Genomic DNA, 217,860 nt, shown 5'->3' with positions numbered 1-217,860 from the left:
AGATAGATAGATAGATAGATAGATAGATAGATAGATAGATAGATAGATAGATAGATAGATAGATAGATAGATAGACAGACAGATTTTTTTTAGATAAATAGTATATTTTATACCCATCTAGTTTTTAACTTCGTAAAAGGTTGATCTGTGTGAAACCTTGTGGTTTGTCTGAAACACTAAACCGATCCATTAGCGAATAACTTGAGCTCTCTCCCGGTCGCAGCTCTTTATCTCTCAAGATATCTGTAACACTACACCAGGACATCCAGCTGGACCTGCCTGAGGTTATTTTACTTTGTGGAAAAATATTCCCCTAATTTATTACTATAAAGTTCTAGGACAGTGTGGGGATTAAGGACTGAAAATATCAAAATGCTAATTATTATCAGTGTAATCTTTCATTGGTCCCTGAACACCTGTAAAAACAATCATCATGTTTAGTTAAACAGGGAGCGTTTGTGTGCCCCCTCCCTTTCTCTTAATGGTTTATTAATGTCATTGAACAGACATACTCAGCATTACATGCAAGCGTTACACAAATTTATTAGAATTTAAATATTCGAACAGAATGTTCTATCAGAATTAATATAATCTGAGGGCATTTCTATTGGCTGGTTTTATGTCAATGCTGTTTATTAGACAGGGTTAAAATAACTGTTTAAATATCAACATCGACATAAATGTAAAAAATGCGTTGCTTGTTTTACTCATATTTCACTCACCGATTTGATTTTGAAATGCTAACATTATATTTACAATAGCTTTTTTAGGCTACACTTAACGTAAGTGTAGGCTACGTTATTTCAGGTCTATTTCTAACCAATTAGTTCAGACTTTTATTGTAAAAAATCTCCAGCCCATATTTTGCGCATTTTGCAGAAGCCTTTCTCTTCTGTCCCGAGACGTCAACAGGGGCTGCTCAGGTTACGGTAGTATGTCAATGCACCCCTCCATCCTCCATCAGATCCTGTACCAGCCCCCCAGTCACAGCGACATGCCCGCTCTCAGATCATGATCATTTCAAGATGTCTCATGGAAGGAGAGAAGGGCGCGCATACTTGCCCCAACGTCACCAATAATCCCACTGTGATGAGAACACACAAACGTCATCATGGTTTATGTTCAGTAGCCCGTGTGCCACCACCGTGAAGGTGTAAACTGTTTTTTCGCCTTTGAATGTGTGTTTATGAGTTTTCGGTATGGTGTAAATTAAAGCCTGAGCAGAGGAGAATCCACCGCTAATTAGTCGTAGTTGCAGCCGTTGGTGAAATAACAACAAAAATACTCAAGCAGGCTATACTCAAATAGGCCTATGACAGTTTGCCATACATACATACATGATATTGGAGCTTTAAACCGAATTTTAATATCGTTCAATACATATATGAATTTAGGAAAGATACGCAGCATTCAAGATTGTAAAGAGAATTTGGTCGCTCTGATTGGGCCCTACCTTGTAAGAAGCTATTATTTTATGTTATACACCTATTATTGAGACATAAGAAACAGAAATGAAATATATTTGGCTATTGTTTAATAAAAAATACTTTTAAAAGTAGACCATGGGTTAGTCTTGGCCTAATGGTTAGAGACTCGGATTTGTGACCCAAACGTTGTCGGTTCGGACCTCAGTACCAGCAGGGATTGTAGTTAGTCACTGACTAGCAATAATTTAGGACCAATCAGTCTTACTTTTCAGATTTCAATTAGACCGATATACATTTTTATATAACTGACTTTAAGAAGTAATGACCAGTCTTGAATAAAAATAATTAGATGAGTAACTTGTAAGACTAGACTAAGTAGTTTATGCAACTGGCCCCAGGAAAAGGGCGCCAGTCCTCGAGATTGCCACAAATGTTATTTTTGCATGACACGCCCTTCTGACTTTTTTAATTTCTGTACTTTATTTTTGCATTTCACTCTTTTTCTGATGTAAGGCAATGCAAATGTGGGCTTTTTAAGGTTTCAACTCAGAAGCTGGCAACACTGATGCCCGGTTTCAAAAACAAGGCTTAAGTCTAGTCCCAGACTAAAGTGCAAGTGTGAGTTGTCTTAAAGGTACAGTGCGGGATGTTTTGTATGATCTATTAACAGAAATGCAATATAACATACAAAACTGTGTCTTTAGATGTGTATAAAAACCTTACGCAATGAAAAGTTATGTTTTTATTACCTTAGAATAAACCAGTTGTATCTACATATAGGGAGTGGGCCTATCTACATGGAATTTGTTATGTTGCGCAGCCATGTTTTGTACAGTAAGCTCTAACGGACAAACAGCTCTACAGAGCGCGTTTCGTATATGTTGGTCTTCGTGTGTGTTTTTAGACACAGCTTGCGTCATCACTGAGTTGGAGACGCACAAAGTAGTAAGTCGTAGTACGGAGAGGAGGAGGAGTAGTCGTCGTCTAGCTGAAGCAATTGATTGTTCTGTCTTAGAAGTTTTGATAAAATGGAGGACCATGCGTATTGTGCACAAGCGCCGACAGAGCGTGAATCTCCGTCGTCAAAGAAGCGCAAACGTGATGCTGCCAGACGAATTAGAGACAAACGGCGGCAGAAATCCAGGATAAACATCGGTGTATCTATTACCAGATGGAAGGCACTGTTGNAGAAAGCAGTGTGTATGGTCTGTAAACACGCGACCGGTTTGTCATGGGTAATTTCGCATGTAGAAAACATGACGCGTTTGTTAGGAGTCATTTCGCTTTTAGAAAACAATGTGTTTGGTGTTTAAAGACGGAAACAGCGTTTCTCATTCGCTTTATGTGACCCTTCTTTTGTCGATGGAAGCACAGGCTCACAGCCCTGGCTGAGTTTTCTGTGAAAAGGGGGCGGAGACTAGCAGCTCATTTGCACTTAAAGAGACACACACCAAAACAGAGCGTTTCTCCTCACATGCAAAACTGGGCAATTAGGGCATGGTATAATAAAAGATCTGTGGTGTATTTTGAGGTGCAACTTCACAGACACATTCTGTGGACCCCTAAGATTTATATTACATTTGTGTAAAAGTAGCAATAAACTTCTCCTTTAAAGAAGAGAGTCACTCTTTCTGGAAAACAAGGTTGCACATCTTGATTAAACACGGCAGGGTCTGGTCCATGTTACAGCTCATTTTGGCAGGAAATCTAAAAACTAAATGATAATAAACAATATGCACGCAGGATGATGAGATACGTCTGCTAAAATCTTAGCCAGCCAAGCCGCTTCCACTTGCATAGCGCTGAGGTCATTTATCACCAAGCGATGAGGATGTGTAGTAAGAAAAACCCTTCAAATTTCAGCGAACCAACACAACGGCTGAGCATTGTTGAGTATATCTGTAGCCTCGAGTACGTGCAAACGTTTACTTTTGTGGGTGTACTTGAAACGTATAGCTTGAAGCCTTTCCCCGTTTTGGTTGTCGATGTATGATGTAGTATTTGGATAATTTGACTCACGTCATTGACCTAGGTGCATCTTGAAGCGGCCAAGTGAAAACGTCATTGTTCTCTATGGACGCTACGTAACTGAGCTGGCATATACGTGCATAGAGTCCATTATTCAAGTGAAATATATATGACTCACCTTTAAATAAGAAATAAACACAGGTTTTGTTGAGACAGTACAGATGATATAGTTCTGCTTGTGGAGTGATTAGGGCACTTGATCCAGTTGACTAAATTGAATTGTGTGAATGAACTGACTTGCTAAAGCAAGCTATCAAACCCAAATCAGACTTGACATTTCTTTCTAGAGCACTTCTGACCATTACCTGTGCAAAGCTCCAAAATACAACATCAACATGATGAGTTTGTTAGTGGAAACAGCACACTGAGTCGTACTGTAACACAGAAAAATGTCAGTAAGTTATCAGTGCTACATTTAGACTACGTTCACGTTAGCTTAAACCTGCTCGGGAGCAGTCTTATTTCACGTAAACAGGATTAGATCGCGGCCATGACGCAGTTAAATCAGTTTTATTCATTCAAAAGCGACTTGTCATGCAAGGTACAGGATTAACATAAAGAGCTTTGCAAATTTAACATGTAATTAAAGCAATGTTTTGCTTTTAGAACATTTTTTTTTTACTGTGAAAAGTCTTAGGTGAGGACCGAAATAAATGAATGAATAAATAAATAAAATATCGTTTTTTTTCTTGAAGGAGATATTTGCCATATTAATTTGTTGGACCTTCATATTAAATATACTGTATATAAAATCACAGACGGAGCATATGATGCAGGGAATTTACAGTCTGTCCTGCCATTTGCTAATTTGTGCAAATCAGCTTGTAACATTGTTTTTTCTACCAATAAATATTATTTAAGGGAAGTAAATATTCTGCAGTCATGATCATGTCAGTGAGCATTATGGCCCGGTTTCACAGACACAGTTTATCTTAAGCCAGGACTATGCCTTAGTTGAATTAAGATATTTATGTTGCTTTTATAAAGATGCCTTAGAAGAATATATTACTGGTGTGCATCTTGAGACAAAACAATGGCACTGATATATTTTAAGATATTTCTGGGCAAGTTATATTCAGTTAAGACAGGTCACACATTCATTTTAGTCTGGGACTAGCATTAAGCCTTGTCTGTGAAACCGGGCCTTGGTGTCTTGATTGATGTCATAGACTGCATCATAGGCCTCTGAGTCCTCAGGTTAATTTCTGAAAATAAATGATAATATTTGCAGGTAATATATTTGCAGGAAGAAGTAGTAATAGTATTAAGCAAAAAGGAATTGAATCAATAAGGAAGCCGACTGATTGAATCTCTTCGAGGGTGTGTGACCTACCTACAGTATCACCAGCAGTGAAGCAAAATGACCTGAATCTGCATCAGTCAACGATCTTCAGTCACATTTATGATGAAGACACCATTCCCTGACCCAAACCTGTTACACTGCAGCTCTAGCCAGGACAGGATCATGAAATGACCTTTGGGCAACTGACAGGAATGAAGGATTTCAGTGTATATACTGTAAGTCTAAGGGATGAACCTGACAGGGCCTGTACTGTGTCATTAGCTACACTACCAGTGTTGGGGTAACGCGTTACAAGTAATGTGCGTTACATAATCAGATTACTTTTTTAAGTAACGAGTAACGCAACGCAGTTACTTTATAAATTTACATATTAATACTCGAGTCATAATATTATATAATATTAGTAATATATTATATGTTAGATTAATCATAATTTCGCATAACACTATCGAGTTGTTTTGGCTCAACGAAGTGCTCAGCAATGCAAAGAGGATCTGTCATATCCCTTATTTATTACTTTTTATATATTTTATTTTATATAATATATTTTATATACTTTGTATAAAAAAACACCCATATTTGCTGGCCAAAAATCCTCCTTTTCCCACACAGTGTTATACGACTGGAAACGACTCTGCCGTCCCAAAAGCTCACCGGAGCCATCTTGTGCAACTAGCCGCGCTGTCAAAACACAATAAATATGGAGAGTGACAGCGAAGTTAGCAGTGTCAACAGTAGGCAGAGCTCTGATGAGGTGGAGGACTACTGGTCAGGAAATATATTTGAAATGTGTTTTTTAAAGAAAATAAAGGTGTGTTATAGGCTATATAGGATTGTTAAATGCATTACAGTGTTAAACACTAAAGAACAGCAACGTCTGGAAAAGTATGAGCATCAGTTAGGTGAGAAAAAGTAACGCAAAAGAACTTTCAGTTACTTTCCACAAAAAGTACCCAAGTACCGTATTTAGTTACTTTTTTACAGAGTAACTCAATATTGTAACGAGTTACTTTTAAAAGTATCTTTCCCCAACACCGTACACTGCACACATCATCAGAAAAGAGAGGAGACCTGTGATAAACTCCATCAACTACTCTTAGACTGAACTTCATGACATGTCACTTTTTTAATAACATTTCTTTATTATTCTTAAATAAAAACAACACAAACATGCTTAGGCCCACATGCATTTTATTTTAATGTCCATGGACAATAGGCAGGTATCCGTGTCTATCAGTTTTTAAAGCTCCAATCTTTTTAAAACTAAATCTCCAGTTTTAGGTTTGTGTTCTTTATATTGTCAAGGTCAATGTATTGACATTTTGGCTTTTTTGCATATATTCAACCTTTAAAGACTTAAAAAAGTTTATACATGGGTGTGCCTTTTCTGGAGAGAAATCAATAATTCACAATACATTAAAAGCAATAAAATAGCACAACAAAATGATATTTTCCTGTGCAGACTCGGCAGAAAAGCCTTTCAGATGGTGTGGACTCCTGCAACTGCTACTGAGTTAATCCAATTGAAACGCACACACTTTGTCTGCAGACACTTTCCAGCTATGCAGTGAACACTAATGGGTATAAAACACGTTATTCTGTGGGGGAAAAACAAAACCTCATTGCAATTAACCATTAAATTTTTTTTATAAAATAATAATTTATTTTATAAAATAAAAATCCTCAGTGATGAAATATATGAAAAACAGTCTTTTATTCAACTGAAATCACAAAATGTGGGGATTTTTATCAAATCAACTTTAATGAATGTCATTTTACATCTATTTTTATGAATTATAATATGATTTAAAAGTGGCAGGGCATCTTTAATACTAATTTCACCACCAAACTCCATCAAAAAAATCTTGTCACGTTTTAATCTCTAGAGATCTTGTCACACCCCTAATAGACACCATTTCATTTTTAAGGAAACTCTTGGGAAAACTATTCATTGTTACTATCAGTAAACACTAACAGCAAGTTATATCAGTGTTAGCATTTTGTCCGTACTGTTGTTTAAAACGATGTTGAGGCTCTTGTTAGTGATGAAGTATGGGATATTTTTCCTCATTGTATCCGTCAAAATACTACAAAATTATCCTGCTTCAATAGATACAATAATACTTAGTCTTAATACAATATATACATTAATACTTAATAATTTGATGTCACAATAATATATGTGACATCAAATAGGATTTCTAAAGTAGTCTAAATGTAATCCAAAAGTAGTCAGAATACATTACAAAAAATGTGTAATCTAAGAGATTATATTACTGACGTCAATTACAATTCGTGAGTAATCTACCCAGCACTGGATGTCACTACATAAGGCAAAAGGAGATCCAAAAATGTAAGTGTATAAATTGACAGAACACTCAATGAAAAATGTTTACTAAATAAATGACTGCATTTAACAGACCTTACTATTATACTACTATAACTACCTTTCAGTATAGAGAGTATTTTAGTCTTTGCCCCACATTTGAATTCAGAATTACACCAATTTACAGTGATAAATGAATGCCTTTTCATATTGACTTTCAGTGGTTTAAGCAGAATGGACAAGAAATGTGGACTGCTTGAGGAACATCCATATGTTGTTGCCTTGCTTCCACAGTTGCTGACACAACATAAAGTTACACAACACCCTGAATCACACAACCAATGAGAACGCTCTTCTATTTTTGGAGAACTGTACAAACTCTGAAAATAAATGCAATTCTTACAGATGAGCCTCTAGGAGGAGAGCGAATGTGGTGTAGCGCATGAAACATAAATCATATCTTAATGTAACTAGAGCGGGAGGGATTTTGACGTTGCAAACAAACAGCAGGATGGGGAAGAAGAGCTGCGGGCTGACAGACAGATGGCCCTAACCAACAGACTCACACTTTAAACTATGGAGAACTCAAGCGTATTTAAAGGAGTAGTTCACCTTCTAAATGAAAATTCTGTCATCATTTACTCCCCCTCTTGTCATTTCAAACCTGTACGAGTTTCTTTCTTCTGCAGAACACAAAAGAAGATATTTTGAACAATGTCGTTAACAGCCCCCCATTCACTTGCATCGGTAACAATAGAAGTGAACTGGACTGGATAGAATAGAAGTGGACTGTGCTGTTCTGTTACCCACATTTTTCAAAATATCTTCTTTTGTGTTCTGCGGAAGAAAGAAACTCATACAGGTTTGAAATGACAAGAGTAAATGATGACAGAACTACTCCATTAAAGCTGTGACCGACAAATCATGGGAGCTTCTGCCCAGACTATATATAACTTATGGAAACTTTGTGAATGATGGGCATTTTAGCCTGCATGTGACTGTACACTCACATATCAACACTCAGTCAAGAGACTAGCCAATCAAAACATACAGTCAGCTTACATTTATATTTATGGGTTGTGATCTGGCCTGTGTTCCTCTAGTTATTGTGGACTTTTATGTTACTTCCTGTTCCTGCCTTCCTGTTGCCCTCGTCCATATTCGCCAGACAACCATCGCCAACTCCAACAACCTCCCGGACGTTGTTAAATGATTTTTTGTTATGGACTGAACCAACCAACCACTTCAAACCCAACTCACCCGTGATTGTCCTCGGGGGTCACTTCTTAAATTTTTTTGGCTATGCTTTAATTCTGGTGGGGTCACTGTGGGGGAGGCGTAGGAGGACTCCACCCCTAAACATGTTTGGGGGGCAGTAGACCAGCCGCGGAAGCCTGCATTCCCCACTAATGTTGACTAGCCCTGTGCTCATGGCTGCCACTCCAGAGCCCATCCACAACATGGCTAAATTTCTTGGGCCTGTACACAACCTAGCTGCCTCTAAAGTGCCTGTGTGCAACATGGCTGCTTCTCCAGAGCTAGTCCAAAGTCTGATGGTCCCAAGTCTGACGGTTCCGGAGGAGCTCATTGTGGTGGTGCCTGAGGTCCTGCCCCTGGAGTCAGCTCTGCATGGGTTTGCCACAGCCTTGTGGTGTGTCTGGTTCTCTGTTCCACCCTGGACCCTGACGCCAATAGCACCACCCTGATCGCGATCACCGTCGGCTCCTCACTAGCCTCCTGCTCCACCCTAGCGCTCTGCTGCTCTGCCACCAGCTCCGCCCAGGGGTGCGTTTCCCGAACAACGACATAACTCGCTGGTTAACCACCATAGTACGATGCATCATTGGGGAAATTAACGATGTAGTTACGATTGTTTCCTGAAACCGTAGTAACTCTGTTGGAGATCAATTGTTTGAACCAAGTTGGTTCAGCAATCTAGTTGATGACGCCACACAGGTGGTGGAGTAATGACGTCTACTAATAAATACGTTCAGATCGAATTAATGTCAAATTCTTGCTCTAAATAACATACATTGCATTTAAGGACTACTTTTGTTATCCTATTTTTGTTATCTGTTGTTTTATTTCATGATATTTAATTCATTTATAAGTGTCCTCCTACGTCATTCCGCCCAGGGATTCCACGGGGTCCTAGCGCACGCAGATCATGCTCATGCGCACTTTTAAAAAACAGCGCTTCTATTTCCTCGACAAATTAAAAGATGTCTGTGACGAGGGAGGCGGGACGAGAGCCGCTGGGGAACGACGCGGGGCCGGTGGCACGAGTGATAATGAGTGTCAGCTGTGCGTTACACCGGTCTCGCATCTCTCACGGAGGAGATCGGAAGCATAAAGGGACGAGCGACAGGAGTGTACGACGAGAGAGGACCGGGCCCGGACATGTTACGTTTTTTTGTTTACGTGGCCGGCAGTCTACCGTGAGGTGGCTGTCGGCCCTTTTATTTCCCTGTTATTGTTTGTTTATTTGATCAAAAGTTTGTTTGAATGTTCGCCGGTTCCCGCCTCCTTCCTTTTATACAAACTTTGTTACAATGTCCAATTAAATTTGTATATATTTTGAGTGATGGATATGGAATGCACTGCATGTTGCTTGTTTACTTTGATCAAAAGCTAGTCTACATGTCTACATGTCATAATAATAAGGAACGATTCTTCTAACCACAGCTCTAGACCTGTAGTTCCAACCACGCAACTTTGCGATGCTGCTTGCGATTGATCATTGGAACGATAGTTTTGGGAAACACTTAAATGGTTGATCTATGCTGGAACAACAGAACTTGCGACCATAGTTGGCTAACGATGCTTTTGGGAAACGCACCCAGAAACGCATTGTTAATACAAAAATCGACCCATTGAGCTAAATCTTGAAGAACATATAAAAGTCAGACAAATAATTAAATGCTAAACATGAATACAAAAAACCTTGTCTACTATTATAAGTGGAATTCAAATAACAGTATATAAATACCATACAAACATTCTATCTTTTTTGTCATTTTGACCAGTTCGGTCGCATTAAAATTTTCTGCTAATAAATCCAAAAACACATACAAACACGTGTGTGTGTGTGTGTGTGTGTGTGTGTGTGTGTGTGTGTGTGGGAAGGGTAAACCCTACGGTATGGGGACAAAATGTCCCCACAAAGATGGCAATATCCAAAACCCTTGTCCTTGTGGGGACATTTTTTGGTCCCCATGAGGAAACAAGCTTATAAATCACACAGAATGAACTTTTGTGAAAATGTAAAAGAGCAGACAGTTGTGTGTGATTGTTAGGGTTAGGGGTAGGGAATATGATATACAGTTTGTACAGTATAAAAACCATTGCGTCTATGGAATCTCCCCATAAAACATGGAAACCCAAAATGCACTTGCATGTGTGTGTGTCTGTGTGCAATATCTCATTAAAATTTAGAAAATGACCTCCTTAATCACTGGACATATCTACATATATTTTAGCAATACATTAATAATATTCATAATAATAAAAATACATTAATAATAATAGTAATAATAATATATTTTAATACAAATATTTTCTGTTGAGTCTAGGAGTGTCCTACATTATGCAGATATTTGAAAACAATCTCAAATTCAAGCAGCATACACATCATGTCAAACACTTCTTCAGGGTCTTCTGTGCCCACTTCTGCACTCTGCAAATAGAAAGAAATACCTTTGGGCAATTACTGTGATATGTGCCCCCTCTCTCACCCTCTCTCTCTCTTTCACTCGCTGACTGTTCTTCCTCATTAGACGCCATGTGCAGCAAGCACAATGTTCTCTCAATCGCAACAAAGAGTAGCCACACGTTTCTATGTTTCTTGGAAATAACAGACATGCAAAACAGCTGTCAAACTGTAGTTGTTTTCTGAAACATGATAACAATACCCTGCACTTGCTGACATCAGTATTTACGTTATAGCAATGTCTGGGCAGACGCAGCCAGGTAAATGTTTGACTGGAGGGCACAAACGTGGTTCTCCTTATGATACCCTGTTACCATGGTGTCAATCTGGAGCACAAACAGATCCATCCCAGCCCACTTACTGGACCCCGGCTACCGCGATAACAAGCCCTGCAGGCGGAGAGCACACATGCTCGGGCTAATGCAGGCGGACACGTTCAGTAAACACAAAACTAAAATAGCCTCTGTGTCTTCACTCATTCACACACATTAAAGATTGAAGTGCACAGGAAGAGACGAGACTGTGATGTACCTCCTGCCTCAGAGCCATTACCTCCTATACATCTCTCTAACATATATACTTTCTCATCAATATTTTGTACCATGGTCTGTGCGAACACTGATTCTGAAGGTTTTAATGCAAGCAATCACTGAGTGAAAAACATAGCATTAAAAAATAACAGACAGAGAAATGCCTGTTGAATTTGCCGGGCAGTGAAAAAATATGAGTTACTGTATGTCACGCCACTTCTCATATTTACGCTATGCTAGCTATGTTAAAGTTTGCGCCTTGTAATTTAACAAATAAAATGCAGTAATCTGCTAATAGCAAGTTTTGTAGTTAATAACGGCAGTGTAGCAGAACAATTATTTTGATTTCAAGTTGGAGATGGAACTCAACACTATCTTATCTTGCCACAGAGTGCTGATTCTAAATGTCTTTTAAACTATATTAGCTATCCTACTGCTTGATATCCAAGAAAAAACAAGAATTAGCACAGTTGTTGTGCTGACACTGACAGGTAATTATTTATAGTGTATAGTGACGTGTCAGTAAAATGACCATATAAATATCAAGTCATGAATATTATGTTACATTTCTATTTGACTACTATGTATGTTGAATGCACTATTGTACAGCAAAAGTGAGTACAAGCAAAGTGGGCATCTTTAGCTTAATCATCACTATATTATAAACAACAAATTATTAGTAAGCTTTACTTTCCATTTATTTCTTGTTATTGGTTGAAATTTGAAAAAGTTATTAAACTTGTTATTGACAGTATAACACTGAAGTTTGCATTTTTGATTTAATCACAATCATAATATCGAATACCGTAATAAAACCTTCATCAATTACTGCAACATAAAAATGTATCACCAGCACAAGCCTAGTATAATTATATATATATATATATATTTACATTTATTCATTTGGCAGGTGCTTTTATCCAAAGCGACTTACATTGCATTATACTATACATTTGTTTCTATGTATGTGCAATGTATATTTAGTAATCAGTGTTGGGTGTAACTAGTTACTAAGTAATTAGTTACTGTAATTTTATTACAGTTACTTCTGATGTAATTAACTAAATACTGTGTAATATATTCAATAGTGGAAATGACATCAAAATTATAAGTCTGACTTTAAATGTATGTATGTATGTACAGTATGTAATGTATGCTTCTCACATTTGAATACTTTGGTTAGTTTCACGTCTATCCTTGAATCAATTCTAATCAAGGTTGATGTAGGATATAGAAAGTAATTAGTAATAAGTAACTAAATACTTTTTGGAGAGAGTAATTTGTACAGTAATCTAACTACACTATTGAATATGTAATTAGTAACTAGTAATTAAATCCTTTTTCAGAGTAACTTACCCAACACTGTTAGTAATGCAATCAAACTTAAAAAACTTAAGTACATTGGAATGCATTTTTTAAGTAAATACAATATCCAGGTTAACAAGAGTGCAAACTGTATTTGAACCCCCGCTTGGCAATGTACACGACAGCGCTAGAAGAAGAGGGAGACAGACATGATGACTGCTTTACCACGAATAACATCGTGCCCTAACCAGCCAGGACATGTGATAAAAGTAGGGATGCACGATATATTATCGACCATATCGGTATCCGCCGATAAATGGTAATTTTTAATGTTATCATATATTATAGCCAATAAATTATAAATCATTTCCTCTGGTTGAACCACTTCAGTTCCCCTTCTGTCGGTCTCTCGACATTGTGTCGAACCGACAGAATAGGGTTTGTCTTGAGAACCTATCATCTTCTGAGTATTTAGAAAAGGCCAATGAAAATTGGCGAATGAAATTTGCATGCCGGACTCCTCCCCGGATGTCGGGGTATAAGAGGGAAGCCGGCGTGCTCATTCATTCACCTTTTGTTCTTCAGAGCCTATGCATCTGATGAGCTTCTCTACGATCTTTGGTGATCATTTTTCTGCTGGAATCTACGACGTGGACAGCGGACGGTCCCTTCCTGCAGTGACTCTCCCCTGGGCGTCTCGGCAGTTCTGGAGGTGTTCGAGCAAATTTCCTTTTCTAAAAGAGCAAATTTCTCTAGCGTGGCATGTCCCGCTGTTCTCATGGGTGCAACACACTCATCGAGGAGGGGGACGGACACGATGCCTGCTTCCAGTACGCTGGGGCAGACGTTGTGGATACGTCCTGCCCGCATTGCGGGCGGTGATGATTCAGACGTTGCGTCACAGGTGGCTGTGTTCCCACGGGACTCAACCACCACCTCGTTTGCTCCCCGTTCCGTGACGGCAGGACTACGGCCCTGCCGTCTGCTACGGCAAGCAGCGAGGGAGATATGAGGATTACTGTGAGCGATAATCCGCCAGCCACGGGCTCACTGACCGTTCACACCTCGTCTCGCTCGTCTGACCGTTCCCCAGGAGACGGTCCGCCGTTTTATTCCTCAATCACATATTCGGACACGATGCGTGATGATGAGATGTCTCTTGCAGCATCGGGGGGTAACATACTGCCATTCGACTCCGATGATTCCTCAGGCTCCCTCCCTCGGGGGGTCGAGCACAGGAAGAAGCGCACGTCGAAATGTCAGCCATGCTTTCCCGGGCCCCCGTGAGTGTTGGGTTGCAGTGCCCGCACAGCCTCTCCCGGCGCTCGCAGCTGGCTACATGGCGCCTCGGGTTTGAGCGCGGCTCCAAGCTTAGTAAGACCGGGAACGCCCCCTTTCTGGGGGGGGGACAATGAAAAAGATCGTACCTTTAGTCCCCCTGTCTCATTTCTGGGAGCCTGTCCGGCTTCCCAGACTGTCAGGCTGGCTAGGGAAGACGGTCCGTCTCGGCTACGCGATCCAGTCGCCTCACGCCCGCCAAGTTTCAGGGCATCCGATATACCTCAGTCAGAGGCTAGGATGTTCCCGTACTTCGGGCCGAGGTCACCACCCTTCTGGCGAAGGGAGTGATCGAGCCCGTATCACCAGCTGAGATGTTCAACGGGTTTTACAGCCTGTACTTCATTGTCCCCAAGAAAGGCGGGGGGTTGCGCCCTATCTTGGATCTGTGTGTTCTGAACAGGCACCTACACAATAGCTGCCTTTCAGGTTGATCATGCAGAAGCGCATCCTGACGTCCGTCAGCTTTCAGGACTGGTTCATGGCAATCGACCTGAAGGACGCGTACTTCATGTCTCGATCCTCCCTCGACAACGGCCGTTCCTACGGTTCGTGTTTGAGGGACGGGCATATCAGTACAGGGTCCTCCCCTTCGGTCTGTCCCTGTCTCCACGAGTCTTTACGAAGGTCGTGGAAGCCACCCTCCTTCCCCTTAGGGAAGGAGGTGTGCGGGTACTAAACTATCTCGATGACTGGCTCAGCTTGGCGCACTCTCGAGATCTGTTGTGTACACACAGGGACCTGGTGCTCCGGCACCTAGATCGGTGGGGCTTCAGGTCAACTGAGAAGAGCAAGCTCTCCCCGGTGCAGAGCGTCCTCTTTCTCGGTATGGAACTCGACTCTGTCCTCATGAGCGGCCCCGCTCACCCCCTGCAGGGGGCGCGAGACCCGCGACGAGGAAGCCCGCGCCCTCGCGGCCTCCCAGAGGCAGTGCGACTGACTACAGAGCGCGCCCGATCAGTGTTGAACTGCCTGAAACTCTCAGGCAGTCAGCGGTCCCCCTGAAACAATTTCAGAGGCTCCTGGGATACATGGCATCCTCGGCGGGGGTGGTCCCCCTCGGGTCGATGCACATACGACCGCTCCAAAACTGGCTACAGAGTCAAGTTCCTTGGAGAGCGTGGCACACCGGCAGCAGGCGTATGGTCATCACGCTTTTCTGCCGACACACCCTAACCCCCTGGTCCCACATGACCTTCTTGCGGACAGGGGTCCCCTTAGGGATGCCTCCCTGTAGGGTTGGGGTGCCGTGTGCAACGGGCACGCAGTGTCGGGGCGGTGGACGGGCCCCCGCCTGCGTTGGCATTTCAACTGCCTAGAGTTGTTGGTTGTGCTACTTGCATTGAGGAGGCTACTACCTCTCGTGCAGGGCAAGCACGTGCTGGTCCGGTCGGACAGCACAGCTGCTGTGGCGTATATCATTGGTGGCATTCGCTCACGGCAGCTAACATGACCTGCCCGGCGCCTCCTCCTCTGGAGTCAGCAGGTGATCAGTTCCCTGCGAGCCACACACATCCCAGGCGTCCTGAACCAGACAGCCGATGCGCTCTCTCGTCAGTCGACGCCTCGCGGAAAGTGGCGACTCCATCCCCGCGCAGCCGGCTCATTTGGGAGCAGTTCGGCCAGGCACAGGTGGACTCCACCCATTGTCCGCTTTGGTACTCCCTGTCTGAGGCAATCAATGGCACAGATGCCCTTATGCACAGCTGGCTGCGGGACAAGCGGAAGTACGCTTCCCCCCAGTGAGCCTCATTGCACAAGTCCTGTGCAAGGCCAGGGAAGAGGAGCATCAAGTGGTACTAGTTACGTCCCTTTGGCCTAACCAGGACTTGGTTCTCGGAGCTAAGGCGTTGACAACAACTCCCCCCTGGCCGCTCCCCCTGGCGAACTGCTTCCCCAGGGGAAGGGGCACGTTACGGCATCCCAGGCAGAACCTGGTCTCCATGTCTGGACGGGACGAGGAGATCCTGAGTGACCCACCCCCGGTCCAGTTGGGACGTCACTCAGGCTAGGGCCTCGGCCACTGGGCGGCTATACGCCCATAAGTGGTGCCTCTTCTCGTCCTGGTGCTCTTCTCGGGAGAAGACCCGCGGAGTTGCTCGATCGGGTACGAGCTGTCCTGTCCTCAAGAGAGACTGGGGAGTAACCTCTCCCCCTCCACACTGGGAATGTATGTATACGCTCATCATGACCCAAGTGCTGGGTAGCCTCTGGGACAGCACGACCTGGTCATTAGGTTCCTAAGGGGCGCGAGAGGGTGACCACCTTATCCGCGCTCCGTACCCTCTTGCGACCTAGGTGGCGGGCCCAGGGGCGCAATTAACAGTTTCAAGGGGGGTATGCAAGACAGAATTTTGGCCCCGCCCTCTTCAGATTCATTTTTTAAACGAGTGATTTTAATAATAAAATGTTTTATAACTATAGAAATAAAGTCTTAACCTACTTTCAAGTTCTTTCCACGCTAGGTAAGCATCAATGTGGTTGTGCCCTGTTTCGAGTTGCTGTAATCTACTTGACAGACATCACCAGTTTCCGTAACCTTTTACAAAGCGGTTGTTGTGTGTTTTTTCTCCACCCAAAAACTTTGCACGCAAAGCAGTACACATTGTTTGTTTGATTGGAAAACATTAACCAGTCCCGTTCCACTCGTTCACCATTTGCTAATCGTCTAAAGCAGTAAGCTTTTGAAAAACATCTATTATTCTCCAGCGATCTTGGGAACCGCCCATCAGGACATTTTGAAGGACCACTCTTGGTCAGCCTTATACGAAATGAATCAAGTCACTTTAGCCGGACAAGGCCAAGTTGATGGATCTGTGTCACGATTAAGCAACACACTGACACTTACGTTCTCTGCTTCTTTACTTTGCTGTTTCTCGCTGTCATTGGTGAGACTGGTGGTGGGCGTGCACGGTCTGCTAATGGACTGTCCTGCTTCACTCTCACCGGCAGCCGGAATGTTATGCACATTAGCATCAAATGTTGTGGCCTCCTCTTCCGTAGTCCTGATTTTTTTTAGATCGTCATCGCTGGTTCTGTTACTGTCTTGAATGTTGTTCTGTGCTGTTTCATGCCTGCATATTGTCGATTGTTTGTCGCTAATCTGTTGCCCTCCTCCGGTGCTAACATCGACACTGAGGCAGTCGCTATTAACATCCAAGTTCTTTCCCTGCGTGTTACTGCAGTCATCAGAAATATTTGGCTTATTCTTCGTAAAGACCCACTTTGTAAGAGAGTTTCTTAATTTTTTTACCTCTTTATCAATACTTTTTTGAGTTTTCGTTTTTGGGCACCTGACAAATGCTTGTTTCGGTCCATCGTTACTTTTTATGTCAACGTCTGGTGCGCTGTTTTTTTAAGAGCATCACGCTCACGTAACACTTTAATTTACAATAGTTTAATTTTCATTTACAGGAAATAATTTTTCTTTCACTTTAGTGTTATTAACTGACATGTATTTGTGTATGTACAAAAAAACGTTAACTGCAAAAATTAAAAAGGGATGATTGTGGGGCCCCCTAGCGTTTGGGCCCATATGCACGGCATACTCTGCACCCCACCTAACGGCGCCCCTGGGCGGGCCTCAAGAGGCCCCGCCCCCTACGAGCCTCTCGGGGTTGCCGCTCTTTCTCAGTCTTGATAAAGACGGCTTTCCTGATGGCGCTCACCTCCAAGAGGGTAGGGGATCTGCAAGCACCCTCCGTGTCCACAGATTGCCTAGAACTCGGGGCCGGGATTCTCACGTTATCTTGAGACCCCGCCCTGGCTACGTGCTCAAAGTTCCCACCACTCTTCCGAGAGACCAGGTGGTGAACCTGCAGGCGCTCCCCACCGGGGAGGAAGACCCAACCTTTTCGTGTTGTGTCGAGTACGCGCACTGCGCCTCTACTTGGACCGCATGCAGAGCCCAGAAGCTCTGAGCAGCTCTTTGTCTGTTTCGGAGGTCAGCAGAAGGGAGGGCTGTCTCCAAACAGAGGCTGGCGCACTGGATCGTGGATGCCCTCGTTAGGGCATACCGATCTCTATTCGCCCCTGCCCGTTGGGAGTGAGGCACACCCCTCATGGGCACTGGCTCAGGGCGCCTCTCTGGCAGACATCTGCAGAGCTGCGGGTTGGGCTATGCCCAACAACTCTGTGAGGTTCTAATACCTACGCGCGGAACCGGTGTCAGCCCGCGTCCTGCAGGGCAGTGTGTAGGATCGGCAGCCGGTAGGGCATACGCCCGCGAAAGCCCTTCCCCCTTCCCCTAGGGGGGTCAGCGGCTATTACGCCTCCCCTCTTTCCCCCACTGGGTAAAGAACAGGCATTTTATCCATCACTATCACCTTCCTCGGGGGCAGGCTGGGCAGAGCAGCCCTGCCCCCTTAGGCCGGGGTACAGTTGAGTTATCTCCCACATAGCTCTAACCGGACCTAGTGCTCCAGACGTGGTAACCCCCCCTCCGTGGGCTGTTCCGTCTGATGTATCCTCATGAATGGTTCCCACCTCTGCAACCCATGACCTCCCTAGGTGGACTCCCACCTTGCGGTTAACTCTAGTCCGCACAGTTTCCCATGAGTTCTCCCCTGATGGTGAGACCATGTGGTGTCTCCACTAATTCCTCCCTACGGTAGGTAGTGGACTCTGCAGCGTTTTTCCCCCGGGGGGGAATAATGCTTACCCAGTGGCCCTTACGGTGCCGGGCGGCTTCTCGCCCGTGACGGCCGGTGGCAGGGGCTTCCCAACTTTGTGGTAAAGCTCCGGGTCCCCCTTCCTCTCCATTGGATGATCATAATTTCGCGTTAGCGCCTACGTCTGACTCGCCCAGGCCAGTCAACGTCGCTCTGCAGAGATTGTGACGTGGCTCAGTGCTGTGGCGTCTTACATAGGAACCCCATTCTGTCGGTTCGACACAATGTCGAGAGACCGACAGAAAGGGAACGTCTTGGTTACGGATGTAACCTTGGTTCCCTGATGGAGGGAACGAGACGTTGTGTCCCTCATGCCACAACACTGGCCGCCCACCCCAGCGGTCGGGAGAGGATGCTTAAGGTTCCTCAGACCAAAGCTGAATGAATGGGCACGCTGGCTTCTCTCTTATACCTGGACATCCGGGGAGGAGTCCGGCATGCAAATTTCATTTGCCAATTTTCATTGGCCTTTTCTAAATACTCAGAAGATGATGGGTTCTCAAGACAAACCCCAATCTGTCGGTTCGACACAACGTCGAGAGATTGACAGAAAGGGAACCGAGGTTACATCTGTAACCAAGACATTATACGCTGCTCACAGTTACAGTACAGTACTGTCTCTGCAATGGCGATACATATTGAGTAACCATGGATTCTAGATTAGAAACCGTTTGTTTTAAAGGAGTCATATGACACGGCTAAAAGGAATATTATGGTTTGTTTTAGATGTAATGTAATGTGTAACAGGATTTAAGGTTGATAAACGCTGTATTTTCCACACACGTGCATGTTTGTATCTCCTCTTTGCTCCGCCTCTCTGAAACACACAGATTTTTAACAAAGCTCATGGCTCTGAAAAGCGAGGTGTGCTGTGATTGGCCAGTTCACCAGTGTGTAGTGATTGGTGGAATACTGCAAGCATGTGAGGGAAATGTAACGCCTCTGACCATATTTGGACATCAGGTTCCTCTTCAATTGTACTGACAGGTACTCCCACCTTACTTGTGTCTACATTTGGGCGGTCTTAGTCCAATCAGACCACCAACTGACGTAGATTTGTGGGGGTGTGGCTACACGAGGTGTTTCAGGCAGGTCTGGGTGAGCATTCGCTTTTACATAGAATGACTCTTTTGTTCCCACACGTTCATTTCTGCAATTTTACGTGTCTAATACATGCATGAGCGACTTATAACACACCAAAGACACAGAAAAACACGTGTTCACGCCATATGAGCCCTTTAAATGATGCTGATCGTATTGCATCTGGTTAGGATGTGATTTCACTAACTTAACATGGACATGTGAGTGTGTCACGTTACGTTAATGAACACATTTTACTTGACACTGCTATTGTTAGAAAATATAAGTAAGTTCAAGTTAATTAGTGATTAAAAAAATACGAATGAATGTACTGCTGTGTTATTTTATAGGTTCATCCACCTAACAATAAACTGTTTTTATCTTGTCTTTTTCTGCAGGTCACAAGAACAGATGCTCTGGAAGTTTAAGTAAAGAGAAAAGACCACAACTCCTTCAAAATTACAACCTAATACACGAATGTTACACAAGAACTGAACCTCTTTCTTGTTAAAGATATGTCTGTATGCTTTAAAATGAAATAAAGAATATATTTTTTTGTTATTTGCTTGCCTTTGTCCTTAATTTTCTTATCATAGTAACACATATAAAAATAAAACTACTGGGTTAACTAGACAGAGCAAGTAATATTTCAAACTAATTCAAGTTAAATCAACTTCAAATTTAGTGCATTGTACTTCATATAAACATATGAAGGGTTTGGTACCTTTAAATTCAATTCACTTAAAAGTTATCAGTAGCTATTACTTAATTATTTTAGGGCAATACGTTTCCTGAATTTCGCATTTATGTAGTCTTTATGTTCATTTTTTTTAAATAAATGCTATAATTCATTCAAATAAATGTCAAATAAATTAAAATCCTTTAATGCACAGCTAGCTGTGGATTATTCCTTACACATATATATATATATATATATATATATACAGCATACTGTATGTGTGTGATGAAAATTCACCACACTGTTTATGTACAGTCCATTGAATGACAAACCAAATACAGAGTGTTTTTGTAAGTAATCCAGTCATATTTGAAGTGTCAAGTGCTATTGAGGAATGTTAAAGTAAAACTCTGCACATGTATGATATACTCACACGCTAGCAGACCACCGTTTAAAATACACGCTGTAATTACTGTACATACTGTTCACATATAGAAATCCGAATGCAGTTTACACTAGCGTGGCATTTTTAACATGTTTTGTTTCAAATGCATGACGGTGGGACAGCACAGTGTTCGAAGAGCTTACGGTTAGCACATCAATATACTTCTTTCCATCCATTTTACTCTTCTAGTGCAGTGTGTGCTAGAAGCATAACATGGAGTGCAATACAATTATTTTTCTTTGGCAGTGACTGTGGCAATTCACAGAAGAAAACGCTATTTGAATTCTTTCGGGCGAGTCGCAGCCCTGTGAGCCAGCTCTTGACAGACCAAGGCTGCTTGTGGGCTGGAAAAAAATGCCCTAAATGCCAAAATTGATTTTGCATTTCTTTCAGCACACACACACACGGGCATCTGAATGTCTTTGGTGAGTCACAGTATTTCATTATGGGAAACTCCAGGCCGTGAGCTACAGATCGTCTGGTCAGATCTAATGCATCACTGGCACAGATATTTGTGGCTACAGACAAAAAACGGATTCCACCGTTTTACAAATGATCATCAATATCAGCTCTATCATGTCCAGCTTAACCTGCGCTTTAGGCTCCTGACATACACGGGCATGTGCAGTGTTTCCGTGAGGCATATGGCATCAGCACACACATCTGAAGAGCCTCAGAGGAACACTGACCCCAGACCTCTAACATACGGCTCCGGCAGAGAGTGGAAACTTGGCCCCGGTGCCTGCGAGCAAGACCCCAACGCATCACAAACACAACACAATCTGGTTAGTCCGCTGAGAAGGGGACTTTGTAGCATTCGGACAATTCGTAGCACATGTTTTGATGGGAACACATTGTCTGTCATTTGATTTCTTCTTGAGATACACTAGAGAACAGCCTTTAGGATGGAATCTATAACTGATGTAAACAAATATAAACATTTCCTTCTCCTACACTATTTTCAAGTGATTTCTGATCATTCAATTCCAACATGCAAAAAAAATCCTTTCTACATTTGAGACATGTAGAGACATAAATGAAGCCACGCAGGAGTGTTTTATAGTCTTTTTTTATTCAATCATAGATCATAAAGCAATGGCCTTTGGATAATACACATTTAACATTACGAGGGTATTGGAGACCTGTGGCACTGAGTTATACACCACAGTTTAACACGTACGGTTAGAGGTTAGGTTAGTACCACAAACTTCATAGAGAGCAAAACAAATAAAGCCAAGGAATGTATTTCGTTAATGCCAAAAGTTAGCGCATTTGCCTTCATGTTTTAGAATGAAGCAGTATTCTAGCACAACTACTGTGGGTGGAGCAGAGCGCCAAAGAGGAACATTCAGCTCTACAATCCAGTTTCAGTAGCCTGAAGTGCTCATGTGTCAAGCTCTTACATTCTGCAGCAGTTTCAGCCGGCGCCAGCAAGAACTGAGGACCACTACTGAAGAACGCCTGCGCTCCCATCTGCCGTACAATGACTGGCTGCATCAAATAAGGCAATAAATCAAACATGTAACAGGGAGCGAATGCCCAGAGGCGCAAATGCTTTTAAACATAATGTACACGAAGCTCATGGGCTAATAAAGCGTGCAAAGGTCTCTCAGCCCATTAGCTCATCTGATTTCCATGATGGACCACTCAGTTCCTTCCAGCTAAAGTGTCCATCAAAACCAGCAAAAGATGTCAGATGGTGTGAATGAAGGCGTTGAGGTCTAATGGTCCTTCAACAGTCCACACAAATGGACATCTGCAAATGAATGCCGAGCAGAACTAACGTGTTGGTTTCATTTGTAATATAGTCTCTTTTTTATTTTTTGTTAATGAAGCTCGTTGTAAATGTCTCTGAATGCACACGTGTTATTTCTCTGTAAATCTTCATTTATTTATTTTAGAATATCACAACCAGCACGCTGTCAAACCCGGTCCGGGAGGATTTGCAGAATTTAACTTCATCTTGCTCCAGATAAAGGTTCTGTATCAGTTCGACAGATTCGTCTGTTCGGGGTCAGCAGCGGCAACCGACCAAAAAACCCACACAACAGTCATTGTGAATGTCACTCTCGGGTTGTGGGAAATCAAACGTGCTTTGTGAATTAAATCTCTGCAGGGAAACTCACATTCACATTCAAGTCAGGAATACCTCAGGATTGTGATGTGACATCAATGCAAATAATAGCATTGTGATTAAAACGGGGATCTGAATATGTGAACTTTACAGGCATGATTTGTGTCCGCATGTGTTACAGCATAGAACAAACACATCTGCATGTTCTGAAGGAAATGGCGTGCGAGGTGGTACATGAAGGTGCGAGCAGGTGTTGTTTCCTGCAGGTCGGAGAATTGCTGAAAGGTCTTTTCAGTTGGTCGCGAAAGCTGCCTGTTCCACATAAGCTTAAACGCTATCGGCCTACATCCAAAGCCACCTTTTCATTGTTGTGTTTTATAATAAGATTTTAAATATGAAACCAAGAATTTGATTGGTGAATTTGGTTGATTTAGGTTGATTTATAAAGATGCCTAATCTGAGGTGTCAGCGCCGCCCATAAAAGCATGATGTCGGCAAATACACCTAAAACTGGCCGCTGGCTCTAATGTCACTTTAATGATAACATAGAATATTGTTTGTTTAGGTTACATTTCATAATGGGCAATCGTTGGTCTGATGAATCTATTTGGTCCCAGACTGCCTGAGTTTCATTCATATGTATTTATTACTTAAATGCAGTCTCGGAGCGCTGCCTGTGAACGTTTCACTGAATTGTTTGTCCCTGTTATACAAACTTATACTTTACAATAAAATATTGTGTTTTGTATCAGATTTCATTTGTTAAAAATGTAAATGAAGATAATCGGATTACCTGAACCACATACATATATTTAAAAGAAAAAAGAAAAGAAGCAGGATAGGGTTGTGTTAATATCATATTGCGTTTTATTGTAAATGTAAAATGAAGGTAAACGGCTTTGCACGTATGAGTGAGTTAAACTATTGAGAATGAACTGATATTCAAGAATAGCTTATGAGGGTCACAATCAAAAGCGAATTACAATTAATTTTTAAAGGTGGGTAAAAATGTCTCTAAAATAACACTTACAGCTGCACTAGCGTTTTATAAGTTCAAAACAATTAGCTTTCCTTGGTGTCATGACAGAATAGCAACAACCTAGCTGTTATACAGTGAAAGGCATTTCTACCATGTTAGTACAACTATGATTTAGTACATGTAAACAAAAAGCCTGAAATACTCATGAAACATAACGACAACTACTTCTCGATGAGTAAGAGCTGTTTAGTTACCCTCTGTAGTTCATTATTAATCAATTGAGCAGAAACACAGACTTATCTGATCAAATTTGAATTAGTTTTTAAGCACTTTTGTTCACAAGTTTGCAAACTTCGCATTATACATCTTCAGAGGTGGACAGTAACGAAGTAAATTTGCCTGAGTACTGTACTTAAGTACACTTTTTGAGTATCTGTACTTTACTTGAGTATTATTTTTTCTGAGTACTTGTACTTTAACTTGACTACATTTGAAAGACAAATATCATACTTTTTACTCCACTACATTTATAAAAAGGTCCAAAAGTAGAAAATGGTTTCTATGCAGCGGGGTTTCCTGTGTGCACAATTTATCTGGCTTGCGATCTTCCAGGACCTTTTACTGTTGCCAAGTATTTCAGTTTTTCTAAGCTCGCGGTTTTCCGGCAAGCTTTGAATGGCCATTTGTCAGATTTTTTTAACGCAAATCTATGGCGTTATTATAATGACAAATGTCGCGAGCGCATTATTACAAGGCGAGAGCGCATTCTTGTCATACGAGCGCGCGAATCTCTCCGCTCGCACGCCGATTTCCTTTGCTCGTGCACAAAACTGGACGCGCGCTTTCAACTATACGCTGCTCTCTTATGAATTTTCTCTCCTCTCGCTCAGTGAGCGTGTGCGCACTCAAAATGCGTTCCGTGCGTCCACGAATCCTTTGGTACTCTTGCTCTCGAGAGGTCCTCTGTGTGTTCCAGGCATTATAGGCTGTCAAAAGTAGTCAACCAATCAGGGATAGGCTTCCACGTCGGGCCAATGAAAACGCGACCTCTTAACTACAGTAGGCCTAATTGTTAAAAATGCTTGATGAAAAGAGTTGTTTTTCGTGTTCTTTTCTACAAAAGTGTCATGTTAATGTGTAATTCTTGTAAAATAGTACATTGTAAATTGCTGAGTTTCATTCTTATAAAATCTTTTAATATATAAACTTTTAATGAGTGGATTCTTGCTGTGGGTAGGTGGGTGGATGGGGGGCACCATGAGGTCTTAATACGCCTCTGGATCCACCACGTTCTCAGGTAACAATTTTAATATATTTGATGCAACATTATTAATCAAATGTATATTATAAATGAACGGTAAGGGAGCGTTTGGTATATTGCATAGAAGTTCAGTTTTATGCCCTGAACTTCTGGAACACTGAATGCAGAACACTTACAGTGTCTGTCTGCAAACGCATTAAATGCATAACCAAATAGGTATAGAATATTATATGATTTTCCAAATGCTCCAGTGCTATTATTGTTTTGATATGTACCGTTACTTGTAGTAAATATTATTTTAGAATAAAGCTAACTTAAGACACCAATCTAAATTGTTCGGTAATCAATTTAGTACTATTTTGACAATACTATGTTTAGTGTAGGACATGCATGAGGACCACATGAACTTGAGGGTGTTGGCCTGTTTTGTCTGAATAACATGGTAGTTAAACTGACGTTTATATGTAGCCTACAAAGCATCCTAATGCCCCGTTCATTTCTAATACACATTTGACTAATAATGTTGCATCAAATATATTAATATTGTTACCTGAGAACGTGGTGGATCCATCTTGCTTCGTTGAAAACGTCGAGTCACTTTCAACCAATAAGATGCCATGTAAGAGGTCGCGTTTTCATTGGCCCGCCGTGGAAGCCTATCCCTGATTGGTTGACTACTTTTGACAGCCTATAATGCCTGGAACACCAGGAGGACCTCTCGAGAGCAAGAGTACCAAAGGATTCGTGGACGCACGGACGCATTTTGAGTGCGCACACGCTCACTGAGCGAGAGGAGAGAAAATTCATAAGAGAGCAGCGTATAATTGAAAGCGCGCGTCCAGTTTTGTGCACGAGCAAAGGAAATCGGCGTGCGAGCGGAGAGATTCGCGCGCTCGTATGACAAGAATGCGCTCTCGCCTTGTAATAATGCGCTCGCGACATTTGTCATTATAATAACGCCATCAAATCTGGCAACTCTGGGATCTTCCCCGCTAAACTAATGTAAACGTAGGCGCTGCTACACGTTGATAGCGCTCTAAAAGGCAAATAGAACATTAAAAGAGAAAAAGGCACATGTTAAAGTGTGGTGTAATCATCTGTGGGTTACGATCAGTCAAAGATCGTAGAAACATTGTCATGAAAATGATCGGCATAACGGCTAAACGGTAAATAAGCATCACATACACCTTGAGCTACACGTGCGTGTTAACTTCTGATCTGCTGCTATATCATTTAAAGCGATTTGGAAATGAATGATGTTTTTACTGAAGTAACTATAGTTGAAGTATTCCTGTTGAAATAAAAACAATAGAACCCTGCCCAAAATACAACATAAAATGTAATGGATTTAATGGTTATAATGGGATATTGTACTATGGATACTTGTTGTCTACTTGTATGTGATGGATTCTATTGGTGGGATGGTAAATCCTATTGGAATAAAACCCAAAACACACTACAAAGAGGAATTTAATTTAAAAATCTCATTCTAATTAAAAAATTCATTGTTTTTTTTCAGCAGGGATGGTATTTGCATTAAAACCACAGTATCCACAAATTTACCATTTTCTAAATATAGGAACCATACTCCAATTAATAATCTTTAGTAAAACCACAGCAACTAAACATACCATAGTTTCATTATATTCATTATTATACTAGCTATAGTTTATGTTTGTAGTTAAATTATGGTAATAAGTCCAACAAACACATGGCTTCTACACTTTACTATTTACAAGAACCTTACTACTTACTGGTAAATTGCTGCTAAAACTGGTAAAGGGAATATACAAAATAAAAGAACACTGCTCATAAATACATAGGCCTAGGGGGCTAATGAGGATAATTAGGCTAAATGATCATACAGGATTATATCTAAACTAAACATATGTGTGCTAAACATATAAAGCTCTTAAAGGAGTTGCTCACTGCAAAATTTGCCCCCATTGACTTTCCATAGTAGGACTAAAAACTACTATGGAAAGTCAATGGGGGCACATTTTGAAGTGAACTACTCCTTTAATACAACTGATACTGTGAGCTACTCGGTGTATTCAGTAGGTTGCTTCAGAGGCAAAAGGTATACGACAATAAAACAATGCACAACTGACATAAAGGAAATTTACTTTTAATACTTGAGTACTTTTAAAAGCACGTACTTCTGTACTTTTACTCAAGTAAGAATCTGTCTTTACAACTTTTACTTGTAGTGGAGTAATATTTGACCAGTAGTATCTGTACTTTCACTCAAGTAAGGAAGTTGTGTACTTCGTCCACCTCTGTACATCTTACCGCGAGCTTCTTCGGGTGTAAAAGAAATGACGTATCTGTGTGGTTAATGCTGATTGGTCAACTGAGGTGCCAAGGAAGAGCACTTTTGACCAATGAGAAACCTTTCGGCATGCCCATTACCCTGCCTGCAGAGACCCCTACTTGCTTCCTGGGTGAAAATCCAAAAGTCCGATGAGGCCAATGCTGCTGCCGCCACAGAGACGTACTGTTTATTACCTTCATTATGTAAGAAGCCTAATTGCCTTTCAGGGGTCTACTTGACCTCTTGATGTGTCTGCCCAAACCCACAGTCGCCGGCTGAACAGCTTCATATGCTGCTGATGAAGCGTTACAGAGATCATGCATTTTGAACAGCCTCTTTGCGTGCCACCCTCGCTCGCTTTCCATTGGGACTTTATTGGTTTTGACACGAAGAAATGGACTTTGCTGTGGCTCTCATCAAATTATAGTGGTGCGTTCTGAACGGTCCAGTGCATCCATGTTCCCAACTAAATTGAAAAACAAAAGCTTTGACCTTCTTGCCGAGTCCGGGCGAAAGTGTTGTTTCTGGTCAGAGCCCTATTATCTTTGGGTCTGAGCAAGCGTGTGACCTAATACATAAAAGAGGCAATCGATACTGGGGCATGTAGAGGAGATATGACAAAACGTGGGGTCAGAGGTGGGGTCAACAGGACGTTCCCTCCGCATCCCAATCAGGTCAAGGTGAGATTATTTTGCCGGTTGAATAGACACCGATGGGAGAGGCATAGCTGCGCTGTTCCCGTCAAGAACCTTCCGCCTAATGAGGATTCTATTAGCAGACGAGGGAGAGCGTTGGCAGCGCGGCATACAAAGACGACTGGGTAACAATGCCGCCAGTTAGCAAACAGATGTTCTTTCTGCATCAAAGCTGGTCACGGCTAATGAAGCCTTTACACAATTGCTGGAGTCCTGGACCCCCAGAGAACAACAATGTGTGTGCGTGTGAGACTGCGGCTTTCATGCGCAAGCATGCATCTCACAGAGTCGCATCACTTTATTCTCAACACATAAAGGGGAAATGGGCATAGTTTGCGCCTAGCATTGAAAAAGTCTTGGCCCAGGCCGCCCACAGTTTCTGAGCATGTGATGTATGTTGCACACAAAAACTGGCAATAAATCAGCGGATCCTGAAACACTGGGTCTGATGGGCTGAATTCTCTGCAACTCGTTTTCATCAGAAAAGCACCAGGCGGCTACAACGGAAGCAGTAATCACTCAATTTCCCAGGTAGCATCAAATCTTTAACAGATACTGTACATAGCATTTTATTTGATATTCTTTTTATGTTGTGTTCACCTGTACTTTGTTCTGTAGGTAAAACTAAGTAGATATCCATAAGCCAAATGGCATGTTCCTCTTTCTACACACATTTCTGCAGATGTGTTTCTGGACAGGGGTTTATAAAGACTACCACACCATTATTTTTGGTAAACTAGTCTATTATCATCTATTTCAGTTTAACCCACCTCCAAACACCTCACTGTCAGTCGGACACTTTCTTCCTGTGTAAGCGAGACCTTTCATAGACCTTCCTGTGACCTTTCATAGAGGTCAACTGTTTATTTGTAGTGCCTCTCCACAGCTAACATTCGTTTTGCTTTTTCATGTCCAATGTGAAAAGGGTTTTAATGCTCCAGATTGTAAACGCTCACCATGTCACCACCACAGACCAGAGCTCCTGTCTGGACCAGTGTATTGTACCAGTGTGTGCACCCAACACAATAAAGTCAATTGGTTTTGATTTGTAAAAACTCTCTACTGTCCCTGATTTTCTTATGTTCACTCGTAACTATTTCTGTCAGGCTGCAAGATGTGAAACTCATTGTGCTCATGAATATTTCGAAATCAAAAGCAGCGACAGTAAGAGCAGAGAATGGTGTTATGGAGGTGAGGGGGTTGAAGAGCTCTCGAGAGGCATCGGGATGATAGAAACACAGATGGGTCATTTTAATAGCATTGTGTCCGAGTTTCATCTCTAGACCACACATGATTGAACGTATTGCATTCAGCACATTTTGACATGCATGAAGAATATCTGCACACGGTACATGCATTAGCGCACAGAAACACATTCTAAGAAAATCAAACTCTCAAACCAGATGATCGGCACTGCATGTACCTCTGCTGGTGATGACATCTTAACTAAGCCAAACATTATGTGAGCAGCGTTCACAAGGTGTTGAAGACCCGCAGCATTAAAAAGAGTGACACGGGTCGTTTGGGAGGCTGGTTGGCACAGATTCTCGGGCAGCATGTGGAAACAGGAGTTTTGTTTTGATCATGTTTGATGTTATCAGATGCAGAGACAAAGAGCTGCTTGACACCAGGGCCGATGCAGAGGAGGCCGGCGGGGGGCGGGGGGACTCAGCTGTCATGCTCTTTGTGTTGGGCTTCCTGTGCAGGTGGGCACTGAGGAGTGCCAACTCAGACAGCCATGCATCCAACTATAATGGGCGCTTTTCACCGGGCCAGAGAGAGAGACGCGCCGCTCTCAAAGGACCGAAAGAAAGAGTGAAGGACTGCGAATGCGAGGGAGGAAAAGATAGGTATCGCCCCAGAGGAAGACAGACAGCAGCGCACTGCAGATTTTCAGCGGACAGAATGCGCAGTAGTATGAGTAGAAGAGCGAGAACCTGAGAACGTTGAGTAACTCTCCTGCTCCAAGCCACTAAATATTGATTAGCTGAAAGTATTGATCGCTGCTCCAGGGGGATTACTGCCGCTCTAATGCCGTTCTGTAGCAACATTGTGTGAAAGTCGCAGAAACAAATTCCACTGTCGCCAATAAATAAAGCTACAAACCATGAGAGGCTGTGCGTTACTGTGATACAGTAAAGGGCTGATGCATGCATCGTGATCTCTGCTTACACGGTAAAATCATTTCTCACAAGGATTTATTTCTCTGTTTGCTAAGCAGCCATTGAATCATTACGGTAGGAATGCTTTACGGACATCAGCTGCTACAAAGCACACTTTTAGGTAGCACTTGTAAACTAGCTTCCATTAAATTCCTCAAAATCATTCAATCAAGGTTTTCCCTCAATGTACCGCAGTTATTGAGGAGTGTCAGACTGCTGGATTGACGAGTCAATGAGCGCTTTTCCATCATTGCGCCGAAGCGTTCTGGGCCAGCGGGTAGGGATATGATATCATTTTACACAACGAAACTCTTCAGAATGTAAAGAAAAACACCTCACTCGACCGATGAGAGACTGATCCTGAGTGGTGACGTCACTACATGTATTCTATCAGCCGATCAGTATCGATTCAGCCCGGTTAGACACACAGTGACGTACACTTGCAGAAATATACACGTGAAGAACAGAATTTGGTGTTTGATTCGCTCAATAATGTAAACGTTACACGAGTTTCACATCCTGAGAAAACATGAGCTTTGACTAAAGTCTGTTTGTATTTCAAACTAAACACTCCAGATCTCAGGAGGTCTTTTATGCATTGTGAACGCAAAGCATTGCAGGATGAATATATTTTGATATTGGTTCATATTCTAACCTGTATAGATTGATGTTGGGATTGGAATAAATTCACAGAAATCTTCTGTTCATTTACTCTTTAGTCTCTGTGTGTGTTGCAAATATAGCTCATTATTATGATTATATAATCAGTTGATAAACTCAAATACCGGCAGCCACACCACTCCGTAGCCCAAGACTGGTTGCTAAGCTGAAGCTAAGCAGGGTTGAGCCTGGTCAGTACCTGGATGGGAGACCTGCTGGGAAAAACTAGGTTGCTGCTGGGAGAGGTGTTAGTGAGACCAGCAGGGGATGCTCATCCTGTGGTCTGTGTGGGTCCTATTGCCCCGGTATAGTGACGGGGACACAAGACTGTAAAAAAGCACCGCCCTTCAGATGAAATCCCAGGATGTCCTTCGAATAAAAGTAGGGGTGTAACCCCAGCATCCTGGCCAGATTCACCCATTCGCCTCTACAGTATACCTAATCATCCCCATGTGTAGTAAATGGCTTCGTAACTCTGTCTCTTCTCCACCAATAAGCTGGTGTGTGGTGGGCTGCCGTCGCATTATCCAGGTGGATGGTTGAGGAGTTTCCTGCATGTAAAGTGCTTTGACTACCCTCACATTTAATTTCTCCCACTATGTGTTATAAATCATTGTCCACTTTTCTGACATTGCCATGACAGCCCAGCAGAAAGCAGGACATTATTCCTCCTGCTCATGAGTTGAATGTTTTGAAGGACAGATCAAACTTTCGGTATCTCTCACATGACCTGAGGCACAGCAAAGCAAAACACACACTGTCAGTTCACAGATGTATCTTAGGAAACAGGCCTTACAGAGTTTGAGTGGATGCCAGCAAGAATTCTGATGTTGTGATAGTGTGATGGAAAGTGCACCCTGGTGTTTGTGTGTGTTACATCATTCTATTTGATTTGTTATTAAGATCACTCTTTAAAGGGACGTCAAATAAAAACATAAAGCAACATTCCAAATCAATAAGCACTGGGGTTGGGCAGTGCCTTTCATGTGAAACTCTGTTAGAACGTAAAGGTTAGTTGTTTAGCAATAGACACTCAATGATGAATTGTCTCTGTGCTAACCTCATGGAATATCCATGTACTTTATGCATTCTAAGAAACGTTTATGTCTGAGAGAAGTTTACAGTTTCATGACAGCGGATGTGTTTACTGTGGTCCACTGAGACCTTAGTACTTTCTACAGATAGACTACAGGTTGCAGTTATGCACAGAACTGTCATGATTCTGCCTCATCATGTCATGTCTTTCTTGATCTTGTGGCAGAGTCATGACAGGATCCCTTGTTTAATGTGGAGAGAGGCATTTTGACCCTTTGGGCGTTCCATATGTTCTCTCCGGTCTCGTCTCTGTTCCCGCCCTCTTGTCTCTTCATTCTTGATTGTTAATTACTTCATGTCCCGCACCTGTCCCCTCTTGATTTGCTCCCCTTTATAAAGCCCTTGTGTCTATTGTCTTGTGCTCGTTCGTTTTGGTTGTTTGCCTACAACCTTGTGTCTTGTCGTATGATACTCACCCTCTGGATTACCTTGCCCTTTAGATGTTCTTTGTTATCAGTCGTGTCTTAGTTTGTGCAAGTTGTTATATTATCCGTTCTCTATTGTTTTTGCCCCCTTGTGGGAAGTCTTTGTTTTTGTACCCAGTCTTAGTTTCGTTTTCCCCATCGTGGGTGTTTTGTTTTGTACTTTTGTTTCATAAATATATCCTTGTTAACTCCTTCACCACTGCTGCCTCTCTCTACGTGATCCCTGACACAGAACGGGCTCAGAGTTTATCATGAGCTTCAATGTTATCGACATCCTAAATATGCAAACAAGAACATTCTTAGCGCAATCAATGTTACTGACCTCATAAATCTGCAAATGAACATTTAACCAGGGTGTACAAATGCCCTGTGTATAAACAGATTTTTGTGGCATCAATGGAACCATCGATAGTTCTTCTTCTTCTTAGTATTATTATTATTATTATTATATACTCAAAATTTCAAACGAGGACAATGATGCATGTGGAGGCCTTACACATCTTAAAATTCCTATCTGCTGAATGTGCCATTTTGTTTGACTACAAAAAAATGACTACTAATTTATATTGTTACCATAATAATAAATAATAGCCACAATTTGAGAAGCAAAATTCTCTGGTGACACAGAGACGAGAGAGAGTATGATGACTATTGCATTGATGTTTGTAGTGGATGTAAAGGCATTATTCTTTATAGACCTGTCTCACTGCTTCAGGTGCCCGACTGATGCTTCGGGTCTCAGTGTGAACTGCACTTATATGGTCCGCAATCTGTCACGTCTGCGTCTTTTGAAGCAGAGCTGGATATGCACTCCCTCTGGGACAAATGGCTATTTCTTTTTTTACTTTATACGGCATCCGTCCATCCATTACCATTTTCAGTCTGGCTTTCACTGTAGAATGTACTGGGGGCAGCATCTACATGTGGCTAGCAGCTTCTAAAGCCATCGATCATTTGCCAGAGTTATTCAACACTGGCTCTGTGGCTGTGGGTTTGACGTGTACGCACCGCTCTTTCTCACCGGCTCCTGATTCGGCTGGGGATTTTAAGCTTTGTTCCACCACCTCTCTCAAAATGCTTCAGTCTGATGGCTAAAATGGCGCTGTACTTTAGTCACTTTGAACTGCAGCGTATCCACCAGCTCACTAGCTCTTGTCTCACATTCATGCAACAATCTGTTCAGATTCACTATGTCCTAGAATAACACGTAAGAATGATTTGCATGCATTCGTCAGACACTTTATACAAAGTGACTTCAGTTCATTCAGTCAGCAGTGGATCGAACCCAGGAACTGGACTGGAACACACGTTTGGCTCTTTGGTATACAGTATTTCTAAAATCTGGAAGCATATTGGTAGCAATTATCAAATTGCAATGCAATTTGCAAAATGGCAATGCAGTATGTAAAATGACAATGCATTTATGTCTTTAAATATACATTTAAAATAACATATGTGCAAAATGAAAATGAAAATTCAATAACACAATTGACATTTGTCCGTTCCTACACTACTTTTAATATGTATTTTGAAATGCATATTTTAACGCTCTTTAAAGCGGCAGTCCACAAGTTCTTTTGAGTAAAAATGAGCTAAAACCAATTATTGAGCAAGTACATGAAAGAACGGTGTTTAAAACGGTGTCACTACCCTTGCTGGATTCACCACAGAACGCTTGTAATAATGGTTTGGAATTTGCCCTGTCGGGTCGACTTTCCCGGAGATCCTTATTTGGTGTCCTTCGTCTGTGCGTCATTTCGTCACATTCGTACACAGAATGAAGAGGATCCGGCTGCTAGCCCGCGCGTGGATGCGAGTGACAGGCGGCTTATAGCGTGTTCTCACAACTGTTGGGTAGGATTTCATACAACGTTTAGTATTATTTACGGCTGCGTTTAGTACTTTTACTTTTAAACGCCAAGCAATGTTGACATCTGGTGATTCATCATTTGTGAAAAACAAGAAAGAATGAACTGATGACAGTTTACAAAGAAACAGGGAATGTGATCGGACTCGTGCGAAAACAAGATTTAATATTGACAAGGCATTTCAAAGGTGGCGTGAACATCACTTTGCAGACATCACTTTATTTCTTCTGAACAGGTAAGACATTTCAATAGATAACACAAAAACCGTAGCGCACTTGTTGTGTTAATACAGATGGGTAACTTAGTTTCATCGGTTGTTCTTTCTCTCTTTATGTTCATTATGATAAATGTAATTTAAGCCCTATTCGCCCGGGATTAGTATTATTTGGGACCTCCTGTGATTTAGAAATGACCTCCCCACATCTGTATTTCATTAGCACGGACAAGTGAAGCCTGTGATTTTACTCAAATGTACGGACTTATATCCCGGATATGACGGCAAGGCTTTGCATATAGTATTTAGTAGTTGTATGATGTACAATGGTTTATGACCGTGCCTGTCAGCATTTGAGACCCGCGTTCGGGGATCTTCTGTCCGGTTCGCGTTACGGGAGATTCCATGAGAAATAACTAAATGACCCGCACCCGAAATAATATCAAAACACTTCAACACAGCCTCCATTTGCGCTATTTGTGTGTTTATGTTCTTATTTGTTTCGTGTTATATCATCTGCCATGTTATCTGTGTTTATTATGCGCTACTGATGTTCAGTGAAGATTCTCACCGCTGCACTATCACAGGCCACGACTCAAAACATCAGACTCATCCGCGCAGTTGAGCAGTGCCGAATCACAACTCGCGCAAAGAAATATCTCCGCACATCACCTGCAGTAGCAATTACAAACTGAGATGGCGACAAAGAGGCCAATCCTACGGACTGCCGCTTTAAGTTGCTAACTTAAAATGAAAAGGCATTCCCCGGATTGAGTATATGTGTTTAAGATAGCCAAGCAAAACTGTTGCAAAATGATCATTCAAATGTTATTTTCCCTAAATGCATTAACATTCACGGGTTGAACATTTTGGATTGCATTTTCATTACACAGCGCGCCGAGTGTTGCAAAATTCAATGTGGAGCCACGTGGGCCACGCCCCCTCCCCGATACAGCGTCATTGTGTGCGTTGATGTGAGGCTGCAGACAGAGCTGATAAAAGCAATAAATCGCATGCTCACGAATCAGAGCACAAAGACAGAAATGGCTTAAGTGTTTCTTAAGATTATTAGGTGTCTGTAGATGATAGAACTAGTAGCTACATTGTTAGAACATCTGGCAGAAAATTCTCTGCCTTATTAGGTGGTGAGCTCGCTATGCTGAGTGTCTCATGTAGACTTTCTCATACACGTGCAGACGCGTTTTCATCATGAACACATTCAGTATTTTGAGTGTTGTTTAGTCACAATATCTTCACACAATCATTCAGAAATGTTCGTTTTGTGAGACTGTACAGCCCAAACACGACCCATCCATGTACTTTGTTATTAAGTGTACTTTAAGTGTAATGGTAGTGAACTTTTGAGTACACAACTAGTTTACAATTAAGGTTTTCATTTGTACTACAACTATACTCCAAGTAAACTTGTTGGTATACTGATAGTTTACTAGTTCAACACTTCTAGCACATGTTTAGTATGAAAGTACACTTTCAATTTATCCCTATTAGTTAAGTTTCTATACTGCAAGTATACTTGTAAGTATTCTTTAGGTGCACTGGTAGTTTACTAGTTCAATACCTGTAGCACAGTTGTTGTTTACTGTATAAATGTACACTTTAAAGTCCTCAGTAAAGTACTAGTTTATTTGAAGTATGCTTGCAAGCTAACTAGCTCAATACTTGTAGTACATTTGTAAGTACTTTTCCATGTTTATTTTCGGTAAACTACTACGCTTTTATTATTAATACTTGTAATATACTTTTAACTGCAGATGTACAGGTGACTCAAAATCATTAATTAGATTAACATATTAGTTTTAACCATACCAGGAATATATTAGGAAACACACATCAGATTTTTAAGCTAAACCAACAAGTTAATTCAATTCAAATTTATTTTTGATAGCATGATTTACTGCATTGGAAAGTGAGGAGTCTGAAGTATGTAAAACATGTGGCGCTTGCCGTGACGCTTAAGTGTTTCTAGGTGGTTGCTACAGTATAGTGTTACTAATGTATTCTGGGTCATTGCAAAAGTGTTGCAATGTGGTTGCTAGGGTGCACAGATGGTTACTATGGAGTTTCGAGCACATTCATAGCATGTTTTACTTAGATAATTTTTGTTAGCATGTTCCTGTTCACTGCTAGCATGCGCAGGAAAAATGACAATGGAAGTCAAAAGTGCCCCAGAACTGTTTGCTTTCCTACATTTTTCAAAATATCTTCTTTTGTGTTCAACAGAACAAAGAAATTTATCAAGCTATTTGTTCCTACTATGGTAGTCAATGGTGGCCAAGAACTGTCTGGTTAAAAGCATTCTTCCAAATATCTTTCTCTGTGTTCATCTGAACAAAGAAATGTGTACACATTTGGAACAACTCGAAGGCGAGTAAATGATGACAGAATTTTCAGTTTTGGGTGAAGTGTTTCTTTAATCTTTTCTCTCAGTGAAGTCAAGTATACTGAAGAGTAAATTTAAGTTTTAAAAAAGTATATTTATAAGAAGTACACAAGAAGTAGACTGTAAATATACTGTACTTTCCTATTTAAGTTTATATTAATAGCACACCGAAATAAACATCTTTTTTGAGTCATGTTGAATGAGTAGTGGGAGCTGAAGTGCTTAGAAAGAGATGGTAAACTAGTATGAGTGGGATGGACTTTTATTATATTAAAGTCCTAAAATCCACTATATGAGACACCGTCACTTTAAACATAGCTCTGTTTTGCTACAATTAATGTAAGAAGATTAGAAGTTATCAAAAAAATATGCTGAGTGGCTAGCTAGATAGTTTCTTCTATATTGTTGTCATTGTAACAGCAGCGAATATCATTTAAATCAATATCAATGTTGCATTGATATAATGATGTATAGAGCTCATTTCACGTTTAGTTCATCAGACTCAAGTGCCTCTAATTCATGTGCAGTTTTTTTAGAAGGAGTGTTACCTCTCGAGACTTTATCACAGCACAAATCTACCACATCTCAAAGCATTGCACTAATAAAATCCACACACTTTAAGGTCAGTTTATGGTTCTGCGTAGGACCTACGCCGTAACATACGGCGTAGCCTACGTACGTAGACGACGCCGTCGTGAACATTTATGGTTCTGCGTTGAGAGTATGCGTCATACTGCAATTACACCGCCGAAACGCTAGTTGGCTCTTTGTGTTTTCATGGGTTTGCTCTTCTTCGCCGATGTTTTGTGTGTGTGTATGCTAGTGTTTGCAACCGACAATGGAAGCCAAACCGACGTTAGAGGAAATCTCTCTCCAAGAATTCGCCGCCATCTGACAGTCTTTATAGTCCGCCGAAGAGGAGTCATACAGATGCGTGTATTTCCGAACCTCTTCAATCAGACGCTCAGTAACTTGGTCGATGTCGATGCTCACCATGTTGTTCTTTTGTGGACTCTGAACTTGCCGGAAGAAGACACCAGAGAAGAAGATGCCGGAAATGCGTAGAAGGAAGTACGATGCTGCCAAACCGACCAATCACAGCGCTTGCGGTCCGCGTAGGGTCCGCGTTGAGTTGACGCGTTGTTACATTTTTGGAGAGGTGCGCGTCAGGCTACGGCGTAGGGTACGCACAGGGTACGCGGCTCTGCGTAGGCTACGCCGTAGGTTACGGCGTAGGTCCTACGCAGAACCATAAACTGACCTTTAGTGTGCATATTTACGGCCCTCAATAACCCAAAAGTCTCTATAAAAATCCTCCAGCATAGACCCATGTGAGCCCCCAATAATGTATGAGACGTTCCTTTGAAAGGCGAGCATGTCTCCGTGAGCAGGGCTTTTAGGCTGATTAGTTACAGGAATAGAAAAAAAAGTCTGGCAATGACCTTCACAATCACTGCTGGTAGCCCTCCAACATCCCCCCTCACACACACACACACACACACACACACACACACACACACACACACACACACACACACACACGCACGCACACACACAGAGCCAACACTGGAGTCGCTTAATATTCCAGCACCAGCCTGTGGAGCCATCTCATTTGACATCATCATTATTATAAGAAGAATGAAAGAAAGAAAGCGGCAAATCTGCATGTTCATTTAGAGAGAGCCCTGATGCAAAATAGATAATAACACATAAGATTGGGCAACGTCCTTGATGTTGAATTCCTTACTTGCACCATCATTCTCTCTCATGCTCATGCCTGCCCTTACCTCTCTGAGCCCTGGTGCTATGATAGAAAGACAGGTGAAGAGAAGGAGGCTGAAGCAGTCCAGAACCTCCAGCAGTTAAGAGCACGGCTCAAGAAACCGTTTCTGTTTGCACAGATAGCTTATGTTACAAAAAAAAACACACGTAGCAGCAACTAATGATAGGCCTTGCATCTAAACCTACTCCTGAAATCCTGAGGCAATCATTGGTTCATTAGAGTGTCGTGTCAGGCCATAAACCGTCCCCTAAAATCAAAGGTCATCGATTAGTTGATCATTGCAAGTCATGGCAAGGACTGCTTCAAATGAATTTTGGGACCACGTCCTGATTGTGATGACCATTCAAGGCAGAGAGAAGAAGAGAGACCATGTGTTTTAAAGGGCTCATATGGCGTGAACGCGTGTTTTCCTGTGTCTTTGGTGTGTTATAAGTTGCTCATGCATGTATTAGACACGTACAATTGCAGAAATGAACGTGTGGGAACAAAAGAGATATTCTATGTAAAAGCGAATGCTCACCCAGACCTGCCTGAAACACCTCGTGTAGCCACACCCCCACAAATCTACGTCAGTTGGTGGTCTGATTTGACTAAGACCGCCCAAATGTATACGCAAGTAAGGTGGGCGTACCTGTCAGTACAATTGAAGAGGAACCTGATGTTCCAAATATGGTCAGAGGCGTTACATTTCCCTCACACGCTTGCAGTATTCCACCAATCACTGCGCACTGGTGAACTGGCCAATCACAGCACACCTCGCTTTTCAGAGCCATGAGCTTTGTTAAAAATCTGCGCATTTCAGAGAGGCGGAGCAAAGAGGAGATACAAACATGCACGTGTGTGGAAAATACAGCGTTTATCAACCTTAAATCCTGTTACACATTACATTACATCTAAAACAAACCATAATATTCCTTTTAGCCGTGTCATATCACCCCTTCAATCCCATCCCACTCAAAGAGATAAGAACCAGACTAGCCGTCTCTTCTCCCTGTTTCCAACAGGTTCCCATTTCCATCAGAGAAGTGAGACAGGTGATTGACCTGAAACGTGATGATGGAAAAGGACAGTGGGACGCATCTGCAATCCGTCCCGCGGCAGGGGCCTGGCGGCCAGGCTCACTCCTGCGGAGGAGAGGGCTGATAGATGATGCCTTGCTCCTGGCCTGCCATACGCCCAAACAGGGCGAGCTCCATGTGCCCCATAAGATGATGAGCCAGACCGTGAGGAGGAGACAGGTCACCGTGGCCTCATTAACACCACCACAAACACACACACACGTTTGCCAAACAAGCATCACACTCAATCTCATGCACCGCACCTCCCGGCGAGCTGAAGTGTTTTTTTATCCAGGCTTTTGGTATTTCAGATGATGGGATTGAGGTAATTGTGTTGTGTTGGGGATCAGGGAACAGTGGGTGGGAATAACCTGCGGAGGGATTCCAGCCTTAGATTTGCGCTGTTGGAAGGTGCATGAAATATGTGTTTCGCTGGAAGCTGAGCTGTGCCAATTACAATTAGAATATAATGTGACGGACACCACACGTACCTCGCCCACGCGTGTGCATTTTGCTCTCCAGCAACACATCGTTGAGATGTTACCTGACAGATGTTTTGCAGACTATGGAGTTTGACAATATTATATTGGATGTTCTAGCAGTATTTCAGCGGGACAGTGCCATAGGCTAAATCAAGATTTTTAAACATTACATTTACAACGAGGTGTTTGTTGCTAGCGCTGCAGACATTACGACAAGATTCAGGACTCAAATCTTAGCTTTGCTGATGTTCCTCAGTTTTCAAATGAGAGTGGAAGTGAATGCGTGGAGCGTTGGAGTTTTGAGGCAGTATTGGATGAAGCTCTGTTGTCCTGTGGCTTGACTAACTCTTCTAACCGTCCAGCTGCCATTAAAGCACCTTTAGTGTAGTAACAAGAGTGGTAATGTTTTAATGTAATGCCGCTATATAAAAGACTATTTCTGTAGTTCATGTTTGCTATATGTTTACTAGAAGGCTACTAGTTTTAGGATAATGCTGCAGGAAGCTGCTGTTAAATAATAATCATGCCTTTTGTCAGAAGTTTCGGCACCTGTAATGCTAACAGCAGTCTTGTAAGTCTTGTCCTGAAGGTTTGGCCGGCCGTTTGTCCTGCTGCGATGGCTGAATTCCCAGCTTTGAGAAGTATTGCAGAGCCGCTGATTGATATCGGTAGCACATGCAGTGAGCTCCACTCTCGCAATAGCTGCTTTCCTGTTTCAATTTTTAAGGATCCTGATAGATTTTAGAGACCGCACAGACCCCCCCCCTGCTTTTTATCTCATCAGACCAAGTGGTGCATATGCTTCTATTCAGGGGATTTATCAGCATCAGTAATATCCAATTTACTGCGATAGGAGCCAGACGGCTGATGTGACCGTGTAATAACACGCTACATGAACCTTGACAATATGGAGTTTGTGAATGCTGAAGACATGTATAGTGAAAGAAATCAATCCAAATGCAAATCCAGATTCAAAGGAAATCAAAGCAATTAATAACACTTTGATGCAAACAACACACACACAAAATGATTCATAGCAGGAAGCAAAAGTCAAAAGATCTCAACTTAACATGTAATAATTACAATAATAACAACTTTAATTCCATGTAGAACTACACACAGAATTACATGGACTTTCATGTCCCTTTAACAGCATATCAATATTTGTGTCACAGGTATTAATGGTTGTGACATTTTTCTTTAGGTTTTATGACAGTTAGATGTCATGGAAACTCACAAGGCTAATTGACTTTCCCCGAAAAGCCTCCCGAGATCGTGCAGCAGATTTGCATCTAGCTCTGACTGTGATGATATGCTACAGCTGCTAAAATGATAAATGTAACCTCGACAAGTCCTGTGAAAAACTGCCGTGTATTTATGGCTGCATGAATACATAACTAAACAGATTCAGTTACACACTTTGTTTGGAAATCACCGTCGACTGAACGTCCATCATCGCTGGCGTCAATTACAGGCACTTTGATGTTAAATGCACAATATCCAACAAGCTGTCAACGGCAACATCTGAGAATGCATATAATGTATATGGTCCGTTATGATTTTATAGCACTCTTTTATAAACACGAATGAGTAAAAACAATCCGTCTGTTGTGTAGAACTATTGCTTTACCTTTGGCCACATTGATCATTCTCATTTCACAGTGACTGTATACCTCCTCTCTCACGGTTTATCCAAATGTTATTCTAATGCACAGCGATCAATGAAGTGTTCTTTTTGTTCAGTGGAGGAACTTGTGTTAACTGATGTAATACCTGTAGTGTGTTACAGATATTACATCATGTTTTATTTGTGCTCTTTCGTGGTTCACTTGCGGATGTAACACTAGCCATGCTTCTCATGCAAAAGTAACTGGTTTTACATGTTTATCCCAGACATTCCTCCTACTGTGTTTTCTGAGGGATGATGAAATTCTGACTTGAGAATACAAACATACATTTGTCTTGGATTTCATTCCATTATCAGACAGTGGTGTAAAGTATTGGAGTAAATGTACTTAGTTACTTTACTTAAGTATCTTTTTGGCTACTTTGTAGTTGTACTGAGTATTAAAGATATTAGCAACTTTTACTCTCTACTTAACTACATTTTTGAACAAGTATATGTACTCTTTACTCCACTACATTTGTAATGACTAATGCAGTTACACATTACATTTTGCATGACACCTATCTTATAATTAATATTGCCATTCACAGGGCATTGAAGGTACTACAATCTTGTGGATTTTGCCATAACTTACAAAAACTTGTCAACATGGCTTCTTTATATGAATATGAGTGCAGTATCAGGTAGATGTCAATCTCTGGCGGTTTATACACGGTTAGCCCTTACCCGCTATTTCTACAGTAATATATTGGCAACACTGTTGCCAGCTAGTTACTGTAGGTCACACATCTACAAAAGCTCTTATTTTTAAAACTAACTCTTCCTAAATGTGCTCTAAACATGTTTGCTCAAAATTTGACCATGTGGTGGGACTATTGCCATGAAGTGATGTAAACCAGTAAAAAGAATGTATAGTATTTCAATTTTCAAAAGTGCTCTCACACTATATAGACAAAATATTAACCTATAGAATGAGTCGGACACAGAGAAATGAACAATTCACATATGAATCTCAACAATGGTGACAATCAACTGAACAGCTTCATGCTGCAATGCATGCTGGGTACATAGTACAAAACTCATTCATGATTGTTTGTCACCATTGATGAGGTTTGTATGTCAAGTGTCTAACTGTGTCTCAATTGCAAAGAAAGATTTTCTGACAGAGATCTTTCCATTATAACATGTAATCACTTTACCAAACATATCTTAATAAATCTTAAATGCTATATTATTATTATTTAATGATTGAATTCTTTCAGATGTATCTTCAGTTACTAAGCAAACATAAAGTTGCGGTTCCTGTAAAGTCCCTTTCAGTGTTATTGTATAAGTGTACATTTTAAAGCTACAAGAAAGTCAAAGAGTCCAACCAAAGCAAACACTGATCGCCATAATGGTGACTTAAAACATAATTGAACCACTATGAACTCGAGTTCAATCTCAATAAGATCTTACACAGATGACAGAAATAAAGTGAAAGTGGTGTCTGTAATATGTGAAGATGTTATTGATGTTTGTGTTTAATTCTCCTCTGGTGAAATCTTGACAGATTTATTGTGTTCATCTGTTATTTACACTTGTTCATCTAAGACTGTGTGACTTAAGTGCGTTAATAGATTCTTTAATAATGTATCTTCAAACAGCCATTGCAGTAGTTTACTGTAAAACACCTACAGTAACTAGCAGGCAACAGTGTTGCCAATATATTACTGTAGAAATGGCAGGTAAGGGCTAACAGTGTATGTGAAATGAGGACATGACTGCAGCTGGCGATGAGGCCCAAACCAGCATGTCCAGTGCAAAAAGGCTTTGACTTTTTAATTCTACTTAACATTATTTTATTTATCTGTTATATTGAAGAGACCTTTTTGAAGGACTTTGGTTTACTTATGAGCACTTGAGCTTAAATGAGACTTAGGGTGTTTGTAATGACGTAGGTTATGGTGTCGACCATGATTTGTTGCAATTTTGAGGTGTTCAGTCTTATTATGATTTAAGAAAATAAATGCGATTGCTCACCTCACAAATCAACTGTTTCTAGTTTTTCACTGATGTGTCTCTTAAGTGTTGAGGACTAGTGCTGCTTTGAGCCTACATTCAGTATGAGTAAAATACTCAAGTACTGTTAAAATCAGATACTCAAAGACTTTTACTCAAGTCGTTTTGGAATTGGTGACTTGTAACTTGTAATGGAGTAATTTTCACTGCAAGGTATCTGTACTTTTACTTAAGTATGGTTTTCAGGTACTCTTTACACCTCTGTTATCAGATCATCATTTTTATTCTTTTATTTACTCATTTTTCAATATTTATTAGTTAGTGTATTTGATTCTATATTCCATTGTTGTTTAATCTTACATGGAGTAAAAGAGACCACGTCATTTTCCTGATCATAAAGTAAGGTTAATATGGGTTTTTTATGGAATGAAATGTTCTCCTACCTTCAGAATGGTGTGATAATGTCAGCAAGCTCACACAAGAGGCACCGATTCCTGATCCAAAAACAGTGATGCGATTGGAATCACCACCGAAATAGCCAATGTTCTCGCTGATCCAGCGCAGAGCCTGAATCTGATCCAGAAGCCCATAATTCCCTTTAGCCGCCTGGTCTCCTGTGCTCAGGAACCCTGAAAGAGACATGAGAACATGCCATTGACACAACTGTCTTAAAAACTTACTCTCTCACCTCATTACACTCATACTTTGAGTGAAATTCAATGACCAAAAAAGAGAAAGCAAACAATAAACAAAATGAAAGATGAATCTGACCAATAGTATTGTTCATTTCATATCGTTTTAATGTCATAATATTGTTAGTGTGAATTCTTTTGGCCATGATAACCACGTAGTGAAAAAAATCTGATATAGTGACCGTCCTACTGCCAACCAAATGTATTGATTTTAGCTGAGTGGTATTTTCTGTTGCAAGCTAAAGATTAAACCACGAAACATTCGACCCAATAAACCGATGACCATGTATAAATGACACTGAGTAACTTAATGCTTCTGTTTCCGTTACATACAGCACCTGGGACATAAGTGCCATTTTACAGAAAAGATATTGATCTGCGGCATGGAGTTGAAAATATTGTGGCGTTTGCAAACTTCATTATGACTACTGCTCATATTTTCTTGTATCTGAACAAAACCCAAACCACAAGTATTAAATTCATCCCGTAGCACCAATGCTGTAAACCTGTTGAGGAGAGGTGTTTTAAAACCATTTAAACCATTGACTTTGGGCAGTAAGCAAGCACCTGCAACCACCCGGGACACCATACCAACCACTTACTGTACAACACTACAGCACCTTCTAACATATCATGAGCATAACTCACAAGGGCATAACACACAGTGCTGGATTTATGAGAAGTTTTGTGCAAAATTGTAAATGTAAATAAATATTTGACATCTTTTCACATATACACATCGGGTCTATGAAGACATGGGAATAGAATGACAACACTGAAACAATCGAAAAGTCGTCTCCCAAAAGAACCATAATTAGAGCTTGTGACAGCAGGCAAATGTATTTTCTGTTACATTGAGATGAACTGTGTGATCTGGGTGTCTTCCCATCACTGTGAGCTTTGACAACCTAACGTCTCCCGAGGGGAAACCTCAAATTGGCGTGCGTGCGCAGAAGAAAATGAGAGTTACACTACAATCAGCACGAATGATGGGTAATATGAGTCATATTCACAGTGAAAGTGCACTCGAGCTCAACTCATCCATTCTCCATGTTGATGTTAGCATGAGGAATAAACCAACGCCGCGCCCACAGAGGGAGACTCGAAGAGAAAAGCCCACAGGACGTCGATGAAAGACACGCTTCAGTCACACTGAACACACTGCTTGTGTTTCACTTTATAAACACGCTTTCTGTTTGTCATGACATACTGGATTCATTCTGAAGAGCTACGTTTGGGTTTGTTACAGAAAAATAGTTTAGCGTACAATACTAAATGAAAGTTAGATAAAACATGAAATCACTTTCCGCTCGTTCTCCTTCACGACTCCTCGCTGCTAGAATGATCTTCCAAATGCAGTCCAGTCAACCTCAAAATCTCTCTCATCGTTCAAAAAACAACTTCATGCATATCTTTTCAGTAAATGTTGACTTCTCTACAGAAAACCCACTAAACCTGTCTCTTTCTCTCTCAATAGGTGTTTTTCCGGCTTTGTAAAACTAGTATCTTGGTATAAGCACTTTATTATTGTATTATTGTCTCCTCCTGACAAATCACTTTATTGTTCCTTTGTCTTCTCTGTAAGCAGTGGCGTCAATTCACCTAAAGCCAAGGTACGGCAGACTCTCGTGAGGTCATCTCATCTCCCTTCTGTACCTCCACATGACGGTCTGTCTCACACACTGCATATTGATTCATCTTATCCTGACCCGGTCATACATGCAGCAGCAGCCATCCTCACATATAATAAAGCACAACACGCTTTCAGTGTTCCATTGATGAAAACATCATATACTTCAAAAACAAATGGAAGCAGATGTGAACAGAGTCATTTCTCACTACGCCACTGAAGCTGCTGATAAAGCGGCGCTGTTTTTACACTTCCGACGTCCATGTTCCTGCAATAAATACTGCAAAAAAATATGACTTTGAATTGACCTGACCAGACAGCCGAGGTATGGCAGCCACCAGCCCCTGCCATACCCAAATGTCGCCCCTGTCTGTAAGTGGCTTTAAGCATCTGCTGAATTCCTAAATGTAAATGAATTTACTGTAGTAGTTACGTATAATTTCATCAATCTAATCAAATTTAATGTGGTAAATTGACTGTCTGTTCTGACTGAAAGTGAAAATACTGCATAATAACAGAATAAACAGATTGCACAGTATATTCAACATAGAGTTATGTGCAATGAAACTGGAAGATTTCACAGACGACGAGGCCCAGCAGGACAAGCGTTTTCTCACTCACCATGGACGGTTAGGACAAAAACAGATTTGAAGAGATGACTTTTATCACTTGAAAAGAGGGAGACATCTTGTTCCCCCGATCCATTTTTATTGCGCTTTCATCAGGAACAAATCAATTAAACTGCATGCAATATATTAGCATATCAAATAAAGTCTGTTTTTTCAAGGTTGCTTCCTGCACAGAGGAGCGTTTAAAGATAAAGAAAATGAGGTTAAACGAGAACAGCTTTCCTAAACCTCTCAAGGGCATCGGCAGACATTTTGCACTCCGTTATGTCACTTTATATTGATGTGGAGTCTCACGCTGAATCAAACGTTCACTTTAAATCACTTACATTTGTGTAAAACACATTGCTCGTGTCACACATCTCTCCAATAATGGTTAAAGGGGAAAACGAACAACAACAAAAAATCTATCTGACTATGCAGCCGTTTTAAAAAGTGAGCGTTTTTATTTCAGTCATGCTTTTCACAGTTTTGCATTCTTTTAATTAAGAAGAAACACAATCAAACCATAGTAACCAGGACCATTAGAATGAATATCAAATACACAACATTATACTTCAGATTTTCCTTAGTTTTAGATGTCTTTACTCCTGGTGGATTTATTCACAAAGCAGCAGGCCCGTACAGAGTTTGAACACATTTACATTTAGTCATTCAGCAGACGCTTTCATCCAAAGTGACTTACAAATGGGGTTAAACACTGGAAGCAAGAAAAGATGTGATTTGTCATGTTCAGGTGAACATCAGTGTGCAGGACCTTCAGAATGCTGCTGAACGACAGCTCATACTCCCCTTCACCATGCGTCTCTACAATCTGCTATCTGTGCCTTTCACCATCACATGAGCTGTGGTACCCGTCAATACACTGATAATCCAGAACCTTCTATTACACTCCAGAGTAATGAAACGCGTCAACATTATGCAGAAATAACCTGACAGGTGACTTATGATGTCAGCAATGCGTAACATCCTCAATATTCCGAGGTTTCCGGTTGATTTGAGTCTTGTTGGTAAAGCACACTGAAAGAGCACGAAGGCCCTGCGTTCACATTCCACCACGCTGATATCGACCCACGCAGCGCCAATGACATGACATTGAGCCGACAGGAGGTGGACATGAGCTGACGCCAGAATATGAGCACATTAAATATACAGCAAACCCACCAGAGATCTCTTCACCTTCTTTCATCACTAAAGCTGTCGGATGGCTTTCACACGTCTGTCCATCCTCGATTCATCCGGCCTGTCCCTTGAACAGACGCTCTCCATCAGCACGTGCTTCAAATCGAAAAGGATTTCCACCAGCTTCAGAAAAGCTGGTGACGTATGTTGAAAGAAATGATAGAAGAGAAAAGTCATGTCTTTACTATCGACTGCTCTTCCACACGTCAATAATGGTCAATGAAGAGCGCATTAGAACTTCTGCTGACAGTAATCTCATAAAGTATGTGTCCACTGAAGAGATCTCAACGATGTCTGAGAATGTGCTCAGATTTAAGCCATCGCCTATTACAGTACAAACTCAAAAATGTTGCACCAACATTCAGAGCAATCATTTGATCAACTAAAAAGCGAATTTGATAGGACTTTACAGTCACCACAGCAGTAAGATTGTGACGTCACACACACGTTGTGTTGTGGAAAACAGGCTTCCAGAGGACTCGGCATCAGACACTGATACAGGATCAGAGAGAAATGGATTTATATTTTTGTCATGTCACTACTGACTTACGTGCCAGAAGTGGAGCAAGCGTTAGAGAATGTTACATATATATACGCGGGTTAAGTAATCTTCTTGAGCGCGTGGCAATGACATCTGCTGATGAGTTTAATAAAGAGTCGAGCCTCTCAGAAAGTCTGATTCTAATGGATCTCATTACGGCTGATTCACCTCAATTCTAGCTCTCAGTCAAAGTCACAGACAGACACATCTGCTGTTCTGGAAGTATGCCTGATGTAACATCTGTAAGCAGTCACACTTCTGTGCAGTGTTTTTCCTAACCCGCTTATGTTTCACCGTGAAGCCTTAAAGAAACAAAAACAAGAGAACATCCAGTCAAGTCACGTGAGTTCTTATTGTCATTCTGATACATGTGTATCATCAACAACATCTGTCGTGTCTCCCAGAAATTTCACACTTTTACATATGGAGACATAAGGCAATATCGCATTATGAAACCTGTCTAAACTGACACAAACCTAACTCCCGCAGCAGGTAAAATAACTAGACATATACTGTAGTAATCTATACTATACTATACACTACTGTAATCTAACTGTACTGATACAAAAACTGTCCGTACATTTAACAAACAGTGCAGTATTACAGATGACATTATGATATGGTTTTAATGACAAACATAATGACAAAAACCCATCCTCTGAATCTGTTCACGTATAGCGTGCTGTTATATTATGAAGAGTTTTTTTCCAAAAAAGAGATGTTCATGTTTTTTTTATTGTGCATTCAATTAATATCAATCAAACTGCAGTTGGTTTGAGCCAAAAAAATGCAGCTAAATAACACAATAAAACACAATGCAGACATGATCATCTCATTTTGGAACCAAACTCTTCATATGTTCCTGTCGGTCAGCTGGCAACCCTGTTGAAAAATGTTTTGATGCTGGCTTGACCTGCTTAAACCAGCTAGGGACCAGAACATGACCACCTTAAACCAGCAGCACATGACCAGCATCAAAACATACAGGTAAAGCATTGTGTCATGGGCTCAGTCCTCAGCGTGCACACATCTACCGATACCTTGAAGTCACTATGGATCGTTTTGTGGAAAGTAGCATGAAAAGAGTGACTCAAACATTTTTGAAATATCTGCTGTGTTCAACAAAGAACTAAAGTCACGGGTGTCGTTTCCGGTGACAGCTTTAAGTGACATCCACTTAGACCTTTGTCTGGCTAAAGCAGAATGCTGTGTTCTCTGTAGCGAGCTCTATCCTGATGATGATGATGCAATGGACAAGTAGCTTTTGACATCAGCCCGTCTGTTTTTCTCTCTCTTCCCTTCACTGTTGATGCCGGCTAACAAGACTGCCTGTGTGTTCCAACGATCTGCCAGTCTCCCAAGCCTGCTCGCCCAACCTCGCTCACACAATCACAGCTTTGACACTTCATAACCCATCCTCCTCCCATTTTCTCTCCTCGGGGCTGAATAGAGGGATTCTGGATGCCCGGGGAATTGCAGGGCCACCCTCAAAAAAACATAAAGAGCCAATGTGTTCCAGACTCTCGTATGTATTCTCCAAACCTCTCGCTCCAGGGGCATTTCGCTCGTCCCAGTTCTCAACTCTCCCCATATCCATTGAATTCTTCAAAATATTGGATTTGAAAGGAAAAGGGGCGGAGAGCCAATCTCTGAAAGAGCGCCATTGCATTTGTATCACTGTACAGTGTTCAAAGACACTCGCTGGCCTCTTCAATGATGTGTATGGGAAGTCCGGGGGAAGTCTGGAACAAGAGAGCTGTTTTCAAAGGGTCTCAGAACACTGAGGCCCATTCACATCTCATTTCTGATGGAGGGGCGGAAAAGAAGAGTCTGGGGTGAGGCCTGTTTTTCTGCAAATCGCTGCGTTTGTGTTTATCAGACTTTTGCTAAAAGCCTCCACCAATCACTCACTCGGTTGTGTCTTACTTTGGATCGGGACCATCTCAGCTCCGAGTATAAATCTACACTTAGCACAGATAGATGTAAAGGGTGGAAGATTTAGGAGCTTCTTTCACTGACACATAAATCATACAATTTCATCCTTTATCAATGAGTACGTCTACGATTGAGTGACCGCTGTGGAATGAATGAGCGCAGATATATGATAGGAGCGTATTAGCGGTATGTCATCCATGAATTTAGATGAGATCTGACAAGAGCTTTTTCATCTCTGAGCTCTTAATAACAGTAAGAGCTCTTGACGCACGTTTCCAAAGAGCCTCAGTCCAAAGCCTTTACTATTAACCAAAGCAACCGCACGTATTTGTGTGTGTGTGCGTGCGTGCGTGCGTGCAACAGCACAGGAAAAACATTATTCTTGGAATTTTCAATTCAGCCCAAATGAGCAGCTGATGAGATTGCAATGGACATGCAATTTATATCGCATTAAGAGCATTCACCCCAAAGACACAAAAGCCTGTCATGCTTACTGCCAGTAGCTTGGTGGAGCGCTACGAAGCAAAAACCATAACGCTGATCAGGAAGGATCAAATTCAGGACTGATAAAGCAGATTGCCTTTAGGAGAACGCGGTGAGCAGCGTGAAGTAAATCAGGGTTCCGTCCCGTCCTGTCACAGCGGCTCTTTTAATCTGATTACATGACATGCAGGTACCCTGCGAATGACAACAAGTGAACGGCCGCGGCAGCACTTCCCAATCAATCTCATCCACCGGCGCATGCCCATGAATGAAAGCGTGCGTGTTGATGGGAGCGACTCTAAGACAGCAAAAGGCTTTTAGGCTAAGTGTACGCTGTCATCTGAAAGCTACGAGAGTCTGAAAGTGTTGCATACATCCGTTAGGGAGGAGAGGGGGTTATCAAAGCAAATCACGGTCACATTTCACAGCGTCTTCAAAGTGCCGCTCACCTCCGATCGCAGGTGGGGGCTGCAAATTCATCTCTTGATAATGAGACGCTTCAGGGGGAAATCTTTAGCTCTGAAGTTGCTCTGTTCCTTTCAGTCGGACTGCATGCTTTGATAAGATCGTCTTCTGTCATCATATCGTTTCTTCCTGGTTTTAAAGGAATGGAATCATCATTTACTCACTCGCATGTCATTACGAATAAGCAAGAAGTAAAAACAATCCAGAGCTCTTCTTTTTCACGGGAAGCGTACAGTGACCAAAGGCTGTCATGCATTAAAAATGACAAATGATTTGCAGACACTCTGCTGGTTCTTCTGAGGAATAAACTGAGAGTGTTAGTCACTGATAATGTTTGACTGGAAAGGGCACAGTTGCATAAACTGTTAAAACGAGTCTTTCACAAGTTCGCATTGCAGATAATAAAGTGGGACGGATAGTATGCGTATTGGCGTGCTGTCCCGGGGCGAGGGCTCCGAGGTCGGTGATTCTCCCTGAACTCGGAGCATCCGCCCCTTGACCGGGGAGAGGACCCGGAGCATACCCCCTGGTGCTGAGGTGAAAACGGACTAGTGGTGTGGAGGTGGGATGTTGCGAGACATTCGAGAGAAGGCGGTAAGGTGACTTGGCTGATAGGATGATTGCTGCGATTGCTAATCGAAAGCCAGCCGAGTTAATTATCTGCACGTGCTCTTCCGGAACCTTGTTAATAAAACATCATTAAAAGTTACAGTAGTTATCTAAGTTTTTTCTTTAAGACTGGTCATAACTGGAAAAACTGAAAAGTAAGACTGATTAATCCTAACTAATTGCTAGTCAGTGAACCCATGGCCGCAGCCACCACTGACGTCCAGGCCTCTGTAGTTTTTCCATGGTATGTAATAAAAGCCTAAAAGGACAAGCTGTATTTAGTGCTGTCACTGTAGAAAACGCCAGGATTAGCGATCTCAGATCAGCGTTCTTAAGTGTCAATCTGATTGAGTTGGCCAATCAAATAAAGGAAGGTGAGGATTACTGTCCAATCAAATGAAAAAAGGCGGGAGTTGCTTTTGACAGAAGCTGAGGTCAGTTTTAACTGTGAAAGAGCGCAATGTAAGTAGCTAAATTTGTACATTTTTATCATGGAAAAATGATACTATGTGCTAATTTGCACAGTTCTACTGTTTGCACTTCTGGTGGACGCTAAACAGCTAAACAGTGATTTTATTCATTGCTATGTACTATGCAATGACAATAAAGTTGTATCTATTTTCACTGATAACCCACACAACATGGCACAGATATAGGGCGATGGCGGAAAGCATTAAAAACAGGCATTTGGAAGGACATGATGGGGAGTAAATAACAGAATTTTCATGTTTGGTTGAACAATTCCTTTTACAGTAATTCTCAGTGCATTCGTGGATGCCAGGTGGTTGCTGTGGGCATAGCTTGTGCTTTCATTAACAATTTGTCAAGAGTCGAAGGTGGAAACATCATCCAAATCCCAGTTGGGGACCGTTGAGCACACGACAACCAGCAGAGCCTTCGTCTTTTCCTACCGGAGAACTTCTCTCCAATGCTTTGCCAACTCCCTTTCCAACATCAGCGGAGTTAGCATGGCAAAGAAGCCCACACCACAGCTGTCCGGCTCTGGAGAAGATTACCGGCGAAGCCGTCCGCTGCCTCCCAGCACGCTTGTGTGTTTGAATGCGGTGGGCGTGACGGCGTGCGGTGGGGAGGTATGGATATTAATCACGACGAGGAGTGCGAGTCTGGCCGTGCTCTACAAGATGGATGTGGTGTAAGCCCAGTGATGTCACCCTGAAGAATGGCTCGCCGATGTTGGAGGAGACTTGCACATCGCCTCTCATTTCAATTAGTTTCCGAGCACAGCTACCCGCCGCGTCCTATCTCACGGGTTAGAAACACACACGTACAGTGAACACACACTCGGCCTCGGCAGGAACTTTTATCAAACCCAAGTGACCGTAGCTTTTTTCTTCAAGGATACACCATCATTGCTTAGGAAACAGTCATTCCACGTTAATGTTGCGGTAATTCGCTGTCAGCACAAAATCCAGTTACTGCTCAACCCTCAATTCTGTTTTAGAAATAAAAACACTGTTTAAATGTTCTGGAGCAAAACTGACTTCATATTATATGTGTAAACCTTACAAGAAAGATCCACCATGCGCTCGGAGGTTGGTAAATGAAAGTCAGGTGAATGGTAAGTTGGGAGACAGAGTGGTCTAATCCTACAGTGTTTATGTGTAGAATTCACCTGTAGAATATCTGTTTTTCATGTTTAATTGTCGTGGTACATGCTGTGATTCTCAGAGGAGTTCTGCACTACCCACAATACTAAGTCTCTTGTGACATGGAAACACGAGGGCTGTTACCGACTACACCATAAATTGCTATGAGATGTTTGAGCCCTACGGATCAAAATACATCGAAAAGACAAATTGGGCTTGATTTGATGACATCATTCACAATGATGTGAATGTCCTTTAAAATCACTCGTTCTGTTGTGCCATTGAATTCTTGAGAAGTTCAAGAGCTTCTGCTCATGCAAAGCAAACAAGAATTGAGAATTGTGCCCTGTTCATCTGCCTAAATCAAACCTGCCAATCAAACCGCTTTGCAAGAGTTAATCAGACAAACAACCGCTGATATCTGCGCTGATCATGAAACACTTCACAGATCAATCGTGTCCATCTTACCAACCTCTGAAGTAGGGTTTTCAAGGTAAAATTCCGCACCGTCCACCTGAAAGCCGACAGCACAGTATCTGAGAGTTTAGGATGATAGCGGCTCCGGCCAGCTTCCTTCTAATGACATTCATTAAGAAAACGAAGGACTTTTAATGTTTCTCTGAAAAGCTTTTATTCCAACCAATTAAACATGAACTACTACTGTTAAAACCACAGGCTGTGTTTCCTTTCACCAGGGTGTTATTACAGTACTGCTGGAGTGGCATCCAACAATCCCGCAAGCATCCAATGAAAACATGAGCACTCTTCCAAAAGCAATGACAGACTACTGTCTACACGATCTTAGAACTCACAGACTGCCCCAACATTGGAAAGCGCTTGTCAAAACATTCATTCCATTCATCGGAATGAATACACAGCCTCCAGGGGTCCAAGGTCCCGGGCGCACACACACACATTTACCTATTTTTCATCATCAGCTTTCCCTCAGTTCATTCTCAGATTCTATAGGTAGGCAGCACACTATAGTAGGTCTCTCAAGCAACAGAAATCACCACTATGAATGTCTGCAGATCCTGCGTAATGAGGCTAGAAGAATGAAATGACTAGTTCCTCTACCGGAAGACACCAAAGCGTTTACTGGTGTCAGTGCAAGTTTATGTTATGTTGGCGAATCTGTGTTTCAGCCAGTATAAACACACTCTGCGGCTCATCTCACATCCTATTTTCTTCCCCCGCCAGGAATAAACGAATAAAAAGGCTACCGGCTCTGCAGGTAACACAATTAAATTTGACAACTGTGCTTTAAGGGCGAGCTGACGGTGCAGAAATAGATGAGGCGTTGTCTGGGAGAGTACCGTGTCACAGCACGCCTCACTTCCTGTTGAGCTGATGGGTAAGAAAGATCTGGTAAAGGTGCTCCTGTTTCTATAAGGAACAGAGTAGGTGAACATTGTTTTGCTATTTCTCATAGTTATGAAATGCTAGTTTAATGGCGATGCTGTCTTCGTTTCGGCACTGAAGAGTTGACTGCATGTGCATGGCTCATGTGGATGTGTCTGGTGTTCAGTCAAACTCCGGTGTGACAGCGCTCCGTTCTCTCTCTCAGAGTGCACATGAGCTGGCGGCTCAGACAGAAAGAGGAAGTGGGTCTCATTATTCAGAGTGCTCTGTGCTGGACCACTCGAGGCCTTTCTTGATATTGTGGTGTGACCTTGTGGTTGTTTGACGTGCGCATGCGTTTGACTCGCCAGAACATGTGGTGACAGACAGCCCCTCTTATATATATTATATATTCATATTTACGCATTTGGCAGACGCTTTTATCCGAGGCGATTTACATTGCATTATTCTATGAATATGTTTCTAAGTATGTGCTATGCCTGGGATCAAACCCATGACCTTGACGTTGCTAGCGCCATGCTCTAACCACTGAGCTAGAGGAAAGTCTGGTTCAAATGTTACACACCAGCACAAATACATCATCCATTCCATATACAGAGCACAGGTGCATTACTGAGCAATTACGCCGGTCAGCTGGCTGTGGAAATTTGTTCACGATATGAATTGACTTCAACAATTTGGCTGCTGTGGAGGTCCGGGTTGTGGACTGAATTCCCATTCAAAGCGTTATCTTGAACACCAAGCGTCTCTGGCGGAGTGGAGCGTTTGAGTGGCAGGAGTCTTCGCTCATTAAACCAGGAGTACAATTAGTCTTCATAATCACGACAGACTCATTCATTATTCAACAGAATGAGGCCGGATACATGTCCGTGTTGAGAATCTAGTGGCTTCAGAGCTCAACTGCTGGGTTGTATGTGTGGTAATATATAAAGTGAAAGTGACCTATTAGTCAGATATGGTGACCCATACCTGAAATGTGACCTCTGCATTTAACCCATCCAGAGAGTAGTGAACACACGCACAGCAAGTGGTGACCACACGTACACCCGGAGCAGTGGGCAGCTATCACTGCAGCACCCGGGGAGCAAGTAGGGGTCAGGTGCCTTGCTCAAGGGCTCCTCAGTCGTTACCCACCGGCCCTGGGAATCCAACCGGCAACCTTCTGGACACGAGTCTGACTCTCTAACCATTAGACCATTTTTTCATTTGCATGTCATTTTGAAGACCATGTTTATGTTGTCCAGGGTGGCAGCTCTCCAGGAGAAGGGCTTCACTCCTCAATCTAGATGATCAGCTGATATGTGTTCATCGAGGATCACGGTCCTGCAGATCCCTAAACAAACACACCTGAAGCTGCTTCTCAAAGTTTGATCAGGCATGTGTTTATCAGGGCATCCCTTCACTCTGCTTCACTTAGAAACCTCAGCAAATCTCTCATATGCCTTTAACCCTCTAGCGTTCCACTGTCCCTCCCGTGGTACAAATACCATTCAAAATGAGACCTTAGGAATGCTAAAGCTCAAATGTGATGGGCTACATGCCGTGATGAGGAGGTGATTCCACTCTTATAGAGGCACATCAAGGCATTCGGCACATAATTACAATCAAAATGTGCACTTTAAACTTCCTGAAACATTCTGATCTTAACTCATCTATGGGAGGTTTAAATAGTCAAACCAAACAATTTACCGTTGTAATTTCCATGTTAATTATACACAAATGACTAAAGGGCTGATTGAATTCATTCGGCAGGCAAATTCTGTTAAAGGCAGCTGCGCTTATAAACAAAGAGCATTTTGACCATTTTTTCCAGCCACCGCCTCTGATGTGGCAAGGTTAGTCTATGCCCAAGGCCTCACTCTGTTTCTTAAGCTTTGTTTCATTCTAGCAATTGCCATCTAGGTGATGAAAAGCCTATTAACCAAATCTAGGAGTCTAAACATAAACATGATTTATAAACATGTGCCTGTAATATGCAAACTCGAAGATCATTTCATAACTGTGGAATAACTCTATGATGTTGGCGTGAACGATTGTGCTGGAGGTAAAAGCCAAACCAACTATATTGTCTGCTATAGGATTCAATCTGTACGAAATACGGTGCACTTGTGCCATCTAGGTGAAGCAAACAAACTTTATTTGATGAAAAACGCCACCTGTTCTTGACAAGCTCTCCTTTAGATGAGATTTGGTCCGTGGAGAACTAAAATGGCTAATCTTTGTTTTTCGAAAACTCCATCAACAATAAAGTGATGGTCATAAGGACACGTCAGGGTCTAATTGTTAAAAATTGAGTTATTGAGCTGTTTGCCCTTGCTGGTGCCTTGAAGGACTTGCGGAAAATACAAATAGCCTGACTGTAATATTGGCATTCCGCTGAGGAACTTATCCGTGCCACAATATTGTTGTAATAATTGGAGCTCAGGGGCCATCAAATATCATGCCAGTTTGTTCAATTGATTCAGACAAGCCGAAGAAAAAACACAGAGAGTGGGGAAGGGAAAAAATGAAACGATCTAAAAGTCAGCCAAGAATTATCCAGCCAGACAAACTCCTCAAGGCATGAAAATTGAAGAATTTATGTTCTCAACCTACCAGTGTTTTCCCGCTCGGACTTCATTCCCCACCATCCTCCACGCTCCCTCACCTGTTTCGTGTCTGTAATCATCACACCTGCCCGTCATCTGCCCCATCATGGACTTGTATATATTCACACTCTGTTCTCCCCTTCATTGTCTAGTCTCAAGTGTAATGCCAAATGTTATGGGTCTTCGTCTGGTTTACCCAATCGCAACGAATTAAAAGTGTTTTGCCCATGGATCTACGCTCTTATGTATTCCTTGGTAACGTTCCGTTACAACCAGGCCCAATGGCAATTCATTTCTTGGATTTTAGGTCTGACATTAAACTTCTTTTCATAAGGTACTTCATAACAGTATACATGAATTGAACTGAACAGCAGTGAACAGATCTTATCCAAAAACCTCTAGCACAGTGTAATTTGTTCATTTGTGTACTCCGATTATCTCAAATGTCTGAATCCAAAGAATCCAGATAATTCACAATTGTGAGCGTGTTTGTGAGGGATAAAAACAGTGTTTCACTTCTTGTCTGATTGATTTCCTTCAGACTGCCGCTTCCATCATTCCACGCTCCTGCACAGCCACGCCGTTGTTATTGTTTTGTGACCTCTAGTGACGACAATGACATGTTGACAAGTTTTTTAATTGTATCCAGATGAATGTGGATGTAGTTGGATACTGTGGTCAGGCAGCAGGAGCTCCAGCGATTTAACCACTTTCTGTAGTGGCTTTTAGCAAGCACCACTTTTATCTTTCTACACAGCTGTCCCTCTGCCTACATTCAGAGGACGCGTACAAAACTGCATTTAACATTTCATTTACAACCTTCAAATGTTGTGATGGACAGCGGTGCACTGTGATATAACCTTTTGACAACATTCCAATGAGAGAGCTTTATAATCTTTACACTTCAAATAACAGACCCACTGAGGGGTCAATGGAGAAGGTCACGGCACCAGCATGCAGTCGTGCAGAAGGCACGTGCTCGTGAAACAAATGGCACGCAGCCTGGCTCCTCTTACATTAGTATTTCAATGATTGTGTCCTTGTTTTTTATTTTATGTTACTGACAACACCAGCTGGATATTTGCTGTGTTTGAATGCTGGTATTCTGGTTCTCAACTTTTTCTCTGGTGAAATAACTGGTCTGTCTGATTTTCTTTTCCAATGGTTCAGCTGGCCAGCCAACGGTGTCCTAGTTTTCCAATGAAAAGTGACCAAAACTCTACTAACCATCAAGATGCACCGTCCCGACCAGATGCCCGTTCCATTTTCTTCACAGCATGCTTACAGAAAGTCTGTGTTGGGCGCCCAGACTTTAATCAATGGCCATAAAGCTTTCAAGAAGCGGCAATAATCCATTTACAATACAAAATATCACACGATTATTAATTAAGCACCATAGTAGATGCAGCCAGGATTAGCCAAAGCAAGCATATCAGACATGTATGTAGAGGTGGTATGGTACTAAAATGGAGACACACCGAGGGGAAACAAACGTTTGACAGGCACTTTCTGAAGGAGAATGTCACGGAACACCTGAAGCTACTGCAGTCAAACACCAAACTCTAATTCATTGGCGCTCACCTTTCATACTGTATTTTACCCAAGGGAGTAAAGCACACAGCCTATGATGATATTTACACTGTGCGATGGGATTTTCACCTGTGCCGTGTGTTCTCGCTAGACTGAGAAATACAAATCGATCATTAGGGAAACCACATCGTAGCTGCAGTATTTTGCAAACAGCGAGTTGCCACGCTATCAAGCACTGACATGGACCGCATCCTAACTGTCATCTTCATAAGAAACACATTTACAACGATTATTAAGATAATGCTTTCTGTATGAGAAAAAAGATTATGAACTGGGATTTCTCTCAACTCTGTACGTCCGGAGTTTAACTTGAAATGTTTTGAAAAGGCAGACTTTGTGTGCATTTCTATAAAGAGAGCATTTGTGAATTCCTCAAGAACTTGTGCTGTAAAATCTGATATCTTCTTAACACTTTCCATAGGAGAAAATGCACACACAACGTTATGTGGACTCTTTAAACGTTGGTTGTTTAGTTCACCCATTCCCAAATCACTCCCACTCGACCACCCCGACCGCATCACATTCTCTGAATTACACTAACGCAACACCTCAGAAAAGTGCTGTGAACAATTCTGATAGGCTTTTCATTCACAAGAGGCAAAAACGTACATAATGACACCTACTCAGCGAAGCTTTATTTCTTCTTTTTCTTCCGTGCTTCTCTTTTGTTAAGTCACAGCGTGAGCGGATGGGGCGCCCACCACCACTCTCTCACGGCTCCTAACTTCACGCCTCTCTGCCGGTCCTCCACGCCCACCTTCCTCATTTCAGCCGAAACAATGTGGAGAATATTGCCTCCCACGTGCGTTAAGACCGCTGGCCTTGGATCCTTCAGTGACCAAAGCGTGATTAATCACTCAACAAGACGAGAAGCAAGAGTTGGCCGAAGAGCCTATAGCACTCCCTTCAGACGGATCACTTCTGACCCCAAACACAGCCGATGATGGACAAACCTCCCTCCTCATAAGAGAAGACAGATGAGGCGAGCAGACCGCAGGCCGGCCGGTGTGGAGGCAGAGAAAGTTACACTACAGCACAAACGTCAAATCAAAAGAAGTAATGGAACGGCAGGGACACCGGGTTGCATTCAGACTGTAAACAAGAAAGCTGATAGGTCGTGAACAGAAAAGCAATTTTAAAAGACATTTATACAAATGTTTGCCTCTGGCTGACCTGATCTCCCGTCGAGGCGCGCGAAACAAAGATCAATATGCCTGTGGGTTGTTTCACCTCTGGAATACAGAATGATCTTGAAGAAAGACCTCATACCAAACTCAACGAGGTTGGCAAAGGTTGCTGGCACACATTCCCGAGTCATCGGCTCGAGTTCTAGAGGAAAAGAATTCTTCACACAGTAGTAATTTATACGTTGAGACGTTTCGAGAGTTAGAGCTCTGCGAAAATGTCACAACATAAAAGATGGATGCGAAGTTTGGCCGGGAGGCACAACATCTTGGCTCCAAACCATCAATAAGTATCTCCTTAAGAAAAACAAACCTGAGGAGCACAACACTTTCAACTTCTCAAAGATGGAAAAGATGGCTGGTCTCTTCACAATGCGAGTGAAAAAGAAATGAGTTTACAAAAACCTGAAGGTTTTAGCCATCCTACCGATGCAAAGTTAGTGGTTTGCAAGCAGGCCAGGTTTGACCGGTCAATAAAGCCACCACAATTTCAAGTGTGAATTACATTTCTCTGCATATATTGTTCTATGAAGCACATTGAGAAACGATTATACAATCAAATTTAGGACGGTATCTACGCAGCATTTTACAAAAGAGGCCCTTGAAGTGCAACACTTATAACAATAGTTCAAACTATGCCTGTCCTTTCATGTCCGTCAGTGTCAGTAAAGAAAGTACACGCATGGTCAATTTGATATTTTTATACAGATATAACCAGAGAGAAATTCAATCTCATCAATGTCTCATGAAAGAGTGTGTTTGGCTTTGGAATGACATCAAGGAAAGTATGTGATAACAGAATTCCATTTTGAGTGAACTATCCCTTTAAGTTTTTGGGCACAGAGCAAACGTGGGCATATTACATTCTAAAAGTTCTAGAAACATGGAGAATAAAATAAGAAAAAGAATAAAGGACAAGAGACACAGACCTCAATGGTGTGTACAGCCATGAACAAAGCTCAAAGCAACTGTGGGTTTTTACAATGGGCTTTTGGTAAATCGCCTGAAATAAGGTCTGTGGTAAACAAAATCTTCAAATATTTTCACGTTTTAATCGATGACATAAAACACACCAGTTATAACCCGCATGTGATTCTATAAAGCCTTATTGTGTCTTAAAAAGCTTCATTTTTGCGATCTTTCAAAAGTCTATGGTATAAATTAGCGATGCGCGGGTCGCCTCATAGCCCACGGGCCCCGCAGGTTGGGGCGGGTAAAGACATTTTCACTTTTATTTGCGGGGCGGGTGATTAAAAACAAAATAAAAAAACATGTATGTTGCGTGCGATTCCCTATAGCCTATATTACATATTTGGAATATATATTTTCATATTTTATTAGCTTCTTTGATAAGGTTACAATATGTAGGCCTACGTAGCAACGTCCCCAAACCGAACACCTCACGAAAGGCGGCTCCCGCCGCCATGCAGCCACAACAACAAAACAAACAGAGAAATAAAGGTGAAGATGGAAGACGAGGTGCGGGAGAAATTAAGGTCGGGAATTTACATCATTAAAAGAAAAGAAGGTCAAGCTGCTAAATCGAATGTTTGGGAGCGGTTCTGAGGAAGGGTTGCAGCAGGAGACAACAGTAGTAACGTTACATCGGCTATACGTGAAGTGCAAGTTTCTATGGTTGTTGCCAGTTTACAGGGCGATGTAATCTTATGGCTGTTTCCAAGCACTTTTAGACTGAAATAAAGTCTGTTTTCATTTACATTACTATTTGATGGTCGTGGGGCGGGTTGTAAAAATAGATAGAGTGGTGCGGGGCAGGCCACATAATTTCATAAAAGCGGGACCCGCGGGTTGGAAAAACCCTGACCCGCGCATCACTAGCATAAAAGCTTTCGGTCGAGGGAACCAGCGCGGCGCTTACTTCCGGGCTAGCCTACATCTCTGCGGCTCCCTACACCACTTTTTCCAGCCATTAAAGACTTCTATATGCGAGACGGAAAAAGAGTTTTCCTCTGAGACCGTTTCTCACATATCGCTCAGTTGCAGAAAAACAGGCCAATAAGAACCCAAATGTCACAGCACTCAAAGACACTTTGATAGGAGACATCATACAGAGAATCAATGTCTCAAACCCAGAGGTCATGTTTACATAAAGAGATGGATGTGGGTCATTTATCTCTCACGCAAAGGCCAAGAGGCATGGGCGCTGGAACTGGCAACCCCTGTGAGGAAAACCACAGACTCCTGGGAATGAAGTTTCTCACAGTCTCGATGACTCTAAAGATGTTCACCGCACAAACGTATGGAAAACATTTGATGTGTATATCATCTGATAGCAGCTTAGTCACCTTCAAAACCAAAGACTGGTGATATTGTAATGAACAAGATACTATTTGAATCATTTCATTCTGTGTGGTGGGGTAATGCGAGCAAAAATGTATATTTAAAATGATTTCTTCAAATATTTGTTTTGCATTTGAAAATCAAACCGTTTGCTTGCCCTCGTTTATCTCCGTTAGTGTTGCAGAAAATACAGAATGTGTCTGTGTGTCTTCGGACGTCTTGCTGACCATATGGTTTGAACATGTAAGAAGTATTTCGTTGTGTTTACCCTTTATCTTCTGTTATGGGTCAAAATAAAATCCAAGTGATTCGATTTTTTAAGATCGTCTTTGACATGAATGCAGACTGTGAATAATGTGTCATAGTCAGAAGGGCGTTATTAGTCATTTTTTGCACTGAACGTTGCCTGTGAACCATGAAGGATTTTGAATGTCAGAAGGCTGGAAAACGGTTTTGAAAGAGAAATGCCATGTGTTTTTTGTTCAACTGTGTAACGGTGAGTAATCCAGGCAGAGAAGCGGATCCAAGTGCAGTTCTGATTTTAATGAAATAAACAAAGACAAACACAAAGCAAGGTAATCCACAGAACGAAGGAGGCACAAAAACAAAGCATGAAACAAAGACCGACACCAAACAAAGGAAACACTAGGGCTTAAATACAAGATAACAAGACACACCTGGAGGAACTAATTAACACTAAAAACTACAAAGGACTACAAAACATGAAACAGAACAGGAAGTGACAGAAAAGTTCACAAACACTGGGATCGTGACAAACCGTAACGTGTATGTTATTACAAGGCACACCGACACATTTTCAAATGAAAAACATCAACTCTTGGGCATGGTCACCTGAGAATGAGTCAGCTTCTCCTGCTGTGGCACAGATGAAACCTGCGTTTGTCAGGGAATTGAATCGGCTCTTGACAAAGTCACAGGAAATGCATTTTACATTGCTGCTGAACATGCAGCATTTTATTCTGAATGCCAAGAACAGTCGTCATAGTGACATGGAAAATGTAAGATCATTGAAAAGGACTTTGGCAAGGAGCAGACTGTGTGGTACATTTCAGAATTAGATTTGCAGTGTGAGTGTGCCATGCACGGAAATCATTTCTCCTGTGACTTACACAAACATCCACATAAAATCCCCACGCCAGAGAAATACTACACGCAGAAAGATACCGTATCTACATGTATAGCCATGCAGATGATGTTCGATGAAAAGATGTCTAATGTGAGGTCAAATCCAGTCTCTTTTGAAATAGTTTTTTTAAGGAAAATATTATTTCAGATGTTTTGAAATCATATTTGGCAACAGCTTGACTGATTTACCATGGTAAAGGGCCATGGATTTGTGAGGTAGGTGGCTGTTGTTAATATTTAATGCATCTGCAAACGGTAATGAAGTCTTCCCTGCAGTAAATGGAATTGGACATGCTCTGCAGAGTCGGTGAGTAATTCTATTTGTTAAGAGCAGTGATACAGGATACTCCCCCCGAACAAGAGTCATTACATGCCATTAAAGGGTCACACAACCCCCCCCCCCCCCACACACACACACACACAGATCGATGCACAAACAAGACAGCGTTTCTATAAACAAATTGTCTCCGACCAAACCTCGTCTCTGATCAAATCTGAGTGTCACAACATCCTCCTGATATCCAATCAGTCTCAAACAGGCAGACGCCCGGCTGCGGGACACCAGTGGCAGGAACGCGGAGTCACCGGTGAGCTGGTATTGGTAATGAAATATTAAACCAGTAATGAGTTCTTAGCCATCGACATGGTGTGAAGTTCACACGTGAAAGGCTCCAAACAGAACCCTGGAGAGACAGAGTCCACACTTAGGAGCAATAATTAGCACATCCACAGGAGCCGTGGAAACTCTAGCGAGACTTATTAAACTCGACTTGAATATAAAGAGTGTGCAATACGCTGATCTTCAGCATGTGACCCTCCAAAAAAACAAGAATAAACTCCCGTAACCTACATACTGTCATGTTCATGAACAGACACAAGGTAAATCAGAAATAGACAGCATAGGGGTGTCCTCGACTGAGGTCCAATCAGAATTTTCACGTCTTGTCAATAGTCGACTGATAGTCGAACCACACACACACGCGCGCATGTGTGTGTGTGCACTGGTTGTGTGTGTGTGTGTGTGTGTGTGCATGGTTAACAAGGGTACAAGCGCAAAGTGTAGAGCAAAATGTTATTTATAGAATTTGTTTAGAACAGAATATACCTTTATAATAAAAAACTAAATAAGCCAGATTCAAATCACAATGAGCAAAATAAATGTGTTTAGGCAAATGTCTGAAATGCAGGGGAACATATAGTCACAGTCACCCGCTGCAGTGCCCTCTCAAGTCCACTAGAGGCCACTCCCCTCATCACCCATTTGGATTCGTTTGCCCTGGTTGGACTGATTACATGTGTATGGACTTTTGCCCGTTTAAGTTTACAGTGGATTACCCCATCAATAAATGACTTCGTTTGGATCCTAACCCTGTGTGTCTCCGTCAAGCCCCGTAACACATATATCCAAAATACGAGCCACAAATACTCAAATCCATGGACATTTTCCTTAAACATCCCGTAACAATGCTGTGCCACTTCCTAGACCAATCCATCGCTGGGTCGTAGCCAGACCTCACGCTCATATGTGCCAACCCTAAAAATGTCCCATTTCTTTACATCATAAATGATATTTTTGCCGGTGCAGTGCGCGCCCGTCTGCTACGCCACTGCCCATGTAACCACAATGTCCACAGACCGGTGCATTATAAACAGGCTTATCAAGATTCCTTGAGAATTACAGGCAGGTGATATCACTTAACCCAGCGGTACACGGCACGATGTTCGGGAGGAGCACGTGCAGATAACTAACCCGGCTGGTTGGCTATCAGCAATCTCACCAACCAGATAATAATTCCGGCTGGCTTTCCTACACCCAATCTCACCAATCAGCCCATTCACCTGGGAGCAACCCCTACAAATAGACAAGCTGCCTTACCTTCACCATCTCTAGTGTCTTTCAGCGCCCCTCCTGCACCCGTCTCCTCACCTTCAGCTCAGCACCTTCTAGCGCAGAAGAGGGGGGGACGTCCCGTGCTCAGAGCCCTCTCCCCGGGACAGCACACCAAATACCCATCCTATCCATCCCTCAATATCCGTACTTATTATCTGCGAGGAGAACTCGTGAGGGTTTTCACATGACCTTAACCTCCCAATATCAATATACCACCCACTTCTACTTCATACTATTTAAGATTACCTGCACGTATTATAGCCTATCAACTGTGTGACTGCACATAAATCCAGACGGTCTGAAAACACTGAAAGCCAAAGAATCAAAACCTGATGATTCATAACAATATCATGTCAATAAGCAGCTTAACAAGTCAATGATAGAAATAGCAAAGAGCAAACAACAGCTACACATCAGCAAACAAAATGCAACAGTTTATACACAAATCTGCAAAGATCGATCAGCTGGACTACCAGCCGCTAGAGCCGGTTTCAATCTGCTAGAATATCTTCATCCGTCAACAGACCAAAAAACAACAGCCTGACATTCCCAAAGGTTATTTGTGTACTTGTTGACATTAAAATACTTTGGGATGTAGATGAGTTTGGGGCGGCGCTACACTTTATCTGTTTGAGGGCACCTCATTATTTTGGCTTGTCTTTTCCTGACACATTTGGTCCAGAAATAATGGAAACAATGAAAGCGCTTACCTAAGACGCCAACTCGAAAGTTGAGAGTAATGACGATGACGTTCCCGTAACTGGCCAGCACGCTTCCGTCGATCATGTTCCCCGTGCCTTCCATGTAGGACCCGCCGTGAATGTAGACCATCACAGGTTTGGCTCCGGTATCTCGTATGTCTGCAAGAGTGGCCATTATTAAAGTCTGACTGTGCCACTGCCCTGAAAACAACGAGTCTCACGCTCCTCCCAGATACCAGATAACATTTCAAATGGATCTCATATCAGACGGCTCATTTGTCTCTTAGAATCAACCCTAACGACAGAGGAAGCCATATGGACCTCTGCAGGCTGATCGTACGCGCTTCAGTAGCAGAAACGATGCGATGACCTCAGCATGCAGTACAGCCATGAAAGGTTTTCAACAGAAAGACATTTCTTTATCTTACAAATTTTGATTCCAACTCTGTATGATTTTATTCCTTCCATGAAGCACAACATAAGAGCAGATTGTCATGTCGGTAAACGTCTCATCATAGTTAGGTGATAGCTTCGTCCTTACTGCGTTGCCATCCACGTGCTTGTTTGTGTTTTGGGATACATCCCACCGGACTGGACATCATTTTAATGCCCACGTGACCAATAGCAAATTAGATCACCTTGTGTTGGTGCTTCTAAATGTCCATTTTAGAGCTTGCGTCCACTTTTATTGTGTGCAAAACACAAGCCCCGACTTTCTTCCCTAAACATCACCTTCTGTGTTTCAAGGAAGAAACAAAATAAGAGAGATCAGAATGACATGACGTGAATTAATGATGACAAAACGTCATTACACGTCTAATCCAGCTACTGAAACCATCTGCATTTAGATGAAAAGACACACAAGTCTGTCTCTCAGACTGAGCCAACTGTGTTGTATTAAGAGGGTTGCCATGGAAACGGCAGTTCAAAATTCTGCATCTTTGAGAACAAACGAAAACCCCTCCAGTGCATTTGCCCTCCTGTTAAAGATGCGTTCATTTACATACCGGAGCTCACGGCGTCGGACCTTTAATGAGCCACAGATGGATTTTATTCACATCATCGTGTCACTGTCTTTGCCTTTCATGCAGCCTTTTTGAGCGAATTAAAGCAGGCCTGATCTGAGAACTGATTTGTATAAATCATGATCCATTTGAAACGTGTCAGCATAAACCTTTATTTATCCGGTATCTGAGAGAACCATAATGTGACACGGTTTAAAATGACGATTCTCTGTAGAGACAAAAGACAGACAATGTATGGAGTGAGAAAAAAAACATGAATATTTCCCGCACGAAATGAAAGACAGAATGCCATCAGAAGAGAAGAGTTTGTCATGTCAATGTTATCAGTAACCTCTTTTGTTGTTATGATGCTAACTGATCTGTCCTCAATAAATATTCACATACAATGACAAAAACACTATTCTAGAACAGCTACATTCAAAAGTCACATCCTGAGGGGAGAAAAGAGAGATATTGATTAATAAACATCGTAAAGATATGAACATTTCATAAACACGTCATTAAAATGAACAGAAGAAGAACACAAATGACCTGAACGTCTGAACATGAAACGCAAATGCACAGTCTCACATGGAAGAATGATTCTGAAGCACACACACATCATCATCATCATCATCCCTTCATCACTCATCTCACTTCATGACAGACGATAAGTGCTACAGACCGCTTCAAATCTCATGATGAGCATCGTCTGGGATCTCCAGGTGGTTACTATTACCAAAAATAAACAAAACATGCAGGTGTTTGCCTCTACAAGATTCTTACATTTTTCTTAATGTAAGTTCGTGATTTTCAATTAAATCAGCAACGTAAATCTAAGCACCGCTCCGACACCATTTGAGCTATCGCACACAAACAGTGCTGGGCCAAAGATCTGTGGCAAAATCACATGTTATAGGTTTGAGGTTTGGTCACTTACCCCATAAAACAGACAGGGAAACAATTATCAGATAAAACCAGGCCAAAAAATAGACCTATATCTCTGGAAATACTCATATATTTCATCGATATATTAGCAACACAAACACTGGTCTTAGCAAAAGCAAAAGGTGTGCGTGTGTCTGATTTGAACAGCTCAAGTGTTATTCAGAGGGGGACGCGTGACCTTTGAAGACGGCGAGTTCTTCAGGCTGGGCCGTAGCGTTTGTGCATGAAATATAAGGTTAGTAAGCGCAGAGACAGGTGGTTTGATGTGCTCTTTGAAGCTCAGAGAGAGAGAGAGAGACGGGTGAGAGGGGCGGGGCGGGGCGGGCAGGGGATGTTTTCTCTCAAACCCACTGCAGCACTTTAATTCCACATCACATGATTTCTACAATTTTCTCTGACTGATGGAAACTAAATCTATATATTTACATTTTTGATGCTGGCTGTATGTGTTTTTGAACTTCTCACGAAAACATGTGACGCTGTTTACAGACGCGCTCTCGCAAGTAATTTCAAGTGCACAGTCCTCAAAATCACTTCATCCACAATAAAACACCTTTTATACAGACACGCAGTTTAAAGAGTTGTCGTTAGCCGGCTGTACAAGCGCTGTTATTGAGAGACACCTATAGTCTAACACAGCTTTTCTTACTCTTTCACTGTATATGATGAAATAATGTTCAAATTCAATATACATCTAAGCATAATCTTTTTTCTTATATTTAGAATACATTTTAGTACGAAAGTTTGAGTGAATCATGATTTGTTCGTGAAAACGTTCGTACGCATGCTTAGTGAACGAGACCCAATTTTACCACATTTTGTTATCGTTTCACGCATGTTTTCCAAGAATGCACTTCATGAGAATCTGTTTGTGAAGTGCTGATACTGTACGTCACACTGAGCGTGTTTATTATTTTCACCTGATGTGAATGTGGCAGAATAATATCATTTGATGTGGTTTAATGATGACTCATTATGAGTTTCATAATTTCTTGTGCAACATGAAATAGGACTCATCCAATTGTACAATGTCTTTAGCACGTCATAGAGAACAAACAACGCGCTTAAATCACCAAAAACTGTTTCGCCGCATTTATTACCCCTTGACTGATGTGAGGGTGTTTATATGATATTAGGGACATTTGTATTATCAATAAGTGAAGTTGTTTCATAAATACATATTCATTATAAACTTTATAATAACAGAATTAAAGAGTACATAACATGAGATCATGAACATCACATTTCATGCAGTGTGTCATGTTGGCGTGTTTGAATGTCAGCAGTCTGCCAAGTTGTAAATCCGAAGGTGAATGACTAACAAAGTTATTGGCTTGGAAAAAAGGAGTCGACTCTGAATCACGCAAACGAGTCGTCCCTAGTCCGATTCATGAACCGCCGCGGATTTACGTCACTACATATAGTCCCCGCCTACATTTTGCTAGGACTGCCCGCAAAAACTTCACTCTTCTCCCCCAAACACTGTAGCTCGTGAGCCTCATTCGCGGTAGACCAATCACATCAGACTAGGCCATCTGACCAATCACATCAGACTAGGCCATCTGACCAATCACATCAGACTAGGCCATCTGACCAATCACATCAGACTAGGCCATCTGACCATAGGCTAGCGGAAAGGAGGGGATTAGACGGATAAAAACAGTAAAAAACCCTAGTTATGTACTCTTTAATAAAAAAAAGGAAATTCTCCTCAATCTAGTTTTTCATCATCTCAGGCATTCAGTTTGCTCAAGTTAGGCAGTTTGTGATATTATCACAGCATAAAAGCCTTGAATCACATGCTTGGAGCAAGAAAGAGGAAGCGTGTCCTTCAACTGAGAGTAAAGACGGAGACATTTCTCTTTGAAACACAAGACTTTTTCTCTTCCTTGAAATGCAGCAGATGCGGTCAGTCTCAGTCATTACTACCAACGTCCATATACTTTTCATACTTTCATTACTTTATTGATTAATGTTCAGTCATTTCATTTTTATTTTATCAAATGGATCTATTCAATCCACTTTAAACAAATAAACAAAGCCAAAAAGATACCTAAAAATATGATATTAAAGTCACATATACTGTAGGACGATGTTTCAGTTTGCTGGGAAACACAGTTTCTCAAATGAGCCCGATCCTTAAAGGAACAGTTCAGTGGAACATGAAAATTCAAAAAGCACAAACATCCATCATAAAAGAAAGCCAAAGGACTTCAGTGTCTTAATAAATCCCTTCTGAAGAGAACGTTTAAAAAACATTCACATTTTGAGTTTATTTAGCAATTGACACGATATGTAGACAGACAGATCGGCACAGTAGGTTCAAATCTCATTGGTTCTTGCGTGTCACATGCCCTTAAGTCTTTGTCGCTCATATAAGAGGACAACATGATAGCATTTTACTATAACATTAATCGTGTTCATCCGAGATGGCATGAGGGTGACTAAATTCCATTTTCTGGTCAACTCTGTAAAATGTGGCATAGATGTCAGTGTGAGGCTAAGGTTTTTTCTACCCTTGTCAGACAAATAAACAAACAAACATATAAATCAGAATATAGTACTAGCTTTAGTAAGAACCACATTTACACCCAGAACAGGACTTTCCACTGATGTAGAAACTGAACATGCTGTTTCTTTAACACACAGAATGGAGCCGTGGCTTTTATACTCCAGAACGAAATCCATCCTAACACCCCAGCAGGTGGAGCTGGTCCTGGCCAAAGGCATCATGGGAAGGGGGAGGAGGGGGTCTTTAGCCCAATTAGGGCACATGAATCAGCACACCAAGTAGCAGCTACGTGCATCTATTCGTCAAGGGTGCCACGGGCTATGACAGCGGGCACATGAGAGAAGACACGTCTACTCTTGAGCACAGCACAATATATCACTACTGTCATATTCTACATCAAGAACTAGCCCCTCCGTGTCCCTAAATATACACCTCATGCAGCTCGCTCTGGCTCTCAGCTGATTGGCTGGCAGTGGTACTTCACATTACGTCACTGCACCTGAGCTCCACTTCACTGCCAATGACACTGTCTGTATGGATGTCTGAATGAGGGGCATTGCAATCTGTTGGTGCCAGGCTTGATGACTGAAAGAAAGACCACCAACTGAGATAGAACGCCAACAGCTTGCTAGTTACAATTTGAGATAAACACATGAGTCCGGTCCACTTCACGACTACAGACAGACGTTTGGGCTCAATCCCTAGTTCTGGACAGACCGTCAGATTTAAGAAGCAGATCTCGAATTGAAGCGCATTGAATAATCACGTGACGTGTGCAGTTTCTGCTTTTCAATTCTACACGTGTTCTCTTTCAGGTCCTACACAAAGCTTTGTTCAAGTGTAGAGTGTAGTACAGGGAGCAGCGGGGCTCTTTACTTTATACGTTTATTTATTTAGCAAAATAATGTAACAAATATCAAAACATTGGTTTGATCAACAAAAACAAACAAATTGTTAGAAATGACAGTATCTGGGACACATGAGACTTCAACGAATTAAAGAGCGACAACTTGCCCCTTCTGACTTATGTCAACAGCAGCATCCCGGCTCGTCCAAACGCAACCTTTCCCAGGTTTTCATCCAGTGGATCACAGCCATCAGAGGTTGTGATAACTGTCAATCAAACTGCATATTAGGTGCTTCCCACCTACAGTATGTCCTATAAACAAGCTTGCTTCATTTAAAAGTTCACATTTATAAATAAAACAAAACATTTATTCTTTGTTTACAATATAAAAGTGTTTTTTGTGAATATAATAGTGAAGAGTCGCTTGGTCTTTTGATTCGGATCCTTCTGACAAAATTGGTTTGATATAAACACTGACATTAACATTTTTGATGCTATAAAATATTATGTTTGTGCCTTGGAGTGGACTAAATGTCAAATTGTTTTTCCAAGCAGAAAGGTGTAATAATAAGTGTGGAGAGTGTAATGTATTGAATGAGTGGGTGATGTGGTGCAGAAGTGTTTGCTGCTGTATGAACGGATGGCCTAGTTTCACAGGAGAGGTTGGAAGGTGAACGCAGCGTCATCTTGGGCAAATATACTGTGGCAGCTCAATTCTACATTCTGTGTTGGAGTACTGTTGCTTTGACTTGAGATGCTTGTTAGACAAACGAGGCTTTCTTCTATATACTTGTCTGAAGTGGAATATCATTTCAGTGTTCAAGTGTCAAAACTCATTTGTGGCACTCTCGCATTTGATCACTTTGGAGTAGACGACCCAAATGCCTTAACAAAGCCAGAGAGTCTGCCCAATACTAATCTCTCCAAACACAGCATCTGAGGCCACCTCTTGTTGTTTTATTGGAATCTCCTGGCTGCTCTGCTTCTCTACTGCGGTCACGAATCGTGCCGTGTCCCTGGGTTGGCAGGTCATTGATGCAGCGTAATTGGCTCCCCATGCAAAAACACGCCTTGGGCACGACACGCAGAGACCCCTCCAACAATCTCAATAGAGACAACAGACCCGTCCCGCTCCAGACCAAGCGGAAAAGCCTCTGGAAGGACATACTGCTGGACCGCTGGAGTCGAGTGGAGGGCCGGCACATTTGCACCAAGTCAGGAATTGGATTGTCTGAGCCGGGCACATACATCCTCTTTGTATTGTGAGTCAAAATACCCCCCCTCCCACAACACAGCATAGATAATACCCCCCACTGAACCGCTTCAAAACACACATACAGAACACACTCTCCACTGAAATACTCTCAAGCAAAACTACGCTGTTCCATGACAAATCTAAAGCCACTGGATCCAGTGCATGGGTGAAAGGATGAAGGGAAAAGTACCCCAAACAATGAAGTAAGCTTAAAGTCCCAGCGAAATGAAAAATGACAATGCCTATTTTTTCATGAAATATTGCAGCGTTTATTGTAAATAGTTTCTCAATGTGGGTCATTCTCTTTTTAAAAACCGTGTGCCCTCATAATCTTTAGTTAAAATCTGAAAATTCACTTCCGTCCTGTAGTGACTATCCATCTTAAATGACGTATGTTAGTCGGCTTGGGCGGACCATCCGTTAACTCCTCCGCTTCAGTTCCATTTCAAAATACAACGGCTGTTTTTATACATCCAATCAAATCGCAGAGAAAGACGAAAGCCACACCCACTATTTTTCTCATTCGAATTCCATTTCACTCAGAAATACAGAGGTAAAAACGAGCACGACTTCCGGTTCACGGGGACTTTAATATTGTGACCTATTGATTCGATTTGTCCACAATTAATGCATTTTATGATGAAAAGGATGAAGGATAAGAATAAAAGAGAAAGAGAGGACAGTAACTTTTTTAAAAATTAGTAGACAAATTGGCTGGCGAGTGAAAAAGTTCATTTCAAACCCTGGTCAGTAGATATGGGTTCCTTTCCATATAGAGTAATGATGCAAGTTCTCTTTCACATTTCACATTCACATCTCTCTCACACTAACATCTGAACTGGGTGAAGAATACTGCAAAAATACTCCGAGACAGCGTAGAGATGGAGTAGAGCGTGTACACTGTAAACCTGCAGTACACAACACAACATCAGTAGGAGTGGATGGAGCGGCTGAGGAACTGGGGAAGAATACTTTGCCTATTCTAATCTCAGCAGATATCCACCCTGAGCTCAGAATATCCTCAGAATAAATGCTGAAATTGAACAATGCTCTTTCTGATTGGCAGCGTCTCTCTCTTCTGCTTTTTCCTCCTCCGTTGCTAATCCTCTTACCACAACTTGTCAGCCTTTCGCTCCTCATCTAAATCCGTTAGCCTGTTTTAAAAACCGTGCTGTGATATCCCATGTTTGCCACTTGTGTGCTCTCATGTCGCTCAACCAGAAGGTAGAAGTCTCACATTCACACGACACTGGGAACTTTTCAATTACAGCATCACGTATATAGATGTCTCTGAGGTGGATTCAACCATGACCATGAATTCATGGCTAACACATGGCGTTCTGTTCAGCAGCATGACATCCAGTTCAAACAACTTCCACTTTGACCGTTTACCAGCGAGCACAGCCAATGACAACTCAATGAACTCTTATTGCATATCTCAACGCTCGGTCTTGCCTTTCAGAGAATAATCCTTAGATTATGTGCAGTAAATATTCAATTCAAATTGATAAGAGTGAAATCACCCTGTGAATGATGGACATGTGCAGGTCAATGTGGAACATGCCGTTGCTAACATCTAATAGGACACTAAACACCTCTATTTGTGAGATCCGCACACAATGATGCTCAGATAACATCAAGAAGAATGAAGATGTTCTTGAACAGCTCACGTCAATTTCGGACAATCTGCAGACTGCAGATCAGAAAACAAAAGAAAACCTTCACGACTCTCCCGACACGATTCACTTTCTCCGCCATGTACTGAACACACACACGCGTACACACACACACACACACACACACACACACACACGCACACACACACACACACACACACACAAGTGTTTATAGACAGAACACATGGCCTGAATACAAGAAGACTAAAACACATTCTGAAAAAAGAGTCATGCAATGGTTTTCATCACCAAAGAAATACCTTCATCTTCATCACCGTCATTCTCGGATAAATCCTCGCCCTGTTTTTTGGCCTGAGTTCCTGTTAATAAAGCAGAAGAAAATACAAAGAAGCAGAGGACAATTCAAAACAAGATATGGAGAAAAAAGGGGAACAGCATTTATGTTACATGAACCTGAACCGATATGTCAAATGAGGTCATAGACAGACGGTACCGATGCTTCCATCATGTGCTTCAGTTAAAACAAAACCTTGCTCAAATGTATGTTACAATACACACGTGGACTAGATGAGATATTCTTTCCAACCCTCTTATTAAGTCTGTTCATAAACTCACAAATCTTATGTACAGTCATAAAAATCCATTACATACTGTTTAAAGAGCCTTAATATACATTTAGACAAATGAATTCATGACCGAGAGAATGTTTTCTGTTTTAAACAGACGTTTTCTCTGCTACTTCTTCTTTTTAACAGACACCATTAACAATCAGTTCAAACAAGTGTTACAGATCTATCAATATAGAGGATTTCTACAGTCTATCACTGATGTCATCAGCTGAATCTGTGCACATGAACAACTGGATCACTAATACAAACCTGTGCCGAGGCTTGCTATCAGATACTATGTCTTACGGTTTGTTTTTGTCTTCATACCTTATTTATTGAACCCATAAACTTTACTCAATTTTGTGGGATATTAAAACTGCTCATCGTGAATCTGTAAAGTGTTAAATGTACGGTAAACCTTTAATGGAAATAAGCTGGAAGTGTGTAGAAACAAGGAGTTTTCTGACAGTGTCTTGACTGGCGGTGCAAGTGATGCTTTCATTGAGATGTGTTCTTTCTTCTGATGTGCATACTCGCTGGGTCAACGTTTACTATATCACTTTTACATTCAGAAATAAAACCCTGGACTTGCTCATCCACTAATGATAATACCATGTCCTTTGCACAGGGTTTACATTCTACAGTCACATGATTCATGTTATTCCACACTTGGGACAGAACATTGATTCTGGTTCAAATTCTGATTTGAATAAACACTTCATGACAGGTTGACAAGAAAAACAGAGAAAACACCCCCGATAATAGCTTCAATATCAAATCATTAAAAAAAACCACCATTTAATAATGCCAGTGATTTAAGTCTCATTTTGAGTTTGGTGGATTAAAAATGAACTCGCGGTCAACTGTGACTCGATGAGTGGCTGATTTAAACTGATAGTCGGAGTTTGAGACTCATTCACGAGTCTTTCAACTGAACTCACAAAAGCGGCTTGTAGCACAGAACTATACAGTGCAACGTACATGTCGAATGAGATAGGAAACCTCAGTCTGTGTGAAGAGAGCTTTTCTCAGTGTAGCACAGTTTGGCAGGTGTGTGTCACACTTCTAGGCAGGAAGGACGACGTACACACTACTCACAGTTTAACGGGGTTTAATGTGCAGACAGGTCAGTAGTTAGTAAATCACCCACAGAAATGTCCACTCGCATCTGTGCTTTGTTTAAACTGCCCTGTTTAGCGCCATGACTTCCGGATGCAGAAATATGTCATCTGCCTGTTCTGCGTGTCTTCTAAGTGAATGAGGTTTAACGTGCTGTACTACACAAGTGACGCCTGTGGATTTGTCTGCGTCTCACTGTACGAGCATATGAACACATGAACTTCATCTCCAGAGTTGCTCGGAGAGTTGATTTTGACTAACATTTCCGTTTGAGTAAAGCTATCGTCAAACACACACTAAAACTCAAGGGTCTACCTGAGGAGCCGCCAAAATAAAACTCCTGTTAACTTGACTATCCAGATAGTATAGTATAGTATACACATTGTAGTATTCTTACTGCATAGTAAATTGACCAACTGTAGTATACACTGTAGTTTACTTAAATATTTACTATAGTAAGGTTCAAAACACTATCTAGGACTTTTACTGTGATTTACTATAGTAAATACTATAAATATATTAACATTTATGCATTTGAATGACTGTTTTATCCAAAGCGACTAACATTGCATTATACTACACATTTGTTTCTAAGTATGTGCAATCCCTGGGATCCAACCCACGACCTCTAACCACTGAGCTACAGGAAAGCCATTTATAATACTTATATTCTATTATATTACTATTGTATAAAATTGAAAACACAGTACTTAGAAAAATGAATTTAGGTATAAACTAAAATGATATGGCCTCAATTTATCCATCTGTATGTCACGTGAATGTCACTAACCTGCCTGTTTACGTGATGACCTGCACTTTTATTTAATGTGACAACTAACGTTTTATATTTGTGCTACAAGCATCAGTGCTATGTGCAAAAACAGTTTGTCATTTACTGGTGAATTATGTTTCATTTACATCGACAGAAAAATGAATAAGAACAGTTAATGAATTTGAACATGATGAAAATCTCTGGGTTGAAGCATTTGTTATGAAAGGCTGGTTCTGGATTGGTAAACCTGTTGGGTGCTACAGGCGTTTGTACTGTATTATGAGGATATTAACCTGAGAGAACAGCAGCCCGTCTCTCCAGCGCTGTGAGCTCAATACAGTCTGTGTGACCTATGCGTCAGCGTAAAGAGTGCATCCCATTCTGAAGAGCCCGAGAAGAGGGTCACAGTGACAATGGATTGAGCTCAGATTTACATAACGGAAAGGTCACGCTGTGGCGAGGGACTTATTGGCGAAACGTCGACTCCTAACAATCCCAGACGATATTCACTTTACTGTCTGCCTGAGATCTCTCTCTCAGTCCATCTTTAGAGGAGTGATATTTCATCTTTTCATTCTTCCAGCAAATGAAAAAAAATGTCAATGTGGCATGCGGGGGTGAATCTCACTCATTTTATCCACCACAATGATGAGAAGAAGAAGAATATTGGCATTCACAGTGACAATTACGGACATTTGCTTGATCAACTCTTATTGTAACGCAATAATGCTCAGAGTCAGGAGTGCAGATTATACACCTGCGAGTTCATAAATCAGCATAAATTAAACAATAAATACCATGATGTACTGTATAAACGCTACGTAGTTCATATACGTCTTTATTGCATTCCAGTAATGAGAAGTGTGCGTGTGTGCGTGATTGCTGTGGAGCGTGTGTGCCGTTGTGAGATTCAGACTCGTAGAGGACGAGCTGAAAGAATGACTGGTGATAGTTCTTACATGTTAAGGTCAATATAATCCTGAGGTGAAGGACAGCCAGAAATTTACAGCAAGTGCTGCATAAATAAAAGACTGCATTATAAGCCGCTACGGCAATAACCGAGAGCCAGCGAGCGAGCGAGCGAGTAGGAGATCCTCTGGTTCTTACATTAACATTACCCAAACAGTCCACAGCAGTGTAAGATGAATAAAACACAACATCTGCGGTCTGACCTTGGAAGAATAACCATCTCTTTACATTAAAAGGGACATATTAGGAAAAATGCACTTTCACATGGTGTTTGAACACAGATGCGTGTCCCCGGTGTGTGTAAATGACCAACCTATAATGATAAAATCCGCCCAGAAACAGTGTCGGAAAATAAGCTGCAAGCCCTGCCCACCGCAGTCTGGCGGGTTTATATCCTCACTTGAGCAGCTAGAGATAACGTGCGCACAACATAAACATCACTGCTGTGCTGTTTAACACGTGAGAAACATCACAGAGTCTCCTGAGAGAGTGGCAGCATCACAGCCTTTCATCAACGGCTTTAGTCTCACACAACATCACTTTACACCCGACTGCTTGACAAATGAGGGTCACTACAACACTTGATTTGAACAAAAGTAAGGCCAAGTCAGCATGAACATGAACTATTTGGGATAAATGCCATGTCATTTACAGTTTTTTACAATTGCTAGGACACATTTCTCCATACTTTGGTGACTTTTGCAAAACTCGTCACACAGTGAGCACAACAGTAGTATGTGTGAGCTAAACTTTGGCACAAAATGCATTCATTGACCACTTCTTTCAAATTTCATAAATTCTTTTCTCATTTAGACACAACAATTGCCAAAACTCGGTGTACCTACAGACTAATTCGCACACATCTACTGTACATACTCTTTTCAAAATTGTTAAACTTGAGTTCAAAACAATAGCATAATACAAAACTGAATAAGACAGCCATTTTCTGTATTTCTACAATGATATTTGATTGAACTGTAATTTGAATCTAAAAAGTAAATGCTATCAAAACCGCTGGACCAACCACAGATGATTCCCATTGTAGCTAAAGACCTACACATGTGTCACTCCTTTATGGAACTGCATTACCATCTATAAAAAAAGAGGAGAAATGAGGAATAATTTGCATTGTAACATAAACATGGACCAAGCCAGACATAGAGAAGTGGTTGAAAGAGGATGAGGAATACGCATGCGTGGTGGAAGAAGAAGAGGAAGGTCAAGAGCTGTGGTCTCAGATGAGATCAGAGCAACTATAATTGATTATAATTGAAACTGTGTTTGCCGTAATGATACCTGTTGTTCGTGTTTGGTTTATTGGTTTATAGATGACCAAATGTGTTTGTTGGCTAGTGTTATGAAAGAATGAGCTGATTTGAGACACGAATGAAGTGAAATGAACTGCTGTGCCAAGATGAAAGTTTGTTGTGCTCACTGGGTGAAGAGTTTTGACAAAGTCACCAAAGTATGGTGAAATGTGTCCTAGCAATTGTAAAAAACTGTAATCTTCAGCGATGGGAGTTTTGTTCTGTGGCACGGCAGGATTTTGAATCGCATCTGAAACCAATGCATTTGGGTTTGTGTTCGAGACGCATTGTTTCTCACCCGATTTACGTGACGCCCTTTAGTCCTTCTCCAGTTTTGTTGTTACTGACGGCACACGCTCACACAGGCCTGTACACTCGTTTCATCTTAAAGCTCGTCACCATCAAGAGACCAAAGATATTTCATGCCACATACTGTACATAACAGAGTTTGACTTGGATGTTTAATTTCACTTGCACACAATACAACTCAACAGTGAAGAAATTCACTTTCCATTAAAGGAATTCACATTTTTCTCCTGGAATTCATTTGCCAAAATAACGACATAGACTGTTCATGTTAACATCAATACACTGCAGAAGCTGCATGACATTTGAACCATTAAAAACGGTTTACAGAAACAGTGTAAAGAACGTCCCCATCACCTAAACGCTTGCAACAAACCCCTTTAAAACCAATGAAAGTGACTACCCCGCAAGAACTCTGGGATAATCGTACACCTCAACTCGACTGCACCGAAGACTCTGATTGGCCATTACGTTCATGATCTCATCACATCCGTCAGTTACTGGTTGTAAAAAAAAAGAGGTATCGACTGGTGCAGATCTACATGTAATTTTGATGTATATTTCCAGATTTCGTTTCAGTCGCAGCAGTTGTAATACAGTATATTTGATTTTATAATGTGCCATCAAAATGTAATAACATGTTCCATGTTTCCTGTTCTTTCAGATGAGAACAGCCCTTCTCTTCTAGTCATCTGTCAAAAAGAGCCGTGCCCTGTTCTGTCCTGTTCTCAAAAAAGCCTGTTCATCGTCGAAAATATACATTATGAAACTAAAATGTGTTCTTTCATGACATAATCTGAAAAACAACACGTCCACTGCGAATGTAAGATGAAACAAAAGAAATGCGCCAAAGAGGCAATTTCTTGATTTGGAAATGAAATGTTTTTGTGAAATAAAGACATTAAAGCGAATGGGGAATTATGGTTTTGTTATTTACTGATCCATTTTGGCATGCTCCAGAAGCTCTTGCCAAAACAGCCTGATGATAATAATGTGAATTGTTCTTGAACACGCTGTTCTTTAAGAGAACATTACATGATCTTCAGTCATAACAGACGTGTGTGCGCGTTCATTCCTCTATTCTGCCAAACTCTCAGCTTTTCCACCTAACATAATGTCTTGATAAAATTCTTTTGTGAATCCCTGAGGCAAATTGGATTGCAGCAGCTCAAGTGAGAGTGGAAAGACCATCAACAGGCTCTCAGAGCAGAAGTGTACTGTTGCCTGGCAACCCTTACTGATGATTCTGTTATGCAAATGTATCGGCAAAAACATAAGATTTCCTGTGCTGCATGTTGAAATTAATAGTTTTTTGGATGATCAAATAGACTGTATTGTAAAAACAAAAACCTAATACTTTCCATGTTTTTGTTTTTATTTGATGTGTTTTCTACGTTCATGTTTTATGAAATCATTAGGATGACATCAACAGTTCATTACAACTGCAAATGCAACACATATCGGAATGAACCAGTACATAGAAACTTTGCAATTTACTACGTATAGACCTAACCAATCATCATCTAACACTTGGAGTATAAAAGATCGCCACTTACCCTTTGTTTGCGTTCGCAGTTGAAGCTGCCGATATTCACCCCCATCCTCCCCACCACCACCAGGATGGCCCCTGTCCATTAACCCCAGGGGGGTTGGCTGCGCCCCTGCCTTCATCATCATCAGGCAGGAAGTGCAGGAATTCTTGACCCTCTGGATGCGAGCTATGGACGGGGCCTACGCCAAAGAACTATATATTTTATCATGTTCGCACCTTGTCGCTGATCAGTTGTCTAATAAATGTTCATTATCAAGTTTTCTTGCCTCCCGAGTCTTTCTGGTAGAAATAGTGTTTCAAATTGAGATTTTGCTTAATCATTACAAAATCTTTATCAACCATCGACCCAAATCTAATTTAATGTGGGGTTATTTTATAACCTATAGAAAGGTTGAATTGTTCAACTGGATTAGTGCAGTTGACACTACAGTTATGGAAGAAACAAGAGGTGCTATTATTTGTTGTAAATGTGGTCAAATAATTCAACGTACGTTACATGCATGGCGTTACAGTATCAACAACCAATTAAGTTAGTTAGTTAGTTAGTTTCTTTATTCATATAGCACAATACAGCAAGGGTCGCTGAACCATTGTGCTTTACAAAAGTTTGTCAAATATAAATAGTAAAAACAAAACAGAATGACATATAACAAGAGATAAAACGTATACAAATACAGTACACTCCGGATGACTCACATGCTATAGGCTTTTCCTAAAAGGTGAGTTTTGAGTTTTATTTCAAACAGAGATTCTGTAGTGGTCCACCTAATGGATAAAGGGAGGCCATTCCAGAGTTTGGGGCCGACTGTAGCAAAAGCCCGGTCACCCGTTCTTTTTAGCCTTGATCTGGGGACCTTTAACAGTCTCTGATTTGATGACCTTAAACATCTAGCCGCTATGTTAACAGTCACAAGTTCAGATCCAGACCGTTTAAGGCCTTAAAACCAAAAAATAAAATCTTAAACTCTATTCTAAGATGAACTGGCAACCAATTCAATTCAATGAAACATCCTTCACAGAATGTTAAGAGGTGCCAGGAGTCAAATCCCCAAATACACATTTAATGTGTTCATCTGCCTGCTCTCTGTTACACAGTAGTTTATCTGACACCATATTACTTTACCATATTAAAACGATCAGCAAAATGAAATGAAGAATGCATGTTTTGTGACCCACATGCACACAGACAGACAGACAGATGGGCTGTTCCCTACATACATCACTGAACCCACAGCACAAACTCATGGTGGATTTCTTTCCTCGGAACACTGTTAATAGGTTTACTGCATCTGTGTAAAGACATTGGTTTTCATGCTTCGCTCTTATTTACACGTCCCATAACAACATGACGAGAGACTGCTGCCTTCTGCACGTCTGGATTCTGAATGTATCGCTGCGTCTCAGCGTGTGTTTCACACACAGTGTAGCGTTACTTTTTAACGTGCACCGTACTCCAATGATTTAGATTGTTTGCCTAATGCGTCTGTTTGAGACACATTTGATTCTTTGCATTTGTAAAAGTAGAAATGATCAACCCAACACGCAAGTGAAAGTACAGTCACAGGTCTTAATCATCCAGTTTGAGTACTGACACCAAAAGCTTTCCCAGTGAAATGGAGAAAATGATGCTAAAGGTATGAGCTGTGTGTTAAACAGCGATGGCGAGGGGTGACGCCCAAGCATCTGTATTTGAGGAGGAGTAAGAATGGGTTGACTAAAGTTCAGAGGGGGATTTAGTTAAAGAAACAAACACATATGATCGTCAAAATATCTCTGATAAGTGAAAGTGACCTATTTGTCAGATACGGTGACCCATAGCCGAAATGTGACCTCTGCATTTAACCCATCCAGAGAGTAGTGAACACACGCACAGCAAGTGGTGACCACACGTACACCCGGAGCAGTGGGCAGCTATCACTGCAGCGCCCGGGGAGCAAGTAGGGGTCAGGTGCCTTGCTCAAGGGCTCCTCAGTCGTTACCCGCCGGCCCTGGGAATCCAACCGGCAACCTTCTTGTCACGAGTCCGACTCTCTAACCAGATTTATAACTTAACAAGATTTCATCAGTCTCAATTGTAGGTGATAAAGACAAAAAAGAAAAGTGCATTAATTTAGCACTAATTAAATAAACAAACCACAACCTATAAACACACTTTCAAAGCCTGTTTAGTGACGATCTGAGGATAATTGAAATGAATCATTTTCTTATAAATGTGAATTTCCTAGTAAAGCATTCAATTCATTCATTCCTAACTGTATCCATAATTAAACACTAAAAACGTCTCTGTTACTGTTCCTTGTCTTGTTTTCTATGTAAAACAGTGTTTTGTAGTTCGCATCAGTGGATAATATTTCTACAGTTAAACAGTTGTCAAATATTCAATGTTTAGCCCCATTTCTTTCCCTTAAAGCATCTTGCTGAATATTCCACTCAGGATCTGTGAACAGTAACTCGGTCTACTTTCATTTGATTGGTCACCACTCGGCTCTGTAAACAGTAATTCCCGCGCTTCTTTCGTTTGATTGGCCATCCCCTTTTATTTTTCTGCGGTTAGACCATTGAGGCGTTTTACAATGTTTACAACACAAATACAGTGAGGCTTTTATTACACACCACAGAATAAAATGAAATCAATTGTGAGAGTTGGCAGCTCTGGTTATAGTTTCTTTCATAACCCAACAACTGGTTCTGTCCATATCTCACTCAACCATAAAACATCACTCTAAAACGCGTAACTGGGATTTTATGGTGAAACTTCTATTTGAATTCACCCAAAATATTAACTGTATATTAAAAATATAATTTGTTAATTAAATATATATTTTCATTCAATAAACTATTTTAGAAAAAAAATGTAATCCGTTTTTAATATGTCCCACTGAGAAACTTAACAATGATTTTAAAAGATTTGATTAAGTTAATAAAGCTGTTTATTTTTGTGATATTTATTTTAAGGGATAGTTCACCCAAAAATTGTGTATTTTTACTCACCACACACGATGTTCTACATGTTTCAAGACCGTCCAGCGTCTTCGTGTCCTCATAGACAGAACTAAAGACACATTCTTCTCTTCAATGTCAGTCTACGACGCCCGTGCGTTCATGAGAGAGCTTTAACGCATGCGTCATGGTGCTCTAGTGAACTCACGTTAGAGACTCGCAGGGAAGAGAAGAATATTTTGATTTAAGTCGTTACTTTGGTTTCTTTTGCGCACATAAAGCACTCTCGTCACTTCATAAAAATTCATTTGAACCACTATTATCAGATGGACCGTTTGAACAAAGTCTACAGTACTTTTGAGAATTAATGTCTATGAGGAGGCCTGGAAGCTCTCGGATGTCATCAAAAATATCTTAATTTGTGTTCCGAAGACTCTGGACAGTCTTGAAACGTGTAGAACATCATGTGGGTGAGAAAAAATGACAACATTTAGATTTTTGGGTGAACTATCCCTTTAAGAATGTGCAGTATGCACGCACTAATGCATACATGAAAAAGTGATTTTGCCATGTAATACATCAAGCTTCTTCAACTGATTCACAGGCTGTAGGATCCTGTTGTCATGATCCAGTCTGTGTTCGCCCAGTGTATTGTGGACTTTTATGATACTTCCTGTCCTGTCATATTTTGTAGTCCTTTGTAGTTCTGTTTTCTATAGGTTCTGTGATGGTCTACCCAGGTGTTTCTTGTCTGCTTGTTATCCTGTCTATATAACCCTTGTGTTTCATTTGTCATGGGTCAGCTGTTGTCGCACATTGCCTTTGTCGTTGGATTATCTTGTTTTGTTTTTGTCTTATTAAATCTTGCACTGCATGTGGATCCGTTTCCTGCCTGGTTACTCTGACTGACCCATGACAAATGAAACACAAGGGTCATATAGACAGGATAACAAGCAGACAAGAAACACCTGGGTAGACCATCACAAAACCTATAGAAAACAGAACGTCTTGGTTACGGATGTAACCTCAGTTCCCTGATGGAGGGAACGAGACGTTGTGTCGAGCCGACAGATGGGGGTTCGGTCTTGAGAACCTATCAACTTCTGACTAGTTTAGAAAAGGCCAATGAAATTGGCGAATGAAATTTGCATGCCAGACTCTGCCCCCGGATATCCGGGTATAAAAGGGAGACGGCGTGCTGCATTCATTCACCTTTTGGTCTGAGGAGCCTGAGCATCCCTCGACCGCTGTGGCGGGCAGCCAGCGTTGTGGCAAGAAGGACACAACATCTCGTTCCCTCCATCAGGGAACTGAGGTTACATCCGTAACCAAGACGTTCCCTTTTCTGTCGGTCTCTCGACGTTGTGTCGAGCCGACAGATGGGGTTCCTATGGAAAACACCACAGCGCTGTGCCGCGTCACACTCTGTAGCGGAGCGACGCTGACTGGCCTGGGCGAGTCAGACGTGAGCGCTAGTGCGAAATTGTAATCGTCCAGTGGAGAGGTAGGGGGTCCCAGAGCTTTTTGGAAAAAGGTGGGAACGGGCAGAGGCCTTGATTCTCTAACAGCGAGAAGCCGCCTGGCACCGTAAGGGCCACTGGGTAAGCATTATTCCCCCCTGGGGGAAAAACGCTACAGAGAGCACCATCCTACCATAGGGAGGAATTAGTGCAGACACCTGGGTCGTGATGGGGGATTTCAGCAGTAATTCGGCGTAGAGTTTGAAGTCTCGAAGTCGATCAGTGTGAAGGCTCCGAAGAACAAAAGGTGAATGAATGCAGCACGCCGTCTCCCTTTTATACCCAGATATCCGGGGGCAGAGTCCGGCATGCAAATTTCATTCGCCATTTTCATTGGCCTTTTCTAAACTAGTCAGAAGTTGATAGGTTCTCAAGAGCGAACCCCCATCTGTCGGCTCGACACAACGTCGAGAGACCGACAGAAAGGGAACTACAAAGGACTACAAAATATGACAGGACAGGAAGTAACATAAAAGTCCACAATACACGGGACGAACACAGACTGGATCATGACAACTGTGAATATAATTGAAATCTGACTTAGAAACATCTCTGTTTTGCTATTAAAGCTATAATAATGATGTTAACAGACAACACACCGACAAGTGAATAGAGATGCCAATGGCAAACAACAAAAAATCTAATACTACAGATAATCCACAATCCTAACCTTTGTCTTGAAACAAAATAATTTAATAATAATAAATGTATAATTGTGACCCTGGACAACAAAACCAGTCTTATGGGTCAATTTTTCGAAATTGAGATTTTTACATAATCTGAAAGCTGAATAAATAAGATTAATCTTAAAATAAGAGTTGTAGGAATAGGACAATATCTGGCTGAGATACAACCGTTTAAAACTCTGGAATCTGAGAGCGCAAAAAAATCAAAATATTGAGAAAATTGCCTTTGAAGTTGTTAATCAGGGGCACTGTGGCAGGCCATCCACTCACAAAAATACAGTTTTTATATATTTAAGGTAGGAAATTTACAAAATATCTTCATGGAACATGATCTTTACTTAATATCCTAATGATTTTTGGCATAAAAGAAAAATCGATAATTTTGACCCACACAATGTATTTTTGTCTTTTACTAAAAATGTTCCCGTGCTACTTAAGACTGGTTTTGTGATCCAGGGTCACAATTTATTCAAATATTCATGTTGGAGATGCTGGAGACTGTAGATAGTTTAGTTTAAATGTGTGATATGAATAAAGTGCTCATAAATGCCTGTTTATAGAAACCTCACTTGAAAAGAGTTGAACGGTATTCCTTTTATCACGATTTAACAAGACATTTCACTACACGTGAACTCCTGTATCTGTGGTTATTATAAACACAGGCTGCTGAATGCATCGATGGTGGAGTTTGCAAGGTAATCATTATTTTTGCAGAAAGGTGACGTGTTGACAAAGCCCCTTTCTGAAGGCTATAATCAAAAACATCGAAAATATAAAAGAACATTATTTTCATACACCTCATTGTAGACATTATTAAAAATACATCATTTTTCAAAAAAATGGGGCAAATACGTTATATTGACACATACATTTTTTGGTTGAATGATTGTGTACAGTAATTCCTTCTAAAGTATAAACATCATCTGTGAGTTTGACACATCCTGACATGAATGAAAGGCTATTGAACACAACATCCTTCTGAAATAGCACAGACGATTGTGTTGGGTTCTTTGAGATTACTGGATGATTCTGTGCCATTTTCTGATCCTCGGATCATTTGTTTTTCTTAAAACAGAAAACATCACAGCTGGCTATTGTCGAAGAATTCATTACTGTATGCATTATGTGACTAGCTTTGGCAGTTGCTCTGTATAATGTGCACGAATATAAGAGCCTCAACAGCGGTACAGAAGTTTGTGTGGTGACAGACTACAGGACTCGTGTCACATGATATTAATGTTTTGACACAAATCCAGCTGTATGACATCAGTGACTCACATCCTTCTGTGTGATACATCACTCACGCATGGGTCATTCTTCCCCTCATGCCATCCCAAATCTCACTTGCTTTCCTCAGCTAAACAAATAGCTTTAAGATTGAATTATATGTGTAAGATTTACAATAATAATAATAAATACAAACTCAAACTGGAAGTGCTTCTGGTTAAGTGGTCTATACTGAAGAAAAAAACCGATACCAAAATATACCAAATAAGTGGCATTATATTTCAGAAGGTTTTGTGTCAACAGCGTTTATAACTTCATCGTGTTTCTACTCAATATTGCTCATGCTCAATATTTGAACTCAAGTGATGACAGTTGCTCGTTCTATGGCTGATTGCACTGACCTTCAACCCCAAACCCCTTTGAATGTAACAGCATTGACACAGAACATCCTTATAATGAAAATATGTCTTCTAGAAAAGAAAGATGGCACAGTTTCTGGAGAATGACCCATGTAAACTGGCAGTTGTCTACATTCTCACAGTATAGTCTTACATGAAATAGCACACAAAAAATGAAGGATCACACCCCGCGTACACCACACGCTACAGTGGCAGTGAGACGCGACAAAAGACTATAAAACCCACTAACGGCTTCTTCTTAATGGTTTCTGTTGTCTTTTGTCGCGTCGCTGGTGTGTGGTGTAGACAGGGTGTAATTCACATCATAAACACACACACACACACACACATCATTTTAACATCGCTCATCCCAAACAGACTCTGTAGATGATGCGGTTATCCCACCACAGCAAGAGAGGACGTACCGGTCGCTCTCTTCTCGTTATTTCACTCCAATGTTGGCTTGTTTACATACCTCCTTTTCTACACATTTTCTTGTTGGGTTTTCTGGCACATTCCTTGGATATTCTTTTGACTGTAAAATGAATAAAAGACTACAAAATAACAAAAGGCTCTGGAAGAAACATTTGAGGAGAACATGCAACATCGTCACCAGCCCTCCCCACAATAACAACAAAGAGAACCTGTCCAGAACGTTAGCTGGGGTGTGGTTTGTTTTGGCAGAAAATATTCCAGAAAGGTGGAAGTGATGTGCTGCATGCTGGAACGCAAGAAGCCTGGTTTACATGCGCTGCTATATAAGACCCTTTACCTGCACAAAACAAGCTGACCGAACTCTGTCTCTGCACCGCAGCATCACTGTCTGAACGTGAGAGAAGCAGGACTCTGATGTACAATGCACCAAACCTGCCAAAGATACACACACACACACGGTGCAGAAGTAACTGGCAACCAGTGTGTGCTTCTTGACTTCTGAGGGCAGTTTTATACTTACAATTAAATATGACGTAGCTGTCCATTACACACTTACTCTGTTCCAAGACCAATGAGAGCATTTTAACATGCCATTGACGCACTTCAATTGCTTTGAACTTTACAGAAAAAAAACTATCCTAATATGCATTGTGCTCAATAATTCTAACACTAATGAGTTATTTCTTGTTAGAAAAACACTATAACAATGCACAAAGTCTAATTAAAACTAAAGCGGTATTAAATGAGTGTTTTATCAAATGTCTATGAGTGCCACTTATTTTTGTGCTTATAGGCTAATTATAAGTTTGTAAACATTCAGGATGCGCGCGCATTTTGCTTGCAGAAAAACCCGGAAGAGATAGCCTTCATAATGACCAGAGAATTACACGGATACGGTGTACAACATAGTTAGATTTAGAATGATTATAGAAAACCTTAGCTGAAATCAAATAAACACAGATCCGGATGATTTCGTCAGTCCAGCCTGTTCGTTTAATGACTTGTTTAGCTTAAAATGGCATATTCAACGAAGGTATTCCATAGGAAATAACACCATCATTTTTGCCATTCCTATTCTGACATTCAACAACACAAAAACACGTTTTTGAAGGAATTGTCTCCTCCGTTTCACTCATTGCTGCTTTGTTTCCACTGTTTTTCTGCAACCAGTATGCGCGCGCAGCTGGCAGTGACGTAACCGTGACGTCGACTCCAAATTGGTCCACGATGTTATCTTAGCAGCATGCTAATCTCAAACACTGACATTTTGACATCTAAGAGAAATCACACGAGGACATCAGAGTAGTCTTATATTATATATTATTATTATTGTGGGATTTAGGAATCTAATAGGATGTATTGCTTGTTGGCGGAAAAAACAACCCTACTGAAAAAAACCTGCTCAAACTGGTCTCCCAGCCTTGTTTAAACTGGTTAAGCAGACTGGTTTTAGGGAGGTTTGGGACACTTTTTTAGCTGGTCAGGCTGGAACCCAGCAGCTAAAACCAGCTGAACACCAGCCAGGCCAGGCTGCAGACCTGCTGGTCTTAGGTGGTTTAAGATGGTCCACACAGCCTGGCAAACCTAAAACCAGCCTGACCAACTAAAAAGTGGCCAAAACCTCTCTAAAACCAGCCTGCTTCACCAGTTTTAGCTGTTTTTTTTCTTAGTAGGAAAGGCAGCTGTCGGTTTTGATAACGCTGGAACAGATGCACTTTTGGTCAATGCAAACCTAGAGAGAGAAACACCAGAAACAGGGACAGTAAAAGGTCTTACACGGTTAGGACCGATGCCACAGGCCTCTTGCGTTCCAGTACAGTTTACCAACTGAATAAAAAGCTGATTGGCTCATCAAGCAGTCTAATCTCAGATCTCTAATCCCCCAGAACAGTCGAGACAGTGAGGAGAGGGAGGTGCACCAACATCATTACATCCAATCTTCATGTCAGATTAGAATCTGAGCTCTTACATTAAAAGCCTGCTTTCTCATTTTACTTGCTCTCTTCTGGCTCGCTTTCTTACTTTTTGCTTTGCTCTCTCGAGCAGCACAAAAGAGGAACTCATAACAGTGGCACGAGAGGGAAGAGTCGATGGAAAGACTTCATGGGCAGATCAAGTCAAGATGGGAAATGGAAATGACGTACACAGACACTGCATGCGCCAGACTCATGCTTCAAACACAACACAAGAAGTGACAAAAATGTTCCTTTATACCCGACCCACTCACCATCCTCCGTTGGAACGTAGATGTTTAGGTACAAACAATCCTCGTTTTGATCTTGTATGTATGTGGCGACTATATCCAAGTTAAAGGTGAACCAGATGGGCATCATGATTTCCGGCACGGCGTTGTGGATGTTTTGGGGACACACGGGGGCGAAGTGAGTGGCGTTCTTGATCCCCGACCAAGAGGAGGGCGGCTCGGGGGGTAGGAAGCGTTTCTCCCCCACCGGAGGGGCAGCGTACGGCACACCCAGATATTGGTCCACCGGTCCCAGGATCTCGCTGGGCAGCGGAACCCGCGCACCCCGTAACTTCCCGTACTGCGTGTTCACGGTGGGGTAGTAGCCCTGTCCTCGGACGAGCGTCACGCAACAGCAAAAGAGCCATATCCACAGAGAAACGCTGCCACAGCAGAAGTCCCGCTGGTGCGCGAGGAGCCGGTTTCTGTGCGCGGCTAACCACATGGTCCGTTCAAATGCCCGCTGCCGCTAGACCCCAACGTACAGTGAGAAACTCCTCCAGCACGTGCCTTCAGGCCCTCAAACACGCCATTCATTGAAGAAAACACACAAACACGCTCTTCTGCTTCCCTCTGGACAAATCCTCATTCACTGTCCAATAGTCTGGTCAGATGCTCTCTCCTGCAAGAGAAAAACAGCACAAGAAAGTCACTTTTTATTGATTCCACCCTCTTCGCTTTTCAGGGCTTTTCTGTATGCGCATAAAACAGCATTCATAAATATGACAGTGTCCTTAATGCATCCACCGCCACAGTAAACCGCAAACTATATGCAAATAAAAGCTCTCTTGCTGTATTTTGATTGATACACACGTCGGAAGACCCACACTCTCCTGCAATACGCTTCGCAGTACTTCAGTACTTTCATTTAGTGGTTGGCAACTGATGGGTCGTGACCCAGGAATGGATCACACACCTACCTGTAAGACGGTTGGGTCACAGACAACACATTGTAAAATGAAATGTCATGAACCGTAGAATCGTGCATGGTTAGGACAGCAAAAGAAATGTTAACTTCAAATGGAGGAAAAAATGCTTGTTGAAGTTGCAACATCAAAGGCTGTGCATCCAATCAAACTAGCTTGGTCGGTTTGACTAAAGGTCCCACGCTTTATCTTTTATTCCAAAGTGACTTACAGCTATACATTTTATCAGTATATGTGTACCCTGAGAATCGAACCCACAACAACTGATAGCACTACGCTCTTACGCTATATTTCACACACTTGTCACAGTGCTTTTTCAGGTAAATGAATGTAGAAATGGAGGTGGGTATGTCTGGATGTGGCCCACCAGATCTAATGTAATGTGATGCACACAAGAGTCTTCCATCAAGCCAAAATAGCCCTTCCAATCTAACGGAAAGAGAGCAGAATAAAATATTTTAGGCACAGCTCCACTGTCCCGTCTGTGGACGGATGATATTTGTAAATGCCTCGCGGGCTAACGCTAAACGCTGTAAATGCTAATCGTGAGGAGGGTGCTCCCCGGGGAAGAGAAACTCTTCCCAGCTCAGCTACTTATCAATTTTCAATTTCTAAAGCTTAAGACCCTCAGACCTCCGTCCCTCGGAGGCCATGGAATAATAACAGAGAAAAGCCGGAGTTTAGTAGCGGATATTGCATTCCAAAATGACTCCGTAAATGATTTATAATGTATCTAGTGGAGCAGTAAGCACCAGGCAAAGGCAATATGAATCTTCCTGGAGGTGCACTTATCACTCCACAGCTCCGATCCCGAGACAGGCCGATCTGCACAGAGTCTGACAGAAAGCTCTTCTTCTGTAATCTGCTGGTACGCGTGGCACAGCTCATCTCCAGAGAGAGTAGAGACGGCGGAAATGTCCGCTCTAATCTCCCTACACTGAGCTCCCCCAAACAAACTGTTTTCTCAAAGTCACGGGAACTTTGTGCCGTTCAATTACTCCTCCAGTCACAACAGATTTCAGCTATCGATCTGAGAACTAAACAGAACTGATATGGCTTTCTCCGGCAAACTCTTGTTTGAAGAAATGTGACTTGTGTTTGTACACATTGAAATATTGCATTGTTTGGGTTAACCTATAGAATCCAGAGATTCAATACTGATGTTTAATGTGGCCAGTGGGCAAAGGTTTGTCATATGACTCATAATAAAGAAAGAATACTGTAAGCCATTAGCATTCCAGGCCACGAGAAGCTCATTATAAGACAAATTTACAACTGACCTGACAAACGACTGACTGTAAGTCCATGATCGTTTACATTTATCACTTCAGACATGATTATGAGCAGAATTTACTAACACAATCCTCAATATGTGCTTGAGCAAGCTCCTAACCTTGAGTGTTAAACCTCCACATCTCACATCAAATCTTTCTGTTGTTTTTCAGATTGTATCTAGGCGCCATAGACCTCAGGGTAGCCATAGACCTTTAGTGTAGTCAGTCCTTGTGTCTTGTCATTTCTCAAGCATCTGTTAAACACTGTTAACGTTTTAAACTCTTATTGACTGATTTCCCCTCAATATTTGCTCATGCATTTGTTTCATAGTAAAATAAATGATGTAGACACAATTATATTTTTATTCACATAACAAATTGCAAATATTCCTTTTAGTCTTGTCACTACATGGAAATGTTGAACTCCTTTGTAAATAGTGACATTCAGTCCAATTTCCATCCCACAGGCGCTTAAACATTATCTGGTTTGACATGTTATATGTGGGGTGTGTTGGACGTGATCGCATTAGAAAGAAGAGCGTGTGACAGGCTGAGAGTGGTCAGGAAACAGTCTGGACAGCTGTAAACTTTTGACAGGCCCTTAACTCCGCCCACACCTCACAATATATCCTGAAGATCGGGGATTGTAAGAAATACAATTCAGTATCGTGGTATGTCAAGTTACAACGGTGTGATTGTTAAATGGAACCAACCAACCATGCATTTAACCCAGGGGACTCGGACAGAACTATCGTACGTGTTTAAAATCAATGAAACGCGCACCGTGTAGTACTGATGGTGCACGTCAAACAAGTCGCCCCGAAAATGATGCGGACTCGTTGCATCATGTTGCTCTCCTTATATGATGCTCGGCAGAAAAAACTCGTGTTCATTTTTGTGTAACACCCGCGACAATGCTGATCCACGAGAAACACAACGGAGCTCAGAAGTATAAAATAGCGGCGTGTTCTGCAACACACAGAGAAGCGGAAGAAAAATAAAGAATGACACTTAATAAAACGGCCTGATTTTACAACAGAATGCATAACATCTGCACTGATTTCTTTCGCATCCAGAGACAACCTCTACCTCCACTAGAATAGTCTTTGTGCCATTAACCAGGGTAAGTCATCTCATTGAAGCCTTAATAAAAACTAAGGTTCAAGTAAATGTTTCATTGTCCATCTCACCGTAAAATGAAATGTTTGATGCTGCAAATCCCTTAAAATAATCAAGCAATCTATATTAAAAACAAAAAAGTATTTAGCCTATGTGCAACAATAACCTACTAGTGCTAATGTAACATTTAGTATCAGGGGGTCCCTGCTCCATGCATCTCTCATCTAAGGGATCTCCTTGCCACGAAAAACGTTGATTTAACCAATCAGAATTCAGTTTGCAGAAGTCACATGATTAACAAGCAGGTTAAACTGGTTTTAAGTGCCATAAACGGTCAATCGATATTCATGAACGTTTCTTGAATACTCTTTACGGCCTCATGTGTTGCTGGTTGTCTTCACCATCACTCGAGAATCTGTGTCTCCAGCAGTGTGAATCGGGACTTATTGACAGCAGGCGCCACATATAACCCACAGCATAATGCCCGGCCACCATCGTTTTCAACAGAGGGAATAACATCCAGAGCTGTCAACAACATCCCAGAGACTGACATTGTATAATGTCACTGTTTACACGCGTGTCAAATCACAAGCAGTGACAGCGCAGCAGGACCAAACCCAACACACTGGAAATGACATCTCTGTTTGACTTCTGCCTGAACATCGTGTATTACAGGCAGAAGGACAATTACTGAGACCAGAAACATGTCAGCCCACCTGTAGAAGAAATCACACGGCCAGGACGCCATATCTGCTTCATATATGTGCATGCCACATGGTAGAGATAGGCACGAGTACTCGCCGGCCAACGACTGTTATTTGAATAAACAGATTACAATTTGTGTCACGTTTTTTGAATCTTAGCAGGCATATGTAGTAAATAGGTTTAAAAGTGTTTAGTGATTTTTGAACGTTTTGAAACAGTAAGGCAAAAAATGCTACATTTGTTTAACTCTTTTGGCATTGTTTAGGGTAGAAAGTAACCAACGTTTTACCTCTTAAATCATGTAGAAATCATTTTAATTCATTTGACAGGTGTGTGAGTGCAACGTGTTGTCACAGCAACGTGGTACTTCCTGTTTCCTTTTCTGCCAGTATGTCTGGCTCGTTTAATTCTAATTTGAGGTTCCTCCGTATACCGCATCCTTTAGAGGACGAGACCTCTGGAGGACACTGGGACGCAGCCTTCTGAAACGAGACACAGCTATTGACGAAGAGGAACCAAGATGAATTCTTCTTCTGTGTGACAAAGCGAGTGTCAGAAGCATAAAGTTATGCAGCGCCACCTTGTGTACCGGGGTGTTTCTGTTTTTCATTAAGCGACATCTATGTCAGGGAGTGTTATCAACATCAATTTTCGTATCAGTGTTGTAATTAAAATCTTTTCATTGTCAGCATGAGGGACACGCCCCGCCCCCTCTAATGTCCTGCCCCCAATTAATTGAGAACTCGTTTTTCATTTCAAAGTTGTCCAGTACTCAAAATGAAATATGATCAAAAATGCTGATCACTACCACATGGGTCAAAGCCAATGAAATAAAAATGTACTGTAAGTTATCCCCATGACCTCTCCATGCGAATGCTGTTTAACTGAAGACATCTACAGAGGTTTTGGGTCCTGTCTACAGCTTGCTGACTGGGGGTCAATTGACATTTATTCAGACATTTAAATCCAACTGACCTCATCATATCACATACTTGCTTAGTAAAATGTAAAAATACGAATATACTTTATTTCACACCAGTTCCAAACTTTATGAGAAGAGGGGAGTTCATATCGCTCTAATGACAACTATACAGAGAAATGAAGTGCTCTGGATCAGAGATGAACAATCAAACTGCCACGCGTGCCACAGACCACAAACAAGATGTAAGAGGTATTTTAATACATTTGGACAAAGATACAACCATGAGTATAAAGAATCACAAACCATAATCTAGACATTATACATAGACGAGACCAGACCACAATGAGACAAGCAGAGTGAGTATAAATGCAGTCCTGAAGACGAGGGGGATGGGTGATTGTAGATGAGGAACAGGTGAGGGACCGTGGAGGATCATGGGAAATGGAAAAACAGAAGAAACAGGCAGGGGGCTTAGAATGAAGGTTATTGTCTGTTGATGTGTAGTTATCAATCCTGGTGTAAACAGGCCAACATTATCTGATCAATGTATTCTGACTAACACTAGCATCATTCGTGCAGTTTGTTGACCACAGATGTCAGATGTTGGTCGAGCAGTGAACATCTCTACTGAAGGTTACTGAACACTGAGGCCCAATTTTTTATATGCGGTTCGGCCGTTCGCCCACACGCACTACTTGGTCACTAAAACCAAACATTTTTTGAAAACTCCAGCCAGGGTGAAGATTTTTAGACACTCCGGTTTCAGTGTTGTCATGTAGACGGTGAAACCAGAGATTTGGCGTAGGCCTATGACGTTGGAATGCGTCCCGCTATCTCCTTTGTCAGATTACAGGCTTTTGATTGGCCAACACAGCTTTATGGTTAGGGTTATATTGCCAACTGTTGGTTTGGCATGCTTTACAGCATGCTTTTGTGTGGACGCGGGGTTTTTGTGAAATGAAGAAGGAAAAACGCCCGTGTACATGTGGACTAGGCGTGAAGCTTTCACTCAGACAGAGGAGCGTGAGTGAGATCAGCTGTTAATGTTGACTGATGGCTTCCAGTTCATCCCAAATGTGTTCAGTGGGTTCAGGTCTAGGCTTAGGAGCGAATAGGAGCACCTTCTTTCAACCAACAGCAAACCGGTCGCAATGTAAATGCATCATTATCAAGGCAAAACCTGTGTAGCCTAATGAGGCACTGCAGGACAAAGCCGATGATATATGTCGTGAGGAATATCTCAACCTACACATTTGTAAAAGTGCTGTCCTAGCAGCTTCGGCTTAATTCACACTCCCACAACACCATCAGTGAGGAGGACGCTTTCACAGCATTACGTCACCATGAGGTCTCATTCCTCACAACCCTGTCAATCTGACAACCAATCAAAGCAGGGCTCTAGACTAACTTTTTGCACTGGTTGCACTGGTGCGCCTAACTTTTTTTCTTAGGTGCACCAGCACAAAAGTTAGGTGCACCAAAATTTTCGGCCGCATCACATTTAACACTGCAATTTTACAAGTTCACTTTTTTTTAAATCACTGTCCATATAGGCAAAATTGACATTAAATGATTAACTAACAATCTGGTCAACATAAAGTTCTTTATTTGAAGCACAATTCTACAAGAAAGGTAACTTACTGAAGAAGTGTTGGTGCTTAAAGTGCTTCACTGAACTGAAACTTAAACCATCTCAAGATGAATGGACCAGGGCTTGACATAACCTGGGAGGTTGATGGCTCCGTGTCAGAGCATTGCTTATGATTTTCGGACGGATCAGGCCTTAACTTAACATTATTCACGAAAAAGTTGTCAATCGTTCTTTTCACCTTCTCTCATCATCCACTCTGTTTAACTGACGGGCCTGTAGGCTCCTCCCCTCTCTGTCTGACTGCAGCACACGCATTTTCACACGTACACACCAGAGGTTGCGTTCGACTTTTTTATTGTCCGTCATTTTGACTGACAGGCTCGTAAAAATCCGTCATAATCTATTATTACCCGTCACTACGGTGCAAGGTGGCTTTACATGGTAATTAGTATGTTCGTGACGTCATCACGCTGTACTTGCGTCTCGGAACTTGTTGTATTTTAATACAACTGAATGCCCAATAAAGCCGTTGCTGTTTATATTCATCTATATATTTAATGTTTTAATGTTTATGTTCATATGTGATTCAATCTGGGAAAACCCAACACATGGTGCAAATTTATATATTACAGTTTTTGATACCATATTCAAGCCCTTTCAAAATCAGTTTTTATTTTGCTCATACCTTGTGTATGTAACAAAAGTTATGGCTGAGGTCGGCTGAAGCGCTAGGATTTTCAGGAACGGAATTCGGAGGAAAACGGGTTTAAAGTTAAGTGATGAAAATAAAAGCACAACAGTCCAGTATCCAGGGACGGAGCCAGGGGGTGGCCAATGGTGGCCAAGGCCACCATAAATTAATCTTTGGCCACCCCCCCGGCCCCCACTACTGCTTTGCCGGCAACGTTTTTGCGGAACCATTTCTGTACACAGTTGTTCCCATATGGACGCATTTCAACAACGCGCCTCAAACAAGTACTTCTCCACCCAAACTGAAGGTGGCGGTAATGCACACAACTTGATATTCAACCACCAACACAATTACAGATGAAGAAGAAGTAGTGTTGTTGTTCGTGTGTGCTCCACGGACTTTGCGCGTGCAGTAGGAGGACTGTCTGTTTCCCGCCGCGAGAGAAGAGGTCACAGGTAAGTTAACAAGAAGAATTAAGTTTATTCACTATGTTTGAAATGTTTCTTGTGTTAATGTATGTATATTATGGCTGGCGTGCTGAAGTTGAAACAGACATGGTACAGTTTGCTAAGTTAATTTAGGCTGTTAATTTAGCAGTATGAAAGTCGCAAGCTATAAACAGTTTCACTGTGTCAGTGTCATTTAAAAGAGCGTTGTAGAAGGCCATTAAAAGTAAAGTCAACTTTCAGTGCTAATTTAGCTTAATGGTGGTGGTCTGTCTGTGTCATATCCTTGAAAGGGAATTAAAATGTTTTGTTGGCAGTTGGCAGCCAAATGATAATATGCAAAGTATTGCAAAGGAATATTTTTGAAATGCTTGCCCATAATGTTTGTTTGATAAAAGTGCATTCTGGTATATTCTTATGTCGTGTAAATTGTCATTATGGTGTGAGCTTTATCACCAATTAAAAAGACACCACCTTCTGCAATGCCACACTGTTTCAGATCTTTTTTTTTTAATCAGTTTAGTAATACATTAAAAAGCTTATGTGGATCTTCATGATGTAATTCTACATGGCAATCACTGCCTGTTTAAGTAAATGAGTGAGTGACTAAGAAACACTACTAGATCCACAGTGACTTGCCACATAGGGAAAAAAAAGATGATATCAGTTTCTGTGCTACCCCTGTGTGAGCTATGGTCTCAGTCTCTGTGCGTGTGTGTGTTCATGTTTGTATATCCCGGTGGGGACCTAAACCTGAATACACCAACACATGGGGACTCGTGTCACCGTGGGGACCAAAATTGAGGTCCCCAGGGGCAAAAAAGCTAATAAATTGTACAGAACAATATTTTTTACAAATCTAAAAATGCAAAAAGTGTTGTATGATCTTTAGGTTTAGGGATAGGGTTAGGGATAGGGGATAGAATATACAGTTTGTACAGTATAAAAACATTACGCCTATGGACTGTCCCCACGGGGATAGTCAACCAAAGCCTTGTGCGTGTGTGTGTGTGTGTGTGTGTGTGTGTGTGTGTGTGTGTGTCTGTGCTGTGCGTGCGTGTGTGCGTGCGTGGACCAAACCAAAAGAGCCAACATGATCAGCTTGGCAAAGCATTTCACCGACAGACATGACGACAAACCTGTTTAAAGAAGACAGGCAGGGAATGTATATAACAATAGCCTGAAGTATGCTTATTTATGATTTCTTTTGTGACAGGCAAACATGCAGCTTACTAGCTTTGATAAATGTTCCATTTCTTAACATTAGTAACTGCTAACATGAACTAATGATGGGAAATACAGCATTTCTTCATCTTAATGGTTCATTTCAACAGATTTAATAAATATTTCAATCCATTTCAAATATTAACAGTTGTGTTTGTTAACATTTCTCAATGAACTAATATGAATAAAACAACTGGATTTGTATTAAGCAACATTAAAGGTGCACTATGTAAAAACCGCTGCCAGAGGGCGCACGATCAAAACAACAACAATGCTGTAGCTTGATGACGCTGTACAGGAGCGTGGAATGATGGGATCTGTTGTCTTCAACTCCACCGCTGATGGCCATCAATCAGACGGGAATGAGAAATCATGTTAGCAGATGAGGTAAAGTTTTATAAATCTTGCGAATAATTGCAAATAATTGTGGTCCATAAATAAGTGACTGCTCGAAACAAGTTAGTGGCTTGCTAGACGCTAGACACTACTTACGCTGTTGTCATGCAGTTTCTACGTCAGTAAAGGCGGTAACAGAGGGGTAACGCGGATATGACGCCATTGGCAGGCGACTGCACAGCCCCGTGTCACTGTTTAGAATGGCCATTTTCTCACGATTTACAAGTAGTTGGAAACATTTGAGATATTGCAAGTACTCAGTCGAACAAAATATATAACACTAGCCTAGTGGTTTTTGGATATTTTACTGCAAAAACTTTACAAACTGCACCTTAAACACATTGTAGCGAGGAAGGCGGGGCGAGAGCTGTGGGGCGAGTAAGGCGGGGCCGGCGGCGTAAGTGGCAACGAGTGTCAGCTGTGCGACCGCCGGTCCCCGCATGCCTCACGGGGGAGCTCGGGAGCATAAGAGGACGAGCGACCGGACCATCGAGAGAGAGGACCCGGGCCGGGAAACTGTTAAGTTTGTTTATGTTTGTGAGGAAGGAGGGACATGCTGTCGAGGAGCCCTCGCCGCCGAGCGGCCTCGCGGTGCTGGGGAGTTCGGACAGCACGGACGAAGGAGGTCCGCCAGCGGCTGCCCGAAGCGGTGGTGCCGGAGAGAGAAAGCTCGACGGGGGACGAAGACCTCGCTGCCGGGCTCCTGGGCCGAGGTGGGGTGGCGGCCGTAGAAGAGGGAGCAGAGGAGTTCGGTCCGTTTGCCGTGGGCCGGAGCCTGCTACTGTCCACCAAGGAAAAGGGGAAGAGCAGGGAACGGACGGCTCGCTGCCGGCTGCCCTCGGGGCGAAGCCATCGCCGGCCGCCAGGAGGCGGAAGAGGATCAGGTCACCCCGGAGCGTCCCCGCACCACCGCATAGCACCGCGAGGAAGAGCCTCTCGGCTGGGCTGAGGACCGAGCGGCAGCGTGTCGGGGAACCGGACCATTTTTTTTTTTTTTCTTTTTTGTCCTCTCTCCCCTCTCTCGTCCCGGTCGCTCGGGAAGCTCCCGGCTCCGTTCTCTCGCCTCGTCCGTGCATGCCCCGGTCACTGGGGCCCTCATGGGAGAAGGCCCCCCGGGGGGGAGTAAGCACAGGCTCGGTGCTGCCCCCCGGCCTGTGAGGGGTGATGGGGGTATGTAGCGAGGAAGGCGGGGCGAGAGCCGTGGGGCGAGTAAGGCGGGGCCGGCGGCGTAAGTGGCAACGAGTGTCAGCTGTGCGACCGCCGGTCCCCGCATGCCTCACGGGGGAGCTCGGGAGCATAAGAGGACGAGCGACCGGACCATCGAGAGAGAGGACCCGGGCCCGGAAACTGTTAAGTTTGTTTATGTTTGTGTGGCCGGCAGTCGACCGTGAGGTGGCTGCCGGCCTTTTATTTGCTGGATTATTGTTTATTTATTTTGATTAAAGTTTTGTGAATGATCGCCGGTTCCCGCTTCCTTCCTTCTATTGAAGAGTGTTACACACATGTTAATAAATTCTCCAAAAGGAGATGTATTGTTAGTTCATGTCAGAATGCATTATTATGTTTTTAATGAATTGTAATGTATTGAAGTGAATGAATTTAACCATGTTTTAAGGTCTTAGCTACTATTATGTAGATTATTTTAAGTTTAAACCATTTATTTTCTCGTTTCACCTCAGCAGACAGCAAACACTGAGACAGGTACACGTTTAGAACTGTATGATAGACCTGACCCTCATATGTAGGTCTGTGTGGTGACATGTTATAACTTATTTTTAAATAAGGGGAGGACATGCTCAAAAAGCAAGGCAGGAACACACTGGAGTTTATAAAACTTGAAACTAAAAAACAGAATTTAAGTAATTTTTGTTTTATCATCTACTTTTTTATTATTTCCTGTATGTTGGTTTTGCATGGTATCGATTCAGTATTGGTCTTGAAATACTTTTCTTAGGTATTGTATCGAAGTTTATCTTCCGAAATTTGGTATCGTGACAACACTACTGTGATCTTTCAAAAACACCTGACGTATCTTCATCGAGGTAAAAAAAGAGAAGAACTAGCATGAGCCGTCTCCAATCAGCTCCATCAAACACAGAAGATATTGATCGTCTCATGCGGTCGGCCTTGCAGCCCATAATAAACCCAGCGTGGAGACGAACTGCAGACTCCACAGGGCTTTTAATTGCCTCACAGGACACAGTTGTCATGCACTTACAAGTTCTCCTGTCTAGGGTTGGGGTTATATTTTTATTTGGAAACAGTTTTTTTCTTCATTCCAGTAACACTTTAGTGATTTCTTCTGTCACAGTGAATCTACAGCAAAAGACATCATGTCTCCAGTCTCATGTGATGAGAAAAAAATAATGACTGATGTAAAATAAAAGAATACAAACACAAGTATCTTACTATTGCTACATCAATGACCACCACCACATTGTCAATGTGAAGAAAACTAAAAAGATGAGATCTGATCAGTACAGTACAGTACAGTATTTATTCACAAAGTGACTCTTTATAAAAATATCCTATAAAACGCTCAGTTCTGGTTCTTGATTCTGATTGGTTGAGCCACGTTCTAAGTTGTTATACATTTTTTTATTAATGCAGCAAACGTGTCGGCAGTGTGTGTGTGTGGAGCATCTTAAAGGGCTCATATGGCATGAACACGTGTTTTCTGTGTGTTATAAGTCGCTCATGCATGTATTAGACACGTACAATTGCAGAAATGAAAGTGTGGGAACAAAAGAGTCATTCTATGTAAAAGCGAATGCTCACCCAGACCTGCCTGAAACACCTCGTGTAGCCACACCCCCACAAATCTACGTCAGTTGGTGGTCTGATTTGACTAAGACCGCCCAAATGTAGACACAAGTAAGGTGGGCGTACCTGTCAGTACAATTGAAGAGGAACCTGATGTTCCAAATATGGTCAGAGGCGATACATTTCCCTCACACGCTTGCAGTATTGCACCAATCAGTACACATTGGTTAACTGGCCAATCACAGCACACCTCGCTTTTCAGAGCCATGAGCTTTGTTAAAAATCTGCGCGTTTCAGAGAGGCGGAGCAAAGAGGAGATACAAACATGCACGGTGTGTGGAAAATACAGCGTTTATCAACCATAAATCCTGTTACACATTACATTACATCTAGAACAAACCATAATATTCCTTTTAGCCGCGTCATATGACCCCTTTAAAGTGTCAGAGAAAGACAAAGCACGGAACTTGCTGCACCGGAGTAAATTTCTGAATGAAAGCATCTTAACCGGTTGGTGTACTTCAGACTGGAGCGGACGGTCAGTAGGGGACAGTACCCCCGCCGCTCGTGACATCCTTTGACATCATTGGTCACGTGCACACAGTTCTCTGTACTAAACAACTTTTCAAAGTATGTTCTGTGCATCCCGGCCACGAGTGCATGTTCTGAGAGAACAGTAACAGTCAGCTTTTGTGGGAGGAGTTTGAAGGAGAGACGTGAACTGAAATGGTTGTCAGTCAGAATTGCTTGCATGGATGTTTTTTTTTTCTTTAAATCATTTTGCAGTGTAGCCTATAATAATCCAAGAGTTTTCGTTTATTCATATTTTTAGCTTATAATTAGGGATGCACCGAAATGAAAATTCTTGGCCAAAGCCGAAGCCGAACATGATGTGAAACACTTGGCCGAAGGCCGAATAATACCGAACACCGAACATGTTTTTTTGCATTTCTTCTATTTATTAAGCCATTTTTTTCACTATTGCACAAACTGAATAGTCAAAATGTGCTTTTTATTATTTGTCTTGCTTTTCAATAAAATACAATACAACTTAATCTAAAACTGAGCAAAACAAAGTAAATTCAAACAAAAAATTGAGCCTGTGAATAGCCTATATTAATTAGGCCTATAACTGACTGCTAAAAGAATGTAATGTAAGTTACTCTGTACCCCTACAACAAAACACTTCATTAAAAACTGTCATTCCACATTAGGCCATAAACTAAAAATACGAATAAACTAAAACTGTTGGATTATTATAGGCTACATTGCAGAATGATTTTAAGAAAAAAAAACATAAAATGCAAGCAATTCTGACTGATGCTGACTGACAACCATTTCAGTTCACGTCTCTCCTCCAAACTCCGCCCACAAAAGCTGACTGTTCTCTCAGAACCACTGTACGACCACTGTATGATGTCAAAGGATGTCGCAAGCGGCGGGGCTACTGTCAGACAGCCCGCTTCCGTCTGAAGTAAAGTTACCGACTGGTAAAGACGCTTTCATTTACTTCCGTGCGGCAAGTCCCGTGTGTCTTTCTCTGAAACTTTAAAATGCTCCACACACACACACGCACTGCCAAAATGTTTGCGGCAGTAATAAAGCGCACGCGTCTCTCTCTCTCTCTCTCTGCGCTGGTTGCTGCTTGATCGTATCACGAGTCATGTTCGGTAAAATTTATTCGGCCACTTCACAAATTCGGCCGAATAATTTTCGGTGGCCGAACATTCGGTGCATCCCTACTTATAATGTTGAATGAAACTTTCTTTCAGCAGTCAGTTATAGGCCTAATATAGGAAGAGGGAAAGGGCTCGATTTTTAAAAAAAAGCAAGACAAAATATAAAAAACACATTTTGACCATTCACTTCCTGCAATAGTGAAAAAATTGGCTAAATAAATAGAATCTTACTTATCAGACAGACATCAATTTGTCCATTTAAATGGGGAATCGTCAAATCTAACGCAAGTAAATTATGGTTTACCTCAGGGATCGGTTTTAGGACCCTTGCTATTCTCCATATACATGCTGCCCCTTGGAAACATTATTAGAAAACATGGAATTAGCTTCCACTGTTATGCAGATAATACTCAGCTATATATCTCATCAAGACAGATGATTCCTTCCAGCTATCCAAATTGGCAGAGTGCATATCGAAGATATAAAACATTGGATGACTAGTAATTTCCTTCTTTTAAATTCTAATAAAACAGAAATATTACTTATCGGACCAAAGACACGTGAGCAGAATATTTCGGATTATAACCTGCAAATTGAAGGCTGCACTGTTACTCCAACAAATACAGTTAAAGACCTCGGCGTTATATTAGACAGAAACCTGTCATTTAAAAATCACATCTCAAATGTCACAAAAACAGCCTTCTTCCACCTTAGAAATGTTGCCAAATTAGGAAATATTTTATGTGTTGCTGACGCAGAGAAGCTTATTCATGCATTTGTGACCTCAAGACTTGACTACTGTAATGCACTGCTTAGTGGTTGTCCTGCAGCATCAATAAACAAACTACAGTTAGTTCAGAATGCAGCTGACAGGTCCAGAAAATACCATCACATAACCCCAATGTTATCAGCCCTTCACTGGTTACCCATTAAGTATCGTATTGACTTTAAAGTTCTTTTAATCACTTATAAAGCCTTAAACGGTTTAGCCCCTACCTACATAACAGAGCTTCTACCGCACTACAACCCATCACACTCTCTTAAGATCTCAAAACTCCAGACTTTTGATAACACCTAGAATAACTAAATCCACCAAAAGGGGCGGAGCTTTCTCATACGTAGCACCTAAACTCTGGATTAGCCTTCCCGATACTATTCGAGGGTCAGACACACTCTCCCAATTTAAATCTAGATTAAAGACACATCTTTCAGCCAAGCATTCACTTAATGCAAAATATGCTAAATAAACCACCGGGAGACTGCATTTATTAGATATTATTTACTAGACTAATCTTGATTGTTCTATAAACACCATGCACTGTGCTGTGTTTTACCTTTTTTGTGTTTTTCTTATTTTCTCCTGTAAAGCGGCTTTGGAACAATGCACAATGAAATAAATAGATGAGATGCGCAAAGCCATGTTCGGTGTTCGGCCTTCGGCCAAGTGTTTCATTTTTATTTGGCTTCGGCCAAGAATTGAGTCTCTGACTCGTACATCAGCATTGTAGACTCAATGGAGAGTAAAGAAAATAAAGAACACACATAACACTGACGCGGTGTTCTAGTTTGGTCACATGATTATCAGCTCTGAAGAATCCATCAGATGTCTAAAGCACAACTGTAAGACTGTAACATCTGGACTAGGGGTCGATTTTCGACATCGATATTTGGCTCTAATTCAGCCTCCTATGTTGTGACACGCAACTCTCTGTCCGAGCAATGCCCGCCCACCGGCCGTCTGATTTGCTGAAAGTCACGAGTCCGGCCAATCAACGCGGAAGGCTGTAGAAACTGAAAGTATTGCACTCTCGCACTGAAAGCATTTGTTAGTTCGAGCTGCTTCAGTGATCACGCATCAGTTGACGGAATAGGCATTTGCACATTATTTTAAGTCATGCCAATTCACAAATACAAACCATTTTAAAACATCAAGTACTCGCGTGCTCTCAAAAGATGATCTTCAGTCAGTGCACTCAGGCAATGCACACGGGACACAGCTATTTTCGCAACTTATTATGCATAAATGTTCAGACACACACGTTATAATGCCCGTCTTGGCGAGTATACACGTAAGCACAGTCGGAGACAACACATTAGGCTTGTTCGACTTGATGCAGTGCCGCAAGATCCGACAGGCGGATGACATCAAAGTACCGCGAGAGCGATTCGAAACCAAACATTTTATGGTTTTTCGAATGGCTCTCGCGGTACTTTGATGTCATCCACCTGTCGGATCTTGCGGCGCCACATCAAGTCGAACAAGCCTATTCTCACTCCCTACTTGTCACATATTTACGCTCGGTCAGCGCCCTTCGGCGTCACTTTTGAACACGCAGGGCAGTGGTGTAGTGGTCTCTGGAGAAGTGGGTATACTCTCAATTTTTGCCCAGAAAAATGCCCTGTTTTAGAAACAGTGACATGTAAGACTACTCTATTTAGTTTACCCCAAAATTTGTCAGTAGTATTTGCTCATTGTCACATAATTTCTGCTGCTTGATCTCAGGGAGGAAGAATTATGAAATTACTAAACCAATACTGGCCCACAGACTAGTGAGAGACAACTATGCATTTTGAGTGAAGAGAAGAAAACCAGCACAACCCTAGGTTTTTATTTAACACGGTGGCTAAATTAACAAAAAATAAATCGTCAGTGACTTCTGATCCTGTATATCAGCATAGCAGTGATGAATTTATGAACTACTTCACATATAAAATCCAAGATATTAGAGAAAAAATTATAACAATGCAATCAGAAGTGAAACCCGCTGAACAAACTAACTACAGCGCCCTTAAGGAGAAAATGCAATTATTTTATACCGTAGATCAAGATGAGCTGTCTAAAATTATTAGATCATCTAAATCAACAACATGCATACTAGACCCTATACCTACAAATCTACTGAAAGAGATGCTCCCAGAAATTATAGATCCTCTTCTTGGTATTATTAACTCATCTCTGACATTAGGACATGTGCCTAAAGCATATAAGGTGGCTGTTATAAGGCCCCTTGTCAAAAAACCCCAACTCGACCCTAGAGAACTAAGGAACTACAGGCCTATATCGAATCTACCTTTCATATCTAAAGTTCTGGAAAAAGTAGTTTCAACTCAATTATGCTCCTTCCTCCAAAGGAATGACATCAATGAAGAATTCCAGTCTGGATTTAGAGCATGTCACAGTACAGAGACTGCTTTGATCAGAGTTACAAATGATCTGCTATTGGCGTCTGACCGAGGTTGTATCTCGTTATTGGTGCTGCTAGACCTTAGTGCTGCATTCGATACCATTGACCACAGCACACTCCTACATAGACTCGAAAATTATGTCGGCATTAAGGGAATAGCTTTGAAATGGTTTAAATCTTATTTATCCGACCGTTTTCAATTTGTAGCAATAAACAATGAGGTGTCACGCAAATCGCAAGTCCAGTACGGTGTACCACAGGGCTCAGTCTTAGGGCCTCTGCTCTTCGCATTATACATGCTACCTCTAGGAGATATAATAAAGCGACACGGAGTTAGCTTTCACTGTTATGCTGATGATACTCAACTTTATATTTCCTCGAAGCCTCATGAAACACAGCAGTTCCATCGAATAATGGAATGCATAGTCGATATAAAAAACTGGATGAGTAACAACTTTTTATTACTGAACTCGGACAAAACGGAAGTGTTACTTATTGGACCGAAAACTGCTATAAGTAACAACCAAGAATACTGTTTAACTATTGACGGATGTTCCATAAAACCCTCGTCGTCAGCAAAGAATCTTGGCGTTCTATTCGATAGTAATCTGTCATTTGAGAGCCACGTCGCCAACACCTGTAAAATTGCGTTTTTCCATTTTAAGAATATATCTAAACTACGTCATATGCTGTCAATGTCAGATGCAGAGAAGTTAATTCATGCATTCATGACATCAAGACTAGACTACTGTAATGCACTGTTAGGTGGTTGCCCTGCAGGCTTATTACAAAAACTCCAATTGGTCCAAAACGCGGCAGCTCGAGTTCTTACACGTACAAAAAAGTATGAACATATTAGCCCGGTTCTGTCAACCTTGCACTGGTTACCTATAAAGCATCGCGTTAACTTTAAAATCTTGCTTATTACCTATAAAGCCTTACATGGTTTAGCTCCTCAGTACTTGAATGAACTCCTTTTGTATTACAGTCCTTCACGTGCATTACGCTCTCAGGCGTCCTGTCAGTTGGTAATACCTAGAATTTCAAAATCAAGTGCAGGTGGTAGATCCTTTTCCTATCTAGCGCCTAAACTTTGGAATAGTCTTCCCTGCACTGTCCGGGAGGCAGACACACTCTGTCAGTTTAAATCTAGACTAAAGACGCATCTTTTTAATCTTGCATACACTACTCTTCCATAATATAAATCTTCTGAGGGTTTAGGCTGCATTAGTTAGATCAACCGGAACCAAAAACACAACTGATGTACTTGTTGCATCAAAGAGTACAGAACAGTACTCTACTCTCAGCCAGTCTTGTCTCATTGTTCCAAGGTTACCACAGCGAGCAGGATGCAGTTCATGGCCTGACCTGATGGTAGAGCGGAGAATGGGAAGTGGGGACCTGACAAGAGCTGAGATGATAGAGCTGGATAAAGAAGGACGCGGTCTCTTGACATGTCTTCACCACAAAATTTCAAATGCTATTAGATTATTAATGATAATCTTAAACTATAATTTATTATTATAAGTTTATTTATTTTATTTAGCCTTGTTGTGCAAGCTCTCTGGAGCTTGTGCAGAGGCAGCAGCTTTTGCCAGAGGGGAACTGGAATCCCCTGGTTGGGCCTGGGTTCTCCTGAGGTTTTTTTCTCGATTAGAGTTTTGGGTTCCTATTGCTCTGCACTGCGGCCGGGGGGCTGCTTTAGAATTTTAAAGTTTTACTTAATTAATATTGCATATAGAAATTTATAGTCTGTTATATTTGACCTGTGCTTCTCTCTCCTTTATCCTAAATGTGTGCTCTCACTGTGCGTGTGTGGTGTGTGTGTGTGTGTGTGTGTGTGTGTGTGTTGTGTGCGTACTTGTCTGTGTACGTACGTGTGTGTGTGTTGTGTGTGTGTGTGCGTGCGCATCCGTGTGTGTGTGTGTGTGTGTCTCTATGTCTATGTGTGTTAGTACGTGTGCATATTGTGTGTGTGGAGTGTTTTGTATGTGGGTATGTCTGTCTTCTGTGTTTTCAACCTTTTCTTGTTTCTGCAGGTACAACTTTAATTATTTTGCTTATAGTCAATATGTCTCATGTACAGCTGCTTTGTAACAATGAAAATTGTAAAAGCGCTATATAAATAAAGTTGAGTTGAGAGTTGAGTTGAGTGAACTATTCCTTATTCCTGGAATGACACCTATTCTCTCTCACACAGTCTTTGAACAGCTGATTTGCAACAGATAGCGTTGGCCAGAGTGTGCCACTATTATAAAATTAACATGACTTGATCAGGAGCAGTTATAGGTATTACTGGTCACACAGGCAGCCTGCATGAATGTAAAATATAGATGAGGCAAACATGGTGTTTCAGTTATTTTTTGAACATATATTTAAATAAAATACTTCAGATCTGAATTTGACAATGCATCCTTGTTCATATTTTACCTTAGACAAAAAAAACGCAAATCATTCTCTTCCACACATCAAAACCAATCAGATAAACTCAAAAGTGCACTGTTGTAAAATTGAAAATAAACACGATTTTAGCATAATAAGTTGTACCGGCATCTTTGGCTGTGGGCGAAGAGGCAGCATCTCCTTCACTGACAGCATCCTCTCCGACGGGGTGGGGGGCAGAGCGAGCGTCGACGTTGGTACCGGTGTAGCATCGCTAACATTAGCTGAGCTGCTGGCTGATGTTGATTCGCGAGGACGTTTAAAATTTTCAAACGAAATTTTGGTTTGGATCGCTCGCTTCATCTTACCGGTTCATCACAAAAAGACAAATCATTTCAAGTAAACTTGTAAAAATAAATTTGTCTTTAGCAATATTTACCTCGGCATGACCCGCCCTTCTCTGCCTTCGATTGGCTCATTCGTCGTCATGCCTAAAGTTAACCAATCTAATCAGTAGAGATGGGACGTTTGACACTAAGGCTTCGAAGCCTGTTTTACTCTATTGAAGCAGACTGGTTCGAAACTGTGTCGAGGCTTGTATCAAATGTATGTGATCACGTGACCGATGATGTTTGAGGCTTCATACGTCCCAATTAAACACCTGAAGCGATGTGACTGATTTGAATCTTTGCCGTGCCTTCATTCATTATAAGGAGACGCAAAATGCTCTTAATGCAAATCAGAAAATCTAAATCCAGAGATGTCCTTATAATCAGTTCTACCATAAGAGATATCCACTGAATTGCATATTGCAACATATTTTAAACATTTTACTAGTAAAGTGACATTTCAAAACGTTGTAACGCTTTCATGTGTGGACAATGATTCTCAGACTGAAGATACAGCTGGTATTGATGGGTATTGCTTTTGTGTTAGCTGGAATCTACAAGATGTGAATCATTAGAAAGTGGCTTCTATAATTGCAGCTGACCACTAGATGTCACTGGTAGGGTCTGTCTTTGAGGCTTTGAAGCTTTGAATCATTTTTGGTACAATCAGGAAAAAGCCTCAAAAGCCTCAAAAGGCTTCATCTGCCCATCTCTACTAATCAGTAAAGGCAGCGAGTACTAGCCAATTAGAGGCAGAGTAGCGTGGGTCATGGCTTCACCATCCTAGGGAAAAAATGGGCAATTTGGCTCGCAGATACTACTGAATGTTGCGCATCAGGGGGGATTTAGAAGTGGGTATACGCAATGCTGACTGAAAAATAAGTGGGTATACCCGCGTATACCCTGGACTACACCACTGGGTCGGATTTCACCGTCCTTATGAAAATGTATATTAGATATCATTTGCAATGATGATGTTTCGGGGTTTAATTTAAGTTTAATGGCCAGGATAATTGTGTTTACATGACACTATTCAGACAGTTTGAGCAAGTAATGTAACAGTTTATTTATCGTAATATAAAACACATAATACAAGCAGTCACAATGTCGTTCAAAAATACAGATATTCCAATGGTACCAACGCGAAACGATCGATTTGTATGAGGAACATATGCGAAAGCGATCACCGTCTGCCGTAAATCTCAAATCCAGTGAAAAACGACGTTCAAAATTTGCCGCCAGAGGAAGTTACGTCAGCTTCGATGCCATTGGCTCTCCCATATCTCGCGACTGATCGCGTCATTTCGTTGGCTTTGAACGTGAAATGGTATTGGCTCCCGCATCCGAATGCATCTAGCTGTTCCGGTTTATCTTTAAATGGGTGCCGACCTCATGCATTCACGGACACGCACGGCATCGGTATTTTACGGCTTTGGTGCAAAAAGGTCTTCGAAACGAGTTGTTTGTTATATTTTGTAATGCTTTTGGTCAGTTTGTGCAATAAATACCCGTGACTGTACTTTTATTTGCGTGCTGTGTTTTATATGGCTGAGAAGTGGTTATGGTTGAGGGTGGGGTTAGGTGCTACAAAATATTAAAACCATAATAATTATGAAATGCTAAGAATTGCACGCATCTCGGTCTGGAGCATTTAGAAAACAGCAACGCAGTTCCCTGTTTTCTTCGAAAAACGACACCAAAGAGGTACCCTGCGCGTTCAAAAGTGACGCCGAGGGGCGCTGACTGATAGTGATGGGAAGTTCGGATCATTTTACTGACTCGGACCTTTGAGTCTCGTTCAGCAAAATGAACGAATCTTTTTTCAAGTCATATCGTTCATTTCGTTCATTTTAGCAAAATATAATTAAAATGTTACATGTTACTTTCCTAACACATCTACTACTTATGCAAACATTGATCACATTACAAACAATACAAAACTATAATGCTATAAGAAACAGAAAAGATTAATTCATTGTTTACTTGGGTCTTTAGTCTATGATTAGCTCACCATACCTCTTATCTGACAAGTCCTCGGGTTTGACTCGTTCGTTCACGACGTGACAGCTTCGTAAGCTAAACCAATGCAGTCAGAGCCGGAAAGAGAATTGATTAGTTCACCTCAACCAATGCAGTCTGAGCCGGAAAGAGAATTGATTAGTTCCCCTCTCGAGTCTTCGGGTTTGAGTCGTTCGTTCATCACGTGACAGCCCCCTACGCTTTACCAATGCAGTCTGAGCCGGAAAGAGAATTGATTAGTTCTCCTCCCGAGTCTTCGGGTTTGAGTCGTTCGTTCTTTTGTCACAGGACCCATAGAATGTTGCGCAATGTGCATGCGCGACTGAACGAATCACTCCCTAAGACGACTCGTTCTTCCCGAGTCACATTAAAGATTCGTCCAAAATGAACGAATCGTTCAAGAACGACCCATCACTACTGACTGAGCGTAAATATGTGACGAGTCGGGAGTGAGAACGGGTTGGCGGAGACAGACTTAAATACTCCAGTAATTTTGGTCATACAAATAAGACTCATACATGATTGGAAACTGTGATTGGTCTACTTTTATTTGTGTGTACTCATTATCTACAAAATGTTTTGGCGATGTCAGAGAATTAAGACGTTGACGTGTCCTTTAGATATTGGTTTTGGATTTTTAATTGACAACATAACTCCCATAATTATTTGTTATTTACATTATATTCATTAGTTTTGGATGCTTATAGAAAGAATATGGCATGCAGCTGCGTCACAGAACATTATTGTCATGATTCTGTCCTTCTTGTCTGGAGTTTTCTAGTTCTGTGGACAGAGTCGTGACAGCACTATGTCTTTTGTGCTTGTTGTGTTATGTGTGGAAACAAGTGGCCTTTGTTGTGTCTTTACGCAACGTGTTCTCCTGTCGCGTGCCTTGGCCCCGCCCCCTTGTTTCCCGTCATAGTCCCATTAGTGTTTCATCCCCCTCACTTGCCCTGTGCAATCTTCCCATTAGCTTCCCATTAGTGTTTGATTCCCCTCACCTGGCCATTGATAACTTCCCTTGTTAGTTTTCCCCTAATTAAAGCCCTAGTACTCGCTGTCATACCATGTTCGTGTTTAGTCCCCGTGCTAATTATCTTGTTCCCGTCTTGCCTTGCCTTGCCTTACCCTGCCGTGTTTGTGGACTTATTTTGGCCTTTGTTTAGTTTTGCCCCATCGTGGGTTTTTGGTTTAATACGGGTCTACCTTGACAGTTATAAAACATTTAAAATCTATTCATCGACAGTAATAATTGCAATTCCAATATCAAGGTTAATAATCGACAATTATGATTTTTGTCATAATCGTGCAGCCCTACATTCAGTCTGAATGCTTTATTTTGCCAAAAAAGCAGACCTGTATCACATCATACCTCAGATCTATTTTTCATTTATTTCTCTCAGGACTACTGTATGTTTACATTTATTAAGTAATTATAGTTTGTAAAAATTGGAGCTAACATTGCTTACAGCAGTGCACATTCATCATAAATGATTATACTTCTGGAGCAAAGCACATGGGAAATAATGTAGGAAAAAAGGTTTTAGTTAGTTTTATTGTGTTTCCCAGACCTTAATATCTGCAAACCTGTGCTGAAAATATCATGTGTTTAGTGACCGAAGACATGATGAATAACACAGCACTATATAGGCTTACATCATAACAGAAAAAGACAAAAGTCAGTCTGCAGAATGACTTCATGCATGATTGCCATCGAGCTGTATTAAACAAACACAACATCAGTCCAGTGTCTAAAGGAACACAGAAAGATTAGTTTCTGTAGATCCGATTTTATTACACGGCTCATTTGAATACTTGATTCTGATTGGCCAGTCGCGACGTTCCAAGGATTGTTATTTTCAAATAACAACCGCTCAAAACTAATGCCGGATGCTGCAAATCATTTTGAGAGGGGCAGTTCAATATTACACAACAATTAATTATAAATATGTATTTTAATATCATATATGATATTATATTTACAAATGATTAAACTAGGGCTGCAACAACTAATCGATGAAATCGATAATAATCGATAATGAAATTCGTTGTCAACGAATTTCATTATCGATTAGTTGGTCTGTGACGTCACTTGCGAGCTGCGCAGTTACAAATCAAGCGCGTCTTCTTCCCTTTTAAAATTACCGTTTTAGATGTGTCTCTCCGTGCAGCATGAGCTGCGCAGTTTTAAATGTCACACGTGGTTCTCCATGGATGCGTCTCTTCGTGCAGCGCGAGATGCGCAATTTTAAAGTCACACGTGTCTCTCCGTGCAGCACGAGTGACGCTGTTTTAAAGTCAGACGTGTCTCTCCGTGGATGCGTCTCCGTGCGGCACAAGTTGCGCAGTTTTAAAGTCAGACGTGTCTCTCGGTGCATGCGTCTCTCAATGCAGCGCGAGGTGCGCAGTTATAAAGTCAGACGTGTCTCTCCGTGCAGCGCGAGGTGCGCAGTTTTAAAGTCAGACGTGTCTCTCCGTGCATGCGTCTCTCCGTGCAGCGCGAGGTGCGCAGTTTTAAAGTCCGACGTGTTCTGCATGCATCTCTTCAAGCTGCGCAGTTTTAAAGTTTAAAGGGGAGAGGTGTTTTAAATCACAAAATTAAAGATTATATTAGTAAAACCCAATTTGTGGCGTTTGCACTTTGCAAAGTACATATTAGGCTAAATACCCTGATTTGGTGGTTTATTTAGTTCAGAGGTGGGTAACGAAGTACATTTACTTGAGTACTGTACTTAAGTACACTTTTTGAGTATTTGTACTGAAGTATTACTTTTTCTGTTTACTTTTTACTGTACTTCACTACATTTGAATGACAAATATCTCACTTTTCATGGCACAAAAAAATGATTTCCTTGGCCGACCCTCCCCTCGCTCCCACGTTTGGGAGAGACTATTGTCAGTTGCTTCTAATATGACACACATGAATCAACTCACCAGGTGTGTTAATTATGGAGACATTCACAACATTTTGGGAGAAGGCTAATGAGTTCAGTTGTGTATACTTTTCCCATATCTGATTTACTTATTATAAGCAAAAGATGTAATCACATTTTATCCGATTAATCGATTAATCGAAAAAATAATCGTCCAACTAATCGGTTATCAAAATAATCGTTAGTTGCAGCCTTAGATTAAACCAATTTGTCTGTTCGTAACTTTTGAACGTCGTTTCTTACTTTAAAACCGAAACTAAACGGCTTTTCCTCACGGAAGGTTTGCATTCGATAAAAATGAGCCAATAAAATATTTCAAATTCACGTTATGTCCAGTTCTTTCTCATGTGGCAAGTAGCCGTGTAATAAGCGGGATAATGTACAAGCAGCCAGCTGTTATCACAGAAATAAGCCCCTTCAGTGTGACACAAGACCCTCCGCTTCATGTCCTCATCACACTGTCGGGGTTTATTTCTGCCATAACAACCGGCTGCCTGGACATGATCTCTTACTTAATACTATGCTGCCTGAATGATGACTATGGTTTCATCTTGATCCAATGGATTAGCCCTCAAACTTTCTGTTGTGTTTGAATGTGTTGTATAAAACATCCAGACAGCTGTGAGGTGGGATTATTATCCTGATGACAGTCTTATTGTCCATGACAGACATTTAGTGGCTGCTAGAAGTCAACATCTAGTCTTTTACAGTTTCGCAGGTTCACCTGTGCAGATAATAAAGATAGCAGGGGTAGTAAAGGTATGTGTATTTGGCGTGCTGTCTGGGGAGCGGGCTCCGAGCTCCTTCCGAACCCAGTACGCTCTCTCCCCCCAATAGAGGCGCGCGCCGAGCTCGGAAACGGCCGAACCCGGAACTCACCCCCCGGAGTCCTGCTAGATATTCGAGTTCGGGGAGAGGTGGAGGGATGTTTAATCCTTTAGAGATGGCTTCAGGTAAGATTCCTAGTCTATTTATGTGCTGGTTCATTAGAGCTGATAGGGTAGAGTCGTGATTGCTGATAGCGAACCAGCCGGGCTTAATTATATGCTCCGGCTTCTCCCGACCTTTGTTAATAAAACATCATATATGAGCAGGATTGCTTCATTCCATGAATAAACACTTGTGTTTTAGTGTCTTTTACATTCCTACTGTTTGGATGTTGAAAGCATCATTTATGTATGTACCTTGAAAATTCCAAGATGAAACAGAAAAACGCATGTCTATGCTGTTCCGCTCATTGGATATAGCTTGTCCTTTTCTTATTATTGTCAACATCAGAATGTTGATTGTGGCTCATTCTGTACATCGCATGCATTTATCTAAAGCAACTTATGGTACATTGAGTCTTGACTCTTGAATCCATGACTTCAGTCTCACTAACACAAAGCTCTACAGTGTAATGCTGTCATGTCCGTGTTTTCTGCACATCAAGCACTTCTATCAGGTGTGAAGAGGTGAACCTGCGGTGTCTTCATCACTGTCGCTGTGTAAACCTTCATTAATGTCGTCTGAGAGGAAAGCTGAAGCGGGGTCAACCCTCATCCACATATACCGCACAAAGCTGTCCAGAACGTACATCCTTCATACTTCATATGATATGATAGTGCCGCCCGCCTTGTCGGTGTTCATCCTCAAACACAGGGTTAAGTTTAGTTCAATAGAAATGACCCGGTGAGTAATGATCCGCAGTGGACCTAATACACCCAGACAGTCCCTCAGCAGGATATTTAAAGCAGTTAATCGCTCAACATTTCTCCAGGGACCCTTTTAGAAACCACAGGGGCCATTCCATCAGCCAAATATAATCCTCTACTATGCAAATACAGTCAAGCGTTCTGAATGGCAAATCTCACTTCAGTATGGAGAGCTTGAGGCAGACTTGTGTTAAAAGTAGGTGATTTTCTCCTGTCCCAATTCCCACCCTCTTGACTCGGACGATCATACAATGATCATACAATTTCATTCATTAGCTTTTAATACAAATGTGCCTTTTTAATGGATTACAAAACGTTTGTGTCAGCTGCATTTGTTAAGCTCAACCATTCAACCCTGTTAAGTTATTGTAAGAAAATATTCATATAAATAATTGTCCTATTGTATGTTTTTATTGTTTAAAAACATCAAACTCACGCATACATGACCCGTTATTTGGTAACAGGGTTGCTACATACAGTAAGGTGGACGAACAATATCTTAAGGTTATTCACATTTTTTTTTTGCTTAAAGAAAAACATTTCATGTATTTATTTCAGAAAATAAAGGAAGCACAAAGGTGTCTATATCCGCTCACACGTTATCAATGCGGTGACTGTATCTTGCTGTGCTGCTGTCATGTAAAACGTCTCATTTCTGATTACGATGTCGACGCCTTCTGGGAAAAAGCACAATATTCACACACAAACAGGCAGAAACGAGAACATTCATCAGACGTCAGTGCTGCGCAGGATTTCTCACGGCCAATTAATGGTGCTTAAAAGAATATTAAAGAGGCAGAACAACGAGGGCAAAAATCACAATGAAGGCTTCACACGTCAGCTCAACGCCTCCCAATGTTAATTAACAGTCTCTCGCTTATGTACATTGCCAGAAATGGAGCAGATATTTTCTTGATCTGTTTCCCAGGAGAAAATGGCCTACCATCAGGTTTTCTACACTTCATAACGCCACGCTATTTATTACAATTGCAATATATTACCTCTCAGTTTAGTTGTAGGTCAACTACCCTATCCAACATTGGCAAAACGTAAACAATCAGTTTCGTAACGTCTGTAGATGATGTTTTGTCTGCCTGGTGAACTAAGCGTGCAATATCTTTTATCCATTAAAACTGTTTCATACTGGCCAATTAACAACAACTACACAAAGACTTTACAACCCACAAATCTACGCCTGGCAGTCTATATTTACGCACACGGTGGATCTATTGTATATGAAATTGTTTGTTTGCTGTGTGTATTTCCATCCCAGTATCTCCATACTGGCCTGACTGGCCAGTATACAGTAGCTCTGACTGGCCTGGCACTGTTATTATTCTGACACACCATTCTTGTTTTCGCAGGCGGCAGGAATCAACGTTAATTCAGAAGCTCTTATTAGAGTCTATCTATTCACATTTGCCTTGTGCAAAGTGACTCGTCAAAAACACGACGCGGTTTTACAGGGGCGCGCGTTGAATGAACTGCTGTTGGGAGAACATGACCCAGATGTTAAGTGCAAAAGTAGAGCTCTATTAATAGCAAGATGTGCTTAGGCATTTGCGGCCGACCTACCACCAAAACACGCCGAGGGAGCGTTGAGACTGGAGCACGTTATTCATTTAGTCTGTTTACTGACGCTAGAGGAGAACTGACTTACAGTTTAACAGTCTATATGAATGAAAACACTAAATCAAGTGCAGTAGAATGACTCAAATCAGTTACGTCAAGAGTTATAAAGCCTATGGAACAAATGACGCTCATTAAAGTCACATTGTTGGACATGAAACGGAAAGCGTTTGGAGAGACGAGATATGAGTTGATGTAAATGTAATTAACGTTATGGCCAACAAGCTAACAACAGACTTGAGTACACCAAAGCACAGGGGTGATTCATTATGTCATGTGTTAACGCTGAGGCTGTAATTACAACTGCATACTTCAGGAGTTCATCCACTGTAACCGAGGCCGTTCGCTTCTGCACTGCATCAGCATGACAAGACTAGTCTTTTAACATGTGTAAAACAGAATGAGATGATGTGTACAGTCTTCTGACTGGTATTATACATGCTCCATTTATCTCTGTGGTATACCTCGTTTCGTTTATTGCTCTATACAGATTGAAAACGCTTGAAACCAGCACGCAGATTAGCTTCCGTTGATTTCATTTTACTTTGTTGGTCGTTGCTTATTTCAATCTTACAGCTAAACGTGCTGTAAACAACAATATCGATATACAGAGAATATTTGCACCTTGTTGGTTAATAATCAATCTTTGCATAAAAAAACCTCAACAAGCATTTATTGATCAATCAGAGCTTGCATGATAACAATGTCTGCAGAACAGCTAAATAAAACGGACAACTGCGTAATCTGGCATTAAATGTGAATTGTAAAACTGCTACACGGCGGTAAAACCTCCATCAGAGCTGCTAGACATAGCAAATATAATTCTTTCCAGCTGAATAAACACCTTATTAAGAGATAGCAGATGAACCCAGCGCTGCCCCTCAATCTGCTGTTGAATTTCTCTCAAAAAGGTTCGTGTGAAATATCTCCTTGAATTTGCGTAAGTTGAAATGGCGGGCCCGATCTGGTGTATGTGCAGACAAGTGTGCCAGCAGGAGATTCGTGTCAATTCCCTCATCTTTATTCAAAGTCCCCCTGTCGAGGAAACGGGAGTGAATCTGCCATCCCATCCTATCACAAGCCAACTGAAGACAACCAACCACAGAAACATTAACAAGCCATCCTGAAGTGAAGAATGAAACATTATTACTGTGCTTTCGTGATCAATCCATCTTTTCTTTTCTCAGAAAACACATGAAAGCACATGCATTGGAAACGGAGTTCAGTGGGTGAGTGTTTAGTTCTCAAAGGCTGTTGTTTTATAAAACGAGCCTGGACCTGGACAGATGTGTCATCGCTATAATTTCATTTTCATTGAAAGTCTATAGTAAATGCTTGGCTTCAGTCAAATCTGTCTCGAGGTCTCAGTGATTGGCAGTGGCCTAAAAGCTTTGTTAAAATGACCTGTCAGTTTGACACATTCAGATCTGATATAACTCACGACTGTTCGCCAGCTGATCAACTTTTCTAACAGGATGAATCTCATTGGTTCTGAATCGTCGTCTGTTAGATAGGTGAACCCAGCGTGCCTCCACGTATATTCAAAGTCTGACACCATCTATCTTGGCTAAAAAGGAATAGGTTTACTCACAATTGTTTCGCTTCAGACATTTACTTACCCCCTGGAGTTGTATGGATTAGTTTTATGATGGATATACGCATTTTTTGGAGCTTCAAAAACTGGTGCACTCTCCTATGCCATTACCAAGCTGGGAAGAGCCAGGACATCTTTTAAAAAGTGTTAAGAAATGTGAACATGATCTGAAGAATATGTGAGTAGTGCGACACCCTATCAGTGTGTTTGCCGGGTGTGTCTAATGTAAGTTTATGGGTCCCTTTTACCAGTTTATCACCCACAAATTACAAAGATAACACCGCATCTTTCAGGTCTCCTTCAGGTTACCGGCTGAAGTGTAATATGTGTTATGTGTGTCTCAGTAAGGTGATATATCAAAGCTGATCTTCACAAACAGGAGTTTGTGCTATGTTTAATCCACCCAAGGGTACGAGAGAACAGCAAATAACAAAAGTGACAGTCAATGCAATGATATATGATTCGATTGTTCTCAATGAGAAATAACCCTCTCTGCTTATATTACTAATAAAACAGGTGTCAGTGAAAGACGCTCAATAATCATGACCCAAAGCTTTCAAGTCCCTCTGTTTAATTGCTTTGGAATTGTTTCTTTATCAGCGGCGTGAGCTATCGCGGGGTATGTGAATTTAGCATACTAATTAAAAGTAATATCATGGCCCACACGCGCTTTGTAAGGAGCGAAATGATTTTGTGAAATGATCATTTAAGAGACTTTCTGCTTTCTAATTACAGCTTAGCTGAAGGTAAACATCTGCTTTATTAAAATGCTCTGGCTGGCGTGTGGTAAATGATTTAAGAGGAAAGCATGGTTGCGTGTGGAGGAGATTCAGATATGTTTCATGCAGTGGATTAGTCGCTTCACATTTTAGATGAGCGTTTGGACAGATATCTGGTAATGGTCAAAGATTCACATCTTTTCCTGTGGATTAGCTCAATGCTAACAGCTGACAATGTGAGGTCCGTGGGTTAACTGACAAGAAAACACACTTTTCAATTCAATTCAATTTATATATAGCGCTTTTCACAATGTGCATTGTTCCAAAGCAGCTTTACAGGAGCAAGGAAGAAAAACATAAAACACAGAAAGGTAAAACACCATCCTTATAGACCAATCAAGATCATTCTAATAAATGATATCTAATAAATAAATAAATGCAGTCTCCCGGTGAGCAAGCCAACACTGCACTGCACTGCTGTGGCGAGGAACCCAAACTCCAATGATGAATAATGGAGAAAAAAAAAACTTGGGAGAAACCAGTCTCAGCCGGGAGGGCCAGATCTCCTCTGACGTGTCATAGCTGCACTCAGTGACCCCGACCAAAGCCACCGAGCAAACGTCCACGAAGAACAGGGAGAGCCCACCAGCCGCGACCCAGGAAGCCCCACCCGCTGAAACTGTGCAGGTCCAACCCGGAACAGAGGAACAACCAGGAAAAATAGTAATGGCATAATTAACTTTATTCCTCTATGTAACTTCAGTCCGCAGGCTCTCACAGGAGGATGGCACAGGATTTTCAGATGTAGCTGGCATAATCTCTAGTTGGGGATGGGCATATGACGTTCACCTGGGCCTGGCGGAATCTCTCCCAACTGAAACTTTAAGAGCTTTTCAAAGGCAAAGTATGTCATTTTCGCCACTAGTGGTTGCAAAAAAACCAGCATATGCTGGGTTAGGTATGTTTTGATGCTGGTTTGTGCTGGTTTAAGATGGTCATGTGCTGGTTCCTCACCATCTTAAACCAGCTAAGGACCAGCACAAACCAGCATCAAAACATACCTAACCCAGCATATGCTGTTTTTTCAACAGGGATGGAATGGAGATGAATCTGCTATGAATTACAAATCATGTCTATGGATAGCACAAAGTTTTCATGTAATGTAAGCCAACAGAATGACATGCTAGATGCTACCGCTACTACTTTACATATTTGCATGGGAATCACAGTTTTGTCATGAGGCGTGTTCACTCACTGCACCGATCAAACAGCATATGACGCATTACAGCCAGAGCGACTCATCCTGTGATCTCTGATCCCGCAGTGTGAGGATTTTTCTCAGAAATTCAGAAGTTTCTTTTTTCATTGCAAACAAGTTTTTGCTTTACAAAAAAAACAAAGGCAACCCATAATGACAGGGGGAGGAGGATACAGCCATGTTCTCTCTAAGGACTCTCCATTTTCTACTTCACCCCCTGAAACACTGAAAATCAATGCGGATGTTCATAGAATTTCTCAACCACACCTTCATTTCACCAAATATAAATAAAGACATTATTCTTCACATACACATGACAAGAAAATGAGAAAAATATAACAAGATCATATGATATGATATAATCTACAGGTATACATTTAAATGTAGGGTAGTTTTGTAGAAACTTGATTGAAATTGTGCTTGTTGTCAGTTCTGTTTTTCCTCTTGTTTGTTCTTCTGCATTACAGCAATGCAAACCCACACAACACAATCTCAATGAGACATGATAAACGCTCACGCTTATTCCAAGCTTTATGTTGCCCTGACTCGGAATCTTGCCCTGACTGAGAATCTCCATTCATTCACAATTTCTCCCGTTATAAACCAGTGGGGGAAAATGGGCCACAAAGAACGCCAGGCCCCTGGGAGCCATGTCACATGTTCAACATCTTTTGTGGTAACAGGCAATCTGTGCCTCTTCACCATTTCATATTTCAAAAGGTTGTCGGCAACAAAAGCTCACATTACTCCATTAGAATGGGTTGAGTCACATATTGCACAGTTTGAATGCATTGAATAATTTCACAGACGTTTTGAAAAAATTTGAGGAAGTGGAACAATCGTCACTGCAGGGCAAAACGTCCCCGCGCTGAAATGAGTGAGATTTGAGAAACTGACCCATCATGCAAATCCAAGTCTGCCTTTACAAGAAAAACAGGAGAATATTTGCATGATTTCATCTCTTCACAGACGCGTGATATCCAGAGTTAATGGATCTCTATTCAATGAAAACCATCAGACGGACCATATGTGCTTTACATACTACTGTAGGTCACAGTAAGGATGATGTCAGACACATCTGGCCACATTAAGGTCTTGTCTATCAACAGGAGATTTTCCAGTTCTATCAGAGTAAAAGAGGAGGTATTTTCATAATGACATTTTTGAGTCTGCATTCAAAAAACGGAACATACTGTATGTCTGCCAAAATCTTTGGCCTTCATTACATTTGCAGTTACACACATGAATGCTGTAAATTCTTTATGATTATATTAACATTGCACATGTTGTACACTCTTAAAAATAAAGGTGCTTTAAAGGTTCTTCACAGTGATGCCGTAGAAGACCATTTTTGGTTCCACAAAGAACCATCTCTTTCTTACCTTTTTAAGAGCCTTTTTTCGCCACGAAGAACCTTTGTGAAAGATGTTAAAGGTTCTTCTGTAGTGTGTGATTTACAACATGACATCACCAGCTCTGCTGTGCATTATGTGCAATTATGCCGGACAAAAACGAGCTGCATCACAAAAATGCTTTGCTACAGACAATCCCAGAATGCACAACAAGTACAAGTTCATTTCACACAGCAGTCAAGGGTAATGTTGATTATTTGCCGTAATAATTGTGTTAGTCATGGGTTGAATTCTGTTAATAACATAAATGTGTATTTCTTTATAAAGATCAGAAGGTGTTGACTGCAGTGGCGTAACTTTGTTTTGAAAAGTGGTGGGGACAAAGACAACACAAACAATACTTTAATAAATTGTTTCTGTAATAACTCGTTGGGAATATTCATGGACGTCACAGGTGCGAAAAATATAGGTGACTCCTCCTATAGAAAACAGTATAAAAACTGCGCCGCTTTATCGACGGCTTCAGTGGCGTAACGTTAGTGCGAAAGACGCATGACAAATAATATTGACACTGCCGTGAAGCAGGTATGAATCCGCTGAACTCACTGTTCTAAATTTTCACATATCAGATCTGCTTCCATTTGTTTTTAAACTATATCATGTTTTCATCAGTAGATCATTTAAAGCATATTGTGCTTTATTATATGTAAGGATGGCTGTTGCCGTACGTAATTAAACGTCCTGCACTGTCCGGGAGGCAGACACACTCTGTCAGTTTAAATCTAGACTAAAGACGCATCTTTTTAATCTTGCATACACTACTCTTCCATAATATAAATCTTCAGAGGGTTTAGGCTGCATTAGTTAGATCAACCGGAACCAAAAACACAACTGATGTACTTGTTGCATCAAAGAGTACAGAACAGTACTCTACTCTCAGCCAGTCTTGTCTCATTGTTCCAAGGTTACCACAGCGAGCAGGATGCAGTTCATGGCCTGACCTGATGGTAGAGCGGAGAATGGGAAGTGGGGACCTGACAAGAGCTGAGATGATAGAGCTGGATAAAGAAGGACGCGGTCTCTTGACATGTCTTCACCACAAAACTTCAAATGCTATTAGATTATTAATGATAATCTTAAACTATGATTTATTTTATTATTAAGTTTATTTATTTTATTTAGCCTTGTTGTGCAAGTTCTCTGGAGCTTGTGCAGAGGCAGCAGCTTTTGCCAGAGGGGAACTGGAATCCCCTGGTTGGGCCTGGGTTCTCCTGAGGTTTTTTTTCTCGATTAGAGTTTTGGGTTCCTCGCCACCGTTTGCATACTGTTTTTGCACTATCTGCCTGACCGGGGGGGCTGCTTTAGAATCTTAAAGTTTTACTTAATTAATATTGCATATAGGAATTTATAGTCTGTTATATTTGACCTGTGCTTCTCTCTCCTTTATCCTAAATGTGTGCTCTCACTGAGCGTGTGTGCGTACTTGTCCGTGTACGTACGTGTGTGTGTGTGTTGTGTGTGTGTGTGTGTGTGTGTGTGTGTGCGTGTGTCTCTGTGTCTGTGTGTGTTGGTGCGTGTTGTGTGTGTGGAGTGTTTTGTGTGTGGGTGTGTCTGTCTTCTGTGTTTTCAACCTTTTCTTGTTTTTGCAGGTACAACTTTGATTGTTTTGCTTGTAGTCAATGTGTCTCCTGTACAGCTGCTTTGTAACAATGAAAATTGTAAAAGCGCTATATAAATAAAGTTGAGTTGAGTTGAGTTGAGTATTAATTCGTGATAAAATAAAAACTACTGAAACGAATGAGTTTGCCCAATGTTAAAAATGTGGTGTTTGACACAGATTACCTGTCGGTGGGTCAAGGATTGAGACGTTTGGGAACCCCCTGCTAATGAGGACAAACATTCAAGTATACATAAAGGGGAAACAGATGGAAAAATAATGTCTTTAAAAAAACTTATTTTCACTTATTATACAGGCATTGCCAGACAGGCTACAAATATAATTTCTAAATTTTGTTTTGAACTCATGAAACTACAAAGTTGTGACTTTTTCCATTTATTGGAGTTTTCTATCAAGTATCAAAATGTAATTAATCTTGGAACCAGCAGAGCCAGTCTTCTTCCCGGGGGCCCGCCCCCGGCGAGAGACCCGCACTGCCAGCCATCGAACCACCCCCCGGGGGGTCGATGAAGCAGATCGTACCCTTAGTCCCCCTGTCGCAATCCCTGGGAGCTTGGCTCGAGCTTCCCACACCGTCACGGTGGCTGAGGAGAACGATCCGTCTCGGCTATGCAATCCAGTTCGCCAGAAACTCGCCCAAGTTCCGGGGCATCCTCACCACCTCGGTCAGAGGCCGGGATGCTCCCGTACTACGGGGCGAGGTCGCCACCCTTCTGGCGAAGGGTGCGATCGAGTCCGTCCCCCTAGCCGAGATGTCCAAGGGGTTTTACAGCCCCTACTTCATCGTCCCCAAAAAAGGCGGGGATGCGCCCTGTCCTGGATCTGCGTACCCTGAACAGACACCTGCACAAGCTGCCGTTCAGGATGCTCATGAGCATCTGTCAGATGTCAGGATTGGTTCATGGCAATCGACCTAAAGGACGCTTACTTTCTTGTCTCGATTCTCCCTCGTCATCGCCCGTTCCTACGGTTCGCTTTCGAGGGTCAGGCATATCAGTACAGAGTCCTCCCCTTCGGTCTGTCTCTGTCTCCACGAGTCTTTAGGAAGATCGTGGAGGCCGCCCTCTCTCCCCTCAGGGAGAAGGGTGTGCGGGTACTCAACTATCTCGACGACTGGCTTATCTTGACACACTCGCGAGATCTGTTGTGTGCACACAGGGACCTGGTGCTCCGGCACCTAGATCGATTGGGGCTACAGGTCAACCGAGAGAAGAGCAAGCTCTCCCCTGTGCAGAGCATCCTCCTTCTTGGTATGGAACTCAACTCTGTCACCATGACAGCGCGACTGTCCACAGAACGCGCCCAGTAGGTGTTGAACTGCCTGGATCATTTCACGCAGTCAGCGGTTCCCCTGAAACTATTTCAGAGGCTCCTGGGACACATGGCATCCTCGGCGGCGGTGATACCCCTCGGGTTGATGCACATGAGACCGCTCCAACACTGGCTTCAGAGTCGAGTTCCCTGGAGAGCGTGGCACACCGGCAGCAGGCGGATGGTGATTATGCCTCTCTGCCGACGCACCCTAACCCCTTGGTCTTCCATGACCTTCCTTCGGGCAGGGGTTCCCCTAGGGCAGGTTACGAGGCATGTCGTGGTGACGATGGACGCCTCCCTGCAGGGTTGGGGTGCAGTGTGCAACGGGCACGCAGTGTCGGGGCTTTGGAAGGGCCCCCGCCTGCGCTGGCATATCAATTGCCTAGAGTTGTGGACCGTGCTACTCGCACTGAAGAGGCTGCAACCTCTCGTGCAGGGCAAGCACGTGCTGGTCCGGTCGGACAGCACTACGGCAGTAGTGTATATCTATCATCAGGGTGGCGTTTGCTCACTGCAGTTAACACGACTCGCCCGACGCCTCCTCCGGTGGAGTCAGCAGGTGACCCGCTCCCTGCGTGCCACACCTCACGGAGAGTGGCGACTCCACCCCCGCGCAGTCCAGCTCATTTGGGTGCAGTTCGGCCAGGCCCAGGTAGACCTGTTCGAAACCACCCATTGCCCGCTTTGGTATTCTCTGACCGAGGGTCCCCTCGGCACGGATGCCCTAGCGCACAGCTGGCCGCGGGACAAGCGGAAGTACGCCTTCCCCCCAGTGAGCCTCATTGCACAGACCCTGTGCAAGGTCAGGGAAGAGGAGCAGCAATTGTTACTCGTTGCGCCACACTGGCCCAACCGGACTTGGTTCTCGGAGCTAATGCTCTTGACGACAGCTCCCCCCTGGCAGATTCGCCTGACGAAGGACCTGCTTTCCCAGGGGTACGTAGCGCGGATAAGGTGGTCACTCTCTCGCCCCTGGCTACCCAGCACTTGGGTCATGATGAGCGGCCGCAGCGGCTACATACATTCCCAGTGTGGAGGGGGAGAGGTTACTCCCCAGTCTCTCTTGAGGAAGGGAAAGCTCGTACCCGACCGAGCAACTCCGCGGGCCTTCTCGCCGAGAAGAGCCCCAGGACGAGAAGAGGCGCCACCTATGGGCGTATAGCCACCCAGTGGCCGAAGCCCTAGCCTGAGTGACGTCCCAACCAGACCGGGGGGTCACTCAGGATCTCCTCGTCCCGTCCAGACATGGAGACCAGGTTTTGCCTGGGATGCTGTAACGTGCCCCTTCCCCTGGGGAAGCAGTTCGCCAGGGGGAGCGGCCAGGGGGGAGTTGTTGTCAGAGCCTTAGCTCCAAGAACCAAGTCCTGGTTAGGCCAAAAGGGGTGTAACTAGTACCACTTGATGCTCCTCTTCCCTGGCCTTGCACAGGACCTGTGAACTGAGGCTCACTGGGGAGAAGCGTACTTCCGCTTGTCCCGCGGCCAGCTGTGCGCAAGGGCATCCGTGCCAAGGGTTGCCTCGGACAGGGAGTACCAAAGCGGACAATGGGTGGAGTCCGGGGAGGCAACAGGACCACCTGTGCCTGGCCGAACCTCTCCCAAATGAGCCGGTTGCGCGGGGATGGAGTCGCCACTCTCCACGAGGCGTCGACTGACGAGAGAGCGCATCGGCTGTCTGGTTCAGGACGCCTGGGATGTGTGTGGCTCGCAGGGAACTGATCACCTGCTGACTCCAGAGGAGGAGACGCCGGGCGAGTCATGTTAGCTGCCGTGAGCGAATGATATACGCCACAGAAGCTGTGCTGTCCGACCGGACCAGCACGTGCTTGTCCTGCATGAGAGCTAGTAGCCTCCTCAATGCAAGTAGCACAACCAACAACTCTAGGCAGTTGAAATGCCAACGCAGGCGGGGGTCCGTCCACCGCCCCGACACTGCTTGCCCGTTGCACACGGCAGCCCAACCCTGCAGGGAGGCATCCCAAAGGGGACCCTATCCAAAAGAAGGTCATGGAGACCATGGGGTTAGGGTGTGTTGGCAGAAAAGCGTGATGACCATACGCCTGCTGCCGGTGTGCCGCTCTCCAAGGAACTTGACTCTGTAGCCAGTGTTGGAGCGGTCGTATGTGCATCGACCCGAGGGGGACAACCCCCGCTGAGGATGACGCACCGTCGAGTTTGCCGTTCACCGTCGTGCAGAGGGTGGGAGCGGCTGTGGTAACCCAGAGAGAGAGGAAACTCTCCTTTTTTGAGAGTAAGTGGGTGCTAGCCCCCCGGAGGGGGCCAGCAGATGGAGAGACGGGGCAGGATCATCCCTATCTGACTTCCCAGCGATGTGGCTGGGGTCGGGCCCAATGGTAGCCTTGATCCCCCTGAGGTCTTCCCATGAGGGCTGCGGCTGGTGATGGGGCGATGGTCTCCTCTTCGCTGTCTCCTCCAGGGGGGGCGCCAGAGTGGGGGGGCGTCGAAGAGGACCAGGGCTGCTGGGAAGCAGACAGTGCACGGGACTCGACGGCCGAGTCGCGGCACGCAAGACTGCTTCTTTACTGTCGAGAACCCTCCGGGGGAGGCCGCGTGCGGGTCTCGCGCCCCCCGACGGGCGGGGGGTGAGTGGGGCCGCTGCGGCTCAACAGTAACACCAACCAGCCCCCCCCCTGGCGAGACGGGTGCGTCGAGAAAGTGGACCTTCTCAGCGTTACTCATCTGCGCAAGGATCGGCCAGAGGAGTTTCTCATGGACCACAAGTGTGGACATCGTCCGACCCAGGGCCCACGTGGTCACCTTGGTCGCCCGCAGAGCGAGGTCGGTGGCAGCGCGGTGTTCCTGCATACGCGCTGGGTCGGTCTTACCCTCGTGGAGCTCTCTCAATGCCCTGGCCTGGCAGGAGCCATAGCGTGGAGAGAGGAGGCAGCTTGGTCCGCCGCAATGTAAGCTCTCGACACCAGAGATGCCGAGACCCCACATGCTTTGGACGGGAGTCTAGGTCGAGCCCCCCCCCAAGTGGCCGCCTCCTACGGGCACGAGCACTGCGGCGGCATACTCCACCTGGGGGACAACGACGTATACTGCAGCTGTCTCAACCTCAAGGGAAGAGAGGGTGACGGAACTTTGTTTGACGTGAAACGTGCCGGAAAGGGGCGTTCCAGGTCTTACTAAGTTCCTCATGTACTTCCGGTAAACACGGCACTGGGGGCGGGCGTGGCTTGGAGCCGCGCTCAAACCCGAGGCACCATGTAGCCAGCCGCGAGCGCCGGGAAAGGCAGTGCGGGCACTGCAACCCAACACTCACGGCGGCCCGGGAAAGCATGGCTGACATTTCGACGTCCGCTTCTTCCTGGGCTCGACCCCCCGAGGGAGGGAGCCCGAGGAATCATCGGAGTCGGATGGCAGTACGTCACCCCCCGATGCTGCAAGAGACATCTCATCATCACGCAACGTGTCCGAATACGTGATTGAGGAATAAGACGGCGGACCGTCTCCTGGGGAACGGTCAGAATAGCGAGACGAGGTGTGAACGGTCCGTGAGCCCGTGGCTGGCGGATTATCTCTCACAGTAATCCTCATATCACCCTCGCTGCTTGCCATAGCGGACGGCAGGGCCGTAGTCTTGCCGCCACGGAACGGGGAGCAAACGAGGTGGTGGTTGAGTCCCGTGGGAACACAGCCACCTGTGACGCAACGTCTGAATCATCACCGCCCGCAATGCGGGCAGGACGTATCCACAACGTCAGCCCCAGCGTACTGGAAGCAGGCATCGTGTCCGTCCCCCTCCTCGATGAGTGTGTTGCACCCATGAGAACAGCGGGACATGCCACGCTGGAGAAATTTGCTCTTTTAGAAAGGAAATTTGCTCGAACACCTCCGGAACTGCCGAGACGCCCAGGAGAGAGTCACTGCAGGAAGGGACCGTCCGCTGTCCACATCGTAGATTCCAGCAGAAAAAAGATCACCACAGATCGTAGAGAAGCTCACCAGATGCGTAGGCTCTGAAGAACAAAAGGTGAATGAATGAGCACGCCGGCTTCCCTCTTATACCCGGACATCCGGGGAGGAGCCCGGCATGCAAATTTCCTTCGCCAATTTTCATTGGCCTTTTCTAAATACTCAGAAAATGATAGGTTCTCAAGACAAACCCCATTCGGTCGGTTCGACACAACGTCGAGAGACCGACAGAAAGGGAACCGAGGTTACAAACGTAACCGAGACGTTTTATTACAGTTAAAGAAACATGGTTACTGTAGTTAAACCATGGTTTTCCAATAGTAATTAATAGGTTACACCAAAAACCATGGTTACAACACTTTTACCACAAAGAAACCATGGTTAATTTTCACAAGGGCAGGCGCGGTAAACCGGTACTGGAAATTTACTGGTACATGTTAGATTTCAAACGGTTCAATACCAGAATTTTGCTTGATTCGGTACTTGAAACGCTGCTGTTCCAAAGTTCACCGCTATGCGGCAGTATGCCACAGAAATGACGCAGAACCGGCAACATTGAAGAACAAGATGAATCGCTCTACAATAGGGCTGCAGCTATCGATTATTTTACTAATCGAGTATTCTACTGATCATCCATCAATTATTCGGGTATTCGGATAATAAGTACTTTTTCTTTATTAAAGAGCAATACTAAATATACAAGAGAAAATAAGACAGGTTTCTTAAATGAACAACTAATTTGTTTTCTTTTTAGAAAAAACAAAAATGTTATTGCTGAAATTGTATACATTGATATCTGTGAAAACTAAACCCATTTAATACATTACATTGCCAAATCACATTCAAAATGCAATATAATACAAATGTATAAATAAGAAACATGAATAAAAATAGAAAGAATCATTTCAAAGGTAAACAACTAACTTCAGCTCATGAACGATGCATGTAGTTTATCTAAATTAGTTTTAGTTACTTTTTCTTTTTTTACTATTAAATAGTAATATATTTGTCCACATAAAATACCGAGTTAACCGGACTTTTATTTTGGCAGGTTGTCGGAAGACGCTCATTTTTTAGTATGTCTGTTTCTTCACTCAAACAGTAAAACGTTTGTGAAATAAACTCTCAAAGCAACTCTGGAGGTGAAGTTCATGTCCTCATAAAGCGCAGACGCAGACAAATTCATGAGCATCACGCGTGTAGCACGTTAAACTGTGCAGTTCATTCACTCAGACACGCAGAACAGACAGATGAAATGTGTTTTAACAGGATTCGGCATCCACAAGTCGGCATCTAGTTTGATGGACTCAATGCAGCCGGAAAACAAGTTTCGCTCGCAAAATAGACTTAAACTAAGTAAATAGCAGTTCACCAGTGCAACAAAATTTGCCTCGATGATTTTTTGTATTCGAATTACTCGAGGAATCGTTTCAGCCCGACTCTACAACACTTTTGACCATTTAAACTGAGACACTGTGAGTGATTTATTACAAATTCGGCTCTTTCTACTTTTACTGAGAGATCTTTAGATTGTTTTACAGTGTAACGTATATTCTACATGCTGCCATGCGTCTGTACATCCCCATTCAACGGCATACATAGCATATATGACTTTATCTCTGTTCCAGACATCTCAGTTATTCTACTCATCATCGTGAAGTTCTCTTTCGCGTCTTGTATATGTTCTTATACTGTCAAATACACACGTTGTTATGTCAAAAACACAAAAGATTCACATAAGCACAGTCCGCTGTGTTTTAAACGTATATCCTCATCAAAAAAGAATTTGCCTTAAAGTTACAGTAACCTAATAAATCTGCGTCACTTATTAAAGAGAAAATGTAACTTTTGTAGCTTTATTTATTTTATACAGTGAAGACTGTGCAGTGTTTTATTTTTATTGATCATTCAGTTCATCTTGAATGCTACTGTTAAATAGACCTACTTGAAACATTTAATTAATGTAAAAAATGTATTGTTCATATTTGTGGGATTATGATGATAAGTCTATAACCAAAGCATTTTTCAGTAATACAGTGTAAATATAAAATTGTGCAATATAAAATATAAAAATTATATATAAAAGATGCATTAAAGCGTTACAGCAGTTTCATGCAGTCTTCTTAATATTTTCAAATAATTTATTTTGGGGCTGGTTATTGATCACCTATGGTACCGATGTTGTACCGATATTAACGATAATTAGATTCTGGTACTGTACCGAAGCCAAATGTTTGGTATCGAGCCAACCCTAGCGCACACATATTTTGTTTTTGTAATGTCTCGTAACACATTTTTGTTCTTCCGTGACGATTTCTATGCGCAAGTGCACAGGTAGGCGATCATGGAAGACAGTGAGACAGAAATGAAGAACTTCACATCGTGTTCAGGATCTCGGTATGCTGGTGACCTACTTATAAATCTCATTCTATTTGTGTGTTCACTCATCATTGTATTGAGCACAATAAATGAAATATATAGGATTAAGCTCATTACGTGGATAGATGAAGAAGCAGTTTTCCATCAAGTACTCACCGACCGCCATCTAAGACATGTGGCTAGTAACTAGGCTAGGTTACAAACGTCAATTTTTACCAAACATATGTTTTTATGTACAGTTTGGAAGCTATTTTAAGCTTTCCTAAATTTGTGGTTTATCATTACCGATATATGAAAACCCTGCAGCTTACGTTCATATGCTATATACAAATTGTTCCATTAATAAGTAATTATGATTGGTAATTGATTTTCTCGGTTCATTTTGTGCATGTTTATTTTGGAGGACTTAAACTCATGGAGTGGAAGTGAAAATCATGCTTGTCTTCATGTGAAGAGAGGGCTGAGCTGTTGAAACATGGAGACTTACACCAATTCCATGACTTCACACAGATTGTCTGTGCTCATTGAAATCATTTAATTCACTAAGGGTGCACTCACATCAGGTCAGGTGTATGGTAGCCAAACTGGTCTATGTGATGTCACCCCCTTGATATTTCAGTGTCTACTTTGCAGATTTGTCTGTGCTTTTCAAAATTCTTGTCATCAGCAGTGAAGTTCTGTTTATGTGTAAAGATCTGACACTTGATCTGATCACTTTTGGTTGATAAAAAGATTGATGTTTAATGCATACGTGCTCATTTTTACATGTGAAAATTTGACGGCATATTTTGTTTGATTTCCGGTACAATGAAGCTGCTCTCGAGCGATGACAAGTCCAACATAATGTTATGTTCCCCGGACATGTTCCCCTTTGCTCTCTTTGCCAGCAGACTGAGTCCTGGGAATTTCTCGTAATGACTCTGTTTCCTTCACCCACAGCACTGTGACAATGAGCCACAACTACAAATTCATCACTGCACACTTTTGAGAGAATCACACAGTTTTTCAAATGGCCTCAATTCAGGCCTAAAGCCCAATTTGGATGGTCATTGTTTCTCATAAGGACGTCTGTAAAAATACATCTGCATGGCTCCTTTGTGATAAAACTCATGCATTGGGACAAACATAAATTCACAGTGTAGGTGTGAGTTTGTAATCCTGCGAACCCATATAAAAATGCACTTCTCATGTGCTCAGTCACATGACAATTTGCATGTATTTAATAATTACATTGGAATAAAATCAATATTTTAAAATGCCAATATTGAATGTTTTCATGTTTTTTCTTGTCTTCTTTCTGTTCTTATCATCTCCCTCTCTGTGTAGTGAAGCAGCGATCCTGATCAATGTGTGTGTGTGTGTGTGTGTGTGTGTGTGTGTGTGTGTCTGCGTGCGTGTGTGTGTGCTAGCATCACGTGATGCATCTACACGATCGCATTAACAGCAGAAACTTATTAAACTCTGTATCATCTGCAGTGTTGGGCACGTTACTTTTAAAAAGTAATTCGTTATAGTTACTAGTTACTTCTCGCAAATAGTAATTGAGTAAGTAACTGAGTTACATCATTATAAAAGTAACTAATTACCAGGGAATGTAACTATTGTGATACCTTTTAAAAAATGTTCAAATATGTCAAATAACTTGGATGCCCCCAATATTAAATATGTTAAATGAATGAAATGGAAACTAAATAGAATAAATTATTTGTAAAAAAAATTGTAAACTAATCTACACTATTTTAATGTTTCTGTGGGTCAGTGTTAGAGACACCTATTAAATTCAATATTTTATATATCAATATATTATTAGTGTAAATATTATCATTACTATACTGGAACAATAAAACACAATAGAATAGTTCAGAACTTTTACTGTTTATTGCACAGACCACAACTGCTCAACAAATAAGTCTAAAAATAAATGATGCTTTGAAAGACATGTACCAACTTCACAACTGCTAAACATTCTGTACTGTACTACTTATGTTTCATAGTTTCTTACAAAAGTAAACAGTTTAATAACAAGAAGTGCTCTTAATATTTTGACTGCTTTTCAGTATGATAGCAGAATGTTAGCTCGTGCATACTTTAGATTGCATTTTAGGAGACGGAATATTTCATTACTCGCAATTATTGTTTGACAGCGGGGCGCGATGATAGTTTCACTTTAGCTTTGTAAATGTTATAGTTTTGTGTTACTTTGCAGGTCCTTTGGCTGAGAGAGCCTACTCGGATGAAAACTGCTTCAGTTAGCTCAATTATAGTAACGCTGCATTTATTGTCAGTTAAAAAACAAATATTTTATTAAAGAGCTAATACTTTATAACGCCGGTAATCCCATCACTGATCATCTGGTCATCATACAGACATGTATGATATCATTCGAAGCTGTAAAGGGTTTACATTTATTTGCGTAGATCTACGATAACCATAAAACATTGTGCTTTTGTAGGATACACTCTCTGCCGTCTGTGAACTGTTTCTCTCCGTTTGCAGAAGCGCTTCAGGTGCGCGTGTGATTAGACGTTATGCGAGTCATGTTGTGCTGTTTATGATGCCATTTACGGTATTTTCAATGCATCAGACACTATAATCCCTGAACCTCCTAAACAGCAACACTCTGCGGTGCTTTTAAGTGGTCAGAACAAACTTATTTTGAAACGTATTTTGGATTTAACACCTGTTATATACATTCGGACGGCAATTAAATTACTGCACAACCTTGGTGTTTGTCAAAAAAACAGTAGGTAATTCGGCCGGGGATTTTTCCACGGGTGGTGGGGAGAAACTATAAAGCAATATAAAAATATCCAGGCAGATGTCTGTTCTGCGTTTCTCTTCTACAGTGGCAAGAAAAAGTATGTGAACCTTTTGGAATTTCATGGTTTTCTGAATAAATTTATCATAAAATGTGATCTGATCTTCATCTAAGTCAAGGGTATTGACAAACATAATGTGTCTAAAAATAATAACACAAAAAATTCTGATCTTTCATGTCTTTATTGAACACACTCTTCAACATTCAAAATAGCAGTGGAAAAAGGTGAACCCTTAGATTTGTTGGGGGAATTAGTTGACCCCCCTGGCAGCAATAACCTCAACCAGGCGCTTCCTGTAGCTGTGGATCAGACCTGCACATGGTTAAGGAGGACTTTTAGCCCATTCTTCCTGGCAGAACTGCTTTAGCTCGGTCATATTCTTTGGACGCCTCATGTGTATGGCCCTCTTCAAGTCAATCCATAGCATCTCTATTGGGTTGAGGTCTGGGCTCGGACTTGGCCACTCCACAAGGTGGATTTTGTTTTTCTGAAGCCATTCTGTTGTGGACTTGCTCCAGTGTTTTGGGTGGTTGTCCTGTTGCATCACCCACCTTCTACACAGTTTCAGCTGACGTACAGACATTCTCACATTATCCTGAAGAATGGTCTGATATACTTGGGAATTCATCTTCCCCTCAATGATTCCAAGCTGGCCAGGCCCTGATGCAGCAAAGCAGGCCTAAATCCTGATGTTTCCTCCACCATACTTTACAGTTGGGATGATGTTTTCATGATGATATGCCGTGCCCTTTCTACACCAGATGTAGTGCTGTGTGTTTTTCCAAATAGTTCAATCTTAGCTTCATCAGTCCACAAAACATTTTGCCAATACCGCTGTGGAGTGTCACTGTGCTCTTTTGCAAACTTCAGGCATGCAGCAATGTTCTTTTTAGTAAGCAGTGGCTTCCTTCGTGGTGTCCTGCCGTGGATACCCTGCTTGTTCAGTGTTTTACGTATTGTAGACTCATGAACGGAGATGTTAGCAAGTTCCAATGATGCCTTCAAATCTTTGGCTGTCATTCTGGGTTGTTTCTTTACCTCATTGATGAGTCTTTGTTGTGCTCTTGGTGTCATTTTGACTGGGCGCCCACTTCTTGGTAGAGTAGCAACAGTCCCAAAGTGTCTCCATTTGTAGATTGTTTGCCTAACTGTAGACTGGTGAATTTCTAAAGTCTTTGAAATAACTTTGTAACCCTTGCCAGCTTTATGTACCTCAACAATTCTTGATCGTAGATCCTCTGAAAGCTCTTTTTGGCGAGGCATGGCTCACATAAGCATATTCTTCTTGTGCAGAGCAAACTCCAAAAGTTTGAGGGGTTTTTATCAGTCAAAGTAGCTGTAGTCCACACCTCCAAACTTATTATCTTAACTGACTCCAATTAGCTTTTTTGAGGTCATTAACTCAAGGGTTCACAAGCACTACAAGGTTTTTTGGGTTGTTCTCAATAAAGACATGAAAGATCAGAATTTTTTTGTGTTGTTATTTTTAGACACATTATGTTTGTCAATACCCTTGACTTAGATTAAGATCAGATCACACTTTATGACAAATTTATTCAGAAAACCATGAAATTCCAAAAGGTTCACATACTTTTTCTTGCCACTGTATATAAACACATGACAGATTCAGGTCACACATTTTCAGTTTATTGTCATTCACTTGCAGATGAATATGTAGTTATTAATATTCTGGAATCAGACAGATATGATGGTGTTGTCACAAGGGGATACTCTAATAAGCGAGGTGGTTTGGGAAGCATCTGTGCACAGATGGGCCGTAAGCTCCATAAAGGACAAAGACTGTTTTCAAAACGGCCTCGCCAGCCTGGCCTTAGTTTCAGTAAAAGACTTGTAAACTACCAGCCACATGAATTCATCACAAGACACCTGAAAACTTCCATTTTATTAAAGGAAACATGTGAAAAAACAAACCAATGAGCAATAATCATCAATAATTCCTATCATCAAGTAACCTCAGAGATACATCATGAAGAAGTGAGCTGACTGGTAAGTGGTTGCCAGGGCATTGCTGTGTGGTTGCTAGGCATTTCTGAGTGGTTGCTAGGGCACTGCTAGATTACACACACACAGAAATCTGTGCGGTATTCAGACATCTTGAATGAGGCTCATTTTCCTTCTTCATGTCCACAGAACTTCTTTGTCAGTTTACATTTACGCATATGGCAGACGCTCTCATCCAAATCAACTCACAGTGCATTTGATCCACACACTTCTTTAAACCAGTATGTCTCTTTTCACGTGTCATTATGTTTTCTGTGAATTGATGTTTGTGTTGCTAATAATGCTCTACCCAACTGAGCTACAGAAACACATTCATGTTTACTCTTCATTAGTAAACAGCACTAACTGATTGGTTATTTGTCTTGAATCAATTCATACAACAACAGATAGACGTTTGAATGCACTGAATGGAGATTTATGTCAAAGGTTCTGTATGAAGAGGTGCTCTGGATGTCTAAACCACTGGAAAGACTTCACTAACCTGCGGCCACTCTCATCCTCCCCACAAGCTTACTGAGATCTGGTAACATACGCCTTACCCAAACACCCGCCAGAACGCTCTCATCTATCACCTGCTCCACCATCTGAGCGTATACTTCAGGTCTTGTTGTAAGAGGTAGGGCTGTCACGATTATTAAATAATCGTCTCATCGCGATTGTTTGACCTCGTCGCGATGATTTCGGATCTCTATAGAAGACACTAGGGGGAGCTGTAGTGCATCTGCATATTGCATATTTTAGTGCATATATTGTAACTAAAGCATGGCAATACTGGTCAAATGTACCACCACAACACAATCACTTAAAAAAAAACTAAAACATATACAAATTACCTGCAGTACAATTTAATATTATTTAAGCAAATCTCAGTGTGAAAACCAGTCTACCAAAATTTCATTAACACACAAGTAAAATTTTACTGTAGTCTTGCAAGTGAGAAAATTTTTTAAATCAAATTTTAATGGTGGCTTCAATTCACACCTGATCAATTTACTTCATTTACAAGTATTTGGTGGTTGTATTATTGACAGGTAAAAGCCTAAACCTTAAATATATGATGACCCAATTTTTTCCGATGTATTTCCAAGAAAAAAACATAGTCTTGTATTCAGAACAATATGGTTGTTTCAATCGCTGAATCAAAAATGAATGAGAATTAAATGTCATAATCACCAAAGCCCTAAAACAGACAATTAATCGCCATAATCGCAATGATTTATTAGACAATTAATCGTCAATCAAATTTCATAATCGTGACAGCCCTAGTAAGAGGCCTGGTGCCTATTCTGTGTGTTTTTTTCTTAACAATCAGTGCTACACACAGCTTGATCTTGGTTTCAAAGGATGTATCTGTAAAGGATGTATATTGTCAATTATACCATTGCCTTTTTGAATACTGGATTCTGATTGGCTGGAAGGTGTGCATTAAAACCCTTTAACGCACAGGTAGCTCCAGTAAGTTTGATTACATTTGAAATTTAACTGACAAAATCACTGTAATTTTCACTTGTTTGATCTAAAATTTCACTGTAAACATCAATAAAAGATTTAACTTGGCCACAGCTAGCATTTCGCATCGGGTGGTTCTTGGCCTCCGCGTCGTGCATTAAAACCCTTTAACGCACAGCTAGCTTTGGATTATCCCTTACTTGTATCTGAGTCAATTTTCTTTAGCATCACACGTGTAAACCATACCCGTACCTTCATAATTTTCTGTTTCTCGTGTAGAGTTGAGCAGAATTATACTGACTTCATATCAGTTGATGAGTTTAAATGTCAAGTGATAATTCAACAAAAGTTGTTGTTTCATTGTGGTCAAATAACTCTAAGTGTTCAGTTTGAGGTGTTTCTTGTTGACTGACTCCATTTTGAAGACTGGGTCTAAATTAGAGCATCCTGGGAAATGAAGTCTTTTTGCGTATGATAAGTGTAGTTCATACTGAAAACAGCAATGTATTATTAAAAAGTACACATACCGCAGTTTTAGGTATTTCTTTGATTTTCCATTGAGTTTCTTTAGCATCAAATGTTTTGCTCTGTGTGCTCATACAAATTCATCAATGAAATGAAAACGCACTGTTGCCGGTTTGGTTCTGAATGGTGCACATTCTGTTCTGTACAGTCTATACTAACAGTGATAATATTTCATATTTTGTTCAAATAGTTTTTATTCTGTGACTTTAAATGGATATTCATGTCATATCAAACCTGCATAAAGGGCTCAGCATAGTCCAAGCGAATTGCGCTTTCGTTCTGCGTTTTCGGGTAAAAAGAAGCTCGAAAACGTTGAGAGACGGTATAGTGTTTTCGAACAATCCAACACCCCTTTGTTTCTGGAGGCGGGGTTTACATGACGTATGCAAATAGCCTCTGCGCACGTGGCCACACAAACAACACACCCACCTATTACGTAATGGCCATGGACCAATGGTGGCTCGAGGGTGTTTACCGGCCAACACGAACTTTCCTGGAGAGTTCTGTTTGATTTGCTGCTGCGAACTAGTGAAACGAATTGTCGTTTGGACCAGATTTTGTTCGAAATCAGGTCACAGACGGTCGTTTTTCCATTTCAAATGTAGTATGCTGAACCCTTAAGGCTCTTTCTTCTGCAGAACACAGAAGAAGATATGTTGAAGGCCTGGGACTAGATTGGCTGGACTGAGGGATATTGTTGTTGGGCAACAGTAATCATAACTAGACTAGATTCTGAAGAAAATGTGAGTGATGCTTTGTGGCAAACCGCGGAACTGGGCACTAGAGTGATAACACATTAAGCTACGAATGAATCTAACCAATCCCCATGTCTCTACGACGTTCTGATGCAGAGATATACATATTGCTAAACTGTTGCTAGGCTAATATGTTTGGTTGCTATGGGCGTGGCTTGGCATCTGCAATTGATAATACTCTAACCTATGAGTGAAACAAACCAACCCCCGTGTCTCTATGATGTTCTGATGCAGAGATATAGGCGTTGCTAAATGGTTGCTAGACTAACCTGTTTGGTTGCTATGGGCGTGGCTTGGCATCTGCAATTGATAATACTCTAACCTATGAGTGAATCGAACCACCCCCCATGTCTCTACGAAGTTCCTATGCAGAGATATAGGTATTGCTAAATGGTTGCTAGGCTGACATGTTTTGTTGCTATGGGCGTGGCTTCGAAGCTTCATGATGATCCTGGGACACTGATTGGTTGCCTGAGTAAAACGAGCCTACCCCCTTGTCTCTACAACACTGTGTTGCAAAGATATCCACCTGAAACTTTTATAATGGGAGTCTATGGGATCGGTTGCTAGGTTGCAGTAAATGGTTGCTATGGGCGTGGCTTAATAACTTCATAATGATCATGTCACACTGATTGGTAGCCTGAGTAAAATGAGCCCACCCCCTTGTCTCTAAGTGGTTGTACTGCTAAGATATTCAACACGGGACGTTTTACGCCTTATATGGGCATGCTTCCTGTGATTGGGAAATTTTGGGAGGCTCTTACACCCCAGGGGTACAACTTACACCCCATTGTGAGTGATGTTCTTACAGAGCCTGATAGCCTCTTCAAATCGTGTATTATTTTCATGTTTCTACGATATCCTCACTCGGAGCTACGACCCGTCAAAGTTGGGCGCAATGTTAAGTCAATGGGATTTTTCGGGTTTTTATTCGCCCCCCTATCGCACCCCCTCCACCCGATCGCTTCCAAAAGTCATCACACAACATTCCTCAATGGGCCGCTCGATTTGATGTAGTCATTCATGGGTCCAAAGCGAAAAAATAACGCGTGAATATATAGGTATCTAGGTTTTGAATGGGAGTCTATGGGCGCCATTATAAGTATACAGAAATTTTGTGAGGCTCTCACACCCCAGGGGTGCAACTTACACCCCATTGTGAGTGATGTTCTTATAGAGCCTGATAACCCCTTCAAATCATGTATTATTTTCATGTTTATACGATATCCTCGCTCGGAGCTACGAACCCTCAAATTTGGGCGCAATGTTAAATCAATGGGATTTTTCGGGTGGTTTTTCACCCCCCTATCGCACCCCCCCTACCCGATCTCTTATAAAATTCATGGATCTACGTCAAAAGCTGCGGGACAAGTAGCTTGCCAAACTTTTGGCGTAACAAGAATAATTATAGGAAGTATGTATGTTCGAATAACAATAGTTATGCTTTTTCAAAGCATCACGAATTAATGCATAATTCCTCTGTAGTTAAACTGGCAGATCTTCATTTAATAGATCATACAAATAATAAGTATTCTTTTTTTAACTGTCTGCTGGAAATCTTGGCCCAAAGAAAATCTGGGGGGATTCCCCCTGGACACCAAAAATGCCCCCATATATTTACAGTAAATTCTTTGCAAGGTACTGTACATGTAAAATGATTTTTTACAACCTTCTGAAATTCCAAAAGGCTGAAGAAAAGATCCTCTATCAAATCCCTAATGGTGGTGACCCACATATAGGCTGATGGAGGAGTGGAGGTGCAGTATTCTTCACGGTCTTCATGCTAACAGCTTCTTAAAAAGATGCTCTGAAGAATCAGTGATAGCCTGTGGGAACGTCCTCTGACAACAGTGTCTGCTCTATCTTAACATCAAATAAAGAATCATACAGCCCTTCACCTCACTGGCCTTATGTTCAGCTAATGCTGCATTACGGATGTGTGGCTTTATTCTCTGCCGCTATGAAGTTCTCTCAATGTACATAATATCTCAATGTCTCTGACACACAAACACCAACAAACTGAATAAATAAGAATGAAATACATATTAAATACTTTGATGCTGTTTTTGTTCATCAGGCCAGCCGGCGTGAAAACGAACGATACGAGTCTCTCACTTTCACTGTGTGTACTGTTTAAAATACTGCAGGTCACAATGATTTACAGTCTGATTATGTGAAATAACTCATTGATACAAATAATGCATTGTATTCTTCATAACAGTAAAGATGGCCAAATAATCTACTGTAGTATCTTACATGCTTAGAGTAAAAACAATAAATGTGCTCAAATCTGTCATCATTTACACGCTGTCATGTCATTCCAAACCCACATGACTTAAATTCATATGTGAACACAAATGACACTTTTCAAATGTCTCGGCTGCTCTTTTTCATACACTGAAAGTCTAATTTCATCGGAAGAGTTGAGGTGTAAATGCTCGGCTGGGATTAAAGTGACATGAATAATATTGATAATTTAGCCCTGTTTCCACTGACGGTGACCGAACGGGTTACAGAGCAACATGTTGTGTTTTTGCAGGGCTCTACACTATTTTAACTGCGAGTGCGACCAGTTTTTCTTCGGTGTGATTGCCAAACTGTAAAATATATGATTTTTGCGTATTATACATTTAATACGTAGAAATGTTATACTGCGCAATATTGATGCATTCAGTCACTAATTTTCGTCTCACCTCCTTCAACTATTCACTTATCTATGAGTGCCCCGCCCCCAAAGCGTAACTGTGCATTCAGACCGCCGCCATCTAGAGCGTCAAAGTGGCCGGAAGTCATTCATTTTCAATGTGAGCCGGCAGCGAGCAGTGGCGCGTCTTGGCCGTTGAGGGTGTCAAGGAGAGTTGAAATCAGGTCAACTTTATAATAATGAGCTATGACGCAGTTCGGCGGCAACCAATACCAATCGGAACGTAGAAGTCCACCGCTTGAGAGGATTCCAGAGAACGCAGCCATGTAAACTATGGTCTACGTCAGAGCGCCAGAGCATCCACAAATCTTTCTACAGCGCTGTTGGCAGGGCGTCCAGAGCGATTTTTGACGCTCTTGACGGTGGCGGTCTGAACGCACAGTAATGCGTTGGTGTAAGTGGCGCATGTAGTGCTATGATGAAGCGGAAAGACCGAGAGAGCAAATGAGTGAAGCGCTCAATCTTGTTTCAATCTCTCAAATGTGTTTTGCCGCCTGCAGAATTCAAGAATTTCCCCGACTAAGGTACAAAACAGATAACCAAATGTGTTGCGTGTATTGTATGCATGTGAAGCTAATGCAGAAAACATGTGAAACTTTAAGCACTTTACTATTGTATAAAGCTCTCTAACAATACTTCAAAGGATGTATAACTTTATACATCACGTTAAATCCTATTTATTTGTGAGTCGCTATTGATAAAAGCCAAACATATGTATCAATGCAGCTTTCATGAAGAATAATCACTAAAAGCCTTAAGGTCTCGTGGGTTGTTTGAGATATGCGCACGCCCAGAGAGTCAGAGCACAAAATACTAATCTGAGTTCTCTTTCACGCCTTCTTACCATGAAACGGACATGTAGTGGTCTGTGGGCAGCAATACTCTGACACTGTGATTGGCTTCCGGTTCCTGTCTGCATCACTGCCGGCGGTTTGTTTGTATCCCTGCACTTGCACTTCGTTTTAATATTAGTGCATTTTATTATCGTTACTTATCACTGTCGTTGCTTTGCTAACTTATCCTGATATCTCAATAACCCTGTTCTTGTTATTTACTTGAAGATTCTAAACCAAAATTTATAGTTAATTTAACGCCATTAGCATAGCATTAGCGTGTTAGCTTGCTTTCTGTTTACACTGTGGAATATCATCTTGCCTCTAGTTTGTCTTGTGTTCTAACTGTTTCTCTTTTTAAGCGTATATACATATAATATACCTGTATATTAAATGATTTTCAGTCAGGCTTTAGATCAGGTCATAGTACTATTACAGCAGCTATGCTGGTTACAAATTATATAGTTATAAATACCTAGATAGTAAACAACATTGCGCAGCATTATTTGTAGATCTTTCTAAAGCATTTGACTGTGTAGATCATAAACTTTTATTACAGAGATTAAGTTGTATAAGTTTTAGTGAAATGACACTAAATTGGTTCAATAATTATCTAACAGAAAGAACTCAATGTGTCTCAGTCGAAAATTTTATTTCAAATGAATTAAAAACAATAAAAGGTGTTCCACAGGGTTCGATTTTAGCCCCAGTTTTATTTTCTATTTATATTAATGACCTTGGTTGTGGGATAACCTCAGCTAGAATTCATTTATATGCTGATGACACAATTATATACACAGTAGCACATTCAGTGAATCAAGCCATTGAGCTCTTGCAAGAATCCTTCCAGTTATTGCAATTATCATTATCCAACTTAAAACTGGTTTTAAACTCAAAGAAAACGAAATACATGCTTTTTACTCATTGTCGTACTGAAACAGATCATCCTATTTTAACTTTACAAGGAGAATCTATTGAAAGAGTAAATTGTTATAAATACTTGGGCATATGGTTGGATGACAAACTAGGATTTCAGATACATATTGAAAAACTTAAAAAATAAAAAAAAACTTAGATTAAAGTTGGGTTTTCTTTTCCGTTTAAAGAAGTGTTTTCCTTTTAAAGCAAGAAAGAGAATTATACAGAGTTGTTTCCTTTCTGTATTAGATTATGGCGATGTGATCTATATGCATGCAAGTTTATCTTCACTTAAGAAGTTGGACTATGTATACCATGCTGCGTTACGCTTTGTGACGAGTGTCTCTTCACGCACCCATCACTGTATAATGTATGAACTGGTGGGATGGTCCTCTTTGTTTCAAAGAAGGAAAGTGCACATGTTGCTGTTTATTGTTAAGGCATTGTTGGGAAAATTACCTACTTATATCTGTGGTCTTTTATCTTTTTATACTTGTATTTACAGTACCAGATCCTCTGCTAAACTTCTCTTAAATGTTCCAAGAGTACATTCTGAGTTAGGCAAAACTGCCTTCTCTTTTTTTGCTCCTTCGTTATGGAACGAGTTGCAGAGTATTATTATGCTGGAAACACTCCCTTCTGTAAATATTAAAAAAAAAACTTTTATGGTCTACTCTGAAGGAAACATGTACTTGCTATAAGTAAATTACATATTTGTAATCATCTGGATGGAGGGCAACTGATTTTGTTTGTTTTATGTTTTTGAAATTGTTTTATTGTGTAACTTTCTGTGCTGCCATTTTGGCCAGGACTCCCTGGAAGAAGAGATTTTGTATCTCAATGGGACTATCCTGGTAAAATAAAGGAAAAATAAAAATATACTACAATTCATCGAGCAACCTTGGTAAGTCGGAATTGCTCTTCAAACCCGGTGAGTTATGGCTTCTATTCCTATTATTGTTACTTGCACCTCATGTCATATGTTTAGCTTAGCCTTCTCTGTCAGCTGCGAGGGTTTTATATGAGATAAATGCAGGGAAATAGTTAGGCTGACAGAGAAGATCTTAGAATTAGAGTCTCGCATCAAATCTTTATCTGAGGATAGTAAGAGTGTAATGACCATAGAAAACACTTTGGATGTGAGCAACATTAGCGCACACAGCTCGGTTCCGGTTGAAAATCCCCCGCAGCTGGGAAACTTCGTGACTGTGAGACGGCGTAGTCACAGGACAAAACATCACTCAACCATTCCGATTATAGTCTTGAACAGGTTTGCCCCGCTCAGTGACGCACCGACTGAGAAACCTGCTGAAAGTGCCCTAGTTATCGGTGATTCTATTGTTCGGAACGTTAACATAGAGGCACCAGCCACCATAGTCAAATGTTTACCGGGAGCCAGAGCGCCTGACATCAAGTCAAATTTAAATGTGCTGGCTACGGCTAATCGTAAATTCAGTAAGATTGTTATTCACGTCGGCACAAATGATGTTCGACTCCATCAATCGGAGATCACAAAAGATAATATTAAAGAGGTGTGTGAGCTCGCAAGCAAGATGTCAGACACTGTAATATTCTCTGGCCCCCTCACTGCTTATCGTGGTGATGAGATTTATAGCAGATTATCATCACTAAATGGCTGGTTATCTGAGTGGTGCCTGCAGAATGATATAGTTTTTATAAATAACTGGAAGAGTTTTGAGGGCAGACCTGACCTGTTGAAACGAGATGGTCTCCATCCCTCCTGGGCTGGGGCTTCTATCCTGTCTAGAAATATGGCACAAAGTCTTAATAATGCTAATGCTAAAGCTTGACTCGCTGGGGCCCAGGTCAGGGAGCAGACAGAATGGCTTAACCAACTGTCTGCTTGCCATCTCACGTCACCAGAATACACAAAATGTAATCCCTTCTCCCAAACATCATAACATAGATAAAATAATGCGTAAACCTCTTGAAAGTAATTTAATAAACGTTAAACAAATTAAACATGAACAAAATACAGATAATCAACTGTTACGACTCGGATTGCTAAATATTAGATCTCTCTCTAATAAAGCACTTTTTGTTAACGATATGATAACAGATCATAAAATAGACATGCTCTGTTTGACAGAAACATGGCTAAAACCAGATGATTATATTACTTTAAATGAATCTGTCCCCCAAGATTATTATTATAAACACGAGCCTCGTCTAAAAGGCAGAGGGGGAGGTGTTGCAGCACTTTACAATAACTCTTTTAGCATTTCCCAGAAGTCGAACTCTAAATATAATTCTTTTGAAGTCATGGTACTTCATGTTTCAACACCTAATACTACATACATTTAAAAATGTATTCTAGCTATTGTATATAGGCCCCCAGGGCACCACACAGATTTTATTAATGAATTTGGTGGGTTCTTATCAGAACTAGTACTGGCCGCAGATAGACTCCTTGTCGTTGGTGACTTTAACATCCATGTAGATAACGTTACAGATGCCTTAGGAATGGCTTTCAAAGACACTCTTAACTCCATGGGCATTAGTCAACATGTGTCAGGACCCACTCACCTTCGTAATCATACTTTAGATTTAATACTGTCTTACGGTATAAATGTGGACGACGTTAAAATCCTTCAGCAGAGTGAAGACATTTCGGATCATTATCTGGTATTATGTTTACTTCACTGGCCTACGGCTGCAAATAAAACTCATTGTTACAAATACGGTAGAAGAATAACTTCAACTACCAAAGATGCGTTTCTCGCTAATCTGCCTGAATTGTCTCAAATCTCTAGCATGAGAAATAACGCTGAAGATCTTGACATTACCATGGAAAATTTTAACTCCACATTCTCAGAAACGCTAGACACAGTTGCTCATCTACGTTTAAAGAAGATTAAAAATGGCAGCCCACCACTGTGGTATAATGAGCACACTCACGCTCTAAAGAAAGCGGCCCGGAAAATGGAGCGCAACTTTAAGAAAACTAAATTAGAGGTATTTCGTACAGCATGGAAGGATAGTATTCGAAAATACAGGAAAGCCCTAAAAACTTCTAGATCCGCCTACTTTTCATCACTAATAGAACAAAACCAGCACAACCCAAGGTTTTTATTTAACACGGTGGCTAAATTAACAAAAAATAAATCGTCAGTGTCTTCTGATCCTGTATATCAGCATAACAGTGATGAATTTATGAACTACTTCACAAATAAAATCCAAGATGTTGGAGAAAAAATTATAACAATGCAAACAGAAGTGAAACCCGCTGAACAAACTAACTACAGCGCACCTAAGGAGAAAATGCAATTATTTTATACCGTAGATCAAGATGAGCTGTCTAAAATCATTAGATCATCTAAATCAACAACATGCATACTAGACCCTATACCTACAAATCTACTGAAAGAGATGCTCCCAGAAATTATAGATCCTCTTCTTAGTAACTCATCTCTGACATTAGGACATGTGCCTGAAGCATATAAGGTGGCTGTTATAAGGCCTCTTGTCAAAAAAAACCAACTCGACCCTAGAGAACTAGGGAACTACAGGCCTATATCGAATCTACCTTTCATATCTAAAGTTCTGGAAAAAGTAGTTTCAACTCAATTATGCTCCTTCCTCCAAAGGAATGACATCAATGAAGAATTCCAGTCTGGATTTAGAGCATGTCACAGTACAGAGACTGCTTTGAGAGTTACAAATGATCTGCTATTGGCGTCTGACCGAGGTTGTATCTCGTTATTGGTGCTGCTAGACCTTAGTGCTGCATTCGACACCATTGACCATAGCACACTCCTACATAGATTCAAAAATTACGTCGGCATTAAAGGAATAGCTTTGAAATGGTTTAAATCTTATTTATCCAACCGTTTTCAATTTGTAGCAATAAACAATGAGGTGTCACGCAAATCGCAAGTCCAGTACGGTGTACCACAGGGCTCAGTCTTAGGGCCTCTGCTCTTCGCATTATACATGCTACCTCTAGGAGATATAATAAAGCAACACGGAGTTAGCTTTCACTGTTATGCTGAAGATACTCAACTTTATATTTCCTCGAAGCCTCATGAAACACAGCAGTTCCGTCGAATAATGGAATGCATAGTCGATATAAAAAACTGGATGAGTAACAACTTTTTATTACTGAACTCGGACAAAACAGAAGTGTTACTTATTGGACCGAAAACTGCTATAAGTAACAACCAAGAATACTGTTTAACTATTGACGGATGTTCCATAAAACCCTCGTCGTCAGCAAAGAATCTTGGCGTTCTATTCGATAGTAATCTGTCATTTGAGAGCCACGTCGCCAACACCTGTAAAATTGCGTTTTTCCATTTTAAGAATATATCTAAACTACGTCATATGCTGTCAATCTCAGATGCAGAGAAGTTAATTCATGCATTCATGACATCAAGACTAGATTACTGTAATGCACTGTTAGGTGGTTGCCCTGCAGGCTTATTACAAAAACTCCAATTGGTCCAAAACGCGGCAGCTCGAGTTCTTACACGTACAAAAAAGTATGAACATATTAGCCCGGTTCTGTCAACCTTGCACTGGTTACCTATAAAGCATCGCGTTAACTTTAAAATCTTGCTTATTACCTATAAAGCCTTACATGGTTTAGCTCCTCAGTACTTGAATGAACTCCTTTTGTATTACAGTCCTTCACGTGCATTACGCTCTCAGGCGTCCTGTCAGTTGGTAATACCTAGAATTTCAAAATCAAGTGCAGGTGGTAGATCCTTTTCCTATCTAGCGCCTAAACTTTGGAATAGTCTTCCCTGCACTGTCCGGGAGGCAGAGACACTCTGTCAGTTTAAATCTAGACTAAAGACGCATCTTTTTAATCTTGCATACACTACTCTTCCATAATATAAATCCTCTGAGGGTTTAGGCTGCATTAGTTAGATCAACCGGAACCAGGAATACAACTGATGTACTTGTTGCATCAAAGAGTGCAGAACAGTACTCTACTCTCAGCCAGTCTTGTCTCATTGTTCCAAGGTTACCACAGCGAGCAGGATGCAGTTCATGGCCTGACCTGATGGTAGAGCGGAGAATGGGAAGCGGCGACCTGACAAGAGCTGAGATGATAGAGCTGGATAAAGAAGGACGTGGTCACTTGACACGTCTTCACTACAACATTTTAAATGCTATTAGATTATTAATGATAATCTTAAACTATAATTTATTTTATTAGTAAGTTTATTTATTTTTATTTAGCCTTGTTGTGCAAGCTCTCTGGAGCTTGTGCAGAGGCAACATCGTTTGCCAGAGGGGAACTGGAATCCCCTGGTTGGGCCTGGGTTCTCCTGGTTTTTTTTTTCTCAATTGGAGTTTTGGGTTCCTCGCCACCGTTTGCATACTGTTTTGCACTATTTGCCTGGCCGGGGGGGCTGCTTTAGAATTTTAAAGTTTTATAGAACATTTTAAAGAACATTTATATTAAATGTGTGCTTTCACTGTGCGTGCATGCTTGTCTGTGTGTGTGTGTGTTCATGTTTTTATATCCCGGTGGGGACCTAAACCTGAATGCACACCAACACATGGGGTTGTTGTCAACCAAAATTGAGGTCCCCAGGGGCAAAAAAGCTTATACATTGTACAGAACAATATTTTTAAAAAATCTAAAAATGCAAAAAGTTTTCTATGATCTTTAGGTTTAGGGGTTGGGTTAGGGGATAAAATATACAGTTTGTACAGTATAAAAAACATTATGCCTATGGACTGTCCCCACGGAGAGAGCAAACCAGACGTGTGTGTGTGTGTGTGTGTGTGTGTGTGTGTGTGTGTGTGTGTGTCCGTGTGTGTGTCTATGTCTATGTGTGTTAGTACGTGTGCATATTGTGTGTGTGGAGTGTTTTGTATGTGGGTGTGTCTGTCTTCTGTGTTTTCACCTTTTTCTTGTTTTTACAGGTATAACTTTAATTGTTTTGCTTATAGTCAATATGTCTCATGTGCAGCTGCTTTGTAACAATGGAAATTGTAAAAAGCGCTATATAAATAAAGTTGAGTTGATATAAACACAAAATTATGTCCAAATTACCATATTAACAAGAATCCTTGTAAAAGTAGTCCGTTTCGTGAACAAACAGTTGGGAAACAAATGCATGTGCGTTACAGTGTAGAGCGCCAGCTCTTAAAGTGGCAACAGCATAATAAAGAGCTCTGTTTAGAATGTTCATCAAACTAGAGGTCTGCAAGTTTTTCGGGCCCCGTCGGGCTCGGGTTCGGGCTAATGTTTAAGGAATAGCCTCGGGTTCGGGTCGGGTTTGTAACTAAAAAAATATAGGCTAAATACAAAGTTTGCGTGCCGTGTGCTTGTGTGTTTGCTGCATTGTGACCACAAAAAAAAAACATAAACACAAAACAGTTTTTCGCATAAACTGTTCTGCGCACGTCCTCCTGCCTCCCGCTCTCGTCCTCGTTGTCACAACACAGCAGGTGATGGTAAGATGAGTGCGATAAAGCAAAATATTGGTGAGGGAAAACTTATTACAGTTCCAAATGATGCAGGGAAAGCTGCACTCTGGAAGAATTAGGATCTTGTCATTACTGTCAAGACCGGCCCGTAGTGTCCTCAGCATCCCTGTAGCCGCAGCGAGAGAAACTTTAGTGCAGCTGGACTAACTTTTAATCAGAGGAGGACAGCGCTTAAACCATCAACAGTAGTTTTTGTTTTTGAAGTTTGAGTTCCAGAGGGTTCAAAAATGATTTTTGACTTTTACACCTGTTCACCCACAGCAAAGTTTAGTTATTGGTAAGTCTGTGCTATTTCTTATTTTTTCTTGTGTGTTCACTGCTGAGGGGGCCGCATGCCTTGATGAAACTGTGTTTGCCTACATGTAGCTATTTGATTAATTATCATCGCAAGCAATCATAAAATGCAGCATATTTCAACAAAGCTTGCTGTTAAATCAGGTTCAGGCTTAAAATGTAACTGTAATGGTCGGGTCGGGTTAAACGATCTCAGGTAGGGGCCAGGTTCGGGGCTTTCGTTTAAAGCCCGTGCAGACCTCTACATCAAACAACAAAGGACGGGCCCAAAACCACTCACTGATATTAAAGGAATTGTGTTCTCTTATAGGAGTCGTTCACATCAAATAAAGAAATAAAGTAGCTTTAAGAAACGTGCTTTAAATATGGTAAAGTGATGAAAGAGAGTTTACATATACAATAAAAATAATTCAATCATAAACAATGATTTGTATTCATTTCTAATTGATTTATTAATGTATTAAACACATTTGAATGAAGTTTTAGTGATTTTTTTTCTTACCTCACCCCACGACTCTGGTGCTACCAAATTAAGGGCTGTGCCACCTCTCTCAAGTGTTAGTCTAGAGCCCTGTTTTGTGTGTAACCACTCCCACAATCTCTCATTTGTGTATGTATGCGTTTGGCAGGTGAGGTGAAGACACAACTTCATGGACCAACAATAATTCATCATAATCATTAGAATAAAACAGAAGAAGAAACGTTCATACAGAATTTTTCTAAACAGGTACAGCGCTTAACAAATGTATCACGCCACCTGTCACAATAAAGAAAAAACACAAATCTGTCAAAAACTGTCAATGTCATTTACTAGGCAGATAACAAACTAAAAAAGTCTACTTTCTTGTTATTTGAGCAACACATTCAACTTCTCTCAGAAGTCAGAAATGAACATTCATCCATAAAAACGTATTTTACTATTAAAACGGCAAGTAAATAACTGTAATTGGGCATCAAAAAAGTGCTTTACTAGTTTTGATGCCTTTCTTTTGAAACAGTAAATGTATCAATTCTATCATTAGAAACACTAAAGAGCTTACACATACTGCTGTGCTGGATGAAACATGACAGATGAGTTTGATTGATCATCATCAATACACAAACATGATTGAGTGCTGATGATGTAATGAATAAAGTGTTCAGCACTGCACCGCACTGTACTGTATGTGAGCTGTTTTACAGTGTGACTCACAACTATCTGTTTGAAATGTTTCATTGACAAATATCACACAACAGAAACTCCAATAGAACATATGAAGAGACACATTTTGCATTAAATGTACAGAACTCTGATGAGGAGAAGCAGTCAAAATCGTGTCTTTTGCTCATCCTTTCTTCATTAGGAAAGACATTAGGGTTATAGACAGTCTTCCTTGGCGTCTGCTCATGTGAACGGCTTGGACTTTAGAATTAAAAGCTTTTTTTGCCTTGGAAGCTTTAAGGGGCAAAATGAAATGCTTGAGACCATGAGACAATTAACATGTGAAGAACCTGACTGTGCATCCGCATACGATTGTGATTATTAAAACGACACTTGACAACACACCTTACAACCTGCCATCTGACATCACTTCCATTGCGTTTAAAAATAAATACTTGGAAGTGTTGCATTTGTATAACTTTACAAGATAGCTAATGCAAGGTCACTTGTCCAAGTCCGTTGGTCAATAGAAGGGAAATAAGGGGCCTGGAAGAAAGGCGTCTTTGTTCTTTTTGGAAGTACAGAGCTTTAGTCGGCTTTATGCGAGTATAAGAGATCTTTTGAGACAAGGTCAGTGAAATGCTGGCTGAGAACATTGACATTCCATTCCTGCTGCTTCTTAGTGGCATCACGCTTGCCAAGAGACTGATATGAAGTGGATATGTGGCCTTATCTTTTCGACACCATTTTCACTTTTAGCCTTTAAACAAAACGCTCTCGGTTGCCAGTTTATTCAGAAAGATTGGAATGACTTCATCAAGTGGCTTTGTTTTACTGGAAGATGAAACCCTTTTTCAAGACACGATGCATTGCACATGTATTCCAGTGAGGTCTGAGACTGAATCGACCCTTCTGACTGACTGAAATCTCCCGGGTCTCATAGAGGACACAAGGAGAGTTTCGATATTTTTCCTATTTAAAACTGGACTCTTCTATACTTATATCGTGTGCTAAGACCGGCGGAAAATGAAAAGTTATGATTAGGAACTATACTCCCATTCCGGCGTAATAATCAAGGAAGTTTGCTGCCGTAACATGGCCACAGCAGGTGCAGTGATATCACGCAGCGCAGGTGGAAATGTGGAATGTGGAAATGCGCTGCGTGATATCACTGCGCCTGCTGCGGCCATGTTACGGCAGCAAACTTCCTTGATTATTACGCCGGAATGGGAGTATAGTTCCTAATCATATCGGCCTAGAAAATCACAACCTTTCATTTTCCGCCGGTCTTAGCACACGATATAAGTACAGAAGAGTCCAGTTTTAAATAGGAAAAATATCGAAACTCTTTGGTCACTTTTGAACGAGACGCTACTGGTCTAATTGGATTCAATGATCTATGCTAAGCTATGCTAAAAGTGCTATCGCCAGACCTGGAGATCGGCTGAATAGATTCCAAAACGGTAAAACTCAACTTATTAACTCTGGGGGAGTTGCAGAATGAGCCTATTTCCAAAATAAGTGGAGTGTTCCTTTAAGATGTCCCCATCAAAAGACATTTACAAAAGTGATTTTTTTGTCCATAGAAAGCACATTAAATGTAAGTAAAATGTCTACTTTATGGTTTTTTGAAAATAAAATCTCAAAATCTGCTTGAAATAATGTTACATTGTCATTCAGTGTAACACAATATGTACAGTATGTACACATTCAAACAACATGCTTATTCTGACTTGTACATATTAAAATATATAAAAGAATAAGGGAGCATATTACATTTTATTGTGCTTTAAATGAGTAAAACATTCTTATTGACAAATGGGCAAAACCTATAAGATAGTGGCAAATAAAAATAAATGAAAAAATACAACTAATTAGCATTTGGGAAGAAAGTAAGTCTTTTAATCATAAGTCATAATTAGATTTTTGTTGTAAATATGCCTGACAAGATTGTTACACTGAATGACATTTTAGTGGGCGTCTTGTGTAAATCAGGGGAAAACGTATGATAAACAAAAATGCAATTAAATTAAAAAGAGTTTTTGACCCGTGTACATACAGTACAACGGCGTGAAAGAGAAACACTGAATAGTAACATCACTTCAGTGACACTGTACTTGGAGACGTCTCTTTCACACATTCTTGTCTAAATAATCTGCTAACCAACAGTTAACTAATATCTGTGGTCAAAGAGTGAATTTCATTAAACATGTTTTTGCCTTCTGCTTTAAGGACTACTGCCTGTTCTTATCTTATTCAACTGGCATTTTCACAGTAAAATAAAACTGTATGACATTCATGTGCAATGTGCTCGTGTGCATTTTCACAAAAATATTAACACAATGCACATGTTGATTGTTCTGAAATTACATTTCATTTCATGTGAAAAAACATCTCCCATCCACCATTTTATTGTTTTAGTGAAAGCATTTGAGCTGGACATGTTTGATTCATGAATCTGCCCATCAAATGGAGGCTCTATCTGACCCTTTTGTGAAAACACATTGTCTTCATTCTTCATATTCTGAAAGACGCTCAACAAATTCACATGACAGCAAATGAACCGCACGAGTCTGTTTTCTCCACATGTTCTGAATCTTCCGATTTTTGAAGCATGGAGGTCAGCTGCAGAAGCTTTGTGTTTTCTGTAATGTCTTATCGTGTCTCAAACACGTTAAAGATATATTTACTATGATAATAAATCCTTTTAGAGAGTATGTCACACATCACAATAAAAAAGTGGATGTGAGCAGCACCTGATCCTCAATGTTTTAAAACACTTTTATTCCATCAACATCAGGAACCACACCTCCAAAATCAACAAATTCAATAGGAAACACGTCCTGTCTGACAAAATCACAATAGAGGTACTGTGAGCATTGATGTCAACGAACCACACAGATCAGATCAGTGTTAGCATTCAGTCTTGAAGAACATGAAATACAAATCACTCCAGCTGTTCTCTATTGTATCTGGTCTGACAGAAAGACACCACAACTCGTTTCTTAACTTAAAAGTAGACGACAGGCAGCAAGAGGTGGAACTGCTGGTGAATGGATGAAAATCAGTCAGTGTTTGAGAAACAGACGAGTCTAGAAGCCAAAACACAACCGAGACATTGCGAAAGAGAGGGGATTCAAAAGCAGCAGCATGCATAATCCTTTTAGAGACTTAGGCCCAATCCCAATTCTATTTTCTACCCCTTCGCCTACCCCACGCCCCTTCCCCATGCCCCTTGAAACAAAGTGGCAAGGGGAAGGGTTACAAATTTTCCGCTAAGAAATGGGACACCACTACTACACTGGTACACGTCATCATATACGTCGTTGCTAGCTCGTCACGTCAGAGGACATGTGCCGATGCACCGGGTATATGACATAAAAATATATTTTCTAATATCGTGCAATCAGTGCTGTCCGCTAGCAAACTTTAGCGATTTTTTTGCAAACGTTAAAAGAACATCACCGTAAATACTAACACAAGATTGAATGTAACATACATAAAAGGAAAAATTGTCATAAAAATCCTTATTAATGGCAAAAATGACTTACACTTATGGGTCTGCTTGCTCGAGTGAGCAGCCATGTTGGAAATTTCTCTTATCCCTTCGTTTGAAGTGAGGTCCTGAAAAATCTTCGTTTGAAGGGCTATCTGGCCCTTACCCCTCCAACCAAAAGAGAATTGAGACACCCCTTCACGTGAACGCGCCAAACAGAGGGGTAGGGGTAAGTGTAGGGGTAAGGGGAGAATTGGGATTGGGCCTAAATGCCAGACTACAGAAACAGGTTCTGCTCATAAAAAACAGGAGATTGCACAGAATTAAAGATGCCATCCACACTCCTTCTGACCAATTAAAATCTGTATTATCTCATAACCTCCATAAACTCAAGTGAGAGCTGAAAGATGCACCTCACTCAGAGCAAATGGCAACAGCAATCCCTTTAATGCATGGACAACAATTGCTTATTCACCACATCACCATGACAACTCTCACTCACTCACTCACTCACTCACTCACTCACTCACTCACTCACTCACTCACTCACTCACTCTCTCTCTCTCTCTCTCTCTCTCACTCACTCACTCACTCACTCACTCACTCACTCACTCACTCACTCACTCACTCACTCTCTCTCTCTCTCTCTCTCTCTCTCTCACTCTATTTGCAATTCAGTCTTTCTCTCCAGTCTTTTTAACATCAGTGTGACACACAGGCATGTGTTTTAAAATAAAACTGTAAAGCTATTAATTAATGAAAATGAACATGACATAAGTCACTAGCTGTTTATTTAACCTGATGTCATTATTTGAAAGAGTTTATGTTCTAATGTGGATATGCTGCATTATAAATATATGAAAACCCAAGACTTCATCACTGATGCGCGGTCACATTCATTAGGATCAGTTGTTATTATCATCATCATCCAATGATGTCATCACTGTTCATGTAAGATTTTCTTAATGTTTGGATTGCGTTATCACACAATCGTTCATACATGAATCCAGTCATCCACGCGTTAAATGAACGCAACATGTAACGCTCCATCTGTGAGCGACGCGACAAAGCTAGACGAATCAAGGCAGCTTTCCACACTGCGAGGAGCGAGCGGGCGGCGCGTCTCTCAAGGCTGCGGGTAAAATCCTGACGCTCACAGCCCGCGGACGCGACCAAACTAGACGCTCCTCAATCCCTTCACAGCAAACGGGCTTTATGCGTCTCTCAGGGACGCTGCGTTTGACTATTCAAAGACTTTTCTCCGGAACGCGACGCGTGTCATTTCTTCCGGCGATAAGGAGAGCGTTGGAGTTGCCACGCACTGTGGATGATGCGGTGTAACAAGTGCACGAGATGCTCACGCGCATCCGTCGCGCGGTACTTTTTTTCAGTCAGTGGGATTGACGTCGCATGCTTTATATCGCTAATAATAATAACCACTTCGATATCTTTATAAATGACTCACCTGCTGTGATGTAATACGAATTGCCCCATTCCCAGTATTCCCAGTGCCAGCACAAGTGCCCTTCGTGTGTGTGCGCGTTAACGGTAATCCTCACAGTGTGAGCTTATCCAGAGAGCGCGTGCATCCTTCATCCATACGCTCCAGCCACATTAACGTGTTTTCCTGATGATGTGCTCCTGCGTGGTCGTGAGCTCCTCACGCGAGCTAAACGAGTGCGCGCTGCGCGGTCACGCTCGAGTGTTCGGGAACGCTAGCACGGGCGCGGGTAACTAGGAAACCAAAGCGCGCGCGGCGCCCACATAAGGGGTTTGGAGTGTGTTTGAACACTGCTTTCAAGGACATCTCTGTAGCTTCTTTAAAATCGGTTATTCTGCTATTGGGGTGCATTTGTGTAAATGGTATTGTCACTTTTTATGGTGTATTTTTACACAGTGTTTTTAGATGTCGTTTTTTTGGAAAGCCATGAAATATGGCCTAATTGATTCAAATTAAATGCCTTCTTGTGGAATCAGTGGCATTGAACAGCAGGTTCTCACAGTGAAAATTTATTAGCTGTATTCTGTATGTTCTAGTGTCAGAAACTGACCTGTCAAAATCAAACTCACCCTAAAAATATCTATGCTGCTGCTGTGTTTACTGTATTTGATTTTCTTTATGATGAAGAATGATAGAAATCTTCTGGTAAATTTGTTCTGGGTATGTATTGAAGCGAATGCAGCTGCACCCTGGTTTTGTGCAAGGTCATTTTTTTCCATTGACTTACTGTTTTGAAATGTGATGGGCAGTACTCGAATTGAAGCAAGGCTTATGGGGGGTCCCCACCAAAAGACTTGTTTTTGGTGGGGGTTAGTCTCGCAATATACAATTTATACAAAATACACAACATATTTGATCATAATATGCATAATTATATCCTATTTATTAAAAACAGGCTTACATAAAAGAACAGGCGTCTTTTAGTGTATTTTGGATCGAATCAATGCAGGCTAGGTGAACAGAAACGACTTTTGAACAGTAGTGTACGTCCAACACAATAATTCTAACATTATTTACCAATGTAGTAAGTACTATTTTCCCTAAAAACAACTGGATGATTGACACTTTGTGAAAATAATGTTTGTTCCAAAAGAATTGTTTAAATGCAAGAAACTAGTTTATTAGATATTAAAGATATAAATTGTGGGAAGACCGGCTGTCAGTCTGTGCATTAGTGTTGTGGGGATTTTTCAATGATTTCTGTGCAGTTTACTTAGGCTACGTTCAGACTGTCACTTCAAATCTGATTTTTGTGCACGTCCGATATCACCATGTCTAATGAACCTGCTGCTGAAGTGTATGAAGCTGGTATGCGTGGCTTTATTCAGTGCTCGCGTCTCCTCCAGCACACGCCTTATATCTGCAAAGACGTCTGACGTGCTTATGTTTCAACGTGGCGCAAGAACGTAACGTAAGACAAAAGCTACTCAAATCCGATCTGAGCGGTCAGACTGAAACGGATGAAAAGGTTCATTAGACATGGTAATACAGTGCAGTATGGAAGCCGTTTCCGCCAGGGTTGGGAATTTTTTAAGATTTTATAAGTCATTATTATGATTTAGTATCTCATAATAATGAGAAACTAAGTCGAAATTTCGACTTAGTAACTCATAATAATGACTTAGTATCTCATAATAATGACTTAATAACTCATAATAATGACTTAGTAACTCATAATAATGAGAAAGTCGAAATTTCGACTTAGTAACTCATAATAATGATTTAGTATCTCATAATAATGACTTAATAACTCATAATAATGACTTAGTAACTCATAATAATGACAAACTAAGTCGAAATTTCGACTTAGTATCTCATAACAATGACTTAGTATCTCATAATAATGATTTAGTATCTCATAATATGACTTAGTATCTCAAAATAATGACTTAGTAACTCATAATAATGAGAAACTATCTCATGAAAATGAGATACTGAGTCTAAATTTTACTTACTAAATCATTATTTTGAGAAACTTTCTCATACTGACTTTCTCGTAATATTGGCTTAATCTGCACATACACATGTCTGCTATGCTAATATGTGCTTTTGATCGTATGTCCTTATGTTTTATGTGCAGTCTGCTTGATCAGCATTGTGGTGATTCATGGATTTTAGACACATAGAGCAATATTTCAGACAGGGCCTTGCAAATCGTGAAATTCTTACTCTACTGGAGAATGTTCATGGTGTTAAAATTAGCCATGGAACTCTTGAGCGACTTTTGAGCAAACACCAGCTTTGGAGGAGGAAGAACAAGACTGCTGAAGCTGAGGTGGCAGCTTTTATACAAGAACAATTACAGACAGTAATTGGCAGTCAGGGCAGGGCAGGGCAGTCACACGGTTACAGGTGGATGTACCAGAAATTCTAGCTCAATGGAATAATCACCGACAGAGAGACTGTACGAATTATTTTACGGTTGCTAGGATGCCGTTGATCACCCTATTGACAATGGGGTGCAGTTTAGCATTGTGAAAAAGAGTTACCATAGTAACCAAGTTTAATGGAATGTTTTTAAAAAGAAGACCTGACAATTAAAAAACATTGATAGAAAGTCCTTGTAAAATTCTACTTACACAAGTATTAGGCTTTAGTGAAAAAATTAAAAGCACCTGCATGCCATCCTAATAATGTTGTAGTAGCACAATAAAAGTAACATCACACTTTAGAATAAGGAGCAATTCTCACTAACTATTAACTACAATTTTTGCCTCAATAAACTCCTAATTACTGCTTATGAGGTAGTTTAGGTATGTTTAGGTATTGGGTAGGATTAAGGGATGTAGAGTAAGGCAATGCAGAATAAAGCATTATTATGTGCTTTACACATAGGCTACTAATATACAACCAATATGTATGTTAATAAGCAAGTAGTTAATTATGAATTTGTGTACCTTAATATAAAGTGTAACCTGTTACAAAAGTTGTAGTTAATAGTTAGTGAGAATTGCTCAAAAGTCGCTCAAGAGTTCCATGGCTAATTTTAAGACCATGAACATTCTCCAGTAGAGTAAGAATTTCACGATTCGCAAGGCCCTGTCTGAAATATTTCTCTATGTGTCTAAATTCCATGAATCACCACAATGCTGATCAAGCAGACTGCACATAAAACATAAGGACATACGATCAAAAGCACATAGCAGCATAGCAGACATGTGTATGTGCAGATTAAGCCAATATTACGAGAAAGTCAGTATGAGAAAGTTTCTCAAAATAATGATTTAGTAAGTCAAAATTTAGACTCAGTATCTCATTTTTATGAGATAGTTTCTCATTATTATGAGTTACTAAGTTGACATTTCGACTTAGTTTCTCATTATTATGAGATACTAAGTCATTATTATGAGTTAGTTTCTCATTATTATGAGATACTAAGTCATTATTATGAGATACTAATTCATTATTATGAGTTACTAATTCATTATTATGAGTTACTAATTCATTATTATGAGATACTAAGTCATTATTATGAGATACTAAGTCATTATTATGAGATACTAAGTCATTATTATGAGTTACTAAGTCATTATTATGAGATACTAAGTCATTATTATGAGATACTAAGTCATTATTATGAGTTACTAAGTCATTATTATGAGATACTAAGTCATTATTATGAGATACTAAGTCATTATTATGAGATACTAAGTCATTATTATGAGATACTAAGTCATTATTATGAGATACTAAGTCATTATTATGAGATACTAAGTCATTATTATGAGATACTAAGTCATTATTATGAGATACTAAGTCATTATTATGAGATACTAAGTCATTATTATGAGATACTAAGTCATTATTATGAGATACTAAGTCATTATTATGAGATACTAAGTCATTATTATGAGATACTAAGTCATTATTATGAGATACTAAGTCATTATTATGAGATACTAAGTCATTATTATGAGATACTAAGTCATTATTATGAGATACTAAGTCATTATTATGAGATACTAAGTCATTATTATGAGATACTAAGTCATTATTATGAGATACTAAGTCATTATTATGAGATACTAAGTCATTATTATGAGATACTAAGTCATTATTATGAGATACTAAGTCATTATTATGAGATACTAAGTCATTATTATGAGATACTAAGTCATTATTATGAGATACTAAGTCATTATTATGAGATACTAAGTCATTATTATGAGATACTAAGTCATTATTATGAGATACTAAGTCATTATTATGAGATACTAAGTCATTATTATGAGATACTAAGTCATTATTATGAGATACTAAGTCATTATTATGAGATACTAAGTCATTATTATGAGTTATTAAGTCAAAATTTCGACTTAGTTTCTCATTATTTTGAAAAAAATTCCCAACCCTGGCAGAAACGGGCTTCCATAGTGCAGCGGCTACACACCATCATATTGCAAGAAAAATGTCGACTGTACACAGCGCTGCTCAGATTGATCGGTGTATGACATCACCATACTGCGAGAGCGACACACAGAGCAGTGTGCTGTGGAATCGCTCTCGCGGTATTGCAATGTCATACACCGATCGGTCTGCACAGCGACGCATGAAATTCAACACTCCATGTCATTGCCATAGAAGCCAAATGAGATATGGCAAAAAATTAGAGAGGTCTGAACAGTTGCTATACACAGTGTAGACAATCAATAATTTCATTTAGATTTCAATCGGATATGCACAAAAATTGGATTTGAGGTGACAGTCTGAACGATAGCCTGAAACAGATTTGTAAAAATCGGATTTCATGTGATTTTTTGCTGTTCACACTCGCTAAATATGATCGGATTTCAATCGGATATGCCCAATAATCGGATTTGAAGTGACAGTCTGAACGTAGCCATAGTTACGTCCAGTAGGTGGCGGCAAGGGACTGTTATGAGTGAGTCAGACTATTCAACCATTTCAGTCCTAAAATATGCTTTATTCAAGAACTAACTAGGGCAGGGGTCACCAACACGGTGCCCGCGGGCACCAGGTCGCCCCCAAGGACCACATGAGTCGCCCGCAGGCCTGTTCTAAAAATAGCACTTGTGAGCTGCATCTGAAATTAAATTTTATTCTGTTGCTATTCTTTTTTAATCACACTTGCATTTATATATATTCAAAAATGACAATATCTTAAAAATATGTTCATTATACATGAGTTTAGATAAGTTTAGGTGAACTCTGACCTACTCTAGTTCAAAAGTATTTTGCGCGAGACAAAACCAGTGCTCGTGGAGAGTAAGCTAGCGGGCGCGCGACGAAGATGGTAGCTGAATGCAGTTTCTTGCCCCAAAAACATGACAGAAAAAGGAAGAAAACTTATCACTTTCACAACGAATGGGAGGAGGAATTCTTTTTTACGACTGTGAAAGAAACCTGCGTGTGTCTCATTTGCGGGGCGACTGTGGCGACGGCAAAGTGGCACAATGTGGAGAGACACTTCACTACGTGTCACAAAAGCTACCATGCGAACTACCCACCGGGAAGTGCACTACGGACAGAAAAAGCCTGTGAGCTAAAGGCAGCTTTGGGTAAGCAACAGTCTTTTTTCACGAGGCCGGCGAAAAAGTCACAAAAAGCAACCGAAGCCTCGTTTAGAGCTACACATTTTCTGATCAAGAAGAAGAAGGCATTTTCAGACGGAGAAGTTTTCAAAGAAGCAATGATGATAACTGCTAACACTGTACTTAAAGACGAGAAAAATGGAACCGATCTAATCTCCACTCTCTCTGACGTCCAACTGGGTGCATCTACGATGGCTAGACGAGTGTCAGATATGTCTGGTAATTTGGCCGATCAGCTGGACCGGGATCTGGCAGAGTGCAGCTGGTTTAGCATCCAGTGCGACGAGTCCGTGGACAGCAGCAGTACAGCGCAGCTGTTAGTTTTTATCTGGATGGTGTTTGAAGATTTCTCCACAAGAGAAGAACTGCTGACACTACTGCCATTAAAGACAACTACGAGGGGAGTTGACATTTATAACACGGTGAAGGAGTTTTTCGTGCAGAAAAAGGTACCATTGGAAAAGCTGGTAGCGGTGACTACAGATGGGGCTCCTGCTATGATCGGCCGACATACAGGTTTCATCGCTCACTGTAAAAGTGACCCAGACTTCTCAAAATTTCTGCATTATCACTGCATCATTCACCAGCAGGCGTTGTGTGCAAAAGTGATCGGCTTTGGACACGTGATGACTCCCGTTGTAAAAATCATAAACGACATCCGCTCCAAAGCAAAACAACACAGGATTTTCAAGGTGCTATTGGAGGAGATGTCAGCTGAATATGGTGACCTGCTGCTACACACAGAAATCCGATGGCTCAGCAGAGGACGAGTTTTACTTCGTTTTTTGTCACTTTTGGGTGAAATAAAAGAGTTCAAGCAGTCCAAAGGCGAAGACGTCTCACTGCTAGAGGACACAGAGTGGACACTTGACCTTGCATTTTTGACGGACATTACTGGGAAACTAAACGACTTGAACTGCCAGCTGCAAGGCAAAGGTAAGACTGTTGTTGATATGATAAGTGCTTTAAATGCATTTAAAGCCAAGATGAACATTTTCTCTTTGGATTTACAGAGAAAAAAGGTGCTGCACTTTCCCTCTGTGCAGTCGGTGCTGAAAGACAATGCTTCTGCATCTGAGACATTTGACAAAGTTGCAGAAAAGTACTGTGAAGTCATAAACAGACTTGGGCAAGAGTTTGAGAATAGGTTTTGTGACCTTCATCAGCTTGAGCCATGTGTGTCGTTCATTTCCAATCCTTTCATGAATGTGGACACAACATGGTTTGCTGAGCAACTAAGTGCAACGTTCAACTTGGATGGTGGACAGGTGGAGATTGAAATCATAACATTGCAGAATGAGCTCCACCTCAAAGCCTACCAGGCTGCACCAAACTTTTGGTCCCTTGTTGACACAGAGAAGTGTATGAAATGTAGTGATGTAAGTCATCATCTAAAAATGTAACAATTACTGAGATTAAAGTGCTGAATATTGATATCTGTTTCCCTCCTTATTGTCATTGTTGCTAATTATTGTGAGAAATCATTTACGTGATTAGTGTCTTCACATAGATGAGTATTATTAATAATGTATAACTAAAGGCAAACTGAGCAAATTTGTTATTTCAGAAGAGCGTATCAAACTGGTAGCCCTTCGTATGACTCGGTACCCATGAAGTAGCTCTCAGTTTCAAAATGGTTGGTGACCCCTGAACTAGGGTTATCAATATGTCAATCATAGCCCGAAACTTTGCAGCGTGTATGTGGCCGCTGGTCTTAGCAGCATGAAAAACAAGTTTTATATAATTCTGAATGGACTAACTTATATATAGCACAGAAACCGCACAACGAGCACTCCCTTTATAATTACTAAAAAGCTGTCACTCATCTTCATCCAGATCTCTAGCACCCCAGAACCAGACATAATAATATGTACACAAGGAATACAAGCCCCGACATGCGGTTGATAAATATAGTGGAAAGATATAGAGAGAGAGAAAATGACCCCTCAAAAAAGTAGAAGCTTCCTCTTCCCGACTTCGAGTGGAGGTTTATTATTCTCCATCTCTTATCTGAAGTGAGCTCCACTGGAGTGACGCCAATCAAGCAGTCATGTCAATGATGTCCTGCGCTTAGCGGTCTTTAGACGTGGGGCGGGGTGTTTAAAATTTTAAGAGACATGACAACTAGCCCATAAACAAACTTAAAATAAATTATTGTAAATAATTAATTCACGAAATTTACCATATCCATTGCATGAATTTAATCACATTTGTCATTATTATTTTTACTCAAATAAAAATATCTGAGGAACCCCCTAAGTCAATTTTTTACTTCTTAAGGGGGTTCCCGGATCCCCCAGTCCCCCTTCAATTCAAGCACTAGTGATGGGAATTTCCCAGAATGCTCAGATTGCTCACACATTCAAATGGTCAGAGGCAGTCGGACTCAGTGACCGGTCAAGCAGCTGGGACAGTCGACCACTTTCTCAGTGTGCAAACTTTCATCGCTAAAGTGGAGCTTTCCTTTCAAAACGACTGCAGCCACTTACGGTGCATTTGTCACCGGTTCTACATCAGAGAGCTATTATGTATGTTTGGGCATATTTTCTTCCCTTATTTGCGATCCGCTGGTCTTCTTTGTATGATTTCAAGCTGTCTGTGTATCTGTCGAGCGCTGCGGGGTTGGAAAAGAGGCTGTGCCAAAGGTGACGCCACGGGATTTTGTTGATTCAAAGCAACAATCAAACAAGTCATTCTAGCACACGGAACCCAACGCAGTAGATTTTCTCTCTCTAAATCTTGAGGCGTACACAGCGCCGTATGTGTGGAAAGGGTTACTCGTCTCTCCCTTCTTCTAAAAAGAGGAATTAGAGCATTAGATCCCAAGTGCTTTCTATCCTCTCGGCCTCTTCGAGTGTGTTTAATGACAGCTGGGAATTCGCTCGGCCCAGCCCCTTTACAGCGAGAGCTAATTAGCAGCTTTCCTCCTGTCTGTGATGCCACCAGATGGATTCCCAGAATGCGACCTGCCGATGTCAGCGAGCGAGGCCTTCGCAGGTGGATCCAGCAGACCGAGGGAATTGTGGTGGGACCGGCCAAAACGAACTTCTGCACTGCCCTCCCTCACGCACCAAATCTCGCCGTCTGTTTTATTTTTTTCTAAACGCTGTATCGCGGGGAGGAGATTTATGTCTACTGCCAGTAATTGCTTTACAGGTAATTAGGAGCGTGTAACTAAATGTGGATCAATGCATATTTAATGAAGGTCTATTAGTCTTTTGTTCCACCTGTTAAAACCGGTGAGTGTTCATCTTGTGCTTGTGGAAGCAAACGTCCCTATTCTGTTTTATAGTGACCTCAAGAAACTCTTCATCTTCATTGTTCGCCATGGTATGATTGATAGCACAGATTGTGTTTCTTTTCTAAAATATCAGATTCCTCAGACTTTGGCGCTGAAACGGGGACCTGAGCCACTCATCTAGAGATGACACCATCCTAGAGATTTAGGGATGAGCAACCACCTGGAACACATGGCCGAAAATGTCAAAATCACCCAGAACCCCACACAAAAACGACCAGCTAATGATCCACAGCATTGTGACGGTGAGGTTCACACGTAGTGTTCTCGGATCCAGTGCAGTGAGAGCAACATCTTCAGAAGCACCCATGCAGGTAAGTTTGTGCTTAGTTTGAGCAAACTCTGAGTTTTCAGGATCAAGAAAGTGGATTGGTTTAAAACAGTGTTCAGTTGAGAAAGAAAGTTGGCAACCAGCATCATGAAACAGATGAACCCAAATGAACCTGGTTTGGCTTTATCAGGTTTTGTCAACTCGAAACTCTGCATGAGTTTGTTCATCTCGCTTTATGCTCAAGACCACAGAAGTGCCTAAAAATCCAAACACATAATAAAATGTGGGTTTTGAACATGACCGCTAATGTTATGTTGAGAGTTTTGATGCCAAAACACAGTTTTGACTGAATATACAGCTTTTAATTGGCCTTTAATCCTCATTTCTGCATGTATTGAGATCAGTCCAGTCCAGTGCATGTTAAACAAAAGCTGAAACCTCAAGAGCAACAGAAAGTCACCCAACAGAATCGAGAAAGGATTATTTCCACTTATTGTGTTAATGTCTCATTTATTTTTATAAACATATTATTTTTCTGGAATTTGGGAGAAATGTTGTCAGAATGAAACAAACATCATAACTTTACCCGATCATCTCTGCTCTCAGTTGAGGTTAGTGTTTTACAGGAGACTGTTCATTTAGCCTAAGTGGGTTACGAGTAAATTCAGATTCTAGAGGAACATCAAAGACTTTAAAGGTGGGGTGGTTGATTTGTAAAGGTGCTAACTTTAGCCTACTAGCACTGAAATTATAATCCCACCCTCTATGCGATTGGCCGGTCAAAACCACGCCTCCTCCAAACACATGAATGCATTTCGTAAATCCACGTAACGAATTACAAACTAAATCCATTCAGTTCTTCTGGAAGCATGTACATTCCTGTCCAAAAGAAAGAGAGCAACCATGGTAACGTCTCTCAGAGCCTCTGCCTGCCAGAGCGGTCTCCATCGTGTAAAAGCTGAACCGATGTTAATTCCAGCTTTTCCTCTTTCACGATCCAGACGTTTTTTCCTTAAAAAAACGGACTTTCGTTTTGTAGATTTACTTGTTGTCGGTTCCGCAGGGAAGTTTAATTGTTGCTAATTGTCCGCCATTCTCCCTACATTGACACAGCGGATGTGCGTGAGCGCGTAATGACGTATGACGTCTGCGTGAACAGGGTGCGCAGTGGGATGCAAAATACGTTGGCTGAAAATGTACACATGACCAGTCACAGCGTTCGGCCAGAACGTTTTGATTGGGCAAACGTTTTTTGATTCTCCTTTCACAGACGAAATAGTACTGTGAAAACATTATTTGACCACTATACTTCTTGATTGCTATCAGGATGTAAAGAGATTTCCAACCAGCATGACAAAAAATGTTTCTGGACAGGATCACCCACCATGCCTTTAATGAATTATTAATTATAGTCTAGGAAAGAATTTTGAAAGTAGCAAACAAAAGGTGAGATGGAAACATGCCAAAGATGAATGAATCATAACATAGGAGGCATAAAGAACTACACATCAACAGCACTTGAAGAAATAATGTGGCAACATTACACCTCCGTATACATGCCATAGTTTCATCTAAATCTAAGACATTTCATAATGTTTATGAGCTGTGTTTTTACTGGGATTCAGTCGGCGTGAGTGGTCTGTTTGTGCTCTTTATAAATGCTGAATGTGACAGACCCTGCAGTATAACTCAATATGAAGGCATTATTTTACAGTACATGATTCCTGTGAGCGTAAAGTCAAAGGCGTCCCAGCCCGTCAATCTGTTGAGCTGCGGAGGAGTCGGCATGTGTACATTTATCATCATCACAGACTGCAGCTTTATTTCTCCAGCGTCCCCAGGAACAGAAGTTTCAGACTCTCCCACCTGCAAAGCCTCCATCTGCTGCGTTCATCACAGCCATAGCGAGAGAACAAGAGAGGAAGGAGACGCTAACACAACGCCGGAGCTCCTGCCGCCCTGCAGCTTCACACTCACACACGACGCGTGTCAGGATGTTATTTGGCAGAATATCATGAGGTATTCGCTTTTATTTAAAGCTAAATGTATTTGGCTTAATGTAAACAAAACCATCCCAGCATAGTGCCTATCACTTTCCCAGAAATGGTGGCTCTCTGTCACATGACACTGCATCAACCAATGGTGTGACTGTCTGTCTGTCCAATGAGTGGCAGACAAAGAAGTGTTCCAAACTATAAACACAACACTATGTTAAAAGAACCACACATTTCTGTGAAAAAAAAGAATCAAATGGAAAATATGTTCTTGCAATGCTTATTTTTCTGATCATTTCATTTTAAGAAGTGTTTCATGTTTTGGAGAAATCATGTAAAATGTGGGACAACATATTTCATAAATATTAAGTTTTTAAAATGTTTTTAATTTAAAACCGGGCTTTTTATCACAATTAATTCAATGTAGATACCCGTTCTGTCAATATGTTAATACTGTTGATTTGATAAGATTCATTGGAGAATGTGACAGATCATTTGATGTATATTTGAAACTTGCTACTTTTCACGTTAGGTCTGTTGTGTCCAACTGCCTAATGCAAACCTGTAACAGCGAGCATCTAAAGGGATCTTTAGAGAGGTAAACATCTGCCCTGCTTTGACTTTTATATCCACTGAGTGGAGAGAGTTCCCTACGAACAGAAAACACAGAATAGTTGACATACAAACGTGTCTCAGCTGTGAGTTCTGCTCTGTATGATAACATACAGTATGTAAAGGGCAGAAAGTAATCTTACACATGGTGCACAGAATTTTGGAGCAGGAGACGTGTAATAGGAAATCCTTTACTGCTTCAAAACCAATCAGATTATGATCTGAAGTCGTTTCTCACTTCTCTGTCAGAGCTGCTGGAAAACGTTTGACAAGGAGCATATTCCCGCCTTGGACAGCAACAATAATGAAAAAGTGAGAAGCATGTCTTTTTCTTCATCCACTGATAAATAATGCACAGGAATCACATGAATAATTTTTCCTCCTAATGGATATTGCTTGCTCGGAAAGGATTTCCAGGCCCAGATTTAAAAAATTCAGTATGTGAAATGATGCATTACTATGTGACAAAGTGATTTTGGGGGGTAATGGGAGAATGGTGCAAATGCATCAGGGACCATCTGCAGGAGTTTCTGAAGGCCCACTCTGATTGGCTGAGAGGCTTTGACATACACTAACACATCTCGGCCAAATCCTTCCTTCCCTGTAAGAGGTGTCTGGCAGTTGTGCTAGCAGCCTCATCTGATGGCACTTTGGGCATTTGTTTATGTTAGCCCACCAAAATCCAGCCCCATTGTAGCAAACCTTTCTCCATCATGGCAGTTAGAGAGAGGCACAGCGTAAACCTGCAGCCCTGGAGTGCATTACTGAGTGCTGTTCACTACACCGGTGATCTGGGCCCGTATTCACAAAACATTTGATCTTAACATTAAGAGCTCTCCAAAACAGCAGTAAAAGTTTTTAGTTCAGAGTTTCCACTTAAAACCTCTTCACAACGCTGCTGAGAGCAACTTTTACTAAGGAACAGAAAGAAATGTTAAGCTAAGAGAAAGGGCGGGGTTGACCTCGTTGCTATGGATGATGTCAGCAAGTTTACTGACTATGACCACAGTGATTGGCTGATAGAGGATGGGTCTCTCTGGCAGTCATTTAATCATAGAAGTATTATAGTATAGGGGTCTCATGCTGACATATTTAAAGTAAGATCTTAAAACAAAAATGTAGTCATATTCAAATAAAATGTTTTAATATTTATTGCCGTATTCAAATCAAGATGATAAAATATACACTAAATTACTAATTCAACAAGTGAAGAGTTCATTTACAAGAACAGATAACTCTTTTTTTTTTTCAAAATGCAAGTTTTTATTGTGCATTCCAATTAATATTAATCAAATGTTTGTTTTTTTATTGTTTTTTATTAAGTAACAATAACTTTAAAAAATACAGCTAACAAATACAACAAAACACAATAAACAACATGATTTTTGAATTATTTTAAAAAAGGATTTATCTTGTGCAAATAAACTATATGTTCATATAAAGTAAATGTTCAGCTAATTGTAAGCATGTTGCCCGTCTCATAAACAGTTAGCAGATATTAGTAGTCTTTATGGTTGAGCTCATTGTCATGAAATCTTTCTCAAATGTTTAAGTTTCAAGGTAGACTGCCGGTGTTACAGCCATTTTAGGATTGTTGTGAGTTGGTCTTAGTGACTTAGGAGTCCTAAAATTAGGACAGACACGCCCATTATTTTTAAGAGTTTCTCCGAAATCAGCAAGTTAGGAGCTGCTTTTAGCCTTAAGATGTATTGTGAATACGGGCCCTGATCTGACATCACATAACTGCTGGTACTGCTGTCACATCTTACATTTACACTTAAATGTGCTTTGTTGGGCTGGTTGGAGTGCTAAAACTACACACGTAACATTTCAATTCCAAGTGAAATCAAAACAGTCCCTTTACACGTTTTGTGGTGAACAGTCAATCTGTGCAGGTCAGTCCACACACACGCACACACGCACGCATGCACGCACACACGCACACACACGCACACACACACACGCACACACGCACACGCACACGCACACGCACACACACACACACACACACACACACACACACACACACACACACACATCGCTTTGGTTGACTATCTCCGTGGGGACAGTCCATAGGCGTAATGTTTTTATACTGTACAAACTGTATATTCTATCCCCTATCCCTAACCCTATCCCTAAACCTAAAGATCATAGAACACTTTTTGCATTTTTAGATTTGTAAAAAATATTGTTCTGTACAATTTATTAGCTTTTTTGCCCATGAGGACCTCAATTTTGGTCCCCACGGTGACACGAGTCCCCATGTGTTGGTGTGTATTCAGGTTTAGGTCCCCACCGGGATATACAAACATGAACACACACACACACACACACGCACGCACGCACGCACGCACGCACGCACACACACACACACACACACACATGTCTGGTTTATTATCCCATGGGGACAGTCCATAGGCGTAATGAGTTGTATACTGTACAAACTGTATATTCTATCCCCTATCCCTAACCCAACCCCTAAACCTAAAGATCATAGAATACTTTTTGCATTTTTAGATTTTTAAATAATATAGTTCTGTACAATTTATAAGCTTTTTTGCCCATGGGGACCTCAATTTTGGTCCCCACGGTGACACAAGTCCCCATGTGTTGGTGTGCATTCAGGTTTATGTCCCCACTAACATATACAAACATGAACACACACACACACACACACACAACATATCTTTGATCTTTCATGAAAATCTGAAACCATTTTTTCTGCTGTGAAGTGCTGATTCTTCTCTGATGACATCTGTTAACTCCTCCCCTCCAACTGTCAGTCTGAATGAACATCCAATCAATTCACAGAGGAAAACACAAGCCACTCCCTCTATTTGTATCATTCACTTTTCTGTCACAGTTCTGAAGTGAAGTCGATCATGAGTTCCCCTTCATATCGACAACTCATTCAGTCGAAACTGAAACATCATTGATGTTGTGCCGTGCTAAACTAAACACACTGTGGTGGGTCACTTAATGTTTCAGACAGACATTTCTGTATACTTAGTTGGTTGTCGGGCAAAATATGAGCAAAATTGATTATGAAATAGAGTTTGGATTAGGATGGCAGAAAAAAAAACACATATAGTAACCATAACTCATGTTACACAAAGACTCAAAACACAGAATGCTCAGTGATGTAAAGATATATTTATCCAACACTACTTGACTTAAACCATCACAATAGCACATGGATTATTACAGATCATTACACCAGTAAGAAAGCACGCAGGTCATTTTAAATCATTGACATAAAGCCATTCAGCGTGCAATAGAGCAGCAGCCACAGCCTCTTTCCACCCACCTCCTATACAATATGCATATGCTATCAAAGTAAAAAAAATCTGCCATGAAAGATTAATAAGCAGAGGGACGGAGAAAGGCTTGAGAGAGAAGGTGATTCGCTGAAGGCAGCATGGAATTGTTTTAAAAAGAGCATCAAGCATCGCCTTTAAAATAAATACATGAATAAACATCATTTGTAATGCATTGTAATGCAAAACATCATGCATGCAAAAGACGTGCTCTGCTTTCTATGTGCATCACTTTGATCTAAATCACAGAGAGCAAACAAACCACTGGCTTCCGAGAATCGTTAAAAAAATGAAGCATAAGATCTATTTATGTCATATAAAGCCAAAAACAAAAAGATGAGTAACATTAAAGATAGACTGTGAAACTGCTTGAACTTTGACTTGTTCAATTCAGATCATCTCTGCGTGTAATCATAAAGTTCAGATCGTTTGGTTAAAGCGTTGTTTTGGGGTTATCGCTGGCATATTTCTACTAGCTTTCACATGCATCCAATCGAAATTAGGAGTTGTAGCCCACAGCAATAATTATGTAAAGTCCAGGTCCCGCCTACAATGAACCTATTTTAAAACCAGATTGCCCCCTGAATTACCTTCAGCAACCCAGACAGCATCACGCCGTCGCTCCTTACCAGAGCTCTTGTTGCTAGGCAACTGAAGATACTCACCGTGGACCATCTGAACTGATGCTCCTGTTCAGAGAAGACTCTATTTAATGGCCTATAGAAGCAATATGAATTGTAAACTCCATGTAGTACAGAAAATTGTATGCTTTTAAACGACTTTCTAATGGTCTGCTCCAGTGCAGAGCTGGATTGAATGTAAAGACATAAGAGTGTAGGCACACTGATATAATCATTGATTAATGAGGTCGTCTGCTGAGACAAATGACATCTCTTTAAGATCTCTCACACTGTACAGTATATGTCTCCACCCGAGTTTTAGACGACGTGCTCACTTCAACACACACAATCTAATGAACAGGTTTCAGGAGAGTAATCTCAAAGCTTGCTAAATGATACTAAACACTTAGGATTTAGGATATTTGCCACCTCCGTCTGAAAGTCATTTCTGGAACTGCATTCTTTTAATGTTACTAAAGACTTCTAACGTTATTTCTGTTATCTCCAGGTTTGAGATCCGAGGTGTCTGCCTTAAATGAGACATGACTCCATTTAGTCTTCAGAGCGGTGAAAGAACACTTCAGTTTTCCTCTGGATCAATACTGTATGAAATAACATCATGCAGCAGCATGTCAGGAAAGCCATGGAAGTCTTTGATGGCGTGAATGCTTCAGGGTGAATTCAAAACAGCATTCATGCACCATATAATAACATCATCACATGTTTCAATCACACTCAAACACTGAAATGTAGATCAGTTTCAGACAGTATATTTCATATTTCGTATTGATGTGTGAATGTTTTTGACTTTTTATTTTGTAGTTCTGCTTTTTTGACTATGAACCTCCAGTATGAGTTTACGTTTATTTCGCAGCTGCATTCGCTCTGCCTCTCTCCTTATCTCTCCTTTCATCCCTTGCTTCTCTCCATTGACAGCACCGGCTCGTTAGGCTGTCCTCACTCTCTTGAATACCTGTCATCACACCCATCTGCCGCCATCCATCCCTTTTGTTATTTCTCTCGTGAAACTCCAGTATGTCAGTTTCCCCCGTCAACGCAATCGCAAATGAACCGAGGGCGAGCGAGCACGAACAGCCCTGGGAACCCTGAAACTCTTGGTAACGTTACCCAAATGTTGAGGTCTTCTTGCATTTGGCACCGTGGTTAGAAAATCAGTACATACTATCCTGTTATCAAGCTGTTCTGCAATCATCTGCCACACTCTCTCTTTATAATCTGTTTTTGTAATCCGCACTTTGTTTCTCATACAGTACTTTGTGCTGCGAGACGAAGTGGACTCACCCACGTCATCCTCGCTTGTACGGTGTCTCTGAATTGTCAAATCACCTCTCAAATCGACCCGGTCCGAATTTTTTATGACGGACGAAAATATCGAAGGCAGTGTGTAAATGTGATTGACACAACGTGACGTCGTATTTTTTTTTTTTCGCGCAAAAATTTCGGACGCAAATTTCGGACTCAATGTGCAATGACCTTTAGAGAGCGAGGGCATCCCATTTCAGTTGCTTTGATTCCTCAGTCCTCATGTCTTTTCCTCACATCCGTGAGTCGTACACCTTCAGATTGAAAGATTTTTACGAGCATGAGAAACATTTTTGTCAAGTGATCACAAACCGGTAGTGTATACAAAACAAATATTTGATATGGTGCAGAATGCTGCTTGCAGGCGTGCTGTTGTCAAGATAACATTTAAGAAAGCCTGAGAAAGAGAGAGTTGTGACACTCCCATAAACCTCCATTGGATGAAAGAACTGCGAAGTAACTCGTGTCATGGAGGGCTCTGTAGTTCCAAACATTGAAACACATTCATTGCACTGTTTCCGAAACATATTTCTTGATAAGTTGATTAAATTCCTGCTCCAAAAATTAAATTTTGAATAGCTTGCTGAATTCTTATATCTTCTTTGCAGTTAGAGTAGCTAACATGAGTAACACTTCACCACTGACAATGAAAACCCCATCTATTTAGAATACCTAGAGAATCTATCCATAGAAACATATAGAATGCATGAATACTGTTAATATATTGCACATTATACATTCTTCCTAGTCAAAGTAAACACACAAAACAGATTAAAACTGTCTCTTCAGACAAAATGTTACTATGAATGTAATCAACATAATAATCTGCTCATATAATGTGTTGTTATTTAGGGAAAATTGCTGCAAAAACAGTTGCTTCCACTGTCTGTCGCGCTTCAACCCGTTCAAACAGACTGACAGCCAGGAGCTACTGAGAGCTCCATCAACCACGTGACAGCGAGATCGAAGCGTGTCACTACTCTCTCTTTCATTGGCTCTTGGCTGGTCATTCCCTTCGCCATGGGAATTTCAAATATGTACACGAGACACTTGAAGGGCTCAGACATTTGAAGGGAGCAGGGCACAGGGATGCTGACGTCCATTAGTCTGTGCTCTCTCACATGTTAATGTGGCGATGCTTGCTTTAGCCTGTCATGGTTATTTAGTTTGTTTAATGAATGATGACCTTTCTGAGTTTGTCAGATTGCCTGTGGCCAGGTGATATATCAAGGTCTTTAGCTTCAGGGCGAAATAGAACGGTTGACACTAAAGCATCTGACACAACACTGCTTGACATGAACTCATACTGCAGATAAAGCAAATCACGAGTAGCAATATGAGAATCTTTAAGAATCATATCAACATTTTATTTTTTTATTTCATTTTAGTTGACGTGTATTTTATTATCCTTTATACTGTATGTCTTCTTGGGTTTTGAGGTTTGCACTGAATTGCAGACAAGTCAATGCCTCCATCTAGTGCTAAATACAAGTGAAAGTCATTTGATTTTCTTCAGAGCTCTCTAAACCAGCTCTGCTCATAAGTGTGACATTTATGTGAGAAACATCCTTGACATGCAGTAGTGCACTCAATAATGAACATTCTCTCATAAACCGCTCCATCTCAAGATGTGTATGATGTCCCTTTCTCAGCTGAACTCAAACAAAAATCCGCCATTTTATATTGATCCCAACATGTTGAAGTTCCAAAAAGCACAAACACTCCATTGGTTTAATCAATGATCTTCTCAAGTCCAACAATGTGTTTGTTCGAGAAGTTTGTTCTTTAGAGAAATTCAAACCAAAATAAACCCATGAGAGCGAGACAATTCAAATAATGGCGTTGAATCTTCCGTGTGTTGAGATGAAATATCATACAACCATTATTCTCAAGACTATAATGAGCTAATAAGACATTTATACCATAGAATACAACAACACAATAACTGATACAGGCAGATTAAAATACTGTAGTCCATGTGTTGTAAATCAGGAAGTCTAGTGGGATGACTTTACAATATTATAAATACCCTACTTCAGAAAATCCACACATCACTGAAATGCTCATGCATTGAGTTGTTATTGCAAAGGCATTTAAATAAACATGAAACACACATTATAATCACCAGTCAGTCTGGCCAGTCATGGATATCTGTGTTTCATCAAAGATTTGTGCACTTGGTATTAACCCCTAATGTATTAGATCTGCTAAAACACAGTACAAATAGAAACAACTAACTCAACGAAATTACTTAAATTAGATGTGTATTTCTAAACGTTCTGGTCCAGTGCACAAACATGTAAATATTACAATGACACAAACACACCAATAATCTACTTTTGGGAAAATGATTAAGCACTTGTGAAGGTATACGCTAAAGACTGAAATATAGAAGTGCCGGCACTGCGTCACACCTGGTGCACACCAGCCCACTTCAAGCATTGACCCATATCATGACCCAATACATTAAAGTACGATGAATTGGTGTGGTTTTCATCACAATGTAAATATCATTGTAGACATTCATTAATAAAAACACACACTATTCAGTATTTGTCGCGTACTGTGGCAGGAAGAACCCAAGCGCAGGCAGCGGTGAAGGGGTTAACAAAAGACTTTAATAAATATAACAGACCAAACAAAAGCCCACGATGGGGTGCAAAAACAAAACAAGGATAAGAACACGGAAACAAAACAAGAACTCCAAAACAAAAACTTCCCACAATGGGGCTGAACGAAACTAACAATAATAAAAAAAAACACGGGCAAGACAAAACAGGACAAGGCAGGAACTCGAAGAAAATGACCACAAAGAACATCAGCACATGCAAACCTAATCCACGAACACAAGACAAAGAAACAAGAGGGTATATAATGACACAGGGCAGGTGTGGGTAATCAAACACTCAGGGAAAGATAACAAGGAAACGAGAGGGGCGGGGCCAATGACGAGACACGAGAAAACACATGAGAAGTAAAAACAAACAACTCATGGTTTTCTCACATAAAACCTAAGGACTCTGCCCCGATCCCGCCACACGACTAGAATTTCATAAACAAGACGGTGGGACCGTGACAGTATTATTACTTTTGAAGCAGAAAAGTCAAGTCATCGACACTTTCAATTAAAACAGCAGGAGAACATTTCTTATTACAAATGTGTTTTAAATGAGGATTTTAATTTTGTGAAGAAATCCATGATTTGTCAGTTTATGATGTAAAGACGGATAGTAACATACAAATGATGCTCATATGGTACACCACCTATAAGTAAAGGACATAAGAGTCAAAGTCGTCTTTGTTCTTTTCTGATGTTATTATTGTGTAAGTGACATCTGTGAACACTAGAGGTCAGACAACAACCACATTTAAAGTCATTGTCACATTATTCCCGGCTGTGCACTGAAACATCAGCTGATGACCCGTTTGTGTTCACCTGTTTCATGATATGACACAATTCTCAAAAGAAAGATCAACGTTTACTCGAGATTTGTGAGAGTGTCATCATCGTGCTTCTCTTAAATTCGTCAGGAGTACTAGAAATAGTAATAAAATGAGATGATTGTACAAACACATCATAAAATTGATGTTAATTGTACAGCAAAGATCATAGAATAATGAGAAATGTTTGAGTTCATATTACGATATCTAGTAACATCTGAAACTCTCATTTCAGTCTCAGGAGAAACATTGGAGACACAGATGAGACTCAAGCAACGCTTCCTTTTGTTCTAATCTCTCAGATAAGAACCAGATATTAAAGGTAATGACATTTCTACGCTCAGTTCAACATCATTGAGCTGTTGGTGTTTCTCACATCATCACATCACCAGTATCATCAGCAGTGAGCAGATTTGAGACACGAATAGCGTGTTTGACTAGTTTTAGTGGAGTTTGAATGTGAAATGGACTGCTGTGCCAGGCTGAAATTGGTAAAGATAACAAAGTATTGAGAAACGTGTCCTCCAAAGGAAGACTTCCATAACATGACCTGGAAAATGTGTGCGAAACATCCGTGCCATGCTGCTGGGGGTTGGTTTGGCTCAAGTGAAGATATGGTGTAGTGAAGGTTTAGAGAAAGATTCATCCCCACATGAGCAGGTTTGTTTAATGGGATCCAGACAGAAGCGAGCCAGCTCTGAGACAACAGAGCAGAACAGCTGTAGAGACCTGCTGCTGTTGACTATATACGTAGAACATGAAGCTGATCTGCCGACGCTCATCATAATCCCACAAAGCCATCGGTCAGACGCTCATCTCTCCCTGAGAACAATGTGGCCTCCCAACATCACATGAAGCAGATCGCAGATGGTGTTTGCAGGGACAAAGATGGCCCAGACTGCAGAGAAAGATGCTTGGAGCTGAAAACATGAGACAAGCTGCAGAATCTTGGAGAGTCTTTCTCATTCTTGTGTTCTTGGCCTGTGTGTAAGATGAGTTATCAGGGAAACATTTTGCATCCGCTGTTGTTTAGCAGTTCTAATAACTTCACTTATCTTATTTCACGTATTGCTCATTGCACATTTTGTGTACCTTACTCTATAACCGCCTTTTATTGTGCTCTTTTCTTCTGTTGTTTTCCCAAAGGAGCCAATTACAGAGATTTCAGGTTAAAGCCCACAATGCCACTTATCTGCATTACATGGATTCATTTCCTCATATCACCAAGATCTGGATTTATTGCTGAATTTTGAGGTCATCAAACAATGAAAAAAATCCCCCCAAAAAGCAAATCTGATGGTTTCTGATGTTTGGTTGCATAAAATCTATGATAGATTTCAATATTTCATAAATGCCACAAAATCTGTGGCCCCCCTGGATCCATCTTGGCCCCCCCAGTTTCAGAACCACTGCTCTAGAGATCCGATCCACTTTACATTTGTATTTTTTATTTTAAGCTTGCTAAAACTTTTCTTACATTTTATTGCTTTTGTGTCATTATTTTGGGGGTTGTAAGGACATCAGTGTGTGGATGTCAAGTGGACGTCAGGTTTTTGACATCAGTTTGAAAATAAGACCAGCAGACAAAAGAATTGATGTTTCAGCATTGTTTAACCAAATGTGTTTTTGTTTTGATTAAAATTCTAAATGTATGATTATAAGTCTTTCTTTGGGGGGCCGTAAAGCAATGGACTCACAACGAAAAGGTTTGAGGACCACTGCTCTAAAGCGACTGCAGTACTATAGTGAAATACTATGGACAGAAGATGATTTAATATAGGCCTATGTGGATACATGGATGGATTAAGATGGATGGGTGATGTAGATCAGGGGGTCCCAAAGTAGGGGTCGCAAGGTTGCGAGGGCGGGGTCGCAAGATGATTTCCAGAAATATACATTTGTTAGAAATAGCGTATGTAATCAATCAGTGTAACAAAATATAAAAAGATTAGTTATGTTAAAAATAAAACCTTCAGCCTTCGGAATTTCCTCCCCCTCGATTGTGACCCCTGAGGTGATTACGTCACATTAACGACATTAGCAACCGCATTACCTTAAGTGCAGCAAGTCCATTTACAGCACCACGTTAAACAGTCACATGTGCACGCAGATTATATTTCAGGTAAAGTAATATGATGTTAGACTGTGTTGTCATTGTGCGCGTTTGGGTAGAATAGGTGCACGTGCGCATTTGAGTGCAACGTTTGAATACTTTAACCACCTCCGAGGATAGTGGGGCTCTCGAGTCACTAGCACTGTTAATTTGGGGGTCGCGAACTGAAAAGTTTGGGAACCCCTGATGTAGATAAGTGCACCTATTCCGAATCTGAGCACAGATCTATTGTTGTTCGGCCCTTTTGGCATCCCATACCCCATCTGTCGGGAACAGAACAAAGATAATTCTTCAGTTGATTTTGTATATCGGCCTCTCATGATGCTGGTTTTGACTGATGTAAAGCACCTGAATAAAGATGGACTAACTTGTTTCAAGACATTATAAAGCAGGCTATACCATATATGATAAGATTTTCAGCAAACATCACTCAAACCAACAAAGAAATCAATTGCCCTATATGTCCACAACAGAAAAGGACAAGGCATGAAAGTAAATTCCCACTCATACAAGAAACTCTGACATTATTGGACTTAGTCACAAGCTGTTGCCACGACGATGAGGTAAGCATCCCTAACAACTGCATAGGAGCAGAAGTACTGTAAGGCCTACGTTTCATTTTAGAAACGACTACGAAAACAAAATCATATCTGTTCGTGTTTGCTTCACTTTGTTTGGATGACAATCATCCTATTGTATTATTATGTTATTTTATTAACAAGAACAAGAAAAAGCCTAATCTGTTTCATATAAGCTTAATGTGGTTCAAGATTATTGTCATGAAGCTTTCAAATACAGCTCACTGACTGTTTTTCACTAATCTCACCCTAATACAACTATCAAGTAAAATAGTGTGCCATTGATTTACCTCACACACAAACAAGCGTATCAGATTCAAGTCACTAATGCTTGCCTACAGGACTATCACCGGATCTGCACCAACATACTTTCACACCCTCCTACACTCCTACACCCCATCAAGATCCCTGCGTTCAGCAAACCAGCGGCGTCTTGTATTGCCTTCTCATAAGGGCAGTAAATGGCTCTCCTGCTCATTCTCCTTCACAACTCCTTCCTGGTGGAACATTCTTCCTAACTCAGTCCGGTCAACCACATCTCTCACGACATTCAAAAAACTACTTCAAACCCATCTCTTCTGTGAACACTTGACAGAAAACACACTAACCCTCTCTCTTTCTCTCAACAGGTATTGTTCTGGCTTTTGATGAAACTAGTTACTTTGTATTAGCACCTGTTGTGTTATTGCTCCTGTATGACATATCGCTTATTGCTTCCTGAACTCTCACTTTGGATAATAGTGTCTGCTAAATGACTAAATGGAAATGTTCTGTCTCACTATATTGCACGTGTTCTATACATTTATTTGTTTTTTTCATAGAACATGCAACATATGTCAGCACAAACAGCACAAAGTCTGATGAATTACCTCATGAACAATATTATTCATTGAGCTCTGTTAAAACAGAAACAACCACAAAATCTCTCACGTCCAGACCTCCACCATATAAACATTTATTGAATGTAGACAAAAGCATGCTGACAAACATTTGATTTCTGCATATGACCTCCAGTTTCAGTGAGCGGTGTGTTGTTAATGCTTATACTCTGCAGAGATCGAGTAATAAAATGTAATCATTTCTTAAATGAAGCATCTGAATGCAGTATTTTCTTGATTCACATTCTGCAGTTTTACTGCTGCTCAATTGAAATTCAACTCAGATTAGTGTTAAAGCTGCGGAAGGATTAACGGTGGGTTGTTTTAAAAAAGATACCTTATTAATTCTGCTTTTATTAATTCAAAGCTTTGAAATATTCATGCACACCAGGGCCAGAGGGACGTGTTCTTCTGGAGACAAATGGACAGGTTTACAACTACCTTTACCCAAAGCAAACAGAAAAAACATTAACAGTCAAACAGACACAAATTTCATTAAAGCAACAAGAAAACCGTTGAAAGTTTCCTTTTACACAGAGAGCATTAATGAAAAACACCAAGCAATGTTTCATCATTTGTTGAGGATAAGAAAAAGAAATTCAGAAACAATCCTCTTCTGGAGTAGTTGGATATGTACAATAACATCAACAACACAGCAGCAACAACAACAACAACAACAACAAACCCTGGTTATTACAAATGTCCCCGCAGTGCAGTCATGTTTTAAGATTTTCTGGATCACTCATTGTCCCATGACATGTAGATGTGTGATTATCTATGCATTTCATACGTATGTCTAAACAATGAATGTGAAAAAGATGAAAAAGAACAAAAAGCTGAGAAAAACGTGTTTTTGTCAACCTGATTGGATTCAGCCCAATGATTTGTGTACAAGTAATCCTCTATCTGCTTCTTCTGCTCAATGCACACCATCTTATATGCTCGTTTCTGTAGATGTTGCAGTCTTTCAGAAGATGTGTAAGAGTTGAAAACTCGTTAATGGAGGGTTAAGGAGAAGGGCAGGACGTTCTCTTTTGTGTTTCTAATCAGACTGTGAATATAAAATCATTCGTGGGTGAAGTATTTCTCCAGGACAGACTCGATGAAGTCCCGTTGTCTTCCTCCAGAGCTGATGTTTGTAAGCTGTGGTTGCCATGGCAGCAGACTTTCTCTTGTGATTGGCTGAGGTTATTACAGGTGTAGTTACGCGTGTTGCGAACATAGATATAAATAACTAGATGCCGCATTCAAGCGCTCCAGACGTGTCCACTGACATCACTCACCGTTTGCTAGAATGGCCCAACACTGCGCTGCGCAGCCACGAGGAATTAAATTCCCGAAAAATGGGATAACCTTTTGTTGTTGTCATGTGTTAGTGTAACAGATATAATGTTTGAGTTTTCACAACAATAAATATGTTTTCATGATCATACACAGTCACGGCCGGGCCACACATACTCCGTGTGCAGTACGAATGCGGTGCGTAGAGCAACACGTATGCAGTACAGATCCGTCACGCGCCATTGTGCTTCCAAACATACTACGTTACGTTTGTTGCACGCTAGCGGTCCGCGAGTGATTCAGTCAACAATGGCTAAGTAACTTCCCAATGTTTGGATGATTACTCAAAAAATAAAAGGTTTATGAAACGCTATTTTCATCATTGTGATTCTTTGTTTTGTTTAGTGCTAGTTGTTGATAGAAGAACGGCTATTACATTGTATCTGTTGCTAAGAAGGTTGCGGAAAAGAACGAGGCGCCCTTTAAAACACTCCGTGCTGTACAGCAAAAATAGACTCGATGCGTAAACGATCGCTGCACTGACGCAACGGACGGACCGGACCGCACCGCACCACACACGCGTACTGTGTGAACGATCTAATCCGTTAACATGGGTACGTGAAAAAATACGGACCGCACACGGAGTATGTGGGGCTCGGCCGTCAGCTTGATCTTGAGTGTTAATGGACCGCCACCGTTCCAATATGGCGGACGACCTAGGTATAGCGGCTCATAGAAACAGATGCTAATGCAGCATCTAGTTATTTATATATATGGTTGTGAAAACTGTGATGTGTCGGCTGAGGCAGCCGGTTTTGCTTTGGTTTTGTTGAGCAAAATTTGTAGGCCCGTGCTAAATTTCCCTTATGATGTAAGCAGTCATCATTCAGCGACGCCGTACAGGTGAACTAATGAGAACATGATGTATTATATAACATTGAATAGTTATGATATCATAAACATTGAAACGTTTCCAGGGTAGATGGGCTGTTCTGTTAGGAAAGGAAAGGAGATTTGTCACGTGAATCAATTGTCATTTAAAGTGCAGATCAACATTCCCCAAACACAAAAGGAGAAATATGCTGACGGCGTGTGCTATAGAGCCGTTTAGATGCGAAGATGATCAGCAGCCCACGCAAACTCAAAAGAGAGTCGATCCAAACGCTGGAATGACATTTAAGTGAAGCCAGCACTTTGATGGCAACAGAATTACCTGCTGGAGAAATCTCTGGAGCCTCACTCTCTACTCTTTACAGCTTCTCATTTGACGTCTTTGCCAAGCTCACCATTTGTGTTGAATGCAGATGTGAGTCTTCGGGGACGTGAGCTTCATCAAACATCTGTTACTGTAGCAACATCAGCTTTATTTCGTAGGACTCTCTGTGCATGATCTACAATGAATTAAAAACACATTCACTCACTTTCATCTCATTTCACTTTATTCTGAAGTTTGGAAGAAGGTGCTCATGTTCATAACAGCCATTATGGGGTCATCAAGCTTCAAAAACGATGATCTAAACAGCACTAATTGTATGATAAAAGTACTGGCACACGTCATGCTTATCTGCTGAAAATCTCCTCTCCTCTGCAACTCTCAAAACTATTTTGCGTTTTCTTGCATTTCATTTCGATAAAACACATAAATGTGTCTCGCAGGTTTGACCTCAGGAGTACTCAACATTGGTGTACCAGATTCCAATAATCTTGACTCAATGTGTCGTCATCTGACTACATTTTCAGCGTAAACTTTTCAAATGGCTTAATTCTTGTTAGCAGAAATACAAGTGAACTCGACTGAATGAAAGGACTTCTATAGAGCTTGTTATAGTTTATTAAAGACGGCATCTCACTGGACCTTTATGACAGCTACTTGAAAATATGTGTGTACTGTAATTCCAGCCTATATAACTACAAGGTTTAGTTTTAAAATTGGATTGTATTTTTATATTCGTTTTAATTATTGCCCAAATAGTTTATTTTGTGGCAACAAGAAGCTGTTAGTAGACTTGCTATGGCCAATATGTGTCCCATTCATTTCACATAATTCAAGCAGTGCTTTTCATGCTATACAGTATCTTTGTGACGTTGAAAGAGTAACTATTACAATGTCCTTAAAATGACATTTCATGCGGTGTGTAATGTTGCTCTGTGTGCATGTAAGCAGTCTGCCGAGTTGTAAAGCCCAAAGTGAACAAATAACACAGTTATTGGCTTGAGAAAAAAGGAGTCGACTCTGAATCACGCGGATGAGTCGTCTGTCGTTCTTATTTCAGTTCCGGGTCAGATTTGCGTCACTCTGTGTAATGCCCACCTACGTTCCATTTGCGACACTGCACGCGGTAGACCAATCACAGCAGACTAGACCATCTGACCAATCAGATCAGAGTAGTAAAGCCTTAAACGGTTTAGCCCCTACCTACATAACAGAGCTTCTACCACACTACAACCCACCACGCTCTCTAAGATCTCAGAACTCCAGACTTTTGATAACACCTAGAATAACTAAATCCACCAAAGGGGGCGAAAAACACTTTTTTGTGTTTTTCAGTTTTTCTTATTTTCTCCTGTAAAGCTGCTTTGGAACAATGCACATTGTGAAAAGCGCTATAGAAATACAATTGAATTGAATTGAATTAACAATGACCTTTCCTCATGGAAGATCTGCATTCGGCAAAAATGAGCTGTAAAATATTTCAAATTCACATTTCATTTCCAGTTTTTTTCTCATGTGGCAAGTAGCCGTGTAATAAGCGGGATAATGTACAAGCAGCCGGTTGTTATCGTGAAATAAGCCCCTTCAGTGTGACACAAGAACTGTACATTATCCCTTACTTATTATACGTCTGTTCTCTTGTTATCGGTTGTCTCCGTGGACATTACTTGTGCTACTACGGCCAGGCTTTTTACAGTGTGTTCCTCAGTTTGACCTTGACAATCTCTCTAGTAGCAGGTAAATACAGATTTATTTAACTGAAGACTTGTCGTCCTGTTTACACACACCCAATAGATCAGTAATATCATTCTCTCTCTGGCCCTCACTTACGGTAATTCAACTCTGGAGCAGCAAGGACAGACCTTAATGTTTGATTGTGCCTCTGTCAAGCGTATTGAGTAAAAATGGGAAATTATCGTGCCGTGAAGATCACAGTAAAGAAACAGAGCTTTAGCGCCGGGCTCAATTTCGCCTCTGATTAAACCATCATCTGTAATTTGAAATGGATGACATAAATTGTTACGGTTACTTCAGTGTGTGAGCAGAATACCCGGCGGTTAATAGGGCTACAGAGGTCATGATTGGAAAACCATCAGCACGGCCCGGGTTCAATGTGAAGCCTTCATTTAATTCAAGTCAACAGATCAATAGCTTGCTATTGCTATTTCCATACAGTATACATACACACAACATACCCCACAGTCTGCCGACTATAGGAGGATCATAGATCCCAGATATGATGTCAAGCCCGACATTAATGTCATAGAAGTGAATAGAATTCAAAGTGAAATTACCTGCCTACTTTCCCATTTAACTCTTTTGGTTTTGCAAAAATGATTGATGTAAGGCTATTACGACTTTATTATTGCAGTCCGTCACACAAGCTTAGCAACACTAGCTTTCCAAACAACAGTATTTGCTTTTAGGGGTTAGGGTCTTAAAATGCAACTTCACAGCATCATTAATACAAAGCACACACCGGTTTTCATTAGTTACTCAGTATTCCTGTTGTTGATCACTCAAGCTGATGTTCTCGTGGATCTGTGTGTAATATCAATGAGCCCGGACGCCCAACTGACATGAAATCAAATATTTAACAGTCAGCTGGAGGCCATCCTCATCTTAACCTCTGAGGGGATTTTCAGACAACAAATAACAACGCTGGTATCCATGAAACCTTTTATTAAAACAATCAATAAAAGCTATTTAAGAAGCATAAGAGATTCATTAACCATATTAGAATATTTATCATGTGTAGGCCAAGGGATTCTGGAGGACACAAGAGTCCAAGTGCAGATTTCAATGAATACAACAAATCAAGAGCAAGTACAGAAGTAGCACTGAAAGCAGAAACACGTATAACAACTGACAAAAGCACCGGCTATAGTTAAAGGATCCACACACCAGTCTCGTCCTCTGGGAATCGGGTCATTTTCCTGCTTACATTTACACCGACATTACGACTTCCAGCACGTTCTAAAACACAAAACAATCAGATCTGTGTTTTTCTTGCATGTTGAGTGTTTTGTAATAAAGGGGTCAGAAACACAATTAGTTCAAATCCTTGGTTCTGATGGGTGTTTTCCTGTGTGTTTTATCTATGACTAGAGCTGTTCATAGCTTTCAATAGTTCCAAACGGTCAGTCTGTTTGAATATGTTGAAGCGGGACAGAGATGGAGAACGTCTTTGAAGCACTGTTCTGTAGCATGCATTCAGCCAGTCAACATCCTATTGGGCTGGGTTAGACCCTAGCTGCCTTGGAAAAGGAACTCGTTCATTCTTCCACAAGGTGTTCCTAAAACTAAGAGAACAGAAAATAAGCCCAAAGACAGTTCTAGGCACTGTAAAAACACTCCTGTGGTGCAACCCCCCCTAAAGAACAAGGGAAAAGCAAGGGATGTATGTATACACTGGACGCACTGTAATAATAATCAGGTGGCATGGAGTGGTAAAACATTTTTGGGGGTGTGGCTGTCCTGTAACCAACCTTTCACAATAGTTACAACATTTCTTTAATCAATTTGATTAACAAACCATACGATTTATTACATGGAATTTGAGCTATATATGAATTATTATTGTGAAGTCAAATAAAAACGGGGAAAAAAACGGTTTTATATTTTAATATACAGTGGCATACGAAAGTTTGGGAACCCCTTGCAGAATCTCTGAAAATGTGAATAATTTTAACAAAATAAGAGAGATCATACAAAATGCATGTTTTTTTTCATTTAGTCTTGCCCTGAGTAAAAGCTGATTACATATAGTCCACAAGACAAGAACAAAACTAGCTGAAATGATTAAAATAACCCCGTTCAAAAGTTTGGGAATCCTTGGTTCTTAATACTGTGTGTGGTTACCTGGATGATCTACGAGTACGACACTGAAGCACTGTTTTTTTGTGCTGTGATGGTTATTCATGAGTCCCTGGTTTGTTCTGAAGAGTTCAACTGAGCACTGTTCTTCAGAAAAATCCTCCAGGTCCTGCAGATTCTTCCGTTTTACACCATCTTTTGCATATTTGAACCCTTTCCAGCAGTGACTGTATGATGATTTGAGATCCATCTTTTCACTCTGAGGACAATAGAGGGAGTCAAACACAAGTATTAAAAACGGTTCAGACATTGACTGATGCTCCAGAAGGAAACACGATGCATTAAGAGCCCGGGGTGAAAATTAAGTACAATTTACCTTGATCTTCAAATTCTAAAAGTTGATTCAGACACGCCCAAAGTGCACCTGCACCATGTGCTTCAGACTATAGGCTCTCCTTCATGGCCTTTTCAGTTCTCTCTTCAGTTGATGAGTGCAATAGTTTCATCTCATGTTTTTGTGGGTAAGATAAACACTATATAAAATAACATTTTCTCTTCTTTTCTTCAAACACCCTCAAGATTTTTTCACACATAATACAAGAGTACCTCATCTAGATCTCTGGACATGGTACCCACTGCTTTGTTTAAAAATCTTATTTTCTCTCATCTTCCTCTTGTCATGTTCCAATTTATTTCAAACAAGCTGTTGTCAAACCAGCTCTCAAGAAAACAAATCTTGACCCACCTCTGTCTCAAATTACAGACCTATTTCCAAGCTTCCAAGGCTCTGCGGAAAGTGGTTGTCAATCAACTTAGTGCTGTTTTATGTGGTTCAACGTGTTCTAGTATGATTTTCATCGTCTGCATGCTACTGAAAATGAAAACGTTCTGCTGGGAGGACTCTAATGTTACGTCACTTATTACTTATAGATCTAACCAATCACCATTTAACAAAAAAAATTAATTTGAATGGCCATTTGGCAGATTTTTTTTACGCAAATCTGGCAACTCTGGGATCTTCCCCGCTAAACTAATGTAAACGTAGGCGCTGCTACACCATTGATAGCGCTCTAAAAAGGCAAATAGAACAATAAAAGACGAAAAAGGCAGATGTTAAAGTGTGGTGTAATCATCTGTGGGTTACAATCAGTCAAAGATCATAGAAAATGATCGGCATAACGGCTAAACGGTAAATAAGCATCACATACACCTTGAGCTACACGTGCGTGTTAACTTCTGATCTGCTGCTATATCATTTAAAGCGATTTGGAGAATGAATGATGTTTTTACTGAAGTAACTATAGTTGAAGTATTCCTCTTGAAATAAAAACAATAGAACCCTGCCCAAAATACAACATAAAATGTAATGGATTTAATGGTTATAATGGGAATTGTACTATGGATACTTGTTGTCTACTTGTATGTGATGGATTCTATTGGTGGGATGGTAAATCCTATTGGAATAAAACCCAAAACACACTACAAAGAGGAATTTAATTTAAAAATCTCATTCTAATTCAAAAATTCATTGTTTTTTTCACCAGGGATGGTATTTGCAGTAAAACCACAGTATCCACAAATTTACATTTTCTATATATAGGAACCATACTCAATTAATAATCTTTAGTAAAACCACAGCAACTAAAATACCATAGTTTCATTATACTAGCTATAGTTTATGTTTGTAGTTAAATTATGGTAATACAAATGGTAATAAATCCAACAAACACATGGCTTCTACACTTTACTATTTACAAGAACCTTACTACTTACTGGTAAATTGCTGCTAAAACTGGTAAAGGGAATATACAAAATAAAAGAACACTGCTCATAAATACATATAGGCCTAGGGGGCTAATGAGATAATTAGGCTAAATGATCATACAGGATTATATCTAAACTAAACATACACTCACCTAAAGGATTATTAGGAACACCTGTTCAATTTCTCATTAATGCAATTATCTAATCAACCAATCACATGGCAGTTGCTTCAATGCATTTAGGGGTGTGGTCCTGGTCAAGACAATCTCCTGAACTCCAAACTGAATGTCAGAATGGGAAAGAAAGGTGATTTAAGCAATTTTGAGCGTGGCATGGTTGTTGGTGCCAGACGGGCCGGTCTGAGTATTTCACAATCTGCTCAGTTACTGGGATTTTCACGCACAACCATTTCTAGGGTTTACAAAGAATGGTGTGAAAAGGGAAAAACATCCAGTATGCGGCAGTCCTGTGGGCGAAAATGCCTTGTTGATGCTAGAGGTCAGAGGAGAATGGGCCGACTGATTCAAGCTGATAGAAGAGCAACTTTGACTGAAATAACCACTCGTTACAACCGAGGTATGCAGCAAAGCATTTGTGAAGCCACAACACGCACAACCTTGAGGCAGATGGGCTACAACAGCAGAAGACCCCACCGGGTACCACTCATCTCCACTACAAATAGGAAAAAGAGGCTACAATTTGCACGAGCTCACCAAAATTGGACAGTTGAAGACTGGAAAAATGTTGCCTGGTCTGATGAGTCTCGATTTCTGTTGAGACATTCAAATGGTAGAGTCAGAATTTGGCGTAAACAGAATGAGAACATGGATCCATCATGCCTTGTTACCACTGTGCAGGCTGGTGGTGGTGGTGTAATGGTGTGGGGGATGTTTTCTTGGCACACTTTAGGCCCCTTAGTGCCAATTGGGCATCGTTTAAATGCCACGGCCTACCTGAGCATTGTTTCTGACCATGTCCATCCCTTTATGACCACCATGTACCCATCCTCTAATGGCTACTTCCAGCAGGATAATGCACCATGTCACAAAGCTCGAATCATTTCAAATTGGTTTCTTGAACATGACAATGAGTTCACTGTACTAGAATGGCCCCCACAGTCACCAGATCTCAACCCGATAGAACATCTTTGGGATGTGGTGGAACGGGAGCTTCGTGCCCTGGATGTGCATCCCACAAATCTCCATCAACTGCAAGATGCTATCCTATCAATATGGGCCAACATTTCTAAAGAATGCTTTCAGCACCTTGTTGAATCAATGCCACGTAGAATTAAGGCAGTTCTGAAGGCGAAAGGGGGTCAAACACCGTATTAGTATGGTGTTCCTAATAATCCTTTAGGTGAGTGTATGTGTGCTAAACATATAAAGCTCTTAAAGGAGTTGCTCACTGCAAAATTTGCCCCCATTGACTTTCCATAGTAGGAATAAAAATTATGGAAATTATGGAATTATGGAAAGTCAATGGGGGCAAATTTTGAAGTGAACTACTCCTTTAATACAACTGATACTGTGAGCTACTCGGTGTATTCAGTAGGTTGCTTCAGAGGCATAAGGTATACGACAATAAAACAATGCACAACTGACATAAAGGAAATGTACTTTTAATACTTGAGTACTTTTAAAAGCACGTACTTCTGTACTTTTACTCAAGTAAGAATCTGTCTTTACAACTTTTACTTGTAGTGGAGTAATATTTGACCAGTAGTATCTGTACTTTCACTCAAGTAAGGAAGTTGTGTACTTCGTCCATCTCTGATGGTATGACTGTGCTTCATAATAAGCTGCTGGTGCTAGAGGGCACTCATCCTTAATACGTACTGGCGGTCGTAATAAGGTGCTTGTACAAACGACCGACTGGGTCGTTTTTTTGAGAGGACAGTCTATGAAAAGTATGTCATCAACTTTTACATGAGGTGGTTTATGTTACATGACATCTAAAAATCAAAACAGTTTTTAAATATTATTCAGAATTTTTCCTGAATGTAAAGTGAAAATTGTTTCTTTTTAGCAAACCGGCATATATACCACATATGGCTTACTTGTTCTAAGTCATAAAAATTTGTTGAGGTGAATTGTGTTTAAACTCTGTTTAAGTATAGAAAATTGTTGATGAAATCGATGTAAAGAGCATGCAGTGTTATTTAGCCTTAGGCATTAGATGGTGGACAATCACATTATACCTTAATGTATCTTTACTGTAAACATACTGTATATTTGAAAGCTCCTAGCACTGCACGGTGTGTCCCCCTCATCTCACACACTTGATCCAACTCATCAGTTCAGTAGCAGAGACTAGAAGACCTGAGTTGGACGTGTCTGATGAGGGAAACCTACTAAATGTGCAGTATAGGGGTCGTCCAGGACTGGTTTGGGAACCACTTGTCTATAGACTTTTGCAGCCAAGCAAACAAGTAACTGAGTGTGTGACAGAGAAGATCGTTTTCTGGGAGAAAATGCTTGGATTTATTATTTGAGTCACTTCTCAAAAGTTGCTAGAAGTTGCCAAATATATTTTTTAAATGGCTAAAATTGTTGTTAGGTGCTTTTTGAAAATAAAGTTGCCAAGCCAGTCTGAAAAGTTACTAAATCTAGCAACAAAATTGCTGGCAACACTGCCTGCAAAACCGTGTTTTTTTTTTCATTTTAAGACTATATCTAATGATGTCATATTCTGTCACTATCAAATGCAGAAAAGTTAATTCACGCATTCATGACGTCAAGTCTAGGGCCCTATCGTACACCCAGCGCAATGCGGTGCAAGGTGCAGCGCAAGTGTTTTTGCTAGTTTCAGCCCGATACAGTTCTCATTTTCCCGTCCTGCGCCGCGTTGTTTAAATAGCAAATGCACTTGCGCTCATTCGTGTGCCCATGGACATGCTGGTCTAAAAAACAGGTGTTTTCAGGCTCAGTGTTGGCGCGTTGCTATTTTGAGGAACTGAAAGTAGACTGCGCCATAGACCAACTCAAACCTGGTCTAAAGTCATTGGCGCAATATTTTTTTTGTTTAAGAAAAGAGTGCATTAGTAGAAAATGCACCTCTGGGCGGGTCCACAACGCGCTTTCACTTTATACTTTGTAACGGTAGTGAAAGAATAATAGAGTTAGAAATTATTTATTCTTACCGTCTTAGTTGTATTTATTTATTTAATTGCGCACTACCGTCCCATTGGGTTGACATTGAGATTCGCAGGGAAAATGGTAACGGAAGGCAGTGCTGTAGGTAATTAACTGAAGAAAATATAAGGAGGAAGAGGAAATTAAATGATTGGTGGTATTTTTGAGCTATCCGTGGCATTTAGTTAATTTAATATATTCACAGGCTTAAACCTGTATGGTGCCCAAACTATTATTTAAATATTTTCACTAGATGAGGGTGCGCCACAGTCATAACTTATTAAACAGAGGGAAGGGTAGCAGCACACAAACATGCAAAATATAAAAAATAAATGGATTACAATGTAAAAGATTATCATTGTGTACATAAAGATAAAAATCTGGCTTGTCATGTAGATGATCTGCTCACGCGCTTTAACTTCATGCACGAGCAGATGCGTTTCCTCTCTGGAGAAGCATCTAGTCTTTGCTCTTGCAAATTCCGCCATGAAAATAGCTAATCCGCCATGGCACAATTTAAAGGGAATTAGAGATGACACTCTGATTGGTTTATTGCACGGTACGCCCCAAAAAACACCCATTACTCATTAAGAGAATTGGGTCAACCCGTTTAGACCATGCGCCCGGGCGCGCCGACCGTTTTCCCTTCGTTAAACTAGCAAAAATGGATTCAGACACACCTTGAATGCACTTGCGCCCTGCGCTTTAGACCATGGGCTTAGATCGTGAAAATAGGGCCCTAGATTATTGTAATGCACTGTTAGGCGGTTGCCCTGTAGGTTTATTACTAAAACTCCAACTAGTTCAAAACGCGGCAGCTAGAGTCCAGGAACACTTCCTATAACAACTGATTCACTTGAAGAACATTATTCTGCTCTCAGTTGTCTTTTCTCATTGTTCCATGTTCTGTAACCAGTCTAGATGGTGGAGCTGAAAGAGGGAGGTGGCGAGTCTAGATGGTGGAGCTGAAAGAGGGAGGGGGCGAGTCTAGATGGTGTTGCTGAAAGAGGGAGGCGGCGAGTCTAGATGGTGTAGCTGAAAGAGGGAGGCGGCGAGTCTAGATGGTGGTGCTGAAAGAGGGAGGCGGCGAGTCTAGATGGTGTTGCTGAAAGAGGGAGGCGGCGAGTCTAGATGGTGTTGCTGAAAGAGGGAGGCGGCGAGTCTAGATGGTGTTGCTGAAAGAGGGAGGCGGCGAGTCTAGATGGTGTTGCTGAAAGAGGGAGGCGGCGAGTCTAGATGGTGTTGCTGAAAGAGGGAGGCGGCGAGTCTAGATGGTGTTGCTGAAAGAGGGAGGCGGCGAGTCTAGATGGTGTTGCTGAAAGAGGGAGGCGGCGAGTCTAGATGGTGTTGCTGAAAGAGGGAGGCGGCGAGTCTAGATGGTGTTGCTGAAAGAGGGAGGCGGCGAGTCTAGATGGTGTTGCTGAAAGAGGGAGGCGGCGAGTCTAGATGGTGTTGCTGAAAGAGGGAGGCGGCGAGTCTAGATGGTGTTGCTGAAAGAGGGAGGCGGCGAGTCTAGATGGTGTTGCTGAAAGAGGGAGGCGGCGAGTCTAGATGGTGTTGCTGAAAGAGGGAGGCGGCGAGTCTAGATGGTGTTGCTGAAAGAGGGAGGCGGCGAGTCTAGATGGTGTTGCTGAAAGAGGGAGGCGGCGAGTCTAGATGGTGTTGCTGAAAGAGGGAGGCGGCGAGTCTAGATGGTGTTGCTGAAAGAGGGAGGCGGCGAGTCTAGATGGTGTTGCTGAAAGAGGGAGGCGGCGAGTCTAGATGGTGTTGCTGAAAGAGGGAGGCGGCGAGTCTAGATGGTGTTGCTGAAAGAGGGAGGCGGCGAGTCTAGATGGTGTTGCTGAAAGAGGGAGGCGGCGAGTCTAGATGGTGTTGCTGAAAGAGGGAGGCGGCGAGTCTAGATGGTGTTGCTGAAAGAGGGAGGCGGCGAGTCTAGATGGTGTTGCTGAAAGAGGGAGGCGGCGAGTCTAGATGGTGTTGCTGAAAGAGGGAGGCGGCGAGTCTAGATGGTGTTGCTGAAAGAGGGAGGCGGCGAGTCTAGATGGTGTTGCTGAAAGAGGGAGGCGGCGAGTCTAGATGGTGTTGCTGAAAGAGGGAGGCGGCGAGTCTAGATGGTGTTGCTGAAAGAGGGAGGCGGCGAGTCTAGATGGTGTTGCTGAAAGAGGGAGGCGGCGAGTCTAGATGGTGTTGCTGAAAGAGGGAGGCGGCGAGTCTAGATGGTGTTGCTGAAAGAGGGAGGCGGCGAGTCTAGATGGTGTTGCTGAAAGAGGGAGGCGGCGAGTCTAGATGGTGTTGCTGAAAGAGGGAGGCGGCGAGTCTAGATGGTGTTGCTGAAAGAGGGAGGCGGCGAGTCTAGATGGTGTTGCTGAAAGAGGGAGGCGGCGAGTCTAGATGGTGTTGCTGAAAGAGGGAGGCGGCGAGTCTAGATGGTGTTGCTGAAAGAGGGAGGCGGCGAGTCTAGATGGTGTTGCTGAAAGAGGGAGGCGGCGAGTCTAGATGGTGTTGCTGAAAGAGGGAGGCGGCGAGTCTAGATGGTGTTGCTGAAAGAGGGAGGCGGCGAGTCTAGATGGTGTTGCTGAAAGAGGGAGGCGGCGAGTCTAGATGGTGTTGCTGAAAGAGGGAGGCGGCGAGTCTAGATGGTGTTGCTGAAAGAGGGAGGCGGCGAGTCTAGATGGTGTTGCTGAAAGAGGGAGGGGGCGAGTCTAGATGGTGTTGCTGAAAGAGGGAGCCGGCGAGTCTAGATGGTGTTGCTGAAAGAGGGAGGTGGCGAGTCTAGATGGTGGAGCTGAAAGAGGGAGGCGGCGAGGCTAGATAGTGTTGCTGAAAGAGGGAGGGGGCAAGTCTAGATGGTGGAGCTGAAAGAGGGAGGCGGCGAGTCTAGATGGTGGAGCTGAAAGAGGGAGGCGGTGACCTGACACGTCCCCACTACACAACAAATGTGCAACTGCAACTGCAATTAGCCATTATTATATTAAGATAATTTTAATTATATCATCTACCTCGTTTATTTATTTTTATTTTATTTAGCCTAAGTGTGTAAGCAATGTCGAGCTTGTAGAGATGCAGCAGTGGTGTCAGAGGAGAACTGGTTCCCCTGGCTGGGTCTGGGTTCTCCAGAGGTTTTTTTTCTCCACTGGAGTTGTGGGTTCCTTGTTAATATTATTTTTAAATGTAACATTTTGCGTGAATTATTATTACCCATATAGCAATTGATAGTGTGCATAATATATTACCTGTTTTTCTCTTCTTTTATCTTCTGTGTGTGTGTGTGTGTGTGTGTGTGTGTGTGTGTGTGTGTGTGTGTGTGTGTGTGCGTGTGTGTGCGTGTGTGTGTGTGCGTGTGTGTGCGTGCGTGAGATGAGTGTGTGTTTGGTGTGCGTATGGTGTGCGTATGGTGTGCGTGTATGATATTTAATGTATTGCTTATATATATTTATATTGCGCTATACATATAAAAGTTGACTTGACTATCAAGTAAGGGTACTATAGGCGGTGGAAACACAAGCCAGAGCAGGGTTTACCATACTGTACTGTACTGAACTGAACTGTACCGCTCAGTTGAAACGAGGCATAAGAGTATTCTAGTTGCATGACGAGAGAGCCTGGCATATCCGTGACAATGTATTTCATTTCTATTTTTATTTTATTTATTCATGTATTACTTTTTATTAGAATGTACGTAAAGATGCCTTGCAACAATGGAAGTTGTGAAAAGTGCTATATAAATAAAATGAAATTGAATTGAATAAGAAGTGATCTGTACTGTGTAATTCACAGGCAGCCTTTATTCCTGATTGAGATAAAGTACAACAGGTAAGAGTTTTTACAGCTGTTAGATCGTAGTGACCCATTAAGCTGTAAACTCATTATCATAACTCATTAAAGCTGAGCAAAGAGCCGTGACTGACTGAATCAACGTTTGCTTTTCTCACACGCTACAGCTTTACCATCATTACAATCACTTTGACGTTGTATTACACTAAATGTAAATATTGTGAGCCTTCAATAAATGTACAGCTGTGACAGGCTTCATGGACTGATGATGTGTAATATGGTTATTAATGCAGATAATGTGTAGTAGTGTGGTTAAATTGTACACATTTACATGTCGGAAGGGGTTGAAATACATGTGTAGATGCTTTCTATTAATGACTAAAGACTTTTTTATGAAATACGTGCTGTCTTCATATAATGTAGCATGTAGAAACACTGCTGTGTAATGTTATGGTGTTTTGTTTTCCTTTTCTATTCACTGTTCAACTGACGCCACTGGATGGCACTGTTTTTTCGTAAATCTGATATCTGTATTTTAAACAGACATTTATGTTATAACATACATAATTAAAGAAGAGCTGTTTTTGAAAAGAAAAATAAATATTCAGTCTTGCTTTTCAAGGTCACATCTGTGTCCCACTTTACATTGATAAGCAAATCATTTAATAAGCAAAGTAGGGTATCGCCCTAAATGAAAGAGCATCACATTAAATTAAAAATGTACCTATTCACCACAGGATATGCTCAAATATTCAGAATCATTTACACATTGACTTTCAGCATGGAACATATTCTTCATTCAATGTTTCATGAATGAAATGATGATTAGATCACACGACTGTTTTCTCGTCACTGTTCCCGCAGGGCTTCCGTTACATTACACACTTTGGGTTTTCATTCCTTAAATAACAATTAACCAAGAAACAAACACAACGTGTAAATTCATAATTTAGAATGAAAACAACGGTCAGATAAGAGTGGTGTTTCACTGACATGTTTGAAGACACTGGTGTATTTCTACGAAGGACCATTCTTCACAGTGTGTACAATCTCACGGCTGTTCTCAGTGTGGATATATAAATAAGACCACATTTCATGGTGTCCGTTGGGACTAGCGACCAAATCTGTGCTGGAACAGTTTTTATATTGAGATTTGTCAGCAATGTGCTTTACTGAATGCTTTACAAGTACCAAATAAAAAGATCCAAATATATTCTTTCAGATGCACAATGAATGCATTCATCAAAGGCACAGAGAAAAAGATGCATTCATATTGACAAACCCTGAATGGCAGGTAGGGTGAAAGACAGCCAATTCAAAGGTCAGATTTCATTCACTGCGGTCACGGTTCAGCGTTTTAGAGGAGACCCGGATGTCACGGGGTGTGCTATCAGTACAGACGAGATTACACGAGAACACATGAGCCCACTATGAATCAAAATGGAGTGCACAGATTGGGAATGAGATAGTCGCTTCTGACTCTCAGTTGAGATGGCATGCCCTTTTAAATGTACAATACTGACGGTCTGATCAAACCTTGAGGAGTTGACCTTTACATGATGTGCTTGTAAGAACAAAGAGAGAAGCTTTCCAATCTCCATTTCAGGCCCCAGTTCTAAAAAACAGCCTGGCAGGACAGTGCCACGAACCTAAGAAAGTTTTCATCAGACATTACTGCACATCTACATAACAGCGATGACTTCACCTTTCAAGGTCTCTCTTCCTGTCATGAATAAGAGCAAGTAACACACAGCTACTGCAGTAAGTAGTTGTTAGGGTGCTGCAGTACTGTAGGTGGTTGCTGGGGTGCTGCAGTAAGTGGTTTTTATAGTGCTCGAGTAGGTGGTTGCTAAGGTGCCGCAGTAAGTGATTGCTAGGGTGTTCCAGTAAGTGTTTGTTAGGGTGCTGCAGTAAAATGTTTAAAGCTGAGCTATCATGCTATGTCATGCATTCTGACTTCTTTACACTGTTAAACGTGCTGGCTTCTCATGCTTCTCATGGTCAACTTGTTAAAAAACGAGTTGGACATATGACGTAGTATTTCTGAGCTCGAAACACTCCCCTAGCACCCCAACTTGCTTCGGAAAGTTTTTTTCTAATTCTGGATCCCTGTGTCGTCACAGGGATCCTATTCCTTTTATTAGCCAAAAGCACGGCAAGGCAAAGGCGAAAGAGCCCGCCCACGAGCCAACCGACGAGCGAGATCCACTTACCATCAAGGTTTTCTGTGCTGCGTCAAGATGGGCTGCGCAGTGCTGCAGCTTGTTACTCTTGCAATAATGAAGTTTAGGTGTGTCTGTTTGTTCACGGCATTTCAGTGATTGATGTTATGTAAGCGGTGGATATAACGCTGGATTTGCAGATGGTTTGAAACTGATAGATGGAGCAGTCCCAGCGCTAAAAGATGTCGGACATGAACTACACGAGATAAGTCAAACTAGTCATATGTCTGTGTTTTGTTGGCAATCGGCGTGTACGTGCATAATGTACAAAACACAAATATATTCATGTGATGATGTGTTGTGTGCTCGTGCTGTAGTTCCACCCCACTCTCCCTACTAGTCCCACCTCTAGCAGCTCGTGTTTTTACGGAAATAATCGTACAGCTGTATCTCTCTTTTATAAATGTGATCAAACTAAATATTCTTTGAAGATATGATGTATGAAATACTACTGTATGGGCACTCAAGATTAATATGAGATTGGCAGAAACTGCGTGTGCTACCTGATCTTTAAGGGTGCTGCAGAAAGTGGTTGCTAGGGTGCTCCAGTAAGTGGTCGTTAGGGTGCTGCAGTAAAGGGTTTAAGAGTGCTGCAGAAGGTGGTTGCTAGGGTTCTCCAGTAAGCGGTTGTTATGGTGCTCCAGTAAGTGGTTTATTTATGTTAAAGAACTTTCTTCGTCATCAGTCAGAATGATTTGAGGCATCCATAATGTTCATATCACAAATGGAATCTTAAAACAGTAAAGCACTTGTTCAAGTCCCTTACTCTACAGTATGTATGAGCAATGGGGCAGTCGTGGCCTAATGGTTAGAGATGCGGACTTGTATCCCAAACGTTGCCAGTTCGAGCCTCAGTACCAGCAGGGATTGTAGGTGGGGTGAGTGAATGATCAGCACTCTCCTCCACCTTCAATACCACGGCTGAGACCCTTGAGCAAAGCACCGTTTCCCCAAACTGCTCCCCGTGCGCCGCAGCAATGGCTGCTCACTGCTCTGGGTGTGTGTGTGTTACTCACTGCTGTCTGTGTGCTAATGGGTTACATGCAGAGCACAAATTCCAAGTATGGAACACCATACTTGGCCTCACATCACTTTAATAGTGATGTGATGAAATAGTGATGCTTAGTTTGCAAGCACCAATAACATGACATTCTCCTGCCCTATTAAGTGCACAAAGAAATAATGTTGATGCCTGCCCACATTGTTTTAACCACACCACTGGTATTGTATAGTGTAACTGATGGATTTTAATTTTAGTTGTGTCTTGGTCGATTCTATTGACTCAGTTAGAGTGAATCTGCAGAGGAAAGTCACATGTTCTGTATTGTGGCCCACAGAGAATGCTGGGAAGGGTTTGGAGGTGACTGATATCAGTAATGAGCTGTCTGATAGGCTGTGTTTTAGTGGGGGGTTGTGGCTCTGAACTGGAGTCAGTGTGTAATCATTCAAACGTGACTCTAAAGAGAGGAGCCAGACAGCATCAACCTGTCGAATTGTTCGGTTACAGATTCTAGTATATAAAGAGGTGTGGATCTGAGGATTTGTCGAGGAGATGTTTAAATCAGATCTATCTGCGTGTGATTGTTATTACAGCTGTAATCAAATGAGTTATGACTCTCAATGAATCTTGTTAACCTCAGTCAATGATACTAATATATGTAATTGAGAACTTCATGTTAAAGTGCAATAACATATACAGCAATTATTCCGGAGTCATAGATCAAGCAGAGGTTTACAAACTGAGATGATGTTTGTTATATCACATTGATTGCTTGACATGTTGTCTCATAAAATTAATTGTTTTACTAAAGTGGGTGTTAATTGTGCGTTTTTCATGTTTACTTATCATCCAGTTAAATGTGCAGATACAAATAGAAGCACAGTAAGATATATGTAAATGTCCGATTATTGTGGGTTTGAAGTATTGGCACACTGCTGCTCGTTTGAGCGGTCCATATTTTTGCTCAACCAATGAGTGACTTGGATGTGAGACTGTGGATCACAAAACCAGTCTTAAGTAGCTCGGGAACATTTTTACTAAAAGCCAAAAATAAATTGTATGGGTAAAATTTTTTGATCTTTATTTAATGCCAAAAATCATTAGGGTATTAAGTAAAAATCATGTTCCATGAAGATATTTTGTAAATTTCCTACCCTAAATATGAAAAACTGTATTTTTGTGAGTGGATGGCCTGCTACAGTGCCCCTGATTGACAACTTCAAAGTCAATTTTCTCAATATTTTGATTCTTTTGCACCCTCAGATTCCGGAGTTTTAAACGGTTGTATCTCGGCCAAAATTGTCCCATCCTAACAAAGCATATATCAATAGAAAGCATCAGTTCCCCTTCAGTCGGTCTCTCGAAGTTGTGTTGAGAGACAGACTGGGTTTTGATCTTGAGAACCTATCATCTCCGAAAGGAATTTTAAAACGCCAATGGGCTTGACGAATGGCACACGCACACCAGTCCCTGCCCTTTGCATAGGGGTATAAAAGGGAAATGGCGGCGGCCATTCACTCATCCTTTGTCTTCGGAACCTGCGTGACATATATGTCAAGCGCTTTATCCCTTCGACATTCTCCTAGACTCTTCCAGACTGCTGGACATCTCCCTCTCAATAGCGGCCTTCCCCTGGGCGTCACGGCAGCGAGCTACAGAGCTAAAAAGGCAAATTTCTCACAGTTGCGAGCATGTCTCGCACGACGGGCATGACACCTGCATCACATGCTTGGGGCTCAAGCATGCCGAGGCAGGATTTGTCGATCCGGCACGTTCCGTCTGCGAGAACATGGCGATTAAGGTGTTGCGGTCACGGCTGGCTACGTTCTTTGTGAGCACTAAAGGCTTAGGCCAAAGGTTATGTCAACATCCCCCAGGTGGAGCGTGCAGTCGCGGTGCCTGCAGACACCTGGAGGGGTCGACCTAGACTTCCTTCCAAAACTTGTAAGCTTTCTTTGACACTCATGTCGAAGGCTTACAATGCTGCGGGACAGGTCGCTTCTGCCCTCCAAATGCCCTGAAAGACTGGATGATGAAAAGTCTAGGTCCAACATGCGACCCAACTCGCATGAGCGAGTTACGCACGGCCACTGATCTTGCGGTCCGGGCGACGAAGGCCACGGCACATGCCTTGGGTCGGTCGATGTCCACACTTGTGGTCCAAGAGAGGCATCTCTGGCTCAATCTTGCGCAGATGGGCGACACCCAGAAGGCCCGCCTGCTTCTCAGTAGTCCCGCCCCCCTGCGGCGGCTCCTCCGGTCCCAGGGCCCTCCCAGACGACGACACGCAAAAGACGCAGACCCCCGCAGAGGAAGGCATCTGCCCCCTGTCAGCCCCCTAAGAAGTCCTCTAAGCGGCCCTGACAGGAAGAACCCAGGGAGTTTAACATCGGGCCCGACCCTGGCCATTCCATCGCCCACGGGTCGGAGAGGGAAGCTGCCTGCTGCCTTATCAGGGCCTGGCACCCACATTCTCACAAAAAGAGTTTTTCTTCCTGGGTTTTCTCTCTCCACAGCACCCTCAACTCGACGGTGTCTTGGACAAAACACGCTGCTGGCCGCAACCTCCATCGGACGTTGCATCATTCAGCGACACCAAGCAGGTAAGTCAACAGAGCCATCGACCTCCCCGGGGTTCCGCCCTGTGCGAGGTGACCGCTCTCTCAGCTACCGAACCAGCCTCACACGGCACGGTGAGGCAGATCGTCCCTCTGGTTTCGCTGTCACGGTTCTTGGGCGCTTGGCTAGAGTGCACCAGCCCATCACGCTGGCTAGAGAGGACGATCTGTCTTGTTTATGCGATCTAGTTCGCTAGACGCCCGCCCAAGTTTCGGGGCATTCTCCACACCTCGGTTCAAGGGGAGAACACTCCCGTGCTTCGGGCCGAGGTTGCCGCCCTTCTGGCGAAAGGTGCGATCGAACCCGTCCCTCTAATCAAGATGTCTTCTGGGTTTTACAGCCCGTACTTCATAGTGCCCAAAAAAGGTGGGGGGCTGTGCCCCATTCTGGATCTGCGCCTTCTGAACAAGCACCTACACAAGCTACCATTCAGGATGCTGATGCAGAAGCGCATCTTGGGCTCAGTTCATCACCAAGATTGGTTCGTGGCAATCGACCTGAAGGACGTGTACTTTCACGTCTCCATCCTCCCTCGACACCGACCGTTCCAGCGGTTCACGTTCGAGGGAAGAGCGTATCAGTACAAGGTCCTGCCCTTCGGTCTGGCCCTGTCTCCACAGGTTTTTAACCAAACTCGTAGAGGCTGCCTTAGTGCCCCTGAGGGAGCAAGGCGTGCGGATACCAACTATCTAGACGACTGGCTTATCTTGTCAGGCGGACTCCAGCGGTCCCGCTGAAACATTTTCAGAGGCTCCAGGGGCACATGGTATCCTCGACAGGGGTATTCCCTCTCGGGTTGATGCACATGTGACCGCTTAAGCACTGGCTTCAGAGTCGTGTTCCCTGGACGGCATGGCACACCGGCACCAGGCATACGGTAACGCCTCAGTGCCTTCGCACCCTCACCCCCAAGGTCAGACCTGACCTTTCTCCGAGTGGTGGTTCCACTCGGGCAGGTTTCGAGGCACGTTGTAGTCATGACAGACGCCTCTCTGCAGGGGTGGGGTGCCGTGTGCAACCGGCATGCAGTATTGGGGCAGTGGACAGGTCCCCGGCTGCAGTGGCACATCAACTGCCTAGAGTTGCTGGCTGTCCTTTTTGGCACTGAGGAGGCTCCAGCCCCTTGTGCAGGACAAACGCGTGCTGCCATGGTGTACATCAGTCAACAAGGCGGCATACGCTCACGGCAGATGTCACGACTTGGTTCTCAGACCTGGTGGCTCTGATGACAGATCCCCCCTGGCCGATTCCCCTGACGAAGGACCTTCTGTCGCAGGGGAAGGGCAGGGTGTGGCACCCCAAGCCAGGCCTTTGGAATCTCCATGTCTGGCCCCTGGACAGGACGAGACCTTGAGTGGCTTGCCGCCGGCGGTCAGAGAGACCCACTGCAGCGACCGGGACCAATTCTCACTATTAACTAGTTGCTTATTGGATGCATATTTTTAGCATATTGACTGTTTATTAGTACTTATAAAGCACATATTCAACATGACCATATTCTACTTCCCTAATCCTACCTAATACCTAAACCTAACAACTACCTTACTAACTATTAATAAGCAACAAATTAGTAGTTTACTGAGGCAAAAGTCATAGTTAATGGTTTATTAATACAGAGAATTGGACCTTAAAATAAAGTGTGACCAAATAAATATATTAAATTTATAAATATATAAAAAAAACATTTTCACATCTCAACACACAACTCCTGCTAGAATGAAAATGTTATAAACTTGTGTTCTTTTGAATGGTGTAGTTGGACCAAAGGCAATGTGTGGAGAATCTGGAGCTTAATTTTCATGTCAAATTCCATGTATCCTTTTTTATTTGTGTTCCTTAGGAATTTACCCCACAACCTTCAATGCTTTACCAGCTGAACTACAGGAACACAATCTTTAAAGGAGCCGCTCTTAATCCCACACAGTACATAACACAATCACTTCATCAATCTCTCTGGTAAAGATCTCTGTGTCCCTGGAGCTCATCATGGTTTCATCCCCAGAGAACACACATACTGTACTGATGACAGAATTGTGAAATAATTATAGCTTGAAGGAACTGTAAATTGTCAAAAGTCAAGTGTTTATTTATTTGTTATTATTATTATCAGGGTTTGTATGTTGATGTTTTTGCTTGTCTGCATAGCTCTTTGCAACATGAATTCTGGTGTTACAAGAAGATGTCACAATTTTCAATTGGATTTGAAGCTGGGTAAATCGGGGTGGTCCGTTTCATATGTCAGAAGTTTAGCAATGTGTTAAGATACAATGGCTGCATGGGACAGAATTTAAGACACAAGTAGCTGGGACTGGGGCCAGTGCATCAAAGAACACCTTAGCAACGCCATAACAACAGCCCAGAACCCCTCAATAGCAACCACATAAGGAGTCTGCCAGCTACACCCGACAACACAGCATCACGTCAGCTTTACTCACATCATCTTCTAAAAGAGAATAGAGCCACTGCAGAATAAACACATACACACGATTCTTTAAAGAGGTTTTATATTGATTTAGAGTGAAGACATTGTAGTGTATTAATATATGATTTTCTTAAAAAAGAACCTCAACTAGCAAATATCAGAGGATTAGAACAAAGATCATTAGCACAACATAAATGACACAAATACGTTTGTAGAAGAAGTGCTGAAGGTTTTGTAAAATCATTTCTGGAGTGTGTACAGTAGCTTCATGAGATCAGTCATCGGTCACAGATAAAAGAGAAATGAATTGCTGTGGCTCTCCATCCAGCACAAACACAGCACGTCCTGGGGAAGGAACGGATGGCTACGATCAATTCTTCTAATGAAAGCATTCAACTACAAAACACAACAGGAATCCCGTGAGCAGATGGCTTGATCAATGTATTTCTCCATTGTGGAATGACAAATCACAATGTTTGTGTGTTCTCCTCATAACCCTCGAAAACCCCCGAGCCTCAAGAAACGACAGAGAACAAACGTATTCCATCACTGCAAAGACAGAGGATTTGGCTTCTTGTTTTTTTATTATGTAAATGAAAGTGAAGACGCAGTAAGAGTGGTTTGCATATCGTGACCTTGATGTGCCTTGAGCTCCTGTGGGCACGAATGCAAATGTAAGAGTCTGGCTAACATCCAACAGTGTGCGGAGGGTATCATTCAGAGGAAAAATGATGACTGCTGACCTCAGACCTGTGATAGACACCTTGAGCTGTTCAGAGTCCATCACGATCAGAAGAATCCACTGATGACGTCTAATGTAACTGTTTACATTAGTACATAACCCGCACACTAACAAACCAATCACAGTCTTTCTTAAGCATTCCTTAGTTATTTCTTAATTATACAACAGTTCTTTCTGGTTCTCGAATCTGATTGGCTGAGAGCCATGCGATATTCCACCAGGATCACCACGGGAACTGACTGTTGAACCGCTTCACTGACTGTTTGTATCACTCCGCCACTAAACTAACTGGGACTATTCTGTCCTCGCAACTGCGTCACTCTGAAGAAGTTAGACAGGTAGCTAACAAGCAAACACACACACACACACACACACACACACACACACACACACACACACACACACACACACACACACNGTCGGACTATGCAGTCCCGCAACTGCATCACTCTGAAGAAGCTAGACAGCTAGCTAACAAACACACACACACACACACACACACACACACACACACACACACACACACACACACACACACACACACACACACACACACACACAAAGCAGTTTATCCTTTCCAGAATGTTTACTTCTGTGATGCTTTCTCATTTTTTTGTCAAGGTGGCGACTGGAACACACACTAACGTGAAACTAAAGGTCGTCAGTGTTGGCAGTGTCTCTTAGCAATTTATTCACAGCGTTCTGCGCTCATGGTTTAAAAAAAAATACAGCACAGAACGCAAGGGTCTCGATCACGCGCTTAAGATAATAGAATTGTCATTTACACATTCTCAATGAGCTGCATTTAAAGGTCTCTCTCTTTCATTCACGCGTACGCCTGCCTCGTTATTTCTCACTAATAACTTCACTGAAGCAGCACACCGCACATTTAAAATAAGAGACAGTTTGGAATTAGTAGGTTTGTTTAACTGAATGCTGGGCTGGAATTCGTGGCGGAAGAAAGAAGTTCGCCAGTTCCTTTAAACACATGAGGGTTTTAAAGCACTCCGATGTTGTTTCTGGTTTATCTACACACGTGTGCCATCGAACTGTTGTATAAATGCAATATCGCTCTCGTAGTCCTGTATACAGTGCTCTTATATCAGCGGCTGTGATTGCCTCCTGCGGCCTCGTGCCTCTGGCCTAATGACAGCCATGCTGATATAAGAGCACTGTATACACTCCTACTCCAGCCCAGTGTTGCCAGATGGCTTCTTTTGAACGGGTTAGACCGGAGAAAACTGCATTGGGCGGGTGGACAAAATTTGGGCTGCTTATGAAATTAAAACCCGCCCAAGCAGCTTGCCTTTTATTTGCTTTTGATTTGTCAAGTTATTTCAAAACGTTTGAAAATAATGTGTAGTGCCATCATAAACCCATTATTCTTTAACACAGCCCTTATTGGTTCAGTTTAACCAATCAGGTCTGTGATAGTGAGACCTCACCTGTCAATCAATCGACAGTTGAGATCATGTGATGGCTCGTGAGTGATGGGGTTTTGCCGCGAAAAAGTACCATATTTTGTATATTGAAGCGATCGCAATGCCAAAGTGGCACAAATATATGTTGCACGCAGAGATGGGCAGTATTTTAATTACATGTATTTGAAATACGTATTTAATTACTTTTGAGTATTTTGTAATTTGTATTTTCCTTAACAAAAAAAGTAAAATGTAATGTGTAATTAAATGCTTTGAGAGACTGTATTTTGTATTTTAAAATACTTAAATACTTTTTAAATTATGTCGTTTTATTCTTGCCTACAATAACCTCACCAGGCAGTGGTGGCACCAGTGTTCTGAAAGTGGTGGGGCAAATTTTGATACTGAAATATGTAATAAAATTTGATCTATCAATAATAATTTTAGCTAAACAGCTTGTGGCACAGCAAATGCAAGCAGAACACAAAAATATATAAAAAATATAATTTATTAAACAGTAAAGAGCCCTGTTCTAGACTTTGGTGATCTTTCATTCCATTAAAGGATACTTCACATCTCATTTACCTTTACTGCCATAGTAGGGAAAATAAATATTATGGGAGTCAATGGGAATGAGATCTGACATTCTTCCAAATATCTTTAGAAATCTTTATAATCTCTAGAAATGTATACAGGTTTGGATCAATCTGAGGGTGAGTAAATGATGACAGAATTTTCATTATTGGGTGAAGTATCCCTTTAAATTGCTGAAAATCTTTAAGATGATAATATTTTAAGGCATATTTAAGTATACCTTTAATAGCTTTAAAAATGTCAAAGTTATTGATGTGCTGTAGAAAAACAGATAGACATTCATTGCTAGATTTAAAGTGATTCTACATGCATACCTGACTGTTTCCAGGGAAATCAGTTGAATCATCTTTTTGTCTGAGAGAAGATGTAGATGTACACCTGTCATTTGTCTATAAAACATACTGTACAATTTGCTTTTAACGCTATACACTCTAAAAACAGTTGTGTTAAAAACAAGACATTTCGTGTTCATTTAAGGACAAAACATTAATGTTGTTCCTGTAAATGCTAGTGCATCTGGATGGTAACCCACCCACTAGCTGAATTATAAGTTTGGATTGTTTTCTCAACCGAGTCAGACCTGTCTGTTATTAAGTGCGTTTGACTTATTCCGAGGCTGCGCACGCAGACCGATCGGCGTATGACATTAACGTGTTTCAAAAGCAACATTTTCCAATCACTCTCGAGGTACTTTGATTTAAGCAAAGAAAGTAAAGAAACCGCTTTTGTGCTTAAAGGTAAAGTATCTAGTAAAATCTACTATCAGATATCATTCACTGAAAGTCATAGGACAAAAGATTAGCGCAAATAGCTAGAATTTATCTGCTAGCTAAAGAGTGACTTGTGTTGTCTAGTGGCTCTCCTGTTTTTGCCAAGTGGTTGAAATCCTTCGGACAACATCATGTTGACCCTGGGACAACATTTAAATCAACCAATCAGATTTCAGAAATACGTATACAGTTTATTTTAAGTTTAATCTTCCAACCAGGATTAGATGCTGCTAGACGATTGTTTCTCACTTATCATTTCCCTCTGATTTTAGGGGTAAGTTATGGTTTGGGTTGGGGTTTGGTGTGGGTTTAGGTTTTATTTATAAAAATGTTGTCCTTAGGTCAACAAAATATGTTGTCCTGACTCTGAGGACATCGACCACTTGGCAAAATCAGGTCGAGCGTTGTCTAGTGGTGCCGGATCGCAGTAATTTCCGCGGGCAGGTGGTTCAAGCAACAAAAAATAACATTCTGATTAGTTGTGGGTGGGTTAATTAATATTAACAAGATGCGCCACTGCCATAACAATTAATGGGGGGGTATAAAATGCTCAACATGGCCGCTCTAGCGAAGGAACTCCGCCCTCCAGTGATACGAGCCAATCGTCAATCAGTATTGACTGAGGATTCTCTGGGGCGGGGCTCTCGTGAGGAGCTTGCCAGGCTGTGCATGCACAGTAGATGAAGCGATCTTGAAAAAGATGGTTTTTAATGAAATTTAAGCTTAGCAAACCCAAGTTATGGTACAGTTCATGTCAGGTTTAATTATTGATAGGACATATGCTGTTTAATTGTGATTTTTGCCAGCGATTTAAAAAATATCTGCCTTCCCCCATTAAAGTAGATAGGACAGTGGACTTGCTATTAACTGCCCAGAGGCTTGCAAACATGGCAGCCGAGTGGCACGACTTCCGTAAACGGACGTTGGTCGTGGGAGAATGAGATAAATCAATAATGATAATAATATTAAAATGACGTGAGGCCTACATATGTATGTAAGTGTGTTGCTAAAATCTGCTGTTCTGCTGTTTAGAAAACTTTTCTTTCTTCTGTGTATCTAACTCCACTGTTACTCTCGCACTTTAAATGATTTCTTATAAACAAATATTGTATTTTTGTATTTTCAAATTACAAATTACTTGTATTTTTGTATTATTACTTGTTAAATACATTTTTCACAGCAGTATTTTGTATTTTATTTAAATACATTTTATGAGTAAGTATTTGTAATTTGTAACTAAATACTTTTTGATGTATTTGTGCCCATCTCTGGCTGCACGGTAGGGAGAGTAAGTCAAATCTCGTGGATTACACATGTGGTGACAGACGACTCGAAGATTTTGTAAATATAACTATAACTGAATTCACAGCAGCAAACTGAATATGGGATTCTACTAACGTTACTTCTGTTCATCATACTCGTCCTTGACAGCTGCTGGACTTGCTAAATTTTGCATTATATGTTCTGCAATATAAACTTCACGAAAGACGTACTGTAGTTCTTGTCAGATGTTAAGGCAACTCTCAAAGGTAAGCGCAATATTGTTGCTGCTGTTCTTTTTTCGTTCTGTTGGATGTATCAATGAATTGCACATTTTGGGCTGCCGTGCTACTTTAAACTACACAGTAAAAATCACAGCCGGCTTATTATCCATCCATATTTTATCCAAAGTAACAGCAGCCATTAGCAAATGTCACAGAAGTGCAGAAGCTGTGAAATTCCTGACAAACTGCAAGTCCAATCAAATAAAATAAGGTGGTGTATTAACATTACAGTGTATACTTTAAGTAAGTAAGAGAGTATCATATGGGTAGTTGGATTAGATTAGATTAGATTAATTTTATTGTCCATTCTGTTTGTCACAGAGCGGAAAATTAACAGACTAATATGTTAATTTGTCCTATGGTGTGACAGAAAAAATGTAGAAAAAAACCTAACAATTAAGATAAATCTCATTTATGCTATTGTATATGAGAAATATAAATATTAACGGTAACACTTTACATTAAGGTACCCTTTATAAAGCATTTATAAATGTATTCATTAATGATTAATAAGTTGTTTACAAATGCATTATAAAGCAGTTATAACTGAATGAATGAATGAGGCATTTAACTGCATGAATAAAAAGGGGGATTCTAACGAAATACCTGCCAAATATGTTATAAATGCTTAATGTGTTTATTGTGTTATAAAGAGTATTTTTTTCATTATTTACTTGACTCGAAAGCAGATTCATTATTATCTTGATGTTGTTTGCAAAATAGGCTGTCAGACGGGGGACTGTAGGGTGTTATGTTGTTTTTTCTTATTATTGTATATTTAAATCTGAAGTCGCGTTTGTTCTTGTGCTGGTTTCATTTGTTATTGGGAGATATTGGGAGGCGTGTCCAAACCCAGGTACAGGACTTAAACGGTGAACTCTGCCCAGTTTGTGGGATAAGCATTTTGTTGCAGCTGAAGTCAACTGAAGCACGTAAGTGTAATTGATTAATCTTGACTTATTGAGTTTAAACGCAGTGTCATTGCTTTGTTTACTACCGTGTTTGTCACGTGTTGAAGTCACGTTTGTTCTCGTGCTGGTTTCGTTTGTTATTGGGAGATATTGAGAAGCGTGTCCTGCTGATTTCAATAGCATGATTCAGACGGATATATAAGTGAATTGACACCGTGGCAGCAGTCGCTGCAGCCTAATCACGTGCAACCCTCATCGCGTGAAGACCGAAGAGCGTAAAGACCATCGACTCTACCTGACTCCACTGAGCAAGGACACCGACAAGGCACTTCAGTATTAACTTTTTGCACTTCTTGTTATTTGTCTTGTATATTTCTTATTCCCTGCTTTTCAATATGTGTTTTCAAATCCCTACTGTCACTACAACTCGTAAATCACCAGTATCACGTAGAAGGCCACGCAATGCTAATGCTAATAATTTGCGCACTCCTTCAGCATCCACAACTACCTCACTTACATTTCCCTGTCACGGTCCTGCCTTCTTGTTCAAGATTTTCTAGTCGTGTGGCAGGATCGGGACAGAGCCCTTATGTTTAGTGTGAGAAGCCATGGGGTGTTTACCTTTTTGACATTCCATGTGCCTTCTCGTGTCTTGTCATTGGCCCCGTCCCTCTCGTTTCCTGTATTGCTTCCCTGCCGTGTCTTATGTTTCTCACCTGCCCCTCGTTATCTTCCTTTGTTTGTTCCACTTTAAAATGCCCTCATGTATCATTGTCCTGTGCTCGTGCGTTGCGTTCGATGTGTTCTATGCCTTGTGTAAGACGTTGCGTCTTTTCATGTCCTGGAAACTTCTTGTCACAGTAAGTCTAGTCAGTGTTAGTCTTTGTCAAGTGTTGTCTTAAGTCTAGTTTATTTAGTTTAGTGTTCCTGTCTAGTCTGTTATTATATCCCCTCTGTTTTGTTGTTTTACCCCCTCGTGGGTTTTTGATTTGTTTTATTTTGTTAAATAAAAGTCTGTGTTAACCCCTTCACCTCTGGCTGCGTGCAATTGGGTTCTTCTTCATACATTCCGTGACATTTCCCATTGGTTTATGGAACTTCCAATCTGTTGTAAACAAAGAAGATTTCATCACAGCTTTTGCTAAACACTCTGGTCTTTCTATTTTAGCACTTACTGAAACCTGGATCAAGCCAGAGGACACTGCCACACCGGCTGCTCTCTCAAATAACTACACTTTCTCCCACAGCCCACGCATATCAGGGAGGGGTGGAGGAACCGGTCTACTTATCCCCAACGACTGGAAATTCAAACAGCTGGCACCCTCGTGTGACAACATCTCCTTCAAGTCACATGCTGTTACTATCATCCACTCTGTATAAAACTATGTTATCTATCGTCCCCCAGGTCAGCTTGGACATTTCTTGGAGGAGTTGGATACGCTTCTGTCATCCTTCCCCGAGGATGGTACTCCTCTGGTGGTACTTGGAGACTTCAACATCCACCTTGAAAAACCACAGGCTGCCAACTTCACCAACCTGACTGGGCCATTTGACCTCAAGCGAGTTCCCACTTCAGCAACCCATAAGTCTGGTAATCAACTTGATCTTATCTACACACGACACTGCTCCACTCATCACTCCCAGGTCACCGCGCTGCACACGTCGGATCATTTCCTCATTACTCTTGATCTCGACCTAACTTCTCCAGACACTACACATGCTTGGTCACATTCCGTAACAACCTACGATCACTCTCTCCCTCCCGCTTATCCTCTGCGGTCTCTGCTACGCTCCCTCCCTCTGAACAGCTCTCTCTCTCTTGGATGCTAACAGTGCCACCTACACTCTTTGCTCCACACAAACCTCCTGCTTAGACAACCTATGCCCTCTAACATCCAGGCCATCTTGTGCATCGCCATCTGCCCCCTGGTTATCTGATGTTCTCCGTGAACATCGTGCCACGCCCAGGTCTGCTGAGAGAAAGTGGCGCAAATCTAAAGAACCCGCTGACCTCGGTCTCTATCAGTCTCTCCTCTCTTCTTTCTCTGCTGATGTCTCCTCTGCGAAAAACTCAGTACTACCACGCTAAAATCAACAACTCGCCTGACTCTCGTACTCTCTTTAAAACCTTCTCTGCTCTTCTTTGCCCGCCTGCCCCCTCACCTCCATTCGACTTAACAGCTGATGATTTTGCGTCTTTCTTCGTAAAAGAAAACTACTACCATCAGCTGTCAGTTCTCTGTGCCGCCGCCTCTTGATCACGCCCATACCCCCGACACATGGTCGTTCCCCTCTTTCTCTCTCCTATCTCAAGAGGATGTCTCCAAGGTCATGTCTTCTAACCACCCAACTACCTGCCCGCTAGATCCCATCCCCACTCATCTCCTCCAGGCCATCTCTCCATCGGTTGTTTCCGTTCTGACGCACATTATCAACTTGTCTCTCACCACTGGTACATTTCCCACAGTCTTCAAAGAGGCCCATATTACCCCACTACTGAAGAAACCCACTCTTAATCCTGCACTGTTTGATAACTACAGACCGGTATCTCTCCTCCCCTTCATTGCTAAAACTCTTGAATGTGTGGTATGTAACCAGCTCTCATCCTTTCTCACCCAAAACAACCTCCTGGACAGCAACCAGTCTGGTTTCAAGAGCGGTCATTCCATGGAGACTGTGCTGCTCTCTGTCATTGAAGCCCTGAGACTGGCAAGAGCTGCCTCGAACTCATCTGTACTCATCCCACTGGATCTGTCTGCTGCCTTTGACACCGTTAACCACCACATCCTCCTGTCGACCCTCAAGGCTATGGGTGTCTCTGGAGTGGTGCTACAATGGTTCAGGTCTTACCTCACAATTTAGAGTATCCTGGAGAGGAGAGGTCTCTGAGCCCCAACATCTCGACACAGGGGTGCCTCAGGGCTCAGTGCTTGGCCCGTTGCTATTTTCTGTATACATGACATCCCTTGGCTCTGTCATCCAGAAACATGGCTTTTCCTATCACTGCTATGCGGATGATACACATCTCCACCTGTCATTTCAGCCTGATGATCCAACTGTGTTTGCATGCATTTCAGCATGCCTAGCCGACATTTCGCTCTGGAAGAACAAACATCACCTGCAGCTGAACCTTGCTAAAACAGAACTGCTTGTAATCCCGGCCGACACAAAGATTCATCACAACTTCTCCATTCAACTGGGCTCATCAACCATCACATCTTCCAGAACGGACAGAAACCTGGGAGTGGTGATTGACGATCAGCTTAACTTCACTGATCAGGTTGCCAGCACCACCCTGTCCTGTAGATTCATCTTGTACAATATTAGGAAAATTAGACCTTTCCAATCCGAGCATACTACGCATGTCCTAGTCCAGGCTCTTGTTCTGTCCAGACTGGACTACTGCAATGCGCTTCTGGCTGGACTTCCTGCTTGCACAAAAAACCCTCTGCAGATGATCCAGAATGCAATCACCAAGAGTGGTCTTCAACGAACCGAAGAGAGCACACGTCACCCCTCTCTTCATTAAGTTACATTGGCTCCCTATAGTTGCTCAATTCTAAATTCGCCTCGCGGAGAGTGGCGACTCCACCCCCGCGCAGTCCAGCTCATTTGGGTGCAGTTCGGGCAGGCTCAGGTGGACCTGTTCGCCTCCCTCGAAACCACCCATTGCCCGCTTTGGTACTCCCTGACCGAGGGACCCCTCGGCACGGATGCCCTAGTGCACAGCTGGCCGCGGGACAAGCGGAAGTACGCCTTCCCCCCTTTGTGAGCCTCATTGCACAGACCCTGTGCAAGGTCAGGGAAGAGGAGCATCAAGTGTTATTCGTTGTGCCACACTGGCCCAACCGGACTTGGTTCTCGGAGCTAATGCTCTTGACGACAGCTCTCCCCTGGTCGATTCCCCTGACGAAGGACCTGCTTTCCCAGGGGAAAGGCACGTTATGGCATCCCAGGCCAGACCTCTGGAACCTCCATGTATGGCCCCTGGACGGGACGAGGAGATCCTGAGTGGTCTACCCCCGGCGGTGGTAGAGACCATTTCTCAGGCTAGGGCACCAGCCACTAGGCGACTGTACGTCTACAAGTGGCGCCTCTTCTCGTCCTGGTGCGCTTCTCGAGGAGAAGACCCACGGAGTTGTGCGATCGGGTCCGTGCTGTCCTTCCTACAAGAGAGACTCGAGACTGACCTCTCCTCATCCACACTGAAAGTGTATGTAGCCGCTATCGCCGCTAATCACAACTCAGTTGCTGGATAGTCTCTAGGACAGCACGACCTGGTCATTAGGTTCCTAAGGGGCGCGAGGAGGTGGAATCCGCCTCACCCGTGCTCCATACCCTCTTGGGACCTGGATGTGGCCCTGACGGGCCTCACCAGACCCCCCTTCGAGCCCCTAGGTGATGCCGCTCTTCCTCATCTCACGATGAAGATGGTTCTCCTGATGGCGCTCGCCTTCATCAAGAGGGTAGGGGACGTACAGGCATTCTCCGTGTCCCCTGACTGCCTACAATTTGGACCCAGGGATTCTCACATTACCCTGAGACCTCGGCCCGGCTACGTGCCCAAAGTTCCCACCACTCCCTTTCGGGACCAGGTGGTGAACTTACAGGCGCTCCCCACCAGGGAGGAAGACCCAACCCTGTCCGTGTTGTGTCCAGGATGCGCACTGCGCCTTTACTTAGACCGCACACAGAGCTTCAGGAGCTCGGATCAGCTCTTTGTCTGTTTCGGAGGTCAGCAGAAGGGGAGAGCTGTCTCCAAGCAGAGGTTGGCGCAATGAATTGTGGACGCTGTCACTACAGCCTACCAATCCCAAAATCGCCTGTGCCCACTCGCAGTGAGAGCTCACTCCACCCGGGGTATAGCCTACTCGTGGGCACTGGCACGCGGCGCCTCTCTGACAGACATTTGCAAAGCTGTGGGTTGGGCTACACCCAGCACCTTCACGAGGTTCTACAACCTCCGCGTAGAACCGGTGTCAGCCCGCGTCCTGCATGGCGACATGTAGGACCGGCAACCGGTAGGGTGTACGCCTATGATGGTACCTTCCCCCTCTCTAGAGTGGGTCAGAGTACTATTCAGCCTCCATTCTTTCCCCACTGGGTGAAGAACAGGCACTCCATCCATCACTAAGCAAGCACCACATGTGGGCGGGCTGGGCAGAGCAGCCCTGCCCCTTAGGCCGGGTACCACCTGAGTTATTCGACATGGCTCTAACCGGACCTAGTGCTACCAGATGTTGCAACCCCCCAACTAGGCGTTCCGTCTGATGTATCCTCATGCTGGTTCCCACCTTGGTAACCCATGACCTTCCCTAGGTGGACCTCCACTTCGCGGTTAACTCCTTCAGTCCGCAATTTCTCCCATGAGTTCTCCCCCATCGGTGAGACCATGCTGGTATCTCCACTAACTCCTCCCTCCGGTAGGAAGTGGTCTCTGTAGCGCATCCCCCGCTTGAGGAAGTAGCGCTTACCCAGTGCCTTACAGTACCAGGCGGCTTCTCGCTGTTAGAGAAACAAGGCCGCCGCATGTGAGGCCGAAGGTAGGGGCCTGCCCACCTTTTCAACGAAGCTCTGGGACCCCCTACCTGCCCACTGGTAGGTTACAATTTCTCAGTAGCGTTCGGTTGACATGCCCAGGCCAGTCACCGTCGCTTCGCTAGAGTTGTGACAGGGCACAGTGTTGTGGCGTTTTCCATAGGAACCCCATCTGTCGGTTAGACACAACGTCGAGAGACCGACAGAAAGGGAACGACTAGGTTACGGTTGTAACCTCGGTTCCCTGATGGAGGGAACGAGACGTTGTGTCCTTCTTGCCACAACACGTGCTGCCCACTACAGCAGTCGTGAGAGGTCTCAGGCTCCTCAGAACTAAGGTGAATGAATGAAGCACGCCATCTCCTTTTTATACCCGGATATCGGGGGAGGAGTCCGGCATGCAAATTTCATTCGGCAATTTTCATTGGCCTTTTCTAAGTAGTCGGAAGCGATTGGTTCTCAAGGACGAACCCCATCTGTCGGTTCGACATAACGTCTCGTTCCCTCCATCAGGGAACTGAGGTTACAACCGTAACCAAGAAGTTCTGCAACTGTTTTATTATTTTAAATATCAACATCCACATTTGGACATTATCATTTGGACATGTACCACATGTAAATGAAATTAAGTATTAAAATGTTTTGTAAACACTAGCTCAAGCAAAACATTTTTGAATCATTATGATGAAAACATGCACATTTATTACATATGTGTGGTTTATCTAGAGATGGCGACTTGATGTTTTCCTTCAGGAATTAATTGGACTGTTTGAAGCTTGAAGCATGGTCATTGGACAGTCAGTATACAGTAGTCCCGCCCTCAGGACATACAAGAGATGTCATTTGCAGGTGAGATTCGTGTTTTTGATGAAGGATTTTGAGGGCACATGAATTAAAAAAGTATCACACTGGATTCACGCTGCAAGATTCCAATTTAAAAATAGAAATAGCTGATTTCATGGTGCTGTCATGACCTCACCGAAGCGGAACCTGGTCTCCAGCGCCATCATTTAAACACATTTTAAGGGATCATTTTCAGTAGACATGCAGGACCAATGTCAAGAAGCACTGATGCTGTTCTGACAACACTACACTTCTGCGTCACAGTTTCTCATGTAATAGCTGAGCATAGTGCTCGAATTAAAACACGTCCCCACCAAGAGATGTTTTTTATGGGGGGAACCAAAATTATATATATATATATATATATATATATAT

At 41.6% G+C, this 217,860-nt stretch overlaps 1 protein-coding gene across 3 annotated transcripts; it reads right to left on the bottom strand.

The window, feature by feature from the left end:
* Positions 1–6,336: 6,336 nt before the first annotated feature.
* LOC130564005 (neuroligin-3-like) lies at positions 6,337–158,104 on the bottom strand. 3 transcript variants are annotated; one of them, XM_057349864.1, is made up of 7 exons: positions 157,845–158,104; positions 90,742–91,378; positions 88,555–88,614; positions 74,975–75,034; positions 66,482–66,631; positions 44,383–44,568; positions 6,337–6,356 (listed from the first exon to the last, which is right to left on the bottom strand). In XM_057349864.1, the coding sequence occupies exons 2-7, from the start codon at positions 91,199–91,201 to the stop codon at positions 6,352–6,354; spliced, it is 921 nt and encodes a 306-aa protein (XP_057205847.1). In that variant the 5' UTR covers positions 91,202–91,378; positions 157,845–158,104; the 3' UTR covers positions 6,337–6,351. The 3 variants fall into 3 exon arrangements, with proteins under 3 accessions (XP_057205847.1, XP_057205846.1, XP_057205848.1); XM_057349863.1 differs by lacking the exon at positions 6,337–6,356 and adding an exon at positions 10,703–10,760; XM_057349865.1 differs by lacking the exons at positions 6,337–6,356; positions 74,975–75,034; positions 88,555–88,614 and adding an exon at positions 10,703–10,760 and having other exon boundaries at positions 157,845–158,101.
* Positions 158,105–217,860: the final 59,756 nt, after the last annotated feature.

Source organism: Triplophysa rosa, linkage group LG13 (genome assembly GCF_024868665.1).
Source record: "Triplophysa rosa linkage group LG13, Trosa_1v2, whole genome shotgun sequence".
Lineage (NCBI taxonomy): Eukaryota > Metazoa > Chordata > Actinopteri > Cypriniformes > Nemacheilidae > Triplophysa > Triplophysa rosa.
This window is presented reverse-complemented; position numbering and strand designations above follow the sequence as displayed.

Excerpts from the sequence above, each read along its gene's own strand:
- LOC130564005 (XM_057349863.1), bottom strand. The coding sequence starts at position 91,201 with ATGTGGTTAGCCGCGCACAGAAACCGGCTCCTCGCGCACCAGCGGGAC. Across the intron at positions 88,615-90,741 it reads CTACGTTCCAACGGAGGATG|TCAAAAGAATATCCAAGGAA; the intron begins GTGAGTGGGTCG and ends TTCATTTTACAG. Across the intron at positions 10,761-44,382 it reads ATTATCACACCATTCTGAAG|AGTGCAGAAGTGGGCACAGA; the intron begins GTAGGAGAACAT and ends TTCTATTTGCAG.